The 236752-nt window shown below is 31.3% G+C and overlaps 22 protein-coding genes, 2 long non-coding RNA genes, 2 other non-coding genes and 1 pseudogene across 41 annotated transcripts; 17 read left to right on the top strand and 10 right to left on the bottom strand.

The window, feature by feature from the left end:
• The first annotated feature begins 8935 nt into the window (after positions 1–8935).
• Positions 8936–16853, top strand: LOC132805050 (putative laccase-1; annotated as a pseudogene).
• Positions 16854–19387: 2534 nt separating this feature from the next.
• Positions 19388–25024, top strand: LOC107413072 (probable U3 small nucleolar RNA-associated protein 7). Its single transcript, XM_016020930.4, has 9 exons — positions 19388–19664; positions 20225–20311; positions 20814–20879; positions 20965–21054; positions 21386–21518; positions 21952–22070; positions 23010–23077; positions 23241–23289; positions 23822–25024. Exons 2-9 carry the CDS (start codon positions 20255–20257, stop codon positions 24854–24856), a joined length of 1617 nt encoding a protein of 538 aa, XP_015876416.2. The 5' UTR covers positions 19388–19664; positions 20225–20254; the 3' UTR covers positions 24857–25024.
• Positions 25025–27421: 2397 nt separating this feature from the next.
• Positions 27422–32611, top strand: LOC107413068 (uncharacterized). Its single transcript, XM_048470420.2, has 10 exons — positions 27422–27578; positions 28902–29888; positions 30449–30533; positions 30630–30725; positions 30835–30987; positions 31078–31185; positions 31307–31426; positions 31739–31864; positions 31989–32072; positions 32181–32611. The coding sequence occupies exons 2-10, from the start codon at positions 28921–28923 to the stop codon at positions 32304–32306; spliced, it is 1866 nt and encodes a 621-aa protein (XP_048326377.2). The 5' UTR covers positions 27422–27578; positions 28902–28920; the 3' UTR covers positions 32307–32611.
• A 1002-nt stretch (positions 32612–33613) lies between these two features.
• LOC107413077 (probable phytol kinase 1, chloroplastic) lies at positions 33614–35964 on the top strand. Of its 3 annotated transcripts, none has more exons than XM_048469404.2 (6): positions 33614–34056; positions 34587–34643; positions 34844–34980; positions 35104–35219; positions 35312–35426; positions 35546–35964. In XM_048469404.2, exons 1-6 carry the CDS (start codon positions 33724–33726, stop codon positions 35730–35732), a joined length of 945 nt encoding a protein of 314 aa, XP_048325361.2. In that variant the 5' UTR covers positions 33614–33723; the 3' UTR covers positions 35733–35964. The 3 variants fall into 3 exon arrangements, with proteins under 3 accessions (XP_048325361.2, XP_048325360.2, XP_015876423.3); XM_048469403.2 differs by having other exon boundaries at positions 33617–34056; positions 34576–34643; positions 34849–34980; XM_016020937.4 differs by lacking the exon at positions 34587–34643 and having other exon boundaries at positions 33617–34056.
• An 18015-nt stretch (positions 35965–53979) lies between these two features.
• Positions 53980–59389, top strand: LOC107413095 (glucosamine inositolphosphorylceramide transferase 1). The gene is made up of 4 exons (XM_016020964.4): positions 53980–54549; positions 54810–54932; positions 57121–57288; positions 57460–59389. Exons 1-4 carry the CDS (start codon positions 54202–54204, stop codon positions 59140–59142), a joined length of 2322 nt encoding a protein of 773 aa, XP_015876450.2. The 5' UTR covers positions 53980–54201; the 3' UTR covers positions 59143–59389.
• Positions 59390–61630: 2241 nt separating this feature from the next.
• On the top strand, positions 61631–68209 carry LOC107413089 (3-phosphoinositide-dependent protein kinase 1). The gene is made up of 11 exons (XM_048470076.2): positions 61631–62503; positions 63851–64031; positions 64201–64253; positions 64955–65056; positions 65126–65234; positions 65326–65404; positions 65615–65780; positions 66805–66939; positions 67064–67230; positions 67539–67761; positions 67980–68209. Exons 1-11 carry the CDS (start codon positions 62333–62335, stop codon positions 68061–68063), a joined length of 1470 nt encoding a protein of 489 aa, XP_048326033.1. The 5' UTR covers positions 61631–62332; the 3' UTR covers positions 68064–68209.
• An 834-nt stretch (positions 68210–69043) lies between these two features.
• LOC107413088 (bark storage protein A) lies at positions 69044–71735 on the top strand. 2 transcript variants are annotated; one of them, XM_016020953.4, is made up of 6 exons: positions 69046–69308; positions 69623–69690; positions 69888–70043; positions 70502–70711; positions 70815–70994; positions 71438–71735. In XM_016020953.4, exons 1-6 carry the CDS (start codon positions 69074–69076, stop codon positions 71591–71593), a joined length of 1005 nt encoding a protein of 334 aa, XP_015876439.1. In that variant the 5' UTR covers positions 69046–69073; the 3' UTR covers positions 71594–71735. The 2 variants fall into 2 exon arrangements, with proteins under 2 accessions (XP_015876440.1, XP_015876439.1); XM_016020954.4 differs by lacking the exon at positions 69888–70043 and having other exon boundaries at positions 69044–69308.
• Positions 71736–73038: 1303 nt separating this feature from the next.
• On the top strand, positions 73039–75521 carry LOC107408984 (bark storage protein A). The gene is made up of 6 exons (XM_060819666.1): positions 73039–73347; positions 73477–73544; positions 73784–73939; positions 74218–74424; positions 74723–74908; positions 75230–75521. Exons 1-6 carry the CDS (start codon positions 73107–73109, stop codon positions 75386–75388), a joined length of 1017 nt encoding a protein of 338 aa, XP_060675649.1. The 5' UTR covers positions 73039–73106; the 3' UTR covers positions 75389–75521.
• An 872-nt stretch (positions 75522–76393) lies between these two features.
• Positions 76394–78702, bottom strand: LOC132805141 (uncharacterized). Its single transcript, XR_009640512.1, has 2 exons — positions 78419–78702; positions 76394–76708 (listed from the first exon to the last, which is right to left on the bottom strand). It is a non-coding gene; the product is annotated as an uncharacterized LOC132805141 (long non-coding RNA).
• Positions 78703–81587: 2885 nt separating this feature from the next.
• On the top strand, positions 81588–92424 carry LOC107413093 (dihydrolipoyllysine-residue acetyltransferase component 1 of pyruvate dehydrogenase complex, mitochondrial). Its single transcript, XM_048470184.2, has 23 exons — positions 81588–81880; positions 84718–84777; positions 85503–85557; positions 85632–85665; positions 86392–86438; positions 86537–86581; positions 86742–86815; positions 87144–87213; positions 87537–87710; positions 87797–87841; positions 87941–88014; positions 88494–88563; positions 88794–89171; positions 89665–89725; positions 89806–89850; positions 89940–90023; positions 90464–90540; positions 90609–90671; positions 91064–91134; positions 91235–91295; positions 91669–91729; positions 91823–91903; positions 92034–92424. The coding sequence occupies exons 1-23, from the start codon at positions 81783–81785 to the stop codon at positions 92090–92092; spliced, it is 1887 nt and encodes a 628-aa protein (XP_048326141.1). The 5' UTR covers positions 81588–81782; the 3' UTR covers positions 92093–92424.
• A 654-nt stretch (positions 92425–93078) lies between these two features.
• Positions 93079–95983, bottom strand: LOC107413079 (uncharacterized). The gene is made up of 4 exons (XM_016020940.4): positions 95680–95983; positions 95472–95591; positions 94700–94930; positions 93079–93563 (listed from the first exon to the last, which is right to left on the bottom strand). Exons 1-4 carry the CDS (start codon positions 95857–95859, stop codon positions 93195–93197), a joined length of 900 nt encoding a protein of 299 aa, XP_015876426.2. The 5' UTR covers positions 95860–95983; the 3' UTR covers positions 93079–93194.
• Positions 95984–96576: 593 nt separating this feature from the next.
• Positions 96577–100935, top strand: LOC107413076 (mRNA cap guanine-N7 methyltransferase 2). Of its 3 annotated transcripts, none has more exons than XM_048470602.2 (11): positions 96577–96828; positions 96963–97041; positions 97153–97247; positions 98108–98179; positions 98256–98365; positions 98932–99054; positions 99152–99244; positions 99729–99797; positions 99971–100059; positions 100241–100264; positions 100570–100708. In XM_048470602.2, the coding sequence occupies exons 1-10, from the start codon at positions 96724–96726 to the stop codon at positions 100258–100260; spliced, it is 855 nt and encodes a 284-aa protein (XP_048326559.1). In that variant the 5' UTR covers positions 96577–96723; the 3' UTR covers positions 100261–100264; positions 100570–100708. The 3 variants fall into 3 exon arrangements, 2 of the variants coding, with proteins under 2 accessions (XP_048326559.1, XP_015876422.2); XM_016020936.4 differs by having other exon boundaries at positions 96579–96828; positions 100167–100264; positions 100570–100935; XR_003055033.3 differs by lacking the exon at positions 100570–100708 and having other exon boundaries at positions 96578–96828; positions 99985–100059; positions 100167–100264.
• Positions 100936–101238: 303 nt separating this feature from the next.
• TRNAR-UCU (transfer RNA arginine (anticodon UCU)) lies at positions 101239–101311 on the bottom strand. The gene has a single exon. It is a non-coding gene; the product is annotated as a tRNA-Arg (tRNA).
• A 5837-nt stretch (positions 101312–107148) lies between these two features.
• Positions 107149–115086, bottom strand: LOC107413096 (pyruvate kinase 1, cytosolic). 3 transcript variants are annotated; one of them, XM_016020965.4, is made up of 16 exons: positions 114814–115086; positions 114014–114110; positions 113431–113528; positions 113061–113216; positions 112813–112890; positions 112109–112240; positions 111469–111549; positions 111263–111334; positions 110902–110991; positions 109957–110101; positions 109640–109728; positions 108776–108871; positions 108562–108629; positions 108188–108287; positions 107790–107849; positions 107149–107547 (listed from the first exon to the last, which is right to left on the bottom strand). In XM_016020965.4, the coding sequence occupies exons 1-16, from the start codon at positions 114880–114882 to the stop codon at positions 107395–107397; spliced, it is 1584 nt and encodes a 527-aa protein (XP_015876451.2). In that variant the 5' UTR covers positions 114883–115086; the 3' UTR covers positions 107149–107394. The 3 variants fall into 3 exon arrangements, with proteins under 3 accessions (XP_015876451.2, XP_060675894.1, XP_048326380.1); XM_060819911.1 differs by lacking the exon at positions 114814–115086 and adding an exon at positions 114559–114714; XM_048470423.2 differs by lacking the exon at positions 114814–115086 and adding an exon at positions 114637–114655.
• Positions 115087–118548: 3462 nt separating this feature from the next.
• On the top strand, positions 118549–121753 carry LOC107413075 (uncharacterized). Its single transcript, XM_016020935.4, has 2 exons — positions 118549–119040; positions 121414–121753. The coding sequence occupies exons 1-2, from the start codon at positions 118738–118740 to the stop codon at positions 121528–121530; spliced, it is 420 nt and encodes a 139-aa protein (XP_015876421.1). The 5' UTR covers positions 118549–118737; the 3' UTR covers positions 121531–121753.
• Positions 121754–122595: 842 nt separating this feature from the next.
• Positions 122596–126295, top strand: LOC107413082 (uridylate kinase PUMPKIN, chloroplastic). The gene is made up of 7 exons (XM_016020944.4): positions 122596–123587; positions 124241–124373; positions 124504–124557; positions 124689–124780; positions 125186–125421; positions 125543–125713; positions 125802–126295. Exons 1-7 carry the CDS (start codon positions 122857–122859, stop codon positions 125897–125899), a joined length of 1515 nt encoding a protein of 504 aa, XP_015876430.3. The 5' UTR covers positions 122596–122856; the 3' UTR covers positions 125900–126295.
• Positions 126296–126532: 237 nt separating this feature from the next.
• Positions 126533–141269, bottom strand: LOC107413081 (phosphatidylinositol-3-phosphatase myotubularin-1). Of its 2 annotated transcripts, none has more exons than XM_016020942.4 (19): positions 141038–141269; positions 140819–140887; positions 139104–139178; positions 138310–138381; positions 137242–137311; positions 135928–135977; positions 134618–134907; positions 134443–134516; positions 134300–134369; positions 134140–134205; positions 133453–133552; positions 133244–133357; positions 132468–132637; positions 132242–132326; positions 130906–131133; positions 129351–129410; positions 129113–129177; positions 128242–128521; positions 126533–127504 (listed from the first exon to the last, which is right to left on the bottom strand). In XM_016020942.4, exons 1-19 carry the CDS (start codon positions 141083–141085, stop codon positions 126986–126988), a joined length of 2505 nt encoding a protein of 834 aa, XP_015876428.1. In that variant the 5' UTR covers positions 141086–141269; the 3' UTR covers positions 126533–126985. The 2 variants fall into 2 exon arrangements, with proteins under 2 accessions (XP_015876428.1, XP_015876429.1); XM_016020943.4 differs by having other exon boundaries at positions 134300–134363.
• A 1851-nt stretch (positions 141270–143120) lies between these two features.
• LOC107413087 (protein PSK SIMULATOR 1) lies at positions 143121–146637 on the bottom strand. 2 transcript variants are annotated; one of them, XM_048470092.2, is made up of 2 exons: positions 146465–146637; positions 143121–145583 (listed from the first exon to the last, which is right to left on the bottom strand). In XM_048470092.2, exon 2 carries the CDS (start codon positions 145507–145509, stop codon positions 143710–143712), a length of 1800 nt encoding a protein of 599 aa, XP_048326049.1. In that variant the 5' UTR covers positions 145510–145583; positions 146465–146637; the 3' UTR covers positions 143121–143709. The 2 variants fall into 2 exon arrangements, with proteins under 2 accessions (XP_048326049.1, XP_015876438.1); XM_016020952.4 differs by having other exon boundaries at positions 143121–145564.
• Positions 146638–152008: 5371 nt separating this feature from the next.
• On the bottom strand, positions 152009–158636 carry LOC107413085 (stemmadenine O-acetyltransferase). 5 transcript variants are annotated; one of them, XR_009640286.1, is made up of 4 exons: positions 156669–158399; positions 156152–156213; positions 153835–154066; positions 152009–153313 (listed from the first exon to the last, which is right to left on the bottom strand). XR_009640286.1 is itself a non-coding variant. In XM_060819456.1 (4 exons), exons 3-4 carry the CDS (start codon positions 153885–153887, stop codon positions 152170–152172), a joined length of 1197 nt encoding a protein of 398 aa, XP_060675439.1. In that variant the 5' UTR covers positions 153888–154066; positions 156152–156213; positions 158406–158636; the 3' UTR covers positions 152009–152169. The 5 variants fall into 5 exon arrangements, 3 of the variants coding, with proteins under 3 accessions (XP_060675439.1, XP_015876437.2, XP_015876436.1); XM_060819456.1 differs by lacking the exon at positions 156669–158399 and adding an exon at positions 158406–158636; XR_001581029.4 differs by lacking the exons at positions 152009–153313; positions 153835–154066 and adding an exon at positions 155176–155510.
• A 3432-nt stretch (positions 158637–162068) lies between these two features.
• LOC107413094 (stemmadenine O-acetyltransferase) lies at positions 162069–164667 on the bottom strand. 2 transcript variants are annotated; one of them, XM_016020962.4, is made up of 3 exons: positions 164430–164667; positions 162794–164159; positions 162069–162386 (listed from the first exon to the last, which is right to left on the bottom strand). In XM_016020962.4, exon 2 carries the CDS (start codon positions 164148–164150, stop codon positions 162834–162836), a length of 1317 nt encoding a protein of 438 aa, XP_015876448.2. In that variant the 5' UTR covers positions 164151–164159; positions 164430–164667; the 3' UTR covers positions 162069–162386; positions 162794–162833. The 2 variants fall into 2 exon arrangements, with proteins under 2 accessions (XP_015876448.2, XP_015876446.2); XM_016020960.4 differs by lacking the exon at positions 162069–162386 and having other exon boundaries at positions 162641–164159.
• A 2090-nt stretch (positions 164668–166757) lies between these two features.
• On the bottom strand, positions 166758–169371 carry LOC107413074 (GABA transporter 1). Its single transcript, XM_016020934.4, has 6 exons — positions 169213–169371; positions 168323–168553; positions 168081–168178; positions 167777–167963; positions 167293–167657; positions 166758–167204 (listed from the first exon to the last, which is right to left on the bottom strand). Exons 1-6 carry the CDS (start codon positions 169316–169318, stop codon positions 166824–166826), a joined length of 1368 nt encoding a protein of 455 aa, XP_015876420.4. The 5' UTR covers positions 169319–169371; the 3' UTR covers positions 166758–166823.
• Positions 169372–173474: 4103 nt separating this feature from the next.
• On the top strand, positions 173475–178332 carry LOC107413064 (ATP-dependent RNA helicase DBP3). Its single transcript, XM_016020921.4, is given in 7 exon segments — positions 173475–173756; positions 174167–174790; positions 175100–175188; positions 175355–175454; positions 176594–176799; positions 176801–176843; positions 177800–178332. Coding segments are annotated over 7 exon segments (1236 nt in total). The 5' UTR covers positions 173475–173597; the 3' UTR covers positions 177815–178332.
• Positions 178333–195803: 17471 nt separating this feature from the next.
• On the top strand, positions 195804–200984 carry LOC107413066 (glucomannan 4-beta-mannosyltransferase 9). 2 transcript variants are annotated; one of them, XM_016020922.4, is made up of 9 exons: positions 195804–196541; positions 196679–196777; positions 197264–197522; positions 198551–198661; positions 198757–198893; positions 199321–199434; positions 199577–199776; positions 200014–200208; positions 200427–200984. In XM_016020922.4, the coding sequence occupies exons 1-9, from the start codon at positions 196212–196214 to the stop codon at positions 200587–200589; spliced, it is 1608 nt and encodes a 535-aa protein (XP_015876408.3). In that variant the 5' UTR covers positions 195804–196211; the 3' UTR covers positions 200590–200984. The 2 variants fall into 2 exon arrangements, with proteins under 2 accessions (XP_015876408.3, XP_015876409.3); XM_016020923.4 differs by having other exon boundaries at positions 195806–196541; positions 197270–197522.
• A 21011-nt stretch (positions 200985–221995) lies between these two features.
• LOC107413067 (cytochrome P450 714A1) lies at positions 221996–222744 on the top strand. The gene is made up of 2 exons (XM_016020924.4): positions 221996–222103; positions 222319–222744. Exons 1-2 carry the CDS (start codon positions 221996–221998, stop codon positions 222742–222744), a joined length of 534 nt encoding a protein of 177 aa, XP_015876410.3.
• A 448-nt stretch (positions 222745–223192) lies between these two features.
• On the bottom strand, positions 223193–223275 carry TRNAL-UAA (transfer RNA leucine (anticodon UAA)). Its single transcript has one exon. It is a non-coding gene; the product is annotated as a tRNA-Leu (tRNA).
• Positions 223276–230088: 6813 nt separating this feature from the next.
• On the top strand, positions 230089–231974 carry LOC107432511 (UDP-glycosyltransferase 79B9). The gene has a single exon (XM_048469400.2). It carries the CDS (start codon positions 230223–230225, stop codon positions 231582–231584), a length of 1362 nt encoding a protein of 453 aa, XP_048325357.2. The 5' UTR covers positions 230089–230222; the 3' UTR covers positions 231585–231974.
• A 1960-nt stretch (positions 231975–233934) lies between these two features.
• On the top strand, positions 233935–235520 carry LOC132805143 (uncharacterized). The gene is made up of 2 exons (XR_009640530.1): positions 233935–234345; positions 234892–235520. It is a non-coding gene; the product is annotated as an uncharacterized LOC132805143 (long non-coding RNA).
• The last annotated feature ends 1232 nt before the right edge of the window (positions 235521–236752 follow it).

Raw genomic sequence — 236752 nt, 5'->3', positions numbered from 1 at the left:
AACCCCTGAACAGAACCCTGAAAAAAAAAATTAAAAAAAATATATAATTTTTCAAGTAAATTCCATACCAATATTTATTATAAATCCAATGATAATTTTATCTAGTTGTAGTTGGATAAATAAATAGAATGAACCTCACCGACAATTTCGGCCAAAAGGGCCTAGGAGAGTAGTGAGAATTTTTCCTCTTTGGATTCCTTCAATTCTTTGTTTTTTATGTTTTTAATTCTTTATTTTTCCTGGTGATTTTTGCTTTCAATTTGTTGAATTTTTCTTCACCATGGGCACATGGCGATTTGGTATATAACTTGTTGAATAAAACGGAGCAAGAGAGGAAATCCTTGCCTGTTGACGAAGACCTCCCTCTGAGAGAGAGAGAGAAAAAGGGTTCCAATTTTTTTAGAAAGAGAAAGTGGTGTTTTGGGAGGGAAGGAGAGGCAAGAGAGACTAAATTACTAACATGTCTAACACATTCTCTATAAATAAAATGGTCTCTTTATTTATTTATTTATTTTTTTTCCTATTACATCAGTTTGATAGAGTTTTTTCACATAACCATAGAAGAAAATTGTTCCTAAAATTTATCCATTTTTATTGATGTGGCAAATTTTTTTAGCAATTAATAGAACATCAAATAGGCTATTGGAGATGTTATATTGCCATATCAGCAGCACCTCTGCTAGCTTTTTTACTCTAAATAGTTAATGAGTTACACTCAAAGTAAAAGAGTCTACAATATTCAAATGATAATTTCTCTTTCACTTCTTTCATATTCAAATGAATATATGAGTAGTTATCTCAGTCTGGAATCTGGCAATACGGGCTTGAAAGGTTTGCTATTACTATTATATACCACACTAGTTATTCTCTAATACTTGCTAAGAGAATATAAATATATAATCATATAGATGATATATTCACTTTTTAATAGATCAATATAGTATCAGGGACTCGTGAGAAATTGCTCCTTTACCCTCTTTAGATTTGTCTGAGGAACTGTGTTGTCTCGTGACATTTTAATTTAATCTTTTAATTCTCTCCATTGTAATAAATATATATATATATATATATATATATATATATATATATATATCTTGTATACGGGTTACAAAGGTTTTGGATTAAAAACTTGAAAATTATGTTTTATTAAGATAATACTAATGGGATAGGCATAATTTTTTCCCTCTTAAACTACTATATAAATAAAAGCATGGATTCAAGTCATAAAGGATAAAAGAATATGGATTATTTGTAATGTTAAAAAAGAAAAAAAATACCATGTATTTATTACTCTAAAAAAAAAAAAAAACTCTCACATGTTTTACAATTTAAATTTTAAAAAGTAATATTGACATTAATCCACTCCAAACTATATCCAACTTTACACTTTGCATCTTCAATTACATAATTTTTTTTAAAACGTTTCGCACCCTCAAACTTAAATGAAATTCGCACCCATTATCAGAGAAAAAAAAAAAAGCCCTTCGCACCATTGATTATTTTGTCAATTTCAGTCAAAAACACTAATATATGCAACACGTGCAGCGCATGTGAGTTTAAAACAGGGCCCTTACGTCATTTTTGCCATTGCTTTATTTTTTTATTTTTTTATTTTTTTATTTTTTTTATTGGTGTAGGAAATTACGTCTCCATTACAAATTGAAATTGCAATTTCAAGATGCTTGATTTCATGTGTGAGAGAGAGAGAGAGAGAGAGATAGATTGATCTCATAAGGGTTTCATATGGGAGAGATATAAAACGGATATATTATACTACACATGTTCGAAATTTTTTTATTTTTATGTTTATATTTTTATAATTTTATAAAAATATTTAATTATAATTAAAAAAAATTTTAAAAATATCCAATATAATATATCCTATATAAAAAAAAAAAAAAATAAATGTAAATCAAAACGGAGCCCACAGAAAACAAAAAGCCAATAATTGTGTCCTGTTCTTTCGTTTTCCTTCCTGTACTTGACTATGGCTTTTTTGAAGGGTGAAAAAAGAAAGAAAGAAAGAAAAAAAAAGTTGATAAGACAAAGTTATCTAATTTTCTGAGAAAGTGACATCTCGTGCTAGTTTGATGGCAACAATTAATCTGATTCCTCCTTCCTTTTTGGTCAGTTTTCGTTTGGGAAAATCATGTTTCAACACCGTTATTTTCCATTTTTGTTTTTATGTCATTTTATTTTTCTTGTCAAATAATTTCTGATATTTGGATGTGGATAAGAAATGTCCATTCTGGTGAGAAAAACAAGAGACAGTGAAAGGAAGCCTTAAATGCGTGAGATATAATTGCCCCAAAAAAAATCTTCAATCAAGAAGACATAAAATGCCCCTATATTAGCTTCAGGTGCTCTACACGTGTTAAGTTTGTTAGTGCTCTACACGTATTAAGTTCGTTATCAATGATGTAAGATTCTGCATGAAGTACATTGATATCACTGTCTTTTTCAAAAATATAATTTGAAATATTAATTGGATTGCTGTAATTCACACAATAAAAATTATTAATCATATTATAATTTTTAAAATATTTTATATTTCAAAAACATGTATTGAAAAAAAATTTAAAAATATCCTTTTAACACTTAAATGAAATAAAAAAAATTAAAATTAAATACATTCTAATTTATGTTATACGTCTTCAAAACCTTAACCATAAAGTTTAATAAAAAAATGAAAAGATAAAAAAAGGAGTGGTTGACAAATCATCCTTTTCGATCATGAAAAATTAATAGAAATGTTAAAAGAGTGTAATTTACAACAAAGAATATTAAAGAAAATAATTTCAAACAAAACAAACATTTAAAAGATATGCACAATGTATAAGATGGAACGAATTCAATAGTCACAAAAAAAATTTTTTTTTCCCATTTACAATTTAGTTGGAGGTCTTCAAATCAATAAATAAACAAAAATAAAAAGCCTTTTTCAATTTAGAAGAACACCAAATCAAAAAGCCACAATGGATACTGGAGTAGAAGAACTGGAATCAAAGAGCCATATGAGATAGCAGATCTTTGTTTTCATCTAAACACCAGGAGGGATAAAACATGTTTATTTCTTAGAAAATTTGGATCGAAGAAAATTAGGAAAGGTATGGAGTTTTTGAGAAATTAAGAATGTCTAATTTTATTATGATAAAATATATCTATTTTTTTTAGTATAAAAAGCAAAAATAAATTTTTTATATTGTTGTATGTAGAATATACTATGGCTAATAATATTAGGAGTGTGAATAAAATCATTCAAGTTATTTTTGGACCACTTCTATTTAATTAATAACAAAAGTTCGAATTCATAAAAAACCAAAAAAAAAAAAAGTTCAAAATTATAATAGAATGAATTATATATTATTCTTTTTTCGAAAAATAATATTCTTTTTACAAGCAGTAATATTTTTTCTACCAAACTATTATGTCTTTGAGAAACTGAGATGTGCAAATGCACTACTAGACAAGTATAATCATATTCGGAACACAAAGTTCTTTTTTAAAAAACAAAATTGCTATTTATGACTTATTCATGAAATCTATTTGCGATTTGACAAAGTATTAATTAATTACTTTAATTTTTTTCAATTTTTTTAAAATTATAAATTTAGTATGTGCATATTCATAACCAGTTTAACTGACGCATATCAATTTCACTAAATAGAATTTTTTTTTAAAGAAAAAGTAAAATTCAGAGGAAAAAAATCATGCCACGTCAACCTCTCTCAAGAACAAAGTCAATCCTTTCCCACAAGTCCACCTTTAATCTTTCACGTCCAACTTCAATCAATCAAGTCCTCACCAACAACGTATTTTCATTTTGACTTTTGGGGATATCCATTGTCTTTGACTATTTGGCCCACCTGTCATGAGAGTCCAAATTAATTAATGCTTAGTTCTTTTTATTTTATATTATTTTTTTTGCTAAGTTCAGCTTTCTGGGATAATTTTTTGTGCTTAAAATTTTTTTTTATATGTATATTATTTAGTTTTAAATTTTTTTTAAAATATATTATACTACATATTTTTTAAATTTTTTTATTATAATTTAATATTTTTATATTTATATTTTTATAATTTTATAAAAATATCTAATTATAATTAAAAAAAAAATTAAAAATAGACAGCGTAATATATATTTTCAAAATAAAAACGTGTGTGTGTGTATATATATATGTATATATAAAACCAAATCAAAACAAAACAAAACAACAAAAAAACAAAACTGATAAGGCTAAACTTAACTAATAATTTGAGGTGACAGAACAGAACTATATTACGATCCCTTAGAACCCTTAAAACATACTTCTAGTTTTGAAAGAAAAGAAAAAAAAAAAAAACATATATATATATATATATAAGAAGTAACTATTTTAAAATTGATCATCATATCATATATTTTAGGGACCAAGGGGAAGACGAAAACAATAAATCATGTAATAGATTAGTCAGAAATGGTATAGTACATGCTTTGTAATTCAAATTATAATAATTGTACTGTAAAATTAAAATTTATTTGATGTAAAAGTGATCCTTCAATATGTAATCTTCAAGTATTCTTCACTGTTTTGCATCTTTAACAATTTGCATAGCCCCAAAAGTAATGTATAGTTTCTTGCTCTTCCACCAGGTGGCTGATGACTTTCTGTTATTATTTTTGTTGCTCCAAATAGGTATATTTTATATATGTCAAATTTCATTTTAATGCGAAATTCTTGTATTTGCTGATATATTGCATAAACTTATATCTATATATATTTAATTTTATTTCCGATAACATATTGCAAATTCCTACAAACACACACACGTACATATATATATATATATATATATATGTGTGTGTGTGTGTGTGTGTGTGTGTGTGTGTGTGTGTGTGTGTGTGTGTGTGTGTGTGTGCGTGTGTAAATTTTTTTCTCCTGAACTTATTCATGATTCCTTCTATTATCGATAAAGCTGTGCGATGTTGGACTACAAATACATAATAGGATGAATTATGAATAAATTTTATCCAAAAATTTTTGATGAAAAAAAAAAAAAAAAGACTGTATATATATATATTAATATCACATATAAACCATTGTGGTCCAAAATATCCTTGATAGAAGAAATACAATAAATATATATCATATTTATCAACCATTATGTTTTCTTTCAACAAAAAAATAAAATAAAAACCATTTGATTTTCTTTTTTGTTTTTAAGACAACATTAAGCAGTAGAATTTGCTGCAGATACTATAAGATAAATTAAGATCAATTTGTATATAGATACATTAATATATTTTCATAAGGGCCAATATCTAGTTTGGATAACTGAAATTTTCGCTCTACGTGGTCAATGGTTCTATCCCATATGATTCCAATTTATTGCAATTTAGAATCTTTAGGTCCAAATACTCAATTTTAGTAAAACTAATTTATTAAACTGCAATTTAATATGATCAATTACGTACGTGCAAATACATATAAATACAATAAGACAATATATAAATACGTACATATTATATATATACAATAATACAGAATTAATATTCTCCAATCGCAATATAATTTTATTTTTTTTTAAAAAGGGTACAACATTTTTTTTTTTTTTGTCTTAGATTCAATTAAGTTCCAAAGGGTACGCTTGGCACGTAAGACTGTATTTTATTAATTCTATTAATATTGATTGAATTATATTATAATGTAATATGTTGCACTGCATCAATATTTTACAATATTTGATACATGAATGTACGTACTGTACTATAAATTTCAGGAAAAAAAAAGTAAATTTAATTTTTATTATTATGCTTATGATTTTCTTAAATATTTATATTATTCAAAATAAACAAAATTGATTTGTTTACAAGCATTCATATAATTTCTTTGGAAATAATTATATTATTCCTAATATATTTAATTGAGTTTTAATTATTAATGATAATAAGTGTATTATCTACAAAATTAAAATAATTAAGAAGAAATTCAACATTAAAAATAAAATTAATAATTTTTTAATTTTTTATATAGTTATTGAACAAATTATACATAAGAAACCAAAAAACAAATATATATATATACCAATTTTATAATAATTACCTTATATAAAATTTTATAATATCAAAAGAATTAATATAAAAAGTTTAAACTTTTTTTGGTAAAAAAAACTAAAAGTTTAAAATTGTAAATAAAAATTAATACTATAATTTTTTTTTAATTATTAAAAGAAGTGGAAATTGAACAAAAAAACAAAAAAAGTGCTGCCATAACTACAACACATAATAGCATAATAAAAACACCCCTGTCCCAGACAATGGGCCAAATTCAGCAAATATATATGTATATATAAATGCAGTGCGACAATTGTGCGCTTCCTTTTATCCAGTTTTAAAACAATCACAGCACAGTACTACTTTAATACTGTCCAAAAGGAACAAGCGGTGGCACCAATCACACCCACACGGTCAAATTGCTTTATGTAGTACCATAACTTTAAATAAAAAATTAAAAAAACAAAAAAAACAAAAACCTTCCCTCAAGCTGTGGATCCGAATACGGCCACTATTTATCTTTGGCAGGGATGAGCCAATTAATGCTGCTCCTAATTTAACCATAATGACAATTTCTTACCTTTTTCTTTTTCTTTTTTTCTATATTCATAACCTATATAAAGAATACCAAGACAAAAACAAAAGCAAAACTTTTGTTATATAACTTTAGAAAAGCCCACTTATTATTATTACTATGATCATCATCATCATCATCAGAGAAAACGTGCACCTTTTTTTTTTTTTTTTTTTTTTGGCTAAAAAAAAAATTGTTGATCATCTCTTCATGCTCCGAAAACAATAATTCAAATATTCCATTTTTTTTTTCTTGGATAAACATTACTAACATTTGCCACGTGAAAAATATTGAAAGTATATGATATGAAACAAATTAGTCTATCAAAAATTTTATTTTATGCTAATGGAGACAAACTATACATGGCTTTTATGTTTTATAGTAATTATTTGTGTATTTAAATTGGATTAAATTCTCATTGGTTTTTCATTAAAAAAAAAAAAAAACTCACATTGGTTTGTATATCTTGTAATACTAATTAAATAAGACAAGTTTTGGCTTTACTCTCCATTTATTAATTTTTTTAATTATTGTCATTAAAATTATCCACCTAGTTATCATGATGGCCTGCCCTTTTTTTTATTATTATTAATATTGGAGATGAGTGAATTCCAATTTAGATCATTATTGACAAAACAGTAGTTAATAGTAATGGATTCTCCTCGCAGGGACTACTTTCTCATCTACGAAAAAGTTCATACAATATTCCTCTTGAGTGAAAGTCCAGGATATTTTTATTTTTTTTCCACGAAATTTATGGATATTGTCATCCTAATACATGATTTAAAACTTAAAACTTAAATGGTAAATTGACAAATCATATCACGTATTTAATTTTTTTTTTGGTCAACTGCTTGTCATTTTAAATGGGTAGTGACGGTGAATAATCGAACTCAATGTAATTATTTTCGATTCAAAGCAGGTCTATATAATTTTAACAAAAATTTAAAGAAAGGCTTATATAATACCCTCTTAATTTTTATGTTCTGATTGTAACGGGAACAAAGTTGTTGTTGCCGATTTTTCGTTTTATCAAGAATGCTGAAAACCAATGTTTTTCATTTTATCAATTGGCTAGTGTTATATCATTTTTTATCATTAAAGAAGGCAGAATGATTTTATTTTTTATTTTTTTATATAATCTTTATATGAGTGATATAGTATAATAAATCATTATTTTGTAGAGCCAACATATTTTGTTTTAATATTATATCAGCATATTTACATATTGTTTCATTATATAGATGAGAAAGCATGAGCGTTTGGTTTATTTTTTTATTTTTTTATTTTTGTTCTTTTGTGACAAAAAAAAAATAGTATAATCTATCATGCGTGAAAAAAAAATTCATTTAAACCCATTTTGTTTTGTTACAGTTAGATGTTATGTTTTTCAAAAATTATCATTTAAATCTTATTTGTCAAATTGAATAGATAAAAGCCATCATTGTACTTTTATAGTATTATTTTTACAGTAAAAGTTAATTGAAAAAATTGACAATTAAATTAATTTTCATATATATAAATTTTTTATAAAAAAATTAATAATAATCTTTTAAAAATATAAAATTTAAATATAATTATCTTCAAGAAGGAAGCAGATTCACGTGCAATGTATATGTCCTCTCTCTTTTAGGAACAAACCGCACATACCTAACCATTTTTGTACCGTTTTTGTTTAAATTGCTAAAAAATTGTGGTTATACTGACTACATGTATGTAGTCCAATAGGTGAAGAAAGCTAATTGCCAACTTGCTAACTAATATAATTAATTAGTAATTATTAATTTATAAAGCACGTTTTTATTAATTTCTTGTTAGCGGATCTTACCGAAAAAATAACTTTAAGATTTATATTGACCGACTACCAACTGACACTTTGTCGCATCAACAAAAAATAAATAAAAAAAAGGCTGTGGATTTGGATTGGAGGGGAAGGGGTTGTTAATCTTTGCTAGGACAGAAACGAATAAAGTAAATTATCTTGAATGTCATATATATGATCATCATTAAAAATATTAAAATACTGAAACTGTATATTATGCATCGAATCTAAGGCTTTATACTGTTTAATACCACACAAGAGGTCCAGGCAAATATGCAATAATAATTTATTTAATATAGTATATTGGTATAGTTTCCATGCATGTTTTTCATACAAGTTTCAGAACATACTTAAAAGAATAAACTTGTAAACAGTTCGCATTTTTCTTGTTTTGTTTTGTTTTGTTTTTTTTTTTTTTCTCTATGTAAATATCCCATTAAATTAAAAAAAAAATAATGCAAACAAACCAAAAAGCAAGGTTCATCTACATAATTGAGAGTTGGGAATGGCATTGAAGAAAATGGGCTTGATCACTGGGTTACTGGGGTTTTTATTCCTGGATGGACTGGTCCTTTCTGTGGTTGCAAATGTTCATCATTATACTTTTATTGTAAGTTTACCCTTTGTTTTAATATTGCTGATCAGAATCACGATCACAAGTTGGCGAATTTGGTCTTGTTCGAGAAGTTTCAATGCATAAAATACACGTATTATTTTTTTGTATACAAAGTGAATTTAAAGGTCAGAAAGATTTTGCTTTAATTTTTAAATATATACAGATCTTTTTTTTTCTTTTTTTCTTTTTTTCTTGAGGGTGGGTGGGTGTTTGTGTGGTGATGTTCTTCATTAATAGTAGTAATTAAAAGGTCTAAGTTGGGACATGTCCAAATTTTAAAACTCTCAGAACTCGATTTGTAATATGGTATCCTAACATACATAACTCATGCTCTGGGAGATAGTTCCTTGAGAAACATATAGATGTCTAAATCATTCAATAATCTCTTTTTTATTTAATTATTTTTATTTATTTTTCATTATCCATTTGGATTTACACGCTAATTTTTTTTGTTTTTTTGAAATTAAAAACCTTATATGAGAAAATAAATTCGTGAAGGTAACTAATATTTTAAATTATCATGAGAGTATGTAAGCTTCCTTTTAGTATCCACATCAACATGTCTTCTAAAATGATTAAGCTGAAATCTACCTACAAAGAAATCAAATATATATATATATATAGTTCTTTATTTACTTAAGAAGTTAGTATATATATACATTCATTATATATCAAAATTAATTTCTTAAAAACTATGCTAGTTTATAATAAATGATATAATAACGTAACAAATGTCAATTGATTGTACCGTATTTTCAACTAAATTTTTAATTTTAAATAATTAATTAATGTAACGGATCACCTATCATCACCATGTCGCTCACTCTGTAAACTAAAATATAGAGAATAGTTCTCCATTACATATTATACAGATATGTATACCTTTGTACATACAGTCCTTTACATTTATAAAGTGTGCATCCACTGTGATTGCAGCTTAAGGAGGAGAATTTTACAAGAATATGTACCACAAAAAGCATCCTAACGGTAAATGGAGGCTTCCCAGGTCCAACCATTCATGTCCGGAAAGGAGATACAGCATTTGTTAATTTCCATAATCATGGCAAATATGGTGTCACTATTCACTAGTATAAATTACATGTTAATCAATTAATTAATTACCATCTTAATTTGTCTCTTTCTCTGTAAATTATTTTGGCAACTTTGGGCTTTTCAAGGGGTCAAACAAACCTATATATGAATAGTTGAAATTGAGGGTTAATTATTTGCAATAGTATTATTAATACACCTACATATAAATATATATATATATATATACATATAATATTTGGTTGTTTATACATATATAATAGGCATGGAGTAAAGCAGCCAAGGAATCCATGGTCAGATGGCCCAGAGAAACATTACACAGTGTCCAATTCAACCAGTAGCGAACTTCACCTATGAGGTTATTTTTTCTGATAAAGAAGGAACTCCTTTGGTGGCACGCTCATAGTGATTCGTCTCGAGCCACGGTTCATGGTGCTATCGTTATTTTATCTCCTATTGGAAAGACTTATCCATTTCCCAGGCCTGATGAGTAAAATACAATTGTGTTGGTAAATACAATCTTTACAATATCAGATCCACTTCACTGCTTTACTATAAGGATTTTTCTCATCAATTAATCCTTAAAATCATTTTAAACATTAAAATTTAAAATTAATAACTTAAATGACGTTTACTTTTCATATATAGAGTTTCAATATACAATTAAACCTATGAAGATTATTAATGCATTTTTAATTAATCCTCAACTTTTAAAGTGATCCCAATTAGTTAAACCATTAAGTTAATTTTATGGGGAGTCCGACTCTAAAATCTTAATTCTCTATACTTACCTCATAAAAAATTTATATATCTCTGTGTTTTTAAGTTATTATTATAATTAAAAAAAAGCAGGTCCTTTTGTATTAAATATATGCAATTCTATTTAATTATTGTTTGGTATTTGAATTCATTGCAGCATCGAGGTATGATGAAGACTTAAAGGAAGCAATTGATAAAGCCACGGCCAGTGGTGGTGGACCACCTGAAGTCGATCGTTTCACCATCAACGGCTGGCAAGGAGATTCATATGCTTGCTATGGCATTGGTATATATTATTTGAATATTTTAAATCATGCATTTATATTAATTTTTTTAAACAAATTAATGACTAAAATATATATCTTTTATTACAATGTATTCAGTGATTTAACTACTGGCCAAGTCTACCAATACATTAAGAAAGATATTATGATGCTCTTTTTTGTTTCTTTCCTTTTCAAATACCATATTGTAAACATTTTGTAATCTTTGCTAGGACAGAAACGAATAAAGTAAATTATCTTGAATGTCATATATATGATCATCATTAAAAATATTAAACTACAGAAATTGTATATTGTGCATCGAATCTAAGGCTTTATACTATTTAGTACCACACAAGAGGTCCAGGCATTTATATGTAATATTAATTTAGTTAATATAGTATATTGGTATAGTTTCCATGCATGTTTTTCATACAAGTTTCAGACCATACTTAAAGTATAAACTGTTATAAAAAAATATATGGATGTATATATATGTAAATATATGTGGATAAATAAAATTAATATAAAATAAAATACAGAAAATTTAATGATTTCAGAATTAAAATCTGTATATCCTTGTATTAATTTGCTCTTTAAAAATTTGACCGAAACCTGTGTGGTATCACAATTTTTTTAAGACGATCTTCGCTCATCGGTGAAGTTGTTTTCTGACGGCCGTCTCCCAAGATACAACAGACACAAAAACTTTCAAATACAACATCTCTGATGCTTTTCTCTTCAAACTATCAATGTACTTTCACTTTACCATCGTCAATGTTTTCTCTCTATTTTTTCTTTTTCAAGTTATTTCTCAAAACAATTTTTTTTTTGTAAAAACCGTTTTTCCAACTGACCAGAACGTTGAAAAAAAAAAAAAAAAAGGTGAAAGCATTAAAAACTCAACGCAAAGTTTTTGTTTCTTTAAAACTCTCAACCCCATGTTTCAAAATTATTATTAAATCTTTTCCAACAAAATGTAAAAGCCCAAAGGCCAAAGTAGGCCCATTACAAATCATTCATTTTTTTTTTTCCTATGTAAATATCCCATTAAATAAAAAAAATAATGCAAACAAACCAAAAAGCAAGGTTCATCTACATAATTGAGAGTTGGGAATGGATTGAAGAAAATGGGCTTGATCACTGGGTTACTGGGGTTTTTATTCCTGGATGGACTGGTCCTTTCTGTGGTTGCAAATGTTCATCATTATAGTTTTATTGTAAGTTTACCCTTTGTTTTAATATTGCTGATCAGAATCACGATCACAAGTTGGCGAATTTGGTCTTGTTCGAGAAGTTTCACTGTATAAAATACACGTATTATTTTTTGTATATAAAGTGAATTTAAAGGTCAGAAAGATGTTCTTAATTAATAGTAGTAATTAAAAGGTCTAAGTTGGGACATGTCCAAATTTTAAAACTCTCAGGACTCGATTTGTAATATTCTACCCTAATGTACATAACTCATATTCTGGGAGATAGTTCCTTGAGAAACATATAGATGTCTAAATCATTCAATAATCTCCTTTTTATTTTAATTATTTTCCATTATCCATTTGGATTTACACGCTATTTTTTTTTTTTTGAAATTAAAAACCTAATATGAGAAAATAAATTCGTTAAGGTAACCAATATTTTAAATTATCATGAGAGTATGTAAGCTTCCTTTTAGTATTCATATCAACATGTCTTCTAAAATGATTAAGCTGGATCTACCTCCAAAGAAATCAATTCTATATATATATATATATATAGTTCTTTATTTATTTAAGACGTTAATATATATAATACATTCATTATATACCAAATTTAATTTCCTAAAAACTATGCTAGTTTATAATGAATGATATAATAACGTAACAAATGTTAATTGATTGCACCATATTTTCAACTAAATTTTTAATTTTAAATAATTAATTAATGTAATAAATTAGGTGTCAACACTATGTCGCTCACTCTATAAACTAAAACTAAAATATATAGAATAGTTCTCCATTCTGTATTATACAGATATGTATACCTTTGTACGTACGGTACTTTACATTTAATAAGTGCGCATCCACTGCGATTGCAGCTTGAGGAGGAGAATTTTTCAAGAATATGTAACCACAAAAAGCATCCTTACTGTAAATGGAGGCTTCCCAGGTCCAACCATTCATGTCCAGAAAGGAGATACAGCATTTGTTAATGTCCACAATAATGGCAAATATGGTGTCACTATTCACTGGTATAAATTACATGTTAATCAATTAATTAATTGCCATCTTAATTTGTCTCTTTCTCTGTAAATTATTTTGGCAACTTTGGGCTTTTCAAGGAGTTGAAAACAAAACTATATATGAATAGTTGAATTGAGGGTTAATTATTTGCAACGATATTATTAATACATCTATATGTAAATATAAATATCTATATATATACATATATAATAGGCATGGAGTAAAGCAGCAAAGGAATCCACGGTCAGATTGCCCAGAGAACATTACACAGTGTCCAATTCAACCAGGAAAGAACTTCACCTATGAAGCTATTTTTTCTGATGAAGGAACTCTTTGGTGGCACGCTCATAGTGATTGGTCTCGAGCCACGGTTCATGGTGCTATAGTTATTTTACCTCCTACTGGAAAGGCTTGAAATACAATCTTACAATATCAGATCCACTTCACCGATTTCCTAGGATTTTTCAATTAATTCTTAGATCATTTCAAAAATCAAAATTTAAAATTAATAATCTATGTGAAGTTTACTTTTCTAATATAAAATTTCCATATACAGTTAGATTAAGATAGATTATTAATGTATTTTTAATTATTCCAATTGGTTAAATCATTATGTTAATTTTACGAGTAGTCCGACTCTACAATCTTAAATTTATATATTTATATATAAAAATATATACTTTTTCTCTTTGTGCTTTTAAGTTATTATTATAATTAAAAAAAAGCAGGTCCTTTGGTATTAATTATATGCAATTCTATTTAATTATTGTTTCGTATTTGATTCATTACAGCATCGTGGTACGATGAGGACTTAAAGGAAGCAATTGATTTAGCCACGGCCAGTGGAGGTGGACCACCTGAAGTTTATGGTTCCACCATCAACGGTTGGCAAGGAGATTCATACGATTGCTCTGGCATTGGTATATATTATTTGAATATTTTAAATCATGCATTTGTATTACTTTTGTTAAACAAATTAATGACTAAAATATATATTTTTGTTACGGCGTACTCAGTGGTTTAACTACTAGCAAGTCTACCAATATTATGATGCTCTTTATTGTCTCTTTCCTTTTCAAATACTGTGTTGTAAAATCATGCATTATATGTTTTTTCTAACTAGTTATAAGATCCAACTAATTTTTTTTTTTTGGTCAACGTTTTTTTTAAAACCACGTTAATACCCTAACTTGGTTACAAACCACCTTTACATGGTTTGCTGTAAGATCCAATTTTTAGAACAAAAAGTAAATTTTGACATAATAATTTATAATATATATTTTTTATTTGCCATCAATAGTAATGATCATTACTAATATTAACCGGCTTTATTTTAGTTTTTCTTTTTATTATCACCATTGACAAAAAATATTTTTTTAATAATTTATCAGTCAAATTTTATTCCATTATATAAAAAGGTAGTTTAATTTATAGTACAATAATATGGAGTTTCAAAACTTACTTTGGGGTTGAATTCAAAAACAAAATTCTGAAATTGATTAAACTAATCTAGGAATAATCATATAGAAGTTAAAGAAGAGAAGCTTTTCATATATATAATGCCATATATATAATGGTGGTTTTAATATCGGACTTTTAATTTTTTTATTAGCTTTTAGATCATTTTAAAAATTAATAATTTAAAAATCAATAACTATCTATTCTAAAAAAATAAATTTTATAAAAACTTAATGAATTATATATGTATTTTTAAATTTCAGTCAATTTATATATCTATACAATCCTCCTAAAGTGGGTTTGCATGTTCACATTATAATAAGCATGAGCCATTTATTACATCTAATCCACATATCTACACTAAATAACATATAATAAAAGGTCTACTACATATAATAATGGTTATATATATAATCAGGCTCATTATATTATATTAAATACTTGTAATAAATTTGCTATTACTTGTTACAGAAAATACAACGTACCATCTTCATGTGAAGTACAACAAGACCTATCTCCTATCTCCTACTTGTAGTGAATGCCATAATGAACGAGGAAATGTTTTTTTGGAATTGCCAAACACAACTTTACTGTGCTAGCACAAGATGCTTCACACATCAAGCCGTTCAACACAAGTTACATAATGATAACTCCTGGACAAACCATGGACATCTTGTTCACTGCAAATCAAGCTCCAGGTAACTATTATATGCTTGCAAAGCCTTATATTTCTCTCCAACAAAACTCAGACAAGCTCCATAACAAGACCACAGCTATTGTTCACTATGACGGCTCCTCCTTCCCCGGAACTTCCTAACACTACCGACGAAAATGCAGGGATAACTTCACCTGCCAAATTAAGTCATTGGCGAACAAAGATTACCCTGTCAATGTCCCGAAACATGTCGATAAAAGTATCTACATGACGATCGCTGTGAATCAAATAAATTGTACTAATCAATCATGTGCCGGTCCCAATCATAATAGGATTGCTTCTAGCTTGACCAACATTAGCTTTCACACTCCAACTCTTGATATCCTACATGCATATTATTGGTACGTTTAATATACATTATTCCATATATCTAGTTTTTACACATATCCACTTAGGCCTTATTTGGCATTATTTTTTCAAACGACCATGTTATTTTTAATGTATTATATAATGATCAAAGTGATGATAACTAACATTATATAAGTAATGACACCTATAGGACGGATTTCCCGGAGAAGCCGCCTCATTATTTTAACTTCACAGCGGAGGATAATTCTAATTCAATATACGAATTCAACCCAGTGGTAGGAACAAATGTGACAAAAGTAAAGTATGGAGAAGCAGTAGAGACAGTGTTCCAAGGTACAGGTCTTGGGGTGGCACAAAATCATCCAATACATCTTCATGGTTTTAGCTTCTACTTGGTTGGGACAGGTCCTGGATGTTTCAGCGAAACTTCTACACCACCATACAATTTAGTTGATCCACCTTTGGCTAATACCATAGGAGTTCCCAATAATGGATGGGCTACTATCAGATTCATTGCTGACAACCCTGGTATGTTTGTATAGATACCGAAAAAGAAATGATATTTTTTAAAAAAATGTTGCTAATCACACATACACATATAGGCTCATTATGATGGACTTGCACGAACATGTTATGCTAGACATCACCTATTTATATATGAATTATTGATAGACATCATCTACATATATATGGTAATTATTTATTCAAATATAAATAGATGAAACTCGCCATATAATATATATATATATATACATATATGCGTGCGTGTCTATCATAACAAAATTATACATATATGTTTTATTTCCTTGTGTTTGAATATGTAAAATGTTTTTATGTACTGTTGGATACGAACTAAAAAGTAATTGTGCAAATTGTTTAGTGTTTACATGTCAGAGGTCTATTTTATGCATTGTCATATAGAAGAAAATGCTAGTTGGGGCATGGGCACAGTAATCGTTGTGGAGAATGGACCTACTGAGCAAACTAGCATCAGACAGCCCCCTTCTTATGTGCCTTCTTGTTCTCTATCTTAAATTCAGTTTAGACTTTTTTATTTAGGAATATGTAAGCGAAAGGAATTTGTAAACCTTTTATTTGTGCTCTTTTTATTTCATTTCCCATTTTTTTTCCCCCTGTAAAATAAAGGGAAGGTGACTCCGAAGCTCCAATTTGGAAGAACTTTCATTTGTGTACCAAGTGGTAAGTCCGTATGATTTTAATAAAATATTTTGACTTTGTTATAGTATCAGAGCTAGAAAGGTTTATGAAAAGAAGTTTTTGTTTTAAGTGAAAATAAGAGTTAAAAAAGAATATAAATATAGGGCAGCATACATGTTGTAACTTGCTAATAGCATCTCCAATGATTTTCGTCATTGACGTTTATGTGTCAAAAAATTTGAAAAGTATTGAAACTTAGATGACATAATATCTATTAATAAACAACATCTATTTAAATTTCTTTTCCAATAGATTCTATTTAAAATTTTAAATGGAATGAGATGGTGTATGGAAAAAGAAAAAAGTTATGAATTGATAAGGAAAAAGAAGAGAGATACACTTTCTTTTTTTTTTTTGTTATCACATCACTTTAATAGATCTTTTGCATATCATTATTGGAGAAATTTTTTTTAAAAAGCTATTTATATATCTTATACAACAAAAATTTTTTTAGAAGGATGAATATTCCATTGGAGATGTTCTAAGCTATTCTTCGTGTCTTATACTAAGCATAACTTCAAAATTATTATATTGCCCTTTTGAGTATTATTTTTGTGTCACTTGATAATGGATGTTTAAAATTGTAAATGAATAATGTTATATATATTCTCTATACCACAAGTAATATTTGTACCCTAAGCCAAAAAATAAAATAAAATAATATTTGTCTGGTAAACTATCATGCGTTTAATAAGTTGTTTGTAAATTGATTTTATGGTTAGCTACATTTTAGCATACTCTAGTGGTAGTGGACATTTCAATTTCATCCTTAAATTTCCATTTGTTGCATTTGGTTGATTGGATTTTTTGGGTTAATTTTCATTGATGGTTTCCATCAAATTTAATTAATATTAAATTAAATTTGCTGCAAAATAGACACTTTGATTTTAATTTGTTGTAATTTAGTTTTTATGTTTTCATAAAAATTGCCCTTTAATACCTTTAGACCATTAACCCAATGTTTGTTGAAAATTCAATCAAATCAACATAAAACAAATTGAAATTCAAGAAGCTAAAGTGGAAATTTTTAATAATTTTTTTTTTTAATTTAATGGTTGAACATATAATTTACCGAAATTATAGGATATTAAAATACAATTAGCCATTGATTTTCCAACTGTATGAATGCATTTACTAGACAAGTAGTATACCTCAGTTGGCATTGTAAAGGATTTCTTGGAAAATCGATTTTTTTTTTTTCTGGGTAAATTGGAGAATTGAGGTGCTTGCAATGGGATCCCTTTACATTCACATTTTCCACAGTGTAAGTTTGAATCGCGTCCTTGTTGTTTTTATATTAGGACTCAATTTCTCTGCTTCATTTTTTAACTTGTTTATATTTGCTTTTAAATTTCAGTCATTCTTTTCTACTTTACTTAATCTGATGGTCATTATTGATGTCACATCATTTAATAATACATGTTTTTCACATGATTACTGAAACTCTTATATTTGCATTTATCTCACAGAAATTAATAGAAGCTAGGTGCCATAGCCATTTTGAAGGAAAACAACAGTATCAATGGAGGAAAAGAAAGAAGGCCTCATAGTTTAAAAATGGGTTTTTAATTGAGGAATTCAAAAAAAAAAACTTTGAGTTCATCAAAAATTTCAAATCTTGATCTTATTCCTCTTGAAGGCCTCAAGGTTTAGGGTAAGAAAAAGGACTTGTACATCAATGTATCAAAGCATTTTTAAGAAAAGAATCCAAAGGAAATGGATATGTACTTCTTTGATGAATACGTGGTTTTGTTATTTTTTTTTCATGCCAACAGAAAATCTTCTAGTTTTTGTTAAAAATATATATATATATAAATATAAACAAATAGTAGTAGATTATGAATTATAGATCTAGATACCTTTAAATCAAACATGTTTATAAGTCTCTAATCCATTGCAAACTCAAACTAGGTACAATTGGAGTAGAAGAAATTATATGTAGGACAATTTGGTTCCAACTTCCAAAATATAAAGTTTTTGAGGGAACTCAATAGTTATTTCAAACCAGTAAGTAAAATCCCATTTGAAACCTTGATGCATTTTCCTCTTCCTCCATTGATAGCTTGTCTCTGTTGATTTCCTTTAAAATTGAAAAAAATAGTTGAGATTTAAAAATAAATATAGATAAATATTTTAAAAAAATTAAGCAGAAGATCCTGATAGTCTATATTTTATTCTTTTAAAAAATGTATTATAAATTATAATCATGATAAAATAATAATAATAATAATAATAAATATAAGTGTAATTCAAAACCTTGGCACATCAGCCAAAATTGGCCACGTCATTCAAAATGTCACAAATGAGCTAATCCCCAAAATTTGTCTAAACCCTATTTTGACCCCCCCAAAAAAAAAAAAAAAAAAAAAGAATTGTCTAAACCCTTTCCCTCGAATCTCAACACCCACCAAAACCTCGTGTAAGAAGCAAAGCCGTTCAGCGTCGAGAAAATCTCCCCCACCCTCCTACATCGCCGGCGGCAGCAGCCCACTTCTATCTCCGGTGGGTGAGCGTCTTCACACCAACTTCTCCATATCTGGTGGCGAGCTGCAGCTCGGGGGTGTTGGCGGCGCGGTTCTTTGTCTCCGTTCATCACTCTCCTCCAACTTCAATCTCTCACGAACAATGTATTGTCCTTTTTCCTTTCGGGGATTTTTCTGATCTTTGTCTCTTTGCCCAACTCTCATGAGTTTCCGAATTAATGCTTTGTTCATTTTTATTATTTTTTTCCTCTTTGTATTTTCTGGGTTTAGCTTTCTGAGACAATGCTTGGTACCTTTAATTTTTCTTTTCTCTGTATGTTATGGGTTTATGGGTCTGGCGTTCTATTTTAGGCCAAATTTGATATGGGTCTTTGAGGATTTCTAGATTTTGTTGTAAATATTTGGAATGGGTTTTGGTATTACCTCTCTGTCTTTATATTTTAGTGAATATTCAATGACTTTATATATACATTATAATAAAGGGTAATGGATTGAACAATGAAATTCAATGTGGAATTTTTATTTTTTTTTTCCTCGTGGCAAATGTATGAGTTGTTTTTCTAATCTGGAATTTTTGAATTTCTATTTTGTTGGCATTGAATAAGGGAAAATCTTTCTTTGATAGTTTATACTTATGGTAGCTGGGTTTTATATATTTATGATAATTTTTCTGAGCATTCTGAATTTTTCTGAGCATTCTGCAGTGTAAGAAGACAGAAGTTATAGCAGCCAAGATGGGTGTGAAACGGGAAAGCGTAACTCCTGCATCAATAGTGCCTCCAGTTGATCAGGTATGTTGTCAATATACTATTTTATAGAAAACCCAATTACACGAATTCCATTTTTACACCAGGTGGCTATGTTAAATCAGGTATTTTTTTAACCTTTTGCTTTCATCTGTTGTTTTTTTTTTTTTTTTTTTTTTTAATTTTTTTTTTTTAAATAATCTCAACCTTTGTTATCCATAAATGGGTAGGATTGAAATTTCAAACTGTTAACACCTTGAACTTTGGTTTCTAGCTAATATTGAAACCATTACTAGACTATTCAGGTTGATGCATCTTTAATATCTCTGAAGATTGTTAGTAGCTTGTTTGCCAAGTCGGAATATTTGTAGTTCTTTGGGGCGGTCTTAATATCGTATGATGTTTTGTGTAATGAACATTGATTCTGAATTTCATGTGGGTTTGCAAGATGAATTCCTATATCTGACTGTAACTTGAAATCTATAAATAAGCTCTTATTTGCTCACTCTACTTATTCAATTTTTTTTTTTCCCAAAAATTATTGCAGGAGATCTCTGATGAGTTAGAAGTTAAAGTGAAGAAGTATCTTAGAGGAGAAGGCACTAATTTGGAGGTACGAAGGGAATGGTAGGTTTGAGTGTTCATGAGATCATTACTTGGTTAGTTTCTGACTTTATTATGAAAAATCATATTTTCAGGTCTTGCAAGATAAGAAACTGAAGGGCCAACTTGCTATTAGAGAAGAATTGTATGGAAAATCAGCAAAAGCTGCCGCAAAGGCTGAGAAGGTAAATTCTCGTTTAATGTAATTTAGTTAATGACATTAGAAGACCCAAAAAATTAAAAAATAAAATAAAATAAAATAAAAAATGAAGAAATCTTCAAACTGAATTTAATTTATAGTTATGTGTATTCTCAGTTGTATAAGTTCAACGGGAATTTGCTTCATGCTCTAAAGTTTTTCTCTTTCTCTTTTCTCTTTTATCTTTCTTATGATAGTTAAGTTTTTATTTATTCAAGATCTTCTCCATGATGGTTTTTTTCAAGTCTGCTATATATGATGCTACAAATTAATTACATTATAGTTTTTATTAATCCATTTCCATCTTTTATAATCAGTGGCTTATGCCAAGTGAAGGAGGTTATTTGGAGGCAGAAGGTATCGAGAAGACATGGACGATCAAACAGGAAGCACTTGCTCGTGAAGTAGATGTCTTAAGCACTAGGAGTCAGTATGATATTGTTTTACCAGGTTAATAACTGCTTTATTATTGCTTTCCAATTATTTTTAGACAAATAATTGTTTATGTCTGTCTCTAGCTAATTTCATCTACAATACTTTATTTTAGGTGGTCAACCTCAAATAGTTGCATAGTTGTGTGCATTCTATCATGTTATATGTTTGTTACATTTCAATGCAGATTACTCTACCGTTCATGCAACTCTAATTCATTTTAAAGTCTCATGCTCTAATCTAATTTGCATGTTGTAGCTTTAACTTATTTTGAAATACCAAATACCGTTACGTTGTTAATTAAAAATAAGGCTTAAACTTTGCATGGTTTCTATCTGTGAATGCTTTATGTTCAATGATCTGTCTCATTCTATGTTATACAGTTTATTATCTAGCAGTTGTTTGTTTCTGGTTGTCTAATTTTCTTTATCTATTTATTTCTCTATTACAGATCTTGGTCCATACAGAATGGATTTTACTCCAAGTGGTAGATACATGGCTGTTGGTGGACAGAAAGGCCATCTAGCCATTATGGACATGAGGAATATGAACCTAATCAAAGAGTTTCAGGTATGCAGTCTTCCCAAGTCTAGCTGTTTCGTGAGGAGATTTGAGTAGTGTAGCATGATATGTGAATCAATTGTTCACTTTGTTATAATTTAACAAAATTATCGATCGATAGTGTTGCAATGTTGATAGTCTCTAATCAATGGATTAACGGTAAATGGATCAAACACTATTAAAAGGTGATCATTTCTCTCCTAGGATACTTGCAAATTATTTTCCCTGTTTTAGCATCTCAAGTCTTCTGCTGGACTAGTGCCGCTGCAGTCCATCTAACTATTGGATCTTGCTAGTCGATGTTTTAGAAAGCTAGAGGTGTTTTGCCAAATTGTGATGAAGTGTAAGCCTTGAGGTGGAACAAGATGCAATCATCAAATTAAATGAAAGAAGGAAGAGTAAACCAAAACAAATAAAGAACTACTGAAACATTGCAAAAATGTGGAATAGTTAATAATATAGAAACGATAAAATATATTATGTTAACGTAGTGCAAAAATAATATTTTTCCTATTTGTATAATTGAAGTTGACATTGAAACAGACATGTTGAGAGTGGTCCACCCCTTACGACAAGTAATCTGTTGGAGTGCACCCCTGAAAGACATAAATTTTATGTGGTGAATAGTTAGCTTTGCACCACAAGGTCATTTGTTAAAAGATATTCTTTTTTCTAGTTATCTTAAATTTCTCTTTTCCATACGGGGGACTATTAGAAAAATATGGTTGACTTGTTTTGTACGGTTTTGATAATGGTTGTCACCATCTTGGAAGACACTTAATTGTGAAAATCTCAGTGTCTTTTAGATGTTGTCTTTTGTCTTTTACGTGGTAACACTTAAAAATCTACTCCTTTTTGTCTTTAATTCCTTTCCATTGAAATGCTTGTTGAATTCAACTTTGGGGTTTGGTTGGAAAGTTTGCAGTAAATTACTAATTTTTCTTTCAGGTTAGAGAAACAGTACGTGACGTGGTGTTCTTGCACAATGAATTGTTCTTTGCTGCAGCCCAGAAAAAGTACAGAACTCTCTGCTCCATATAATATAAGTTGTTTTCTAATTAGGATAAATATGAGATGTGCATTTTTTTCCTTAACACTCAGGATAATTAAATATTTTTAGGTACTTTATTGTGCGGTTATATTTTACTAATTTAGCCTGACAAATTTAAATTATGGCAGGTATCCATACATCTATAACAGGGATGGCACAGAACTTCACTGCTTAAAGGTTAGTATACTGTTATTATAGAATTGTATTTTGTCTGTGGTTAAGAAAGTTTATACTGATATATTTAAGCAAGTCTTATTTTCTTGTCATGTCTGTGTGGATTGAGGTTCAAGTGCATTGGTTCCATATATAATGCTGGTCATGGGAACAGTTAGTACAGGATAAGTAATTAGATATACAAATGCTTCTGTCAAAATCATTAGCTGAAGTGTGATTTTGTAGTAGCTAATAGAAACCCTGACTATATGACACTCCCAAATTCCCATAGTTTAGTTAATTTGCTTGAACAGGTCAAATGAGGTCAATAGGGCCAGAGGATCGATTCACTGTGACAGATAATAGGCCATATTTTGCTTTAGGCTTTCAGTTCCTGAGCTAAATCTGGGGATGATAGTGTGGTTTGGTCTAAAGAGGAGCTACTTGGAGCTCATATCTGACAACTGGAAAAAGTTTCTGAGTGTTTGTGATTTTGTTCTAATTGTACTTTAAAACACAGCTATATGGAACTCAATTACTTTGTTGTATGTTTTAGGAACATGGTGCAGTTTTAAGGCTTCAGTTTCTGAAAAACCACTTCCTTCTGGCATCCATAAACAAATTTGGGCAGCTTCATTATCAGGATGTTACTATGGGTGAGATGATAGGCAATTATAGGACGGGCATGGGTCGTACCAATGTGATGCAGGTGAATCCATTCAATGGGGTGGTTGCATTGGGTCATTCAGGTGGTACAGTTAGCATGTGGAAGCCTACAAGTGCTGCTCCTCTTCTCAAGATGCTGTGTCATCGTGGGCCCATCTCAGCATTGGCATTCCACCCTAATGGCCATATCATGGCGACAGCTGGGAAGGAGAAGAAAATTAAACTTTGGGACTTGAGAAAACTTGATTCTGAGCTTCAAGATATACATGGCCATGCGAACACCTTAGATTTCAGTCAGAAAGGTTTGCTAGCTCGCGGAACTGGATCATTTGTACAGATCCTCAGTGACTTCTCAAGTACTCAAAACTATAGCAGATATATGAGCCATTCAATGGCAAAAGGCTATCAGATAGGAAAAGTGTTGTTTCGACCCTACGAAGATGTTTTGTGCATAGGGCACTCAATGGGATGGTCTAGTATTCTTATTCCTGGTTCTGGAGAGCCAAACTTCGATTCATGGGTGGCAAACCCATTCGAAACATCTAAACAGCGGAGAGAGAAGGAAGTACACTCTCTTCTTGACAAGCTCCCACCTGAGACGATTATGTTGAATCCGACAAAGATTGGTACAGTGAAGCCAGCAAGGAAGAAAGAGAAGCCATCAAAGGAGGAAAGGGATGCAGAGATGGAAGCTGCAATCGAAGCTGTCAAGGGCACTGCCTTGAAGAAGAAAACCAAGGGGAGAAATCAACCAAGTAAAAGAGCAGTGAAGAGAAAAGAGATGGTTGCCAAAGCCAGAAGGCCTTTCTTGGAGCAACAGAAAAGTGAAGAGGAACAATTGGCTAGAAAGAAGCAGAAAATAAGTGAGGAAGTTCAATTACCGAAATCTTTGCAGCGGTTTGCTAGAAAAAAAGCATCAGCATGATTACTGTTTTTAGTCTACCTTTTTTTTTTCTTTTCTTTTTTTTTTTTTCTCTCTTTCTGTATAATTTATATTTATATTTTTCTTCCATTTTGTCCCCTCTTAGATGTATTCTAAAATTTTGTTTCCTTGGTTTAAAAAACAATTAAATTTCCTCTGTATTTGTTTCTTTATGTTAGATATAGTATTTTTTTTAAGGTATTCTATTTTATGAAAATTTACCCCTTGTTTTGGTAATATTGATGTTTTTGGTTTTACTGGTAGGCCAGTGAATCCTTACAAATGAAACAGCCACAATTGTCATGGATTTGTGTCGTGTCATTGTCCAGCAGAGAAAGTAAATTGATCAATAGTAAAAAAATTTCCTAATGAAAAGAGCTATTACTAATTAAATAAAATTAAACCAACCAGAGAAGCATATTACATATATAGACTACTACAGATGATCCCTGGGTCCACCTCTACTCGAACCTGTATACAACTGAGTTAGTTCAATTGAAGATGCATATTTTTCCTTTCAATTTTTCAAAGAATAGCTTTAATTCCTTGATTCCAATCCAGAAACAGCAAGAAAAGCTTCAATTGCTCCAATTCCAGTATGTGGGTGTACATCGCAGCTCGGAACTCTATTTGTGAAATCCTTGCCAAGAATTGCGTATCAAACTAAACAAGAATAGCGGGATCGAATTGTCAAAGTAATTTTTTTTAAAATAAAATAAAATAATTATTAATAAGCATTTTAAAATAATTGTATACTTTTATACATAATAAAGTAATAGTTTCAGTTTGTTGAAGAAGATAGAAACTCAAATTTTTATACAAATAATGGATCTCATTTTGAATTCAGTATTTGATGCCATGTTGACGTAATGCTTTCAAGGGTTAAAATTATATCAAATTATTGTCCTTAAATTATATCAAAATAATTCTAATTTTTCCTTTATATCTATCAAATTTGTATCAAATCATAATATTTTAATTAGAAAAGATTGTAACTATTATTTTTTTTATTTTAATTTTATAAAATGTATTTCAATAAAATTTATGATTAGAAAATAAAATTTTAAATTATTTACTCCTATAGAATATCAATTCTATACCTATATTTAATTTGTATATCAAATACATTCAAAGAAATATATTTTTTTATGAATATATTTTAAGAATATAATTAATTAATTGAAGTTAATATGGGGCTTTGAAATTTTTTAAAAAATATTGACGTTATAGAAAAATGGAAGGGATTCTTCTTTTACAAATTTTAATTCTAAAAATGGGGTTGTATTTCACTCAAAATCTAAATTATAAATTATGATTTCAATTTCCCTTTATTCTTGGTATGTAATTCAATCTGAAAAAGCCACCTTAATTCCATTATGATTTATTTCATTTTTTGGGGTTCGTGGTATTGGTATGTGATTCCCTTCTCTGGTTTCTTTTTTTCTCTGCCTTCTATCAACTTGCTATATTACTTGCCTTGAATTTTTAGGTAACATTATGTGGTCTTGTTGGGATCCCACCATCCAATGGTATTATAATCTCCATTGATACATGGGAAAACTGTTGCCACACTTAAGCACCAGGTAGTCATAGGTTTTATTAGGAAAATATTGGATTTGTGCCCTAGGTTTCAATCTATTTCTTTTGTTTGGATTCCAAGAAAATTTAATCAGTTAGTGCACTTTATTTCGCTCTGGGGTTTAACTAAACGATAATTTTGGTTTGATCTCTACTTTGCTGAGTTCAAACAAGTTTTTAGATATTATAATTCAGGATTGTGGTATTCTCACCACAACCTGACTCATTGGCAAGGTGAATCTTTGTGTATGTTTACCTTTTTTAGTTAATATAACTCCCTTTTTAAGTTTTTAAAAAAAAAAAAAAAAAAGCAACAGTGTAGGCATAGGCATACCAAATAACATAAAACAAGCTTTTGATGAATAATATAAACATTATATATATATATATATATATATATATTTATTTATTTATTAGCAATATATATAAATATACAGTTTTATTTTTTTTTTAAATCTAATTAGGAATTTTTTTACTTTAATAAGTAATGAATAATTATAAGACAAACCCTAGAGATTGTTTTTAGATTTGAATTTAAATAATAGTTATTATTTTATCCAATAATTAAATTTTGATACATAAAATATTCCAAATTTACTAAATCAAACAATTCTTAATAAAAAAAATTATATAATTTTTGGTGTAAATAGAACATAAATAAGAAACTTATAAATAAATAAAAAACTAAAGATCCTTCCAAAATTTTCAAAAATAGAAATGCATCTACGCAAAAATCCAAAATAGAAGAAGCGAAATTTATCTACTCTATATTGAACACACAATTTTAATATTGATTAATCAATTTCATCTAAATCTAATAAAATTTTAAAGGCAAAAAGATCGTGGCAAAGTAGGCTTTAATTTTCTTTTTTTTTTTTTTTTCTTTTGTTTTTTTGGGGGAAAAGTTTAAAGGTCTCAAAAAAGAATAAAAATATTTTAAAATAAAAATATCTAAAGTAATAGTTGAAGGGTTCTTTTGTAATTTTACCTAAACAAAAAATACAACATTAACAGTTTTAACAATTTCCGTTTGTTTATTATTAGTTAATAATTTTCGGCGATTCATCCCTATACGAAGAACCAGCTACTGATCGGCGGTTGAATCTCCGCCACCGAATCACCGCCGGCACTGTGTTTTTCCGACCTGGTAGAACCTCTTTTGTTTTGCCTCCTTTTTTATTTAATTTTTATTTAGCCTTTCAGTTCATTCACGTATCAAAAAAAATTTGTATTTTTATTATTATTATTTTTTTGTTTTTCTTCTCGAAATTTATAATCGTCAATGTCACAAATTGATGCATGTTCTGTAAATTAAATTTCTGGGGTGCAAATTCCCATGGATTTTAGTTGAAAATCCTAGAACAATCCTTGTTTTGTTAAGTAAATCTGCAAATTCCCATGGCTCTTAGTTGAAAATCTTGAAACAATCCGAGTTTTGTCGAGTAATTCTGTGTATGTTAGTTTTTTCTTGTTAAGGCTATCTGATTTGTTACTCTTCTAAAAGACACCCTTATCTTTAATTTATCTTCCCATTAAAAATTATAATATTATTTTGACAAATTTTATTTTTTTATTTTTTTTCCATACATTTTAATTTTATTGCTATCTTATTTTTTTTTTTCTGGGTATTTTCTGAACATACTCTCTTATTCTGGGTCTGTTTGCATTCATTTGGACTTATTTTTTCGGTTGAGCATTTAGCTAGTCACATTTTTCAACATCTAAACAGAGATCAATGGGAATTTGCTCTTGAAATATATATATGTAATGTATTTCAATAGTTACTTTGTTATGTTTTCTATTAGAGGAGTGGAATTGGGCATGTGATAGCATACATGACACCATTAATATGAATTAAAGATTTTTTTTTTAATTAAATTGATAAAATTAAACAAAGGGTCCTCAGATGAGTTTAATATTTCATTTTTCTTTTTTCCAAATTTATCCCTGGAAAAATATTTTAAAAGTAAATTTATATGTGCTTATGTGTATATCAGATAAACTCTTTCCAGTCCTAATCAGAATACAACAGATAAACTTATTAGATATTATAGCACAGCTGAATGTGCTAGGTGCATGGAACACATTGTTTTTAGAGGAGGCCTGTTCTGGTGTAATTTAAAGTTGAAAGTTTTCATTCAAGTTATCCTTTATTGTTTCTCCTTATTTTTATAATTTGAAGTTGATCAGCAGCAGTGGAGACTGGTGGTAGGAGGATTTGAGTTACATTTTGAATTATATGTTGGTCAAACTTTTGATACAAACTGAGTTTCCAATTCAATAGTACAATCCATGCATGGAAGCAATTCACGAGTTCACTTAGCTATGCGACATATGCAATTCAGAGTGCTAACTGTTAAGACTAATAAATTTTTTTTTTAATGAACTGTTAGAAATTAGTGATATTGTTTCATGAAATCAAACACTAATATATAAATTTTAAATTGCATTTTGGTGTATATAATTGCAGGGTATTTAGTAGTAGTAAGATGTTAGAACAGTTACTGATATTTACAAGAGGAGGATTAATCCTTTGGACATGCAAGGAACTTGGAAATGCTCTTAAGGGATCACCAATTGACACCTTGATCCGATCCTGTCTTTTAGAGGAACGATCAGGTGCTGCATCATACAACTATGATGCACCAGGAGCTGCATACACCCTCAAATGGACTTTCCATAATGAGCTAGGGCTTGTATTTGTTGCTGTGTATCAGCGGATCCTCCACCTCTTGTATGTGGATGAACTGCTTTCTATGGTGAAGTGTGAATTTTCAAAGATTTATGATCCTAAAAGGACAGTCTATGATGATTTTGATGAGACTTTTAGGCAACTTAGAAAGGAGGCTGAAGCTCGTGCTGTGGAGCTGAAGAAATCAAAGCAGGTGAGTAAGCCTGTATCTAACAGTAAGAAGCAAGGGCAGGTTCAAAAGACTGGAGTTGAGGGAGGAAATAGGAAAAAGAGTGAAGGCGGTTCAGCAAATGATGGTGAGGATTGTGATAGTAAAGGGGCCCCTAGATTGGAGAATGGTCTATCCAATGGTAATTATGTTAATACTAAAGAACATGATGTGAATGGTACCTTTAATGGTAAACACAATACAAGTTCCAATATTGGGGCTTTTGATGTAAATAAGCTACAGAAGCTTAGAAGTAAAGGTGGGAAGAAATCAGATACTGTAGTTAGCAAGGGCTCCAAAGCAGAGCCAAAGGAAAAGATAACAAAGAAGAATAGAGTTTGGGATGATTCACCTCCTGAGACAAAATTGGATTTTACAGATCCTGTGGGTGAGAATGGAGACAATAATATAGAGGTCGTTGCAGCAGATCAAGGAGAAAGCATGATGGACAAGGAAGAGAACTATAGCAGTGAAAGTGAGTCTGAAGATGAGGAGGAAGTGGGGAAGGATAGCACGCCAGCTAAGAAGAAAGGGTGGTTCTCGTCAATGCTTCAAAAGTAAGTTGATGAATTTACTTTGTTGTATGTCTTTGACTTGGTTTGTAATAATACTGTGGTCAACTATTGATTCTTAATCATTTCATCTATGTTCCATAGAGCATGTGCATTTTATTTTTCATTTGAGCTAATGAAAAACAGTATCTTATGTTGTCTGTTAAATGAGAAAGATGATATTTTGTGGGAGTTCATAGATAAATGTCCTTATGCATGTAGCTTAGATCTGGAGTTTGAAGGTCATCTGGTCTATAATAACATGGTAGTAATAATAATAAAACACACACACACACACATATATACACATCTTTTTCCCTTCGTCAGAATAATGGTCAGCCCAAGTATTTAGTGGATAAATCTTGCATCTCTACTTTTGGGCTCCAAACTTTGAGAATTTATTTGTTGAACCAGGGTATCAAATCATTTTCCAACTTCTCATTAAACGGCTTACATTTTGATTTTGGTTTTTAGATAAGTACCTGAGATAGATTGTCGGCATCTTTTTAATGCACCTATTTCTTCTTCTTCTTCTTCTTCTTCTTTAATTTTTTTTTCCTGTCCAGTATTGCAGGCAAGGCAAATTTGGAGAAGTCAGATTTGGAACCTGCTTTAAAAGCTCTGAAGGATAGGCTTATGACCAAGAATGTGGTATGTTCCTCTCTTTGCCTTTTTTTGACATAGATTTTATCAGCAGTATCAGTTTATCGGGATAGCTAATCAAAGCTGTGTGGTGGCATTTAATAGGCTGAGGAAATAGCTGAGAAGCTTTGTGAATCAGTTGCAGTAAGTCTTGAAGGTAAAAAGTTAGCCTCATTCACAAGGATATCTTCAACTGTGCAGGTTTGTAAATTTGATTCCCTTTATCCTCTAATTGCTGATCTTACTCGTTATTTGAAAAATATATCTGTTGTTTTATTATCAAGACTGATAGGCACGTAAATTACTGCAGGCAGCAATGGAAGAAGCTCTTGTTCGTATTTTAACTCCTAGGCGCTCTATCGATATACTGAGGGATGTGCATGCTGCCAAGGAACAAAGGAAACCATATGTTGTTGTTTTTGTTGGTGTTAATGGAGTTGGAAAATCTACCAACTTAGCAAAGGTTAAGCTACAACTTTGCTGCATGCTAGGAGATTATAATCAAAAGGCATGCATTTTAACCAGTTTGTTATTTGAAAATGTCATTCTGCAGGTTGCTTATTGGCTAATACAGCATAATATCAATGTGATGATGGCAGCCTGTGATACATTCCGATCAGGAGCTGTTGAACAGCTGCGAACTCATGCACGTAGACTTAAGGTATACTGCTATAGGTTTGTTGTTCTCTTCTTTTGGAGATGCTAATGGTTAAATAAATAAGATTTTCATTGTCTGGAATCTGGATAGTGACAATTAACGTGCTGCCAATTTCCACTGTCAGATTCCTATATTTGAAAAGGGCTATGAGAAAGATCCTGCAATTGTGGCAAAGGAAGCCATTCAAGAAGCCACACGCAATGGTTCTGATGTGGTTCTTGTTGATACAGCTGGTAGAATGCAGGTGCAATGCTACATATCATACCATCTAATCGATAAACGTTTTTAGCACATGATTTTTGTTTTTGTTTCTTCTAATTGCAACCATTGTTCAAATTTTCTTTTTTCTCAAATAGCAAATGAAGTACTTTAATGTGTGAACTATTCAAGTGCATAAGTGGATTGTATGGGTGGGATACAGGAAAGAGGCCCACAACCAAATGGATCTGCTAAATAATAACAATACTTTATTATTTGCTCTAAAAGATTTGTACGGCTTCTTTAAAATATTTTGTAATGCTTTGTTTTTATGATGTATTTATCATATGCATTTCAGGACAATGAACCATTAATGAGGGCACTTTCAAAGCTTATCTACCTCAACAATCCTGATCTGGTCTTGTTTGTTGGAGAGGCACTGGTTGGGAATGATGCTGTTGATCAGCTTACAAAGTTTAATCAGGTTGAGTTTCATATGGATGGTTTTTTCCTATTGTTGTCCAAATTCTCTTATTTTATCAAAAGTTTATTTATATTTAATTACTCTGTTACATAAACATTTTTTTTTTTTAATCTGTTCTTTTCAGAAATTAGCCGATCTTTCAACTTCACCTAACCCAAGATTGATAGACGGGATATTGCTCACTAAGTTTGATACCATTGATGATAAGGTAGACAATCTCCTCTTGCGCTAGCATTTTGTTTCAGTTTGGTTTGATGTGTTTCCACCCCATGTGGTACTTACATTTGGTGTCATGACTGAATTTGATTTTGTAAAGGTTGGAGCTGCACTGTCGATGGTCTACATATCTGGAGCTCCGGTCATGTTCGTTGGCTGCGGGCAGTCATACACAGATCTCAAAAAGCTGAATGTGAAATCAATAGTGAAGACACTCCTCAAATGAGTCTCCTACTATCCTATATATGTTTCACTGTTATTGACCGTGTTGTCTGCGTAGCACTGTATTGTCTCCTTTGACCTTGCTACTCTGTCTTCTGGAGGTGAATCAGCCCTTGCGGCTGTAATTTTATGTTGGATTTGGAATATTAGTGGGTTTTGTTTTTATTTTTATTTTTATTTTTATTTTTGTGTGTGTTCTCTTCAATTTAAACCGAGCAACGATGGCTTGCAGTGTCTAAATTAATCTTGTTTTCAAGATAACACATATGGCAATAATGAACTTTCAATCTTGGATCTCTCCTCCCAATATATCATAGAATTTTGCTATTTATAACTATTACAAACAATTACTTTAATTTTAATTGAAACATTTAATTATATTATTTTTGTTTAAAAATTTTATATGTAAATTTTTTATTGATAAACAATCAAACGTTAATGCCATTTGATATATAAATTTCGTTAATGATCATTTTTAAATAATGAGAAAAATAAGTTTTTTATATCATCTCAAAAAAAAAAAAAAAAAAAAAAAAAAAAAAAAAAAGGTCTACGAAAGTCATTTATTATTTTAAAATTATTTGTATTTTTTAAGATAACTCTGATGGTAATGATTTTTGATATTAACTTCCAATTCTACTTCTCCTCACAATATATAATATGTCAAAAGAAAATAATAATAATAATAATGGCCAAACAAGCTATTTATAATTAAACATCAATTATTACTTTATAAAGTATATATATTTTATTTTGACGTAGCATTGCACACTTTAATTGTGTAGTGGATGTATACAAGTTTTTGATATTTAGACCGTCACACTATCAAATAATTTATCATTTTTTTTATTTTAGTTTTTTGAAATAGTATCATAGTTTATCATTAACTTTGTATAAATTTTGAAGGGTGATCCTCACACTTTGAATAACAAAGCAAGAACACTTCTCCTTTTTTTATTATTTTTTATTTTTTATCCCATTAGTAATAAACTAGTAATATTTATTTTTCATATTTAATTTTTTATAAAAATAAATATTTTGAATATATACATCATCCTTGTCTTTTCAATGACATTTTTCAAACGTAATCCTATATGCACATAAATGGCTGCCGTATATTCCTAAATATATGTTACAAAGACGGCATGGTAAAAAATAATAATAAGTTAAAAAAAAAAATCACTGCGTGCGTGAAATACGAGGTGACAAAACGAGACAAAAATAAAAAATAAATAAATAAATAAATCCAAAAAAAGAAAACAGAGCTCCCATAGATTTGTGAGAGCGACAACAATATATTGCAGTACTTGTTTTTCGATTTTTGAATTTTCCCATATGAGACACATGCAGTACTGTGCTCAGTAACAAAAAAAAAAAAAACCCAACATTTCTTCTCAAACATCATCGTCATCATCGTCATCATGATCCACTTATCCTTCACCCCTCACCACCTTCCCACCTTCGCTATCCTACGCCCACCCCTCCGTCTCACTGCCACTGCCAGTAATACCACCGCTACTATTAACATCCTCCATTCTTTCCCTTCTTCTTCCCGTCTCCATTTCCTCTATCCTCCGCCGTGTCGTCCTCTACGCACCCCACTTTCCTCCTTCGCTCCTCCTACCTGCGCCGCCCTACGTGCCTCCGCCGGTGATGTTCTCCACGATGCCGGAGCTACGGCGCTTGTACTCGCCGGCGCGTACGTTCTCGTCTTCGCCTTTAATAATCTCACTCAGCGGAATCTCATTCACCAGGTCTATCACTCTTTCTCTTCTTCTTTTTTTTTTTTTTTTTTTTTTTTGGGGAAACAAAAAAAATTAGAGAAACAATTTTTGAAACGTTTGACTAGGGAAACTTGTTGGTACAGCGAGAAGTTTTGTCAGATTGGAAAGTGAGCTCCCTTTTTGGAGCTTTTATATAGGGAAAAGAAGAAGGGAAGTAACTAATATGCAGTTAGTGGTAGGGTGAGACTAAAAAGACTAAGAGCCTTGTTTTTAGTCAAATTGGGTCAAAAGGGAGTCAAACAAAATTGCGAATTTGGCGGTTTTTTTTTTTTTTTCTCTCTCTCTTTCAATTGAATTAATAAAAAAGTAAATCAATATATTGTTTTTTTTTGTCATGATGGATTTTTTTTATTTATTTTTAGAGAATTTTTTTCGTTGGTGTAGTTGTTTGATGACAGAATGAATGTAAAAAAATGCAGTAATTGGATATTTGGTATAGCTTGATTTGTGACAATTCGTGTTTACATTTGAAACTGATTGTGAGAGCAGAGTTTAAGCAGAAAACTGGTTCACATATTATCTGGGTTGCTTTTCTTGGTTTCCTGGCCAATTTTCAGGTACCCCACTTTGTGTTTTTATCTTCAAAAATCTTGATAGAATTTCTTTTTCTTTTTTCTTTTCTTTTTTGTTTTGAATTCAATTCCTTTTCCTTTTTTTTTTTTTTTTTTTTTTTTTTTTTGGGTTTTGTGTGTGTGTGCGCCAGTGTTTTGAGTTTGAGATTCCTTTAACTGCTTGAGCAAATATTTTTTGATGGTAGAATAGCAACTCAAACCAGGCTCGCTGCTTCGCTACGTTGGTACCTCTTGTAAATTGCTTAAGGCTTGTTGTACATGGATTTCAACTGGTTGATGATGATGGACTCATAAAATCTGTGACTCGTGAAGGAAATCCAAAGTATAATGTTCCCCCAATTTTTTTCACCATACGAATCTATGTCCAATTCAATTCCTTTGTGCTTGTTTGATAACAATTAGTACTGGTGGTTTGGATTCAATTGTTTGTCAATCTCACTTGCAGGGAGTTGCTTAGAGGTCCTCTATATTATGTCCTTATATTAATCATATGTGCTCTAGCATTTTGGCGAGAGTCACCGGTGGGAGTGATATCGTTGGCAATGATGTGTGGTGGCGATGGTAACACACATCTACCTCTTAACAAATTCTGCTTGATTTCTTTCTTCTTTCTACATTTTGCCTTTTTAAAATATGGTAGTTAATTTTTATAGGTATTGCTGATATAGTGGGTAGAAAATTCGGATCCAAAAAGATTCCTTACAATCCAAGTAAGAGTTGGGCTGGTAGCATTTCCATGTTTGTGTTTGGATTCTTGGTTTCCATTGGGTGAGTTTCAAACTATCATTGGGGGTTAACCAATATAAGTTATCCAAACATACCATTTTGTTACTCCATATCATCAATTGGCATATGGTTGACATGAAAATGTAATTTCAATTGTGTAGGATGCTATACTATTATTCAGCTTTGGGGTTTATGGTGTTGGATTGGCCATTGACAGTTCAAAGAGTTGCCCTGGTTTCAATGGTGGCAACATTTGTTGAGTCTCTTCCAATTACAAAGGTAATAGATGACAACATCTCTGTCCCATTAGCGAGCATGGTGACCGCATTTTTGAGTTTTGGTTATTAGCTTCTCTGAACTATATGGTTAAACAATTTTTTTTTTTTTTTTTCACCTTCAGTCTCTTTTAGCCATATAGTTGATATCTTTTGTTTTTGCGCTTTTTTTAAAAAAAAAATAAATAAATAAATAAGTAAATTTATGATTATTGAGGTTTTCCTTAAAGGCCTTGTAAACTAGACTTTTATTTATATGATGAAATGAATAAAGATGTCAAAATGTTTTAGACCTGTTTAAGAGACTCTGAGTTTCCCTCCTGATTTCGGCTTGTGAATTTATTTTGCAAAATGGTTTTATGTATAAAATTGTTCATGGAAGAAATTGTGGATTGAAAATTTTTTAAATTTCATGGAAATTTTTTTAAAAGAACAACAGTTAGTATGTTTTGAAATTTTTAAGCCATAGCTGAAGTTTTTATAATTTATCTAATTTAATCTAGGCATATTATAAGTAACTTATTTATTTTAATCATATATTACCGGAAAAATCAGAGTTTAAATTGTTGCAGGATTACATTTCTATGGAAATCGATTAATTTAGCAATATATAATACCTATGGCAACGTAGTATCTGACTTGTGATTCTCTATTAAATCTCTCCAAATATCAAATTTAAATGTAAATTATCCAAAAGTTTCATCAATACGCATTGAGTGGTTATAGATTGAAGGGTTGTTTTCCATGAAAATATTGTTTTGGATGGTTTTTATAAATGTCGACCCAAATTAAAGATATATGGGCCCACGTTGTGTATATTTTGTTGTATTGGGTATCCAAAATGTTATGGGGTGGCCGACAACTAAGTAAACCAACCAACCCGATCAACCCCATGAATTAATTCAAATTCAGCTTCTGTTTTTTCAATCATGTGATATGTTTGGTTCAGTTTAGGTCTCCTTTTTTTTTTCTTTTTTTTTCATGTGATATGTCTGGTTCAGTTAGAAATTTTAAAATATTAAATACGTCGGTTCGATTTGCAGTTTTTTTTTTTTTTTTTTTTTTTGGGTCATATACAATACTTTTCTCTACTCATTTAGATGTTTGAACCTATGATCTCTCAGTTTAGTTTGAAGATTGATATTTTTAACTAAATTAAATTCAAAACGAACCACTAACAAAATTTTTAAAAATTTAGTTACATATGCCTTTCTATTTATTATTGTTTTCATATATCATCATATAATAATATTTGTATTCTTAAATGTGATTAGGCTTTTGGAGGTTCCATTAAAATTTTTGGTTATAAGTTTGTTTAACATTTTGGATGCATGTAGTGAATTATTATTGGAGTGTTGCTATTTACACTCCATTTTTGTGTAAAATTACATAAAACCCTTTTTTATTTTTATGCTTCTCGCAAAATTTTAAATCAATTTTGTTCTTTTGTTTGATCTTTTTGAAGAAGAAGGATGTGATCTCCTCCTTAATGGCATAAAAAATTAAAAACCAGCTTGCCATAGATTCTCCAATAGTTCTTCCACTGTGTAGAAACATATTTTATGGTGTATTTTCCTTGAAACATGTACCATGGTTGTAGATCTGAAAAGTGCTAAATATATATATATATAAAATAAAAGCTGCAATCATAGAGTCTATGTTCATGGCGATCCATTTAGGATGAAGAAGTGCTAGTTGATCTCTTATTCCCTCATCCCCATTATTTTCCTTGCCAAAAACTCTATGATCTTAATATTTGCAAACATTTTTTCTCACCTCATCATCAATGTTCCACCCGAGTGGAAAAAGAATATATGCCTCAATATCAAATATCAAGTAGATATGATTTAATGATACTCCAGGAGTGATAAGATTGCTTGGTGACTACTGTGTTTTTACCAGCTGCTACTGTAATTATCGGAGATGTTAAAACCTATTAAAAATAATAATAATAATAAAATATTTAAAAAGAAAACAAAGAAAAGGGCCTTTGAATAGTTTTACACATATGCAGTGTAAAGAGAATACTAGATGGTGTAAATAGCGGCACCCAATGTAGTAATCAATCCAACTTCATTGGGCCTAACAACTTATGATTGCCTCTGATCTAAAACTTACCGGCCTGCATTTGGAATTGAACCGAAAACCAAACATATGAACTATAATCGCATTATTATTTTGTCGGGGGAAACTAGTCTCTACTTCAACACCTAAACAAATTTCCTCACAAATGTCAAAAAAAAATAAAAAATAAAAAACAAAAAATTCATTCAACAATAATGTTTTATAAAATTGTTTAATAAAACACTGATAGTTTCCTTTTTGTTGTTTTTACGTTTTACTTATTCCAATAAAATTAATAATGAAAAACTTTTCTTCTCATTTTTGCATCTCTATATATGAGAATTAGTACACATGAATGGCAAATAAAGATGAACTATGAATTAAAAAAGAAGAAGCATGAACTATATAAGAATTAAATTTAAAATTTTTCTTAATAAAGTAAATCTTTTATATAAGTTTTTTTTTTATTAATTAAAAAGAAGTCTACTAACAGAACTGATTGTAAAACCACAACTAGTCTTTAAACTATAAAATTAAATAATAATAAAAAACAAATAAAAAAAACAATAATGTTATTTACGCGATCGTCTCATTATTATGTATCGTTAAAGTATACTTTTGTCTTTATAATTGGTCCTTGCCTTCATCCACAAGTTTATGTATGAAATTCTTAGCCCCAGACGACATATATATATATATATATATACATGGTGAAATTGAAGATGCCGGCCCATTCAAAGATGAACACCAAAATATTCTCTCTCTCTTTTCTTTTTTTCTTTTTTTTTTCTTTCTTTCTTTTTTAAATTTTTGTGTGTTAGCACCAAATAACTTCTTCTGAAGCGACTTTGATACCCATAGCAGCAGTGGAGATATTCTTGAATAGTAGCATGATCTAATTTATAGTCTATTGTTCTTGAAAATTACAAATTTACGCTTAAGGATATATATAGAGATGCTTTCATATATAATTGATAATATTTTTAATTTATCTTTTTATCTGGATAAGAAAGATTCAAACTCAATGAATAAGCATTCATTTTGGTGGACCCCAACCATTTGTGAAGATTTGAAAACCACCAAATGTGAGGGGGGGAAAAAAAAAATTTTAATTGCTCTTCCCAAAGACATTCAAGATTTCAACATTAATAGACTTTTTTTTATTTGGGTAATACTTCAACATATATATGATTAACATACGAAATTGAGTTGAATTGTACCATTCGAAGTCTCAGCGATGGTTTCAAATTTGCACCAATCCAGTGTGCTCATCACTAAACAGACATGATTAAAAAAAATGTGCGGTGTTATTGAATAAGTTTTAAGGATTTTTTTTTTTTTTTTGGCTTTTTTTCTTTTTTAATAGAAATATAAGGATAAGTTGAAGTCGAGCCCATAGCTATGGCCCATGGTTGTATATGATTTGATCTGTTGTCATGCCAAACAAGGATTTATTTTAATTAAGTTGGAGTTGGTGTTGGTCTCTTCCATTTAAAAAATAATAAATAAATAAAAAGTAATTAAATAATAATAATAAATATAATAAAAATAAAAGCAAAGGTATGGTCGCTTTCTTTCATGATGTTTTAAGTATCAAAAAAACACTGCCAAACTGCTTTATACGTTCACTTTACTTGTGGGTTTTCTTTTTCAAAATATTTTATTAAAGATTCAGCCATACCCAAAATTTTTCTTCTTATTGGGTCAACCAAAATTGACCAACCACCTATACGGCTAATTTAATTATAATTGGTATCACTTTGGACCAAGACGTGTCATATGTATCATATTAAAATGAGACACATGGTAATAATACAAAACCTTTTTCACCATTTTTTTTAAATGTAAATATAAATAATATACTAACTAAATCTACTTCTTCTAACACTTATATATGGAATTTATCACAAGTATGCTTAACCAACCTCGTATATTTAGAAAATTACCATAGCACTCTCCGTTTGGAAAAATCGTTACTCAGTACTCATGGAGTAAATCAGACAAAAGTTATTTTTTCTTTTAAAGCTGCCAAACAAGTTATTTTTTTAATTTTTTTTTTCCAGTAGTTTTATATATTTAAATATATTTTAAATTTGAAAAAGGTATGGAAAAATATTTATAAATAAACATTCATTGTATGGTAATCAAATGATCATGTTCGAACAAACATTTACAAAAGGGATCTGTTAGCCTCTAAATCATATTTTTCTTTTTTTATAAAAAAAAATATTCAAGTAAATATCTTAATTACATGGACTTTAAAATAGTTAGATTTGCTACATTTTTTCTATGTTATTATTTCTTAAAACCACAATTTAGAAAACAAATCAATGCTTGATTATGTAATGGTGCCCCAAAAAAATTTTGGAAGTCCGCCATTGATATCATATATATATATATATATATATTGTTCAATATTTTTTTGATCAAGATTACAATAATTTTTAATTTAAGAGAGAGGCAGACCCATAATTTCAAAGTTGTGAATGTAAGGGACATTGCCAACCTCATTTATTTATTTTTTATTTTCTGGGGAGTTCTAATTGGTGTAGATAGAATCAAACTCCAGATTTCAATTTTATATTGTTTATTCTTTTAGATAAATACTATTTCTTGGCCCTTAAGTTTAGCGATTAATGTCACAGAAAGTTGCTATTCTAAAGTGATGGATTTAGCATCATCCTTTTGATTCCGCTTTGCCCAAAACTATCACTCATTTTTTTTTTATGTGCAATTTTTTTTTCCCATTTAAGAACAATAAAGTATATGATATACATCCCCATAAAATGGATGATAAGATTCCACTTACAAATAAATATATTTTATTTTTATTTTTTCCCGTAATTTGGATAAATACCAAAAGCAAATCAAGACCTAATGTAGAAAAAAAAGGTTTAGTTAAGAGAAGAAGAATAATAATAATTTCTGAATATTCTAGTAAAATTACAGATCATGGACACCTCACATTCTTATGCATAACCATCTATCCAGTTCAATACTGGGTATACTGTTTTAAAGGTATCTTTAACTTTACGAGTGAAATATTTGTTCATAACATTTCAAGGCAAATACGAGCACATGAAAACAAATGCACGTATAAATTCATCTGGATAAAAAAATTTGTCTATAATTTTGCATAAGAAAAAATTTTCATATATATATATATATATATATATATGTATGTATATAAGAAAATATTTATCCCCTAACAATTAGGGATAAAAATGTTTTGATAAGAAAATACTATATATATATATATATATACATGTCCAACATGTTTGGGCTTAATTCTTCTTATTTTGCTCATTTTAAATTATTTATGGGTAATTATTATTATTATTATTTTTTTATTGTTTTTTCGCTTTAAGGAGGAAGCTTTCTGTCCACCTACGTTATAGCCAGCCAAGTGGTCCGCATTAGCTAGCCAAGTGGTCCGCATTAGGACAGCTGCTTATCTATGTTGTTAATGGAAGAAGTTTCTTTAACTAGTTTTGGCATTATGGAATCCAATCAACGAGACCAAAAATTAACTTTATAGTTTTGTCTTCTTCTAATCATCATAATGATTTCCCCATTTATTCTAGTATTTCAAATTTCAAATTTTTATCTTACCTGCCTTACCGACAAAGCCAATTATCACTTGATAATCTTATAATTTGATATATATATATATATATAGTTGATTTATAATGCAGACAGTTTTAATGTGAATCACAGTATTGGTGGTGATTTTTTATAATATTGGTGACAATTTTTTAAAAAACCGTCGTTAATACTATGAAAAACCGTTACTAATACTGCGATCTTCATGCGAACCGTTCTCACCATAGAATTTTCGTATATATATATATATATATACACGATCAAGTTTACATAATCAATCTCATTGGACAAATATGAGTTTTTAATATAAAATTTTTCTTTATTATTTTTGGATCAAATTAAATATTAAAATTTCAAATTTCAAATGATAAAATATATATTTAATAACATATCCTATTTAAAATAAAAATGAAATCTATTCGAATCCAATAATTTGAACCTAGTTACATATAGTGTATATAAAACAGTATTTAAAAAATATGTAAACTGATTTTCTTCTCACTTTAAAACCTAATTTACACCGAATGTTTTTTAATGGTTTTTTCATACAACATTGACTTTGAAACCTAACATCAACTCGAATAAACATAGCTTTACAAAATAAAAAAGTATTTTTTTTTTGGTTTTTTGGTTATCAAAATAAAGAAGTCCACCAAAGCAGTTTTGCTATTAACGCATCATAATAACCTATCAACTAAATTATTTATCATCATTTTTATCAAATATGCGACAAAATAATATCTTATTAATTTATTAGAGAAAAAACTAATATAATAAAGATAATGATTAAATTAACCATTAATATGATACAGTGAAACGGATATAATTTTGTGAAAATGGATTAATTATTGATTGGTGAATGACACCCATCCTGCAACTCTTGCATAAGCATAATATATATATATATACACATGGTGTTTTTACGGTGTAGATCGTTTACATGCAGATCTACACTAAAGTCGAATTTATTTTTAAAAAAGTATCGATTTTGCTGGATTTTTTTTTTTTTTAAAAGCATCAGTTTGTTTTTATGCGTATCCTTATACAGATGGTCCATATTATAGAATTACTCTATATATATATATATATATATCCTGCAAATATTGACATAATTAATGTCTACTAATTATGTAATGAAGAATATCATCTATGACTGTATATACAACTTTAATGTGCTAGGAATACATTTTTATATTGCAATCCATAAAAAATCATACTAGTAATTAGGATAAAATCTTGGAGTTTCTAGTCTATATATTTTTATTATTTTTTCACAATCTTTTTTATGCTTGATAAAAATTATAATAAAACAATCAAAATATTAAAATCATATCAATCAATTTATATATATATATATATATGGTGAATAGATTTTAGTTTTTATATAAGAGCACCTCAAATGGCTCTTTAAATGTGTTATATTTTTTATTTTAAAAAAATAATATTTAAAAAAGAGTTTCAATGAATTTTTTATTTTGATTTTTTGATATAAAAATTGATTTAGTTCTCCAACTATAGAGAGTTAAAATCAATTTTTATTTTAATATTATATAAATTTAATTAAATGTAGTATATATTTTTATTCTATTATTATAATATTTAAAAATTTATAAAAAAAACCAATAAATATGTATAAAAAAATAAAATAAAAAACAATAATAGAAAATTTTATTGAAAATCAATTTTAGATTTTACTATATTTCATATTAAAGAATATATTTTTTTATTTTCAAAAGAAATACATATCCATTTTATATATAAAAAATATATATATATATATATATATAAAAGTTGAGCATGTTGTACACTTGTCAGTTAGTAAAGCCTACGAATTTTCGCAATAAAAAAATTTCGGCCTCGGGAGGTCAGTGTTCAATTTCAATGGGGCCCAGCCAGCGGTACCTCTCTTTATAATTCCACTATCGTTTCCTCTCCCGCGCAAACCAACAAATCCAGAAGGAAGAGGGAAAGTGGTGCATGGAGAAAGTTTTGTATTTCACCCGTTTGTAATTTTGCACCAAAAAAAACATAACCACAATAATACTTTTATGGAAACAAAAACATTCTGTTCTGTATCCTGCTTCTGCTTCTTGTTATTTTCAATCTTTTGTCTACTTTCTCTCTCTCTCTCTCTCTCTTTCTTTTCTTTTTTTTAATGAAAATTTTCTACTTTCTCTTTCATTATTGCTTATCATAGATTCCTCCTTCACTTTTCACATTATTGAGTTTTCAATTCTTTTTCTCTACAAGCTTCTTCGAAATTTCCCCCCTCCTGCCCAATTTTTTGAAAACTGGGTTTGAAGAAACTTCCCAATGTTTTTAAATTTTAATGCGGGAAATTAACAGTGCTGTACCATAAATTTTATTGGAATTTGATGTTTTATATTCTAGAAATTATATTAAAACAATATAAAATTCTTCCTGTATATTTTGTCAAATACTAAATGAAAATAAAAGTATAAAGTATAATTTTATATAATTTAGGAAGCAATTTGCAAATTTTTTTCAAATAAAGAGTAATGAAAAATAAAAAATTAATTAAAAAGGATTGTTATATTTTAAAATAAGTTAATAAAAAAATTGCAAACGTCATTTTTCTAAAATGAACATAAAAATCTTTACATATAATAACTATTCTAAGAAAGTAAATAATAAAAACCAATGAAAAATTGAATATGTTAAAAAAAAAAGAATATTATTATTAAAAATGCAAATGTAATATTTTTAAAATATAAAAATAATAATTTTTGCATATTCTAGAGATTGAAAAAAAAGTGATCAACTAATTCTAAAATATAAAAGAAAATTTTGAAAATTTATTTTTATAAAATATGTTCTTTTATTTATAATATATATTTTTTATATTTATATTGCTTACTTACAATTATTCTTTATAAAATATTATTATAAAACATAATATAACAAAATTTGGTTATATTTATTATTTATAATATTTTATACAATATTTTTATAAAACAATATATATATATATATAAATTATTTTTATCAGAGCAAGTTGTAAAATGTATTAAATTATTTTTAAAAAATTGTAAAAACCAATTTTTTAATAATTTTTTGTTTTGAAATGTAAAAGGAAAACACACGTTCTATATGCTTATACAGTATATTTCGGTTTTGTTTATGTCAGTAAATAGTTTGGAGTATTGTTTTGCAAGTAAAAGAAATAATACTGAACCTTCTTTTTTTTTTTTTTGGCAAATATATAATGAACTTAATTTGTTTCTTTAGTGGTACAAGATTCGTTTATATAAATTCGGATAAAAAAGAGTAGAATAAATTTTGTATCAATACAATATTTTAATTAGTATTGACGTTGATATCTTAATATATTTCTTATATTAGTGCCCCAGAAAAAACTCCAATTATATTCTAAAGCTCTGTTTTTCAAATTTTCTATCATTTTCTTCTACTTTTTTCTTGTTCTGTTTTTTAAATTTTAATTTTAATTTTTTGTTTTCCCAAAGCAATAACAAAAAGTTGCCATAAATTTATTATTATTATTTTTTTAAAGTTGAACCTCTCAAACGAAAGCGAACTACTAGCATTTAAAATTTAAACCAAAATAACCAATATTCCATTTTATATTATTATTAATATTTTATGAATAGCACGGTTCTTTTTTTATTATTATTTTAATTTCTGAATTTTTTAATGTCCTAAAAGAAGTTCTTTTTTTCACTTATAAATTATTATTTATCTTTTCCACTTGCCCCATCGAGGGTGAGGCATATGCCTCCTCTGCATCAATATATAGCTTTTTTCAGCACCCCAAAAAAAAAGTATATTTCAGACGTATCTTAACCTGATCTAGAACTTTAAATTATTGTTTATAAACGTTAAGCGAATGTTATATATATTATCAATTTATTTTAATATATTACTAAAAAAAATTTTAAAGTGTTTAAATTAAATTTTTTTTTATTTTTATACTAATTATTAAATTTTTTTAAAATAGTTAATTAAATTATAAAACTGCCTATGGATCTCATTATTGCTAGTAGTGAAAAATAACTTTTCCATATAAAAATCCAGCGCTTACAACACAAACCATTGATGTATTCCTTCTCATATCACATTGATCCTTTTCTTCAAAAAAATTTAAAAAAACAAAACAAAATGCTTCTTTTATAGTGGTCGAATTTTCACCTCGATATGTGTAGCATAAATATTCAGACGGTGTGATGACAAATTTGTAACTTTCGCCATCTTTCCTAAGCCGTTTCTTGTACGTCTTAACGTGGGAAGAATCTGAAAATGTCTTTTCTTTTTCAAGTAGCAATTTCTCAAAATGTCATTGGTGTTTAATTAAACCCAAAACCTAAAGAGTATATGATAGACGACAATTCCTAACTCAAAAGAAAAATGAATGGTGGGAGAGAACTAGAATGGCATAGTGTACTCTTTTTCAGTTTGATTTTATTTTATTTCCTGCTTCTACTGGGATTACATACTAGCTTTCTGTTTATCCATCACGCTACACTTTTGTTCACCACACACACACACACACAAAACATGCAAAATTTTCTTTCTTGAGTGGGGTAATGTGGGCCAGCCCAGCCCTACTTTAAGAAATTTTCCTGGAATATTCTATCCATTTTTCTTTTCCAAACGAATTAATGACAACGCAATTTAGATAAGCGCTGACCGATTGAGAATTTATTTTCTCAGTTCTGAACCCCCAACCATTAAGTTGGTACAAAAATAAATAACATTAAGCATGTACATAAAGCATCTCTTAAATAAAAATAAAATAAAATAAATTATATACGATGATTGTGGAAGTGTGATTTCGATAATTTTACTATTGGATCAAAATTAGGACTACCAAATACAGATTGTTATATTTAGGTGGAAATTCTATGGTGAGGATGATTCGCATGAGAACTGAAGTATTAGTGACGGTTTTTCATAATATTAATGATGATTTTTTAAAAAATCATCATCAATATTATAAAAAATCATCACCAATACTGTGATTTGCATAAAAATCGTCCGTACAATAAACATATATTTAGGTCGCAAGTTGTTACTGTTGTACGGATAACAAAGAATTGCCCTTGTACAAATACTAATATTACAAGAATGTCTAATTTATTTATTTATTTTTTCAATTCCAAAATACTTAAGAAACCATGGTACATAGTGGTGGGTTCAATCATGGTTGCATTAAATGAATGGGTTTTTTCTCTGTGGGACCCGCAAAGTTGACGTCTTGGCATAAGGTGCTGGTAAACCCAAAGTCAATTTATAAAGACAAAAAGGGTGGAGCCGTTGATATAATTCATTTCACACCAACTTGGGGGTTTGTCTTTATTTCATTCGGAGTCTGATTCCTTCTTTTGAATTTGTCATAGGATTTCAATTTGAACTTTCAAACAGGTTTTGGATAATGGAGCTGAATGATGTTAAAATTGAAGGGATATAAATGTAACGGAACAGCATCTTATGAGTGGAAAATATACAAATTGATTTCAAGATGAAGAAGTGTGAATTCAATGTGAAGGTTTAATTTGTTTTTTTAATTATAAAAAAAATTAATGGCAGTTGTGAACAAATACAAAGTCATGTCTTCCATCCAAAAGTAGGTCTTGGTCTACCTTGATTAAAAGATTAGTATAACTGTCGTTGAGACTATTAAAAAGAGTATTGAATTGAAATGAGTCAATAACTCTCTCTCTATATATATATATATTTTTTATTAAAAAAATCAAATTTATAAATAGAATGATACTAAAGTATCAAAATTATTATCAATCTATTTTTTTAATAAAATAATAGATATTAAAATGTTTATCAATCTATTTTTTTAATAGAATAATACTAATCCTCCGGAAACTTATAATTATTTGATATGAGATCCATGTAATTTGGATCATTATGGTTAGAATTGAATTAGGACACTTATCATATCCAATATTTGGTTCTAAAATGATATAATCATTATTCAGATATTTATATTTTATTTTCGTTAATTAAAAAAAAAGAAAAAAAAAAGAAAAGAAATAACAATGGAGTCATTCTACCATATCATAATAACATGACTTGGAGATTTTTTTTGCACTTCATTTTCATGCATGCGTGTGGATACAAAATGAACTAATGGTCCTTCTTTCAATAATGATCATATATAACTTTGGCTGTCGATTCTAAACTTTAGAAGAATCTCAAATCTGAAAACTTAAACTCACATTGGCCATTTTGCATCCAAGAGCTTACAAAATGATCATTATCGTAACTTTGACAATTGGAATTATAGAGGCAAAAGCCATGATGCCTAGAACATCACTGACAGAAACATACATTTATATACACATTGATAGTGTTCACTATCTTACAAAGTCTTTTGTCTGCTTTCCACATTTTTTGGTATCTTTTGCTTCTTTTCAAAACCATCATCAAAAAATATCTCTTCAATTAATTTGAAATTTAAGACACACACACACACACACACACACACACACAATCAAGCTCTTATCCAAAATTTTTAGTAATTAATAATTTTGCACAATGAAATTTTCACTTCAGACTATGATATACAAAATGCATTTATAGAATCAGATCTAAAAATGCACTTTTTAAATTCTATCCATTTAGTTAAATTCAGATTTACACATATTGTAAAATAATATATATACATATATATATATATATATAGCGCTTGAAACTTTAAAGACAATTTGAATAGCTCTTTTACAGGGTATGTCAACTGAACCATTACAATCGGTATAATGTATAGATTCACTATAATCTTACATGTACTTTGATAAATATTTTGTACTATATATAAGTCTGAGTTGATATCCAATTTAGAGTTTTAATTTAAAATTTTAGAATCATGGCCTTTGGATTCATTCAATTAACAACCTCATTCATAAAAAAATAAAAAAAGGTAGCAAATTCAAGAGCATAAATCAAACCATAATTTTATAAGCTCGTAAATCTGTTTAGTCGATACTTGCAGTATATATATATATATATATATATATGTATATTTTATACGGTGAAAGAGAACAATGGTCTATTTAATTGAGAGCTACAAAATCCAACTATTGCTATTCCATTATTTTGGTGTATTTTAATATTAGCTTGGTACAAAATCCTGTTTTCTTTATTTATATAAAATAGGAAGAAATCTGCCTCCGTCATCATTTAGTCCATGGCGCAGGCGCCCCGTCAGCGTAATTAAGGATGCAAATCCACCCACAGTAGCGGAGCCACGTTTTACTTGCCCCCCGCACCATAAGCATTTAAATTGTTTTTACGTATATACATTGTTTTTTCAATAAATTATAAAATAACTCTATAATTAAATAATTGGTCTCCCCAATTAAAATGTTTATCTTTTCTATCTATAATACTATTTTTTTAAAACACTTATAAATGATAAACTTAATTAGTTTAATTAATATATTAATATAATTAATGTATTAAGTGAATATTCTATATCTAAAAAAGAGTGCGTATTCTTATTCTTGTTTTTAAATTAAATGCCTAGTATTTGTTTTATTTAATATTTACTATAACTTTTGGCATTTCATATCATATTTTGAATTTTCTAATTACTTATTAATTAATGGTTTTTTTTTTATTAATGAAACTTTTATTTTGATTATAGTTAGCCTCTTTTTTTTTTTATGTTGTGAATTTAAACTTTTTTTTTATAGGACATATTATATTGTACATTTTTGATTTTTTTTTAATTACAGCTGAATACTTTTATAAAGTTATAAAAATATAAGTAAAAATATTCAATTATAATAAAAAAAACAATCTCGAAGATATACAATGTAATATATCATTTTCCGTAGTTATAATATAGCCCCTATGGATAATTACGGTTCTGCCTCTGTCCACCCATACAATTCATATGTCATCTTGTAAAAGTATAAATTAAGAGCCAATAAAACCCACCAAAATATTAATTTATTCAAAAGCACGCATTGTTCCTTGTTTTATGGTTGTGCAATCAAAATGTATAAATACATAATAAAAACAATATAATTAAAAATAACAAAAAATCATATATAAAAATGTTGAATAAGTACTTGTATTTTCGTATGCATAAATAGATGTAAACTCACATTGTAATCATATATATGCATACATCTAATTTTCACAAACTTATATTAACACAGTTATAAATAATAGAACATACTAATTAATTAATTAATTAGTCCATACTATAAATTAGTAGCTTTTTGACAATATATATATATATATATATTTATGAAAATATATATATATAAAAGTTATCTTTCTTAATCCTCCCCAAATTTTGTTTCCTATAATACATTACTGGCACTCCTAGTTTCAATCAAAATATGAAAATCAAAAATACTATTTTAGAACTACTTTTCCTTAAAACATAGTTAGTTAAATATAGGATGACAAAAATATGTAAATGATATGTGCATATATAAATTATTTTATTTATTTAAAAATGCTGAGAAAAATTGGGTCAAAAAATACATAGCCAGGAAGTTTATAAATTTGATACATAATACGTTATAAACTTAAAAATATGGAATAAAAATATGAATATTAAATATATATTAAAATTAGTTACTTTTAATACATATGATAAAAATATAACTATCAATGAGATGATAATAGTTTAATATATTAAAAAATCAAAAATAGTAAATAGTTAACAGAATAAATAAAAAAAAATTATACACATTTTTCTATATAATCATAAAAAATAAAAAGTAATTAAAATTATTTATTTTTTCAAAAATACATATTTTTTCACTTATACAATACAACAATATGTTTGATATATGTTTTAAACTTTTTCCTTAAAAAAATATATTTTTCCATATGTTTAAAATCGATATACGAAATGGAAGTTTTTTCAAAGATATATACATGCGTATTATATACGTACTATTCGTGAATTTATTTAACTAGGCGGCCTTAAAGCAATCAAATTTATCTTCTTGCCTTTCATTTTTGTTAAACCAACTTTATTTTTTTATTTTTTTGTTAAACCAACTCAAACGTGAAGAGTCATGTACATATGAGACATAAATTTAAGCTGTAATAAAGAACATAGTGAAGAGAGAGTATGTGTATGTTTTTGTACATATATATATATGATATATAAAGTTTGTGGTTGTTGTGTATTTTCGTCAATTACTTGTCTCTTTTGGTCTTGTTGACTTAATTTCTTGAGTTTTGTTTCTTGACCAAGGCAAAGAAAATTCTCAGTTTGACATACAATCAATCGCGCCGCCAATGAAGTTCAAAATTCTGGAAGAATTTAGCCAAAAAAAAACTCTGGAAGAATTAATTTTAAACTCTCAAAATTTTCTTCTGTAATTGTTTTGAAATGTATTTTATATTTTATAATAATATATCATACACTGTCTATTATGGCTAGGATAAACCCTAGCCGCACTCAATTAGTTTATTATCTGCAAGTTTTTATATTGGACCATTCATTCAATTATTTGTACGTAGCTTTTTTATTTTATATATATATATATATATATATATATAATTTTGTTATAAAAAACATTTGGCCGTTTGATCCTTTTATATATTTTAACCGTTTGACATCAAATAATATATTATTCTATAAAAAAATTTTATAATATATTACTTGATGTTAAATAAATACACTATAAAAAAATATATACTTTCTATGGCAGAAGTTTGTATATATATATATATATATATAAAAAGAGCAAATAGAGAATATTCATAAATAAAACAAAAAGAAAGTCGTCACAAAACGTAGCATTTGGTTAAAAAATGGAGCCAATGGCGCATAAGTTTGCATCCGAAATGAAAAGAAACAATTATTAATTGAAGGTTAATATATATATATATATATATAGTGAAGTCCGTTTCTTGTCAAATCAACATGATGAAATTAATTTTTATTAAAAACTTATGAAATTAACTATTTAGATTTAGTTTAAAAACTAAACTCAGACCAACCGATTGAATCCAACGTCGAAACTAAAGAACTTAGTAACAGGATCAGGCATCAGCCTATAAGATATTTGTTGTAAATCTTTATATTATTGTATATATGGATTCTCAAACCCCCACGGAACAAAATTTCCAATTGGCTTCAAACAACTCCTAATTCCATTACCAAATTAAAAAAAGAAAAAGAAGAAAAAAAAAAAAAAAAACAACAACAACTCCTATTTCCTTATTCTTTCCGGTAAACTGATCCCTTGTCAATTAAGACATTTCAAGCCTTGGAAATGGTCGTAAGGACATTTAATGACAAAATAATAATAATAATAATAATAATAATAATAAAAAAGAGAGAGAGATCCGACCCACCTAATTGCAATTGCTTTTAATTTAAACAGAAAATAATTTATTAAAGAAAGACAGACATTGTGACTTATGTATATACGTATATTCCTGTGTATATATATAAAAGTTATGGAATATATATACCCAGTTGAAACCTCTGCAAATAAATATTTTGCAATGCTAAAAAAAGCTTCACTAGGCAAAGCCCCAAACTCATGTAAATGTCCACTGGTACAAACTTTCCAAAATGAATCTCATCCAGCCCGTAAAGTTAATTATTTTAAACTAATAAAATTCAACTCTAATTGCACTTTCTTTTTGATAAAATGCAACTCATATACGAATATTGTTCTATTCTGTTCAAACGTAGAGATTAATTGAAGTCCAAGTGGCTATTTCTTTTTCAATCTCACAAAAATCTCCAGAAGGTCTACCTGTCCAAAATGAATCTTATCTAGCCGCCCATAGGCTTCACAATTTTCAAAATGAATTTCCACATGTACTTTCTTTTCTATATAATATATATATATATATATATCCTTTCTCAGTTTATTACAAAAAATAATAATTTAACTTTGGTTTATTTTAGAAAAATGAGTTTTGTAGACAGCAGGGAAAAATTTTGGAAGTGACTGACTTTAATTATATTTTGGGATAGTTTTTCTCCTTAAGACCAGTCAATTACCAATTCTATTTTGGATTGTTATAACCTATTAAAGTTTTAATTTGTCATGGTTAATAATGATTATCAATTAAATGTTTATATTGACTGTTATTTAATTATTTTTTTATTTTTTATTTTAAAAATCTAATTTAACAAAATGAAATTTTTTAAACAGCCATTTAATTAAATTGTTAAATAGCATACGGATATCATCGATAATAATCATTAAACAAATAGCATTTTTCACTTTATTATGTTATTTTTAATTTTAAATTGTAAAAAATAAATTAAAAACTGATCAATGTCTAATGGAGTTATTCCTAATTTATTAACAATAATGATATGGCACATATATAACTTTGATCATTTTTATTGATATGAGACATAATTTGGTTTAACCAAATTATGATTTTGTATTTCTTTGTAAGTTGAGAATATCTGTGTTCCAAACTTGTGCCATTGTCCTAAAAAACAATAAATTTTACCAATTACTTGATAGAGAAAATAACATTAATACAATAATATAAAATCTTAAAATGAAATACTTATGTCCTTAACCTAATCCTATTGACAATATTAATTAATAATTAATCGTGCTAATATTCTATCAATGCTAACCAATCAGCCATTATCTCATCACCTAAAAGCCAATTGAACAAAATTGACAAACTTTAACCTAAATTCAAAATTTGACCACCAACCAAATTCACCTACACCAGCATATATCCAACCAGAAAGTGTGTATATATATATTAATGATATAATGGATTATCTAGTTTATTTTATTATTGGTTATCTAGGAATAAAATTAGCTAATAATATGTGATAATATTAATTTACAGAATTTATTTTTATTTTTATGTTTTACTACTAAAAAATATGTGAAGGAAATGTGAACTTTGACAATCTATTTATAGATGGTACTAAATTTTTCTTTAATTTTTTTTTTTTTTTTACTCCTCTTATTCGGCATATCAATTGAGCAGCCTCATTTAACGTATATAAAATATATTTCAAACATTATGTTATACATTCTTTAGCCATGAATTCATAAACTTAAAAATGTCATTTAAAAAAAAAAAAAATTGTTTTTCTCAATTTGATAAAATTTCGTAATATATAACACAGGGACAGTAGATTAGTCTAAAATTTTTTCTAATTCACGATGATTACTAAATTAATGACTGCAAACTTTAGACTTACAATCACACAACCTTACACTTGTATGCTTTAATCTCTAATTTCGTCAATTTTTCCGGTATTCTAGAATGACCCAACAATTACAAAATTTAATTCATCAAAAAAAAAAAAAAAACAAGAAAAAAAATTTATAAAACTTAAAAACCGAAAAGTAGAAAATTAAATTATATTTTTTACTATTTTTCTTTATACACGACTCTGCACTGGTGTTAGATCTACTCTCCCTATCTACATTCCACGTGTAAGACACAAATTCAGTATACAGTACTTGTTGTACAGTTTAGGCGAGTACAAGAAAATTTCATACTCGCAGCGAGTGGAATATGTTTCATTCAATATTCAATTGTTTTTTTTTTCAAATTTTTAGAAAGAGCCTCATGTCATGTCAATCTATACACACATAAACCTAGCGCACCTAGACATACAACTTTACATGTGTATACTCTATATATATATATATATATTATACATATGGATAATATATATATGTATATATGTATATATGCGCATAAATGGTGTAACGTTCTCTGTAGAAACTCCTCACTGGGTTCGGTTCCCTTTCGGAGAAAGAAAGAGAGAGAGAGAGAAACAGAGGATGCTTGTGAACGTTCTGTGTAATTTTTCCGGCGAGGTTTGAGATACCCCAGGAGATTTTCCGGTGAAGGAGAAGGTGACAGTGGGTTTAGGTGGGCTCCGGTGACCGGATTCTGAGATGGGTACGAACCCAATTGCGGCCGGCGGAGGTGGCGGTGGAGGTGGTGGTGTTGGTGGTGGAAATGGTTCAAACGGAAGTTGCTGTGCCATGAGCCTGAGGTGCTGGTGCAAATGGCCGTGGCGGTGGGAGCACCAGCACCGGTTGTACTCGTCGGCGTTCATTTACTTCTTTGGGTGTTTCGTTTTGTTAGGATCGATGGCCACGTTGTATACCTGGTTCGCTTTCTCGCCGAATGTCCGTACGGGACTCGTCGTCTCGGTTGGGTGTCAGGAGGACAATGAAGGTTCATGGTCCGTTGGTGTTTTCTTCGGTGACTCTCCGTTTTCCCTCAAACCCATTGAGACTGTGAGTTCCTTTTCATCCCTTCTTTGCTGTATTCTTTTTTTCTTTTCTTTTTTTCCTTTTTTTTTTTTCTGTAATAATCACCGTTTGGGCTGGTTTCCCTTTTTTTTGTTCTTTCCTCTCTCTTTTTCTTTTGAAATGGGTAATTTTTTTTCTTTTTCTTTTGAAAGTGTGGGGTTTTCTGGGTTTCTTTTGAATTCTTGATTTTTTTTTTAATTTTTAATTTTTTTTTTTAAATATGTTTGGGTTGGAATTGGGTACAGATGAATGTATGGAAGGATGAAACCGCTGCTTGGCCTGTAGCAAACCCTGTGCTGACATGTGCTTCTGTTTCTGATGCTGGTTTCCCAAGTAATTTTGTTGCTGATCCTTTCCTTTATATACAGGTAACTGTTTTTATGTTGTTTTGATTCTTGGATGATGTTTTTCTTTCTTTGTGATTGTGATGGTTAAAGTTCTTTCATCATGCATGGGTTCTCAGGCTCTTGTTATTCGGCCTGTATATAATTTTCTTTTTCCCAGTTTCAGGAATGATTTGACTTTTATGTGTGTAGAAGAAAGCTTGTTTAGATTTTACTTTTCTATTTGATATTCATTTAAATTTTTTTTTTTTTTTGAGTTTTTCCCCCCCATTCCTGTTACTGTTTACTTTGGTAAAGTGAACCCTTGAAGTTGTTTAATGGTAAATACATATGGGATTCATGAATATTTAATTGCAGTTTTGCAATTGAAATGTTTTTATCTGAACCCGGTTCCTCTTTTGTTGCATGGGTAACCTTAAGGTAAAAAAAATAGGGAGCCAGTGGAACTTATAGTTACAAATCTAAAATGGTATTTTGCTTGATTTCCTGGGGTGTGTTTCTTTTTTAAACTTTTTTCTTTTGATTATTATTTAATTTTTGGAATGATTGTAGTCCAATGTACTCATGTAGGCGCTTGAAATAATTGTGTTTTCAATGATTCCTTTACAAAAAGCAGGACATTTGAAATAGGAAATTGCAATAAAGTGTGTGGATAAGATAGAAAAGAATTAGTAGACTGGAAGAATCGGCACCATTTTACGAGTCTGTTGAAACACTTTATGAACTTTTTTTTTTTTTACTCCTTTAGCATGTTTAAATCAATAAACCTCGAGTGTACGTTTGTGGAGGATATTGGCAACTTAGTGAATAAGTAAGGCCAAATTCCTTATTGAACTCTTACTAAAAAATATGTAAATTTTTATACTAACAGGTAGAAGTTGATATTGTTATCACACAGAACATAACCAAGAATATGGCCACTATTTTGCCTCAAAATAGGTATAACTATCAAAATTCTGAACAATATTCTGCATATTGTGGTTATTTTGCCATTGTAATTACGGGCATCTCATCTTATGTTAGAATATGCTATTTTTCTAGGTCTTCCCTCTGTGCATAAAGAATTTCTTACAATTTTGGCGACATTCATGCAATGGAACCAAGGAGGTTTGCCTCTTAGAAATTGTGATCTTTTTGGGTAATTAGTTTTAGTATGTCATACAAGAATCTGATTGATCTCTTGAGAAAAGGTATTTGGAGTCAAAAGTTGAAAGTAACTTAATGTGGAAGGAATTGAGCATTTGTAGATATGTTGAAAAGAAGACCGGTTGGGGCTTGGGAGACAGTTTTGGCTGTCTAAAGATCATAAATTTAGCTTTAGGTGAAGAGAGATGAAGTTGAGAACATATTTGAGAAGAGAGAATATCTTTGAATAGTCATTGTGGAAGATGAAAGTTTTTACTTAATTGTGGGACATCACCGTAAAGGTGCAGTTTACATATGATCTACTCTGAACATCTTGTACAAATAGGTGCTTGAGACAGGATGATATAATAACTGTCTTGTTTAGAACATGCCCAATCCTTTATTATTGTTCTTTCCCCAGTCCTTTTGGTTTTTCATTTGGAAAACTAGTTTTCTTATGCACAATTAGGTATAGTACTATTTATGCGGCTAATTGGCATAGCATTTGTTTATGTGGCATGTGTTTTCTTAATAAACCCATACTATTTGTGTTGCTAAACATGGATTTATGTGTAATCATAGGACTATTATTGATTGTTCGAACTTGACTTCTGGTTTGACTTGCTATTTAATGCTGACATTTCAAGGCTTTAGTCATAGACTGGGGAATCTCTTGATTAACCTCTATTCAGTATTCCCCACTAATTCTTAAATAAAGCCTCAATTTTGAGGGTTGTCTTGTATTTTTGCCGTTTTCTCTAGATGGTGGAGTGATTAATAAGCATGCTCTGCCCTTCATTTTTTCAGTTGTATTATTTGCAATATATGAAGTGTTCTATCTGCATTCAGCACTACAACTATCACCTACACATTGACTGTTTGGAGACCACTAGCAGAGTTATTGGCATACTAATGTACTGTGCGCCTTCTTTCGCTCTCTCTTTGACTGTTTCTGAACGTGCTTGTATGTATTTTATGGACATTTATCTGAAAACTTGGAATCCGATAAACTGTTAACTTCAATGATGTTACACTGGTTTGTGACTTAATCATCCTTTTATTTGATTATCTTGGCATTGTTTTACAGGGAGATACCTTTTACCTATTTTTTGAAACCAAGAATGCAATAACCATGCAAGGAGATATTGGAGTTGCAAAAAGTTCTGACAAGGGAGCAACATGGAAACACTTGGGCATTGCCTTGGATGAAGAATGGCATCTTTCCTATCCTTACGTCTTCGACTACAATGACCAAGTAAGACCTAATTTCTTTTCAATGTGCACAAACATGTGCACTCAATCAATTTAATGACTTGGCGAACTTTTGAAGAATAGATTTAGCAGTGCAACTGTTTTGCCACCACATCAACTCCAATGATCTGAATCTGTACGTTTGTCTGCTAATTAATTATATTTTTGTATATAGATATATATGATGCCTGAGAGCAGCGAGAAAGGGGAACTTCGTCTTTACCGAGCACTCAATTTTCCTCTGCAATGGAAACTGGAAAAAGTCATCATTGAGAAGCCTCTTGTTGATTCGTTTATCATCTATCACAATAACATGCATTGGCTCTTTGGTTCAGATCACAGTGGTTTTGGAACCAAAAAGAATGGACAGCTAGAAATTTGGTATAGCAATTCCCCTCTTGGTCCTTGGAAACCTCATAAAAAGAATCCTATCTATAATGTTGACAAGAGCTTGGGAGCTCGTAATGGAGGCAGACCGTTCGTTTACAAGGGACACCTCTATCGTGTTGGTCAAGACTGTGGTGAAACATATGGACGACGAGTTCGAGGCTTCAAGGTCGAAGTTCTTACCACCAATGATTACAAAGAAGTCGAAGTCCCATTGGGCTTAATTGAGCCAACTAAGGGTCGGAATGCATGGAATGGTGTTCGCCACCATCACCTAGATGTGCAGCAGCTAAGTTCTGGGGAATGGGTTGCAGTAATGGATGGAGACAGGGTACCATCAGGAGATCCAATCCATCGGTTTATTCTTGGTTGGGCTGCAGTATCAGCTGTTGTTGCACTGATTGCATTGTTGGGTGTGATGCTTGGTGCTGTGAACTTCATGATTCCCCATAACTGGTGCTTTTACAGTTCAGGGAAGAGAAGTGATGCATCTTTGGCCTGGGAAAAGTCGCACTTCTTTTCTTCCAAAGGGAGACGATTGTGCAGCCGATTGAACAGAGTGATATCAGCCCTTAGAGGCAGGATCAAACATAATACTTGTGCTGGAAGATTAGTTCTTGCTATAACTTTAGTACTTGGAGTTGCAATTTTGTGTGTTGGAGTTAAATTTATTTATGGGGGAAATGGAGCTGAAGAACCTTACCCATGGAAAGGTCAGCACTCGCAGTTCACATTACTTACAATGACCTATGATGCTCGGCTATGGAACTTAAAATTGTATATCAAGCATTATTCAAGATGCTCATCAGTGAGAGAGATAGTGGTGGTGTGGAACAAGGGAAAACCACCTGCATTGAGTGATTTTGACTCCGCGGTGCCAGTTAGGATCAGAGTAGAGAATCAGAACTCGCTAAATAATCGATTCAAGTTGGATTCGCTGATAAAGACCAGAGCCGTTCTTGAGCTTGATGATGATATTATGATGACTTGTGATGATATCGAGCGTGGTTTTAAAGTATGGCGTCAATACCCCGACCGCTTGGTGGGATTCTACCCGCGTCTAATCGATGGAAGTCCATTGAAATACAGGGGTGAGAAACATGCCAGAAGACATAAAGGGTACAATATGATCCTTACAGGTGCAGCTTTCATTGATAGTCAAGTGGCTTTTGATAGGTATTGGAGTGAAGAAGCTAAACAAGGGAGAGAAGAAGTAGAAAAATATTTCAATTGTGAGGATGTGCTTATGAATTATTTGTATGCAAATGCAAGCTCAAGTAGGACTGTAGAATATGTGAGACCGGCATGGGCAATCGATACATCAAAGTTTTCGAGTGCGGCGATTAGCAGGAATACGAAAGTGCACTACCAGATAAGAAGTGAGTGCCTCATGAAATTTTCAAACATGTATGGGAGCTTGTCTAGGCATAAGTGGAGATTTGATGGGAGGAAGGATGGGTGGGACTTGTAATTTAATTAATTTTATTTGCCTCCATGATTCTGATAAAATTCTTCTTTCTTGTTCCTAATGTTTTGTTTTACAACGTGTCTTTCGCATTTTCTCCCCAGTTGTGAATTTTGTGTTGGGGAAACTGGTCATCAAATAGTGTTTTTTTTTTTTTTTTTTTTTGGTAGTCAAAGGTGTAAATTGGTCTTTTGGTTTTTGTTAATCTTATTCTCTCTTTTATAATGGAAATTAATTCAGGGTTGCATTTCTATGTTCCAGATTTGTAATTTTTTTTCTTTTGTTTGTAGATTTGTGATTATGCTTTTTGGATTTGCGTTTAATTTTCATCTTTAACGATCTTTTGAGTACAACAGGATTCAATATCTTTGTGTACAAGGAAAACAAATATACACTTAAATTTGTGCCCTTTTTTTTTTTTTTTTTTTTATCTTCTTCTTATCTTCATCCACATCATATGAAATGTATGTTGGGAGTATTTATTTTTATTGGGTTCATAAATTGTCAATTATTATGATTATTTTAGTTTATCCTTTACCTTCATCTGGGCCCTTGACTCTTTTTGACCGAAAGTTCATGCTCAGCTGGCATAAGATGGGCATAACCCTATGCACTTTGGAGGAGCCCACAAACAAAATGGATAAGTTCCAAAAAAACAAAAAATAACAAATGTCCTTACGAGCGTTAATGGGCAAAATCTCTCTTTACATCATCAAACTTTTATTTAATATTTTACAACCCTATATTTTGGATATGTTGGGCTATATATTGTACTTTCTAAAGTGTTCAATTATACAATTCCAAACAATTTAAAATTGGTTGAATACATCAACTTTAATACAATAACCACTTCATAAATCTAAGTCTACCCCACAATTTCTAGAGGACTTACATCCACATGTTCACTAGCACTCTACAATGACATCAAGGAAAACCATTTATAATAAGCAAATTTAAGTGCTATGTTTTCCAAAATATATATATTTTTTTGGATATATTCTTTTTTCTTATATATTATAAGGGCAGAGCTAATAGCAAAACCAATTACTTTCAAAGTTGGTGCATTTTCATATGTAATGTTTGAAAAATGGAAATATAATGCATTTTTTTTTTTTGTGAAGTAATAATAATAACCATTATACTGTTACTATCTATATCTTACATTTTTTTTTTTTCATCATCAAGGATAGGGATTTAAATTTTTAAGATTATTATATGAAGAAACAATAACGGTGGAACTTGTATTATTGTAGGCATTGAAATACTAAAAAGAAAGAAAAACAGAATTTGCTACCAAATGCTGCTCAGAAACTCCACCAAGAAAGCAAGTAGGCAACTTTTTTGAGAGGCATAGCCAATCTGTTTTGATGGTCTATTTATGGATCAAAAGTGAGGTTAGGCTTCTTCTGACAAATGACTTCTAGTTAACATATCAACTTTCTTGTTGCTTAAAACTTTACATCAGAATTTCTATAAATTAAATATCCCGCACCTTCTCATCTATCTCATTAATTTTATCAAGAATAGATTGAAACATTTGGAACAAACCCTCTTTCATGTATTATATTATATATGACTTTCCTTCCATTAATGTAACATAGATAATAAATTAATGATTTATGATTAATCTTATATTACCTTTATTTTATATAACCCTAGAAAAGCAATGACCGAAAGTAATCAAAGTTAGGTCTTTTTTCTAATATGTAATAATCTTTGAGTCAAATGGTATGTCATCTTTTTTAAAATTATTATTAACAAAAAAGAAAAAAAGAAGAAGTAAAACTAAAATAAATGAAATCATCTAGAAATGGTAGATTCGAATCTACATGATATTTTTAATTTAGCATTTTCATAAAAAAAAAATTATTGTATATACAAATGTATTAAAATTTTACTCGTAAATCTACACTATCACATTTCCATCGAAATACAATCAATTAAATAGTAGCAATAATTGATAATTTCACACACTCGATTTATATGTGAAAAAGAAAAATACATAAAAATTGAAAAAGTGTAAGTAGGGGGGAAAAAAAAAAAAAGAAGAAGGTAACATTACAATAAAATAAAATGTTAATTGACATTTTGATAATTTTGAAAATTTTAAACATACATTGGTAAAAACTGACAAATCAAATATAGATGTTTTTTTTCCTTTTATACTGAAGAAGAAGGAATTTGAAGTAGGAATGATATCATTGTCTTGTACAACTCTATAAGATGTTAATGTAACTTTACCATCCACAAAGTGAAAAAAGAGAAAAAAAAAAAAAAGTGTTCGAACAAAAAATCTTGAAAGAAATCAAATTAGTGTACTAAAAAAAAATAATGTTTCCCAAAATAAAGGAAGAGAAGATTTGCACACCTTGAAAATAAATATTTCCAAGAAGTGTAAGTGGAGTTGTATTTATTTTATTTTTTATTTCCTCTCATATGAGATGTGGTGGTGAAGAAAGGAAAGCTTTTTAGTTTTTAATTCTTAATTTTGATTTTAATTTAATTTTATTTTTCCCATTCATAACCAGCATCAACATCAACATTGTGTTCATTTCCTTTTTTAGGTGTAAAAACTAGAGAGAGAAAATGCTGGCAGAGAGAGAAAATAGAGAGGTGGGTTTGAATTGGCTATGGAATGGGAATGAATGAAAAAAAAAAAAAAAAAAATTGAATGATCTCCATCATTCAATTCCATGTGCTACTCTTTCTTCTCTTCAATCCCCATATATCCCTCTCCTCCATCCATAAAATTATTTTTTTTGAATTTTTTTGGGAAATAATTTCACAGTCTCTCTCTCTCTCTCTCTTCTGCTTCTCTCTCTTCCCCAACAGCCAAATTTCCATAATCCAATATCTCTCTCTCTCTCTTTCTCTCCTTTCTAGGGTTTTGGAATTTCAAAACCAGAGCTAAAGCTGCTCACCTTCTCAGATTACACACATACCCATATACACAACAAGGGAATCCAATCTTTCACCTTTTTCCTTTTTTTTTTTTTTTTTTTTAATTTTTTTGAGAAGTGGGTATGGAAGAGAGATACCCGTATAGAGCAAACACCTTCTGATCCAATTTCATGCTCTTACCTCTCTTCCCAAGGCTTTTTTTCTCGTATTTTTCAGAAATATAAAGAGAAAGGGAAATGAGTTTTTAGAGACTGAAATGGGGTGGTAGAATGTAGAGGAATTTTCACAGAGAGCGATGTTGGCAATGGAGAAGGATTTTGATGCTAGGTTGAAGATTCAGGGGAATTCTTCTAATGGTGGCAACGTTCAGAGATCCAAAAGCTTCGCTTTTCGAGCTCCCCAGGAACAATTTACCATTCAGGACTTTGATTTGGGAAAGATCTATGGCGTTGGTTCCTATTCAAAGGTCTGTGCTTTTCTTTCTTTTCTTTTTTATTTATTTATTCTTTTTATAGTGCCTCTTTGATGTTTTAAATTTGTTTTATTTTGTTTTTTGCTCACTGGGTTTTATTTAGTTTGTCTCTCTTTTTTAATTTTTTATTTTAGAAAATACGTTGCTTGTGGAGGCTGGTAGTTTGTTTCAACCATGTGATTTGCTTTGGAAATCTATCTGGTGTTATTTTATATCATAAATAACTTACTATTATTATTATTATTATTTTCTGTATGCAAATTAATAGGCTTTTAAGTGTTTCATGTTGATCATTGCTTATTATGAATTATTAAACATGTTCGGCTCTGAATGCTGACGGTATATGTCCATCTAGTTCGATGGGAGCTTTTGAATTGTAACTAATATTTATTAATAAAATTGGTCAACAAATGAGGATATGCCATTATTGGTATTTTGTCGAAATGGAAGCTCAAAATTTGAGACAAGCAAAAAGATATGAGTGAAATATTGAATCTTGTTTTGGAGGCGTGGTGTAATTTTAGGTGTTAGATTTTGTTTTCCAGGTCCAAGATATCAAAGTTTTAAATTTTTTAAAAATAATATATTTTTGCCAATCAAAATTCAGTAATCTAAAGTAACTGTGAAGAGGTGATGCCTACATATGAGTTGAGTGAAAACTGCTACAAGTTTTGTGACTTTCTAGTAATCAAAATTTTTTTTTTTTCCCCCTTCCCGGTAGTTGGTGCACTCATGGAATGTTTGGATGGTATAAACTTTTGAAATTGCCAGAGCCTAACTTTGCTGGTTTGAGTAATACGAAAATTGAAACTGCATCATATTCTGAGTTTTTCAGTTTATTGGCATGTAGTTCAAAATGACTAAAATCTATTTCTTTTTCTGGACAATTACTTGTGCATTGTGCCGCATGAAAATTCAGCGCCTTGCTTTGTTTTGTTAAATGGATAACATCTGTTTCTTTTGTTGTTATCATAGCCCCCTGAAAATTCAGCTGTCCTCATCTTGCTTTTGTGGTTGTGTGGTTTCTCTAATTTGAGGTAGTTTGTCTTTCTCAGCTTATTTGCATGGCTTCAGTTTGTCTCTCACTCTCTCACTCCTCTTCTTTCTGTGGTTTTGTTACTGCTGTCTCTTGAAAATGATATGAGATAGACATGTAAAATTAATTAAGGGAATTTTAGTACGGTAATGATTCTGTGATTATTGCGGTTTTATGGATGTTTTTAAAGATATAATTCAACAATGGAACTATATGTGTTGTAGCCTATGATGTCATTGGACTATTTATTTAGCTTCATCATGGAATTCTTATCTGCCTGTCGTTTCCAATTAATCTTTCTCCAGGTTGTGAGGGCAAAGAAAAAGGACACAGGAACTGTTTATGCATTGAAGATCATGGATAAAAAATTTATCACTAAAGAAAATAAGACTGCATATGTGAAGTTGGAACGTATTGTCCTTGATCAGTTGGATCATCCAGGCATTGTTCGGCTATTTTTTACATTCCAGGATACCTTTTCACTATGTAGGTATTCTTGGTTGTGGCCTATTAGAAGTTCATAGCTTCTAGGCTTGCTTTAGTTTCTATCACTTCTTTGTGCTTTACCGTTCCTTAATTTTATTATTTTTGTTGCCTCATTGTTTTATTGGCTGTGATTCTCATCTGGGATTGATCTCTTTGTTGTTTTATGAAGACATGGCACTTGAATCCTGTGAGGGTGGAGAACTTTTCGACCAAATAACCAGGGTAAGTTGAAGCCCCCTACCTCCAAAGGAAACCAGTGGTTCATAGCATATGTGCTTAATGTCATTGTGTTATTTCTGACCTGAACTTTTTTCGAGCTACTTTTAATAAATATCTGATTTGGATCAGGTGATTTTGAATACTCAAATGAGATGTCAACTAATATGGTATAGGTTTGGTTTCCTTCTTGTCATATAGTTTGCTCGTCAGTAAATTAAGTGAAGATGAGTTTTAATTTATTTTATTTATGTTATTTGGTGCCCTACTTGAGACTGGACCGACTAGGAAAAGCTTTCCTAAATATTCTTAATTGGTGATATTTAGGGTATGAGTGCTTGGTATAAGCTGTAAATAGATGCTAGTCTACTAATAAACTATTATACACTTATTTCTAGACTCTGAAAAGCCTTCATTAAGGATGTTGTTCTTGTAGTTTTGGCTGTATGCTCCCTGATATTAATCGAGTTCTATTGCATTACTACTAATAATTGATTTTGAAAATTTTAAAGACCTATGTGCATTATTCTGCAGAATTTTTTATTACATGGCCAAACATGTTACTTGCAGGAAAATGAAGTTACTGATTACTTTTTAGTTCATAAAAAATTATGGTATTTTAAAATTAGTATGCATCTGGCCCTCCAGTATATGTGCTGCATTGTTATTTATTTTGCCATACCCACTATTTTATTAACCATGTGCAGAAAACTCGTTTACCTGAAGATGAAGCTCGCTTCTATGCTGCAGAAGTTGTAGATGCACTTGAATATATACATGGTATGGGATTGATACATCGAGATATAAAGGTACATTTCCAACATGCTTCCCCAATTTCAATGGTATTTGAAACATACTAAAAGATCCTTAAATCGCAGCCCGAGAACCTGCTACTTACTTCAGATGGCCATATCAAAATTGCTGATTTTGGGAGTGTGAAGCCTATGCAAGATAGTCGAATTACAGTTCTTCCGAATGCAGCATCAGGTATATTCATAATCTTATCATGTAGACAATGTGAATCTATTTCAATCATTTTAATAATATGTTGAAACTGTTATCATTTTGCTGCATCTAGATGACAAAGCCTGCACATTTGTTGGAACTGCCGCATATGTTCCTCCGGAAGTCTTGAATTCTTCTCCTGCAACTTTTGGGTACGAGTCTTTATTTTTATTTTTTTATACATTAAATTTTCATTTAATGTTTCTAGAAAATGAGTACTTAATTTAATACCTGTGGATACTTTTGCCAATATCTATATTTTGAGCAAGTAGTTGGTTAATGTTCTTCATCTTGTTTGTTGTTAGTAATATATTCTCTATGTAGGATAACACTTTTCTTTTCTCTTGAATATATTGAAACAGAAATGACATCTGGGCACTTGGCTGTACCTTGTATCAAATGCTTTCAGGAACTTCTCCTTTCAAAGATGCAAGTGAATGGCTTATTTTCCAAAGAATTATAGCTCGGGATATCAGGTTTCCAGATTATTTTTCACCAGAAGCTAGAGACCTCATTGACCGGTTGTTGGTAAGTTATGACCTTAAGCTTAAGTGAACCTTTAGGTGGTAGTACACTTATGAACTTCATAATATCCATCTTCGACTTGAATTCTGTTCCGATTAAATGGTGTGTTAACTGAAAACACAACTTTGCTATTGTTTCTTGGTGGAGAAATTGAAAGATAAAAATGTAGGTTTTAGCAAATATAACTGTTATTAGGTACCAAACAATTTTATGTTGCATAGTGGATTTAAAGGTGCATAAGGTTATGCCAATGTGTCAATTCTTAAAAAAAAAAAAAGAGAAAAAAAAATTAGTATAAGACAGGGCAGGGATAGGGAGTGACTAGAACAAGAAATTCTCATGGTGATTTTATTTGTTTAATGAAATATTTAAGTTAAATTTTAATTTTGAAGCTATTCAAATCTTATACCATATAACTTTCCTATCTTTTTTATTTCCTTATGTTTGATCTCTAAACCAGAATGGTTGTCTTAACTTCTGAGGTATATAGAGTACATGTTTAGAAACTAACTATCAAGTTTTGTTATTTGAAAGTTTCCTCTAGAATTCTGGATGTATGAAGTATTAAATACATATGAAAGAGTATTAGATTCCTTTATAAAATTATGTGCTATGCGGACTTGAGGCATATGCTTTTGTTCACTTCAACATTTAGGAAGAAAGAGCCAAATCTCTTTTTCTCTGCTGGCACCAGCATTTTGTGATTGGAAAGAGAGAGAAGGGAGAGGGGGGGAGGGGAGGAAAGAGACAGAGACAGAGAACTGTTGATGGCTCTTCATTGGAGCACCTCTTATAAGTAGAAACCCCAGTTTTGGTTAATGCCAACTAGACAAAGCATGGAGTTCCCATTTTGAAGAATGTTCGATTATAAAAGTTTTTTGGGGACAAATGTTGGGGAGTTAGTTGTTTCGTTATAGTTATAATTGTTTTCTCTTGTCATTTAGTTGAGATAGGGTAGAATATTGTACTTGTTTTGTTTTAAGAAGTTTGTACTTGAAGTTTTACCTCTGCGATGCAACTGGTGCAGGATTTAGATCCCATCAGAAGACCAGGCGCTGGACCTGGTGGTTATGCTGCACTCAAGATGCATCCGTTCTTTAATGGAATTGACTGGAAAAATTTGAGAACGCAAAGTCCTCCGAAACTCGCTCTGGAGTCAGGGGTATGCCTGTTATTGTCCTTTAGGCTACTGCTGCAGAGAAATATAATTTCTTCCGCATCCTTACTTATCTCAGTTAAGAATAATTCTAGATGTTTTCTAAATTTATCCTCTTATTATCTCTCAGTCTCAATCAGGTGAGCGAGATGATAGTCATGATTCTACATGGAATCCCTCGCACATAGGAGACTGTGCAGTAAGACAGAGTGAGGGTAATAATGCTGCCACGTCGTCCTCTGATGCATCTGGTCACATTACCAGGCTTGCTTCCATTGATTCCTTTGATTCCAAATGGTATTACTTCACCACCCTTTGCTTGCTTCACCTAGTATGACCCATTTTTCGACCTAATCTTTGGTACCGTCCAAGACATTAACATATTCGTTTAGGAAGATGGTTGGTTTTGATCTTAAGTAGGTTATCCATCGTTATAGATGAAATTAGATTCAATTAGCAATTTCCAGCACTTTTGTTCAATACTCCTTTTAAAGCATTTTGTTTGTTTTCTTTTTCTTTCTTTGATTCTGTAGTTGCTGAATCCTAAAAGAGTTTAAAGGATATGGCCTTTGACATTTTTCCTCTGAATTTTACCATTCTAATAGGCAGCAGTTCCTTGAGCCTGGTGAATCAGTCCTTATGATATCGATGGTGAAGAAAATTCAGAAAATAACAAGCAAGAAGGTGCAGCTCATACTCACCAACAAGCCTAAATTAATTTATGTGGACCCTGCAAAGCTTATAGTGAAGGGAAATATAATATGGTCTGACAATCCTAATGACCTCAACATCCAAGTCACAAGCCCTTCGAATTTCAAGATTTGCACGGTACTCCTTCCTGTCATCATTTTCTTCTAAAACAAATAAACTCTTAAATCTTATATTTCCCACTAAAATTCGCTATTCCGTCCTCTAGACGTCTGTGCGTTATGACATTACAATGTTGAAGCGTGTTTGCAGTGTTCTGATGATATTCGGGTTCAAAATTCTGTCATTCCGAGCTTGAATTTCTTTACGCTGACATCGAATTATTTTTCATGATTCAGCCAAAAAAGGTATTAACATTTGAGGATGGAAAACAAAGAGCTTGGCAGTGGAAGAAAGCAATAGAGGGGCTTCAGAACCGGTGAAATCTGCTCATTTTGTTTTGATAACACAATTCTTTGGATATTTAATTATATTGTAGAGCAAAGTGGGGATTCTTAAAAAACAAAATCGATGACCCCCAACAATTATTTATTTAATGAAAGAGGTTGGAGTTGCTGATTCAGCTTTCCTTAAGTTGCAAATCCCTCTTCCCCAAAACATGCCCATGGAAAAAGAAAAGTTCTATAGTACTTCTTGAATATGTACCTCCACATTCGCAACAAAGTGGCAATATGTGGATTCTCTTTAAGTTTTTATAAGTGTGCGTGGGAGTACGTACTCTGCAAGTACTGTAATCCTCCTCAATTTGCCGCAGGGGTTGTTCTCATTTGCATGATACCACTACTTGTAGTTTAAGAAATGTTTGATTCTACTTACAAGTAAATAGTTTGTGACTAAATATTATCTTGGTCATAGGGGGTAATAGATATTAGTGGTGACCAACTTTATCACGGCTCAGACTTTTAGTGATAGCATTCTTTATGGCTAAAAGCCTTTATTTTCAGTGCGGGTAGCATTTTTTAGGGCTCTAGATTATATATAATCCCAAAATCGAAATCAATTTTTTTTCAATGAATACCAAGTTTTTGAAAATGGATTTAACAAAATTGTAATGCCATGAGATTATTCAAAAGGTAATATAAAATTGTCAAAAAAAAAAAAAAAGATGAATAAGAGAGAGATAATAAAGAAATTAAACATGATAATACACCAGAACAATATGTCTTTTTGAGTTAAATGTGATGACTATAGTTAAAAAGTTTCACATTAAAGAGAATTTAGTAAGAACATTTCTCCGGTACTTGCTTGAATGGGAGATGGGAGGAAAATGGTGTTTTTAATCTGGACTGTTCATTGTAATCGAACGGTCAGCCAATATAAGAACATTATCCTCATGGGAAAATGTCAGCACAGTCCTGACCGTACAAATATTCTATATATATATATATATATATAATATTTAACATGATTGCTTAATTTAGTGAGGGCAAGCATGGGTTTAGAAAAGTTTGGAAAATGTTTGAGCATGGCGGCTTGGATGTCCTTGCTAGTTGTCTATGCATATGCAGAAGGATCAAGCAGGAAATGGAGAAATGAGGTACTCAAACAAGTAAATAGCAAAGGACCATATATTGGCCTTATTACAGTTTTTCCACCAGAAGAAACTGCCTTTTTTGGTACTGGGGCTTTTAAGCCTAGTCCTATTCACTCTTCCTTGGATTTATCAGGTAATTCCTCTAGTTTTCTCGTTATTTATTCTTTTTTTGTTTTCGTTTTATGTCAGAAACCATGCTAAGGTAGATACTTTAAGCACTTATCACTTAATATGAGTGAGAAATTTTTTTTTTTTTCCAACAAATCAAATCTTATCTTTTTTGAAGACAGTTTATTGATAAAATTATTAGTTTTTTTTTTTTATAATAATTTTGAGTCCTTTGACCTTTGAAAAAAAATACAAATTTTTTTGAGTTCGAATCTTTCACTTTGTATATTTTAAGAAATTAATATTTGGATTTGAAAAGAATGGTGGTGGATTTTGCAGGCAGGAGGTTCCGAATAGGGAAGGTACATGATAAAAAAGTCATCTATGTGAGATGTGGGGTTGGAATGGTGAATTCTTCTTTCTCAATTTTATTACTTATTTTTATATGTCCCTAATTTTAACGGCAAGAAAGAAATTATTAGAGCTAGAAAAATTCAAAGCAAAAACAAAAATAAAATAAAATAAAATAAGTAGCTAGAAATTAAAATAGATAATCAAACAAGAGCTAATTAATTTAGGAAATTAAAAGTTTTTCAATATTCAGGTGAATGCTGCAGCTGCAACACAGCAAATGGTGGATCTGTTTGAGATTGTGGGAATTATCCATTTTGGCATTGCTGGCAATATCAACGCCTCTATGTCTATTGGAGATATTACTATTCCCAAGCAGTTTGCTCACACTGGGATTTGGGATTGGGTGGTATAAATATATAATCTTCATATTTATAATATATATACACTCATATAAGATTTACTTCATTTTTTTCAAGTCTAAGTCCAGATTTTGTGACGGATTTCTAATTTGATAGTTATATTTTGGAACAATCATATATATATATATATATAGATATAATGTGGATCTTATATCAACCCAATTGATTATGTTATGTATATACATTTCTATTATTAACGTATTGGAAACATTCATCCATCTTATATAATTAATATAAACTATAATGACTAAGTGTTAATAAATTGTCATTTAAATAATTGAATTTTTAAATCTTAATCGTCCAATTATTTTGAAAATAAGAAGAAAAAAGGTCTTAATCGTGCAATTACAAAATAGGAGAATATTCTTAATAGATCAAAAATCATATATGTATATATATATATATATATATTTATAAATGTTTTTTAAATGAATCTTGCTGTCAGAACCAAAATGGAACATTGGACAGCAATGACACTGTTGCTCACTTGGATTTTGAAACATATAATGTACCAAAAGGGGGACACAACATCTTGGGACAAATTCGGTATATTCATGAGGAGTTTTTCTCAGTTTCTGGAGAACCAAACATTGCTAGGCCATTGTTTTGGTTAGAGGTTAATCAGGAGTGGCTTCATGTTGCTACCAAACTGGAGGTCAGTCTTAAATTCATACAGATTATAATATTCTTACTATGAAGTTTGAAATCCACATATATAATGCAAATTCTCTTTCATTAATTTTTGTGGATGTTTTCAGAGAATGGAATTGGAACAATGCATAAATAAGAGTTTGTGTCTGCCTAAAAAGCCCAAGCTAGTTGTTGGGCTAAGAGGCACAACAGCAAATATATTTGTGGACAATGCAGCTTATAGGGACTTCCTTTTCCATTCCTTCCATGTTGCATCCACAGACATGGAGAGTGCTGCAGTTGTAATGGCAAGTTCTCCTCACCCTTCATATTTTTTCTTTCCTTTCTAATTTTGAATTTTAATGTCCATTTGGAACAGTACAGGTGACATTGATCATTGTTAATAATTTTAGATTCTAGATTAGATATACATACTGTTAAAATTTCACATTCTAATTTATTAACGAAAATAAAAACTAACATAAATAAATGTTAAATACATTCAGAAATGATACGATAATATTTTATTATTTTATTAGTTTGTATTAGATTGTTTTAGGTATTTGAAGTTTGGATTTTTGCTCAAACAAAAAAAAAAAAAATAGTGATTTTATCATAGGATGTCTAAGATATATATATATATATATATAGGGTGTTGTTAAAAGAACTTTACTCCAAAGTTGAAAAATATCATTAGTTAATAATCTTGATTTGCAAAACTTGGTGACAAAATAGTGTTTGGTTTGGGCAGACGAGTGTGTCAAACGGGATTCCAGTGATTGTTATTCGAGGGCTATCAGACAAAGCTGGGGGACAATCAGGGCAAAATGCAATTAAAACCTTTGGACCTCTTGCAGCTCGTAATGCTGCCAAAGCTGTGCTTCAGTTTTTGAAGCAATTAAATTAAACCTAGGATATATATATATATATATATATATATATATATATTTGATTTTCTTTGATATCAGATGGTTTGCTGCTTACAAATTGTACCTTTATGTGGAGATTGGAGAATAAAAATTTACGATATACCAATTTTGGCATTAAAATTTGGCAAGTAATTTAAAAACATTTTTTTTTTATAATTTGGGAAGATTTAAAAACATTTCGTGTTAGTAAAAAATGTGATGAAAGACGGATATACAATTACTATATAATATATATACCAAGGATAAACTAAAGGTTATAATTTTGAGTTAGTAAAAAAAAAAAAAAAGGAAAAAACACTAAAGAATTATAACTTCATTGATCATCTCTTCTGAGTATGACCTAAATATATTATGTCTTATTCATCTAAATAGAGTATGTACGTCGATGCCAGTTGGTCACTGACTGTTGATTTAAACAGTCAAAGGGCATAAATGTCATTGTGTTTAAGATATGGATTTCAAAAAGTATGAAAAAAGAAAAAAAACAATTCACGTGGAAATTATAAAGATGGCAGGCATTTTGCATATTTTAATTACATATTTGGCATATACTTGTTGCCAAATAATTTATCCCAGACCATGTGCAAAGTGTTGGGGATTAGTAAAATAATTAAAATTTTCCAACTATAATTGGTACCGTATCATGTGGAAAGCATGGTTTCACATTAATATAGGCAACATATATTTCCTTTATAATTATTATTATTATGCAAGGAATATATTTCCTATATTAAAATTTTGAATAACATAAGGCATAATTTAAGTATTATTATTTAATATCTGAAAAGCTCACCAAATAACCTATCTCCTGTGGTTTTGTTTGAAAAAAAAAAAAAAAAAGACCTATCTCCTGGTTTAATAAATGTGTCGCGATTCATAATAATAATTAAAAAAAAGCGAATTAGAACAATATTACGCAAAGTACATTTCTATGGGAATATTTTGGCTATTAATAACATTTAAGCAATTATTTGGAAAGATAAATAAGATTCGCTAATAAATTATTAGGACTCTTATTTTGTCGGTGTGATATTGGACGTTGAGAGTTCTTGCATAATTCTGTACGTTCTCCCAATTTTGGATATATGTATCTGACAACTGTAATATTCTAATTCATATATATATATATATATATATATTTATAGAAAAAAAAAAAGTAAGTTATAATAATGGAATAATATTCTCCTATACATTAATGTGCAGATTTACTTAATCTTCTTATTAAATAATAAATAATCCAACATGTGACTCCTTAAGAGACATGCATAAATCAATCATAATCATGCTGCAGTATAAATCATTTGCTAAAGTCTGTGCCATAGCTGTCAGTTTTGACCAGTGGGTTTTCTTTATTTTATTATTAATTTTTTTTTTGGGGGTAAATTTTCATGTGTGTGTATAGATATATTCTAAAGTATTTTCTCTTGTATTATTATATATATGACATATGGTGGAACTAGTTTGGTTTAAGCTTCGTGCAATAATACAAACATGGATCCAGAAAAGTTTGCAAAATATTGTTTGAGCATTGTGGTTTTGATATCCTTGGTGGTAGTTGTTAATGCATCTTCATTGCCATCAAGCAGGAGATCAAAATATGAAATACTCAAGCAAATTAATCGAAATGGACCATATATTGGTCTTATTACTGTTTATGCACCTGAAGAAACTGCTTTTTTTGGTAATGGTGCTTTTAAGCCTAATCCAAATCACCCATTCGTTGATCTCTCTGGTATTTAATTAACTAACTATTCTCTATGTTTATGTTTATTTATTTATTTATTTTTAACCTCGGAGTAAGAAGGTTGGCTAATTAAATTAAGAGAATTAATGCCGGAATATTGGATTACTAATTTTGCAGGTCGGCGATTCAAAATTGGAAAGGTTCATGATAAGAAAGTCATATATGTGAGATGCGGCATTGGAATGGTGAATTTCTCTGCGTTTTTTTTTTAATTTAAATTATTTAATTTTTTTAAACCGTTTTTTATATAGTGTTTATCTAAAAATTAATTTCAAAGCAAATTTAGTAGGTGATTATTTATTAAATTACTCTGGTCCATTGTAAACAAAAATTTTTTTGTTTTTTAAAACTAGACTAGGCTATGATCATGATCTATTTGTGGTTGAAGGTACTAATTAATGAATTTATGCTGGAAATTAATTAGGTGAACGCAGCTGCAGCAACACAACAAATGGTGGATTTGTTTAACGTTGCCGGAATTGTCCATTTTGGTATCGCCGGAAATGTCAACAACTCCATGTCTATCGGAGATGTTTCAATTCCCAAGCAGTTAGCTGACACTGGCCTTTGGGATTGGGTGGTAATATATCTTACAACTTCATTCATAACTTTCATCTTCTTTATATAGGGGCTTTTACATATCAAAATATTTGATAAAAGTTTTTGATAACTATGTATATCGGCTTGGTCGTGGAATAGCTGTATATCCAATGTTTACGACCTTAAAACTATGCATCTTTATCATGTGCCCTTAGATGTAGCTATTTAAGGGCGAAAATGATTTGTGAAATAACCAGTACTTATATATATATATATATATATATATTAAATTTATATGTATATGAATGTTATTGACAGAACCCAAATGGGACTTTGGACTCTACTGATGTTGCTCACTTGGAGATTGAAACCTACAATGTCCCAAAAGGAGGAGAAAACCTATTGGGAAGCATTGGCTATATGCAAGAACAATTCTTCTCAGCTTCAGGGAAGCCAAACGTTTCTCAACCATTGTTCTGGATACACGTTAATCAGCAATGGCTTCAAGTTGCTTCCAAATTAGAGGTCAGACATATATATATATATATATATATATGTATATATAAAAAACTTTCTGTTGAGCACTCTTACATAATTTATATTAGACATTTAATATCTGATTACATATAAATTATATAATATATTTTCTAAATTATATATAATTAGATGACAGACATCCGATATAAGTTAGACGCTGATATATAAATAAAAATTATATATTGGTGATACATAAGTAAAAATTATATATTAATAGCTAAATTCTTTTAACCCATATTTCTTAAATTAATATTGAAATGTTGATTATTTATTGATGGATGAGCAGAGAATGGATAATCTGCTGGAAAGATGTGTGAATTCGAGTTTGTGTCTACCAGAGAAGCCAAAGGTAGTAGTAGGGCTAAGGGGAGCAACAGCCAACATTTTTGTCGACAATGCAGCGTACAGAGATTACCTTTTCAACACGTTCCATATTTCTTCCAATGACATGGAGAGTGCTGCTGTTGTTATGGCAAGTCTACTACATATTCTCCTCATTTTCTTTCTTTTTTCTTTTTTATTTAAAAAAAAAATTAAAATATTTTCGGTCAAGGACCATCCATTAGCAAACTACTAATTTTTTTTTTTTCTTTTCGTTTTATTATTCAATATCTCAAACATATATATGCATATGGTCATATTATTTTTTCACATTGGTTTGGGTATTATGTGGAAGTTAAATCAAATTTTCTTAATAGAATTCTTAATTCTCCAAATTGATCATTTTGCCAAAAGAAAAAAAAAAGAAGAAGCCCTGAGGGATGAATTTATACTGTTAATTGGTTAATGGCAGACAAGCGTGTCGAACGGGTTTCCGGTGATCGTAATTAGAGGGCTATCGGACCTTGCAGGAGGACAATCGGGGCAGAATGGAATTCAAACCTTTGGATCCCTTGCTGCTCGTAATACTGCCAATGTTGTTGTTCAGTTTTTAAAGGAGCTCAAAACTTAATGAGTTATAAGTAGTACCAAAATTTGATTCTTTTCTTTTTATGAATTTGCTGTATTTCTCCAATAAACAACCATATTATTTCACCTTTATTAGTGAATGTGATGCACAAGAGACAATTTCCATTTACGCTAGACATCAATTGAACACTTCTAATAAATCCTTTATTAGTAAATTCATATAAAGGTATAATTGAAATTAACATATAACTATAAATTAGAAATGTATAGCATTTGTTTGGCCGGCGGTGAAATTAAAGTTTCCCTTTTATGACAAGGTCATGGGCTTTTTTATTTTTTTATTTTAAAGGATTTAGCCTAAATTTATGTTGCAAAATGTCCTTTTTTATTTTATATAAATTTGGAAAGAGAGATTTTTTTATCAAACCTTGAACTTAAGACTTAGATTATCATTAATAATTATTGTAAAATATCAAGTGAAATATTTCATACGCACAAAAATAAAACAAATGTCCAACTTACATTTTCATATATTAGAAAATATTATTAAACCGTACATATATATATATATATATAAAATTTAATGTGAGAAAATTCAAACCGTTTAGAGATTAAGAGATTATAACCACTCTCTCAGGAGAGGAAAAGCCTGTAAGAGGAGGGAGTTGTGTTTCCGGGAGTCAATATTTTCTTCCATCGTTTGGTAATTGATTAACTGAACATGAAGTCCTGTTTGAGTGAAGGGCAAAAAGACACCAAAAGCCCTTAATTGAATCTCATGTGCTTCACACATGTTAATTCCGTTAAGCATTTTAACAAAAATTTTGAAAAGGATTAACTGTGCAAGTTTATGGTTAGTTTAGGATGTAAAATGTTTGAAATTTTTTTTTAAGAGTATAATGGGCATGATCAATCTTATTTGAGGTGTAACTGTGTGAATTTCCAAAAAAAATACGAGGTTTTGTGACCAAAATACTACTTATTTTGGGAAACTAAAAAAAAAAAAAACAAAATTATATATATATATATATATTAAAAAAAAAAAACGTTTACATAAATAACATGATGCATATTTGACTAAACAAACTTAATTTTCTGTTTATAGCTACAATATAAAAATCAAATTAAAAATAAGCCATTTACATTGCCAACAAATCCCCAATAATTTCATAACAAATCTATATAGAGGATCAAGAATTCCATAGCCTTCACCTTTGGTCTCGTTGCCTCCTCTACCACCATATTTATAGGAATTGAAATATTCATCACCATGGAAATCACACTGAAGCAGACAATCTTTAGCATCTTGATCCTTTTGGATAGCTTCGAACTTTAAACTCCAAGGCTTCTGGGTTGCCTCAAACTGCATGGGTTTGGACTCTGTTATTTGTGACAGCATAAAAAAGAAAAGAAAACAAGCTTCCAAAAGTAGTGGAAAAACCTTTGCTCTCATTTTTGTGCTCAAGTGAAGTAGTATTGTATTTTGTTGGTGTTTTGAGGTTGTTTTCTCTCTCTATCTCTCTCTCTCCCTCCCTCTCTGTATATATATATATATATATATGGATTTGGTAGGTTTTTAGAGGCTTTAATTTGATTTTTTTATTTTTTATTTTTTATTTTTATTTTGCCTTGTTCAATGGGCATATACTTTTTGGTTTTTTTGGGGTAATAGTTCAATGGGCATAGGCTTATTTTTGCGTACTCGTCGGTTTTGGTAAGAAAGCAGGACTTGGAAAATTATGCTGCATATATATATATAGAATCATTGTTTGTTTTTAGGCAGGGGCTTAGGTTATTGCCACCAGAATAAACACTCATTCCACGGGAATTTAATGCTACTTTTTATCAATTATCAATTATCAACTATCAATTTTACCCTTTTCAAGCAATTAAGAAACATTATATTTTGATTTCCCATATTGCCTTTTGTCTCAATTCTTTTCCCCCGATCCTACCCACCATTTCATTAAATATACGATAAAATAAATTATTGAATAGGTCACGACTGAATGGTTACCTTTCGTTTTTGCCAAAAAAATCATTTTTATTTTTTTTTAAATAACATCTTTTTTTTAATAAAATTTCATTTTTATTTTTATTTTTAAAATAACATCATTTTTGTCTTAATAAAATTCACTTATTAATATATTCTCCATTTTAGTAAGTATTAATGGATAAAAAGAAACAAAAATATTAAGGGATGATACCATGGGAAGTGATAAAAATCAATTTAACACAATATTAAATTTAAAAAAATAAAAAGGTTTTTCCAACATAAAATAAATATCATAAGGACAAAATAAACGTAACAAAATTATTTTTCTTTTTCACTTGTAAAATAGTATGAATAAAAATGAGTAATATTAGAAATCTCAAATATATATATAACAAATAACATGTATCACTAGTTTATTGTCTAACATATTTATATAATCTAGTTATAAATAAGTATATCTACAAAATGATAAGTGTAAAACAATAAAATTTTAATATAATTTGATACATATCGTGATAAATTTATTTGATATCCCTAATATTATTCTAACTATAACATTGCTTATTCTATATTTACATTTTGTTTAGTCCATTTTCAAAACAAATTATCAATTAAGAGTAATTCTCAATTATATATATATATATATATATATATATATATTATGAACCCCTACTAATCACTAATTTAAGTGATAAAATTACAATTATTTTTTAGAAAACAAAGATAAATAATAACCTGATCTTCTTTTTTTAGCCTTTTCATTACTTAATTAAATAATGATCGAGAGTAGTACAAATTATACCAAATGAATGGATTTAAACATAAAAATAAACCTAAACTTCATAATAAGAAAGCAATATTATCTAATCTTCAATTTGTTTTCCTTTTTAGTATTTGATATACTCACCCAAAAATTTTTAAAAAAATTTAGTATTGATGTAAAGCTAAAAAAATATATTGATGTAAAGCAAAAAAAAAAAATATCTTAAATGATTTTAGAAAGCACAAATAGATTATATTCCGAGGTTTACAGCATGGCCAAGGGACACTACAAGAGTATAGAAGAAGAAAACTTACTTGAAGAGGAAAAGCTGCATCATGAACAGTGAAGAGGCCATTGAGAATCGCAAGAGGGTTAAGATGGCTGGGGGAAAAAGTAAGTTCAAAAGCAAAGGGCCAAATATGAAAATAAAAATAAACGTTTTCTAATTGCTTTAAAAATGATAAAATTAACCAAGTGGGTGTTGGTTGAGTTGGTAAAAAATTACAATTCTAAATATTTTATCTGATCAAAAATTTAAAATTTAAATTGAAATAACTTTTATTGAAAAATAAACTATACTTATTAATACCCTAATTCTCAGATAAGGAATTAGACCCATTTTATTTAGATATGATAACATATCTCTCAAAGATTAAAAAAAAATATATATATATATATATATATAATATCATTTAATGGCCGTGGAAGGAGCGTTTCTTCCCCGTGGCAATAACCTTGGCGTTCTATATGGATCAAATTATTTCTCACGGACAGTCTGTTTGATGTGGAAAGGTGCTATGTTGATTGAACTTTGTGATAAAAAAACCCAATTGAATTAATCTTTATGGATCAAATTTTACCATATATTTCTCATGGACGGTCAGTTTGATGGGAAAGGTGTGCCAAGTAAATTCAACTCTGTGAGAAAAAAAATCCCACTTTAATTAATCTTTATGGATCAAGTTGTGTTTTTTTTTTTTTTTGTTTTTTGGTTGTCCCCTATGCCCCCTGTAACTGTAGTCAAAATAGTGGCGCTGGGCCACAGACGCTAAGCCATTTCGTCGAATCAAGTTTTATTATATATATATATATATATATTTACACACATATATATTTCTCGTGGACAGTCAGTTTGATGTGAATAGTGCTAAGTGACAGTGAAGGATGCTAGTCAATTCAGCTTTGTGATGAAACAATACCTCACTTTGATTAATATATCTCGGTTCGTTTGGTAAAAAAAAAAGTACAGGAAGAAATGGATTTTCAATAATTAATTTTTTGAAATTTATTTTAAAAGAATAAATATTTTTAGAATTTTTTTTTATAGTATTTGATATATTATAGAAGAAAATAAAATTTATAATTAATTAAATAAATTTATATATTAAAATTAAAAAATAAAATTATATTTTAAAAAGCTATGTAAAATTAATTTTTTAAAAAATTTTAAAATGAAATATTTTTTAAAAATTTACTTTTTATATTATTTTTTTACATTGTAAAATTTATTTTCGATTAGAATTTATAAATTTTTTTTAAATATTATCCAAAGAGGATAAAAAAAAATTTTTAAAAAAATTTTAACCATTACCCAAACACCTTATAAAACAAAACAACCCACATTTTAGATTTTATAAATTAAAAAAGAATTTTTTTTATTTTTTATTTTTTTTTTACAACTTACAACAATCTCTTTTTACTTTTTATTTTTATTTTTTTTTAAACCACAACTTACGACAATCAATAAGAGAAAATTGATAAAGAGGGCAATATTATCAGTAATAATATAGGTCTTAAAATTGTTATCAAATTTTATTTATCAGATAAAATATATTAAAATATTATTTATTAATATATTTATATAATTAAAATATAAAAAATAATATTTAAATAGATAAATAAATTTAAAAATAAATCAATTAAATTTTATCATATTATTTAATAAATAAATTTGGTACCTCTAACATCATCGTTAGAATGTTATTAAATTTTTCCACTAAACCTCTTTTGTATTTTGTTTTTTGGTAATACAGGACCTCGTTTGTATGCAAGCGTATAAAGCTCACAAAACGAGTAGAAAATACGGGGGCTTTAATTGACAGTTAGAAGAGATTTTCCTTATTAAGACTTGTTCAAAATTGGAACTGTACGGCCGTTTGGTTTCTAGGAAAATGCAAGGAAAGAAGCAGATGGGGGGGAAAAAAAAACTTAAATATTTATGCGAGTTTAGCACGCACAGATGCAATAACTCTATACAGATTTTAAATAATTAAAAGGAAAAATTTAATCTAAAAATAATTATTAATTTAAAAAGTCTATGAAATTATATATATTTTTTTCATAGACAATTGTAGAAGGAAAAAAAAATAAAATTGAACAGCTACTAAAATATTTTTGAAAAAAAATATACTTTTTAAAAAGTCAAGCTAATGCCATTGTACAAGGAATACTACACATGTATGTGAGAAAATGTATAAGGAACCTTTTTTTATTTTATTTTTTATAATGTTTTATTTCATTTTTGGCCGGTGTATATGTCTACATTTTAACAAATTCATTATACAAAATTGTATGATTGAACTAATAAGACAAGAAAATAATAATTTATGGGACAATTTGACCTTTTTCTTGATTTGAGGGGCCAAGTATAAAAAAAGAAAATGTAATAGTTGAGAACATTAAAGTGTAATTAACCTCAAAAGAAAATAATCCAATTGAAAATTAATACCAGTGAAATTCAACCTAATTGAAATGTTAGAATAATAGAAAGGCTACACATCAAGGAGATGATCCACTCCTTCCCTCCTCCACCTCTACATTAGAAAAGAAAAAAAGTTTCAATCTAAGATCCACAAAATTAAGTCCTACACATATCACAATCCCATGTGAGAGCTTCACTGGTTCATTTCCAATATGCCACTTTTTCTTTTGTCTTATCATTTTCTATTTCATATTGGCGGCTATGCAAGCTGCCTTGGCATAAAAGATAGTGCATCCGTTTAGGATCTTTCCCCTCTACCATGCTTCTGAAAAATGTGATGATTTTTGCAAATATTTTTACGGCCAAATTAGTAATGAAAACTTGACTAAAATTCTTATCTATTTAAATTTTTATTTATTTTTTATTTGAATCTTTTAGAAATGACATAAATATCAACTATTCGTGTAATTAGGTTTAAATCTGATTTGAAAAACGTTTTGATACGAAAAACGTTTTGATACGGCAAATGTTAAAATAAAAAAAAGATGAACTTGACGAAATTAATGGAATTTTAGATGGGAAATGAGATGGAGACTAACGGTGCCAATACTTCTTTTTTTTTTATTTTTATTTTTATTTTTTTTTTCTGAAAAATACACATATATTTTGGATGAAAGGTGTGCAATTTAGTATAATTTTGTATAAATTGATGGTAAGTTCCGTAATTAATTAAAAATACAGGGGAGGTCGTCAGGAAAGGAAGGGTTGGTTGGTGGCTTAAAAAAAAAAAAGAAAAAAAAAAGAGGAGTTTGGTGGGTGCGGGGTGGCTGAGTGTGGGGTGCAAGTCGTGAAAAACAGTCGAAGAGTTCGCAGCCAAAAAACTCTGACTCTCTCTCTCTCTCTCTGCTCTGGCCCGAGCAAGATATATAGCAGACTGAAACAGGGAAAAAAAAAAAAAAGCTTTCATTTTCTCAGCCATGGCGCTTTCACGGCTTCGACGGCCAGTGATCTCTCGGGTTCGTTGTATCTTCAGAGCTCGTCTACCCTCTTCATCTCCTTCCAGATCCTTTTCTCGGTACTCTCTTTCTCTTTCTCTCTTCGTATCAAGATCATCCAACGCTGCTGCTGCTGCTGCTTTTCGATAAAATTTGCTTGTTTCTTCGAGTTCTATGCATTGTTACTGATCATGTTGTTTATTCTGATTTGAGTTTGTAGATTAACTAAAATTTGTTGCATTTTGATTGAATTTGTATTGGAATTTGATGTGGATTTTGAATTTGGGGATGTTACGTTTGAGCGGAAATGTCTTGGAGCGGCATTGTATTTATTCATTTATTGATTTGATATTCTTTAGATTGATTCTGGTGAAGTAATTAGATTCTTAAGTTTGTGGTAAGGGATAGGATTTTTGTTGATTGAATATCACTGTACATTTTTTTCAGTTTTCTAAAGATTTTCCTAGTTAGGCAATGCCATTTACTTGGTGTTCCAAGTGTGCATTACCAGTCTCAACCAATTTAAATCATTTTCCTTTTGCAAGCCCAAAAAAAAAAAAAAAAAAAAAAAAAATGCATGGCTTCAGTTATTAAATTACTTTATCTGTTTATTTTTGTGGAAATCATTTTATTTTCAAACAAACATAGCCAATTCTAAAGAAGTTGTTCTAAAGAAGTTGTAACCGCTCTCAACCTTAGTGGTATTCTAGTTGTTTACAGGCCTTAGTTCACACTGCCACTAGTGTTGGACAGCCAATGCACTTAGTAGCTCTGGAGAAAAATTGACATTTGGCTTCCCAGCCATTCACTTTCTGGAATCGAAAATTATGTTCGACTTTATGTTATTTTGCAAAGTTATGTTTATTTAGTATATACCCGGTCTGCACTTTTGGTTTTCTATTAACATTGAGCTCAGATGATATTCTACCAATTGTGCATATTCTGTGCAATTTTTTTATATTAAGTTCAAGAAACATATGGAAATGCCCTGTTTCTAAGGTATTTGGGTACCTAAGATCAAAAGCGAAATTAGAATTAGAAAAAGATAATTTGTATAACAATGATAGACCCCATAGTAGTTTTGAAACCATGAGCATAAAGAATCGAGGGATTCTAACTTCGGAAGACTACTTTACTCATTATAAATATACCACACAGATCATTGTATAGTTCCCATTTTATTCCAGAGTTGTCTCCCTCTCTCACACCTCTCCAACTATTTAAGAAGCCAATAATTGTGCATGAAAGGACTATGACCTGTCAAAGTTATCACTGGCATCCTTCTATTCAATTTTTTTCTGTTAATATTCTTTTAAGCCGCACATAAACCAGAAGAATGAATTTTAAAATTCCATTTTTAAAGTGGTGTCAAAGCCCCATAAGGGCTTCAATAGAAACCATTATATCCAAACTCCTCTATTTTTGGGGATCTAAGAGTGAGGTGGCAAATCTTTGCAACAACTTATCAATGATCCCTATCCCTTCTGAGTGCTGTTTTCTAAGATTGATTTTAATTATGTTTGTTGTTGGATTTTAAGTCTGAATACATTCCAAATTTTGTTTGTTTTAGAAACCAGTTTATTATACGTACTTTACATCAAAACCTTCCACTTTTGATTCGTAAGTATTGCTATAATTTATGCTGAAATTTCCAAGGAAATTTGGAAGTCAATGGAGATGGTGGACTTTAGTATTACACTTTGGTCCACTGGTGGTTGATTTTCAAATGTTACTGTATTGACATGTTCAAAAATTTTCTTGGATTGTATCATACTGGGAGCAGTGATGATAAATGCTATTCATCGCTTTAATATTGCTACCCATCATTCTTGGATTTTCATGAGATTGAAATGCAGGATCCTGAAAACAGATCCTTGCCATGCAAGGATTTACCAGTGCTCATGCTAAGCCAAATTATCAGGACAAATACATCATAAACTATTTGAACTGATATGTATGCATGCTTTGGACTTCAATACAATAAACTTAGACAAAGTATCCCTGATGATTCTATGAACCTCCTTGGAACACCAGGTTCTTTCCCACGAGCAACTTGTCACCAACCTTAATTGGATATAAGGAGAATGTCTTTTTGTGTTAGAAAGTGCCAAAAACATGCTAGACGTTCTGCACGGTGCACACTATAAAAGTAGAGAGTCAAGCTTTACCAGGGGGATCAAACCTAAATGGAGCTTTGAATCTGCAGAAAATGCTCTTGGATCAACACTTGTTTTTGACAGATTACAGCATCTATAGGTTATTGGCTTTGAAAGTGATTAGTAATGTAGGTCCCTTTAAAATGTGGTCCCGGGAGGGAGATTTAGACATGGTCTTAAACTATAGCATTTTCACATGAAGTGGTGCACCTCCAAAATCAAATCCAACCTTGCATTAGATAGCTAAGATCTAGCTACTAGCATGTTTTTGACATATTACAGCCTCTATAGGTTATTGGCATTGAAAGCCATTACTAATGTAGATCCCTTTAAAATGAGGTCCCTGGAGGGAGATTTGAATATGGTCTTAAACTATAGCATTTTCACATGAAGTGGTGCACCTCCAAAATCAAACGCAACCTTGCATTAGATGGCTAAGATCTAGCTGCTACCCGAAGAAGAAGGGGTCTTCTACTTTACTTTTTATTGAATGCATTACTCTTGGCTGGATGGCTTTCTATGAGGAGAATCACGTCAATGTTTCCATATGCCTATATCAAATTCTGCTCATGTATTTGAACTACCATTTCATGATAGAGCTGAGCAATCTACATAAACCTAATCATGTTTGAGATTGCATTTTTCTTGTGACTATTGCTGATAACTTGGCAATGTTGCATTAACATATGTTGAGTTAAATACCTTATGCTTAGAGCTACTTGGATGAGCTAACTTTGTATATTTTGGACTTGTTGATGCAGCACTTCCTGTGCACAAAATCTTATTATGGGTGGTCTGGGTGGACAGGACACTCTCTTAAGGTATGCAGTGACCTACTTTCCATTTGTCTGTTTTTGCTAATTTATTTTTAATTGCTTTATCTGTTTTTATCAGCCAAACATTCACAATCATAGATGACTTTTATAAAACTTTTTATAAAATGTTAGCTTACATTTCACAAATATTTTTTGTTACAGTAAGAGTTAATTTATAATTAAAATTTGAACCAATTGCAACTTCAAAGTCATTATTATTGGAACCAACTTAACCTTAGCATTAAATATTCGCATTTAAGAATTGTAGAAGTTCTTTTTTTATAAGTTACAATAGCTCGAGGTGGTGAATATAATATCAAACAAAGTTCAATCTATGCTTATTAATTCCACTTTCATCTTAATTTGATATTGTCTATTTCTATGTATTTGTACATACATAAACTTGTCTATTTCTACCTTTGCATGCATAAACTTACGATAAATTTGAACTAGAAGAATTTTTGGGAATTTATTTCCATTATCGTACTTTTGATTTATTTATCATCTTTTTTCTCTTAGTATATATCACAATAAAAGTTATTGTTTCTTTTTAAAAAAGATAGAAATAAATAGAAGAAAAGAAGGAAAATACTACACCCAAACTAAAACAATGTACAGTCAGGTTGACTTTTTGGATTTGGCTAGATTTATATAGCTTGCTTCTCTCTCTCTCTCTCTCTGTCTCTGTCTCTGATCTTCTTTGAAGTTTCACTGACAATGATATTGATCAGGCCCACATCCTTGTCAATGGTCAGTGGAGTTCATAATAAACTTCTGAAATTCAAGGTTAGTATTTAAAATCATATTAATTAGTCTCTTTTATTTGCTAGGCTGTTCTCTGACCCTGTTATAATTTTCAGCCATGCAGTGGAGTCAAATACTTCTCAACTGAAGGTATGTTTTATATGGAGATAAATAAGTCTCACTTATCTGAAAGTAAAATTGGATACTAAGGTGTGTGGCTTACTTTGTTTCTTAGTCATTAATTATTCTCTACTTAGATTTTGGTTGAGATCAAGGATGTACACATCCAGTTTATGCTGCTATGATCTGTGTTACAAGGTTATATCTAAGTTTACTGAAACAGTTTTTGTCTTGTATCAAAAATTATTTTTAAAGATATGACATGCATTTGGTTCACAAGCTGTTTCATAGTTATTTAGAAATATAAAAAAAGCTTTTAAATTTTAAAACAAATGCAGTTTCACATTTTCGTATTTCTAGGTTCATGCATCATTGATGTGTTTGATTGACTTTCTCAGTTTTTGGCTCACTAATTTCTTAATCAGAAACTATGGAGTTTGTTTGTGAGCTACAAAAAACTTTCTTGATCAAGTTCATCTGAAAAAAAGAAAACCAAAAATTGGCAAAGGCTGTTTATCCCTCTACTTCGGTTTCTTCATCTTTTTTTCTCTGACTTGTAAGTTTTACTGTATGATAGTTGGTGAAGCTCCAATGATCCACCTTTATTTTTCTTTCTCCAACTTAGTTGTTCATATATTTGTAATCAAACCCCTGGTTATGATAATATTATATCATTGTCAATTTGGTTGTTAGAGGATGTATTTACATTCTTAGTATTATGATTATTATATCATCACTAAGTTGTTTGCCATGTAGATACTTCGCATACAGTCCTTGGGATGCCAGCTTTATCTCCTACAATGGTAAGAATGTGGGTTTAAAAAATAGTTTTGAACACCTGGATGTTTTTTCTTTTCTGGTTCTAACTGGTTTGGTTCTATAATTGTTGCTGTTTATGTAGAGTCAAGGCAACATTGCAAAGTGGAGGAAGAAAGAAGGAGATAAGGTCAGTTTTACCAAATAAGTTTACTCAACGTGAGGCTTGTAAGTTATGTTTATTTTTAGATAATCAAATGTAATTGGAGAAACACTTCTCCATATAATGCAGAGATTAATAAGTTATATTGTCGATAATTTTTGTTTTCTTTTGTGAACTTGATTGACAGATAGCAGTGGGCGATGTACTATGTGAAATTGAAACTGACAAAGCCACTCTTGAGTTTGAAAGTCTTGAAGAAGGGTAATTTTAGTTATTAATTATTTTTACTTTGACAGTATACCACACATGGTACACAGTAACTATTAATCAATACACTGTTTCGAACTATTAGTCATTTCAGATCTGTTTTTATTGTCATGAAGGTGAAAGATTTTTTCATTTAGACAACACTTTTATTTTGTTTTCCTTTAATGATATTAATTGTGTAAATGCTTAATTTGGCAACCTCTTTTCTCTTCCATGATTTTGTTGTAGTTTTCAAATCATAGCATAAAGAACTACTTAAACTTTTCAATTTCGGATCCTTCCTGGAATGCTTTTTGCAATGGTAATTCGGATAACGCTGCAGGTTTTTGGCTAAAATACTGGTACCTGAAGGTTCAAAAGATGTGCCTGTTGGACAACCTATTGCAATAACGGTAAGTGTGAATATCCTTTTAACATTGGATGTCTTGTTACTGTTTCTGTGGAGTATGATGGGCCATCTCCATATATGTTAATTTAATTAATTAACATATCGTTCTAGGAATGCGCGGGTTCTTTTATAACCTCTGCATGTTAAGTGTTTTCTTCTGCTATGCATTCTCCTCGGTAAATTACAGTTCTTCTTATCTGTTATCTTTTGGTACCAACTTCTTATCTCATGTAATTCCGAAGCTATTTTAATTTTTATAGCTTATAAAGTCATTTAGTTACCACTCGGACAGTTAATTTTTTAAACTAAGTTATGTGCATTTACAAGGTTGAAGATGAAGATGAGATCCAAAACGTTCCTGCTACTGTAGCAGGAGGATCTGAGATTAAAAAGGAGGTAAAAAATGAGGACAAGGTACAAGAAACAAGTTCCTCTAAGATAAATACTTCAGAGCTTCCCCCTCATGTTGTTCTTGAGATGCCAGCTTTATCTCCAACAATGGTAAGAACCAAACCTTTGGTTCTCATGCTGAACTTTCTTTCCTCTTGTAAAAGCTTTAGACTGATTTGCTCGAGTTTTATGTGCAGAACCAGGGAAATATTTATAAGTGGAGAAAGAATGAAGGAGATAAGGTTAGTTATGTAAATTTTAAGGATTTGATAGATGAACTGTTTTGAGTGTTAACTGCATCAGCATGCTTTGCTTTGTTGCTCATTTACGTAATCAAACAGATTGAAGTCGGTGATGTGATATGTGAGATAGAGACAGATAAAGCCACCCTTGAGTTTGAATGCCTTGAAGAAGGGTAAATATTCTTCCCTTAATCCTAGTTAATTTTTGTACAGAACATAAACTAAGGGTTTCTGAATTTTTCTGGTGTATTTATTGTTGTCTTGATTTCTAACAATGAGAGGACTGTGGCATTTATGTTTGCCATGGTAAAATGGCTCTTGATAAGCATGCTTTTTAAGAAGTATCAAGTTACCTAAGTAGCATTTGCAAAATACTTTGGTAAAGAAAGAAGACTTGGATATGGGGAATCCTTGTAGGAATTTTTTCTTACTCTCATATTTTACATAGTAGCTTTCAATCTTTCTTTGGCTTGTTTGGCTTCTGGTGCTTTCAAATTAGGGGATCCAAGTCCAGCATTAGACTTCTTATAATTTATTATTAATTTTAGGTTATTTCATTTCGTTTGGCCATTTTTGTATACAAAACTGTATGAATTGGCATGGATGACACATTCTTTAGCTGATGATGGCTTTCTTGGAATGTTCATTTTAGGTACTTGGCAAAGATACTAGCACCAGAAGGTTCAAAGGATGTGGCAGTTGGACAACCCATTGCAATAACAGTAAGTTTAAATGCTTCTAGGACAGTATGATCGTTTTGTTACTCTTTTATGAAGAATAAGCGTGCAGCAAAAGCTGTTATACCATGACTGCTATTAGTTGTTGTAGGTTAAATTGATAGGTAATTTTCGTAATACTTGCATAGACTAATTTTATGAAATGTTCTTTCACAATTTTTAAAATCGTAGTATTTGAAGTCATATGAAAACTTCAATGATGTTTGTTTGACAAGGTTGAGGATCCAGCTGATTTGGACATTGTAAAGAATGCTGTTAGCAGTAGTTCTGGTTTGAAAGAAGAAAAGCCAATCGATCAAAGCACTAAAAGTGAAGTTGAAGCACTGAAGACCACTGTTACAAGGATCAGTCCCTCAGCAAAGGTGCTAATTGCAGAACATGGATTGGACATTTCGTCATTGAAGGCATCGGGTCATTATGGCACGCTACTAAAGGGAGATGTTTTAGCTGCAATAAAGTCGGGAGTCAAATCTTCAAAAGTTCCTTCATCGAAAGAAAAGACTGTTCCTTCTCCCACAGCCTCAACAGAGTCAAAATCTCACTTAAGGCAGTCAGATTTTTTTGAAGATTTACCCAACAGTCAAATTCGCAAGGTATGTTTATTGTACCTGACAGTAGGTTCACAAGGGTGTCTCTATTAAAGAAATGTATTTCCTGTTTGTCTTTGAGATTCTTAAAAGTATTTCAAAATAATTTACACATAATATAGCATTTTAGGCTCATCCTCGTAATGCCTGGATAGTAATTTATTCTTAATTTTTAAATATTGATTAAAATAAAAATAAAAATGTGTTAGGTAAAACGGTTGTCTTGTAAAAGATGACATGATCTCTAGAGTACTTGACTGTCTACAATGCGTATCTGCTTTTATTGTCGGTTTAGTTTCAGTCAGACAAGCTGGTGTTTAGCGCTGTACTTACAAATAGCAATCTATATTTAGACCTTACTAGTAGATGTTGACACAGCTATACAAGCATAAAACCTGTTCTTCGATGGAACTTCATAGTATGTTTGGTATAGAATGCCTTTTTTCTCAAGTTCAGATAATGCATGGTGCTGTGGTGAGATCCATTATTTGTTTTGCAGGTGATAGCTAGAAGGTTGTTGGAGTCAAAACAAAATACACCACACTTATATTTATCATCAGGTTATGATACTCTACTGTCTGGTGTAAGTTAGATTATGTAAATTAATGTAAGCCTAACAGTATTTTAATGTTGTGACCAGACGTTCTACTGGATCCTCTTCTCTCTCTTAGAAAAGATCTTAAAGGTATGGAATATAAATTCTTACTATATTTTTCTCAAGCACACTTCGAACCTGGTGGATAATTTTAATTTTATGTGTTTCCACAACTGCAGAGAAGCATGATGTTAAAGTTTCAGTCAATGATATTGTCATCAAAGCTGTAGCTGTAGCATTGAGAAATGTACCAGAAGCAAATGGTAAGGATATATCAATGTACCTACTGATTCAATAAGTTACTTGATAAGCATACTATTATAGGGTGGAGGTGCAGCAAGGGGAGAAGTGCTTGTTGCTTGTACTTAGCTTGGATTCTGTTGTTTCAATTTTGATATTTAGCATTTTGGGACAAGTAGGCCTTATTATTTGTGACCTTTATAAAGCAATACATTGATACTTCATTAAATACTTAATTCTTTGATGGTTATGGGACGAGGGAGGGCTTTATGTGGTTATCTGTCATGGTTCATGGAGGTTGTGTCTGTTAAGATATTCTCCTGTTATGATTTTTTTTTTTTTTTTTATTTTCCCCAGTGTAAATCCTAATCTGGTTCTTGATGAATTATATGTACCTTTTGGAACTGGTTACAACCATATGGAGCTCCAATTCATTGCAATTTTAACATTTGATACTTGGCAGGCTACTGGGATGATGAGAAAGGAGAAATCATACTGAATGAATCTGTTGATATATCAATTGCGGTGGCCACCGAAAAGGTAAAATTTCAACATTACCAGGTAATTTTTTTAAGGCAATTGAAACACATTATATTATATTGCTACAGGGTTTGATGACTCCAATCGTGAGGAATGCAGATCAGAAAAGTATATCAGCTATTTCCTCAGAGGTACTCATTTTAATAATTTTATGTTCGTTTTGTTTGTTATAATATTTTGGGTGACCTTTGATTTTGTTGCTGTAGAATTTGATTTCTGCATTATTCTTTTATTTCTCTTTCTCTTCCCTTTTTTCTTTACCAACTAATAGTATTCGCTCTAATGTAGTCACACCTGGGAAAATATCCATTAATTTATTTTGCCCTTTGTTTTGCTGTGCTTTCTCCTGTTGGTTAGTAAGAAATCTTTAGTCACATGTTATTTTATAAGTAGTTAGAAAATCAATAATTGTTTTAGACTTTTGGGGTTGTTGTCCTTTTTTGATTTTTAACGACTTATGTTTATTTGGAAGCTTATATTTACGGTTCATCATTATCTACTTCTTCATAATTTTTGCATTCAGGTCAAGGAACTAGCAGAGAAGGCAAGGGCAGGAAAACTTAAGCCAAATGAATTCCAAGGAGGAACTTTCAGGTGAACTTCTTGTGCTTTGTTCTCAATTGGTCTTATTGTCACCATTTCCTCATTTGTTTTATTAAAAGCATACTTGAAAATTATGCTCAATTTTGTGCAGCATTTCAAACTTGGGAATGTTTCCAGTGGATAATTTTTGTGCGATTATAAATCCACCACAGGTTCTTTTCTTCTCAATCACTTTCTCTCTCATGCACATGGAACATGCATTAGCTCTTCCCTTAATCAACAACTCTACATATGATCAGAATAGTTTTAAATTGAGCATATCATCCTTTAGGTCTTCCCTGCTCAGTTTTTTATCAGGAATTGGAAGCAAATATTTTGTAGTCTGTACTGTCTTCCATAAATAAATTAGGAAATATCCATGCAATCAGCCTTTCTTTGTGTCTTTTGCCTTCACTATGTTCCATTTTCTCAAGAAAAAATGAATACTGAAATCTGATTCCAAAAGTACTACCAATATATACTCCACATTATGTTGATGTCTCTTGCTTTTGGTACCTCGACAATAGTTTCTCTTGCATCTTGCAGGCTGGCATCCTTGCGGTAGGTAGAGGCAACAAAGTTGTTGAACCAGTAGTTGGAAGTGATGGTAAGATGATTTTTGGTTATTGTATTGTGCTAAAATATTTTGATTCATCTAGGAGTTGGGTATATAAAAATGAATTTAATTTCTTTCCCCTAGGAATCGAGAGGCCTGCAGTTGTCACTAAAATGAACTTGACAATATCTGCTGATCATCGTGTTTTCGATGGCAAAGTTGGAGGTACACATGCTAGAAATTTTTAGTTCCAAATTAGATATGTTTACATTGGCAGTTTTCAGTATATAGAAGTTTATCCAAAAATCAATTTTCTGTTGTTCATATTTTTCTTACTTGCTAATCCATGTTACAGCTGCGTTCCTCTCAACTTTACGTTCAAACTTCATTGATATCCGGAGACTGCTTTTGTAACAACATTACGCAAGCCTAAAATTAGTTGTTCGACTGTTTTCTTCAGAAAGCAAGTCAGAATTTGCAGAGAATCACAATTTTTCAATGGAGTATCCATTACTTTAATGTTTTGCATTTTTGATGTCGTCGATGTTTTCTGGAATTTCCTTTGGTATATCAAACTTGACTTTTTTCAAGGTCGAAGTTATTGATGTGCCAATCGATGCAAAATTTTGCATGAATTTTAGGTTTTAAATTTATGTTCCCTAAAAAAAGGGATTGATGATGTATGAAGAAGGAACAGAAAATGCTGATACTTTAACCAATAAAATTTCCCCCATTGTGCAGGCCTAGTTCTCCTCCTTGGCATATACGACTAATTATGGTGGTATTGTAATCAAATTCACGTATAGCTCAATTGGTTATGGATAGACAATTGGTTTAAGTTTTTGAAATTTTAAAAATGAGCTAGTTTTGATATTGATAAAATTTACATTCATTTAATATAACAGATTATTTAACAAAAATCTTTTTGATAAATTGGGGAGGGGGATTGTAGCACCAAGCTTTAACCTACGATATGGGGTTATCATCAATGGTTATTGTCATCCGGGTTGTACTAAAAATAGTTTATTCAACAAAATTTGAAAAAGGGTGAATTTGATAAATTTTATGACAAGTTGGTAAAATTTACATTTTAATGATAGATTTTGACAATTTTAGCCGTTGCCAAGTGAACTGTTTCATTAATTTTATAAATTTTATCTGTTGCCAAGTGAATTGTTTCATTAAAGTTGCCAAAATTTTTATTTTGTTAATTATTGTAACATTATGGAGGATAAAATGAAACAAAATTAAAAAGTTGATGAGATTAATTTGTTATTTCACCATTGCATGTCCACTTCTTCTTTCAATCCTCCTTCACTCTTCTTATTCAAGGATTCGGAAGTTATTTCTAAAGGAACTTAAAAAAGAACAATGCTATAAGATGAAGAAAAAAAAATTAATAAAAAATTAATACTGACATTCAACAAGATTTAAGATAAGAACTTACTGCCCTCAAGACATGAAATGCATAGTGTTGGTCAAACAATGGGTAAGAAAATGGTCATTCAAAAGTGGTTTATTTGATGGACAAGGGTTGATACCACTGAGGGCCAAACCCAGCCGCTTTTCTTGCCTCTTCATTGAAAGGAGGCTTCAATGCTCCCCTGAAATGTTTTCTTACTACAGCATGAAACTTCTTAATTACTTCTTCATTCTCCCCAATTTCAGATTCACTTTCTTCCGCACCTTTTTGAGATGCCAACCTATCTTGATCCGTAGCAGGATTTCTTGACCTCAGGCAGAGATACTTGAACCATCTTACTCCAGCAGCACAATGAGTAATCTCTTCAGGATAAACCACGTTCTCCAGCAAATCAGCTGTTTCATTATCGCCTCCATTCCGAAAACGAGATATGGTTGTGGGCAGCACATCAAGTCCTCTTGCCTATGTGCAGAATCAAGTAGATGATGATCAATGAAGACAACATTTATTGATAACCATTTAGTCCATAGAGAAAGGATATGAATCATTGGCCATAATGTAACTCATTTCAGCACTCTCAACTCACATGCCATTTAAAAGTAAGAAATTTCCATAATTGAAAGCCATTCCAAAACAATGGTGGCCATAACCAGTAAATACAGTAGAATATATATGTGTATGTGTACATATACACATATACCCTGCAGTTTGTACACAAAAACACATATACCCATTGTCAACTTTGACATGATTACACATAAATTGGTTAGATTCGACTAGCTATTCCACCAAAAAAAAAAAAAAAAAAAAAAACACTCAATATTTAATGCATTTAAAAATAATATAGTGGCACAAAATTGATTGATTGGACGAGAAATAGATTCCACTAAAATTAAAAACTCTATTTATTTTTAATTTATAAAACTAATATAAATATGGATACATCATGGATGGAGTAGCTAACCGTCTCCAATAACTTTGAAGTTGGCATAATATTGAGCATCACTACTAAAGTGATCCACCAGTGCGCTTGATGGAAACCTATCCAATAAGCTATCTAAGGAAGTAAAATAAGCTAATTTTACATCCTGTAATATAAAATTTACACATACATACAAATATATATCCATAAATACATGTTTACATATTCATGTAAATTTATATGAATATGTACATGTGTGTGTAAAACAAGAGCATTGGCATGCGCAAGAGGAACGGGCATCTACATGCGGCTTAAAGAATTAGTCCTTCATGATTTGGATAGAGTTTCAAAAGCTTCACTATGTTGGTTGCTAATATTAGACAGCATGTAAAATCTTTTTCTTCTTTTTTTTGCCCATTTTAGATTACTCCTAAAGCGCCTAAACTGAAGGTTCAGATTATAGGCAGTCTTAGATTGCATTCTAAACCATTAGATGCGAAGATCCATTAATTGCATCGAGTAGACAGTTAAATACCATCTCAGAAGTCTGAACTCTGCCAGCATTTAGTGTTACTTTAGGAATTTATTCAAATATGCACAAATTAAAGACTACAACATTCACCAGGTTGACTTCGTTGTATGATAAAGGAAGAATGTTTGTAATGATAAAGCACACCTCATGGACACAATGCTCAACTGCTAGACGTGCCAGCAAATCCTTAGAAGTGGCAGTAGCGGAGTCCCAAAGTCCATCATGAGCCGGTAAAGCTCCATAAGAAGAGCCCAGCGCCTCAAGCCTTGCTGCAAGGAGGGTAAAGTGACGGCCTTCATCCTGAGCCACCTTAACAAAGTCGGTGAAAAACTCTCTTGGCATCGCTTCTTGCTTACCAAAACGAGCAATAATATCCTACAAGAAATTAAAATTTTTATACGATAGCTAAAAAAAGGCAATGCAAGATAGTTATAGAATAAGAAATGAGTGGTACTCAAGAAAGAACAGATAAAAGCAACAAAATGGGAGCTATCAAGTGACATACAAACAAGTGATTCATCTATGGTGAAAAATGAACAAAGTTACAAGGCTAACCTAAGGTTTATCTATTTCAACATGCTGGTTTCATACTAGAAAATGGGTTTTTTCTTTGATTTTGAAAGTGGAAATAAATAGAAAATTATTCAAAAAACATTCAATGGGATAACACAAATGCAAAGAAAGTATAGAGCAATACATTTTCAAGGCCATTACTCAAAGACTATTCCAGACATTGGCTCCTTCCCAGAATTTCCAAAAAATCGTTTTTTTCAAGAAATGCTGTGTGCAGTGGTGACACATTATACAAGGTGCATTAATAAACAAATAAATGCCTACCAGCCAATAGTTTCTCAACTCACTCAAGAGAAACAAGAAACTGAAGAACAAGAAGAGAAATTGAAAAACAAAACAATACCCAAGACAAGTCAATAGCCCAACTTTCAGTGTGCGTCAGACTATGAACAATTGCCTGTCTGCTTTGCAAGCTCCCAGCTTTGCCAAGCTTGGGCATGAGACTCGGGGACACCAACTTTACCTGCACAAGTACATTGCCACATTTCATCAAACAGGTGGAGAACAGCAAAAAGCAGGCATTTAGCATTAAAAACAAGCAATTATAATACGTTGGAGAGCCTGGCGGGGCGGTCAGGCACGGGGAGGTCTATGGACAAATCGTAGGGGCGCGTAATGGATCCTTGAAGCCATTGGGCGGCAACTGAGTCACCGAGTTGGGCTTTCTCGAAAGGGTCGGCGGTGTTGAGAACTCGTAGCGCTGCTTCAACCAACGTTTCCTCTCCCCTCATCTCTCTCTCTCTCTCTCTGCTTCTGCAACTCTTTGCTTTGCAATTCCTGTACGGACCGGCGGATACGAATATAGGCTCAAAATCCCATTTCAAAATTAACCATTTTATTATTATTATTATTATTTGGACAAAATTCATTTACATTCTTTAATTTACTTATTATTCCATTAAGATTTTTCGATTTTGAAAAATTATCATTAATTTTTTAATGGTTTTTTTATCATTAATTAATTTTTTTATAGCTTTTTAGATATATATCCGAATATGCCAATTTGTCGATTTTTACAAATAATTTTAACAATTAAACGATAAATAAGGTTAAAAATTTATATTATATAATTTAATAAAATACAATTTAATCTTTAATTATTAAAATTAATTGGTGAAAATTGATAAAATTAACATATTAATTTTTTTAATAATTTGTGAAAATTAAAAAGAAATAAATAATGTTTTCAAAAATATAAATTTAAATAAAATAATGATAAAATTAAAGAGTGGGAAATTAAATTGTCCCTTTTATGTTAAAAGGAAATTTTTGTTATTATTTTTAGTTTATTTTTACGCTAATTTGACGAAATTTATTAGATAGAAGAGAAAATTTTATAATTAGATCAAAAGTGATAAAAAAACAAATAAGTTAGGGGCAATGTAAGAAAGAAAAAAAATTATAATTCGGGGATAAAAGCGAAAAACATGTTTAATGGGAGGCTAAAATGATATTCTCAAGAGTTTCGGGTCGGGTCGATTGTCAGAGTTTATCTTCTTCTTCTTCGGTTCTTCCCCATAACGGCCAGTTTTGTTTTCGTATTGGGCAAAGAGGTGTTTGAAAGCGTTCACCGAGTTATTGGTGGGGCAACTCAGATGAGTCAGTTCGCGGGTGGTTCGCGAACCGAGTCAACTCATCATCGTCTCTACGAGTTTGCTAAGTCTGCCCTTATCAAGATCTTCGTTCACCCCTACGCCACGGTCCCTGTCCCTCTTCTCTCTATCTCTCTCTCTCTCTCTCTCTCTATATGTATATATATCGTGTATATATATATATATATATATAGATAGATTAGAGTATTTGCTGAAATGGGTTTGTGGTGGTATTTGTGAAGGTATGTGATTTGTATTGTGGAGGAGGAGTGGACGCAGAGAAGTGGGATGAAGCTCAAATTGGTCACTACATTGGAATTGGTACAGTTTCTTTTCTATATTTAATGCTTTACTGATTTTTGTTGTTGTTTTGGAGTTGTGAATTGGGGTTGCTTGATGTTGATGTTGATGTTGATGTTGTTGTTGTTATAGATGCTTCATCTTCTGGAATAAACCAGATAAAAGAAGCATGGGAGAGCCAGAGGAAGGCTTACACTGCTGAGTTTTTTGAGGTTGACCCTTGCATGGTAAGTCTTTCTTTCATTGTTTCAAATTTCTATGCAATGTAGTTGATCCTTTCATTTTTAATTCAAAGTTTTATTTGCATTTTATTTGATATTTTACTTGGATCAAACTCATGAAGAAGATTTTATGTTACTTGCATTAAATCCTATGAATATTATATAATTCAAGAATATTGATTTTTGTGTGGGAGTTAGTAGGCCGGGGACATAAGGAAGTAAAGAGTGAGAATTTCTCCTGTTGTCATTTTGAGTTGTTGCTATATAAACTATGTGATCTATTAGTTGCTGACTTCTGTGTATTTTTCTCTACTTTCTGTTTTACAGAAAAGTAAATTTCTCAAACAATTGATTTTAATTCTCAATTTTTATTTTCTTGATGATAAACATTCAAAATCCTCCAGGACATAATTCGTTATTTGGATTTGAATTATTGAATGAATAATAACTTTACGATGTAAAATGTTGGTTTTCAACAGACAATTTTCAATTAATTCAGGTGATCATTGAATATCAGCTAATGTAGGCACCTGATGCCATTCATTAGGTTTTCGGATATCATAGATTTCCACCATATCTCATGATTGGTGTCTTCATTTGAGTTAGCCCAAGAGACTTATAATTTACTCTTCTTTCCCCTTTAAGCTTATATGTAAAGAAATGTTTATCTTGTATTTTGTGTGATATTCTTGGTATCCTCTTAGGAATTTATTAATTCCATGCTGGTTGACTGGCATGCATGCTAAGTTATATGAATATTACTTATGTACGGAAATATGTACTAGAGATTTTCAGTTGCTTTCAGCTGATTTAGATGGTTGTTTATCCTCTGATTTCCCCTTTATTGACATCTATTTCTTTGGCAGGAAGATATAGAAATGCATTTGCAGGAGAAGAGCAATATGGCTGATTTAGTTTGCTGCTTACAAGACTTGCAGGTTCAACCGTATCTCTGTTTTGTCATTGAATTTAATGTATTGTAGCTTCCAAATCTGAAAAGCATTTCACTTGCAGCTATGTTTCCAAACTGAGGAGAGAGCAAGGAGACTTCTTCAGAATGTGTCATTATTGTTGAAACCTGGGGGTTATTTTTTCGGTATTACTCCTGACTCATCTACAATATGGTATGAAATTAGGATTGTCAAAACTGTCAGTTTAGAATTTTTATTTTTATTTTCATCCCTGCTACATTGTCTTGGTTTCAGTTTTTACTTTGTATTACTTTATTGTATTAAATAATATATGTGTTATGAGTTGACTATCGCATCAAGTTATCCTGCTAGTGAAATCCATGTTGAGTATTAAACTGAACTACTTGCTGGGACTATTAAAACTTGTTATATCGCGGCAAGAGATGATAAAAAGTTGTTGTTCTACTTGTTAATTAATCTTTCATGTGAAGCATTATGTTGTACTCTCATGCACCAGTGCTGCACTGTGTTCTTTTTCTTTTCTTATTAGTGTTATCATTGTTTCTAATTTTATTTTAAGTACTGATATAGCATAAATAAACAAAATGAAATTTTTTCTTGAAAGAAACTCATATTTTTTTATGCAGTGACTGGATGCATTTCTTCCTTTTAATTGTTACCATCTATAGAAATACTTTTGTGGAGCCAAATCTCTTTTATTCCTGATTTGAGAATTATTTTAATTTGGTCAGTGTGATCAATGCTATGTTTTGGCACAGGGCAAAGTACCAAAAGAATGTGGAAGCCTACCACAACAGGAGTAGTGGCATGAAGCCTAACATTGTGCCCAATTGCATTCGATCAGAAAGCTACATGATCACTTTTGAAGTTGAGGAAGAAAAGTACATATGAATTTGAGATACTTAGCATGGTTTATTTATTACTCTATTCTGAAGGTGAGACATTAATTCATTCTAATCAAATGTGTTCATATTCCAGGTTCCCATTATTTGGAAAGAAATACCAGCTAAAATTCACAAATGATAACTCTGCTGAGACACGTTGCTTGGTTCATTTCCCAAGCTTCATCAGGTTTATTTCTAACTTATGAGCTAGTTAGGAAAGAATTGAAGGCTGATCTTAGGTTGCTGTAATGGCTAGTGTCTTGTCCATACCACTTCTGGTGTGAAGGTGGACACCCCAAATTGAAGGCTTGCGTGCTGTTGTTTCCTTTCTTAGTTTAAGGTGGCTTGTTGTAATATTTTCATTTTGATATTTATCGCAATAATAATTATCCTGCTGTCATGGAAAATGCTGGGTAGCCAAGTTTAAAGTTAGGGATTTTGGATGGATTATTATATGTAACCTCATAATAAATGCTACAATTTAGAGAATCTGGAGGCCAGCATAAAACTGAAGTAATTAATTCCCTTTTGTCTATAATTGTGTGGACACACATATTCATAATAATAGTAACATTGACATACTCAAAACTTTGTTGTCCTACTTTTGTTTTGTGTTAGATGTTGACTTTCTATATGGCCTAATTATAAGCCTCTATAATTCGCTGACTCAGGTTGGCCCGAGAAGCTGGTCTTGAGTATGTGGAAATTCAAAACTTAACTGAGTTTTATGACGATAATAGGTTTGTTAATTCTTCTCTCTTCACAAATTCGTCACAAATTGTCTCAGTAGAAATTGAGTTTTCTAAACAGCCTCTTAAACTTCAGCTTTCAGTGTACTTCAATGTTTATATTCATTTATACAAACATTATTTGAAATATATTATCCTTTCACTTATTTGATTGTTGCTGTAAGGGCGCAATTTGCAGGCATGCTAATTAATTCTGGTCCCAACCTGGTTGATCCTAGAGGGAGACTTCTTCCTAGATCATATGATATTCTAGGTGATGCATTTATGGCCTTTTCTTTGTATCATCTTAGATTTTGGAACTATCCAAATTTAGGATTTTTTTTCACAGATTCCTTTTATTTTGGTATTTTCTTCTTTCAGGTCTGTATACCACATTTATATTCCAAAAACCTGACCCAGATATTGCTCCTCCTCTTATGACCCCATTATTACAGGATACAACTTTCAGTCATGATGAGGCAAGTACTTTTGATGTTAACAAAAACTACAAATTATGCTGTCATGTTCTGAAGCATGCTATCAATCTTCTTACTTAGTGGATTATACAAAACTTGGAGTTCATAACTAAGCATTTGACTTGTTTAAACCCAGGCAGAAGTGAATCTTAAGATAAGTCCAAACGAACAATCACGATGGAAAGCTTATCAATATTGTGTTCTTGCTTGTTTCGTTATCTTCTTTTTGAAGAAATGGATCTTTCTTGCTTGCTTGATTCATAAATGTCTTCTCTGTTGGTTGATTTTATTATTTTTCTGCTGGTTAGGTGTTGCCAAAAGAATGGCAGGGGAATGGTTGGAGAGACGAAGAAAAGACCGTGCATGTGGAACCGCCTGTGGGGCTAGGCAAGATTAGTGAACAAAAAGGAATTTTGGGTCCTGGTCCTGCAGAATTGCGTTTCCCTGAGGCACTTTGATGGTTTATTCATGTCTGGACGAGAAATATGACAATTCGTGTCTTTAGCAGACTCTTTCCTCATTACAATTATTATTACTATTAATTTTAATCAAATATTATTATGTTGTATCTTCAATGGAGGCATGTGTTAGTTGTACTTATAATGAATACATGTATTATTGTTTTTTTCTGAAACGTAGTTATTAATGATTATGGATTTTGTATTTGATACATAGATTGAAAGTTTTACAGACATGACAAAGGAGCAGGTTGTGTATGGAATATATCTTTTAAAACAAAGTTTTGGCATATTTTAATTTGATTTAATGGCCCTTTTTTTTTCTGAAAATATTTAATGTCCCAGATTAAAGTAAAATAAAAATCAAAACAAATATTTAGTTCCCAAAAACCAAAAAAAAAAGCTCTAATTTATCACTTGTTTTCCGATTGAGACACTTTGCTGCGTATCTGGGCATGTGGTCCGTATTCTCATCAGAATAAGGGTGAAAATTGAAAATTAAAAAAGGAAACTGAAAAACACGCCCAGTGGGACTCGAACCCACAATCGCCTGATTAGAAGTCAGACGCCTTATCCATTAGGCCATGGGCGCGGTTGTGGTAACGATGACTCCTATAGATTAATTAACTTAGGTTTGGGACCATACCCTTCTGGCCTTTTTAATTTTTTTTTTATGCTATATATATATATTATTATATTTTCAATTTACTTTTGTATTTTACATATATTGGCCTTCTTATATTTTATTAACTTTCTTTATCAATTAAATATTACTATATAGAGTTTGTAATTATCTATTAATTATCATTAAAACAATTAAAATAATAAATTAATTGTATAGAAATATAAAAAATTGGTTTGTTATTTTAATTTAGATGACTAATTATGTATGTTATATAATCTCTTATCCTAAACTAAATAATTTTTATAGAGTATGAGAATATGAGTTTTTATGCCATCAAATTGACAAATAAAAACTTTGCTTTTTTGCTCTTTCTCTTCCAACATATTTTTATTTATATTCAATAAAATTAAGTAATTTAATTTATGCTTATTTAATTTATTTTCAAAGAAAATAAACATTTTATTTTTATTTCTTTTAATAGTTTGATTATAAATATTAATTTTTGATAAACAATAATTTAACTTTCTATCTCCTACCCTAACATTCCTGGCTTCACCCCTACAAGGTCCATAGTTGGTACTATTTTGGAGGTAGGCTGCTTTCTTTTCTGTATGATCGTTTTCTCTGAGTGCTATGTGTAGAAAGATTTTTGTTGCTTAGTTGTATGATTTCTTATGAAGTGAGTGAATAAGATTCAAGCCCTAGTGGTAAATAAATTTAAGACAAGACGCAAACGCATAAAAAATCTAACATGATTAGGTTATATAATTGCAAACTAAGTTACTAATTAAATTAGTTGGTAGCTAGGGCAATCTCCTACCAAAATTGTTGGGCATTTTGAGTCATGTTTTCTTGGAGTCATGTCTCAAGCCTACTTATAATATGATCTACGTGTCTATATTAGCTGTGCATTTCAAATTGTCCACGTGTCTGCAATGCCAAGTGTAGCTTGTCATATGGATGATGTGTCATTGACTCGTCTCCTGTCAGCTGACCACGTGTTAGTTCACTTTCCAATTGATATTTTTTTTGGCCAAAAATTTTTTGTAGAGATTCAAAACATAGTTCTTTTTCAGTCATTTGGTTCCTTCAATGACGTTTCGTCCACAATCCCTACTCAGTTCTGCTTAGTTTTTATCTTTTCAACCCAATATATATATATATATATATCATGATCCATGACCAAGCCCAATTAAATTAAAAAAATAATAATAATAATTATTTTATTCTGATAAAAAACGAAGAATAAACTACAATTTTACGGATTTGATTGTCTGATTGAAGAAACTTCTTTTTTTTTCCTTTTTTTTTTTTAATATTTCTATGCTCTTTAATTTATTTATTTATTATTATTTTTAAGCCATGTACTCTATTTCAGTCATGTACTCTATTTCAGTAATCATGATAGAAGAATGATTTTCCTAATTGCTGCAACAACAATTTGGCGAATCACGAAGAATGTCTTTTTGTTTGGGCAAAACTAAAACACACACCAGTCACACACACCAGTCAGACGTAATATATATATATATATATATATATATATATGTCTATGTAGATATTGTTTGGATCAACATAAATAAGATTTTTATATAATTGTCGAGGGTGAGAAATATATATATATATATATATATATATATGATAATTTAAATATGATATAATATTCATTTGTTATAGTTCCAAATATATTATATTATTTGTTATAGTTTCAAATAATATATTCAAATTGGGTTTTCTAATAATTTCGACTTTTTAAATTAACTTTTATAAAAGTTTTTTAAAGTTCTCCAAATTTTTTAAATTTCTTTAAATATTTTTTTATATATAATTTTTATACATCTTTGTGAGATTAAGAATTTCAAAATTTTAAATAAAGTATTAAAAATGGTTTCCTTAAACAAATTATTAAATATAATAATTTGAACTTTTAAAATTAACTTAAACATAGGCTTTTAAATTTTTTCCAAATGTTTAAAATTTTGTCACATCTTTATTCTAAATTATTTTTATCCTTGCTTCTTTTTTTTTTTTTTTTTTTGGGTGATTATGAACTCCAAAGTTTCATATAAAATATTCAAATTATTTTTCTTGAACAGATATAATAATTTGGAATCTTCAAAATAAACTTTTATAAATATTTTTCAAATTTTCTCAAATGTTTAAAATTTCTTTAAATCTATATTACACATCTCATTTTTAGACTTTTTTACGGAGAATAAGAATTCCAAAATTTCAAATAACGTATTAAAAATGGTTTTCTTAAACAAATATAATTATTTGAACCTTCGAAATTAACTTTTATATAGGTATTTAAAAATTTTCAAAATATTTAAAATTTCATCATATCTTTATTTTAAATCATTTTTATATAAATTTTTTTGGTGATTATGAACTTCATAGTTTCAAATAAAGTATTCAAATTGATTTTCTTCAACAAATACAAAATTTGGGATTGTAAAAATTAACTTTTACAAAGATTTTCAAAATTTCCCTAAATGTTTAAAATTTCTCCAAATTTTTTTCCTAAATTATTTTTACCCCCCCCTTTTTTTTTTTTAACTCCATAGCTTGAAATAATGTATTCAAATTATTTTCTTGAACAAATATAAGAATTGGACTCTTTAAATTAAATTTCATAAAGGTTTTTCAAATTTCCCCAAATATTTAAAATTTCTCTAAATCTTTTCTTTAGATCATTTTTAAACTTTTTTTTTTTTGGGGAGATTAAGGATTCCAAAGTTTCAAATAAAATATTAATAATTTTCACTCTTGAAATTAACTTTTATAGAGGTTTTTAAAATTTTTCCAAATGTTTAAAATTCATCAATCTTAATTTAAATCATTTTTTTCTTTTTCTTTTTTTTTTTTTGGTAATTATAAACTCCATAGTTTCAAATAAAATATTTAGATTGGTTTTCTTGAACAAATATAAGAATTTAGAATTTTGAAATTAACTTTTACAGAGGTTTTTCAAATTTTCCCATGTGTAGAAAATTTCTTTAAATCTTTCTTTTAGACCATTTATACATTTTTGTGGAGATTGAAAAACTCCAATGTTTCAAATAAACTATTAAAAATGGTTTTCTTAAACAAATATAAGAATTTGAACTTTTAAAATTATATATGTTTTTAAAATTTTCTTAATTGTTTAAAATTTCATCAAACTTTTTTTCTAAATAATTTTTATCTAATTTTTTTCGTGATTATGAACTCTATAATTTCAAAGAAAGTATATAAGTTGGTTTTCTTCAGAAAATATAAGAAATTGAAATCTTGCAATTAATTTTTATAAGGGTTTTATAAATTTTTTCAAATGTTTAAAATTTCTCCAAATCTTTCATTTGTTGCCTGTGTGAATGAGGTAACATCAGGAAATGGGGTTGATGTTGTCTATGATTTTGTGGGAAAGGATACCTTTCAGGTAATGAATTTATCTTCTAATTTTCTTTTCTAAGACTGAATATTCAATCTAGAGAATTTACTATAAAGGTTTATTCTATAGTACCTTCACCTTCTACATGAACTCCATCCAAAGCTTTGAAATGATCTTTAATTTGAAATGAACTCCACATCACCAAAAAAGAAATATGAATAAATAATAATAAAAGTAATCATTCTGGAAAGTTGTTATTATTATTATTTTAAAATATTTTTGTAAGATTAAAATAAAGACCCACCAAATGCTTACTTGGTACCTTTCTTGCGGAGGAAGGAAAAGTCAAAGTCGAATTTAATTCTGGCTCAAGTGCTATACAATATTGATTATCTGGAGATGAAGATGCAAGAAAGTCTTTTTATGATAGTTTTGTCTGGCCAAGTAATAATGTGGAGATTGTGAGAAGTAATAACGCTGAGTGTTGTTAATATGTTTGATATGGGAAGGAAGAAAAGTAATAACATGTTAATTGGCTTCATTGGAAAGTTTCCAAGAAGGGTTGGGTTAAGCTAATACAAATGAAAGTTGTAAAGCAGATGGGGTTAAAAGTTGTAAAGCATATGGGTTTAAAAAGTGATTGTGGGGCTTTTTTCTTTTTTTGTTTTTGGTGATAAAGTGATTGTGGGGATAGATTCAAATATAGTGGTGTCCCTGAATGAATTATTGGAGTGATTGATCCTCATTATCCTTGCGTTGGGTTCGTTGATCGTGGTGAAGAAGTTTTTGTTCAAATTTGTAATTTTGTTATTCAATAGAGCTATATAGAGTGTAATAAAATGGCTGATTCTCTTGCAAATATCAGTCACAATTGCAATTTAGGATTTCATTTTCTGCAAAAACCTCTTAGAAAAACGAATTTCAATCATAACTTGTATGAACGATAAACTAACCATTTCATCGTCATTGAATGTCTAGCATCTAGCATGAAAAATATTATAACTCCTCTTTCTTTTTATATAAATTATTTTTAAATATTATATTAGTGATATGGGAACATGTGTTATATTAAATTAAATCAATATAATAATAAAAAATAGTAAATTTTTACTTTTGATATTTAAAAAGCTAAATTAATTATTTATATCAAAAAATCAAAATAAAAATCGCTCTTTTTTTATGGGTTGACTTTTTAAAAATAAAAAAATATAATACATTTAAAGAATCCTTGGAATACTTTTAACTTGGTTATTTTTTAGATTGCTTTGGAAACAAGAACTAGAAGAAAATATGGGGGTGTAATTTTATGAAAATGTAAATGAAAGTTTTTTTTTTTCCTTTTTTCCTCAAATGTTTTACAACAACAAACTTTATACAATAATTATAAATGATAAAATTTATAATGTGTAAGATATATAAGAGTGTGCTGTTAGAGCCTTATTATATATGTAGGACTAACGAAACTTCAATAGTTAAATACGACACTAATATTTTTATTTTATTTTATTTTTATGATATATTAGAAATATTTTTTTTAATCTTTACAACCATTTTAATTAAAGGAGAGGGAGGGTCATAGTATCTCAAATCTACAACTTCGTGGATATGTGGATGTGAAGAGCATAACTATACTATTAAACTTGACTCATTTAACATTTTAGAAATGTTAGAAAGATAATTTCAAATTGACTATATTATACATTGAATCTTCGAATTTAAAATGTTCTATATTGGATTTTTAATTTACAATTTATTTTATATTAATTATATTTTCAAATTAATTCTTAAATTTACTGGTTCAAAGCTTAAAAATTGAAAAATCATCTTTGATCTGGAGCCCCCATCCAACCATGTCCAAAATGATGGTTGAAATGGTGTGGCGTGGTAGGAGCCGATCGGATTCAAACCTCTTATTAATCTTCTTCCTTTTTTTTTTTTTTTTTTTTTTTCCTTATAAATTTGTAAATTGAAAAAAAAGTCAATTATCTCTATTTTTAAACTTTTATGTTAGTGAATTTAGAAATTAGACTAACATGAAATAAAATATAAATTGCAAACCTGGCTGTCGAATATTTGAAATAGAAGACCTAATGTGCAATTTGACTAAAATGTAATTACTAAAATGCAGTTAATCTGAAAATATATAATATACATATATAATTAAAAAATAAAACAATGAAAAATATTCGTTAAATTCTTTTCGCAAAATTATGGAAATTAATGGTGATTTTGGCTACGAGTTTGAAAATTTGACACTGCTACTCTCGAGCATCTTATGCGAAGATAAATTTCTGAGCTAGAAATAATAAAACTTCTATTTTAAACTATAAATTAAATCAGGCAAACAAAAATGAATCAAGGAGGAAGTGTGCTAAAGAATCACAAAAACACATGCCTGAACCTGATATTGGCAATAAGATCAAAATACTCATTTTGAAGAAGTCACAGTTTTGATTTAGTTTATGTAGCATAGACAAAATCTAGTTGAGTTACAAAATCCTTCAGGCAAAGCATAAGGATATATTTATACAGAATCAAGGCAGAAATAGATATTGACCTAATCAAGTTGAAAGAGCATACATTGATAACCAAACCACACTCTCTTATGCATGTTGTATACCATTGCTTATTTTCAAACTAGTAAGCTGGAAAATGTTCGTAAAGATCAAAATAAAGTCTAATCTTCAAGCTCGATGATCTTCACCACAGATACATCACCTACTTTCTGGCAAACAACAACACGGTCATGTGACTTTATTAGACCTGAGGCTTTCCCATGATCCAAAGCAACTTTCAAGATGGATCCATTTGCTGCATTTGTAGATTCAGCCTGCATAAACATGAATATAGGAACATAGATTCAATGAAACTAATTGTGTATCCTTGAAAGGCGATAGTCCTTATTGTTAGATGAGAGTGACTGTCTCAAGCAGAACTTCCAATCTATTTCCATGTTAAGGACACAATAAAATCGAATAACAACAAAAATTTACCATTTATTTGACAGTATCATCAACTCTCCGTGTACATATGGTGGGAAAAGAAATTCAAATAACACTAAATAATTCTTACAGGATGTCGAGGATCAGCAAGCATGGGGAAAAGGCCTCTGACCGTTAGCGATTGCCTTGCCTGTCACACAATCATGAAAATTAACAAGCAGTACTGATGGTCTTTGATTTTGATATGACAACTCGAAAATGGTGTAATGCAGATCAGTTGAAAGATAATAATAATAAAAAAAAGGGACATATTCAAATACGAAGTTCACCTCGTAGAATGGTCAGCCACTCATTTCTAATCATCCCAAATTATTCATACACAAGCCTAGATAAATTAACCATGTAAATTTTAACTTAATTATTTAAGTAACTATTTCACATTTCCATTAGTTTAGAGATGAAAATGGAGAGGTAATGTTGGCATTTCTGACAAGAATGTAAGTTTGATTGCACTAATCAACAACCAACCTCAAAAGCACCAGAAAAAGTCCAGCGGAGTTGGTTTGTCTTTAGACGAGGGATGACAACAGAAATCACAGGCATTGTTGGCCTATACTTAGCAATCAACCTACAAGAACACCAAAACAGATGGAAACTAGTCTTAGTGCATAATTAAACAATGTAAGCACTGAATTTGCAAGAGAGTTTCAAGAAGCATGGTGAACCATCTATAATCAACTTTGAATGGAAAAAAATGTCAACCGCAATAAAAGAGATCAATTTTTCAGCACATTCCAACCATGAGCATATGAACCAACATACTTGTCTACAAAGGGGGAATATAACAAAAAAAAAAAAAAAATAGTAGTAATAATAATAAAACAAACAATAACACAGAAAACCTTGCCGCTCTTCCAGATGAAGTGAAGCAAATGATTACAGAGGCCTTCACTTTAATTGCTGCACGTACCTGCAATAATAGAAGATAATTATGCTTTCAGAATAAGAAACTGAACCTTTATAACATGCTTGGCCAACTACCATTCTTGTACACAAATAATTGATACGATGTTACAATTAAGCAATGAAGTTAAAGAGATGGAAGTATGGATGTACTGCAGTGGAGGCAATAGATTCCAAGTGGGTCATAGGTTCGCCAACACGTTTGACAGCCTTCTTGAAATATACCTCCTGATTAAAAACCTTCTCTGCCTGCAAACAGAATCTTGATAAATGACTTCATTTAACATCTGACATTGATGATATATAAATGTGCTCATGCACTACACGTCAAGCACGACATGACAAATAGCTGATACTAATATATTGCTACATAAATATTGTAAGTAAAGGACATAGTTTAAATAAAAATTTGGAATACAGCTTGTCTAAAGAAAATCCCAGAGAGAGAGAGAGATGTCAGTTTGATTTTTTTTTTTTTTTTTGGTTATTAATAGTAGTTTAGTATACATACATATATGATCAAATTGCAGAAATCAATAAGATTTTGAACTTTTTAAACATTCTGGAACCCTATCACCAAATGGAAATGTATTTACTTAGATTAGTGAGATATGCAAATAGAGATGAAAATTTTTGAATGGCAGATAGTCATTAGATTGACAACCATGTAAAATGCTTATCCATCTCAAATAATGGGAGTTCAGTTGCTTTAAGACATTTTAAGAAAATAAATAAATAAATGAAATTGATAGTTTTTTAGGTGATCTATGACCTTACGACCTGTCATAAATTTTAGGTTGAGCATCCATAAAGACCTTTAGATAGTCTTGAAGGAAGTTGGAATGAACACTTGATCTAAGAATTGCAGACATGTCACATAGTGACAAGTCTCAGACATCATAGAATCAAGCAATCTTAGAAGAAAGCGATATAATTAAAGACAGATGGTCACGGTGGTAATAAATATTAGGGTGGAGACTGGAGTGGTTCAATAAGGCGAGAAAATGGAAAGCTTACCTCAGCACAAATCTTTCCAACGGTCGAAATGGTCTCAACAGGGTACAATCCCCTCAAGGTCTCTGCCCCTAGAAGAATAGCATCACTTCCTGAACCAAGAGGAGATAAAATAACTGAGATTTGTCATTTGGCATGTCATAGTCGTATACAATTTCAAGGCAAACACAGTGCAAAGATTACTGCTACCACCACTAACACACAGAGAAGGGGGGGTGGTGGCGGGCGGGAGAGAGAGAGAGAGAGAGATCAGCAATCAACAAAGACATTCGCCATAGTAACAAACAGTAATACACCATAAAAGAACCACCAAAAATTACCATCCAATACTGCATTGGCAACATCTGTAGCTTCAGCACGAGTAGGTCTTAGGTTGTCAGTCATACTGTCCACAACACGAGTCACTACTGCTGGCTTTCCAGCCATATTGCACTTGTAAACAGCAGCTTTTTGAAACAAAAACACCTGCAAAAATCATAAAAGCAAAACACTTTCAAGTCTGACCTTATAAAGGAATCTCCAGATGAAAAGTGACGCTGCCCATGTTTGCCAATCTGCAAAAACATGTTAAAGAATATCTGATAATTTTTATCCTTATTACTAACATCATATTTCTTTTTGGCTAACATCACAAGGGCTCAATCTTTCATGGTAACAGTTATTTCTTTTCTGATCAAAATATCCCATATATCAAAGGAAATAATTTTGTGCATGTACACAGATGCCTAGATCCATCAAGCTGTTTAAAGATGACGCAACAAATGCAGAGACTCCTTTTCACTTTCGCTTCCCAAAATTTGAATCGATATCCCCATATTACTTCGTATGAACAAAATGCCATTCTCACTCAAGTTATTTTATTGTGAATTAAAATAATTTGCAATTATCCACTTGCCTATGTGCGGATTATCTATGACAATTTTCAGACCTAAACCTCTTTAAAACATCAAAACCAGCAACATAATCATATAAGGGGGCCTGTTCCTTCTACAAAGGTTCTTGACAAATTATCCTAGCCATTAGATGAGTCTAATCTGACAGTAAATAATTGTTTAATTTTGAATGAGATATATTTTCTTTTAACTGAATAATTTTACTAACCGCTTAGTTATGGATAACCATCTTATCACGGTTGGCCAGAATTAATTAATGACTGGGATAGTTTGTCGAATAACTTAGTCAAGTACATTGGTACATAGATCACCCACCTTCATATAAATACTAAACAATAAAGAGAATTTGCACTGTAGGATGTTAAAGCTGACCTTTTCTGGTGGGAGATCGATCCCCAAATTTCCACGAGAGAGGATGATACCATCTGCTTCTTGCAAGATCTCATCAAAATGATGTAATCCCTACAACAATTAATATTTTAAAAAATGCATATATCAAACGCTCATCTAGAAAACATTACTCATATGCTTTAGCCTTCTTAAAGGGAAATGAGTACCTCCATCTCATCCATATCCACACAAATATAATATAGTTACCACTTTACAGGATAAAGAGAAAGGATGGGACATCCACATCCAAATCCATGAATGGCACTAAGTAGGTGCACTTTATCTACTTATCTATGTGGTAAATGTTAAAGAAACTAAATGGTGCCAACAATATGTAGCTCACCTCTACATTTTCAATCTTTGCAAAAATTTGAGTTTCGTTGAGGTTACCCAAATTAGAAAGAAATTGACGAGCCTATGTAATAACAAGAACAGATCGCATTAGAACTGGAAAGAAAGGAAAAACTCAAAGCAGCAAAACTTAAAATATTAGCTAATTACACAAAGAAAATAGACTAGATCAGAATTCTCACTAAAAGTAGTCCTTACATGGCGGACATCTTCAGCATGCCGAGTGTATGACAACGAGAGAAAGTCTATATTGTTTTTAACGCCCCATGTGGTTATTACCTGAAACATTATGGAAATGTCGAAAAATTATTAGTAGGAGAGCCATTTTAGCACAACCTAGAGTAGAAAATTAGACCAATTTTGTGTATATGCTTGATTACATACATTGTAACGGTTGAACATATGCACTATAGTCATAGATCATGAGAAAAGGAGGATTATAAAATCTGTTGGAAAAGAATTCTTCATCCTCTTACATATTTGAAAATATTTTTCCTATCATTAAAGTAATGTTTCCTATCATGAGGAAAAAAAAGGGAAAACAAAACAAAACAGAATAAAATAAAGAGGAGCCAAACCATTTGAATGTATTGATATTAGCAAATTATGGTCATTGAACACACTAGAAGTGACAGTTGAACAACAAACACAAAGTTCATAAAATCAAGTAATGTCATTATAAACTCTATGCTCTTGCAGTAAAAGTTTCCAGATAAAGTTCATAATCATTTTCTGAATATTTCTTGGTTTAGAGAATTATATAATTATATTGACCAAAATGTTAGCAGATGATTTTAATTTTCGTCACATAGTATTTGATACAAATATGAAAACTCACCTCCTTATCTTGATCTGTAAGTGTAGGAAGATCAATATGAATTTGAGAGACATGCAAAGTATACAATGATCCAGCCAAGGTAGCAGAGTTCTTAATCAGACAAACCACATCTTCACCCTTCATTTCACTTACCTGCATTGTAAAAGAAAAAGATCATAAAGCAGAAGCAAGAATTTTATTTATTTTCAGGAAAATATTGCATAAAGAGGAAAAGAGCACAGGACCATAACCAGGAGGCAAGTCCTAAACACTATTGTCTGTAAGGCTTAATTACAGGAAGTAAGGTTAGAGTTTCCAACAGGAAACGAAGGGGAAAAAGAATCTTATGATCATTCATATATGCAATAGGCTCCAGCAGAATCTGCTCTAGTCACTCATCAGATATATAATCTGATGATAGACAGCTTCGGATATAACATGTAGAGCCCTTTTACTATGGCTTGAAAGACCACAAGTATGCTGTCAAGCTTCCACATTATTTTTTTTAATACTCGTAATATTGATATTGTGTAAAACTGGATCTCTTTCTTTTCTTTAATCAAATTCCTAAACTTGCTTGTGTAACAAACTTAAATGATCGTAAAGGAATGGGAGTGGCTTATTATCTTATCTTAATCTAAATAAGTGACAAACGCACAGATATTAATTATAAAAGCATCAACTTGATAATTGACATTTCACTGCTACTTAGTCTGTTGATTTACCTCCAGCCACACAGAAGTAGTTTCACTTCCTGTAAAAAGGTATTGACCAATAAAAATACTGTCTCCCTTCTTTACTGCCTGCAAACAGAAACTTTTTGATCTCAGCCGTGGCGACAGTGTCAACAAGCATGTAACTAGTTCTTTACTTTACCAAGTTCAGTAAGTGTAAAACATTTACTCCATCCTTTCAAACAGAAAATAATGAAAATTTAAAGAAAGAAATGACAAATACACAACATAAATACAACCTTCGACAGCCCACAATAGTTTACGGGTAAAAGATTAGAAGAGGCCTCTTTTTCTACATCTGGTGTAAGGACAACCAAAGTGTCAGCCTCAAGGGAAATGGGATGCTCAGTTTTATTAACTACCTGCAACTCTGGACCCACTGTATCTAACATAACCTGGAAAGATGGAAGAATTCGAAAGGGAAATAGTGAATTTGTAATATTTGAAATTAAACAGGCTTAATATATGGTAAGCAAGCAAAACTAGTTTTCCAATTCATCATATACCAAAAATATACATCGTACGGGTAATGAGCATGAGTGAGAGGACAAACATACAGTAAAATCACAAAGCATCTAAATGCACTGCATTTAATATTGGTAGACTTACTGCACAGAGCTTCTGGGTATTCTTGATTGCTTTCTTCAAATTTTCCAATGTCTCTTGGTGAAATTCAGCATTACCCCATGAAAAATCAAATCTAGCAACTGACGTTTGAAAGTGGGAGGGGCGCCAAAAATCAGAAAAGTAACAATGCATAAATTCTTACATATTCATTTCTTCAGAAAACAAATCTAAATCTGAACAATATAAAGAAAATTGAGAGGTTACTTAACAGAAAAAAAAAAAAAAAAAAAAAAAAAAAAAAAAAAAAAACTAACAAACATTCTCTTCAAAAATTTTTGTTCTCGAAGGAATGTAAAGGGGGAAAAAATAAATATTGGAATAAAATAAATGTGAATTCTGAAACCCAAATACACTAGAGCCTCCAGTAAACTGAGCTAACACATATAAGCTCAATTTAAGTGATGGAATTGTTATATCTTTCTAGAAAACACCAAGAGGAATGTACATAAGACTCAAAAAATATACATTGTTCTTTTTCTTGGCTATCTAATAGATATAAGGAAACTACAAGAACTAATTCTGAAATAATGAGTAATTAAAAATAATTCTAGTATGTCATCAGTACCAGACATTCCTGCCTTCAGGCAATCGGAAATTATATCTACAGATCGTGATTTTGGACCAAGTGTACCAACAATCTTTGTCATTGCTGGAAAGAAAGTCTGCAGAGTTAATCCACCCAAAGATATCAGAAACGATCGCGCATTCAAACTATTATACATCAAAAGTTCACCATATAACAAAACAAAGTCAAACAAAGTATTGCCATAACATTAAAACCATGTTCCACTACCAAGTAAGTTGAGTAAATTGAAAACAAATATAAAGAATTTTCGAATTGATATCCTAAATTTAGTTTCCGTGAAAAAAATAAAGATGAAAAACACAAATACAAATACATTTTCATGGACCGAAGAATTCATTGCTGTTCAATTCCTAGTTTATAACACAGACAAAACTAGTACAGCGGCTACAAAACTCATACTACATTTTCTAAAACCTTAGGCTACCATTTTGATTGCTCATGAAAAGTAACATACACCGACAAAAATTTCTTAGAACTGAAAAAAATTTCACCAAATGAGCTCAATTTCCTTAGCAAAAAATTACCAAAAGTCAAACACAAAACAGTATACTGAACTATTGAAGATCAATCCTGATAATCTCACTTCAAACACAAAACAGTACACTGAACTATTGAGGATCGATCCCGATAATCTCACAGTCTTTTTTCTCTCTGTGTCTTTAATTTCCTCAGATTTCCATCATTTTCTCGGGAACCAAACACACTAGGAAAACAAAAAGGCAAAAAAAGAAGAGTTAGCATAAGAATGTGAAAGAAACTGTGCAAAACTTCACACATACAGGCTTAGAAGGCTCCAAGATGGAAGCCATCCGTATAGGCTCTTCGAGAAGCAACTGGTTTGCGTGCATTTTTTTTTCTCGGAAACCAAACAGAGAGACTAACAGTGATCCAGGACCGAAAAAGGAAATAAAATAAAAAAAGTTGAAACCGACTGAGAAAATGTGCTTGATCGAAGATCGCGTGAGTTTTGAGCTTCTTTTATAATTTTCTTTATTTATTTTTTTTTCTTAATTATTATTATTATTGTTATTTTTTTGTCCGAAATTAATAATAAGAAGGAAAAGATTCTGAGAATCTAGGATACATTTGATTGGTTTCAGTTCAGCCCTCAGTATTTCCTAGTCGTGGATTGGGACCGGATTTCAATTTTCAGGAGGAGTTTTAAAGTCTTTTTCCAAGTTCTATGACTAGTGTAGTCCACGTGTCAAGTGGGCCCGATGACAGTGCAGAGAGGGAAGGATTTCAACCAATAAAAAAGGATAATATTTTATGTGTAGGTCAGTACGTGGACCGCTTCTGCTCTGTAAGCTTTCTCAATGTGCCTTCCTCTCGTGTTCCACGTGTGTACATAGATTTTTTTTTTCCTTTTGTTTTTATCTCGTGTAACTTAAATATATATATATATATATATATATTATAAAACTAATTTTATAATGCAATTTATTTATACAGATTTACATCAAAATTAATATTTAAAAAAATTAATTAATTTTACTGTATATATAATTATAAAATTAATATTTTATTTTAAAAAATATCAATTTTAATAGAATTTGTGTACCATAATCTTATTTTATATATATATAAATATATTTATATGTATATATGGTTGTGTTTTGCGTGCCATAGTACTCGATGAAAAAATTTTAATACATCATGTTGGCTCTTGAATAATTAAATTTAAAAGATTAGGACAAGTTATATAGCTAAGAATCAAAATTTGGCTTGGACACCGTTGAATGTTGTATCCAGTGACAGAAAAACCATGTTTATAAAAAAATATATATACATATATAAATATATTATGGTCTAGAAATGAAAAAAGTTTGTATTTCTAAAGTTAATAGATAATTAGAAATATTCTTTTTAATTCTCTATTTTTTGTGGCAAAATCATCTATCTTAACACACACAAGTTTTTTTTATTTTTCACATGTAAATGATGATTTATATACTCTTTTTTTTTTTTTTTTTGTGGTTTGGGGAGGACCATTTTAATTCACTCAGTGCAGGAACAAAAATTAGTAATATCTGCTGTCTCCATGACAAATTTGGTAGCTGCTGAGGTCAAATAGCTAAAGATGGCATGAAGACCTGCCTAGTTTAAATACATTTTGTGGGTGCATAAGGTGTGTTATACATGTAACATGAGCCAGGATGAGTTGACAACGTTTTTTTTCTTGATGATTGTGTAAAATTGATATCATTTATGCTTTCTTATTTCTCTGTGGATCTAGCTAATCTAATTGACAGCTAATAATTAAACCAAGTAAACTTGTGTTAATACTCAATTGTGTATATTATTAAACAAAGTTTTTAATACGAGGGCCAATATGGGTATTTTCTTTTTATCAAATCCTGTATTTAATTAAAGATTATAATTTAAAATTATATTTATTTATCATAGATTTCCGTCAATATTTATTTTTTCAATATAGATGTTTTAATATATCGCTAAATTCATATTTAATAAATTTTTTAAATTTTAAATTTTAACTTTTGATATGGTTCAATAATTATTAATAATGAATTTTAATTCAATAAAATAAAGTGGACATTTTTTGATATTATATGTTAAGAGTGTTTATCATAATTATTGATCCTAACATGTCTTTTACAATTTTTTTCTTTTTAATCGAAAAGTGGTTGATGTTAGAGATTTGAAGGAGAGTGTCTTCAAATTATCTGAGGATTTGATTTTGAAATTTGAGGGTAATAATGAAAAACTAGCAAGTAGAATAAGCTTTTTGTAGATAATTTACCTAAATTGCATTAAAAATCAGTTGAGGTCATGTTCAACGGCCCATTTTTGGATAAAGCAAAATAGAGAAAAAAGTAGAGCATGGTAATGGTATTGTCAATTGTCAAGTACTAAAATTTCCAGGGTTAGATCTACTTGACCATCTTTTATTTTTTTGAAATACGCTTGACTCTCTTTTAGTTTTGACAATTTCTTATAGAAAAACAAAAACAAAAAAAAAAAAAAAAGCGGTAAATTTAGTTTTGGTCTGTCTTTCTCTCTCTCTTTTTTTTTTTTTTTTTTTGGGGGGGCCATTTAATATGTTTTTTAGTTCCAAAAAATTATGTATTTGGGAGGAGACCGTTGAATGATAACGGGATCCCAAAAGTTGATTCATCTTTAATCTTAAGTTCTATTTTTTTTTTGGTTTTCATTTCAAGAACACATAGAATTGCAGAAAGTGAGAAAAGGAGGGAGGGACAGAGAGATAAAGAGGAATTAGGATCGGGGAGGAAAATACTTCATTCATTCATAAAATTAACTAAATACGACCAAAGATATTTAAAGAACATACCCACTAACTAAATAACTGATGCTAAGAAGTGGAAACATGGAACACTAAGAGAATCTTTAACAAAATGTTCATTAGTTCAGTTCATCTAAAAATTTTTTTTACCATATCAGATCAATGGATAGTCTTTTAAATAAATATTCTCCAATGATATTGTACAAAAAATCTATTAATACTGTGGAAAAAATCTGACGGAATGGCAGCAAGAAGCTATCTAACCAACATTCTATTTGTAAAATATTTGTTAGACAGTGTGAGTCATAAATTTAACTTCTTTTTTTTTCAATCAATTTATAATTTTTTTTTCTTTTTATATACCAACTAATTTCATTTTAAATTTTAAATAGAATATATTGGAAAAAAAATTTAAATAGACATTGTTTAGTAATAGATACTATATCATTTAAATTTCAACCCTTCTTGACACATAAGCTCCAATTAAAAAAAAAATGATCAAAGATGCTCTAAACATTAGAAATTAAAAGTAACTTTCCTAAATTAGCCACTATCCTACAAAATAGAAATATGTGGCACATGGCTTGCTCTATATTAGGAAGAGAAGTAAATATTTATTTCGTTGTTGCTGTTGTTATGTTTTGTTATTGTTCTATGTACTAGGCATTTGCTGGTAGTTGCTAAGTGGTGGGTTAATTTCCATATTTATGCTATCAGTTGTAACTTTGGGAGTTATGATGAATGCATGAAATTATCCTGGTTTTGCCTATCTTTCCGTCTCTCTTCCTCTCTTTCTGCTTCTTCTGCACTTCAATTGGAGCAGGCACATATCAATTTCTCCTATAAATGGTGAGTTTTGGAATTATTTAGGTTGGGCAAATGATAAAAAATAAAAAGTAGAAAAAATGGTTTAGGGTAAGGAAAAAAAAAAAAAAGGGATGAATCGGTTTGGGTTTCATTAATATTTAACGATTTTGTAGCTAATACATAATTTTATAAAACTAAAAAATAAAAATAAAAATCAAATGCAAAAATAAAAATTTAAAAAAATATTGGCAATAAAATGCATTTAATCTCAATTTATACCACAAATTTACGAAAAGGTAAAATTTCACTTTAACCTCTCCATTTTGCATCTTTTACACAAGTTTGTGCGATCTCCATTCTCAAAAATTTCACTACGGCCCCTAAAAAAATAAATAAAAAAATTTTAAGTACATAAAAGTGAACGTCTTCGTAGCCCTGATCCTCAAAAAGACTTTTTTATTTATATTTTATTTTACAGTCTCTCCTAAAACCTTCCACATACTGCCATTGCTTCGAGACTCATTTTTTCATGAACTTCTTCTTCTTCTTCTCTGTTATCTCCGCCAATTCCAAACCAAACCCACGTTCAGAAATTACATTCTCTCTCTCTCTCTCGCTCTCTCTTTCCTAAATGGCTGAAAACTCCGAGATTGTGAGCAAAGAAGAAAACCCAAAAGCAGGTTCAAATGGGTTCTCACTCATCTTTCCCAAGTTCAATCTTCAATTCCCTTTCTTCAAGCCGAAACCAAAAGCTGGGTTTTCAGGTGAAGAAGATGGAGAGAGAAAAGCAGTGGTGGATGATGAGCGAAATCAGAGTGAAACTCAGAAACCGGACATGGTAAAGTTTCCCAAAGCTCAACTTGTGGCTCCTCCCCCTGTGGCTGTTGAATCTGAAGAGCATGGAAAGACCTCGAACCCTGTTATATTATGGCAGGTAATTGTTTTCTGTTTTTGTTTTTCATTTTTTTCTTTTTGTCATTTTTGTTTTTTCTGTTTGGTTGTCGAGAAAGTGGAGGGCAGAAAGGAAAGCACAATTTTATTTTTCTTTATTGTTTTTTTAGCACAAATTTTTTTTTTTTTTATACTTTTATTTTCTGCTTAAATAAACAGTTGTATTGGAATGATTGATAATGGTATAATCTTGTTATGCTCTAAGATTACAAGTTTGTGATAACAAGTTGTTGATTTCAGTATGCCTTGTTTCAGTTGGATGAAATATATTTACTTTGGAAAGTAATTTCCAAGGAAGAGAAACTAAGCGAAATATTATTCTACATACCAAATGTGTTCCTTAAACATGTTAAACTGGAAAGGAGTTTCCAGACACATAATTGCTGGTTGGAGTTTCTGAGCTAAAATATTGCCTTAATTAGATTGCACCTGTCATAGTTATAAGACTGTTGGCAGTGTGTATTGATTCACCAAAACTGTAGAGAAAAAAAGGAGTTTCTTTTTTCCCTTTGATTCACCATGAAGCTTCCACGGAAATGGGAATTTGCAAAATAAGGAGAAGGAAGACAGAATGAGCTGAATCTATATTGGTTATTGCTATTGAGAAGTTTTCTAGATTTTTATTGCTGCTTATTTCAGGTTTTGCTCTTTGTGTGTTATAGGTATCTTTTTACGGCTGCAAAACCCTCATTGTAGGATTTTTTTTGCAAGATTGGTTCGGGAACATGCAGATAAAGGATTGAGGCCCAACGTGTGGAATAATAAATTGTTTTTGAGAATTGAAAGTGCAAGGATTTGAAAACATAAACATTGAGCCTGAACATGTGATACTATATTAAAGCATCATTGTTCTAAAAGCTCTAGTTTGCTTGTTGGCAAATGAATTTTTTTTCCCCCACTCTGCGTTTCACTTGTGGATTTCCACATGTGGTACATACCTCTCTTTGGGTGGCATGTTGGATGCCAGTGCATGAGCATATGGGTGACATTTTTTGGATCCATATTTAGATCCCTCTTGCTGATTGAGAAAGAAATCCCTAGTTGTAGAAGGCTGCCCAAAAGATTTGTGTCCTACATATTCATATTCTTGGATTCAATATGCATAGATAAGTATGTCACCATGTTGAAACTCATGCACTATGGGGTAGTGTTAAAATAAGTAAACCATTTCTTGTCCACCTTATAGAGGTCTTGTTCTTTAACAATATTCATGATATAAGCAACAAAATGGTTGAAGATCTTAGATTGATTCCCCATACAGCTCTAAAAGATGTTGAGAGGGAAGTGTTCTTTGTAGTCTGGGAAGCACTACTGGGATCTAATTTATGAAGGGATTAGATTCTAATATGAGCATGGTGTCATTAATGTGATTTGGTGGTAGAAGAGTATGGGTGAAGGATATGGTATGGATTTCAAAATGATTTTTGATTGTTCAGTAGTCTTTGCTAACTAGTAGAATGGGTATGTTGTAAGAAGGTTTTAGGACTTGGAACATCAGTGGTAGTAAAAGTCTCTCCTCTCTTTCTCATGCAGATTTGCATGCTTTCACTAATGTACACAGAATCACTTTATTGACTGATATTGCATGGATGTGTGCTGCATGCAAAATGTGCATTTTGTATCCACGACTTAAATTCTCATCTCTCTTACTCTTTGTAACTTGTATATTTCACCATACATCTTATTATCTAAAATTAGCTGGAAGTGAACTATTACTTGAAAATTTTTGGTTCTAGTGTTTCTGCCATCCAGCAGGCTTGGGTTATGACATTGATGGTTTTGATACTTTTTTATTTTCAATCTGCTTCTGAACATTTTTAGGATAGGAATTTGACTCGTCGCTAGTGCCCTCTTTTTTTTTTTGAACTTATTTTCAAGGAAATAATTTGATGGGAGAAAATAGTGAACAAATGTAGAGAAAAACCAAGTTGAACTGTGATTCTACTCCATCTTATTGCTTTCTTCTTTCATGTGACATTTGAATGCTTGGTAACATGGTGCAGAAATGATAACTTATACGCAATCTTTTAGCTTGGCTTATGTTTTTATCTTTGTGAGTTGAGAGATGTACTTCTTAAAGTTTATAGAGCTTGTGCATGTGAAAATTCAAGGGGATACTCATTTGTTTTATGATAACTCCTTTTACTGGTAACCTGTTTATTTTCTGTAGTAGTATCTGTATCGAAACTAAGAATAAATCAGTCTTTGAAAACATATATGTATATTTTTTCTCTCTTTTTTGGTGTAGACCTTTTCTCTGAGATCAAATACTGCCTCCTCATTTGTTTTTTTTTTTTTCTTTAAATGCGTGTTGATTAATTTTTGAGTTATAGAATTTTACTTGGTTCATTTTCAGGTTTATGCCCTTGGCGGGTTTCTTGTTTTGAGGTGGATATGGGCGAGATGGAATGAGAGGAAGGAGAGGAAGGACAAGAAGGAAGGATCTTCTGATGAAGATCAATCTGCAGAATAGTTTTGTTGGTTTTCCTTATTGAAATACACATAATTACCATTTCGGGATCTTACTGAAATAGTCTGCCTCTTTTTCTAATTGCTTCAGGGTTCTGCTTATGTCTATTATCTACATGGCACTGGTGTATGATGATTTTAGAGTCTGCCCTGTAAATGATATATGGTTATTTTAACTTTTTAAGCTTGATGTATGTAATTAGTTTATAGTTTCATGTTTCAGAAGATTTCACCAGGGCCAATAATCTTCAATATTCTCTTCTATTTTAACTAAAAAAAACCTAATCACAGAGATTCATTGAGAATTCCAATCTTAGCTCCATTAATAGGCTCTTGAATGTATCCAATTGCATGTTTGTTCCACATTGTGAGCCTCATACGACCTACTTCACCTACGTCAACCTATGATTGATCCATGATGCTACTCTTTAAGCATGATCCATGATGCTTCTCTAAGCATGCTCTACAATTTAAAATCTTTAGTCTATACTTGCAAACGAAAACACACAACAAAAATTTTTAAAATTTCTTGAACTTGTCCCTTGGGCTAAGTCCAATGATAAAACCAATGTTATTGTTTATTCTAGCAATGATTGTAAGTTTGGATATTCTAATGCTTTTTAAGAGAATGATTTGGAGTAGCTAACAAATTAAAGGCCTGTTTGGAATCAATTATGTTAGAAATCACCACAAATGTGTTTTCAGAATAACTAAATAGGTAATAATTTAAAAACAAAATCATTAAAAATTAACACTATTGAACATGCTTTTATTTATTTATTTTTTGGCAGGTGTTTCAGGACTCTAGGAATCGCCTCCAAATACATCTTAATTATATTTTTGAGTATAAAGAGAATTTTTTTTTTTTTTTTAAGCTAGATTAGGGTTAATAGTTGGAAAGATAAATTAATTTTGATCTGTTTACATAAAAAAAAAAAAAAAGAACACAAAACAAAAACAAAAATAAAAAATTTCTATGAAACAGTTAAAGTATATGGCATTTAAATAAAAATTTAGTGTATCAATATGAAGAAACAATTAATACAATTCAGACCCAAAAAAAAAAAAGCAATTATGGAAAGTAATTATGACGTAACTGAATGAAATTATGACGTAAGAAAGCTGCAACCACACGTTTTTTTTATTTTCATGAGATGACAGAACCGTTACGATGGGTGACGGCATAATCAACCTCATTTTCTAAACCCCTTAACCTTTCTTCTTCAACCATTTCATTTATCTCCTGCGCCGTCTAAAACGTTTTCCGTCCAACTTAACCCCTCAAACGTCGTCGTCTCTCTGCCATCCTCTCTTCTCTTGCTTTTTTACCATGGCTTCTTCCGAGGACTTCTCTCTCATCGACGACGACTCCCACCTCCACACGCCCACGCGCCACCACCATACGGACTCCGGAAACGGTGATTACTTCCCTCCCCCTCCGTTCACCGAGGACTCCGATCCGAACATATCCGGATCCGCCGTCGGAGCTCCGGCGACCTCCGAGCAGAGTCCCTATTACTGCAAGAAGCTGAAATCCTGCTCTTCGGCCGGAAACAATTCCGGCAAGAACCACAACAACAACAACAACAATGAAGGCGAATCGTCGGGCGGGACGGAGAATTACCGCCGCGGCGGCGGCGGCGGCGATTACAGGAAGGACAGAGAGGAATGGAGCGACATGGCGATTGCTTGCCTTCTGGACGCGTACACGGAGAAGTTCAACCAGCTGAGTAGGGGAAATTTGAGAGGGAGGGATTGGGAAGAAGTGGCGGAGATGGTGAGCGAGCGGTGCATTAGTGGTGGCGGTGAGAAGCACGGCAGCAGCAGCAGCAACAAGTCGACGTACAAGAGCGTGGAGCAGTGCAAGAACAAAATTGATAACTTGAAGAAGAGGTACAAGGTGGAGCTGCAGAGGATGAGCAATGGAAGCTTGACGGTGAGTCATTGGCATTGGTTCAAGAAAATTGAGGCAATTGTTGGCAGTTCGGTTGCGGTGAAGAGTGGTTCGGATGAGGAAAGGAGTGTTGGAGTCCATTCCAATGTAGCTAGGCAATCCAAGAGGTGTCTATGAATATGCATTTTTATGTCAATTTTTTGAATTGTTTAGTACAAGTTTTTCCTTAAGCCATTTATTTCTAACTTTAGTTTGGTTTTGTTCTTTGATGATTATAGTGTTTCGTTCTATAATTCATTTTGTGGGAATTTGAGCTAGGTAGTGCCATTGTAAGATGTGTATTGTTGAGTATGGGTGTGCAGACTTTGTTAACTTCACTGTTGTAGGAAAATGGAATATCAAGAAAGTTTGTGACATGGAAAGATAAGATAGCAAGACTTTAACACAATATTGTTTTGTCATTTTACGTTAGATGTGTATGGATTCATCTGTGCTATTGAGAATATCGAAGAGTTGATGCTATCGTCTCTCTGTTTCAGCATTGATGTTGGTACTTGGACATGCATGATAATCAATTTTCTTTGGAAAATGAAACTTGGGAGAAGTTATTGTCTAGTCCTTGAATCGATATTATGGTATCTTAAACTAGTCTAGCGTTCGTATTTTCTGAGCAGGGCAAACTTTTTAAACAGTGCAATCAACTTTGGTATTTGTTCCTTTCCTTTGGGAGAAATACTGATTCCCTTACTTTGTTTGTAGTTAAGTGGTGGTTTACACGATATGGTCACTCTGATTAAAATTTGGAAACTGCTATGAACAGATACATGTCTAGTAATGCGGCCTTTTCGAACAATGCAAAGTCCAAACCGGTGACAAATTTAAAATGGCGTAGAGTAGTGTTTAAAATCAGTGGTGCTGCATTAGTTGGTGACTGCCAGAATATTGACCCTAAGGTACGAGTTTTCTCCATTGTACTATTAAATTTACATCAGTTTGACTATCTAAATAATGAATCTTTTGTTTTAACTACATTTTTGGTCATTTTGATTGACGATTACATCAATTGCTTCCTTGTTTTTTTAGGTAGCAATGCAGATTGCTAGGGAAGTAGCAACAGCTTGCCGCCTTGGGGTGGAGGTGATTCCTAAACTTGCCTGTTGTATTTTCTCACGGCATTTATATCTATTTTAATAAACATAAAAGAATGGTTGTTAATGGTATTGGTGTTTGTTTTCTTCAAGTAAACTTTTGATTGCTGCTATGTTTAGGTGGCAATTGTTGTTGGAGGTTGTAACTTATTTTGTGGAGACTCATGGGTATCTACTACTGGGTTGGATAGATCTACAGCATACCAAATTGGGTATGTTCCAAGTATTGTGGTCTGGCTTAAATACCTTTATTTATGGTCAGCAAGTATGTTAAGCAAGTTGCATTTTCGATGTTATGAAATATAGTTATTGTTATCTGTTATTAAATTGTGTCATTTTCGTTTTATTTATTTATTTTCTTTTTTGGGGATCTTATGAAATCTACTAATGGTGTCAACAAATCCTTATATTTCTAGTGAATGATGTGGAAAATGTTGTCTGCCCTCTCTCAAGATTTAAATATTTGCTTCCTTAAGTAAACCTGCAGAGGCAAATTTAGGTTTGAGCTGTGGCACTGATATATTCCTTTCAATGGAATAATAATTTCTTCATATTTTCATCCTAAACAATTAGGCTATTTGCACTAACCTTTTGATCAATGTTTGATTTGCTATCAGTATGATGGCAACAGTGATGAATTCTGTACTGCTTCAATCAGCTTTAGAGAAGATGGGTGTCCAAACAAGGGTGCAAAGTGCATTCACCATGCTGGAGGTCTCTGAACCATATAACAGGCAACGAGCCATCCGACATCTTGAGAAAGGAAGAGTAGTCATATTTGGCGGTGTTGGTGCTGGTGCTGGGAATTATCTATTCACCACTGATATTGCAGCAGCTTTGAGAGCATCCGAGTGTAAATATAATCCTGCTGCCTGATTACTTAATTTATTTGATTTTTGACTTTTCCGACCTACCCCCATCTATTAGTCTTTGCATTGGACCAAATCATGACATGGTTTCTGTAATGTTATCAGTAAATGCAGATGTAGTCCTAAAAGGTACAAACATTAGTGGGGTCTATGGATGTCATTCTGGTAACAACAGTGTAACTGCTGATCACATTTCCTACGGTGAATTTGTTTCCAGAGGCATTACCTCCATGGACTCGATGGCAGTAACATACTGTGAAGAGAACGGAATTCCTGGTTAGTCTCATTTTACTCTTATCATCTACATTGCTATCTTACAAGTTAGACCCTCTTTTCCCTGAAACATATTCATCTTCTATGTTAGTTGTCATTTTCAATTTGCTGGAATCTGGGAATATTTCAAGAGCTTTATGTGGAGACCAAGTTGGAATTTTGATTGATCAAGCAGGAAGAATTAATTAAGTTAATCGGAATGTGACAGTAGAGAGGAGTCTGTTGTACATACATCTGAAAGCACTTCTTGGCGGGTCAACGTCATAGTATAGTTCTGAAAGGATATGAGGAGTCTAGTAATTTGAAAAATAAAAAATAAAAAAATTTTGTACTTGTTCCCTATGTAGCCATTTCCTGTAAAATGTGTAGTAGATGTTTTTTACAATCATATGGAGACTGTCATCATAAAGAAGAACAAATAAATGTAGAACATCATGTTCTTTACTAATGCAAAGCATCATTACGTACTTAATAGTTGTTTCCTAGTGTAGGAGAAGAGATTGGATCATTGTTGAAGAAGCAAAATCCTATATGTCTCCTCTAATATGTAATGCTATTACAATGAATCTAATCCTTTTTCTGTTTCATGGTGCATTGTCAGCAAGTCTACAAGGTTGGTGTTTGTGTCAATTATTGAATCTTCCTCATTTTGATATATGTGAGGAACAAAAATAATAAATACAGACACGGGGAAAAAATTAAAAATAAAAAAATAAAAAAATGAGGAAATGCCTGGTACATCTAAACCTATAAACGCTCCTGAATGTTTACTTTGCAACTGATCCACCAAAAAAATAAAAAATGTAAAAGCAGACATGCATAAGAAGTCAATAATAGCAAAATTTTATTAATATAAATCTAAATAATCATGATATACATAAATGCCGATGAAAGATTATTACAAGATACAGATTGTCTGTAACCTGTACAATATGAGGCTTAACCTTATTCGAGAAATGAATGAGTGTATCGAAAAACTATTCGCAGACCACCATAGCGCCGCAATTGCGCTTTCTTTTTGTTTTCCTACTCTTTACCAATACGATAATTGCCTGCTGACTCTATATTCTCTGTACAAACCACCCTGAGACCCATCCAAATTCGAGGGTCCACTTTAAGCTTTTCCTTCCCCTGTTAATTTGATGACAAGTTACCAAAAGAAAAAATTTAACCTAGTTTAACCGAGGCTTTAATTCTAAGGCCTCCATTTAGAAAAGTCCTTGACTTTCAATTGAAGTCAGTAAGATGTTCAGCTGATAACTAAATCAACAGCATTCACTCAGGCTGAAAATAACCATCATATATAGAAAGGCGATCAAACGCATCAAAATTTGCCTTCAGTCCTACAAACTGGCTGCCCAGCTGTGCACACCCAGTATCTGGCCACCTGCAGCCTCCATCTCGAGTGCGCAACGGGCATAAAGTTTCACACATTCGACCAATTGGATTACTAGCAACAGCATCATCTGCCACAACTGTAATTGACACAGACAGATCTGACTTTTCATTGTGCTGCATGGTACCATCAGACTCCCTTTTCGCAGAAGAAAAAATAGAATTCTGAGTATCAAAGAGGCTGTTTTCAACATCAACAGTACAATCACCACCGTTCGAGAAGTGGACCTTGCATCCCAGTGACTGTACAGCTCGTTTTATGGCCTCACTTTCCTTGCTGGCCCTTGTGGCCAATCTCGTAGCTGAGCTGCTGATTTGCTTCTCATTTCTCAACTCTGCACTTAATGATTCCATCATTGCAGCTGTTTCTTTAGCTTTACTTTCTACAACTTCTTTTGCCTGTGAGAATCATACACATTTACGATACATCATCTTGTTGTTGGATGAAAAACTAGACAAGCTACATAAACTAGTTAAACCAAGAATAATTCCTACATCTGCTAAAACAAGGAGTAATATGCCAGACATAAATCATCAGCTTCAATGAATTAAAAAAGATATAAAAACAAATAAGAACTTGAATACAAAAGAATCACTGTATCTTTGAAATTTCACACAACTTGTTTGTCTCTTTAAAGTCGGATCTCATTTCCTAACCTGCTACTTCATCAAGCTGACTGCTTTCCTTATGTTAATAATTAATAATGTAATAAGTTAACAATTGATATAGTAATATGGTAGGATCAATTAGTCCAAGGGAAAAAAAATGATAAAAAGAAATGTCGTAGCACAGAGCCTTGTTGTCCAGATAAGGTACTTGTATCACTTTTCATTGAACAGTACCCATTCAAAGAAAAGTTTCTATTGGCAATTATGTATTAAAGTTTGGAACAGAGAGAAGAATCAGATAGCAAAAGTAAATACAGGATATCAATGAAGAGCTTGAAAAATAAATTTTCTGAATCAGCCAGCAATATCTAGTAGAGCACATTTAGAATAAAATTGCAAATACGTTAACACAAAACAGAAGTCCAGGCATGGATTTTCAGGATTCCTTCTTGTTCCAGAGGATAAAGCAAAAGAGTGTTCCAGGAGAATATTAACATCAAATGAAAGAAAACATAAAGACTTGTTACCTTCTGAAGTTCAAAAAATTTAATAGCCATCTTCCTATATTGAGCTTCAACCTCTCCAGATTGAGCTTCAGCTGGACAAGCCCAACGTAAATGGAACTGGGGCCATAGAGTAGGTGCTAAAGCTGCTGCTGGAGGTAATAGTGGACCATCATGTTTAATTGGATCATAAAAGAGGTTATAGTGCACATGAGATCTTCCATCTGAAGCACGTAAATCAGCCAAATATTTCCACAAGCATCCACAAGTTTCCGAAATACCACATTGCTGCCTCTCTTTTTCACTGAATTTGACATAAGCAGTAATCAGGGAAAAAAAGATGCTTCAATAAAAGTAAGAACAGCAAAGATTTAAATCTTTTTGCATAGTTTTCTACTTAATTTTATTTATTTTACTTACAAACATTAGATTGTAATAGAAAAGTATTAACTCAAAAACTCACAGAAAAGGTATAAACAGTTTGTGCCAACATAATCACAAAAAAGGTAGGATTCTTTTTCTTTCCCAGACGTAACTAAAATGCAAAAATAATTTTGCTTGAAGAAGTAAAAGAAAAAGTGAGTTACAATTATCAAAGTTAGGATTCAGGAAGCATATTGCAGTTGTTAAAATGGATGTGCCATTATTAGATTATTAAGTACACAATGCAAGCACACAAATATTAAATTTACGTCCAGACAGCAAGCTTCCAAAAGGTGATATGGGCATGCAAACAAGTAAAGTCTCAGACACTGATAAAAGATGAATCCAAAATTAACCCCACCATTTTCTCAAAATTGTCACAATTCCAAGATAGAAAAGGATCCCCATTACAAGTTGTCCACAGAGGAAACAAAAATCAATCTATTGTGCGCCAGAGAACAGTATAACTTACCTATTGCACAAGAAGTTCCCAAAGCGGCAGGAAAAAACACAATCCAAAAGATCCACTAAGAAAGCCTAAATTACCCCAAAAAGGACAGTCAGAAAGCATTATCATCATATGAAATGGATAATACCAATCATAAGTACATTAAAGTATGACAGTCAAATATCTGAAATACAAAAAAACGGTACAACAGTCAGCTGTACCATAAATGTAGAAAGAAGTTATACAAAATAAGGGTAATTACCGAGGAAAACTCAAAAGCAAAAGGATACATCCGCATCAATTGTGAAACACAATCAACCCACTGCATCAAAATTGAAAAAGCAGATCAGTAATAATTACAAGGTAAAACACTCCAAAGAGACTTTATCACAGGCTGTACCTTGCATTAAACTCACAATAGCCAAGTGGCAAAACAAAAGTTAAGAACATAATAACATTCACCAATGGGAAAGGAGGGTTCAACAGTGCTAAAAGTTGGGCATGGTGTTATTACCATTGTCAAAATTATAAGATTGTTGTAAGAGAACATAACCATCTAGAGGGAGACTTACTTTGCTGCAACATCAAGCGTTCCAATCTACCAACTTTACTTCCATTTCCTATTGAAAGAATTATGAGAAATTTTTTTAGAGGTGTGATATCCAAGGAGATAGTCATCAAATTAAAAGCTAAAGGTGGATTTAGAGTAAGAAACCTTAAAGAAGGAATACAGCTTTGTTAGGAAAGTGGTTGTGTAGACTTCTTTTAAGAAACCTTAAAGAAGGAATACAGCTTTGTTAGGAAAGTGGTTGTGTAGACTTCCTTCTGGAAAAGAAAAAGAAATCTTATGGCATACTAAATGTGCTCTAAATTTGAATGGTCTAGATTCCATTTGGTGACTGGAGGATCATATGGAACTGCATGAAAACATCACAAGGTTAACCTTGTGGTCTCTTACAAACTGGGTGTGTGGGTAATAGAGACTCTATCAACTTCTGGGAGATGTTTGAGGGGAGATCAGTTATTTTCATCCATGTCCTCAAGTATCTATAGTTGTCCTTATCAAAAAGTGCCACAATCCTTTCCTTATTGGCGGTAAATTTTCAAAAATTTAGGGTGAACCTGACAGGATAGTTCTTAAAAACACTATAATTCCTATCAAAATAGCTTGGACTTTAAATTCTTGTAAGGTCTACTCTTATAAGTCTTTTTGATTGATATTCCTTCCATCTCTCAAATAAGATAACCGAAAGCTCAACTGAGAAAGACAATCAAGAATATGAATTTATTAATCTAGGTTTTTAAAATATACACAGCAATAAACATGCAAGTACTTATTGGTCTTTCATATGGATATGCCAAGTATATATATAACTTTACATACAATATGCACCTCAATGGTTCGATAAACAATAACTTTCCCTCAGAACTCAAGCAGGCACATCTTTCCCACCCCCATCCCCCTCACTTTTTCTACTCTACAATACAATTGTCCAAAACTTTTTGGGGATCAAAACTTGGGGCAAACTTCGAGGGAGACTTTTGAAATTTACCCAATCTACATTAATAGGTGAACATGTTAAACATGTTCTGAAGCATGACTAGGATAGAGTTAATTTTATAGGTTGAGTTAGAGTTGACATTAAGACAACCCATTCCAATGGATACTGCCTCATAAATAATTATATCACATGTAGCATAAAAGGAACTTGTAATAAAAAAGCCATGAAAGATTGAAATTTCAGATTGTTAAAAGCCTAAGAATTGCAAAGAAAAAATCTACAATATTTCCAATAGCTGAAAACAATAATACACACCTGTAAAAATATTGGGGAATAGTTGTTTGAAGTTTGAGCATGAGTAGTAGTAGGAGTTTGAGATGTATATGATCCTGATGATTGGCGCATGGGTGATGATGGGAAAGTTCCAGCAGAAGATTGCCTAGATAGTTCAAGTGGTATGTTGGCACTTGCTGATATAGTTGGAATGCCCATGCGATCAGAAAATGGATGACCAAATGCGAGCCAATCTTTTTCAACAAGTGCCTACATCAAAGTTAAAGACTGTAAAAATGACAAGTCACATTCAAATAAAAACGCCTAAAACCAGGGCACTGATACAGGAATTAATTTCCGAAATATATTCTGATTTTATTTTAATATATAACTTATTAATTCTTGGACTCCTAAATATGTTTTAAGACACATCCTAAGTGGACTAGGCCTAGGACCAGGTCTTAGAAACAAAATGACATTTACCATCTAAGTTTTTGAAAAAGCAATCAAAATATACCAAACTGTAATAGGAATATGAATCCCATAATAATGCATCCTTAAAACTAGACCTGGCAATTTGGATCATGACACGGCGACACGACTCGAAAACGACACGGAATAAATGGGTTTGGGTTTATTATAAATGGGTTCGGGTCATAATCGGGTCAACCCGTTTAACACGATTATTAATCGTGTCATTTTCGGGTTGACCTGTTTAACTCGAAATTGACCCGTTACGACCCATTTATTAAACGTGTCAGTTTCAACCCGACACGATTATATACCTATTACAACCCATTTAAATTTAATTTTAAATTAATATTTTATCACTAATATAATATTTAATAACTAAAAAATATTATAAATTAAAAATTTTATAAAAATAATTTTCTATTACTAATTTTTTAAAAACAAAAAATACATCTTTAATAAAACAAAAACATAAAAATAAAAAAAAATAAAAAAATTTCGGGTTAATAGGTTAATTTTCGGGTTAACGGGTTAATAGGTTAGTTTTCGGGTTAATAGATCAATTTCAGGTTAACGGGTTAATAGGTCAACACGACCCGTTAAAATAATCGTGTTAAACGGGTCGTGTCGTGTTGACCTGTTTATAAACAGGTCGGGTTAGTGTTTTAGGTACCTGATACGATTAATAAATGGGTCATGTTCGGGTTAGACATTTTTGACACGATTATTAAACGGGTTGACACGAACACGACCCACCAACCCGAATTGCCAGGTATACTTAAAACCTTGCACGCAACACATAAGAAGCCTACTAACATCACAGCTAGGAGATTCATATCCTGCTCCCCAAAAGACAAAGGATCAAACAAAATAGACTTGAACGAGTCCAGTGTTGTTCAGTGGATACCTGAAACCCTGTGAATGTCCTATAGTATGGATCTAACAACAAACTAGCAAGTGAAACGAGCTGAGTCGTTCTATCCCATCCGTCACTACATAGAAACAAAGCACAATTGAAGGTTAAAAGTGCCAAAATGAAAACTAATGAATATATAGATCACATACATAAAAATAAAAATAAAAATAAAATGAAAATAAAAAACAAAAACAACAGCAGCAGCAAAAAGCCTTACCTGCAATGAACAAGCACAGATGCTGATTCCAAAGCAACACGAGCAGCAATCCAAGCTGAACCCGCCAGGACACTCTGAACGTGTATTAGCCAACCACTGTCTCCTAAAGTTGACACAGAAGCAGACATACTGCTGAGATTGCCTCCACCCCAACTCCATCCACCGTGTCTCTGTCAAAACAAATTGCACAACAATATCTCGTTCACTTCAAAGTTTGAACACAACATTTTCTAGCTGGAGTTCCAAATAAAGGTCAAACTTCATTTATTTCTTTTTCTTTGGAAGTAAATGAAAAAGTTTACATTATTCTGAGGTAAGTCTAAGGATTCCCATGCATAAGCAAGCTCTGCTCCTTATCATGAACAACAGACACTTTGATAATCTTATTTCATATATGCACTTGCAAAAAGTAAAATAACAAGTAATCATACCAAACTGCGACATAAATTAGGTGTTTCCATAGAAGAAAAGGTTTAGGTCTTTTCTTATCGTAGTAAAAATCAAGGACAAGTATCACAAATATATTTTATTGAAGCTTAGATCAATAAAAGCACACTTTGCTAATATAGTTCTAGCCTGAGGTCAACTTTCATAGTCTAATTTACTAAATTTGCTGAACTATCTTATCACAACCATAGAAGCTAGCTTCATCAACATATTCCAAATACGTTCTACCACATTTTAAAATACATGTTTCCTTAGTTTCATATAGCAAATTGATGTTACAGTTTGACACTGATATGTCACCAAGATCTTTATAAGATGTCAATACTAACCAAGAATGATGACATTCCATCCGACGAAGTTGCACCATAAGTATCAACATATTCTCTGAGCCGAGCAAGACTATCCCTCATTGCATGTATGTTGTCTATTCCAAAGAAAAATATCTGATGCAATAAAACACAAAAGGAGCATGAAATTAGCAAAACTATGATGTTAAAATTAAAAAATGCATCACTCGGAAGCTAAAACTGAAACAGACCTCCGATTGAAAATAATTTGAAGATGACTCCGAGCCACCACCCATTGCACCATTTGCCAAAGCATTTTTTCTAGGTCTTGCATCGGCAATATATAGCTTCCTAATAAGAAAAAATATTAGCATGAAATCAGAAAAATATCACATAGCTTTAAAAAGTAATTACCACCTCTTACTCATCAGTTAAAGTAAAGAAACACCGCCTCATTTTGTTTTAACCCACATTCTAAAGAATCTTAAAGTACAGGAACAAATGTCCACAAGCATGATTAATGATAAATTAATCACATGTATAGAAACAAACGTTTCATTTTTAGCACCTAAAGATATTGCTATTTCTGCCCAATATGAAAGTAAAATTTTATTGCAATATCTCCAAATTTGATTTGACATTCTACCTCACTTAGGTTATGTCCCTACAGCATAACACAAACATGACTAAACCAATCACATCAGTTAAGTGGTTTTGCATAATATTCCATGAGGAAGCACAGATTATATAGGATCAAGAAACCTAACACACAAATAATTAGGGCATAAGAGAAATCAGAATGCTAAAAGATAACTAATAAAAATCACACAAGGAAAAGATAAAGGTTTTTAAATTTTAACTAGGATATAAGAGAAACTAAATGCCGAAAGATAACATGTAAAAATCACACTGGAAAAAAGAGGTATCTACATCCTCACCTTCGTTTTCCTCCCACACCAGCAAGTTGAGTGCATAAAGCAGCAACAAGCTTTTCATCAGTGTTGCTGCAGAACAATGCATAGGAAATTAATATAATTCTTGAGTGCATGAGTCTTTGCAAACGCCGAGATTTTATTTTAATCAAATATTTCAAATTACCTCCTCATGTTCATCATTAGACCAACTAAGGGTTGGGATGAACGTGCAAGAACTGCTCCACTTCCTATAACTTGTCACAAATACAAAGACATAAGTATATCAATGACAAACTAAAGTACAAGAAATAAAGATTCATTGCACACCAGGATGACACCACGTCACTACAGGCAACCGACATCTTGCACGGAAGGTGGATGCTTGGAGAACTTCCTGATCACTGGCATCAGCAGTTATGCAAATATGTCAATAGCAAATTTTAGTTGTTGAAATAGAAATTCATTAACACAACTTAGCAATTGATGGCTCATGGAATCTTACGGAATGAGTTTTGGAACAATCAAGGCAAATGGATAACTCTGGCACATTGTATAGTTGGAATTTGCACTACTTATTCTCCATAAGTCATTGGACAATGTAAAAGACTGATTTTCTATCATGCTCATGGATGCATGAGTTGTGTCCTTCCCAAGAAGCCGAAAATACTCCTTAAGTAAACGCACCTGAGGATTAGTATTGTTGAATTTGGAAGGTCCAGAGATAAAAGCATAAAGATCCAAGATTCTTGATGGCTTTGTAGATCCCAGCAATGCATCGTATATTCTACGCCTCTGTTAGCATTTCAAAATTAAATCAAAGCTGATAACGGTTACAGTAATAAGCATCAGATTGCATATAAAATTTTTTGAACAATTTATACTCTGAGTTAACACTGCAAATACAAGTATAATACAAGTATAAAACTTTAATTAGCAATTCAAAGTATTCAACCGAAATAAAAACCTTCTTTTATTTATATGGATTGAAATAAAAAATTTGAAATCTGATGGAGAACGATGAAGATTACATAAAATTTTAATCATTAGGGTTTTATGATTTTTATGATTTTAATATTATTAGGTTTATTAGGTTTTTTTTTTTTTAATTATTATTTTAGTTTCCTTTAGGTTTATTATTTGGTTTCCTAATTTAACTAGGTTTCTTATTATTTTAGTTTCCTAATGTTATTAGGTGATTTTATTATAGATAGGGGTTTTTGTAACTCTTTTCGGAAGTTGATTAATAATACAATTTATTTTCTGAGAGTTATTCCTCTGGTTTTGTGATGCAAAACAAACTTAGGTGTGATGCCTAGGTTTTAGGAGTGATTCCTAAAATTGTTCTGGTGTGATGCTAGAACCTATCTTTTAATTTTCTGTTTTCTTTCCCTTCCCACCCATCCTACATCAAAATTGCACATAAAAAAAGAAAAGTATTCACAGGAAAACATGTATTCTTAGACCTAAAAGAGAATGGTAGGTTTTTCATATGAAGAAAATCATAATGACTAAACAAGCAAACAACAGTTCCAACTAGAAAAGCCATTAACTTTAATAATTAAAAAGAAAAAAGAAAAGAAACTTTGGTTCGGGTTTTAAAAAAAAAAAAAATTAGTTTTTTGTTCTCTCTCTCTCTCTCTCCTCATTTATATTATACGTTGTTTTTCTTTTTAACTTTAGAGATTGAAAATTCTTAATGCTTTATCCATTGCAATGATAAAAACTAATACAAATCAAAGAAATGCTGCCTTTTCACAAGTCAAAACTACTTTGGACTATGATAAAACTGACAAATTGACGATGAAAACTTACCTGCTTTGTTCGAGGTCGAAAACCAAAGACGATAATTCTCATGTCTTTGCCTGTAAAATACAAAAAGATCACTTTATTCCTCACAATACCTCCAGTCACAAAATCAAGGCATTGTTCATTTTGAACACAAACGAGGCAACCTGGGAAAAAAGTCCTTGTTATTGTAATTACGTGGGTTTAAACTTCTACCTTTTCATCATTGATAAAAAGTCATCCCCATCTGATTGGATAGTTTCTTCAACTTTTTATATTTTCTCTTTTCCAATACAAACAATGCATCAAAGCATGTGCTTCTGTTTCAAGTCCCTATGCCTATCACTAACCAAATTCTTTGTTCTAATGTGTTTAGCTTGTCTGTCTATATTATAATCTTATTTCTTAACACAGTGAAGAGTAGATTCTTTACTCGAACACATTCACCTTGTGCCCTATTACCATTACTAATTGTAGTAAAAGTTGGTTTAAACTAATGTGCAGATTTTTGTGGTTTTTAATTTGGCGATATTTAATGAAATCCCACGAAAAGATGCATTGATTCAAGCCTATTATGTTAATACCATCCGAATAGCTTAACTATATAACAAGAAGACCCAACAATGTATATTAAGACATCTCAACATTATATTTAACACTTCCCCCTCAAATGTAGCCTCATCCAATAATGGAATAAAGAAGGCCTTACATGCGTAGAACAATAAATTACCACACCAAGGGATTAGTAAGATTCACAAACAAGACCAAATAAACAAACCAGAGTTCTACTACTGTAAGTTACCATTAAATCCACAAGCTTAAACTGATCAAAAAGTAAATCCAACTATGAAAATAAAACCACAACAAAGTATTATATCTAACAAAGTCAAAGAAGTACAAAGGCTAAAAGGAGCCAAATGACAGCATGAATAGAAATCATGACCAAGGATAGTATCATGAAATATCTATACAATAGCTTATACATTGTTCTTGAATGTTTCTTAACGCATGAGCATTCTAGTCCAATTCTTGCAACATAACATAATGACGTATAGATAAAAGACCTTGCTGATAACTATATTACAACATGGTACATGCTATGCCAACATTAATTGCCATGAAGAAACAGCTCACTTATATCATGGGCCCAAAACTATCCTCCAAACACCTCAACAAACCTATAAAGAATTGTGAAATTCACGATTCAAAAGATACATTTCATAAATCCAGACTTTTCCTTCTACAAGCACAACTCTAAACCACATATGTTTTATCATGTTTGGAAGAAAAAGATTTAGAGGATCAACACAGATCAAAAGAAAGATCATTTCAAAGCAATACCAATGACTTGAAGAAGTCGTCTAGGTAGAGTCTTATCAGGTTGACGAGGAGCTGACTGCATCTTTACGACCTACAAATCCCATACAAATATAATATTGTTAAGTTACCATATCCGAGTACACATACAAAATGGTCTAAAATAACTTGGATTCTCTCTTGATAAATCAATGCTTATGTATTGTGATAAGGTTGCATTCATATTGGTAGTAATCCAAAATTTTTGAGAACGAAACATAATAGGCCAATCATTTTATTTCAAAAGGGATATAATTATGAGTTGGAAGATTTTAATTCCCTCAGTTAAGTTGAGAGATTAAATTCAAATTGTCTTTACTAGTGCTTTAGGCATAAAAGTGTCATAAGTTATCATCTTTTTCTATGTTACTTGTGTTTCTTCGTTTCAATCCTATATTCTTTACAAATACATAGACCTATTGGCACCACAAGTAAAAGATCAGACACAACAAAATAATGATGGTTGATGCTAAAACGAATTTTTTGATCATCTAGCTTCTTCTTTCTTAAATTTATTGGTCACTTCCATAATGAAAATGAGAGAGAAGCAGAAACTTAACTTCCTTAACAGTATCTTTGACAAGTAAATAACAACATGCAAGGCGATAGATGGCACCAAAATAAAAAGATAAAATATCAAGAAGAGAAAGAAAAGGCAAACCACTAGAATGGAAAGAAGTTTATCATCAGAGGCTGAAGGGCTTACAGTTAATGATGAAACCCTAGTCCAACAAAGTTTGGAGACAATTTACACACAGGATTTTCTAGTAGACTTCGTTCAAGATATAGGTTAATCTCATTCAGATGCATTGTAGTGCTAATAATATGAATACATTTTATTTGGGACATGACACATCCAGTAGAAATAAATTAAGAGAAAATAAAGTTCATCTTTTAAACTCAAAGTCTGTGTTAATATATACTTCTCTTGAACATGTCATACTCATATGTAAGAGATACATGTCAATTTATCCATGAGCACAAAATCATTTCCTTCTTAACGTTACCAAACATACAGACAGAAGCAAAGAGAAAAATGTAAACAGAACTTACCATTTTGTTGATCTTCTCAATTGTTGCCAACGGTATTGTGCCAAGGGGGACGATGTTCCTAGTTCCCTCACTCTTGCAGGGGCAAAAGAACAAAAGGAAAAAACTTAATAAACTAAAGGCACAGTGTATTCAGTATATTTATTAATTAATTGAACTCTTAGTTCCTCCAATTCAGAAGTAACATTGAGCTGAGTTACCTAGCTACTCCGAAAATTATAACACATATACATGGAGGATAATGCTCATGGCAATGAATTACCCAGAATAATCAACTAGATTTCATTAGCAAACTAAATAACACTATTGATGTTATCCTTTTAGGATAAGATATAACAAGGAAAAGATATCAAATCTCTCCTCATATTTCTCTGATGCCTTTTCTCCTCCCCTTCTTTCTTCTTTTTGTATTTTTTGGGTTCCCCTTCTTTCTCATAAAAACCATATACTGCCCACTAAGAAAACTTGAAGCAAAACATATCAGAGACAGAATTGGACATTCATCTATAGCTGTCTTTTACCACCGTTCAAATGCCAAAATCAGAACCCATAGAACAGGAACTGCCTTATTAATCTAGATGTTTCAAAATTCAATTTGTCCATGCAAGCATGTAACTGATATCAAACCACCATCCCCCCAACGCCATTTTCCATCAGGATAGAAGAGAAAATGAAAGAATAACAGAAAAAAAGTGAGAGTTCTCCAATTTCAAGGAATCAACCAGTGGAGCAGTACCACCCTGATTTTCATGAGGCATACAATTGCAAATAGACAGGCACATAACAGCAAAACTTACCAGAAAAAGAAGACGAAAATTGGTTACTAGCAGGGTACCTGCCTCATCAGTGTTGACGAGAACAACACCATATCCCTGAAAGTAAGTAATCAGCAAACTCTCTTTATATATTTATAAGAGGAACATAACAAATATACACAATTGATTGCAAAAGATATATCACCAATTTCAAAAGACAGCTGCACTTAAAAGGAAAACATAAATATATATATATATATATATGAACACAAGAAGGGTGTACAGTTATATATGAGTACGTATCAATAATCCTAGAGATACCAAATGACGTGACAATTGATGTGGCAATATTTAACTGTTCTGTATTGGGTCACTTAACCACTTAATTGTTCGCTTATTTATATTTAGGTTGCATGGATTTTTCAACTACAAACAAATAGCAATATGTATATGTATCAATAGTCCTAGAGGTACCAAATGACATGACAATTGATATGGTAATATTTAACTGGTTTGTATTTGGCCACTTAAACCATTTATGGGTTTACTTATTCATATTTAGGTTATATGGATTTTTCAACTACTAACAAATAGCAATATCATTTGGTAAATAACTTTGGTCAACAATTTGGGGTACCTCTAGCACTATGGTTTGTGTATATATATATATATATTAATTTTTCTTTAGGTACCACGAAATACATCCAGCCCAGCTAGTGATTTGTCTCTACATACTGAGATTTAAGTGTATAACCAAAAAAACAAAACTATTATTTTGCACAATTTCCATAATAAAGGAGCGGCTGTATTTTAACTTGACATTAAGTATGAACAAATTACAAATGGATGTTACAATCCCTAGGAAACATGCTCTCTATATGCAAAGCCTAAACAGTAACAAATGTCAATAATGCTTTTAGAAGAAATAACAAACCCCTGAACCTAAGCAATTCTTTGCAACAGTATAACCATAAATATTTAAAAATCTAAAAGTAAGGATAGCATTATCACTAGCCTCTTTCCACTGAGATGCCAGCATTTTTCACATGTCACCATTACCAATAATTTTATCAAAGAAAGAAGATTATAGAATTTATAAACCCACTAAGCATATTCATTAAATACTCGACTGATTTTAAAATTATATATATCCAATGCATTAATGATTTGAAGATTTAATATGTTGCCAGAAACATACAGTTCTTATCACTATTGGCCATCAAGACAAGGTCATTCACGAAAAGGCTACAATGTCAAGCCTACAAGATGAAAACCGAGGAGAATGGGAGAACTAGAACAAGAAAATTCATCAAAACTATAGATTGATATGCAACTCTTTCTTATCTCTATCTAACTATTTTTTGAACCCTTAGTTGAGGTCTTTGTCATTTACAATCACAAACAACAGGCAACTAGTTGATCAATTCAATTAGGTTTGAATATACAATTTCTGGTTCTCCAGGTATTACTATTATTGTTCGTTAATATTTCAGTAAGTTCAAACCAACCTCACTACTTATACAGCATCTTCAAGTTACATACTAAAACCTAATCTACACCACCTTCACCTTCCAATTACAAACTGAAATGTCCAATGTTTGAAAAATAAAAAATTAAAAAAGACCAAAAAATCCATAAAATTACAACAGAGGCAAGCTGGAGAACACAAATGCCATTCAATCAATAGTTTCCAAGAAAGTTTTCACGCGAGAATAAAAATAAAAAAAAATAAAAAAAAATCATAGCATTCAACGTACCTCGACCATGACTTCCTCATATTCGAACAAGAATTCCAAATTACTATGAGAAACGGACCGAGAGAGAGGCTGCAAATGGATTTTCAAATTTTTTTTTTTATTAAGAAAACGAAAAAACAATATGGAAAATTCAGTAAAGAAAACGATATAGAGACAGTAAAAACCCTAGGAGGAGGAGAGAAGCGAAAGAAGAATGAAGAAGAAAATTTTGAGGGAAACCTCAATCTTGGTCCATTCGAGAGCGTCCCAACTTCCGGCAGCCTCCATTTTCTCGGAGTCCGCAGAGTCCCTGAGAGGCGTCGATGTGCCGGCGCGTGGCTTTGACGCGGCGATGCGGCGAACCGACTCCGAGAAGCCCCCAACTTTTATTAGACAAGAAGAGAGAGAAACCAAGAGAGAGAAATAGGAATTTTTTTTTTTTTTTTTTTTTTAAGCTGTACCAGCCGTTCAGACGAAGCCTAACGGCTCGCTTGCGATCTTTGAATAGCTTCATTTCTGCCTCTACCACGTCAGCCGCTACCATACGCAAAGTCACGTGGCAATAGTAATGTGAATTTTTATTACTAGTGCTATTCTTATTATTTGGGTCTTCCACATGTGTCTTATCTAGTTTCCTTATTTTTGCTCAATTAACACCAATGCCTTCTCAAATTTTTTTGCCTAGGAAGATTATTCTCACCTTAATATTAAGGTAAAATCATAATGAAAATTTTGTATAATTATTACAATTTTCCTGTTAAAAAGCAACGCTGAAAAAATTCTCTATATGATGTTATCATTTTTCATAAACTTCAATAAGGCATTGGTGCTAATACTCTATAAAAGTGAAAAAAAAAAAAAATTGTCGAAATAACAAAGAACAGTAGTGCCAAAGTAATTAGTATTTGAGAAAACTGCACTTGATTGATCCCACAGCTATAAATATTTTTTTTTTTGTAACTTTTAAGGTAATTCTCTTTGTATATTTAGACAGTATGCAAGACTAATTTCGCCAATTTATTAAGCAAAAAATTGCATTATTGCTAACTATTATTTACCCAAAAAAAAAAAAAAACATTTGTTCCTTTTTATGGTAATAGTTATGTTATCAATAAAAAAAAAAAAAAAAAAAAACTCATTTATGATTTCCAACAGATTTTAAAATTTAAAATTAATATTTGTAGTGGCTTCAAAAAATCCTGATTTTCTTTTTTTTATTTATTTCTTTTTAAGTTTAATAATGATCTCTATTATATATATATATTTTTTGAATTTTATAATATCTTTTCCAGGACTTAGGATCTGATTGCTAACAATTTTAAAACAATAAAGTCTGATTGCAATAAAAGATAAATTTTAATTCTTATATATTTATATATATATATATAGATATATTCTTTTTCCACCAATTTTTTATTATTATTATTTTTTTTTTGTTTCAATTTTCGTTATTATAAATAATTAATTTATGATTTTTTTTTTTGGCATATATATGGTTTTATAATTATTATTATTATTATTATTTATTTTTTTGCTATCATATTAATATGAGGGTTAGCGAACACGTCACATTTTGAGAAATGATAAAATGCTATCAATATTCATGGACACTAAAAAAATAATAATGATAATAATGTGAACTTAATACCCAAAACACACACACACACACATAAAACATAAATTTGTAAGAATTTCTAAAAACCATCCAAAATTACTTAAAAAGTGTAGAATTCTGTTGTTCAAATTAAATGTACACACAATGAACTAATATAAGAAAAATTAAAGTAAAATCTATTAAATGATTATAAAAGTATGTTATTTATATTTTAAGAAGATTCTAGCGAACTAAACTCTTAATTATTTTCCAAATAAGTCATGGGTTACCACCTTCATATTATGACTAAAACAGTATTATTAGGTTATATAACAATTTACATGGTAGTTTTTTTTTTTCTTTTTTTTGGTTAACTTTTTTCAAATAATAGTACATATACAAACTTATTTAACTATCATGTGCTTTACTGGGTTGTGTTATGTTTCAATGCATATTTAGTTTCATATTATTTTTTTTTACATTAATTGATAAGTAAGTTTAGTAAGGTTTCTGGATAAGTAAGTTTAGTAAGGTTTCTGTACTTTTTCCTAACAAAGGAAAATAACAACTTATGACAATTGCATGAAACCGACCACCATGTTAAACTAAGAAGCAATACAGTGCCTATCATCTACTGGCAATGGGTCATCAATGGTGACAACTAGTATTCTTATTAAGGAAAACAAACGTGTAGTAAAAGCAAATAAATAAATAACGCAGCACAAGAAATAGATTCAATATTCAGACACTTAACCAGATGATTCTAAACCATACATTCAAAACTTGAATGCTGATATAACCAACATATCATTCAGTCTCAGAGTGGCATAAAGATTACCAAGATTACAGATAGCCACTCATAAGAAACATGCTTGATCATTAAATAACACCTACCTATTAAGAAAATCTTCTATATGGGAAATTTACAACTATTACAGAAGAAAGTAGATAATAAATATACAACTCTCAAGAGTGCATCAACTTAAATTATAAATGGCAGACTGTGCTTTATGAGGAAGTGAAAGCGAGGCCAATTTGTTGTGATGGCTAGGATTCCTCACCTAAAGAACAACCCAAAAAAAAAAAAAAAATTGGAATCTAAAATCTATACCTTTTAACTCACCAAGAATGCATACCGGGCATCGAAATCTCAATGGTATAGGTGGTTTTCTCTCTTCTCCACCAAAGCAATGATCAACGTCTGCCAGGAAAGATTGAGAAGCCTTATGAACTAGCAAGGTTAAGGGCCTTTGCCAAACACCTTTAGCTAGTTATAAAATCACGATTGTTTTGTAATTTCCACGAGATGAAAACAATTTCATCCATCCAGATCCAAATACTCATCGTATATTCTACTGCTAGCACACTCTAGTAGAGCATTTGCATTGAATTCTCTACCAAGCCTCCAAATGTAATTAAGACCAACAAGAAGTTCAATAATTGTTTCTTCTGTCTTCTCCTGATTTGCAAAGTAAAGGGTTTGTACCAGAAGCACATTTGTTCTTGAAACCAAGCTCTGTTGCTCATAACTCCGCTCAGATTGCCATCTGATCATATTATGAGCAAGTGGTGCTAACCACTCTAATATTCCTGACATAGCATCATTCCATTCTTTGGCAAGCTCTGTATCATAAGCCACACTCTTGGTGTGTGGCTTTAGCTTTGCCCTAAGAGTATTTCTCACACTCGCAGGCAACATATTGTATAGATCGTCTCTTGCATCAAGACCAATCAAGTGTGGAGAAGATGCCAGCTTCTCAATTACAATGATAACATTTGCATAGTGCAAAGCCAAGGCAGCAGCACCAAGAGTATCTGGTGGAGGATCCAAAAACTTGCTCTTGAAAATAGTCGAATTTGTATTCATTGTAATGCCAGGAGCAGGATGGTTTGTATTGGCACCACTGGCTCCATTAAGAAGTCTAGAATGAATACTATTTGAACTCAAGTGGCAATTGGTGACAGGGGAACCACTTCCAGCCATCATGCATCCCTTGAAAGGTCCTACTTGAGTCAATCGATTAGATTTCATTTGCGACTTCTTCTCATTGGCATTTGCATGGTTATGAGTCCCCCATATCTTCTTGCTGGTTTTTCTCATTCTGGAAAATGGACCTGATTTTGTTGACTTCCCAAGAGGACCTGAATAAAACATATTTCTATATTTCTCAGAAGCATTGGTTGATTCTGTAGCTGAGGCACTACCCACAAGAGGGCCTGAATAGAAATTGTTGGTTTTATTTGGTTTTGAAATTGGGCCTGATTTAGCTGCAAACATATCAAGAGGGCCAGAGGCAAATCTAGGAAGACCATTATTAGATGGATGGATGGAAGTTTGCAATAATGCTGAAACTGACTGGCTGCGATGAATTTGTTCAGAATTTATAAACCCAGAAGCTTCAGTTTCACCAACATTCATTATTTGTTGCATTCCAAACACATGTGGAACCCTCCTGAATATCGTAAATAAAGATCTTGCCAAGAGCAGAACTGTGTAATCATAAGTCCTGTTCCATAGAGAGATACTTTTAAGATACTTAACGTCCTGCTGCTTCCCTGTAACCTTCTTCTGAAACTCGAGTACATTGACACCACCTGAGTCATCATTACCCTTCATTCTCCTCAATGTCTGCTCAAGATCTGTAAGCACTTCCATCTCTTGATACAAATTTGAATTGACTGAGATAAATCTTTCCATCTTCTTAGCTTTCTTTTCCATTTTCTTCCATGTAAATTGCCACCCATATGTATCAATATCGGTGTCGATGAAATCACAAAAAGCTTTCTCAAAGTTCTTCAAACTAGGATCACTGCATTTTTTCCCAAGTCTTGCCACAGATTTTGCCACATGTATAACATTCTCAATCATCTCATCGCATATTAATTTCGCAATATAGGTATCGTCCTCTGACACAAGCTTCTTTATACCCATTGAACGTGTGATCTCTTCGCGCAACCTGTTAACCTGCTTATCACTCAAAGTGTGACATAAATAGACCAGCTTAGACATCAGGCTTGCAACTTCAAATGCCAAAACTCCAATCACTGCTTTCCCAGAAGTAGCCTCATGCCTTTTTGGAGTCTTCCACAGACTTCGAAACCATGAATCCGCCACCATCTCTTATCCTTTATGTTTGATCTCTATGCCAAACTTAACATCATATTTCTTGATTCTGTAGTAAAATTGAGAAGCTAAAAATGATCAAACAAATAGGTTCAACAAATAATACGGTGGGAATTCTTTGATATGTTAATATATATAAATAGGGACCCATTCCCTGTTCAAATGGATTTGACAAACATTTTTGACAAATCATTGCAGCCACTGGATAAGCAAATATATGGAATATTAAAAATAATTTATTTTGGACCATAAATCTCATTCACCAGGCAAGATATCAAACAGTAATTGTAATTTTAAACGATAAAAAAATTGTTTTTTGTGTTGGTGGCCTACACGTTCATGAGGAAAATACCCATCAAAACGTTGTATCCCTGATTTTTAATACATCCATGATCCACAAAAAAATTGAAAATTTTCCAATTTTTTTTTTTTTAAAAAAAAAAATTCCTGAACCTAGTCCAATAGATTGACTTGAATTTACCTTATCTTTTATTTTCTTTCCCTCTTTGACAAAAGCTGCTCTAGCAAATAGAGGATACAATTTAAAATATACAATTAAACTTTTTTAATAATCCAAAAGAATATATATATATATATATATATATATGAGAAAACCCAGAAACAAAAAAACAAAAAAGGAAGAAGACCAAAAACAAAACCCAAATTATATAACAACCCAAATCCCGTGCTATATATTTCTAAATTCCAAAACCCCTCTCCACCTACAGCCAAAGAAGAAATAAATCTTTATTTTCTTTTATTATTTTGGTTTTCAAATCAAACAAATTGAAAACTCAAACTCAAACCCAGATTCAAATTCCATTTTCTCTCATTTATTCATTAAAAAAATTATTTAAAAAAAAAAAGTAACACAAACTTAAGAAAAATAGCAGTAATCATGTGAAGAACAAGTAATGTAAAAATTTATAAAGCAAATTTGGATACTCACCGATCCCATGAGACGCAGAGAGAGAATGGAAGAAAAGGAAAACATTAGCAGATAGAGAGAGAAAGAGACGAAGCAGCCGGGAAGCTGCAGTGCAGACTTAGAGCCACATGGAAGAAGAAATTTTTTTGCAGAATGAGCGAGAGAACGACAGAAATTAAAGTTATACTAGGACTGCTTAACTTCTTACTTCGCAATTTCTGTCCTGTACTCCATTTAAATTGTTAAATTGTCCCTTGTCTTTTTTTTTTGTTTTTCGCTGCTCTTTTACAATTTTAATTTTTTACCATTTTTTTATTCAAATTTTAAATACTTTTGTTGGTTCGTCTTCTTTTCCGGGTTTTTGTTTACTTTTATTTAAAGGTTTTATTTGTGATTAATGATTATAAGTAGTGGAATTTATATAATATTTAACAATTTAAATAATTATTTAAAAATATTTATTTATTCAAATTAAGTTTTTAAAATTAAAATTAATATATAATCAAATGTAATTAATATGTAAAACAAATAGCAAACTTTTTTAAAAATTTGTAGCATTTTTATTTAAAATTACTTTTGTTGGTTTTGTTCTTTTTATAAAGGTTATTATTTATTTTTATTTAAAATTGAAATAAGATTTTTTTTTTTTAGTTCAATACGTTATCTATCCAGCCTGCCGAGGATTTTATTTTATTTTCTTTTGGTAAATTTTGATCTTGCATGTTTTGTATATTTTGATATAATTTCACAAATTAAAGTACTCTATTATTTTATTACAAATTAATTAAAATATAAATATAAACTGAAGACTGTCTGACATGGTTTATGAAATGTTATTGCTCTAATTTGTAGATAGGAATGATTCAAAAGCAGACCTTTAAAGCAGTAATTTAAAAAAGCAGTAATTTAAAAAATGTTTGTATAATTTTATATATAAGAAAAAAATTGTATCTCTAGAAAACCTTTAAACCACAGACGAAAGTCAAAAAAAGTGTACCTTTTTAGAAAACTCTTACAAAAAAGCAAAAGTAAATGCTGCTCTAAATAGGCCCCAAATTTGATTCTTTATATATTTTTTTTATTATATATATCTAAATTAATGATGTTATTGTAAGGGCATGATTGGTTCAAGATGTCAAAATATTGGTATAAATAATAATATAATAAAAGTCGAAGTACTCAAAGTGCAAATCCAAGAAAGTGAGAGATCTATCACAATCATTAATGGCGACCACGCGGAAACGTGTCGTTTTACCCATATAACCCCCCGCTGCTTTTTGAAATCAAATCATGTCCAACAACCGGGTCGGGTCAATACGTACGAACAACCCGATGTAGGGGACAAAAAGCCGCCAAAAGGCGATCCGATCGAGGATCCGAGATTCATGCCCCGTTTTTTCAACCGTATATGCTCTATCTGATAGGTGGAGAGATTAAATCACACATTTGGAGCTTTCATATTTTATTATTATAATTATTATTATTATTTTTTGGCTTTAGGAAAAAAGAAAAATTGGAAAAAAAAAAAAGAAAAAAAAGTAGGAAGTCTACAGAAAAAGAAGATTGCTTTTATTTATTTTATTTTGACGAGTCAAATGAGGTAATTTTGGTGGAAGTTCCTAGTGGGAAATTATCGAAAGCAAACGCTTATTGCTCAAGGCAATATTATTATTATTATATATATGTACCTATGCTTAATAATGGTTGCTTTCTTTGAATAATGACTCATTGATTCACTTTTGACTTCTTCTCTTTTGGTGGCAATAACTTTTGACTAATTAGTTTTGGATTGTTTTACACACCATGTGCTTTGTATTTACAAAATTATTATCACACACACACATTATATGGAAATATAGTTTTTTTTCTCATAAGTTAGTAAAATGTATTCCAGTAAGGTAAAAAAAAAAAAAAAAGTAAAACGTACGGAATTTTGTCGACTAAAATGCTTGGAAAGTTTTATATGCTAAATAAATCAACAAATTAGCAAGCAGAAATTTTTTAGATCTTATTTAAATAATGGTAAAATTGGTACATATTTAATTTTTTTTTAAAAAACGATAATTTTTTTATTTGAATATTTATTTTAAAATGAAAAAAATATGGATATTAAAAATTAGATTTTCATCTGTATGAAAAAATGTATGAAAAAGTCGTTTATATATATATATATATATAGATGTATCATTTTAAAAAATTTTAAAAATTATTTTTAAATTTTTTTTAAATATAAATTTATTTTAATTAAATTGGTTATAAATTTTAATTTTTTTATTTCTTATCAAATATAACACAAAGAAAATTAATTCTTACAAAATTAATTACCGGATAACTAAATCCTAAAGATCAATTTTTTAAAAAATTTTATCAAATAAGGTCTTAGAATATTTAACTTAGTTTGTTATTTTAATTTTCAATATCATTGTATTTTTCTTTTCATCTTGATTGCTATTAATATTGTATTTTTCAGCATCGTGTTAATATTTCACCATTGTTATAAGCCTAAAGTGAAATATATTCTTGTGAAACATGACATTTTCTCATTCAATGTTTTCAAATATAAATGGATACATATCTTTTCATTTCTAGTAGTGTTCTTTTTTGCTCCTCAAGGACAAAATAAACTTATGTTTGTTTATATTTCTAAAGAGATTACAATCAAAGTATCAATAGCCGAAAACAACATTTCAAAACTCATATCAAACAAGCATTTAAGTTTCAGTTCGAAGCATATATATTAACCATGACCACTAGCATATGTTGAACCTCAAATCTCAAAAATATTGAATCTAAATCCAAAATTAGTATATTTAAAGAACAAAAATTTCAAAATCTAGCATCCAAATTTTAATCCTAAATCTTTAATTTGATCATGACTTGGAATTTTATTTTTCTCCCTAACAAAGCTCCATGGAGAGAATAGTTTGTGTTGACCTTTAGTAAATCCCCTTGCGTCACTTAAGGGGATGAGCAAACGTGTTTTTCTCTTTTTGGCCAATAATAAGCAAGTATGTTTGAGAAAGAGGACTTCAAGACATAGTTAGCTTAAAAGCCTTAAATGTTTATTTGGCTTGAATAATATCTATATTATAATAATATAATTGCAACCAATTAGAAGTTTTGTGATCACTGATGTAGTCACCAAATTGATTTATTTTAATTTTTAAAATATCAATTGAAATATGATAGTATGTTAATGATTGAAAATTTAGTGAGACATAAATTGGTAGAGAAGAATAATATAATAGGTGATTCTATGATTTTATCAGTGAATCTATGATTTTATTAAATAAAAAATATTTACATGATAAATATTAAGAGTTGTTATATCTCATCCAAAATTATAAATTTAGATTTAAATAACAATTGATACTTTCAAAACCAAAAAAAAAAAAAAAAAAAAAAAAAAAAAAAAAAAAACTAACAATAGTTCTACATAAATATCTTTGATTTAGTTAAATCAGAAAGATTGACCCAGTATATGTATTGAAAAAAAAAAATTATATATTACAGCTTGCAAATGGAAAGAAAATGACTTATTCATTGACCTGCAGTCTTGCATTGACATATTCCTAGAACTTGTGAACGAACAAGAACACATTGAAAAATAAAATCACATTTTTTTTTAATAAAAAGATAAAATAAAATTACAATTTAAAATGGAAGTGACGTACATAAAGTAATATATTTGTGTTTTAATCTTATATGAAAATAATAGTACACGTCTTCTTGTCTCATTGGATATGTATACCAAATCCATATTCCTGCTAGTATACATTATGTGAAGTGGAAAATTTCTCCAACATATAGACTTTTATGACCAATGACCATAGATACGAACACGTTGTTAAATCCTTTTCAAAATTAAATAATAATATCTCAAAAAGTAAATAACTTTTTTTTTTTTTAATTCTGTAAAAATAATCCACATTTTTTTAATGAGGTAAAGAGATTTGGTATATTACCAAAAAAAATAAAAAATAAAACAAGATTTGGTAACAGATTAGACCATTGACCTTTTTTTATTAAAAAAAAAAAGTGAAAAAAGTCCTTAAAAATTAAATTATGTGTACTCCTTCAACTATTATCTATTTACAAAATAACCCTCAAAAAATTTTTATTTGTCGTGCCCAGTAAATTAATTATTTATCACGTTACTTATGTGTAATAATATCCTCTTTGAAAACAAACTCTATAAAGTCAAAACTACAACCAAACTCAAAACAAAATAGAATTATAGAGGCGAAGAAAGTTTTTTAACTCAAAACCAAACTATTCCATTTTGTATCATAAATATATAATACAAACACCTCAGCAACTGACTCAGACATGGCGTTTATTTACTCTCTTTTTTCTCACTCTTTCATGCTCTTTCCCATTCGAAAAGCTTGGAAGGCAAACAAAAACAATGCCAATAAACTCTCTTCTTTTATCATAAGCTTCTTTCCAATCTCTCCTCCAGCCTCACAAATCTTCAAAAAAGAGTTTTCTTGGCATTTTTGTTCATCATGATTATGAGCTTTTCTATTCAAGCTTTTGGAATGGGACAGGAGCGGGAGAGAGAAAGAAATTTTTACCCTTTTCTTTTTTTTTTTCCTTTTTCTTTTTTTCTTTTTCTTGTTTAATCAAGAATCTCATTGGATGGTGATCTCGGGGTCTCTACTCCATTAGCACCTAAGTATTTCATTCACGTATTAGTTTAGCTTCAATATCCTTTTTAGTGTGTCCCAAGATTTCTGGTTTTAGTAGGTGGACCTTTTTCTTATACTTAAATAATATGAATAAATTCTGTTTTTGTTTGTATAGCTGAAGAAAGAAAGACAGAATATTTATATGAATATATGAGAGTGCTGGTAAATAATTTTTTCACCTCTGAACTGGTAGCACATAGATTTTGTGTTTTTTTGGTTCTCTTTTTTTCCACACACCCCCCCCCCCCCCCCCCCCCCCCCCCCCCCAACCCAAAATAAAAAAAGAAGAAGAAGAGATTTTGTTTTTACCAACGCCAATATATACGAATTACACATTTTATATGCCACAGGGTAGTAATTTGCATTTTGAGACCTAAAAAAACAAAAATGTACAGTAAAATTGCATGCAGAGATTGCTGGTTAAAGGAAGTGGCCTATTAGTCATGATAATACTTAGCTTGAACCAATACAAGCATATCGGATTCCCTATTTCTAAATGAAAATGAATGTGTCTCAAAATGGCCTTGGTAGACTATTTAGTTGGAAACAAGTTTTAACAAACTTCAGCTTAATTATGTCCTCTTGCTTGGATAATTTTTCCACAATATATTCTTGAATTTCTTTCTTCCAGTGTTTTCAAGTCACCCTATATAATCTTCAACTTGGAGAGAAAGAGATCAAAGGAGTTTAGTTGTTCTGAATCCCCTCTTTGCAACAGCACAAGAGAATCCACTAGCTCTATTATGTAACACTAGTCTTACCTTTAACATTACCAAATTTTTGGGAGGTACTACAATAAAAAATTATATAGTTTCATAATCTATATACTTTTCATAATATATATATTTATATATATATTTGCATATCCACGGTATTTGATTAGAGATTTTAGTATTAAAAGCATGCATGTTCATAAATCACCAGCTTAGCTTCAGCATAAAAATATGCGTGTGTTCCATATATCATGCAGGAAAAAAAAAAAACAAATCGATCTTTTACAAACAAACAATCATATACCTGAGTTCAGAAGAGCATTTAGAGCTTAGAGTGACTAACACTTGGATTTAAGGAAGCAAATTCAAGAAGCTCAGGGTCAGATTCAAAATATTCCATTTCTTTTTCACTTAGAGTCACCCAAGCTTCAACTCCATTACCCTCTCTTGTGTTTGCCAAAAGAGCAAAGTTGTTGAGGTTGCTACCGGTTTCCACACTCATCCAGATTGGCTTCCCCCAACCAAAGTCTGCTTCATAGAAGTTAGCGCCTAATCCACTTGTACATGTAAAGAGTCTGACATCGTCTCTACCGGATGTCTCTCTTCTCTCTTTTGAAGACCGAATGATCTCTCCGAATGCATCTTCTCCGCTAAGTCTTTTTGCTTCATTTTCACCAAACTCATTGATTCCTTTCCTCAACAAAGCCACCAAATCTTGCAGCTCTGTTTTACCATCCTCTGCTTGTACAGAAAAGTATTGCACAAAATTTCCAATAGAGTTTTGGGGAAGAGGAGGCTCAACTCTATTACGGATGTTCACGAGTTGGTGCATCACATAGTGCATTGAAACCCCTTTGTTCAATCTTGAAGCAGAAATTGCACATCTCCATATGAGAGGCAGAATTGCTTCGGTTCGCGTTGGTTGCTGAACGAGTGGACTAGCAGCTTTGGTCTTGAGAGCAGCGATCTTCTCCGCATCAAACACATACTTCTTTGTGACATGATTTGCATACCTCAAATTCTTTGCAGGAGGTTCTTGGACAGCAAAATCTTTACTTGGTGGAAAGCGAGAAGACCCTGAATCGAAATCTAAAGCCGGTAGTAGTTCCTTTTCATGTCCATAAGCAATGAAAGCCCAATCCATACGGAATCTACTCAGTGTTCCTCCATCACCAAACTTGTGACACATATAGAAACCTAATGCCAATCCACCACACTCAAAGAAACTGGCTTGAACGAGCAGCAAAGGCGGCGAGGCAGCATCAAAAAATTGAGTTTTATCAGGAAGTAATCTTTCTTGTTGCTTAGAATCTGGTTCTAGCTTTAAAAAGTCCGAGATGAAGCCATGGACTCGAGCTTCGATAAAGAGAGCTCCGTCGTCACGACACTCGATGGAAATGTTGTCCTTGATTCTTCCAGCAAGCGGGTAGAAGCGAGTTAAGGTTTCGGATAGCCAATTCTTGAGCCTGTGCAATCTTAAGTGAGATGGGATATGGTTTTTGGGGTAGAGAAAGAGCTTGGATGCATAAACACAAGGACGAACAAGCTGATCCAAAAGAGAGAGTTTGTAGTTTCTGAGGTGATTTGGAGTTGGAGATGATGGTTTTACGAATTCTTTTCTAATGATCTCGATATTCATCTCCCCTGTGCTAATATCACCTTCGAATGTTTTTTAGCTATTCCGATTGCCCAAAATGAATGAGAATCCAGAAAGGAATTTACCATTTAGACATTTTTTCAGACGAGTAGTACGCAATGTTTTATAAATCAGCACCCAGATTACCAAAACAAGAAATTAAGTTGTTTAGGCAAAGGAAATAATAATAATAATAATAATTAAAATCAAGGATTAAAAGAAAAAGTCGATTGAATTTATATATAAACCCAATTCAAAAAGCAGCTAATTTTCAATGTTTAATAAGTCAGTGGCAAAGAGAAAGAAGGATTACCGAACAAAAAAAAAAAATATATATATATGGAGGATTACCAAATCCAAACTCGCCAGCTGCTAGCCACTACTGGTGCTGCCCTTGCCGACATGAGAGTGGGATTGGGTTTCCAACGTAATTGAAACCAGTCAATGAGATTGGCTGTGAATAATGAAAATGGCAGACACACATGCCTTGAAATATCGTATCCTTGCGTACGGAGTGTCAGTACCTCTGCTTATCCAGTTTTGACACGTGTGTAACTTTATCTTTTAACAGAATAGCAGATGTCTGCAGCGAAGAAAACAAAATTGTATTCTATATATATATGTGACGTAAAATGATGAAGATACAATTTGCAGAGGAATCGAAACCATTGTCTGAAAAAATGTTAAATAACCAGCCAACCCAGCAATCCACGCTAGCTTTCCATGGATTTATCAAAGCAAAGCAATAGAGTATGAGAGAAATCAATTGGTATCTTGTTTCTTTTGTTTTTTTTCAGCCAAGCTTTTGGAAGCCTTCATTTCATTTTGCTTGGAACTCGAAGGGTCTTTTAGCTGGTTTCCGTTTTGGTTTTTATTTTTTCAATTTGGGGAGAGGGATTTTTCTGGTTTTGTTCCTTTTTTTTATTTTTTTATTTTTTAATTTTAGGAAGTATGGAGTAATGTTTTGAGAAAGAAACTCATCACAAACCAGTAAATGAACCAGAAATTCTACTTAAATAAATAAATTAAACAAAAAAGGAAAAAAAATATGTAAGCGTTCAAAGATAAGTTGTTTTATGCCTCAAAAGTTGATAGGTAGTATTACTGAGCATGCCAAATACAACCACAATGAAAGGTTGAAACATTAATTAATATTTAATGGACAAGTGACTCGGACATGTTGGAATTTTGTATTTATTTTGTATTTATTTATTTTATTTTATTATAAATATACGTGATTCAAATTCTAAATCATTTTATAACCCATTTTGGGAAGAATTTTTACTACTTGCGGCCACAAATGGTGATCACCAATGAGATCATTATCTATTTGGCAATTATTAATTGAAAATACTATTTGCCACCTTTATATGCATCTAATAATTTAAAAGACTCTCCAAAATTTTACTTTTTTAAAATAAAAGATTATTGTATAGTCAAAGGTAACAAATGAATAATAACCATATCAGTAATGATCCCACTTATTAAAATAGCCAAACTCTAAAAGTATAATTTCATTTTTTTAACAATTTTTTTTTGCTGAGATTTATTTGAAAAAAGTATTAAAAATTTAATATGAAAAAATAAACCAGTTAATAACAACCCATTAAACTATCATATAATATATAGGTATCACGATAATAAATAATAATATTTTAAAAAAAAAATAATATTGATAATCATTATTGGTAGGATCCATATTAATATGTTAATTATTAATTAGTTGCATTTAAATCATTTTGACTTTTTAAATAATAGCAATGGTGAACAACAGTGACAAATATTTATATCCTAAAGGGGTGAATCTGGATCTTTCATTCGCTTTTTGCTATCCAACTCGTAAAAGATAGATTCTATCATATGGAAAAACAATCTGATTAAAAATAGCTAATTTATAGTTTCTGACGTGAATGGGGGGTTTGAGATATGGTTCTGTAATTTCTCTGCCAATGATCTTAATCTTCATCTCCTTCTTCTAGATAACCTTTGAATTTAGCTATTCTGATTACTCCAAATAACTGAGAATTCTGAGAATAAATAATAAAAAAAATAAAAATTTCGGGAAATAATTGCAAATCTCATATAATTGAAAGCATGAATCAGTGTGGCTGGTAATAAAACTTTGAGATTTTTCAGACAGTATTAAATAATGGTAAAAAAGAAGAAGAAGAAGAAGAGGAATATTCTAAATTACAAATGGAAATAGCTAAGAAAGTATTTCATGTAACAGGTACATGGCCATGTGGTGTGACTTCCATTTAGTAAGTAACATGCAGCTTTTCCATATAGATTTGTATATTAAATAGACAACAAACATATCAATAACTAATTAGAACATAAACATCATGTGGTAATGTACCTGTTACACAAAATACTTAACCCCAAAAAAAAAAAAAAAGGAAAAAATATGGCATAAGTGAGCATAAGTGATCTACCAATCATGTTATTACTTAGCTCTGACAAATACAAGCTTTGCTTTATCAAAAAAAAAAAAAAAAAATACAAGCTTTGCTAGATTTCCTATTTCCCAAGGTTGAAACGTGGAACCATTAAATGTGATGTGAATGAAAATTAATGTAGCGCTAGTTCTAAATGGCCAAACTGACAAAAAACTTAATTTGTTTGCCAACTCGGTAGAAAAACAAAGTTCAACTTTGTGTCTTCTTACTTGTAAAATCTCCCACAGTAAATTCTTGAATGTCTCTCTTCCAGTAGTTTCAGGTCCCTCCTCTGCAACAGCACAAGAAAATTACAGATGCAATCAGCAAAAGCTATTAGCTCTACCAAGAATGTAAAGCTTCCTGTCTGTCTTTTTATTACCAAATCTATGGGGTCCAGAGTACTATATGGTTTCATAATCTATATGTTTCAGAACAGATAGATAAACATATAGAGACAAAAGTTTAACACTCAAAACATCCAAATCAATCAGTTTGTTTGAGACCCATATATTTATATGTTCTATATATATATATATATTTATTTATATATATGCTGCATTAAAAGTTAAGCAAGAAAAAAAAAAAATCAATCTTTTACAAACAAAGTAGTTATATATTTATATTATATATATAATATACCACGAGTTCTGCAGTATTTTAGAGCCTAGAGAGACCAATAACACTTGGATTTAAGGAGGCAAATGAGAGAAGCTCCAGATCAGATTCAAAATGTTTCATTTATACCTTGAGTTCTGCAGTATTTTAGAGCCTAGGGAGACTAATAACACTAGGATTTAAGGAGGCAAATGAGAGAAGCTCCGGATCAGATTCAAAATGTTTCATTTCTTCTTCACTCAGACTAACCCAAGCTTCAACCCCATTGCCATCTCTTGTGTTTGTCAAAATGGCAAAGTCGTTCAGGTAGCTACCAGTTTCCACACTAAACCATATTGGCTTCCCCCAACCAAAGTCTATTTCATAGAAGTTAATGCTGCACAAACTGGTACATGTAAACAGCCTTACATTGTCTCTACCAGATATCTCTCTTCTCTCTTTCGAAGATCGAATGATCTCTCCCAGTGCATCATCCCCGCTGAGTCTTTTCGCTTCTTTTCCATCAAACTCTTTGATTCCTTTCCTCAACCGAGCCACCAAATCTTGTAGCTCCATTATACCATCCTCTTTTTGTACGGAACAATATTGCACAAAATTTCCAATAGCGTTTTCGGAGAAAGGAGGCTCAACTCTGCCGCGGAAGTTCACAAGTTGGTGCAAAATTGAGTGTGTTGAAACCCCTTTGTTTAATCTTGAAGCATTCATTGCACATTTCCATATGAGAGCTAGAATTACTTCGGTTCGAGTTGGTTTCTTCACGAATAGGCTAGAAGATTTGGCCTTGAGAGCACCAATCTTAATTGCATCAAACACATACCTCTTTGTGACATGCTTTGCATACCTCAAATTCTTTGCAGGAGGTTCTTGTACTTTGAAATCTTCACTTGGTGGGAAGCGAAAACACCCTGCATCGAAATCCAAATCCGGTAGTAGTGCTTCTTTTTCATGTCCATAAGCAATGAAAGCCCAATCCTTGATGAATCTGCTCAATGTCCCTCCATCACCAAACTTGTGACACATATAGAAGCCAACTGCCAATGCACCACATTCGAAGAAACTCGCTTGAACAAGAAGCAAAGGTGGTGAGGCTGCTTCGAAAAATTCAGTTTTATCTGGAAGCAACCGTTCTCGTTGCTTAGAATGAGGTTCTAGTTTTAAGAAGTCTGAGAGGAAGCCATGGACTCGAGCTTCGATATACAGAGCTCCATCGTCATGGCACTCGATGGAAATGTTGTCCTTGATTCTTCCGGCAAGTGGGTAGAAGCGAGTTAAGGTTTTCGACAATGAAGTCCTGAGCTTGTGCAATCTTTGGGGCGTTGGAATATGGTTTTTGGGGTAGTAAGAGAGCATGGATGCATAAACACATGGACGAACAAGCTGATCCAAAACAGAGAGTTTGTAGTTTCTGAGGTGATTTGGAGTTGGAGATGATGGTTTTATGATTTCTCTGCTAATGATCTGAATCTTCATCTCCTTACGCGAGATTAACTTTTGAATTTTAAATATTTTTTAACTTTTGAATTTTAAATATTTTTATCAGTCAAAATTACTGAGAATTCTGAGAGAGAGAGAGAAATTACAGGAAATAATAGCAAATCATAGACAATTGAAAAGGCAAAAGAACAGTTCGCCCTGTGCTAATTAACTTTGAGACTTCTTCAAGCACAACTATAAATAATTCTTACAATATCCAGATTGCCAAAAACAATAAAGAAATTCTTTAGGTGAAGAAAAATTAGAAAAGAATTCTATTGAAAAGCTGCTGAAAAACAACAAGAAGCAAGATTTTTTTTTTTTTTTTTAAATATACATATATATATATATATATATTTGAGCACCAAAGAGAAAAAATGGAGGATTGCTTACAGTTACACGACACAGGATCCCAGGTAGTGCTGCCAATGTGGGCGTGTGTTTCCAGTAATTCAAGGAGTGAAAATAAAAGATCATTAAAAAAAAAAAAAATTGGAAGATATTCATTCATTTCCGCATCAGGATCTCGAAGCGCCGTGTCTCACGTTATCCTAACTTTAATAAAGTACAGATATAAATTCCACATCTACTAAGCATGGGCAAAGTTATGCATCCTGCCACGTGAGATGATATGTGATGGAATGTGTGTTACTCTTATATGATTATACACAGTAAGGTTCTACTGGGTATAGTCATGGCAATCTGTCAAATACTGAAATATTGTTGGTTAAAAATCATTTTAGTTTTGGATTAGATATATTTAAAAGTAAATAAAATTTGATTAGGATTATAGTTGCAGATCAGGAATAAAATAAATATAATATTGATGTTTTTAGGAGCAAAATAAATGTAAAATTCATATTTTTTAGAAAAATTATTTTTTTTTTTTCGTATAGCATCTGTATTTATCTTAAAAAAAAAATCAAATTTTTTTTTATGTAACATCTATTTTTTACGAATTCTTACCGTAACTCTATCTAGATGGTATTGATTATAGATAAATTATATATATATATATATATAAACAATAGACGTTACATAAAAAAAAAAATCAATTTTTTTCTAAAAACAAAAAATAGATGCTACAATTTTTTAAAAAAATATTAATTTTATATCGAGTTATCTGCATGAAATTCTATCCGATCAATCTGATCATAGAAACCTCTCATTCATATATATATATATATATATATATATATATAACTTGACATAACGATGAAAGGCGACCGAGGGAACACGTTGCTTGCTTTGTTAGCATTAAACATTGATCAAAATAACAGTGACAGCACATTCTTTTGTCTTTTTCCTTAAAGACTGACAAGTAACACTGTGAGCGTGACAGAGATATTTTGGGAACTATGGAAACGTTTATCATGCGGAATTTCGTGGGTAATAATAAACACACGCCCTCATGAGATCCATTTTTGGTTGAAAAATCAATTTCACCCCTGACCTTACACATATTTAAAGTTAACAGATAAAGGATAACCTGGTAATTTTGTACCATTCCTTAAATTCCTCTCTTCTATTAGTCTCTCAAATCACCAACCCCTTAACCCCAATTAACTCTTCACTCAACAAGGCCATATGGTTTGACTAGGACACGCCAAACCCTTCAACCCATCTCTTCTTGACTAATGGCCCAATGTTTGACTAGTACAGCTTCTCTTCGTAGCAAAACAAATTTTTAAATAAAAATTGCAAAAAGTTAGTTGCACCATAATTAAGGATAAATTAATATTAGTCTTAAAATTTATTTAAAAGTTACTGCCAGTTAAGCATTTTAAATTTCATCAAATTATATTTTAAATTTTTGTTTTGATATTTTTTATCCTAAATTTTTTTTATTTGTATTATTAGTTTTTTTTTTAAAAATTTATATCAGAATAATAAGATGTCTTATATATGTTCTTCAAAAAATGATAGATCAGATTATTTTATAATTTTTAGGCTATATTTGAAATTCAAAAAATATGAAGAGAAAAAATTGAGAAAAAAAAAGTTTTGATTCATTGATAAAATAGAATTTTACTTTTCTAAAATATCAGTTAGAGAGAGAATACAGACAGAAAAATATAGAGAAAAAGAGAATAAAAGAAAAAAAAAAAAACAGAGATAGAGATAGAGGAGAGAGAGAGAGACAAACAGAGAGATTTACAGAATAGGAGAGAGTATGTTAAAAAAAAAAAGAAAAAAAAGAATAGAGAAAGAGAAGAGATGGAGAGAAAAAAAATTTAAGATACAATATAACCAAACTTTAAGTTAAAAGGTAAAAGGTAGCCAAAACTAAACCAAAATGAAAATCAAAACCAGAGTTTTCTTAACATTGTCGTTTTTGTTTTCCAGTTTGCTTTCTTTATGTTTTGAGGTTATAGAATGGAAAAAAGAGAGAGAGAAGAAAGATTTCTTACTCCTTTTTTTTTGTTTTTCTTTTCTTTTTCCTCTAATCAAGAATCTTGGACCTACGAGGTTTCTGCTCCAATAACAGCCAACTGATTCATTGACTTTACACTATTTTAAATTAATATCCGTTTTAGTTTATACATAAATATTATATTAATGGTTCTTTACTCCGTTTTGCTTTTAATATTAACCAAGAAAGATAAATAATCCATTCTTTGAAGATTTTATTTATTACACAATCAGACCGAAGTGGACATGATGCTAAAGAATTGATAATCTGGGTGTGTAGCAGAGTTTCTTACCCATCCGTGGCAGAAAACTACAAAAGCTTTTTTCTCTTCTTCTTGATGTGGACTCGGTTTTTCTAAGCTGTTTGTTTCTGGGCTCTGTTTTTAAGAGAGGAAGTGTTAAGAAAGAGAGACAAAATACTTACATAGAGATATACGAAAGTGATGGCCAATAATTTTTTAAACTCTCAAATTGCTACATTACGTAGGTTTGCTTTTTATTTGGTTGTCTTTTTTTTTTTTTTCCCCCATTGAAAAAAATAAAAAAGAAGCAAGGTTTTGTTTTTACTAATAAGAATATATGAGTCATACATGCTATATATCATAAGCATAGTAAAATTGCAGTTTGAGCCAAAAAAGAAAAAAGAGAAAAAAAAAAAAGAAAAAAGGAAAACAAAGTACTAGAAATAGCTATTTAAGGTTCAAACGTTGATAATGAAGTTAAAGATTCCTTATTTCTAAATGCTATATGAGCCATTGGAACTCCCCATATATCTCTTTTTTTTTTTTTTTTTTTTTTTTTTTTGTTGGCACATTCGTGGAGATTTTCCTACTTAAAAATCAATGAATATAGAATCCAATATGCAATAGTATTAAAAGCATGCAAGTTCATACCTGGAACTATTATAAATCATAACTGGAACTAATAGCCCTTTGATACTTGAATTCAGCACCGTTTGGAGCCTGGAGAGATTTAACACTTGGATTTAAGGAAGCAAATTCAAGAAGCTCAGGATCAGATTCAAAATATTTCATTTCTTTGTCACTCATAGACACCCAAGCTTCTACTCCATTTTAGTTTATACATAAATATATATTAATGGATTTTTACTCTGTTTTGTTCTTCATATTGACCAAGAAAGATAATCCATTCTTTGAAGATTTCATTAATTATAAAATGAGATGGAAGTGGATATGATGCTTGAGAATTGATAATCTGGGTTATAGCAGAGTTTCTTATCCACTGGGAACAGAAAACACCAAAAGCTTTTAGTTTCTTCTTCTTGAAGTGGACCTCTGTTTTTCTATGTTTGTTTATAAGCTCTGTTCTTTTAGGGAGGAAGTATGAAGAAAGAGAGAGAAATTACCTATGTAAGAATATATGAAAGCGATGGTAAATAATTTTTTTAACTCTCACATAAGTTTTGCTTTTTCTTTGGTGGTTTTTTTAATTTTTATTCCATTAAATAATAATAAAAAAGCATGGTTTTGTTTTCACCAATAACAATATATGTGTCACACATGCTATGTGTCATAGGCATAGTAAAATAGAATTTTGAGCAAAAAATAAAAGAGAGAGAGAAAAAAAAAAAAAGAAAAGAAAAGAAAAGAGTACTAGAAATAGGTATTAAGGTTCAAATATAGATCATGAAGTTAAAGTATATTAACCAATACAAGCTTGTTAAATTCCCTATATCTAAAGGGTTGGAACTTAGAACCATTGAACGTGGTCTGAATAAAAATTACTGCAGTTCTGAATGGACAGATGATAAAAAATTAATTTTGTTTGCCATCTTGGTAGACTATATTCTATCTAAGGAAAAAGTTTTAACAAGTTTCAAGCTTATATTCTCTGGATTGAATAATTTTTCTACAACATATTCTTGAATTTCTCTCTTCCAGTATTTTCAGGTACCTCTTCGTAATAAGATAAAGGAGTTTGGTTGTTCAGAATTCCCTCTCTCTGCAACAGTATGAGAGAATTATAAAGCAAAGTAGCAAAATCTACTAGCTCTTTTCAAGTATGTAACACTTCCTTGTCTCGCTTTCACATTAGCAAATTTATGCGAGGTACTATTAACAAAAACTGAAGTGGGATCCAGAATACAATATGGTTTCATAATCTATATATTTTCATAACGTTTTTATTTATTTACTTTTTATTTTTTCATATCCATGGTATTTGATTAGAGATTTTCCCACGTAAAAATCAATGAATAGAATCTAATATGCAGTACTATTTAAATCATGATTGTTCATAAATCATCAACTTCAGCATAAAAAAATGTGTGCTCTATATACTATATGCTGCGTAAAAGTTATGCCGAAAACAGAATCAATCTTTTACAACCAAACTATTTTGTATCATACCTGGAACTAATAGCCCTTTGATACTTGAATCCAGCAGTATTTAGAGCCTAGAGTGACTAACACTTGGATTTAAGGAAGCAAATTCAAGAAGCTCAGGATCAGATTCAAAATATTCCATTTCTTTTTCACTCAAAGACACCCAAGCTTCAACTCCATTGCCCTCTCTTGTGTTTGTCAAAATAGCAAAGTTGTTAAGGTTGCTACCACTTTCCATACTCATCCACATTGGCTTCCCCCATCCAAAGTCTGCTTCATAGAAGTTAATGCTGCACACACTTGTACATGTAAAGAGCCTTACATCGTCTCTACCGGATATCTCTCTTCTCTTTTTTGAAGACCGAACGATCTCTCCGAACGCATCTTCCCCGCTAAGTCTTTTCACTTCATTTTCACCAAACTCATTGATTCCTTTCCTCAACAAAGCCACCAAATCTTGCAGCTCCGTTTTAACATCCTCTGCTTGTACAGAAAAGTATTGCACAAAATTTCCAACAGAGTTTTTGGGGAAAGGAGGCTCAACTCTATTGCGGATGTTCACGAGTTGGTGCATCACATAGTGCATTGAAACCCCTTTGTTCAATCTTGAAGCAGAAATTGCACATCTCCATATGAGAGCCAGAATTGCTTCGGTTCGCGTTGGTTGCTGAACAAGTGGACTAGCAACTTTGGTCTTGAGAGCAGCAATCTTCCTTGCATCAAACACATACCTCTTTGTGACATGATTTGCATACCTCAAATTCTTTACAGGAGGTTCTTGTACTTTGAAATCTTCACTTGGTGGGAAGCGAGAAGACCCTGCATCAAAATCTAAAGCCGGTAGTAGTTCCTTTTCATGTCCATAAGCAATGGAAGCCCAATACTTAATGAATAGATTCAGTGTTCCTCCATCACCAAACTTGTGACACATATAAAAACCTAATGCCAATCCACCACACTCAAAGAAATTGGCTTGAACAAGCAGCAAAGGCGGCGAGGCAGTATCAAAAAATTCAGTTTTATCTGGAAGCAATCGTTCTCGTTGCTTATAATGCGGTTCTAGTTTTAAGAAGTCCAAGAGGAAGCCATGGACTCGAGCTTCGGTATAGAGAGCTCCATCATCATGACACTCAATGGAAATGTTATCCTTGATTCTTCCAGCAAGCGGGTAGAAGCGAGTTAAGGTTTCCGATAGTGAGTTCTTGAGCTTGTGCAATCTTTGGTGAATTGGAATATGGTTTTCAGGGTATAAATAGAGCTTGGATATATAAACACATGGACGAACAAGCTGATCCAAAAGAGAAAGTTTGTAGTTTCTGAGGTGATTTGGAGTTGGAGATGATGGTTTTACAAATTCTCTGCTAATGATCTCAATCTTCATCTCCCCCTGCTAATATCACCTTCCAATTTTAGCTATTTCGATTGCTCAAAAATGAATGAAAAACCAGAGAACAAAAAAAAAAAAAAAAAACTACAGGATATTAATTCTGAGACATTTTTTTTTTTTTTCAGATAAGTAGTGAACAATGACCTATACTACAATACCAAGATTACCAAAACAAGAAAGAAGTTGTTAAAACCAGGGAAAATCAATGGGAAATTGCTGGAAAAAACAATAAGATCCGATGATTAGAAGAAAAATCGATTAAATAATACATACTTGCACTGCAGAAGAAGAAGAAGAAGAAGAAGAAGAACCCAGCTGTTAGCTTACTACTGGTGCCGATATGGAAGTGGGTTTCCAACAATTGAAAGAGTTATCAGATTGGCTTTGAAAAAGGAACAGGGCAGAGACGGCATAGATTCGTTAAATATTACATGTTTGAAGAGTTTGGAAAAAAAAAAAAAAAAATTGAAGAAAAATACATACACAGTCATGGGGCGATGTATGTGTACAAAGTTGTAGTTTATACTCCAGAGAGTCCAGATGGTATTTCCAACTCACAATGATATGGACCATCGAGACCCGTAGCTTAGTAGACAAAACTCCCATCAGTTTTTATATTTGTGAATTCTTTGAATTTTGACAAGTTTTATTATTGCAATACTATACTTAGCAGAGGCATCTTTTAAGTATTTACCAAAAAAAACTCACAACGATATGGATCCGTATGTGGATCCCACATGCTTTACCATGTTATGAAAGTACTAGAAATTAATTTCAGGACACTTGATTTTACATTTTCGGAAGTTGATTTCAATTAGACTTAAACCGTTTAATATGAAAAAAATTAATTAATAGTTAGTATGTTTAATAAATATATAAGAGACTAAAAGTTTAACATTTTATAATTGAATAATATTGAAGAAATATCATTTTGATTTTTGATTATTAAAATTAACTAATAAAAATTAAAAAAAAATAAATTTATTTTCATAAATGTAAAAAATTAAATAGAAGTTAGCGATTGTTTTTCAAAAGAATGGGTTATTAAGATAAAATCAAAAGTATTTTAAATGATATTTTCTGTTTTTTTAATCACTAGTATATGAGATTTAAAGTGAACATCATTTTATTGATTATTTTGTAATGGAATAGAAGTATTTGTTAGTTGTCATCACCCATTGGCCATTATGGATAGGATTCATACTAATTTGTTAGTTAATAATTATTGATTAGCTGCATTCAAATCATTTTAACTTTTTAAATCTAATTTTTTTTTTCATATAAATTTTTTAAATCTACTTATAATGAATTTTAGTGGTGATAAATAATATCTTTTTTTTTTTTTTGGGTAGAAAGGTGATAAATAAATATGTATTATTTATTTTCATATAAATAATAATATCTTTTGCATGATAAAGGGGTACTTCGAATGTATTATTTATATCATCTGCATGTGAATCATATATATCTTGTCTCCAACTGCATGCTTGCATTAGGGATATGTATTATATCCCAAAAATATTAACAACTATAATTTATACTTATGACCACTAAATTGTGACAATGAATTATTTTGTCGATATTAAAATATGTATTTCTTGTAGTAAAAATAAATAAAATTATTTTTGTTGATTTTATAGATAGTTCTTATGTTGCTAAAAAACTTTTGTCTCAACATATATAGATTTTTAGCTTTATGTGATTATTAATTTGGATCGGCAATCGAAACATTAATGCATAATAAATGCGATAAAATCATCTACTTTTTATAGGTTAATTTAATTAGTTAATGATGCTGACCTATCATTCTTAAAATTTATCAATTTAAATTGCTAAAAATTATGATCTCATATATATTTTTTATTTTCTAAATATTTTTTCTACAAATTGTACAGAATTTTTTTAAAATTTTTTTTTGAAAGGGTACTAAACTTATATTATATTTAATAAGAATATGTTCTTTAGAAAATAATTTTTATAACGAGCTATTTTACAAATTTCATTAATTTGTTGTGTCAATATAGTTCATAAATATAAAGATAAGGGCCTTAATTGTCATTTTAAGTGGGGCATGGGATTAATGTTATAATAGAGATCTTTAATAAGAAGAACACAAAAAAAAAAAAAAAAAAAAAATCCTTATATAAAGCCCACAAACTAAAAGCTACGTTTTAGAATCCTAACCAGAAATAATCAAACGGGTTTTACTTCCCTTTTCTCTCCCTTTCTTGCTCTCTCTCTTTCAGAAGAAACAAAAGACTGTGGATCTCTGTAATGAATTCTTTGTCATCAATGTCTTTGCTCAGTACGTATTTCAACCCAAGAATAAATATCTTCAAAGAAGTTTGTTTGGCTTCTTTCACAGAATTCAAAAATTCTTTGAAGATTTCTTTGGTGACAAGAAAAAAGGTACTGCAGAGAAGATGATGATAAAGAATTGATTGTCTGAGATTGCACAAAGTTTCTTGGCATTGTTCCTATCCTTTCTTTTCCTAGCATGTGTCAAATAAGTAATTAATTGCATGATTTCAACTTAAATCACTACCACTTTTACAATGATATATTAGTTATTATTATATAATTTGGACCAATATTACCATATAGTATAAATAAACAATATTTATGATTCATAAAGACCATCAATATATATGTGTTTGGAACGACATATTACATGTTGGCAAATAAACGATATGTTTGGGCATCAAGAACTATCTGCCGTACGGATGATATTGCACCCATTCCAACCAACACCATGGAAGCTAAAGCTATGGAAGTATTTACCCAAAAAACAATGCTACTTTTTGAGGGCTTGAAAGTTACGTTGTAGAAAACCATTGGCAAAATGAAATCAAGTGGGATACACCCAAATGCCCCAAATAATGCCATGATATCTCCAAAAAATGGTATCATTGCAGCAATAGTCGTACCAACAATCACCGAAAGCGACCGTGATATCAATCTTGGCACCACATTCCTCATTGAAAATTGATTCATCTTTGGGTCTGCAAATTTTTTCTCGAACAATTCATTGGTGGGTTGCATGTAAACCTAAAAAATATGCAAAATTTAGTGAAGGACTGAATCCAATAAAACTTAAGCAATTAGGAAATAGGCGAATAAGTTAAAAATTTCTTACCAGTGTAACAGCCAAAACTTGTAAAAGGGTGAAAACATTGATCATCAAAAGGAACCAAGTTGGCAACAAAGGCTTGTCAACACCCATAAAGTTGGAAATTATAGTTCCCAGAGCTTGATTACCAAATGCACAATATCCAGATATACCAACACTGAAATATGTCACTGTTATCACAGTGTAACAAACACATAGGCCTTTGAACATTTTGCCTTGTACTGGAGGTGCTATGGTTGCCTGAATTTCAGGAATTATTCCACTGGCAAATGTGGTGGCGATTATTGAAATGGCGTTGAAGGTTCCGAAAATTCGATTTTCTTTGCTTCCTATCACATTGTAGTCCTTTGTTGGTGCGTTCTTGGAATGTCCTGAAAATGGAGATTGCTCATAACGATTTTCTTTCCTTTGTCAAATACAGGTCGTCCTGATATGAAACTTGATTAAATACATATGTTTTTCCGATATGGTGTGTAGTGGTTTATGTTACCTACGTATATGGAGCCGGCTGTGACGCAAGCACTGAAAGCTAGACAAAGGATTAGAGACACAAGGTTGATATACCTCAGCGAGTGGAAAGATGGCATTTGAGCCAAACCCAGCATTACCACTCCAAACATAATAATGAATTGGTAAAGCTTCATATTTCCATTTGGGTTGGACAGCATGTAAATGAACTGCTCAAATAAAAGAGACGAAACCCCACCAAAGGTTAAGAGCTTATATGAAAAATTAATACAAAACCCAGTCAAAATAAAAAGAAGTTTAGAATTTGGTAATATATAAAGACAGACCTTAAGGCTCTGTCCTCCAAGAAGAGAGCCAGCAATCACAGCACCAAAGCATATGAAAAACTGCAGTGGCCCCACAAAATATTTGCCCCATCCAGGACCTGATATATACCATCAACTAAGTTATAGTCAATCTAAGAAAATGCACTTTTTTTTGGGAAAATTACTTTCTATGAATATGCAGAAAGTAGAAAATAACACTGAAATTTAGTAAAACAGAGAATAGTATAATGGTAATTACCCACCTAAAATATCTCTAGCCATGTCACGGAAACGAAGCTGGCGCTGTCCAAGTTTAGCATGGTGCTCCAATACCAATGACAACAGATTGTATGAATAAAAAGTGATTGAGCCTCCCAAGGTGAGGCATATAATTCCACCAGCCCAACCCAGCAACCCAAATGCAAATGGAAGACTAAGAATTACTGGTGCAACTATTGATGTTGTCAAGTGGTAGCCACAGTGCAGCCATGAACCTAAACACATGTTTATTAGAATATCCAAATTTAGTTCCATTAATGAAAATAATATTTTAATTTAAATGAATTCTGTTGAGTTCAAGTAAGAAATTCTTACAAATCTATTTGTCAAAATTTCAAGCCTGAAGCAAATGAAAACAAAAATATAGACCCACTTTCCAATATTGTAAACTTTCAAGAATAGTAGTAATTAAATATGGTATGGGAGTTAGAAGAAATCTGTATCCCGCTTTCAGAATAGTGTTATTATTTTTACTTCAAACTTCCTATGCAAATAATAACTGTATAGCCAAAAAAAACCAGCTGCTATATACTCTCATCTTTTTTTTCTTTTGTGCAGCACAAAGTGCAATATTTATACTTTTATGGTCTATTTGAAATTTAATATGCACGTGCGGTGCGAAATGGTCAATTAATTTTGTCTTAGCTTTTTGTGTTCTTAAGGTAAAATACTTTTGAAACAGCCAACAATTTCATATTTCAGAATTGCTGCTCTAAGATATCGAAGGCAGAGTGAACACCATCAAGTACGAGGTCAAAACTTGAGCTGTTTTTACTATAAGATATGAATTTGAAAGACCTGAGGACAATCTGAAAGAGAAACCAATCAATCTGGAAAAAAACATGTTTTCAACGGATCAAAACTCTGTACTAACCTCGTGATTTGAGGACGAACAAAGCACCAGCATCGAGCTCTTTAGAAGGGGTGGTGACAGAGTTTTCCTTGGATACTTCCATGGGGTTTGGAGCCACAGTTGCCATCTCTTGTCTCTCCCACAAGTGGAGTGATAATGAGAGAGAGAGATTTTTTTTTATTATTTTTTTTAATGAATGAGACAAGATAAGATATTTGAGAAACAAAAGATTGGCAAGGTTATTAAGCAAGTCAAACAAGCATACTTTAGACACTTGGATACATTCAAATATGATGCTAGCTAGATCCAAGATTCAAGAATGGCAAAAAGTAGATAGGTTTTATTTTAGTGTGTTTTGTTGAAAAAAAAGGGTGGTGTTAATTTGAATACTCTTTTGGACTATTCCCTAAAGCTGTCTATGCAAGGCAGATGTATAGTTTAATCAAGCATCAATATTAATTTATTTTCCCTCTTTGCTGAAACTATTTTATCTTTTTTCATTATATAACCTATGATTTCTATGGGGGTTTGAATCTTCTGTTCCATTTTTTCTGTTTTCTGTTTTCATTCTTCTCAAACTAGTTAAACAATACCACCTTGTTTTAAAGAGGCAGCGAAGAGCAAAGATAAACTAAGGAAGCAAAAAGTATGGCTGTATCAAGAAAGAAAGAAAAAATAATAATAATAATAATAAATAGATAGAAGAACCCGTCCGTTTGTTTCAAAGTATTTTAAGCCATCTTTTGGATATCTGCAAAAACCCTTTGACTGAATCAGTACTTTTCATATTTATATATATTTGAAAATATTTTCATTGATCTTGACATCTTTTTTTGCTAACTGCACTTGCTTAAAATATTATATTTCTAGTTGCATTTAGGAAATTGAGTCAAAAGTGAAAGCATCATTTTCTTGTGTATAGATTATTTTGGCATTGAGAAGAATTTATATTCTAGAAATAGAATATATATATATATATATATATAAATAGGCTCTAATAAATTATTTTTAATTTTTTAAATTAAAGAGAAATGAATTCAATTATTTAAATTTTTTGATTTGATAAATAATAAAATATCATATAAAATCTAATGGTTATAAATAATTGAACCAATTTACTTTTAATTTAAAAAATTAAAAATTTCTTCGTTGGAGTTTTATTATATATATATATATATATACTGTTAAAGTATTACTTTTCATGAAAGGTCAATTTTTGTAGGCAAGTCAATAATGATTTTTCTTACACTTCAATATCTTTAATCTGTGGACCTCTATATTAGCTAAGTTTTCCGACTATCAAGGCTGAGAAATGCGTTGAATATACTTGTCGTTATGTTATAGTTTGAAATTATAGCAAAAAGCAGTTAAAACATCCCTTGCAAAGAAAGAATTAAATAGAAGCAACCAGACATAAGAAGTTTATTAATAATCCTAAAACCAAATGTCAAATGTTGAGAATCCTAATTAAGCTTTAGTCTACTATCATTTTGTCTTAATCTAGAAACTATATTCTTGCTCTACCTTAACTTTGTTTCCATTCAGTCTCCATATTTTTTTTTACCGAGTTTTTTTTGCATTAATATCCCTTGAGTTTTTCATAATTTTCCACTTACGTCCATCCTTTTTTTTTTTTATTTAGACATCAAAATCTCCTGTACTTCATAATGGGTGCAATTTCAACCCCTAATTTTAGAAGCTCTTTTAAATTGTCCTGAAAAAGATTGTGAAAACATTTTTATATAATTTAAACTAATGTTCAATTTTAAATGGTAAGAATAAGAAATGGCTTTTTTGGGCAAAACTTGGTGACAAAGTATACTGTTTCTCAACCCCACTGGTGGAAATTAATATATGCGAGTGACCTTTTATAGATTGCTGGCTTCCTCATGTCACCAAATATTGAACCTACAATACATGTTTAAAGATTTAATAATGGAGAATCAAACCCCATTAACCTGCTCAATTAATGTTTTTAATAACACTTATGTATGTCATTATATGTTAGCAAACAAGCTAAACTTATTGGCATCAAGAACTATTTGTCTGATTGAAGAAATTACCCCCCAAACCCCCAATACAGAAAAGATGAATAAATAAATAAATAAATGACCTTAAAACTTTGGCCTCTAGGAAGAAAGCTGGCTATTACAGGACCATAACATAAGTCAAATTGAATTGGACCTACAAAATATTTTTCCCATCTTGATCGTGCACAGTTTCAGAAGTTGAGATTCGAATCTTGACAAATTTTGTTATTGTCTTGAATGATCCCATATTATAATATCGTATGGCACAGAATTACGATCTGATAACTATGATAGAATTTTTATTTTTATTTTTTTTAAAAAAAATTGGACCATGAGCTGTCATTAACATTTGGTAATAAGACATCCCGATTATATTGAAAAAATAAAATAAAAAAGCACGTCTTAAGTGATATAAAATGTTTCATAGAATTGTCATATTTCTAATAAATAAAACCAAGTAAACTATAATTTATATTTGTTCATTTAGCAACAACCGATTTATTTTTTGAAATTTTTTTTTTTAAATTTGTGTTAAAACGAAAATTGGTAAAATACACTTGCAAAACATAGAAGTTGTTGTTAATTAAAAAAAATTACTAAGGGCTCACTTTTAACTCTACATCAATTAATATCTAAAATTTATGGTAAGCTAATATTATTTTTAATTATACTATTATGCATCGAAATATATAAAATAGGTAAGAGGCACATAAATCATAAATTGTATACCCACCCAAGATATCATTAGCCATTTCTAGGAAGCGAAGCTGACGATTTCCAAGGTGAGCATGACGCTCCAAAGCCAAAGAGAGAAGGTTGTAAGAATAGAGAAGGTAACAAGAGCTGATACGACCAACCCTACTTTGCCGCCCAACCAACCCATCAACGGCAATGCAAAATGGTAAACTTAGAAGCTACTATTGATGTCGTTAGGTGATATCCACAATGCTGCCTTGATCGTTTTACATCCCAAAATAAATGCACAAAAAATAAATAAATAAATAAATAATAATAATAATTAAATAAAAAAAGAAGAAAATCTTATATTCAAATAGAGATTAGTATGAGTAGAATTAGTTAATGATGATTATAAATTAGCTACCTTTTAAGCAATTAAATTGTTACCTCAATAAATGTACTGTGAGATATTTTAATTAGTAATTGCAAATAATATTTTTATATTTAAATATTGTTCAAACTCCTAATAAAAACTTGCAATTACCACATATATATATATATATATATATATATAAAATCATCTTGAAAATATGTTTTTTTTTTTTTTTTTTTTACCCCTTTAAAGATTTGGGTTTAAAAAAAAAAAAAAAAAAAAGCATCTCCAAACAACATTTTTTATACCCCCTAAACACCATTTAATATATGACCTCTTGCATACCTCTGGATTTCAGCACAAAAAGAGCCCCAGCATCAAGCTCCTTCTGAAAGTTGGCTTCATCCACACTTTGGGTCTCCGAAGCAGATATTTCCACTCAATTGGGTTTGATGGTTCCCATCTCTCGGGGTGTGTATGTGTGTGTGTGATTTTTCCGGAGTTGTGATCGAAAATGGGGTTTTCATAGCTTTATTTTTATAGTACTGGAAATGACACGTTACAACTTTATGTTATATTGGAATGGACAGCAAAGAAAGCAACTACCTGTTATTACCCATTACTCTCAAGTTGCCACTAAAAGTCATATATATTACCTTTCATGCCTTTGATCGAACGTAAAAGAAAATTAATTGTATTATTATTATTTTATTTATGTGTAAAAAAATTAGCACTACCATATAGAAAAGCAAGATTATTATTATCATTAATGTTTTCGTTTGGCTTATTGGAGGACTTAAAGAGTAGATTTTTTTTTTTTTTTTTGGTAAATAGGACTTAAAGAGTAGATGAGAGACTAAGAGGGGACACACATCATGGCAACAAAAGGACATGGTTTAAATGGTAATTTGTGTTTCTAAAGTGGTCATAAATTGAGATGAAAAACAAACACTTTTTTCATATGAATCATATAATAGTTTTGTTTTACTAACAAATTTATTAGAATTTTAACTCCGAATTCAACCAGAACTCGATTAGCTAAGTCCAATCGGCCCAAATTCAAAAATTTAAGTTGGGCTAGGCGATCGGCCTGAGAACATCGAAGCCCATGTTATTAAAAAAAATTGAAGCAAACCGAAAGTATTAGGAAATGACCAAAATTTCCTTATAAAGTATCAAAATGACAACTTTACCATGGACACTGTAAACTGCTAAATCGCAAACTCTAAAAACGTCTTAAGGCATGAACCGCCGACTTCCACAGCTGCTGCTGAGTTCTTCAACACCAACTCTCAGTCCGTATCTCTCTGTCTCTGTGGTTGGCTATGGCGAAAGGAGACGATGCAGTGAGGAGGAAGAAAAATAAGTCACTACGAAAGAAGATGAACGGCCAGAAAGATTCTTCCTCGGCAGTTTCTGCACGTGTTGCGGCCATTATAGCCGCCAAGAAGCGTCGCATGTCTGGTAAACGCAGAAAATGCCAGGTAATTATCTCTCTCTCTCTCTCTCTATATATATATATATATATTTCTGGTCTGTTTACTTTTATTCAGAGCTTTGTGATGTTGATGTGAAATTGTGGTGCCTGTTCTTGTACTTTGTTTATGAAAGTTTTACAATGTTTTGGTGATCTATTTGCCATATGAACCTGAGTTCATGGAAAGTTGATTAAAAAGAAAAAAAAAAAAATCAGAACTCTTGGTGTTGATTTCACAGTTTCAATTGACGATGTTGGTGTGGCTTCCTAATTAGTTGCCTTTTTGTTATTACATGATATGCGACACTGACTATGTATAGTTTCTATTTAATCTCGTTTATATGGTCAAACCATTTACAATGAATTGCTTATTTTGTTTTCAACTTCAATTTTTTTTGGTCTATCATGGCAATGTAGGGAATGTGTTTTAGCCTTCCTACCCCTGATGATCCCTTCAATGATAGGAACGGTCAAAAAGATCCCAAAACAAAGATAGTCAAGAAAGTCAAGCCTTCTCAAAGGGATGAAATTGTGTTTACGAAGGGAAAAGAATCGTTTGGTAAACGTGATGCAAAGGTAGATGATTTAAACTTGAAAGTTGACAAGGTTTCAAGTTTCAAGAATGAGAAGAAGAATGCAGGGCGGCTTAGCCTATTAGAGCCTGGAAGAACAAAGACCGAGGTGAATCGAAAGGGTGGTGTCGATGGTTTGCAAGGGCAGGCCTATGAAAACTTAGGTTGTCCATCAAAGTATCTGATTATGTGCTTGAATGAGATAGAAAGTGCATTGCGTTCTGATGGTACATACATTACTGAAGAGGATGAGCCTTTGTTTGCTAGTTCTTGGGGAAATGAATTTTGGAAATGTTATTCAGCTGGAAAGGATATGTTAGAGACAAGTGGAACTCCTTCTAGCGTAGAGCAAATCGCATGGATTGTCTGTAGTGCTGCTGATACTATTTCTAAAAAAGATGAAGAAGGTTTATCATGCATCAGCCCCTTTCTCTTGTTCCTTGTTCAATCCAAAGAAAAAGCTGCCAAGGTTTGTGTGATTGATCATTCTGGACATTTTCCGTTTCAAGAAATTGTTTTATGTAGTAAGTTCTACACAATTATGAATTGAATTTCATGGCATAGTTAGGTTGATCAAATATGCTAAAAGGTTTAGTACATACTGAATGCCAGTGACATCTTAAAAGGAGGGTTATAGATATGGAGTATATAGCATTGCTCTGGTTTTATTTCCCAGAGGGTGAAAACATTTGTTGTGTACTTTTGATTTTTCAATGCAGCAAAATAGATAGGAAAGTGTTCTTGTCTTTATCCTTATTAATTGAAATATTTTGATCAGGTACGCTCGGTGTGCAAAGCTTTGAAAATTCATGGTGTACATGCTGTTAGCATACATCCTGGTGCCTCCTTAGATCACCAGATTCAAGGGTAGATAAATGTTCTTGCACAATTGTTAAATTTTTAAGTTTCATATCCTTGGAGATGTTTAGTCTTCAGGGTTTGGTTGCATATCCTCTTGTTTGTCTTGGACTTCAATCTTCTTCCTTTTCTTACTAAAAAGCATTTTTTTTTTTTTTTTTTGGGACACCAACAGTTTGAAGAATTGTGAGCCTGAGGTTCTCATTGCAACACCTGGGAGGCTTTTGGAGCTTGTTTCTTTGAAGGCAATTGATATATCTGGGGTCTCCTTGCTGGTATATATTCTGTTTTTTGGTCTAGTTATTTTGTAATGTAATGTTTGTTTTGTTAAATCCTGATACCTTATGTGTCCTGTTTCAACTCTAAATATAAGGTATAGGTATAGCTACTTGTTTGATTCTTCACATTAATTTAATATTCCACACATGAAAAAAAAAAAAAAAAAAAAAGAAAGAAAAAAAAATCTCTCTTTCCTCTTCTTTTTACAATGAAAAACCTTTTTCTTGACCTACAGACCTTATGTCTTCTTGAATATTTGCTCTATTACATGTTGCTTTGCATTAGGCATTCATCCTAGCTGCCTACTTGGGAATCAAAACTAGGAAATACTTTTAGATGGGCCGTGCCCTTTGTCTGTCTGGCATCATTTGCACTTTGTAATACCATTTTCTATGTACTCTCTTTCCCTGCATTCATTAATTCTTATAAGTATACCTTCTTTTGGGTTTCATAATAAAGTAACTTCATAGCATTGCAACTTTTAAGATGCATCAATTGAAAGAAACTATTAGCAAAAATAAAATGAAATGGGTTTCATAATAAAGTAACTTCATAGCATTGCAACTTTTAAGATGCACCAATTGAAAGAAACTATTAGCAAAAATAAAATGAAATGGGTTTAAAAGAAATGTTTAGCATGGCTTATGATCAAAATCATGTTTTATAGCTCAATTTTCACGTTCCTGAAGTATAATTCAATATTTAAGCAGTATTATAATAAAGATCATGTATAGATTTTGAAATTGATTTCCAAAATCAATGCTTTTGACTAATATTTGTAGTTGCTTGTGAAAGTGGAAGCTCATTCTTCATAGCATAAAAAATGGTGATCTACCGCTCTGAAAGTCATACTTGTGAAATATGCAAAGGGATGTCAATTGCTTTTGTAGAAAGTTTAATGATCTACATTGACCTTTGGGCCTTTTGGTGATATCTTTTGAATATATGGGACATGATATCAGTTATTGTCCGATCCTCCTATTATAGAGTCTTTACCTTTGAAACATAAACTATATATCATATGAGGAGCTGTGAGTTCATTATGTTTCTTTTCTCCTACCTTGTTTTGGCAAGAATCATTGACATTCTCTTTTGTGATATATTTTCTTTTAACTCATCGTATCCTCACTAACAGGTCATTGATGGACTGGAATCTCAATATCAAATTGGTTACCTTGATACTATAAAAGACATATCACAGTTAGTATCAAGAAATGCCCATCACTTGGTTTTCAGTGATAGCTTTGGGTCTCCATGTGTCCCTGTGGTGCAAAATCTTCTTGTTGGACCACTTCATAGACTATCTCTAAACAACTGCATTACTAGTCAAAGTGCATGCATCTCCCATTAACACATGCAGTGCAAAAGAAGAACAGCTATCTAAGGTATGTAATCAATCCTAAAATACATTATATCTATTGGAGATTATTTGTGTAATAAGGTTTAACTCTCATGCCAAAAACATAGACCTCTCTTGAAGTTTGTGTAATTGGTCTCCATTTATAACATCAAATGTACAAGATTTGTTCAACTTTTCCATCCTAAAATATTAAAAGCAATTAATCTATAATGTAATCCTTAAAATGCTTAATATACCTTAAGGCATATCGACATCAAGGATTTGTCAAATTGGCAAGCTATAAGTTCAAGTTCCTTGAGAAGATTAGGTCTAGACTTCTCAAATGTCATAGAACATAGCCAAATGAACGTAGATAAGTAGAGACCTACAGTTACCATAATTGTACTACCTAAATAAATTGCCGAATTTGGGTTTGTGGTTTTCTATTTTTTGAGTTGGAACCTTCTTTTATCCGATTAAATTTTCTATATACTTTGGGATTAATAATAGCACAAGCATACAAGTTCAGTTATTCATTTGAATTTCAAGAATTGGGTGCCTTGTAGATGTAGGTATAAAGTAAAAACAATAGAAAACCTTATATTGCCGTGCAATAATTTCAACCATTTTGTGCAATGATATGGGTCATCAAAATGCAACATTCAAAGGTATAATTTTTCATTGTCTGTATTATATGCCGTTGTTTAGCTTTTATTGAGATAGGTTATTCCGAACGTTTGGATTGCAAGGTGAATGGTGCCTTAAGATAAGCTTGATCTGCTTGCTTGAGAACCAAGAAAAAGAACTCAAGATTAGTTACTTTTTGCTACCTTTTCTGTTAAAGATGGATGAATTAATGATGATTGTCAAAGGAAAAAATATTGTTGGTATCGTAAGCTTGATATTTCCATTCATTAATTATCTTGCTATTGAAATCTGCTTCTTCCTTGCATGTTTAATATTCTTCCCAATATACTCATTTTATCTCCATCACTTGTTCAGCGTGGAACCCGGTGACGTGACAAATTGTGCAGTCTCCATAATTCACATTGACCAAATTGGTACAACTGACTAGATTTTGTTCTTGCAATTGAAAGTTACATTCTTCTCCCAAGGATGGTCCTTTACACTGTTAATGGTGTGTTGCACAGCTTTTTAACTGAAGATGGTGCTGAGCTTGTTCAACTGTTGATTGAAATACTTTAAAATTATTGGCAAGCAATGCTTAAAGCCCAACGAACATGTCTCTTACTTATCTTACCGTAGAACCATGAAGTTTGAATTTTCTTGCATTATATTTTACTATCATTATTATTATTTTTAATTCCTATTGTTGTATGTGATGGAAAAAATTGGAAAGGGTACACCTGAAAATTTGTTAAATCTTGAAACATATATGGTCTAGTGTTTGACAATATAGAATAGAATCTTATATGCAGAAAGGAATGTGAAAAAAGGGTTTAAGAGCCTAAAACAAGTGGTGGAGATTCATATTTTGTTGTCAATGAAATCTTTGTCAGTATCCTTATTTTTCATCTGAAGTAGTTTTTATTTTATTTTATTTTATTTTTTATTTTTTAAATAAATCATTTTCTCTTCACTCTTGACAGGTGGAAAACAACTACAATGAGATACTACTTATAAACAACTTAAATTTATCGTTCAAGATTGATTTGTTTTTTCAAACACGTCAAGTTCAAGAAAACTATAAATGAGTCACTCTTGAAGCTAATTTTGAGTTGAATTCAAACCAATCTAGTCTATTTACAGCAGTCGGATAAAAAATATTAATATTTTCTTTCTCATTTTCCTTTCCTACTATCCAAACTTCTTTCTAGTTTTTATTCTCTTACCAAACATAGTATAAAAATGTTGTGTTTAATCAATGAGTCATCTTCCCATTTTTTCTAATATTATCATTTATCATTACTTTTGTTGAAACTGAAAAACGTGAAGAGTTATGGAATGAGTCTATTTAGCATTATTATTTTTTTGGCTACTTTCTTAGCATCTATTCAATAATTAACTACCTATAGAAAGGCTATGAATTTTGCGTAGAGTATGAGAGAATTATGAATTGCTTTCATGGGTTTTACCCAAAAGGAAAAGATTTGGGAACTTCTCACCAGCTAATGCTCATACCGTTCAGCTGTTCCATCATATATATATATATATATATATATTTAATTGTATATATTTTATTGAATATAAAGTCATCTAGAATACATATATATATACATATATATTTATATATATATATTCTCTATCGAATTACTATAACCGTATAAATGAACTGTCTTAAAGTTTTGGTGATAGTTTGTGATGCTGTCATTGTTGCTTCTTCTTGTTTTGTCGGCAGCTTTTCTATAATTCAGTAGCTTTAATATATCAAATAATTTTGCGTTCTCATCCCATATTGCTCATGTTATATTTATCCTATTTGTATGAAATTTTTTGGTTTATAGATATTTTAGAAATGTACAAATCCAAAATAAACTGGTTTAATATATTTTCCTATCTAATGGTTCATCCAATTTTGATTCAGTTGGTTTAGAACATCAAATGTTAACCGTTAGCATTTAGGGCCGAAACTTAATCAGCCCTCCATTCTACTTAGATATACGTGCAAAAATAAAAATAAAAATAAATAAATACGGTGTCAAATGGTTTTTAGTTTTTGTTTGCTTATGATAAATGTTAGATTGGTTGTCCTTAATAAAGTTTATTAAACATCTCAGTTAATTATAAAATTAAAAAAATACATATATATTTAATTAATATACTTTAAATTGTGTTATTTTTTTTCCTTCCTTTTAATTAAATATAATTTTAAATTGTGTTATTTTTTTTTTCCTTCCTTTTAATTTGTAGTTGTTTAATATATTTAATAAACTATAACCATTTTAATTAACATTTGATATAAATAAATTCCAAACAATTAGATAAAAAATAAAATTAAAAATTAAAAATTAAAAACTAACTATATACCAAATGATACTTAAAAACCTCTGCTTTAGATTTTACTTTTGTTAAAATTTCAAGTTTTGATACTATTAATTTGGCTGATGTACATTTTAAACATCTATAATCAATTTTTAATTAACTATAACTGGATACAAATGGATGAAATTTATAAAATATATATAGAATAAGAATATAAGGATACATATTATTTTATTCACCTTTGGAAAAAAAAATCAATATAGGCATTTTCCAAAATTCGTTAAAGATTGTGTAAAATTAATTTTTCGTTCGAAATTTTCTATCGTTTGCAAAACCTCCCGTAAGCATCATTATGATATGTCAGAATTTTTATGGATCACCTCCCTTTATTATTGAATCAATAGCTTATATATCTTAATTTATGATATGACAGTTTGACATGGAAAAGTATTAATAATTTAATTGCTCACAATCATACATATATATAAAGCATGGAATTCATGCATTGCTGCTTTCTGCAAATATTGGATACAGGTTCGCGGGAGTGAACCTTATTTATTTATTTATTATTATTATTGTTCATAACGAAACGGTGGGCCAATTTAATATTATTGATTAATTGGGAAGTAAAATATTAAGTAAAACAATTTAGATCTTTTGCTCGATGGACCGTTGCTTTCTTTAAAATAAATAAATGAGTTCTTTTTTTCCATGAGATCATCCAAAATATATTGGTGGTTAATGAGAGGCATACCAAGGTAGGTCCAATTATTCTACATTGGCCAGCTCAAATAGTCAATTGACATCTTGATCATGAGATCAGCTGGAAGCCCTTTGGTATAATATAAAATGAATTGTTTTTATTGTAACTATTTCTCACTTCATATTGGATAGCGACGTGGCATGATTATTCATATGACATTTTAATTAATGAATTTTAAATTTACGAAGTTAATAAGAAGTGTAATAACACTGAGCATTTGACATATCACTACGATTTTTTAATCAGACAAATAGTTGTGTGTATATAGGATTTCAATCTGTTTAAATATCTCATTTAACTCTAATAAAAAGACCTACTATATCTATTTTTAAAGGTTCAAAGTTTAAATTTTACGCCTTCAAAGTTTGATGATCTTGGATGAAATCTACCTCCTTTTTAATTTTCAATATATTATAATCCTTATAAAATATATATCTATATCTATATATATATATATATATGTATGTACAGTATAGGGGATGCCTAGAAAGGTTGTTAAGGTATAGATATATTGGTCTCCGAATATAAAATTTACTTCCTCCAAATTTCTTTTATGGTGAGGTAGAGTCTCATAAATTAATATACATTATTATTATTATTTTTTTATTTGTATCCTTCACCTTATCGGACTTTTTTTTTTTTTTTTGGGGTCAAATTTACACAGTCGAAAATAATTGTTTTTTTAATTGTAAAAAATAGTTGTTGTTAACTAAAAAAACTAAACAAATTGTAGTTATATTTATTTAATTGAAAACAGTGGGTCAAACATTAACACGTATTTTTATGTTTTTGACATGATTTAATACCCGTTTTGTCTTATATTATATATTACATTTAATTATTTTTAATTTTTTGTATATGTTTTACAGCCTAAAATCTTTTCTTTACTTATCTTGTACACGAAACAGGAATTTTGGAACCGACATCAATAATTTTTTTAAAAAAATTATTTATAATTTGAGTGCGTTCTAAATTTTATGTCAAAGTCCTAACAAATACGAAGATCGTTATACGTACTGAATTGAAAAAGAGAAACGTATATATGTATGTGTATATATATATATATATGGCTTGGTGCTGATGTCGGCTTGTTAAGCATTAAGCCGACTGAAGTTCCTTTTATAACCTTTTTTTGTCGGTATTATATTCAAATATTTATATAAGAAAAATGGTATGTCATTAATCAAAATAAAAAAGTAAAAAAGCTACTTCAGGAAAAAAAATAAAAAATAAAAAAGCTATGCGATGATTGGGGTTGGAGTAAAATCTATAGCAATTTAATAATTTAATTAATTACCATTAAATTATTTTTAATTTTAAAAAAATAAAAATATTAAATGCAATGAATTAATAATTATGATATTAGCAATTCATCTTCGTAATCAATGATTTAAAAATAGCATGATTGACGATCGATGTGGTGGCAAAACCTTGTTGCTCTTCTGGTCTGTCTTAGATGTTAGATGATTGCTCGGATGGGACCTTGTCCCCCTGCTTTTTGTTAGCCAGTTACTGTCGGACAAATTAGCTGCTGGTGGTGCAGCTTTGTAAGTTCCGTTTGAGACCCTCTTTTGTGCATAATACAGTTCAATGATTCACCAAATATATATATATTTGAATTATTTCATAACACTCCTTGTTACTTTTGTTTTTGGTCGGTTTCAGAGCCGTAAATATTTCGATTTGTATTTTGTTATTTTTTTTTAGCACCCGTAAAATGTTATATCTGTTTAATAAATTCAGTTTCTTATTTATTTTCTTTATCTTTATTCCTTTCGATTTACATTTGTTATATTGTTCCTTTCTAAACATTGGTGAACAGTAATCGTTCTGAATCTGAACAATAAATTCCAGGAGAAACATGAGAGGATGTCGGTCTAAGAGGTCTAGGAATAGAATGGAAAAATATTAGTAAAAGTAAATTTAAGTGTTTAAAGCTTTAGAAATTAAATTTTGAAAATGGATAGATTATTTAGATCTAATTCTTCTACTCGTTTTAGATTAAGTACTAGTTCTAGATCATTACCTAATGAAAACCAAATACCAAACATAATCAACGAAGAACATTATAGTTTTCCTTCTAATGAATCAATCAATCCCAACTGGAATATTCCTCCAGTTTCACCTAGTGAACTTTATCATCATAAAACTTGGTCTTTATCCTCATTTAAAAGTGAATCACATATTAAAACAGTTGAACAAGTTTATACAATCAACAAAGATCATGAAACCTGCCAACTAATCAATAAAGATTTACAAAGAATTAAAATCCAAGAATTAGAACAATAATTACACAAATTACAATTATAAAATGAAATTACAAATTTCAAATTAAAATCAGTTCACAACAGTGGACAGGTTAGTCAACCTCATTACAGTGATGAAGAAATATAATCACTTCAATCACCCACAGTCTCAGATCCCCAATTAAACACACTAAGTACACCCTTCAAATCTCATTGGAAACAATTAAATCAAGAAATGATGTCAGATAAAAATTATGATAAATTAATAAAATATAGACAATCACACACTAGAGAATAGAAAGAATATATTTGGCAAAGTTGGAAACAATTAATGTTACAACTTAAATTTGATATACAATTTTTTGATTTTCTCGAAAAATATTATTATCCATTAAAAGATTTAAAAACTTTAACAAAGGAAAAATGGATTAAATCAGATCAATCAACAGTTCTATCTAGTCACCCTCTAGTTGAAAAAATAATCATTCCCCATTTAAATAATCAAGTCATAGCTTCACCATTTAAAACTTTCACTCATGAAAGCAAATATTTAATTAATGAAATTAGAAAAGTCATTGAACAAAATAATTACACAAATCAAAGTATTATTACAGTAGGCAAACAACTAGATAAAATAGAAACCAAAATTGATAATGCCTCTAGAGAAGAAATTAAACCACAACCACTTATAAAATTTTCAGATATTATAAAAATTTCAACCCTTCTAAATAAAACAAATCAACTCAGTCAACTCTTAAAAGAACTACAATTAAAAACTTCATCTTCCAAAAATGAAGCCTCCTCTTCTGATCTTGCTACTATTAAAAATCAAAATTCATCTGATACAGAATCAAATCAATCTTCATTAGATAATCATCTTAATAGACTTAAAAATCAAAAACCACGATTTAATACCTTTAAACAATGGAATAATAAAACCTTACCTCCAGAATTTCAGGAATCAAATCCTAAAAATCAATTCTCTGTCAGTTCTGATAAATTATACGAATGGAATATAGATGATGTCTTAGTTTATTCCCAATCAATTGACCAACATTGGAAACACTTAAAAATATTTTTAGATATTGTCAAAAAACATGGTTTAATTGTTTCTGCTTCCAAATTAAAATTATTTCAAACCAAAATTCGATTCTTAGGTTTTAATATTTATCAATCCTAGATTACTCCAATCACTAGAGCCATCGAATTTGCTGATAAATTTTCTGATGAAATTTCCGATAAAAACCAATTACAGAGATTTTTAGGCTCATTAAATTACATTGCTGAATTCTATAGTAATTTAATAATCAAATGTAAACCTTTATTTGACAGATTAAAGTCAGAACCCCCACCTTGGTCTCCAGTGCATACTAAACTTATCCAAGAAATCAAAACACATGTTAAGACTCTTTCTTGTCTTGGTATTCCTTCACCTGATTCATTCAAAATTGTTCAAACTGATGCCTCTGAAATTGACTTTGGAGGGATTCTACTTCAACAAATCACACCTGATTCCCCAAAACAAATAGTCCATTTTCATTCTGGAACATGGACTTCTTCTCAAATCAATTATAGCACTATTAAAAAAGAAATTTTATCTTTAGTACTATGTATATCCAAATTTCAAGATGATTTACTTAATCAAAAATTTTTTGTACGTATTGATTGTCAAAGTGCTAAATATGTTTTAGAAAAAGATGTTCAAAATATTGCATCAAAACAGATTATTGCCCGATAGCAAGCTATATTAAGTATTTTTGATTTTGAAATTGCATACATCAAAGGTAATCAAAATTGCATTCCTGATTTCTTAACCCGTGAATTTCTGCAGGGAAAGGTTTCTCACCCGAGACCTAATCATGCCTCGCAAAAAGGGGTCATCTACCCCTCTTCCATCACATCTAAACCATCCCAAAACAGATCAAACCCAATCAACTCAAGATCAGACCTTAATTCCTACTGAATCTACCCACCTATCTCAACCTATTCCAATTAGCCAAATCAATTACCAAACTGCCTTAGTCAAACCTTATAATCCATATAGTTTGGTTCCAAGTCAATCATTCACCCTACTTACTCAAACTTCACCAAAATCATCTTCCTATTTTGATAGTGCTCGCAATCTTTTATTTTATGTTGAACCTTCACTTCGGAAGCTTCCCACTATTCCCCACATTATTAATCAATTCTTTGCTCATAATTTCCATTTTATTCCCAAATTACCCAACAAAAACCTCAAATATTATACCTCCATTCTCCAGCATACCCAATCAGTTACTATTACCCCTCTCCTTGATAAAAATGACAACCAAACCATTATTTCTCATAAATTTTGGATCCACAAAATCCTTACTCTTGAAGAATGGAATCAACCTTCCTATCAATCACAGAAAATCACTTACCCGGGTGATGTTAATATGATCCCTTATTTATACAACTATTATGATTATATTGATACTTGGGATTACATCTTTTTACACCAAAATGAATCATTTTCTCATTCTTGGTTTATCAGCTGGGATTCCAAATTCCCACGACATTTTCCCAGTTGGTTTTTTCACTAGTGGTATGATCATGGCCCAGCCAAAGAGCATCTCCCACCACAAATCCAACATTTAATCACCCACTTTTCTAAACATTATAAAATCACTTATCAAGAAAGTGGCTTTCCTATAAAATTTATTTTTATGTCCAAATACAAAGTATCTTGGATTTTCAAATGGCAGTACCACAGAGAACAAGATATTATTTACCATATCCACTCAATCAAATGGTGGGATAAATGGAACTCAACCCGTACTCATAAAATCGTTATGGATGAATTCCCTATCTCTCTCCCTAAGACTATCAAATCATCTTCCAGTCAGACTTCTGGAAAATCAACTCGATAAAAAAAGGACATGCTTGCACATATTCAAAAATTAATTGAAGAAATAGATCAATTATCAGATGATTCCGACACATCTCAACTAGCTCCCAATCAAAAAATATTCCTGGATCCTCCTCCCGATGGGCCGATTATCAAGATAGTCAAGATCCATATGATCTAGGATCTGACTAAAATCATGCAAACCAACATGATGGAAGGATACGTCATAATCAACATCAGGAATCTTTAACAGTGCAGAGTTACTTTCAGAATTCCACTTACAAAAGCAAATCACGGGGGGTACTATTCATAAATACTGTTCATGAACAGTAAAAGACACTGAAAAGCAAAATACTGTTCAAGATACTGTTTACCAAAAAAATCATTTCAATCAACAGGAACACCACTCATTCAACCAAGTCCTCCTTTGCCTATATACATAAGCCTCACCACCACATATTGAAGGAGTTGAATCAAGAGTTGAGAGTACAGTTGTTAATTGGTGTCTCATTTGATTACAAAGCACTCAAATATTTGATTATAAGTGATTATGAGAAGAAGAAGAGAAGAAGAAGAAGAGAAGGAAATCTACTAAGAAAACAACTCTACTCTCAACTCTTGATTCAACTCCCCTAATATGTGGTGGTGAGGCTCCTTTATATAGGCAAAGGAGGACTTGGTTGAATGGTGGGGCTCCTGTTGATCTCATGATTGTGTTGGTGAGCAGTATCTTTGAATAGACAAAGATATATTGCTGTTCACATCACATCCACACCTCCAGAATGGATCCATGGATGGGAGCCAGCAAGACACCTAATCACTTTTGAAAAATCAAAATATGCTACTAATCACCTCAGACAAGATCAAGAAGTCTGCAGATGCTCTAATCCTATTGCAAAACAGTTATGCCATTGGAGAACTGCTGTCTTTGGTGACAATTTTAATCTCCAAGGAATTAATCAAAAATATTTCTTAGCTAAAGAAAATCAATATACAAAATTATATATTCATACTAGTTTCAGATTTATCTGGAATGATGTCTTTGCCTCTTTCCACTATAAGACAATGTATCCAGACCTTGCTGCTATTTACCACAAGATGTTCAAAAAACACAGAATTATCAACACTGAAAACAATCAAGAATCAGAAGAAGACATAGAATTTGATCAAGACGAAGATGATGCCTACCAATTTGGCGATGAAGAAGCTTTCAATATCGACAACATAATGGAAGGCTGAATCATAATCAACATCAGGAATATCTGATAGTGCAGAGATACTTTCAGAATTCCACTCACAAAAGCATATCACGAGAGTTACTATTCAATCAATGTTTATGAACAGTAAAAAGCACCAAAAATCAAAATACTATTCAAAGATGATTTTGAACAATTAAGTTCGAAATTAAGGAATTAAAATTAGAAAATCATTTAATCAAACACCAATTACAATTTATTCAATCAACTCCCTCAATATGTGGTGGTGAAGCTCCTTTATATAGGCAAAGGAGGACTTGGTTGAATGAATGGTGTTCCTGTTGATTGAAATGATTTTGTTGGTGAACAGTATCTTGAACAGTATTTTGCTTTTCGATGCCTTTTACTGTTCATAAACAGTGATTGAATAGTAACTCTCGTGATATGCTTTTGTGAGTGGAATTCTGAAAGTATCTCTGCATTATCAGATATTCCTGATGTTGATTATGATTCAGCCTTCCATTATGTTGTCGATATTGAAAGCTTCTTCATCTTCAAACTGGTAGGCATCATCTTCATCTTGATTAAATTCTATGTCTTCTTCTGATTCTTGATTGTTTTCAGTATTGATAATTCTGTGTTTTTTGAACATCTTGTGATAAATAACAGTAAGGTCTGGATATATTGTCTTATAGTGGAAAGAGGCAAAGACATCATTCCAGACAAATCTGAAACTAGTATGAATATATAGTTTTGTATATTGATTTTCTTTAGCTAAGAAATATTTTTGATTAATTCCTTGGAGATTAAAATTGTCACCAAAGACAGCAGCTTTCCAATGGCGTAGCTGTTTTGCAATAGGATTAGAGCATCTGCGGACTTCTTGATCTTGTCTGAGGTGATTAGTAGCATATTTTGATTTTTCAAAAGTGATCAGGTGTCTTGCTGGCTCCCATCCATGGATCCATTCTGGAGGTGTGGATGTGATGTGAACAGCAATATACCCTTATTTAAAGAGACTATAATGGTGAGGTAGGAAGAGACAGGTAATGGCCATTTTTAATAATTCAGTATAGTTTTGGGCTTGATTTGTGTGGGTGAATATGATTGTGCCAATTAATCCCCAATCGAATAATTTGGCCCATGTGATTATTTTACCTTGAAATATGAAATTGTGAAAGGTTGGGGCATACAGTTCAACTCGGTGGATGGCATAACTGATCTCATGTTTGCATCCGACGTGATCAAGTGGAATTGTAGCAGGATCACATATAGTACAGTTTTTATTAGAAGGGTGTAAGGCAGCTTCAGTGTATACATACATCCCGCGGGGACAGGTATGGGGTGTTTCTACAAAAGAGAGGAGCATTCGTTGGAGAAAGCTAAACTCTTCATAGAACTGTTTCTTTTTTATTTTCCAGATGTGGGAAATGATTTCACTGTGTAAGCCAGCTTGTTGTAACCATTGATTTGGATAGAAAAAGATACGGGCAGGATTCCATGGTAAGGTGTGGGATTTGATTGGGAGTATGGAAGAATAAGGGGTATGACTGGTGAATCCTTGGTTTTGATTTGAAGGTTGCTTTTGTTTTTTGGTCCAATAATTTAAGTCTTTTTTGAGGTGATTGATGTGGATTTGGTGAATGGTATTGTTATGAAGTAGGGTTTAAATTTGGTGTTCGAGACATCTTTTGTCATGTTGGAATTGATTGACTTGGGCTTCCAAGGGGTGGTCTAACTATGGATTGTTAAGAAGGTCAAATGGGCTCTGGTGTGGGGCAACCTGAGGATATTGATTATTTGGATAAAAAAAAAACAGTGATTGGAGGAGAATGGGATTGTTGCATTTTATGGGTAGATTGGGAATTGGAGGCCTAATTAGAGGTGGTTTTTTGGACAAAGCGGAGTGTTTTGGAAAATTCTGGATCCATTCTGACCCATGGATGAATAAAGGCTTAGGGGCCTAATTCTCTATAGGTGATTTCAAAGGCTTCCCAGAGGCTATAATAACCTCGATATTGGATATTGATTTGACCAGCGATTTCATGGGCTATTTGGGACCAGGTTTTGTAAAGGCCAGTGTTTGGGTTGTAGAATAGAATATAATGGGAGAAATATTGACTATCGGGCTTTTGGCGGATTGATTGTAAATAAAAGCAAAGGTTATCTAAGGCATGAATAAAATCTAATTTTTGGTCTGTGGATTCAAATTGTGCGGTATTCCACACAGAGTTGATTAAGGTTCTATATATATATATATATATATGAGGGATATTTTACAGTGTGAGTGTTGATGTGGATCCTCTATACCGTAAAATTACTCATATATATATATATATATTTATTAAAAATAAAACTATTTAAGTGGTTTATTTTTATATAATAAACAATTTAAGTGGTTTATTATGAAATGAATAATATAAAATTATTAAATAAATAATAAATAATAGGTAATATAAAAAAAATTAATAAGTAATAAGATTATACTCTTTTAAGAGCTTTTTAAATAAAAAATTTATAGATAGTATACATTGTGTATTTAAATATTAAACAGCTTATATAAAAGTTGAGTGAATGAGAAGAAAATTATAAGAATAAGATAATACAACTCATTAACTGAGAGGTAGGTTTTTAATGTATTTTTTTCTTTTTCACTATTAAAAATTTAATACAAATATAGAAAATAAGAAATTTCATTTTTTGATAAAATGGAATAAATAGTTGATTGATGATATTTCATAGAAAAAAAAAAAGATGTGTATAAATATAAATCATAAATTGTAGTTAATGTAGAATTAAGAAAAAGAAAAGGTAATTTATATATTTCTCCAAAAAAAATATTCAATATTACTTATTAAATAAAGATTAAAGTATATAAAACAATATATAATATTTTTAATATATATATATATATATATAAATATATATATATTTTTTTTTTTGAGCACCTTCGTAGTGAGGAGCCTAGGCATAGGCTTTAATGTCCTATACTTTAAACCGGGCATGCATATAATCATTCCGAGCAACGCTACATATAGCAATTAATTTATCAAGTTATTTATTGAATTTACATAAATTAATTATTATTTAATTGATTAACATACTAATATAATTTAAATATAGCTACACGTAAAGAGACAAGTATAATTAAATATAAATCAAATAAATAAGAACATATATGTACTTTTTAAATAATTTGGTAGACTAGATAATACCTCTAATATTATTTTATAATTCATCATATATAAATGTTATATTTTTGTTTGCCAATTTATTAGCTGATTTTCTAGCCAAAAAAAAAAAAAAAAACTATTAGCTAATCAATACACAATATTTATACCATGTGAACTTTAAAAATTTTAAAACTGTAATTTTTTTTATGACATTGGAATGGAAAAATTCAAAGCTAAAATAATTTCTTGAGAAAATAATAGATATCCTCACAAAAACTAGAAATTGTAATTGAAAAAATAACATATTTCTAGCTACTAATAAAATGACATTTTTGTCCCCAAAGAAAAAAAAATCAACTAACAAAACCCACAATGCATATTAGCAAATAATAGGGTCCATTTCATAAAGTTTAATTATGATCCTATGCTTTTCAACTTGACTGTGCATAGCTTATAATCATAATCACAATCATAATTACAATCATAATCACAATCACAAATATATGTCGGAGTCGGTCCAAATCTTTTGTGTATTGTTCTTATAATTATTCAAAAAAGAAAAAAGAAAAAAAAGAAGAAGCACATTGACCTTATATTTCAGGTACATTATAGAAGTCTCAAGCGCAATCGGGTTAACTAGTAGGTGTCAAGTACATATTAGATCAATAATATCCTAATAACATAAAATGATGTCTCATCAACCAAGACTATACTATATCTTTATTCTTTAATTAAAAAATAAATAAATAAAAACTTTATAATGTATGACGTTTTTTTTTTTTTTTTTTTCACTTCTCTTTCCCAAATTCTGTCACAATTACCCATCAAGAAAAGGAAAATACTAAATTATTATGAGCTAGACACCACACCACACCGTACTCTCCCAACGCATTTTTAACCTTAGTTTCCAAGTTTTGACCACTTGTCTCTCAGCCTTTTGAGAATCTTCATGACCTTTCAACCACAATGTCCATCATAAATAGGATCCTCCTCTCTTCAGTTTCAATTTTATATTAATCTATAAAATTCAATGGTCTAAAACTTAACTAAAACACTCAATGTAATAATTAATTTTTCACTTTCAACTATAGTCCAGTTTTAAAAGGTCATTGTTTTCGAGTTCAAATTCTTCCTCTAATTTAAAAAAGAAAGCAAAGAAAGAAAAAACTACATACATAAATATTACCGACATTAGTTAAAATCATTGTATGCATTTTAATTTCTTAGGACAATCATAATAATCATGTTTTGGGATTTTTCTTTTTTTGTTTTTTTTTTTTTTTTGGGGGGGGGGGGGGGGGGGGGGGGGGGGGGTGTGGGGGGTGGGTGGTGGGTGGTGGGTGTTGTGGTGTGGGTGTTTAATTAATTTTACAAAGTTGACAAATTGATCTCTTCCAAGAAGCGTTGCAACAGCTATATCGTGATTTCTAAATATTTGAATCCAAGAGCCGACTAATTAATTGATTTTAATAAAAAATAAATCATCCAATAGGTGGACTCGAGACTAAAATATAATTTCCTTTAATTTTTTTCTCATTAACATACACACGTAACTAAGAACAAATTTTAATATTTAAAACTAGCAACAAATAGCTTACTTATATATATATATATACGTAACTTTTTTCTGGTATCACCTACTAATTTTATTTTAATCCCATTTACATAATATATATATATATATATATATATAATATGTAACTTTTTTCTGGTATCACCTACAAATTTTATTTCAGTCCCATTTACATAAAATATTTTTTATTGAATTATTCTCATGGTTCTCGTAATAAAAGTAAAAGTAAACATATAATAATCCCATTCAATACAATCCAAATAAAATTCCCATTGCACTAATCATTTTAGTCCTTCTAACAACCCTCTGTATTTATTTATCCAAATAGAGTAGAGACCGTCCCTAACCAGACTTACTTCTCTTGGAACAACTTTCTATTGGAACAACCTTGTTCAAATTTAATTTAAGCAGCCGCCATACAAATATTATCAATTAAATAAATGATAGCTGGAACCCAAAAAAAAAAACAAAGATAAGATAATCCTAAACGTTTATGTCCCAAAAAAAAAAAAAAGATTATGAATTAAATAAGCTTAATTATGAGGTTAGGTACGCAGGAACTAGAAAAGCATGACTTGTTGAGTTTTGAATGATACGCATTTGTAAAGTACCTATTCTTTTTTCTTTTTTTCTCTATTTTTTCTTTTTTAATTAGCTGAGATTTTGTAAAGTAAGTATCTAGTCAAATAATACATTTATATAGAACAATGTTAATGTCACATTTTAAGCATTGAATTAATAAAGGGAAAGGGAAAACAGTTTTGCTGATTTTATCTTCTTCTAATTTTGAGGGACCTCTTACCTTGTGAATATGCCATGGTATACCCACAGTTGGTGTTTCCTTATATCTATATCTATATCTATATATATATATATATATATACACATTTCCAGATATGGTTTATGATTAGTGTATGTAATAATCAGGCAATTGAAATGTTCTTCTTTTTTCTTTTTTCTTTTTTAGAAATATTTCATCTAGATTTTTTGAAGTTGGTATTAATTTCAATTTAATTTATGAGGTTTCAAAAATATCACTTATTTCATTTCAGATTTCAAACAATCTTTATTTTTTTTCTTTGTTATTTTATTCACACATATTAAAATAATTTCATCTATATTCCTATAAGCATGTCAGTTATAATTTTTAAAACTTGAAAAATTAAATTAAAATTGATGTAAATTTGAAAGGATCTTAATAAAATATTTTCTATTTCTTTGAAGGGTCTCACTCAAGAGGCAAATTGAGTTTGCTTTTATGGGATTTGTAGGTGTAAAGTAAGTCAACAAAATGAAATTAATTAAGTTTGAAAAAGTGAGCTACTGATCATCGATCCTATTATTATATATTTTTAAAGTAATTTTACCAATCTAATTGATCATAGATAATAATTAATGTATGTGTAACTTTTATAGTCCCATTTGCTTTTGTATGTTAAACTCGTTCATTACTTTGAAAAAAGCTTTTGAATAGGAGAAATTAAGTAAGAGTGTAAGCTAGCAACAAATTATTGAACATGTGCCTCAACTCGTCACTTTTCAGATTGAAGGAAAAGAAAAAGTAATAATGTACGCGTAAATCTAATTTAAACAAAAACGACTACATGTAATATATAAAAAGTTTAAAAACACATAAAACAAAACTTTTTTAAGTTTTCTTTTTAATGCTTTAAAAACAATGACTTTATAAATAATTGATAAATATGTGTAACAATGGTGACAATAAAAATCAAAAGAAAACCAAAAACAATTGACAATTTCGTAAAAGAATTAACAACTGAAGACTGAAAACCTACATACTTGAAAAGTGAAAGGAGAAAAAAAAATCTGAGTTGGAAATGTAAGGGATATTAAGGAACCTATTATAAAAATAGTTCAAAAAATGATTTAAATAAAAATGATCATTCCTAAAAAATAAATAAAAGTACTAAGTTTGAGTTTGACAACTACCAAAGCACATTGGCGTATGTAATCGATCTAAGAATCCCGACACACAGCATGATCGTGCGCATATATGTACCATCATGCCGTTTGCACGCTTCACGTTCCACACGGCTTTATACCAACAACAAAAATCCATACGATATCAAATCTTACCGACTTCAATCAAGCCCTATGATACCTTCAGTCCAACTCCCAATCTTCTTAGTCTCAACATTATTTTGCTTCTATTATTTATTTGATTTTTACATTAAAAAAAAAAATTAAATACGAGGCCAAGTTAAAGTTTTAAGAATTTAGTTTTATTTAGATTATGTGTAGTATAAATTTTATTTATACTTTTTAAAAAGTATTTTTTTTTAAAAAAATTAATTTTTATTGATTTTAGTTAAAAACTTTTTCAAAAGTTTGAAACACTTATAAAAAATTATTCTAACTTTTCCAGGCTTAACTTTGAGTTTTAAAAGCCAAAAACTGTTTCTCTAAACTTAATGCCAAATAAGATCTTAATCAATAAAAAAAGCATCCTAAATTAATTGATATTCCAAACAAAATATATCTAATTTTTTTAAGTTCATCTTGTTATTCTATTTAGTAAATCAGAACTTAAAAATCATAAGTTAAATAAGTGAAACTCTTATTAGTGCTAATGAGATGGACAAATAAAAATCTTGATAGTTACATTAGTCTAACATCTTATTAACGCTCATAACATCTTATTAGGCTTTTAATTTCAGTCTAAAATTCTGCGTACAACAAGTTTTACAAGTAAATTATATATTCTTTTGGACGATAAGTGAAATTATATTAATAGTAAGCAATTTTAAAAAAAAATTATATATATATATATATATATATATATAAAGCTGCTACACATGCTGTTGAAGACTTTCCATTATGAGAGAGTAAAGAACAAGTTGAGAAGCCTTGCTTAGAATGCAGGCACATAATGCACCTGCAGCTCTCTGCCTTTGTGCATCAGCAAATCAATAGAAGTTTCTATATATGGATTTTCACGTTATAAAGTCAGCTTCAAAAGTCATAAATAAAAAATGGAAAAAAAAATGATTGACTTAAACAAAAATTAAAAAAATTGGAAAAATACCACATGTTAAAAATGATTGGGAAAATTGGTGGTGTGCTTGGAAATCTATGGTCCATCAAATAGCAGTCAAATTCCATATATTTTAACTGAATTTAGTCTCTAAAGCACAAATTTGAATCTCATGGCCAGGTTTAGTCTTTACATGGTTAATTTTATGTAAAATTATATCTAAAGTTAGTGTTTTAACTATGTTCATTTTATCACATTCTCTGCTTTTAGAGAGCCAACAATTTAAATATAAATTCCAATATAATGTATATCAACGACTATTTAAATAGGGATTTCATCAAAAACTACACAACTTTAAATGGCTTTTTTTTTTTTTTTTCCCTAAATTTTATAACACTACCCATAACACTTCTATTACTTTCTTTATATTTTTTCTTAGTTTAATAAAAAGTGTGTAAATATGTTAAAATAATAATGATAATACAAGAAGAACAAGAATAAAAAGCACTATTTAGACTTGTACAACATGTTCCTCAAGTACCAAAAGCGTGTCTTTCTTTATCAAAAGAACAATGAACAACAAAAATACTTTCAGGTATAAAAAAACATTTTCACAACATAAACTGCAAATAAGATTTAGCTTTAAACTCTCTCTCTCTCTCTCTCTCTCTCTCTCTCTCTCTCTCTTTTTTTATTTTTTATTTTTATGACAAGTGATGAATTAGTTAGTACTAATTTGAATGGACTACATAATATTATAGCAAACTCTCATTTTTCCCACCAATTGGCCTTTTATTAACAAGTACTTCAAAATATAATTTTAGTTTTTGCTTTAAGACGCCAAGAAAACCCAACTCAACGAAAAAACCAAAAACCATGAATCAAATTAAGATACTGCCAGCATTTTCACCTTCCCAAAAAATGATAGCCAAACTAGCTTCAATTAGTTTCAAACTTTTAAATTAATTAATTTAAAAAAAAAACCAAAAAATAAAATTAAAAAGAAGAAGAATAAAAGAATCTAATCAGGAATATGGAGGAGAAACCTCTAAAACTCTTTTCCAAGAGTTGTAACACAAACGCTGCCGGAATCTGTCATTCAATTCCGGTTCTTGTTCCCCTGTCTCTCTCATTTTGACTAACTTTGTTTTCTATATAATTTATATATATAAATATATGCGTGTGTGTATATACATTCACATACTCAAACAACAAAAAACGCTTCTTTGTTTTCTTTCTTCTCCTCTCTGCTCTGAGAGAACCAAAAAAAAAAAAAAAAAAAAAAAAAAAAAGGAGCAAAGCAGAGAAGCCATTGCAGAAGAGAAAGAAAAACCCAAAAACCCATCTCATTGAGCTTGATTTTTTGAGTGGGTTTTTGTTTGGTGATTTTGGAGGGAAGTATAAACTGGGTTCACGTTTTGTGTGTCTGCTTTGATTTCCTCCAGCTCTTCCGCATTACCAAAATTTGCCGTAGTTCACAAGCAAAAATCACAGCACTAGTTCAATCAAAAGCTTTTTGTTTTAACGTACACGCGCACACACACAAAAAGAATTCGTGTTCTTTTCGCAAACCCAAGAAGCTTCTCTTATATATATATAACCCATTTGAGTTTTACAAAGTTCACAGAGTGAGCTTAATTTCTCTGTTGTTTTAAGATGGATCGGTTCTCTTCCTCCACCATTCTTCCTGATTCATTTCTAGGAGCTAGAGAGGACATAACAAACCAGTTTGGGCTTGTCTGGGATCAGACAAAAGCACCATTGATAGTTCCAGTTTTACGGTTGTTGGTCTTTGTTTGCTTAGCCATGTCTGTGATGCTTTTCATCGAAAAGGTTTACATGGGGATTGTTATAGTTTTTATTAAGCTATTTAGGAGAAAACCAGAGAAGTACTACAAATGGGAACCTGTTAAGGATGATGTTGAGCTCGGAAATTCAGCTTATCCTATAGTTCTGGTTCAAATCCCAATGTACAATGAAAAAGAGGTATTCTTCTTTTTCTTGCTTCAAAAAAATATTTGGCTGTTTCTTGGATATATATATATATATATATTGTTTTTTTTTTAATGGTTCTTTTTGGTTTTTGGGTTGCTGATCTTTTTTGTTTTCTTCTCTGTGCGCAGGTTTATCAACTTTCAATTGGTGCTGCATGTGGCCTTTCATGGCCGTCTGATCGGATCATAATCCAAGTTCTTGATGATTCAACAGACCCAGCAATTAAGGTTCATTCCTCAAAACCCCATTATGAAATTATTTAGTATTTAATTTAATTTAACCTTTTCTGTCCAAGAAACCAACCTGCGTAAAAAAAGGATGTCTTAAAACTTTCTGCAGTAAGTTTTTGTGTCTTGTGCTTAAAATGGTATTTGATTTGAGCCTTTGGGATGGAAATGTTTCTTTCAATGGACCTTTATTAGAAAAAGATATTAATCTTTTAGATTAATCCCACTATAGAGTACTTTTGCGACCATGGGAATTATATTGAACGGTAAAAGTTTTCTTGACCGATCTATTTTTGGAAAACTTTCACTTATTAATTATACCCAACATGGAAATTCATCCAATTAATTTACCTGTAACAGAAATATTTTTTATTCTTTAAGGTATACCCAATAAAACCCATGATTTATTTTACCCAAAAAATGGCCGTTGAAAAAAATAAATAAATAATTCCAATTTTTTGATCTGGGTATGTGTCTCTAAAAAAGCAACAGGATTTGGTGGAGCTAGAATGCCATAGATGGGCAAGCAAAGGAATAAACATCAAATATGAGATTAGGGACAATAGAAATGGGTATAAAGCAGGGGCTCTGAAAGAAGGAATGAAACATAGCTATGTGAAACAGTGTGACTATGTTGCTATCTTTGATGCTGATTTCCAACCTGAGCCTGATTTTCTCTGGCGCACCATTCCCTTTCTCATCCACAACCCAGAGGTTGCTCTCGTCCAAGCTCGCTGGAAATTTGGTAATCTTGCTCTTATTTTTATTTTATTTTTATATATTTTAAATTACAAATTATGAAAAACTCTAATACGCTCGGTGACTGTTTGTTTTGTGTCTTAGTGAAGAGGCGTCGGTGGCATCTGTACTTTTTCTTTCTGTTCATTTTAACACATGGCACAGGAAATTTGGTTTTTGAAAAGATTCTTGCTTTTCTCCATGATGCTAAAGAAACAAAACTTTTTCTAGGAAAATCTCAATCACATCTTGTGATGATTATGATGTGCTATGTTTCATTTGTTGGCGTCATTTATCATATACACTGTAGCAACAAGTCTAAATGATTAGCTAGCAATTGGTAGTTTTGTGTATCTTGGTCCTAAAAACAAATCAACAAATTCTTTTTTTCCCCGTTAAAATATAAAAAAATTCTTTGATTAAAATATATAGCATGGTGTGATTGTAAGATTTATTTGATTAAAATAAATAGCATGTCGTGATTGTCAAACTCTGTTATTAAGATTTATTAAAGTTACTGTTTGTTTAGGGACATTGAATTTTCATTTTTTTAATAACCAAACGGACCATATTTTGTACATTTTTAATTAACTTTCATTTTTTCTACATAGATAGTGCCTTTCTTAAATAGGGCCAACTAACAGTCCAGCTTTTTTTTATTATGAAACTAAACTATGGATTTCCTAAGTGCCAATGAAAATCAGAGAGAGTGACACATTAACTATAAGCCCACCTAGAATTTAAAAGCTTGAATAGCCAAAAACATTGATCTTGATATGGACAATATGGAAAGACCCATCTTGTTTCTAACAATTTGGAAAAGTTTTTGATTAGTTTACTACAATAATACGTGCTTTCCTTATCATTTTTTTCATTTAAAAAAAAAAAATCATTATTAGTTTTATGCTTTTTGTAATTGAAAAACATGACTTTCTTAATCCATTTACCATATAGGGATATAAAGCATGTTTTTTATTTTTTTACTTTTTTTTTATTTTTTATTTTTTATTTTTGGTTGTGTGGTTGATATTGCAGTAAATTCCAATGAATGCTTGATGACAAGGATGCAAGAGATGTCACTAGATTACCATTTTACAGTGGAACAAGAAGTGGGCTCTGCAACATATGCCTTCTTTGGTTTCAATGGTAAAAACAGTTTTCATGAAGATTGACACTTAAAAGGCCTTTTTCATCAATTTTCCATTTTAGAATCCTTAAAAACATGGTATTGTTGGTTACAGGCACAGCTGGAGTATGGAGAATTTCAGCTCTCAGCGAGGCTGGAGGATGGAAGGACCGCACGACAGTGGAGGATATGGATTTAGCTGTTCGAGCTGGTCTTAAGGGCTGGAAATTTGTATATCTTTCTGACCTCAAGGTAAAGACTTCATAACTGAAAACAAAGCGGCAGCAAATTGAATAACTTTGAATAACCATCTCAGTTTAACAATTTTAGATCATGGAGTTGGAAAAAAAAAAAAAAAAAAAGGCACAAAGTTTATATTTACTTGGGCTGAGAGCTAACTTGTGTAAATTAATTATAATTTTGATCTGAGAGCTAAAAGTACAAGAACTTTGCATTATCTGTAAGCATTTCAAAGAAAAGAGAGAGAAAGAGCGATGGTAAGTTCAGGGCATTTATAATGAGAAATGTCACTTTCTACCAACCGTGAATGACATAGACTATAAACCAGAATGATATCTAAGTGGACCAGCATATAGTTACAAGTTACATTTACTGAATAAATGCTACATATCCTTAAAATCTTTCAAACCAAACATTAATAATCTAACACATATTCCAGGTGAAAAATGAATTGCCGAGTACTTTCAAAGCTTATCGTTACCAGCAGCACCGATGGTCTTGTGGACCTGCTAATCTGTTTAAAAAGATGGTAATGGAGATTTATAGAACCAAGGTATACTTTATCTTTTACCCCTTTAATGTCAACCTCCATTTTTCCTTGATAACAAAGTCAGCATGAACATTTTGAACTACTTTTCTTCTTTCCGTACATATATTTTCTCACTAATACTTGATTATGTATATATATGTTGCAGAAAGTTTCTTCGTTGAAGAAGTTCTATGTGATCTACAGCTTTTTCTTCGTCCGGAAGATTGTAGCTCATGTTGTCACATTTGTGTTTTATTGTGTGGTACTACCTGCAACTGTTTTGTTTCCTGAAGTGGTAGTTCCCAAATGGGGTGCTGTGTATATCCCTTCCATCATTACTCTCCTCAATGCAGTTGGAACTCCTAGGTAACTCCTTCACTCCTTCTCTGCTACATTTTTCAGTCTTTTCCCAAGTTTTTCATTCTTCTCTGTGGCTGGAGTCCATATGTTGATGAGCAAATCTCAAACCAACCAATATGAAAACTTTAGAAACTGTGAAGAATTACTAGTTCTGCTGCAGCAAAAGAAATTTAATGGAATTTCTATTTTTGTTTTCTCTGTTTTCTTCTTCATTTTAATCCTCTCAATACTTTTATCATGCAGATCATTCCACTTATTGATATTCTGGATCCTATTTGAGAATGTCATGTCCCTGCACCGGACGAAAGCTACTTTTATCGGTCTGCTAGAGGCAGGGAGAGTAAACGAATGGGTTGTCACAGAGAAATTGGGTGATGCTCTCAAAACAAAAGGAGGTGCAAAAGCTACCAAGAAACCTCATATAAGGATTGGAGAAAGGTATACTTCTTTATGTCTCTAGATTCCTATTACATATATTTTAAAGAGAGGAAGAGAAAATTCCTACTACATATTTCTTAGTATATGATGTTCGATATTTTAGAGATGTACATATTAAGCTCACTTAGTTATAGCTTATAGATTTTGGAATAGACGTGGTTTAATGTATATATTATACATAGCTTATATGCTTTCTCTTTTGGTTTGGTAATAAGCAGGCTGCATTTGCTTGAGCTCATGGTTGGATTCTACCTCTTCTTCTGTGGATGCTATGATCTTGCCTTTGGGAAGAACCGCTACTTCATATACCTTTTCCTCCAATCCATTGCCTTCTTCATTGCAGGGGTCGGATACGTTGGCACATTCGTGTCCAACACTTAGGTGAAATGTTCATTTGGCAATGCTTACTGCAAACAACACCATTCAACACAATGCCCCTCTGGTTTTTCCTGCGAAAGATGAGAATACCTTTTTATCCTTCTAGGAAGCTTTTGATTCAAATTTTTGTTTCTTTATTTAATTGTGACAGGAAAAGGTTGGCAATTCTTTTGTGTTTTCAAACAACGGTTCAGATTGAATTATTATTGGTTGTGGATAAGGGTATAGGAGATAGAGATAAAACTGCAAGAACAAAGTACTTTATTCTATTATACAAAGATTATATATGTAAACATCTTGCAAATAGGTTTGCACTTTTTGATGGGGTTTTCGTTCTGGCATATAATAAAGATGGTATACAGATTCCAAAACAGAAAGCAAAAAGATAGCTTTGTATTTTTTGTTGTACCTACTTTCTCTCCCTCCTATATTAGGTTTGTGGTCAAATAGTAAAAAAAATCACTTGTTAATTTCATTATAATGTTCCAATTTAGGCTTTTGGTTTTAAAACTTAAAATGGGTAACATTGAGCCATCTATTCTTTACTTTGTGCATTTTGATCCAATTGTCACTAAAATTTTCAATATCAACCGATAAAGGATTATGTTCAAGATCCTCCATATAATTCAGCTAAGTGTAAAACATTCAATTCAATTTATAAAAGTTGCAACTTGTACTCTATAATTGAATTAGAAATTAAAAACCATAAACTAAGAATTTATAGAAGGTTTAATATGCACCAAGTCTAAAATAAGAGGTTGCTATGGTGATGTATAATTGAGGGCCAAAATTATACATCACCATAGCAAATCCCTCATTTTCGACTTGGTGCATATCCTAAATTATAATATTTTTGAACTAAAATATATTATAATATAATTAATCTAAAATTCTATTGAAATAATGAGAATAGATGGAATGGGTACTTCTGTTAAAAAAAATCATCATAGTTATTTTTCTTCAGAAGTACAAAATTGCTTTTATGGTGGAATATGTAGCATATTATTTTAATTGAATTTTTTTTTTTCTTGTTTATGTAGGTTGAAGAGGTCGTTTGTAAACTAAGAGATCTTAATGATCTTAAAAAAAAAAAATGGAAATCTTAATGTATTTTTCCCATCAATAATTGAACAATTGTAAACATTATTAATTTCATGGTTACTTTTCTAAAACTTTCTTAATAAGTTATTTCTCAAACATCTCTTCATTACTTACAAATATTTGAAAAAAATCAAGTTCAAGACTTTTAAAAGGAAAGTTACAGTTTTATCATTTATATTATTAACTTTTTACGGTATTTATTTAAATACAAGTGAACTGTGTTTAATAATATTTATATGTGTCCTCACTTCATAAATAATTCAAAATCTAAAGGTAGTTTTAAAAAAGGTAATAATAATTAATAAATACATTTAAATGGCATTTATTTTGTCGTAAGATAGATATTTTTATTATTTATCAATAGTAAATTAGTAATATAGAGTTCTATATGACACATTTTTCTTTAAATCTAAAGCTTTATTTGTTATTAGTACATAGTGTTATTTAAAAATATCTAATAATTGAAAAGAGATTTAATATATTTTACTTTATTTTATGTTTTTCAAAAAAAGTGTAAAAGAAAATGTTCACAGAAAAATTGCAGGCTGTGGGGTTCGAACTTCGAACCCATGCGCACTTATGTGCAGAAGATCTTAAGTTCACAAAATTTTATCTTAAGTTTATTCCCTTAACTAATTGTTTTCAGAAAATTTTACTTACAGATTACTTTTTATTTTTCCTCCCTTGTAATAAATTCTAGAGTTTTAGTAAGTGAAACTGTAACATCCCGTCCCGAACCATGTCGGAAGTTTTGCATGTTGGCCGAGGTTGACTGTTGACCGTTGACCGTTGACCGAAGGGGTCAAAAGTTGACTTTTTGTTTCGGTTAGAATCCTAGGTTGACTGAGGTACCATTACGAAGTATACGTTGGCACGTGTTCGTAGACTAGTAGCACGTTGAAAACGGAGCTACAGTTTGAAAGTTATGAGCAAAACAAGTTGAGATCCAAACTGTCCAAGGGGTATCGAAGTTGACTTTTTATTCATGCAAATTTGAGCGTTGACTCATGCATGGTTGTGAAGTGCTCGTCGATACGAGTTTGTAGACTAGCGGCACGTCCGATTTGGATATGTGGTTTGAAAGTTATGGACCTGTAGAGTTTTTCAAATACTGTATTATTTTAATATTATTTTTAAACGTGTAACGATGTGCCACGTGTGACTTAATAAATGTGACCATATGTCACCATGGTGAGATGCCACATGTCAACCATGTATAATATCATATTATTTTATTATTATTTTATATAATATTGTTTTTATTATTATTTAATTATTTAATTATTTAATTATTTTTATTTTATTTTTCCCTTTTCTTTTCTTTTCCCTCACGTGGGAAAAAAGGGGACCCAGCCCCGCTTCTGTTCTTCTTCCTCTTCTTCTTCTTCTTCTTTTCTTCTTCCTTTCCTTTCCTTTCTCCCTCTCGGCCTCACCGTATTTTTCAAATTCCGGCCACCCATAAGCTACACGCGCCGACCATAGACATAGACCACATGCCGGCGAGCTCACCAGCCAAATTTGGCGACCGGCCGGCTGGCGACGCGCCTAGATCGGGCCGGCGAAGTCGCGGCGGCGAGTTGAAAATTTTCCGGCGATTTCACCGTATTCCGGCCAGCCCAGTCCGAATTGCCCACCCCTATCCCCCTATTTTGGGTCCTCTGAGTCCAAATATGGCCTCCAATTTCCAAAATTCGAAGTGGTTTGTGAGATTCGAAGGAATCAAAACCGACCGAAACTTTCCGGCCACCTCCGGAGGAATTGGGATCGATGGAGACCGGTAATGCGATCCTCGTTCCACGAGTTTCGATTCGGTATATTATTCGACCATTTTGGTTCATGTTTGTGTTTGACCCCCCGGTACCGGATATTATTTACCCGATTAAAATATTAATTTATTTGACTGTGTGTGAATTTTGTTCTAGGAGCACGGGTGAGTCATGGAATTGATCCCATGGTGGATCATGGTTTAATTGCGTGCTCCAGGTGAGTGACCCACCTTTAAAAATATTTTGGGCAATTAATTATATTTAATCGGTGTTTAATTGGTATTTGAATTATGCTCATGTGGTGCGATTTAATTATGAATTTTATTGTGGTTTAATTTATTTATTGTGCATGAGCAAAGTATATTTCAGTAATAATCGTACGTGGTTTTAAGTATTATTTTTCGAGTATAATTGGGTTAAATATTTTATGAAAATATTTGTTTAAATTGGTGTTTTAATTTTATAAATTATGCCCGCGGTATTTTAATTGTTGAACCTCGTATTACGAGAAAACTTATAGTTTATTTGTTATCGATGTTTTCATACCGGTTTGTTAAATAAAAATATGTGGGATGGTAAGTGTGAAAATTTAATATATTTCCCACGGTAATTTTGGAAAACGGTACAGTTGGTTTAATAATTATTTTAGACGCACTCATACAGTATTGGTGTTCTGGTGTATGTACACGTGGTTTAGCGCGCAAGTATTATGTGGTTTAGCGCGCAAGTATTATATCTCCCGTGGTTACTATTGGACCGTGGGCAGGCAAGTTTGATATTGGCCACAGCCGCCCCTCCCTTGGCCGGGATGACGGTTTTAGCAGCGGTACTGTCGGGACGCCGAAGTGCCGTTTGCAAGTTTCTCTCTTTAATCTCCCCGCCAGTCGGTGCTCGGGATGCTGGGTATCGGAGGGCATCACTGGTATATGGTGTGGTGCGTCAAGTGAAATTTTCAGATAAAGTTTCAAACCCCAAAAGTGTTCAAAAATTATTTATTAAGATTTATTACATTTTAATTATATATTGGGGTATTTATTTATTTATTGTTTATCAAATGGTTTGATCCCTTGGTTTTCGGGAGGTACGAATATCTGGTTTTTGTGAAAATGTTTTAAAAGGGGAACTTTTCCAATGGAGTGAATAGTGAGGGTTTTGAGAGAAAATATTACTTCCAATGTTTATGATTTATTTATTATTTAATTGTTGGTATTAATTAAATCCCTTTATTTGGTATACTATTAATATTAAAGGTGTTCGGTAGTTAGGGTCACTCACTGAGATGATTAGCATCTCACGTTTTTAAATCCCGTTCCCCTAGGTCCAGGTTAGGAGACGTTGATTGTCCGGGGCAAGCCCAACGTCTCAGTTCGTTGCCGAAAGTCCAAGAAGTATTTCTTCCCTTTTCCTCTCCGTCCTGTATTGCTTCTTATCTGTCATTTTATTAATTCCACATTTATTTGTATAATACTCTGTATACTGTATTGGACATGTAATTGTTATTTATGCACTGGGCTGCTGTTATTGTTGTGAAGTGCTGTAAATTGTGGAAACAACTTGTAGTTTTGCGGGAGGAATAAGGGGGTGAATATAGAAGTGTGTTTTCAGTGCAGGTAATTTTTGGTAAGTCCTACCATTAGGGGAGGTGCTGCCGGATTTTCCATTGGAAGATTCGGTGGTATTTCCCTGGAATCAAGGCTTGTCTAGGGTTCCGGGGAGCAATTCTGGGCGGGTCCTGACAGTTGGTATTAGAGCTCTAGGTTCTAGTATTCCTAAGGGACTGTGCATTGTTGTGCATCCCATCCGCGTCTAATCTCTCGTTTTACCCGTCTTAAAGCGTTCTTTCCCTTTGTCTCGAAGCAAATTCGTTGCCGGAGTTGAAATAACTCTAATCTTCGAGGGTGTCAATTAGAATCACCTATCCTAACGGGGAATTCCTATGGCCCAGTCGATGGTCGAGGATTGCCTTTTCTTTTCGAAGGTCAAGTAATGGGGGCAGATCCAATTCTGTGAATTTTTTTTGGGATCGAAGTGGTCCTAGATATGGATCGAGTGGTTATGCAACTTATGTTTATGGACTGCTAGCATAAAAGAGTAAAGTTAAAGTGTTTCAGCTTACCTAAAGTGGTGCTTCGTGGAGGAGTTAGGAAGCCTTTGCTGTGGTTAATTTCTGTTCACGTCTCCAAGGAGCTATTGGAGAATGGTTGTTAAGGGTTTATGGCCCAGGTGGTTGATGCCAAAGAAGATGGTGAGCGTTGGAACCGCTAATAGTGGGAAGCAATTCGGAAGCATTTTCCCAGCAAGTTATCTGGATTACGACCGTAAAAGGGATATCGAATCATTATTGATTTGGCTTTGGGCATCGATCTATTTCAGTATCGCCGTACCGTGCGACTCCATCAAAGTTAAAGGACTTAAAGGCTTAGCTGTAAGATTTGGTGAATAAAGGTTTTACTAGGTCAAGCTTATCATCGTGAATGGCATCTGTTTCGTCATGGAGAAGAAGGATGATTGCCTAAGGGTGTGTATCGGCTATCAACGATTTAGCAAGGTCACCACCCATAATCGATATTTGTTGTTGAGTGTGGATGTGTGTTGATCAACCTCAAGGTGTCAAAATATTTTTCCCGATCGATTATTAAAAATTAAATACTTTTCAAAGTGATATTTGAAATTAAGGGTGTTTTATTTAAGTATTTTTTGTTTATGTTCGTACATGTATTTGTATGTTATATTGTTTGATATTATACGGCACCATATGGAGGCGGCTAACCAATGCGGTCCATGTAGAGCTAGCCCATAATCATGTTGCCTACGAGTCCAGGGGATCGGACGGCCAATATAGGCAACCACCCTGGTTTGTATTGGTAGCAGAGTGTCGGCGACAGTTGGAATCATGGATTACGTAGCATGTAGAAGGTGTCGTACGTACCTCCATTACGAGCGTGCATATTTCATTTTATGCTATGGATTTTAAGATATGATTTTATGCATTTATTCATGTTTTTATTATTGTTCCAATGTGGAGTTTTAACAATTGCCTATGCAAGTTAGGTATATTTGAAAAATATATTTTATTATTTGTTTTATGTTATAGTTTTTCCAAGAGCGACTTAAGGGTTAAGTATCGCCAGTTGAGAATCCAAAGTAGGGTATCGTTGAGTTCAAAAAGGAGATCCTAAAGGAAGCACGCGATTCAATGTATGCGATACACCCATGATACAAAGATGTATGGAATACTCACTAGATGACATTGTGGTTTGGCACGATAAAAAAGTTGCAGGATTCGAATAAAGGTACTTAAGTCACCGAAAAGTAAAAGTAGGGAGATGTAAACATGGATTTCGTGCTTAAACTATCGTTCACAACGAGGAGGTACGACAACGTTTAGAGAATCAAACAAGATCCGGATAGCGATTAAAGTTCTACTTGGTTGTTGATGAGGTTAATGAGATGAGGATGATTCCTTAGGCATGGTTAGATGTTTAAGCATGGTTATTTTCATTCTAGAAGCTAAGATCTTGATATCTTATTTCCTTGGAGATTTAAGGTTCGTATTGATGGTGCTTTATCGATTCAAGGTGGTTGATATTGTTGGTGATAATTTACAATGATAAGGAGTATGATTTTTGGGACGTAGTTAGAATTTAAGAAGTGTGGAATACTTTTATGGGTTAAGGATTTAGTGATTTGTTCATAGTAGTGGTGGTGATGCTAGAATTAAGATTTAAATTCCTTATTGCTTGAGGTGTGGATTCATGGAATTTATTTGAAATTGGGGGAACTTAGGGTTTTCAAGAATGGTATTTGGATGTTGAGAAATTTTATTCATGACCTTGATGAATTTAGTTAAAAGAAAGATTGATGTTTGTCGAGGTTAAGACTATTGGTTAATCAATGAGGAGCAAGGGTTTTATAATTGTAAGTACTAGGAGGGTAATCGAAGACAAGTGAATTAATCTCAACCTTAACTTGGTGATACCAGTATTTGAGGAAATTAGACTTAAGTTCTAATCTTACTTGTTGAATTGCTGATCGAGTTACGAGAGTGGGTTGTTGATTTAAGGATGCATGCTTCAGAAGCACTTTATGGTTAGCGTTCGACTATGGCCAAGACTTGCAGATCGTGTTCTCGTGGACTAGTTTGAATATCCTTAATTAGGGGGCATGAGGAGGAAAGTTGCACAAGAGGAAGGTTAAAGTCACTGTTAGGTGTGATGGTAGTGATAGTGGATGAGGTCTCTATTATACTCGCTAAGTTACGCTGCCGACAAGTGGAAGCGGGAAAGCAGACATCGACATGCAGCGTAATTCACGTGTTGTTGCTACGAAATGACATCAGAGACCTGTCATGTAAGGAGCGACTAGTGCAGATTTTTAAGTCATGAAGAATGCATATGGGTCAATAAGACTATTTTCTCATATCAAAAGTCTTGTGGTAAATTAATCTAGTCGAAAAAGCGACGTGGAAGCTCGAGGCACAAATCCGCGACTGATATTCTTATGCGTTTCAGCGACGTAAGAAATTTTGAGGACGAAATTTTTGTAAGGGGGGAAGGTTGTAACACCCCGTCCCGAACCATGTCGGAATTTTTGCACGTTGGCCGAGGTTAACTGTTGACCGTTGACCGAAGGGGTCAAAAGTTGACTTTTTGTTTCGGTTGGAATCCTAGGTTGACTGAGGTACCGTTACGAAGTACACGTTGGCACGAGTTTGTAGACTAGTAGCACGTTGAAAACGAAGCTATGGTTTGAAAGTTATGAGCAAAACAAGTTGAGGTCCAAATTGTCCAAGGGGTGCCGGAGTTGACTTTTTATTCATGCAAAGTTGAGCATTGACTCAAGCATGGTTGTGAAGTGCTCGTCGATACGAGTTCGTAGACTAGTGGCACGTCCGATTTGGACATGTGGTTTGAAAGTTATGGACCTGTAGAGTTTTTCAAATACTGTATTATTTTAATATTATTTTTAAACGTGTAACGATGTTCCACGTGTGACTTAATAAATGTGACCATGTGTCACCATGGTGAGATGCCACATGTCAACCATGTATAATATCATATTATTTTATTATTATTTTATATAATATTGTTTTTATTATTATTTAATTATTTAATTATTTAATTATTTTTATTTTATTTTATTTTTCCTTTTTCTTTTTCTTTTTCTTTTCTTTTCCCCCACGTGGGAAAAAAGGGGACCCAGCCCCGTTTCTGTTCTTTTTCCTCTTCTTTTTCTTCTTCTTCTTTTCTTCTTCCTTTCCTTTCCTTTCTCCCTCTCGGCCTCACCGTGTTTTTCAAATTCCGGCCACCCATAAGCTACAAGCGCCGTCCATAGACGTAGACCACACGCCGACGAGCTCACCAGCCAAATTTGGCAACCGACCGGCCGGCGACGCGCCCAGATCGGGCTTGCGAAGTCACGGCGGCGAGTTGAAATTTTTCCGGCGATTTTGCCGTATTCCGGCCAGTCCAGTCCGAATTTCCACCCCTCTAGCCCTATTTTGGATCCTCTGAGTCCAAATATGGCCTCCAATTTCCAAAATTCGAAGTGGTTTGTGAGATGCGAAGGAATCAAAACCAGCCGAAGCTTTCCGGCCAAATTCCGGCCACCTACGGCGGAATTGGAGTCGATGGAGACCGGTAATGCGATCCTCGTTCCACGAGCTTGGATTCGGTATATTATTCGACCATTTTGGTTAATGTTTGTGTTTAACCCCCCGGGTACCGGATATTATTTACCCGATTAAAATATTAATTTATTTGACTGTGTGTGGATTTTGTTCTAGGAGCACGGTTGAGTCATGGAATTGATCCCATGATGGATCATGGTTTAATTGCATGCTCCAGGTGAGTGACCCACCTTTAAAAATATTTTGGGCAATTAATTATATTTAATCGGTGTTTAATTGGTATTTAAACTATGCTCATGTGGTGCGATTTAATTATGAATTTTATTGTGGTTTAATTTATTTATTATGCATGAGCAAAGTATATTTCAGTAATAATCGTACGTGGTTTTAAGTATTATTTTTCGGGCATAATTGGGTTAAATATTTTATAAAAATATTTGTTTAAATTGGTGTTTTAATTTTATAAATTATGCCCGCGGTATTTCAATTGTTGAACCTCGTATTACGAGAAAAATTATGGTTTATTTGTTATCGATGTTTTCGTACCAAGTTGTTAAATAAAAACATATGGGATAGTAAGTGTGAAAATTTAATATATTTCCCACGGTAATTTTGGAAAACGGTACAGTTGGTTTAATAATTATTTTACACGCACTCATACAGTATTGGTGTTCTGGTGTATGTACACGTGGTTTAGCGCGCAAGTATTATGTGGTTTAGCGCGCATGTATTATATCTCCCGTGGTTGCTATTGGACCGTAGGCAGACAAGTTTGATATTGGCCACAGCCGCCCCTCCCTTGGCCGGGATGACGGTTTCATCAGCGGTACTGTCGGGACGCCGAAGTGCCGTTTGCAAGTTTCTCTCTTTAATCTTCCCGCCAGTCGGTGCTCGGGATGCTGGGTATCGGAGGGCATCACTGGTATATGGTGTGGTGCGTCAAGTGAAATTTTCAGATAAATTTTCAAACCCCAAAAGTGTTCAAAAATTATTTATTATGATTTATTACATTTTAATTATATATTGGGGTATTTATTTATTGATTGTTTATCAAATGGTTTGATCCCTTGGTTTTCGGGAGGTACGAATATCGGGTTTTTGTGAAAATGTTTTAAAAGGGAAACTTTTCCAATGGAGTGAATAGTGAGGGTCTTGAGAGAAAATATTACTTCCAATGTTTATGATTTATTTATTATTTAATTGTTGGTATTAATTAAATCTCTTTATTTGGTATATTATTAATATTAAAGGTGTTCGGTAGTTGGGGTCACTCACTGAGATGATTAGCATCTCACGTTTTTAAATTTCGTTCCCCTAAGTCCAGGTTAGGAGACGTTGATTGTCCGGGGCGAGCCCAACGTCTCAGTTCGTTGCCGAAAGTCCAAGAAGTATTTCTTCCCTTTTCCTCTCCGTCCTGTATTGCTTCTTATCTGTCATTTTATTAATTCCACATTTATTTGTATAATGCTCTGTATACTGTATTGGACATGTAGTTGTCATTTATGCACTGAGCTGCTGTTATTGTTGTGAAGTGCTGTAAATTGTGGAAACAACTTGTAGTTTTGCGGGAGGAATAAGGGGGTGAATATAGAAGTGTGTTTTCAGTGCAGGTAATTTTTGGTAAATCCTACCCTTAGGGGAAGTGCTGTCGGATTTTCCGTTGGAAGATTCGGTGGTATTTCCCTGGGATTAGGGCTTGTCTAGGGTTCCGGGGAGAAATTCTGGACGGGTCCTGACAGAAACGTTGATTACTTAACACCATTAAATTGGATAATTCGTCCCTCAAAATGTGTTATCATTTTTTTTTATTACTATCTCAATTTTAGATTTTAGAATTGATTTGCAGTTATAATATAAAATTATTTTTGAATTTAAATGGGTTAGAATTTATTATATTCTTTTATTTTATTACACCACCTCATTTATTTAGATTATCAAAATATTTTTATAGAAAATCTGTTAGAACATTCTAATAAAAATTGATTATCATTGTATTACATATATTTAATATAACATATTCATCGTGACATATAATTTAATAATTTTAAATAATTATATCCATATAAGTTGAGAATATTTTGACTTAAGTTAGACAGGATGAATTATTTGTTCGTGCTGATAAAGCAAATGTTAAAATTAAAAAAGATTGCAAGTAAAATTCAAATCATTAGTCCATTAAGTTTCAATTTATTTTCTACCTTCTTTCTCCAAGCAGCGTTATAAGAAAAACCAAGACAAAAAAATATAATGAAAAAAAAAAAGAAAAAGAAAGAGGAAAACCAAGAGAAAAAAAATATAATGAAAAAAAAAAAGAGGAAAACCAAGAGAAAAAAATATAATGAAAAAAATAAAAAAAATAAAAAGAAGAAAGAGGAAAATTAAAATTCTAGTTTTCAATTATTAATCGGTGTGAGACTATTAAAACTCTGATATTTTATCATGTTTTTATCCTATGTTGTGAATATTTTTCTAACAGGTGAAGATTCATGTTATGTATATATATATATATATATATATAAAGAGATGAAGACTCATGTTATGTGACAGGACTCGTCCCGGGAACCCTTTCAGGATTTTTTGGATTGTCCCGCCTAATGAAGTCACACTGGACAATTTCCAAAGGATATTCAATGGAATTCCATTTAAAACGTGGACAATAAACAACATGTATTTGCAACAATATCTCAATATATATATATAAAATAAATCCACAACTGATCTATTGTATCACAGGCTATAACTATACATGTATATAATTGATTTCTACTAAGTCCAATCATTAGATCAGAGCATCCTAAAAGTATTTGCAAAGTTTAGAAGTATAAATAAATAATAAATACGTCTAAAAAGATAAGGATGGATAAAGAAAGATAGGTACTACTATTACTGTGAAAAGTACCAAGTGGCAAGCGATGTGCAAGGTAGACTGCTACTAACTGCCTGAATCGAGAGGAACGAATTTAAAACAAATAAAACGATAAATAAAGAAATATCAGTGAATGGCATAATATAATAGAAAAATAATAATTTATTTCCATAAAATATTTCTTTCAAGACCTCTTATTCCATTCGTTTGAAAAGTTTCCCATTTAAAAATCATTTCGTAAAATCCAAACTTGTATCCCAATTCAATATCATAAAATGGATGCTCAAAAGGTATTAAGTGAGCAATCAATATAATATTATAAAATGCCTTAATTACGATGTAAAAATTGAGCGTAAATATTAGAAATGCAATTCCATAAAATATTTATGAAAGTATAGTAATAACTTCATTAGTTGAAAACCAAAAATGTAATCAAAACATATACAATATACCAAACTGTAAACCATGGGATGTACCCACCTTACGATCCTTAATATACGAAAGGTGTCGTGAAAAGGGTAAAGTGTCAGGATATACCCAATCTCATGGTCAATGGCAATAAATAACCTATGGGATGAACCTAACCTCACGGCACCATGACAATAATAAACCCGATCTCATAGTCCATGGCAATAATAAACCATTGGGTGAAACCAAACTTACGGTACCGTGGCAATAATAAACCGTAGGATAAACCCGACCTCAAGGTCCGTGGCAATAAGAAAATGTTGGGTGAAACCAACCTCACGGCACCGTGACAATAATAAACCGTTGGGTGAAACCAACCTCACAGTACGATGACAAATCGCGAGAGCTATAATATAATACTGATCCGAAATACTGGTACTCTATGGTACATCAATTAAAAACAATCTTATGAGAATATATATACTTTTTCAAACGATACTGTATCATAAATCATAATTTAATATTTAAATTCAACCGCTTATTTAATAATTTCAAAAATTTCAAGATATCATTTTAAGGCAAATAAAATATTTTTATTTCTAATATATGATTTTATTTTAATTTTTAAACCATTGGAGTCTACAATGACTGTCTCATTTGTTATGGTCCTTTGACCATGAAAAACACAAAAAATAAAGAAAAACAAAACCACGAAAATATTAAGAAGAAAAAGAGATATTATTTCTCTTTGAAATTAATACACAAATTTTTTTTCTTCTAAAAACTCTCTCTAGAATCTCTAAAAAAAATGTGTTGTTAGTGATATGTGTGATACAAGACTTAAAAACTAAACCTATCTATAAAATTCTAAGGTTATCTTTTCCACAAAACAACTTGCCCATTAGGTAAACTTAGTGAACAACTAAAACTCTAATGGACTGGGCTTTAGAAAAAAAGCTGGATCCTACAATTCTTCCCATCTAGCTGCATTTCAAACCTACCATCTACACTAGCTATGCCTCTAAACAACTTCAATTTCTTTGGTGCGATAATCTTTGTAAACATATTTGTTGGATTTTTTTTTTTTTGTGTGAATCTTTACCAATCTATGCAATTTATACTCTATCACATTGCATATCCAATGATAGTAGATATCATTTTTTTTTTTTTTTGAGAATGATACATTAAGTTTCTTGCTCAAATCCATAATATTTTGACTGTCACAATGTATCTTATAGTTCTTCTACTTGATACCAAGTTCATTAAGGAAAATCCTTTCACCACAGCATCTCCTTACTGGCTTCCACTGTGGTAATGTACTCTACTTATGTCGTACATAAAGCTACACATTTTTACAATCTTAGTTACCATGACACAGCTCCTCCAGTAAAATTGTAAAGTTAACTTGAAGTAAATTTTCTATTATCAAAGTCTTCGACCATGTATGCATTTGTATAGCCTTCTAAAACTGGATTACCTTCCAGTAATACAAGCATACTTTTGATTTACCCTTAAAATACTTGAGAATCCCCTTACTGCTTCCTAGTGTTCCTTTTCAAGATTTGAAAAAAATCTGCTCATGGTACCAACTGCATGAGCAATTTTTGGTCTGATACACACCATTGCATATATTAGACTTTTCATCGTTGAAGAATAAGGCTGAGAAGCCATCTCCTCTATCTTTACTTTGGAGGAAAAGTACGATCTCTTGCTCAACTTAAAATGGTTTACTAGTGGAATGCTAACTGATTTAGCCTTATCCACGCCGAATCTCTTTATCACTCTCGACATGCTTCTTGTAACAGCCCAGTCCACCCGCATGAGATATTGTCCGCTTTGGCACTGAGGAATTCTCTTACAACCAAATCCTCACGGATTTAAAACGCGTCTCAAGGGAAAGGTATCCACAGCCCCTTATAAGGCATGCTTTGTTCTAATTTCCAACCGATGTGGGACTTCACAATCCACTCCCCTTGGGACCCAGCGTCCTCGCTGGCACACCGATCCGGGTACTGGCTCTGATACCAACTGTAACAGCCCAATCCACCCACATGAGATATCGTCTGCTTTGGCACTGAGGAATCCTCTTATAACCCAGCTCTCACGGGTTTAAAACGCGTTTCAAGGGAAATGTATCGATGGCCCCTTAGAAGACATGCTTCGTTCCTCTTTCCAACCGATGTGGAACTTCACACTTCCTGAGATAGCCATAACCTATGATTCTTTCTATCTCGGGCTATTTACATTTACAAAATTTGTTGAATTAGTCCCAAGTCCTTCATATCAAATGATTTGAAAAGTTCCTTCTTCAGTTGACTAATTTTTATTATATCTTGTCCAATGATTAATATGTTGTCGACATATAGTAAAAGTGCAATAAAGTTTCTATTCGAAAATCTCTAAATATAAATACACTGGTCTGAGTCAGTTTTCTTGTATCCTTAACTAACCATAAAAGAGTAAAACTTCTTAAACCATTGTCTAGGTGCTTGCTTGAGATCATACAGCTCTTTTTTATCTTGCAAACGAGGTTCCATTTCCCTGAAATATCAAAAACTTCTAGCTACTCTATATAAATCTTTTCATGTAGATCACCATGAAGGAACATTATTTTCACATTCATTTGCTCAAGCTCTAAGTCTAAACTAGCTATTAGACCAAAAATAACTTGTATTAAAGTCATCTTCATTTCTAGTGAGAAAATCTCATCAAAGTTAATTCCTTTCTCTTGAAAGAAACATTTGATGACCAATCGAGCTTTATGCTTCACCACCCATCTGCTGTCATCCTTTTCTAACTTGAACATTCATTTATTCTTTACTGCCTTTTTTCCATAGGAAGCTCAACCAACTAATAAGTATGGGTCTTCTACAAGGATTCAATCTCATCTTACATTGAATGCAGTCATTTTTCTCTATCTTAATGGGAATTAGCTTCCTGAAAACTTTCTGATTCCCAATTTTCAGTAAGCAGAATATGTTGAGATTTTGGATATCTCTTTGATGGAATATGGCCTCGTCCAAATCTTTGGAAATGTGTACCATTATTTAACCCCTATGATGATCCTACAGCTTCTAGTATTTGAGTCTCCCTTTGCTCAACATCCTTTTCTCTCTCCTATTCTGCTTATGTTAATTTTCTATGCACCTCATCATCATCTGTGGAATCAAGAACAAAATTATAAGCATTATTAATAGAAGATTTCATGGGCTTTTCAATGTTTTCTATAGTTTGATTTTCATGGAATATTAAATCCTTGCTTCTAATAATATTTTTTGTCTTTTAATTCCATATTTTGTATCTGAATTCTTCATCTCCATATCCAATAAAGAAGCATGAAGTAGTTCTTCCATCGAGCTTCTGTCTAAGATAAATGAATCGCCAGGGGCACGTATGAGAGTTGGTTTAACTTCCCTAGCTATGGAAGAATATTTCCGAGATGTTAATAAACAAGAAGCACTTCTATTTATTGACAATATCTTTCGTTTTGTCCAAGCGGGATTCGAAGTATCGGCCTTGTTGGGTAGAATGCCCTCCGCTATGGGATATCAACCCACATGTGGGTAGGTAGAGAATACCTAGGGGCACGAGACAACTCTCTCTAAGAAACTCAACAAAATAGTCCCATAACTTCGGGAGAAGGGGTGCCTCCTCACAAAGGGGGTCGCAGTGATCAGGACCGGGCGACTGTTTAGCAAAAACATAGATCTCCACAAAGTCATAAGACCATATATGGGGGCTGGCTCGCCTACATCAAGCTGGAATCGCTAGTAATCACCGGTCAGCCATACGGCGGTGAATTTGTTTCCGAAGCTTGTACACACCGCCCGGGAGCAATACTGGAAATGGTAATCCATAAAAAACACCGATATTGAGATTCGCTAAAACAATGTAATAGACAAAATGAACTATTGAATAACTTACTAAAATTGATATAACTGCTATGGATAGTTCGATACTGAATAAACGAGTATCTTCTCTACATGGAAGAAGATTTTTTTTGAAAAGAAGTTTTTTCCGATCTACTAGAGCTTGAAGAACTCCCAAAGGGTCGGCATATTCAGGTCCAATAAGTTGCTGCAGTCCTGTGGATATTTCTCTTTCTTACCATACTATTACCAGTATGCCTATTGTGATTCCCAATACAAGAGTAAAAATAGGAATAAGGGCCCATATAATTCCGTAGACCTTTTTTAAAAACTCCAATCTAGAAAAGAATTGATATTTTGTACTTCTGTCGTATCAATTATCATTTCAACGATCAACGTCTCCCATAATGATATCTATACTACCTAGTATCGTCATCATATCAGCCAATTTCATTCTTTTAACTAACTAAGGAAGAATTTACACATTGATAAAACCTGGTGGGCGAATTTTCCATCTCAAAGGAAAACCACTTGATCCCCTATCAGAAAAATTCTCAATTCTCCTTTTGGGGCTTCAACTCTAACATAGAGTTCTTATTTCATTAATTCAAATGTAGAAGACGGTTTTTTACTAATAAATCGATATTCAAAATCATTCCATGTGGGATAAATTTGAACATCTGTTATTATGTTTATTATATTGTTATAAATATTATAATGATAAGTTCATTATAATGAATAATGTTAAGTTGTTTACTTGAATCTCCAAATATTCCTATTAGTTTATTCTATTATTCCAATCAAATCAATTAGAAATCAATAAAAGAAAAAGTAAGTGGACCTAACCCATTGAGGGTTTCTTTGTATGTGTTGTCTGGAAAGAGGAGGACTTAATGATTATTCGTTTGCCGGAACTAGAAGTTAAAATTTTGGTAGATAAGGATCCCATAAAAACTTCTTTCAAGGAATGGGTCAGACCAGGTCATTTCTCAAGAACAATAGCTAAAGGATGTTTGGAAAAGTTCTATTGCTATCTTGCAAGGCAATCAATATCGATGTAATGAAAGTGAAGGACCTATGACAATGACAGAACGCCCCGAATAATCAACACGTTTGCCAAGCATAGTCTCATGAAATCTTCCTTCTTTTCGTAAGTTGTTGGGTTAAGTCCGCATCGAGCTCAACCCTTGTGTTTACTTGCCACTGTTGAGTTTGGAACCCTGAGCAGACTGCTGATGATAAGCCGGAAAATGAAATTTTAATTTAAATAGTGAAATTAAAATAAAAAAAAGGCTTTGCAGGAAGATCTATGAAAAAATTGATACAATTTGGTTCCTAAATTCAATTAGCAGTACTTCTAGAGTCCAGTTCTACCTCATACTTATGCAACAGCCCTTCCTTCTGATAGAAAGGATCCCATGATCCTGAACCGATCTTACCTGGGATTACAAATCCCAAGTTTGTATATGAGGAGCAGATCTAATTATATTAGTGTCTATAATTGATTTCTTCTATGTAATACTAATCGATAGGGCCCCATTGGTAAGTGCTACAAGATCTCGTACATTGGAAGCTTCTTGGATATATATGCAAAAACTAAACATCCAAATACTCTTAAATGAGAGTACGAGGTATTCTTACCAAACCACATTTTCTCTAGAATTTCAAAATTAAATGGTACTGAAGGCGATATGTTAATCAAATAGGAGGTAGCATGAATAGCTTATCCCCAAAATGGCTTTGGCAGATTAGCCATATTGATCATACTTCTAACCTTTTTCCATAATCATCCGATTCATTCTCTCGACCACATCATTATGTTGTAGGGTACGAGAAATCGTCTTCTCATGATGAATACCTTATCCTCTACTATAGGTATCAAACTCTCTAGAAACATACTCACCTCTATTATCTAAGTGAAGACACTTCAGTTTCTTTCTTGTCTTATGCTTTACCATGGCATAAAACACTTTGAAGTGATCTAAAACTTGATCTTTTATCTTCAAGAAATAAGCTCACACTTTTCAAGAAGTATCATCACTAAAGATCAAAAAATATCCATTGCCACCTAGAGATTCCATCTCTAAAGGACCACAAACATTAAACTGAACTAAATTAAACAATTCTGATTTTCTCGTTGAAGAGGACTTAAATGAGAGTTTATATTGCTTACCATACAAACAATGACTACAAAGATCTAGCATAGCATCCTTGAAAATAATGAGAAGCTTCTTTTTCGTTAAGGTAAATAATCATTTCCAACTCATGTGACCGAGTTTCTTATGCCACAGATTTTAAGATATCTCTCCTTCTATAATATTGAGGCTATCTGCATAAATTTTTACATGAGTCTTGTAAAGTGTTCCACAACTTTGTTATCAGAACCATAGCACCTTTTATTCCATGTGCCATTGTAAATATGGTTGTCAAAGTCTTCCTTATCAAATGTTATTCTTGAGACCAGGATGTGCTAAAGGTCTGGAATGTGTTGGACATCCTTCAAAGTAATTGTATATCTGACATTGGTCTCTATCTGAACATCACAAGTTCTAACAATCTTAGCACAATTGTCATTTTCCGTTTCACTGTGCCAAAGTCTCTTGCTTTTTATGTTTTGAAAAATTTTATGTTTTGGAGTAACGTGGTAGGATGCTACAGTATCAACCATCCACTCGATTTCTTGGCTTGAAATGTGAAGGAATGTTTCTTCATGTGTGGAACAATATGCCACTTCTCCTTTGATAATGACTAAAATTTCACCATCCTTCTTCGACTAATTGCTTTTCTGTCTCTACTCTCGCAACATCTTCCTGCGGTACTTCTTCAAGTGACGCTCTTGGCCATAATAATGACATTTATAAGTTGGCCTCCTTCCATCTATGGATCTGCCTCTGCTCTAGTTCCTGCCTTTTCCCCTGTCTTAACTACCTTCTTACTATCTCCTTCATTTTTTGGTGACAAGGGCATGTGATTCACCTATGTCTTTTCTCCTGGCCTCTTTATTAAAGAGGGCATCCATTACCATAGCAATGGTAAGTTTACCATTAGGAGCTCAATTGCTAAGAAAGACTACTAGTATTTTCTTGCTGTCTAAAAAAGAGCCAAGAAGTAGGAGTGTCTGTTCCTTATCCTTTACTTCTAACTCCACAGCAAATAATTGATTTACCAAGCTTTGAAACACAATGGTGTGCTCTGTTACAGAAGTACCATTCTTTAACTTCAAATTCATCAAGCGTCTCATCAACAAGGCTTTATCCTGAGCAGTCTTGGCTTGGTGCATGTCCTCCAACCTCTTCCAAAGGGCGTATGCATCTATCTCTTGTGCAATATAATGGAAGACACTTTCATCAATCCATTGTCGGATTTGACTGATCATTTTTCTCTTCAGTTTTTTCCATTATGCTTCCTTGGTAGGATCAGGATTCTTTACTTTGGCATCCAAGGGTTCAAATAAATCCATACACTTTAAGATATCGTTCATCTGAGGTCTTCAAAGTGTATAGTTGGTGGTTGTAAGCTTGATCATAGCTCCCAAATATGATTCCTCCATTGACATTTTGCTCTACAATAACTTGATTGAAAAACAAACTGGAACTGAATTTGACAACAAAGAGTCCACCAATGCATCTGGAACAGTCAAAAACTTTGGATTTGACTCTTTTTGGGTCAAAATTTGAATCTTAAAAAATTTAGGATAAAAATGCGATTTCAAAAGTTCTGGATCAAACTGTAAATACCAAAAGTTTTGGATAAATATGCAAATATAAAAAAAAATATAAAAATATTTAAAGAGTCCCTTGAAGATGCTCTCAGTGGACTAAACAATATGGTAAGCTTTTAATTTATTATTATATAATATATTATTGCTTTATTATATATTAAAGAGTGTTTTGATTTTTAGTCTTTTTATATTTTGCAATTAATTTAGTTATAGGCAATATGATTTAGAAAAATACAATATGAAAACAGTTTGAAATTGTTTTTAATTTTATATCTTATGTTTATGCTTATCTTTTTTATTAGCATGGAAGTAGTTCAGGATGTCTTAAGTTATTATTCGAAGAAAATGTCAATGATCTTGTATATAAAAAAGTAAATATTAACAAAATTGAAAATGGAAAATTTTAAAAAAAATAAATTTAAAAAAAGACTTGTCACCATACCAACATATTAGATTTGGTTGCTTTTTGTTGTAGTAAAATCTATTTCCTCAGAAAATTACCCAAATTAAAAAACTAAAAATAAAAAGTTTTTGAAGTTATTAAATGAGTCTAGCTAGCCCAAAATACATATTGATTTTTATTCTTTTAAATTAAGTAAAAAAAAATAGATGAATATCAATTGTTCATATAACGTGTGCAGGTCCAACATTCATGCTCTCAATGGGCCATGTCGAAATTCTGCTCATAAATTATCCAGAAATCGTGAAGGAAATCAGTTTATGTACTTCCTTGGGCTTTGGAAAGTCATCTTTCCCACAGAAAATATTTGACCCTTTGCTAGGCCAAGGCGTTCTCAACGCCAATGGATCTGATTAGTCTCAACAAAGAAAAATCATTGCTCCTGAATTTTTTAACGAGAAGGTCAAGGCATAAACATATCCATCAAATTTATTATCTTTGGAGAATTTAAAAGTTAATTTTATAACCCATTTCATATACTTATTCAGGAACCCAAAAAATATTTTATTTTATTTTTGTGAGAAAATTATATATATATATATATATATATATTATGGTGGATATGGATAGTAGTAAACATAGGGTAGTTTACATGTTAATTTATCTTCTTGTTTTATTTATTGGGAATTAATATTGTTATTATTCCTATTTGTGTATTACGGTTAATGGGTATGACGAAGTTGATGGTCAGCAAGCATGGTAGTGGATTTATTTGCTGCTGAGATTGAAAAAAATGGTGGAGTTGCTGATATTAACATTGAGCATCATACCACTAAATTCGCCACAAACGTAATTTCAAGACTTCGTTTTGGGGAGCAATTACTGTGCTGGAGATGAGATTTTCTCAAAGCATAAAGTTCTTGGAGATATTACTTCTAAGATTGGCACAATCAATGCATTATTTCCTCTCATGAAGTAAGAAATTGGACCCGTTTAATTTTATTACTATATAATATATATTATCTAAATAAATTAAAATAATACTATTTGTTTCTATAAACAACGATCATCAATAATACTCATACCATATTTGGCAATTTAAAAGATTGTCCAAAAATATTTTAGTTATTTCAAATTGGAATTTCAAAATTAAAATTTAATATTTCATTAAATATTGTGAATTAGCAATTGTTGTGTCAACAATGATCCTGTTGATGATAATCATTAGTAATGACAAATAATAATACTTAATAAATTATTTATACCAATTAGTTGTTTAAAGTAATCTATAAATTTTGAAGCAAAACGCTTGTTAATTTTATTGATTGTCTTTTGGCACTATAATTATATGTCAATTTGTCATACTAAAAAATCGACTGTGCATAATTTATGTATGCAGATATGTTCCTACGAAGGACAATAGAGAATCAAGAATGTCAGAAAAGGAGATTCAAGCATTGATTCTCAAAGTTGTGAACGAAAGTAAACAAGTAGGAAATCAAAAGACTATAATACTACAACTGATCTTTGAAGGTGCTAAAGACATTGGTTTAGACCAAGCTGCATCGAATCGTTATATTGTGGATAACTGTAGGAATATATATGCGGCGGGTTTTGAGACAACTGCTGTGACCGCAACGTGGACTTTAATGTTGTTGGCCATCAATCCAGAATGGCAAACTAGAGCACGAGAGGAAGTTCAAGAAATTTGTCAAGGACAAATGCCTGATGCCGACATGATACAGAAGAAGAAAGTTGTAAGTTTAAGTTAACTCTTCCAACTCATAATTAACTTTACTTCATTTACTTAGTTTTTCAATTTTGACTTTCAAGGATATAAATTTATTCGTAATTTTAAAGCCTTTACGATATTACCGTTAGAGCTATCAAATTTATTTGCAAAATGATGTGGGATATGATTAGTGATTGAAAAAAAATTAAGATTCTAACTACCTTATACTTTTGCATGCAGTTGACTATGGTAATCTACGAGTCTTTGCGTTTATACCCTCCAGCACCCCTCATATCAAGAGAGTCCTTCGAAGACTTAAAATTTGGGAATATTAACAACCCAAAAGGGCTTAATGTTTGGACAATGTTCTTAACATTGCACTATGACCAGGACATTTGGGGACCAGATGCTCATGATTTTAAGCCTGAGAGGTTTGCAAATGGCATTAGTGGCTCGTGCAAGCATCCCCATGTGTCTTTGCCTTTTGGTGCTAGTGCTTGTATATGTTTGGGACAACACTTTGCCATGTCTGAGCTTAAAATTCTGCTTTCTTTACTATTGTCCAATTTCTCATTTTCCTTGTCACCCAAGTATAGGGATTCACTTGTTCTGACTGTCACCTTTAGGCCTGAACATGGAGTGAACTTGACCATGAGGAAGCTTTAAGCTACCAAAACTGTTGCCTTTGTTTCTTTCGCAATAAGAGATGGCTTCTCTTTTTCATTTAAAAGTTACAGTTTGATCAGTCATATTATTAACTTTTACAGTACTTATCTAAATACAAATGAACTATATTTAATAATATTTATATGTATCGTCACTTTATAAATAATTGAAAATTAAGGGTAGTTTTAAAAAGGTAATAATAGTTAATAAATACATTTAAATGGCATTTCTTTTGTCACAAGATAGATATTTTTACTGTTTATCAATAGTAAATTAGTAATATAGAGTTCTATATGACACATTTTTCTTCAAATCTAAGGCTTTATTTGTTATTTATACATTTCAGAGTGTTCTTTAAAAATATCTAATAATTGAAAAAAGATTTAATATATTTTACTTTATTTTATTTTTCCAAAAAAAGTTCAAAAGAAAATGTTGACAGAAAAATTGCTGGCTATGGGGTTCGAACCCATGCGCACTTATGTGCAGAAGATCTTAAGTCTTCCCCCTTAACCTCTCGGGCAAACCAGCGCCACATGATAATTGATTTTCTGAAAATAATCTTATAGAACAATTACGTTTTATTTTTTGGGCCCTTACAATAAATTCTATAGTTTTGAATTTGGATTTTTTTAGAATTTTACTATCATCATCTATAAATTCAATTTTTAAACTTCCATAGGATGAATGAATGCTGAACTTTCCCTTCATTCTACATACATACAATTATCTATAATATGTTAATTGTTATAAAAATAATAAAATTGTTAACTATAAAATTTAAAAAGAAGATAATTTAAATCTAAGATTAATTATTTACGTACCAATGAGCATGGAGAAAGTCAATTTGAATTTGAACCATATTAAAAATGAAAAGGAAAATGAGAGAACCTATAAGGTCACTTTCTAGTGTATCTCACTTCAAAAGTTTAAGGTCTTTTAAAGCCAAAGGGCCTATGTTAATTCCTTTAAACTAAAAAAATAAGTTAGCCTTGATGGTCTCTACTACACTTTTGGCTTGGTGCATATGATTCTTCCTTGATATCTATATATATATATATATATATATAATGCTGAAAATGATTCTTCCTTGACCTTGGTATAAATATAGGCCAAGTACAAGTATGAAAATTCACAACTAAGATAAGTCTATATGATCAATATGAGATTTTTCAATTATGGACAACTTAAATTTTGTATAGGCCATAAACAATATTATAATATGATTGATACATGATATTCCAACGATAGATAACCCAAAATGGGATTCCAGCAATTTGTAATGCTCCACTAGATCGCCTTTTTACAAAATGTAACACATACATGCACTTTAATGCTACTTTTAATATATACAGTTCAATCATATATTATTTTTGGACTTGCTATGACTCTAATACTACTTTTAGTGGTTCCACTAAGTTTCACCGAGAGGTACTTGCTAAGTTGTGTATAATCTCACTTATACACTGCATTAAAACACAATCTATAGGGCAATGGAAAATTTAATAATTAACCCAAAAAATAGCTCCGTTCACTTCACATAATATGAGTTGCCAAGTCTCGTTCTTTTTCTTTTTTTTTTTTTTAAATATTTGGCTCGAAGAATGAGTTGTTAAGTCTCTAAGATATGGAACTAAGGCAAGTGAACGACTTTTATTTGTAAGATATGATTTTATTTTAGTCTAGAGTGACTGTCTCATTGGTACAAGGCACGCGAACGATAAGTGTGGCATATCAAGTCTCTTTCATCTTTATGGTATGTGCATTTACCCAAAAAAAAAAAAAATTCGTTATGGTAGGTGCTTGGCACAAAATACATGTTAGGTTGACAGAAAGATATTTGGCTTATTCTTAATCTAGAAAGTGAAACGATGAATTTATCAAAAAAAAAAAAAAAGTGAAAGATGATTACTTAAAACCGTTGAATTGGATAATTCTCCAATGTGTGGATCATTTTTTTTATTAGTATCTCACTTTTAAAGTTTTGAATTGAGTGGTGATGTAAAATTATTTTTTTGTTTAAATGAATTTCTCTAAAATTTAGTACATTACTTATGTTATTTAAACCATTAAGATATTTTAAAATGAATTAAAAAATAATTTTATAAAAAAAATTATCAGAACATTCTAATAAAAAATTGATTACCATTGGAATACATGTATTTAATGTAACATATTTATTGTGATATATAATTTAATAATTTTAAATAATTAAATGCACTTCAATTGAGGACATTTTCACTTAAGTCGGACAGGAAGAATTATTTGTTCGTGTTGGTAAAGCAAATGTTAAAATCAAAAAAGACTGCAAGCAAAATTCAAATCAGTAGTAAATAAAGTTTCAATTTATTTTCTACCTTTTTTCTCCAAGCAGCGATATAAGAAAAATCAAGAGAAAAAAATACAAGGAAAAAAAATATTGGAAAGAGGAAATTAATAAAGTTCTAGTTTTCAATCGGCGTGACACTATTAGAACTTTGATGGACACTATTAGAACTTTGATATTTTATCATGTTTTTATCCTATGTTGCGAATATTTTCTAACAGATGAAAACTTATGCTGTATACATATATATAAATATATATATATATGAATTATATTTGATGATGAAGTGAGGAAGAACTTCTATGAGTACAAGGGCAGATTTGGTACCAACTGCCAAATCTCTCGATGTAGCAAATGCACACATGTAAACGTTGTAGTGATTAGAAAGTGGTCCAGGAGGTAGCTGTGCGAATAAATTTGCTTGTCGTAAATTTGATGGCCTAGTCTTTCATTTTATTTAATTTTGTTTTTTGTTAGTGATCTGGTCTTTCATTTTAGAAGTATAGTACTGCTTCCACCACATAGCAATTATTACAACTCCAAACAGATATTTTTTTTTTTTTTTCTTATAAATCTTATCAAATGTGTTGGGGAAAAATACAACAATGGACGTTTCTAGATTGCAGAAAATAGAAATAATAATAATAACAATAATAACAATTATAAAAATAAAATAAAATCAGACGATTATATCATTAATGTTGATATTCGATTGTATTCATCTACAGCATTGGTCTTTTGTTCATATTAGAATCTTATTGGATCATGCTTCATAGTTGCACAACTAGTTAAAGATTTAAAATGACTTTTTCAGCAGCTCCTAAATCTATGCTTAAGTCATTATTTATATTGTTTTTTATCTTTGGCTGTCCAAAATCTCAATTAGTTTGAATGTTATAATGTCCATTCCTCCATCTAAGATTGTTGAGGCTGGCATGATATGGTTGAAGGATTTTATATTGGCAATACTTCTGCTTACTATCTTGACGATTGCCCCCGACCTGAATTCAATTTATGGCCCGTGGAAGAACATATGATTGGATCTTCTGTCCTATGCCTTCAACTTGTTTTATCATTATTGGTGTGACCATAATGGCCTGCACTCTAAGTAGATGCAGCCTTTGGAGTTACTATCGTTCTGAATACGAGTTGAGGGGTTAACATCGTGGTAGATGTGAATGAAGGTTCTATTGGGATGGATGTGGCCCAAAAGGCTGGCATTCCAATAGATGTTGATACGACTTGAGTAGCCTACGTCAAATGGATCTAGCTTAGTGTCACGGACTTGTTTGTTTACCCTTCAAGCCGTGCGGCCTTAGTTGCTATTCCGACCCTTTGTTGCAACTAAGTAAGCCTTTTGCCCACTAAAAGAGAAAGCTAAGCAAAGAAAGCTAGAGCACAAAGAGAGTTTGGGAGAATGAAAGTATATTACTTGAAAGAGAGCTTTACAAGTATAGATGAGATTTCTTGGATGGTTTGGCCAAATGAGGCCTCCACCTATTTATAGGCATACAAAGCTTAATCCTACGGCTATAATTGCTTTAATCCTACGGTGGAGAATGGTTCCCACCTACTTTCCCACCTACTTTACATAAAATATCTAAAGAAGCATCTAGAATGGATATGTGCATGGCTTGACCTAGGTGCTTGGCCCATTGTAAGGCCCAAAATAGGCCCAAAGTGGATTATAAGGCCCAAAATGGATTGCAAGGCCCAAAATGGAGAGAATGCTCACTAAGTGTTTGATGAAATGCTTCAACCGTGACATTCTCCCCCACCTATGCCGTCGACGTCCTCGTCGAGCTTGCTTCATGGAACCTCTTGATATGATCTTCAAATTGCCAAAGCGCGATAGCAGGTTCCCAACTTGCTTCGCTAACGGGAAGTCCTTTTTCGCGGGACGTGACACTCTCCCCCACCTAAACTCGCGACGCCCTCGTCGCGCCTTCTTCCTTACCCGCCGAATGTGATCCTTGAGTTGCCGTTGTGTATCTTCGTGCTCCCCACTTACTTCACCATCCGGTAGGTCCTTCCCCTTCACCAAGTATTTGGTGTAGTTGGGTATGCCTTTATGTTGACCGACTCGACCCGCAGGTGTGGCTTCAACACTCTTGGCGGGTGAAGTCACTATCGTTGACGGTGCTCCTATTGACTTACCTTTCGCTAGGGCCTCCGTGCTCCCTTTCCTCACAATGGGAAGTGACTCTTCATAGCGTCGTGCCTTCCCGTCATGTACCTCGTTTTGTTGAGGTGATGGTTTGGCTAAGTTCCCTTCCTTAGCCTCTTTGTGCTTTCTCTTGTCGTCTCCACGACTTGAAGCCAATGCACGCAAGCTCCCTTGGTGCAACTCCTTTGGCACATGTTGTACCTTAGGAGATGTCTTGGCATGGTTTGAGGCATCCTCACTAGGCTTTTGGGCAGCAGCCAAGTTGATTTGCTCCTCCCTCTCAACTTGCAATGCTGACAAAACCTTGGCCTCCCACTTGCTAGTTTGTTCCGTAGGCACCATGCACGTCGTTCCCCCATCCATGATGCATAACTTGCTTGCAAATGGGAGTGGGAAAGCCTTTACTTGGTTGAGGAAGTCCATACCAAGGACAACCTTGTAGTCATCCATGGACACAACCGTTAGATTCAATTGGCCCTCCCAATCGCCGATGGTGGTTTGCACACCTCTAGCAACTCCTTGGAATGGCTTTGCATCCGAGTTCACCGCCTTTACGGAGCCCCTTTCTTTGGTTGCCTCGATCCCAAGCCTTTGCGCCTCCTCCACCGATAGGAAATTATGTGAGGCACCCGTGTCCACTAACGCCTTGGTGGGCACCCCATTGAGTTTTGCCTCCATGAACATTAGGCCACTCTTCTTTGTCTCCTTAGGAGCAGCCTTGATAGCATTCAACAGCTGTAAGGAACCTATTTGTGTTTGCTCTTTAGTTTCCCTCTCTTCGAGCATGGCATTTAATGACTTCCTCTTTGGACAATCTCTTGCCCAATGTGAACTGTCACATAGGAAGCAATCTCTCTTTGGCTTTAGTTCGGGCTTGGCTCCTTTCTTCCAATCTTTGCTAGGTAATGGTGGCCTTCTTTGATGTTCCTTGCTTTGGGGAGTTTTATAGAACTTGTCTCCCCCACCTTCCATGCCCACATCCCTCGCTCCTCTCTCTTCTCTCTTCTTAAACTCATCTAATTGAGCTTGCATAAGGGACAAGGTTTCAATTACCTTTGTTTGGAAAGCTTGGCTTTCATGACGCCATGCCTCGGTGTTGGCCTCATTGGTGCTTTGCATGGTACCTCTAAGCTCCCCCACTTGGTCACCCACACGACCATCGAGCTCCTCCATGCCTTACTCCACACAATCAAGCCGCTCCAACATGTCGGCAACGGCCAACTCCACCTTGACCACCTTGGTCTCCATGGCGGTGAGAACGTCCTTCGACTTTGAACGCCCACGTCCCTTCCTTGCAGCTTCGGGGATGACCTCCCTTCCCCTTGCTTCTTCAATCACAACCTCTGATGAAGACATTGTGCTCTAAATGCTAGCTTTAACCTTGGCTCTGATACCACTTGTCACGGACTTGTTTGTTTACCCTTCAAGCCGTGCGGCCTTAGTTGCTATTCCGACCCTTTGTTGCAACTAAGTAAGCCTTTTGCCCACTAAAAGAGAAAGCTAAGCAAAGAAAGCTAGAGCACAAAGAGAGTTTGGGAGAATGAAAGTATATTACTTGAAAGAGAGCTTTACAAGTATAGATGAGATTTCTTGGATGGTTTGGCCAAATGAGGCCTCCACCTATTTATAGGCATACAAAGCTTAATCCTACGGCTATAATTGCTTTAATCCTACGGTGGAGAATGGTTCCCACCTACTTTCCCACCTACTTTACATAAAATATCTAAAGAAGCATCTAGAATGGATATGTACATGGCTTGACCTAGGTGCTTGGCCCATTGTAAGGCCCAAAATAGGCCCAAAGTGGATTATAAGGCCCAAAATGGATTGCAAGGCCCAAAATGGAGAGAATGCTCACCAAGTGTTTGATGAAATGCTTCAACCGTGACATTCTCCCCCACCTATGCCGTCGACGTCCTCGTCGAGCTTGCTTCATGGAACCTCTTGATATGATCTTCAAATTGCCAAAGCGCGATAGCAGGTTCCCAACTTGCTTCGCTAACGGGAAGTCCTTTTTCGCGGGACGTGACATTAGGGAGCCTGCGTTGGGACAAAGGCAACTTTAGAGGTCAACACGTTTGTAGGTGTCAATGCGGCACGGGATTCCTGCAACTAGACAAATGTGGACTAGGGGACCAACATCAAGGCTGATACGGCCTGTGAAGCCGATATCAGAATTAATGCGGCCTGATCAGCAAGCATCGAGGTAGACAATGGGAATAACACACGCATATTACCTAAGCTTAAATAAGGTAGGAGATTATTTATTAAAAAATCAAGCATTTATTGTCGTAGCCTTCATTTTAACCAGGAATCTCATGGTCCAAGTTATAATATTCTAACAAATTTGTTTATGGGTAAAGGAGAGGGGGAAAATGGAAGGGCAATTCATATTTCTCTCCGTCTAGATCCTTATCAAATGTCAACAACAACATATGATCAACAATTTCTCCTTTTGTTTCAGTTAAAAAAAAAAAAATAATTCTTTCCTTTTGGCAGATTGTGGGATATAAACAAGTATATATATGAATATTATTAGTTAACAGATACTGCATCGACCACGCTAATTATAGCTTAATAAAAATCCTAATATTATAACATATATAAAATAGTTTGCCCAGCATTCAAGGTGCATTTGATTAATCACATGGAACCGATTGGTAACAGTGGGTAACATTTAATTCTATTACATGTCATCCACCATTAATTAGGTTAGGTTAGGTTAGGTTGGTATGTGTTTTTATATATATATATATATATATATATATATATATATATATATATATATATATATATATATATATATATATATATATATATTTTGTGTAAACTTTCTCAGTCGATTAATTGACTAGTGTTAATTTACTAGATTCCAAAGCTTTATATACAAAGAGTGAAAGCAATAGCGCAACCATATAGCAAAGGAAAAAACCACCACTTCCAAAGTCCAGAAACAGAGAAATACACAAAAAAATAAAAATAAAAATGGCGAAATTGCATATTGCAATGTACCCCTGGTATGCTTTCGGCCATATGATCCCTTATGTTCACCTTGCCAACGAGCTCGCAGCGAGAGGACACAGAATCTCCATCTTGGTTTCGAAAAAAGCTCAGTCCAAGCTCGAATCTCATAATCTCCATCCCCACCTTATAACCTTCATCACCATCACTATTCCCCACGTCGATGGCCTTCCTGAAGGTGCAGAGACAGCCCACGACGTTCCAATGAAGATGAACCATCTGGTATCCGATGCAATGCTTCTCACGCGTCAACAGGTCGAAGAAATCCTAACCGCCGACAAACCCAATTTCGTTTTCCACGATTTTGCATTTTGGATACCACAAGTTACGAAGAAACTCGGGATTAAATCCGTTTGTTTCCTTGTCGTCTCTGCAACTTGCCTGGCCTCGGGTATCAAACCTTTTCCAGAAGCTGGAGACGACAAGCCGTTGACAGAGGAAGAGCTTACTAGGCCACCACCTGCTTATCCATCGTCAACCGTCGTGTTTACTCTCGACGAAATGATGTCGTTTTTCGTCGCTCCGGATTCCACTTGCGTGACCAAATTGCACGAGCGGTTAACCACCTCCATGACCGACTGTGATGTGCTTGCTATAAGAACCTGTACAGAACTGGAAGGTAAATTCTGCGACTACATACAAGCACATTACCAAAAACCATTGCTTTTGACAGGGTATGTTCTGCCGGAAGAAGCCGAATCAAAATTAGAACAAAGGTGGGCTGATTGGCTCCAAGGATTCGAACCGGGTTCTGTTCTGTATTGCGCATTTGGAAGCCAATATGTACTCGAAAAAGACCAATTTCAGGAACTCGTATTGGGATTCGAGCTGACCGGGTTGCCGTTTTTCATTGCCCTGAAACCGCCGGTAGGTTGCACAAATGTCGAGGAGGCATTGCCGGAGGGGTTCGAAGAGAGAGTGAAAGGGAGAGGGGTGGTTCATGGTGGTTGGGTTCAGCAGACATTGTTTTTGAGCCACCCATCGGTCGGGTGCTTTGTGAGCCATTGTGGGTTTGGATCCATGTGGGAGTCCTTGTTGAGTGACAAGCAGATTGTGCTGGTTCCGCACTTGGGTGATCAGATCTTGAACACGAGGTTGCTTTCTACAGATCTGAAAGTTGCGGTGGAAGTGAAGAGGGAAAAAAATCGGTGGTTCTCTAAGGAGAGCCTGAACGAAGCCATAAAATCTGTGATGGATAAAGATAGTGAGGTTGCCATTTTGTTGAAGAAAAATCACCTCCAGCTGAGGGAAATTTTGATTAAACCGGGTTTCTCAAGTGGGTATGTTGATAGATTTGTCCAGAGTTTGGAAGAGCTTTCGAACTAAGAAGTAGAAGAAGGCAAATCAAAGGGCATGAATTAGCTTTAAGCAATTATTAGTTGGTTGACTTTGCTGTTTATGTTCTTCAATTTTTTTGCCATATTGTAGTTGTTCTATTTCTTCAATATGAATAATGGAAAATTTGCTTTAAAGCTATTAAAATTTCGGAATCCCTCGGTTAACATATACATAATATTTTAAAATTACTTGCACTTCTCCCGAATCAACACTACAGAGAAGCAGATCAGCCATAAAACAGAGAAACGCTAATTGATTAATTTTTTGCTTCAATTATCTGGGAAGACATAGAAATTTTCGTTTGGCATGTTTAGTAAGAGCATTATTTTATAAATGCTATTTTGATATTATTGTGATGATTTTTAAAATTTAACATTATCATGAGCTTTTTTTAATAACAAATGTAAATATCAATTTTTAAATTTTAATATTAATTTATACTTACAATAACAAATTGAAAAAAATAACAACGTTAAGTTTTAAATTTTATTAAAATTATAATGAAATATATTCTTAAATTACTTCTTACGTATTAAACATTAAATATTATTATCTTTTTTTTGTAATATATTAATTAATTCAATAAGTATTACGGATCTATACACTTCATGACAAAAGGATCCGGTGCCAAATTTGTAATTTTCGAGTATTCAAATGGAAAACTATTCCTGTATTTGAGCGTCGATGCTCTGACGTCGACAGGACTATCCTGATTGGCCAGAGAATCAATTTAAAAAAAAAAAAATCAAATCGTTTCCATGATTTTAATTTCAATGAATGGCAATGTAGTCAGCGTGTCAGTGGCTGCCCACTTGCATCAAAACTCGCCGTATGCATTTGATGACCTTCGACAGCCACAGCCTCTACCTAACCAAAATCAACCACAAGCGGTTCTTGTTGCTTGTTGGCACTTTTATTAATCCTAGGTGTGCCAACGTATTTAATATGAAATTTAAATATTTAATAATTCTTTTTTTTAGAATATTTATAATTAGAATGATTTTATAATTACTTAGAACATAATAATTTAAAAAGCATCTATCTATTAATTATTTTTTTAATTTTATATTAATAAAAATAGAAAAATTTATTTGAACAGAACAATTATATAAAATATTTCATAAATGATAATTTTAAAAAAAAAATCCAAGAATATTCATTTATTAAGTAAAAAATTAAAAAATAAAAACACAAAGTACATTCATCATAAACGAGGATATTTTAGCACCATTGATACTTTTCTAAGATTATTGTAAAATTAAAAAAAAAATAGATAATATTTAAACTATTTTCTATTATATCTTGCATTTTACAAAATATTAATATTAGTGATATTATTGTAGGATATTAAAAAATATATATTTTGTAAAAGTTTACAAAAAATTACAATTGTCTATCATCCCAATATTGAGGAAGAATGTTCTATAATTGCTAATTAAGCATTCTTTCTCTTAGGCTGAGCAAACTTTTTCTTGCTACTCTTATCACATAATAAGAAAACATTTTGCAGTGCCTTGTGATCTTTCTCCAGTATGTTTGATTGTGGAAGGTCTACATTACTTGCCATTTTTGCCTCGCTTCCAATATCTCATCATAGCTGTTAACTTGACCAAATATTACTCATTATGATTGTTTTTAATGTTTAAACACAATGGATTTTAAAAGTTATAAAATACATACATTAATACATTAAATAAAACCTATATAATTTATAGTTTAAAAAAAAAAATCTCCATGTATTGAGTTACTTTTATTAATCAGATAGGCACAAAATCCTTCTTTTTTTTTAACATATTGTTCATATATCTATTAAATACATATATATATATATATATATATTTTATATATAGTTCGACAATCCATTCAATATAATATTTCTAACATTTAACAATTAATATTGCAGTACATTTTTATTTTATTTTATTTTATGTTTCATTTATTTTTAGTTTGAATTAAAAATATATCTAACAAATTCTAATTAAATAAGTTTTAAATTTTAACTTATTTAATTAAAATTGTCAATATTATTTTAAATTTCAATGTGATAATTTCTAGCAGTGAAATATTGAATAATAATCTATTATTCAAGAGCTTTTTTTATTTTATATTTTGTTTATTTTTTCAATTTTAATGAGTTGGTTATTTGTTAAGAAATTTTCATTTCTTTTCTCTTAGAAAATAAATTCATTTTTACGTGGATTTTTATTAAGATTTTATTAAAGCAACTATTAATTGTATTTGTCCATTTTATAAAATAATAAACCTTGCTTAATTTTTTGAAAAAATTATCCACGAAAAACAATGAACTTGCTATCAAATGATCTAAATCAACTGATAATTGTGATGTTTGCTATACAATTACGGATACTTTGATTTAGTTCTTTGAAACATGTTTGTATCACTGATTTGGATTGGCTACAAGATATAAATTCCTAATGTACGTCTGGTACCCTGTGTTAACTCTCCTAGCATTGTATTACTGGTGTGACGGTTTTGTTGTTGTGGGTTTTGAGCTTGGTGGTAACTGGTAAGGGTGTGTGACGCTCTGTTGTGAAGCCCAGAAGACTGAGAGCAATGCTGAAAAAGCAAGGCATAAAAGGCCCTCCAACTACTTTTTGCTTGGTAATTTGGGCGATGTGAATGAAGCACAAGCTAGCTCCAAAAGCCGCCTCCTGGAGAGAGAAAGGAATTGTGCACAATGTCCCTGCTATTATTTTTCCTACTTTCCCTCAATGGACTAAGCAATATGGTAAGCTTTTAATTTATTATTGTATACTATGTTATTGCTTTATTTGATATTAAAGAGTGTGTTTTGGTTTTCAGTCTTTTTATTTTTTGCAATTAATTTAGTTCTAGGCAGTATAATTTAGAAAAATACATGAACACAAAATGAAAACAGTTTGAAATTATTTTTAATTTTATATTTTATGTTCTGCTTTTCTTTTTTTCGTTAGCAAGGAAGTAATTCAGGATGTGTTAAGCTATTATTCAAAGAAAATGTCAATAATCTTATATATATAAAAAAGTAAATATTAAAAAAACTGAAAATGGAAAATTAAAAATAAATAAAAATAAAAATGCTTGCCACCATACCAACATATTAGATGTGGTTGCTTTTGGTTTGAATAAAACCTATTTCCTCAGAAAATTACCCAAATCACAACAAAAAAAAAAAAAAAAAAAAGTCTAAATTTATTAAATGAGTCTAGCAAGCCCAAAATACATATTGATTTCTTATTCTTTTAAATTAAATAAAAAAATGAATGAATATTAATTGTCCATATGATGTATGCAGGTCCAACATTCATGTTCTCACTAGGCAAGGCAACATGGAATTTGTGCACATAAATGATCCAGAAATCATGAAGGAAATCACTTTATACACTTCCTTGGGCTTTGGAAAGCCATCTTTCCCACAGAAACTGTTTGATCCTTTGCTAGACCGAGGCATTGTCAACGCCAATGGATCTGAATGGTCTCAACAAAGAAAAATCCTTGCTCCTGAGTTTTTCAACAAGGTGGTCAAGATATATAAGTATCCATCAAATTTATTATTTTTTGACAAATTTTTCCGAGGCATTCGTTCCCAACACTTGGGTGAAATGTTCATTTGGCAATGCTTACTGCAAACAAAACCATTCAAAACAATGCCTCTCTGGTTTCTCCTGCGAAAGATGAGAATACCTTTTTATCCTTCTAGGAAGCTTCTAGGTTGGCAATTCTTTTGTATTTTCAAACAATGATTCAGATTGAATTATTATTAATTGTGGATAAGGGTATAGGAAATAGAGATAAAACTGCAAGAACAAAGTACTGCATTTTATTATACAAAGATTATATATGTAAACATCTTGCAAATAGGTTTCACTTTTTGATGGGATTTTGTTCTGGTATATAATAAAGATGGTATACAGATTCCAAAACTGGGATTTTGTTCTGGTATATAATAAAGATGGTATACAGATTCCAAAACAGAAAGCAAAAGATAGCTTTGTATGTATATATATATATATATATTTTTTTTTATTTTTTTTTGATAAAAGATAGCTTTGTATATTTTGTTGTACATACTTTCTCTCCCTCCCGTATTAGGCTTGTGGTCAAATAGTAAAAAAATCTCTTTTTAATTTCATTATAATATTCCAATTTAGATTTTTGGTTTTAAAACTTAAAATCGGTAGCATTGAGCCATCTATTTTTTATTTTGTTCATACTGATCCAACTATCACCAAAATTTTCAATATCAACCGATAAAGGATTATGTTCAAGATCCTCCATATAATTCAGCTGAGTGTAAAACATTCAATTCAATTTACAAAAGTTGCAACTTGAACTCTATAATTGAATCAGAAATTAAAAAGCATAACTAAGAATTTTATAGAAGGTTTAATATCATGATGATGTACAATTGACGGCCTAAATTATAATATTTTAAAAATAGAAGATATTAAAATATAATTAATGCAAAATTCTCTTGCAATAATGAAAATAGATAGAAAGGATACTTTTGTTAAAAAAATTATTATAGTTATTTTTTTCAAAAGTACAAAATTGCTTTTATGGTGGAATATGTACCATATTATGTTAATTGATTTTTATTTTATTTTATTTATGTAGGTTGAAGAGGAGATTTGTAAACTAAGAGATCTTAATGATATTTAAAAAAAAGAAAAAAGAAAAAAGAAAAAGAAAAAAAAAAAAGGAGATCTTATTGTACTTTGCCCATCAATAATTGAACAATTGTGGACATTATTATTTTGATGGTTATTTTTCTACAATTTTCTTAATTTCATGGCTAATAAGTTATTTGTCGTGCATCTTTATATTGCTTATAAATATTTGAAAAGAATCAAGTTTTATTAGATCTGATAAAATTTTATACAATATGATAATACAATATAAATCTACATGATAATTTATAAGCTTGAATTAATAATTTCGTATCAGATTAGTATCAGTCTCATCCAATAAAATCTAATGAATTAATGAGTTTTAATGAATACAATATGATAATGCACAATAAATTTATTAGATCTATTAAGAAGAAGTATCTCTATAATTATACAAGTTTTATAATATTAAAAAGTATTAGTTTGTTATTAAACATGTATTGATTAGTTCTTTTTCATTTTAAGTTTTTAAAATCTAAAAAGAAA

This window comes from Ziziphus jujuba, chromosome 8, assembly GCF_031755915.1.
Source record: "Ziziphus jujuba cultivar Dongzao chromosome 8, ASM3175591v1".
Lineage (NCBI taxonomy): Eukaryota > Viridiplantae > Streptophyta > Magnoliopsida > Rosales > Rhamnaceae > Ziziphus > Ziziphus jujuba.
The sequence above is the reverse complement of the archived record's forward strand: the minus strand, read 5'-3'. Positions and strand labels throughout refer to the sequence as shown.

Coding starts and splice junctions, on each gene's coding strand:
- LOC107413072 (XM_016020930.4), top strand. CDS start 20,255: ATGGGTGTGAAACGGGAAAGCGTAACTCCTGCATCAATAGTGCCTCCA. Junction 21,519..21,951: donor GTATGATATTGTTTTACCAG/GTTAATAACTGC, acceptor TCTCTATTACAG/ATCTTGGTCCATACAGAATG. Junction 23,078..23,240: donor TTTGCTGCAGCCCAGAAAAA/GTACAGAACTCT, acceptor AAATTATGGCAG/GTATCCATACATCTATAACA.
- LOC107413068 (XM_048470420.2), top strand. CDS start 28,921: ATGTTAGAACAGTTACTGATATTTACAAGAGGAGGATTAATCCTTTGG. Junction 29,889..30,448: donor TTCTCGTCAATGCTTCAAAA/GTAAGTTGATGA, acceptor TTTCCTGTCCAG/TATTGCAGGCAAGGCAAATT. Junction 32,073..32,180: donor TTGATACCATTGATGATAAG/GTAGACAATCTC, acceptor GATTTTGTAAAG/GTTGGAGCTGCACTGTCGAT.
- LOC107413077 (XM_048469403.2), top strand. CDS start 33,724: ATGATCCACTTATCCTTCACCCCTCACCACCTTCCCACCTTCGCTATC. Junction 34,644..34,848: donor GTTTCCTGGCCAATTTTCAG/GTACCCCACTTT, acceptor ATGGTAGAATAG/CAACTCAAACCAGGCTCGCT. Junction 34,981..35,103: donor ACTCGTGAAGGAAATCCAAA/GTATAATGTTCC, acceptor TCTCACTTGCAG/GGAGTTGCTTAGAGGTCCTC.
- LOC107413095 (XM_016020964.4), top strand. CDS start 54,202: ATGGGTACGAACCCAATTGCGGCCGGCGGAGGTGGCGGTGGAGGTGGT. Junction 54,550..54,809: donor CCCTCAAACCCATTGAGACT/GTGAGTTCCTTT, acceptor AATTGGGTACAG/ATGAATGTATGGAAGGATGA. Junction 54,933..57,120: donor ATCCTTTCCTTTATATACAG/GTAACTGTTTTT, acceptor ATTGTTTTACAG/GGAGATACCTTTTACCTATT.
- LOC107413089 (XM_048470076.2), top strand. CDS start 62,333: ATGTTGGCAATGGAGAAGGATTTTGATGCTAGGTTGAAGATTCAGGGG. Junction 66,940..67,063: donor AACTCGCTCTGGAGTCAGGG/GTATGCCTGTTA, acceptor ATTATCTCTCAG/TCTCAATCAGGTGAGCGAGA. Junction 67,231..67,538: donor GATTCCTTTGATTCCAAATG/GTATTACTTCAC, acceptor CCATTCTAATAG/GCAGCAGTTCCTTGAGCCTG.
- LOC107413088 (XM_016020953.4), top strand. CDS start 69,074: ATGGGTTTAGAAAAGTTTGGAAAATGTTTGAGCATGGCGGCTTGGATG. Junction 69,309..69,622: donor CTCTTCCTTGGATTTATCAG/GTAATTCCTCTA, acceptor TGGATTTTGCAG/GCAGGAGGTTCCGAATAGGG. Junction 70,995..71,437: donor AGAGTGCTGCAGTTGTAATG/GCAAGTTCTCCT, acceptor TGGTTTGGGCAG/ACGAGTGTGTCAAACGGGAT.
- LOC107408984 (XM_060819666.1), top strand. CDS start 73,107: ATGGATCCAGAAAAGTTTGCAAAATATTGTTTGAGCATTGTGGTTTTG. Junction 73,348..73,476: donor CCCATTCGTTGATCTCTCTG/GTATTTAATTAA, acceptor CTAATTTTGCAG/GTCGGCGATTCAAAATTGGA. Junction 73,940..74,217: donor CTGGCCTTTGGGATTGGGTG/GTAATATATCTT, acceptor TGTTATTGACAG/AACCCAAATGGGACTTTGGA.
- LOC107413093 (XM_048470184.2), top strand. CDS start 81,783: ATGGCGCTTTCACGGCTTCGACGGCCAGTGATCTCTCGGGTTCGTTGT. Junction 85,666..86,391: donor CAAATACTTCTCAACTGAAG/GTATGTTTTATA, acceptor TTTGCCATGTAG/ATACTTCGCATACAGTCCTT. Junction 90,541..90,608: donor TTGCGGTGGCCACCGAAAAG/GTAAAATTTCAA, acceptor ATATTGCTACAG/GGTTTGATGACTCCAATCGT.
- LOC107413079 (XM_016020940.4), bottom strand. CDS start 95,859: ATGAGGGGAGAGGAAACGTTGGTTGAAGCAGCGCTACGAGTTCTCAAC. Junction 94,931..95,471: donor GGGCTATTGACTTGTCTTGG/GTATTGTTTTGT, acceptor AATTTCTTGTAG/GATATTATTGCTCGTTTTGG. Junction 93,564..94,699: donor TTGAGCATTGTGTCCATGAG/GTGTGCTTTATC, acceptor TTCTGCACATAG/GCAAGAGGACTTGATGTGCT.
- LOC107413076 (XM_016020936.4), top strand. CDS start 96,724: ATGAGTCAGTTCGCGGGTGGTTCGCGAACCGAGTCAACTCATCATCGT. Junction 99,055..99,151: donor TTTGAAGTTGAGGAAGAAAA/GTACATATGAAT, acceptor TTCATATTCCAG/GTTCCCATTATTTGGAAAGA. Junction 99,245..99,728: donor CATTTCCCAAGCTTCATCAG/GTTTATTTCTAA, acceptor TCGCTGACTCAG/GTTGGCCCGAGAAGCTGGTC.
- LOC107413096 (XM_016020965.4), bottom strand. CDS start 114,882: ATGCACGCAAACCAGTTGCTTCTCGAAGAGCCTATACGGATGGCTTCC. Junction 114,111..114,813: donor TCTTGGAGCCTTCTAAGCCT/GTATGTGTGAAG, acceptor TTAACTCTGCAG/ACTTTCTTTCCAGCAATGAC. Junction 109,729..109,956: donor TGCCAATGCAGTATTGGATG/GTAATTTTTGGT, acceptor CTCTTGGTTCAG/GAAGTGATGCTATTCTTCTA.
- LOC107413075 (XM_016020935.4), top strand. CDS start 118,738: ATGGCTGAAAACTCCGAGATTGTGAGCAAAGAAGAAAACCCAAAAGCA. Junction 119,041..121,413: donor ACCCTGTTATATTATGGCAG/GTAATTGTTTTC, acceptor GTTCATTTTCAG/GTTTATGCCCTTGGCGGGTT.
- LOC107413082 (XM_016020944.4), top strand. CDS start 122,857: ATGGCTTCTTCCGAGGACTTCTCTCTCATCGACGACGACTCCCACCTC. Junction 124,374..124,503: donor GCCAGAATATTGACCCTAAG/GTACGAGTTTTC, acceptor TTGTTTTTTTAG/GTAGCAATGCAGATTGCTAG. Junction 125,714..125,801: donor TGAAGAGAACGGAATTCCTG/GTTAGTCTCATT, acceptor CTTCTATGTTAG/TTGTCATTTTCAATTTGCTG.
- LOC107413081 (XM_016020942.4), bottom strand. CDS start 141,085: ATGGAGGCTGCCGGAAGTTGGGACGCTCTCGAATGGACCAAGATTGAG. Junction 134,517..134,617: donor ATTGTTCCAAAACTCATTCC/GTAAGATTCCAT, acceptor TGCTGATGCCAG/TGATCAGGAAGTTCTCCAAG. Junction 132,327..132,467: donor TCTGTGCTTGTTCATTGCAG/GTAAGGCTTTTT, acceptor GTTTCTATGTAG/TGACGGATGGGATAGAACGA.
- LOC107413087 (XM_048470092.2), bottom strand. CDS start 145,509: ATGGTGGCGGATTCATGGTTTCGAAGTCTGTGGAAGACTCCAAAAAGG.
- LOC107413085 (XM_016020950.4), bottom strand. CDS start 158,009: ATGAAGATTCAGATCATTAGCAGAGAAATCATAAAACCATCATCTCCA.
- LOC107413094 (XM_016020962.4), bottom strand. CDS start 164,150: ATGAAGATTGAGATCATTAGCAGAGAATTTGTAAAACCATCATCTCCA.
- LOC107413074 (XM_016020934.4), bottom strand. CDS start 169,318: ATGGCAACTGTGGCTCCAAACCCCATGGAAGTATCCAAGGAAAACTCT. Junction 168,179..168,322: donor CATGGCTAGAGATATTTTAG/GTGGGTAATTAC, acceptor GGTATATATCAG/GTCCTGGATGGGGCAAATAT. Junction 167,964..168,080: donor TTGGAGGACAGAGCCTTAAG/GTCTGTCTTTAT, acceptor TTATTTGAGCAG/TTCATTTACATGCTGTCCAA.
- LOC107413066 (XM_016020922.4), top strand. CDS start 196,212: ATGGATCGGTTCTCTTCCTCCACCATTCTTCCTGATTCATTTCTAGGA. Junction 196,542..196,678: donor CAATGTACAATGAAAAAGAG/GTATTCTTCTTT, acceptor CTCTGTGCGCAG/GTTTATCAACTTTCAATTGG. Junction 198,662..198,756: donor TGCCTTCTTTGGTTTCAATG/GTAAAAACAGTT, acceptor TGTTGGTTACAG/GCACAGCTGGAGTATGGAGA.
- LOC107413067 (XM_016020924.4), top strand. CDS start 221,996: ATGTTGTTGGCCATCAATCCAGAATGGCAAACTAGAGCACGAGAGGAA. Junction 222,104..222,318: donor TGATACAGAAGAAGAAAGTT/GTAAGTTTAAGT, acceptor TTTTGCATGCAG/TTGACTATGGTAATCTACGA.
- LOC107432511 (XM_048469400.2), top strand. CDS start 230,223: ATGGCGAAATTGCATATTGCAATGTACCCCTGGTATGCTTTCGGCCAT.